Source organism: Thermobia domestica, chromosome 12 (assembly GCF_964235325.1).
Source record: "Thermobia domestica chromosome 12, izTheDome1.hap1.1, whole genome shotgun sequence".
Lineage (NCBI taxonomy): Eukaryota > Metazoa > Arthropoda > Insecta > Zygentoma > Lepismatidae > Thermobia > Thermobia domestica.
Window position 1 is genome coordinate 113,605,427 of NC_137465.1, and position 288,358 is coordinate 113,893,784.

Genomic DNA, 288,358 nt, shown 5'->3' on the forward strand with positions numbered 1-288,358 from the left:
AAAATATTTGAACAATTTTAATGCCTCTATTCTACATCCCTGACAAAACCACTGTACTTAAGTTCCAAATTTGGATTATATCAATGGTCTAAAATATGTAAAAAGTAATGTGAAAAATTTGTTCTTATTAGTACTGGAACCATAGCTTTCATATTCAATCATTTTGGGAACTATTCAACTCACTGGTACTTACTGAAAATATCAAAATGCTGATCAAAGTACTACCTTGAGGAAAGATTTACTACAATGCAGTAGAGAAAAAACTACCGAAACTAGCAGAAACATTCCTTTACAAGGACTTTAGAAGTTCTTTGTTGACAGATTTGAAAAAAGGAAACTTCAGTTGGTAGTTCAGGTAGAAAACAATCAATTTGTAGTAAATATTCGAGCTTTTAAATCAAAAATAAACATGGAAATGGATGCGGACAATTGAATATGATATAAGCAAGAAAAGTTACAGATCTTGCTCTTCTCTTTTTTCTTTTAGTTTGCATAACCTGATGAAATCGGACAAACAAATTAGAAAATTATCTTACTCAGAATCATGTTTTAAAATACTCTTTTTAAACTCTCTTGGAGAGACACTTCATTTGATACTCTTATCAAAATGTTTCCTCGTGAAATGTATTCTGCATTTCAGCAATATTTAATATTTTATTATGTATTTTAACGTCAGAGGTATTGAAATGTCAATTCTAAGATAATGACAAATCTATTCAGATCATATTCATTAAATCAGATCAATTTATTTCGATTCTAAGTGGGAACTTGCATCTTTTAAAATGTGTTCATTTCCCATTATATTAAGTTTACGAAATACATGTGTCACTCCTAAATTAACAACTAATCCTTTAACGTCATTTTTCTTTAAAGTTGTACGAATCCGTTTACATTCTACGTGGAAAATCAGTAATTTAATGTACAGTAACGAAACTTTGGCAAGCACAAACGCCCAGGAAAAGTAGATGAAATTGGAAGAGATGAGAATGTTATAAAGAATGTGTGGTGTGACAGGAAGTGTAGAATAAGAAACAGTTATATAAGAGCCAATGTTAAGATAGGACCCATGAGTAAAAAGTTAGAAGAATGTAAATTGAGATGACAAGCATATGCAGAAAGAAGCAACAATAGCTATGTGAGAAAGAGAATTGGAATTCTGGAGTGGAAGAGAGGAAGACCCAAAACTACATGGAAGGACAAGGTAATTTGAGGGGGAGAGAATAGAGAAAATAGGACGTGCAAGATAGAGAAGAGTAGAAAGAAAGAATTAAAGACGAGAACACGGACCCCATATAAACACGAGAAAAGGCAAAACAAGCGCAAAGTTCAGCAGCTGCCAGATTGAACTTTACGCAAAGTTATCACTCTTGCAATTATGATAAACATGATAATGCTTTGTTCATGAATTTCTCTCGATCCGTTCTTGTAAGAACAATACAATACAAAATGTACAAACGATAATTACTACTGTTCATTTAGCTTTGCTGGAGTTTCAGATTCTGATATATATATATATATATATATCCATTAGAGACTATAGAATACTTGCTTAACATGATAAACCAGTTTGAAGAAACGCCCGTGTTATGCAAAACCACGTTTTATAAGGTGTATTTGCAATGAGTTTGATTTACAATGACTTGGTCGCTGACTAAATTGAAATTATGGCTAAATACTCTATAACAACCCATCATATAGTCAAATATGAAAGATGATAGTCAGAAATAGTGAATTCGCTATTAACTGTAGCATATAAATGTGGCTATAGTGTTGAAAATGAAGTGAGATCTCTAATTCATTGTAGTACGTTAAATCCTGTAGAGCAAAAGAGACGGAAAATGAATGAATGAATGACTACGAAAATATTGTTGAAATGATAATGTGGGAGAAAGTTGAAGAACCCAGGGAAAATCCATGTACGTGATGTGCACTACAAACTCACTTCGATTGGGATCAAACCAGGGATCTGTCGCACCAGAGGTGACGCTCTATCACTGAGCTTCGTGATCCTATCAATACACTGTTGTATTACCTTATAATTTCCTGTAATTTCAGCGTCTGAAAAATCAAATCAATAAACTGAAGCTATATAGCGCATAGTTCTTATCGTGATTGCTCAAATTTTCAATTAATTTATGTGCCATCATATTAACAATATATAGAGTGACTTTCAAATATTTAGGATCAATATTAACAGACGAAAATCATATTTACGAAGAAATGAAATGTCGACTAAAAGCAGGGAATTCGTGTTACTATTCGGTTCAAAATCTCTTGTCGTCGCGAGTTCTGTCGAGGAATTTGAAGCTTAAAATATAAAAAACGATAATCATGCCTGTTGTTCTGTATGGTTGCGAAACATGGTCACTTACTCTGAGGGAAGAACATAGACTGAAAGTATTTGAGAACAGGATCCTGAGAAGAATATTCGGACCCAAGAGGAACGAGAATGGGGAATGGCGGAAGCTTCATAACGAGGAACTACATAGTTTATACGGTTTACCCAACATTGTTAGGGTCGTCAAGTCTAGGAGGCTTAGGTGGGCAGGTCATGTAGCTAGAATGGAAGAAAGTAGAAACGCTTTCAAAGTCTTGACTGGTAGACCCATAGGAAAACGACCATTAGGAAGACCTAGGCGCAGATGGGAGGATAATATAAAGATGGATCTCGCAGAGATAGGAATACAAAGTAGAAACTGGATGCAATTAGCTAAGGATAGAAGTCAGTGGAGAGCTTTTGTGAACGCGGCACTGAACCTCCGGGTTCCATAGGCCATAGAGTTAGTTAGTTAGTTAGAGTGACTTTTATATAAGCCCCGACAAAAGCAGCTATAATATAAAATATAACGTATAATTAGTAAAGTAATTGCACAAGTTACCTTCAATTGTGTTCCGTTTGTTAGAATCAGAGCATGTGTTCAAAGTGAGCCAAGTTTTCATCACGAATACTGTTCTGTGCATCTCTCTGTGAGTCACCGCAGCGTTTCAGAGGTGATGCTCCTGACAGCTTAGTTGTTGTTGTTCAACTGCTGTAAAGCATGGTATTTCATTTACGTACTACTTGACCTCCAATAAACTTCACAGATAAGAATCCGCCTTGCTCAGATCGGGATCTTCAGGGCTGGAACCTCTTAGAGAATATATTGTTATGGAAGAAACGCTCTCTCGTGTCTTTCGATTATGATCTCACCTGCCGAACCTCTACATACCATTCAATTACACAAGGGCTATGTATTACTGTGTCGTCTGATCCGTTATATACATCGAGTCTGGAATTATTAGAAAATTCATTTGAACGGTTCTATAAAAATCACCCTGTAAATATGTTTCTATTGAGCAAATTAAAGAGAACACTTTATTTATTTTGCGTTAGTTTCCTATTCATCTAAATTGTATCGTTTCTCTTCTATTTCTTTATAATCAGACACTGAGGATCATTTACAGTAGAGTAGGAACGTAATTTGCTTCAGAGTACGGACGGATGAAAGTAAGACAGCGAGACAGAGAACATCGGTAGGATATCAGTGTATGCGGAAGAGCGTAGACCTATCCATGTTTCCATGTTTGTCTGCCACCGTTAATGGATGTTGGTAGGACGCCGTGCTGGGACAGCAAACAACTTATCGGTGTGGTCTACGAAATTAGTGGTGCACCAGCTGAGAGCCCCCCTAGCGCTTTTAAACTAAAAGTGATCTGAGCGACAATGACGAAGCAAACCACCCACTTCCACTGTTTCCCTTTCTTCAAATCCAAAGAACAAAAATGAGAAGCAATGAAGAAAATTGCTTTGGAACGACAAGTAAATTGTTAGGCAATATTTTTCTATTACGCAACTTGAATGAAGCAAGTGCGCATACCTCAAAAACAGATGTGTTGACTTGGGAGAGACCCTAACATACATTGTACTCCTACCCCATAAATTTTTTTCATTGGAAGAAAATATTCTGACTGTTACAACCTAACAAACAACTTAATTTCTTTCAGGAAACTTAGTGGAGAAATTACTTTCTAAAGACGTAGGATTTTTACATAGCACATCTTACAATTCCTACCTAAACAGATAGGTAGGAATCATAGATAAGAAGTTTAACACAACGTATTATCTCACTTTAGATCAAATTTCAAACATTCAAAATTTGGAAATAAATACAATTTTCCGAACGAAGAAACGTAAGAATAAAACTTTTAGTTTAATGCTCTATATTGTATAAGTAGAAATACCCATTGAAGCTCTTCCTGATGGATATCATTTATTTTCTCGTAAAGTGGATAGAGTGTATTAAGTTTCCATTAAATAAATTTCCACAAAAGTGGAAATGTTTGTTTTCTATTCAGTTATTTAAAGTGCTACGTCTCTCCTCGTTTTATCCTATAAGACTAACTTCTGATAATCAACCGGTTCTGGCTTATTACTTTTTCTTCTTATTTTTGAACAATCAACTTTATAAATTCTGTGTATCTTGTATCCTTCTTCAAAATTATTTATTGATGGAGTCAATAGATTTAAATATACTTATTGGCCTCCATAGATTGTTCTCCAACGATACTTTCACTAATTTTGAAATGATTGATAATGAAAATATTCACCACAAAGCCCACTTGGCGGAAGCTCAGATCAACCAGAGAATAGCGCTATATAACTAAGCCACCACAGACTTTAATTGAGACATAAGAGTGAAAAAGATACCGATTCTTCGGATATTGAATCGTATCCAAAAAAATCTCTTTTCGTTGCTCTATGGTTATGAACACTGCCATTTTTGCTCTATGGTTGTGAACACTAAAACCAGTTGTTGATCTCTGTCACATCTGATGGGAATAACCGGATAAAAATTGAAATTTCATTTGTGATTCTGAACACAATTTAAAAGGCTACTGTTTAGTATCATTTCTCGATTTCGTTGTGTGCAGATCAAGATTGGAACCGGGAATGGTAGCAGAGTTTTGCCATTTTCGGTTCAAGTAGAAATATAGGAGCAGATATAGTACCCAGTCTGGGGACAAATAATCAATTCCGTAAAAATAGTTTCTCGCTATTTATTAAAAATTTTTTTTTGGTCTATGGTGATCAAAGTTGAAACCGGAATTGATGACTTCTGATACTTCTAGTTTCAATAGGTCACCGGAGAAAATGGATTATGTTCTTGGGATGCTGTATCGATGCCATAACATTGAATCTTGTACTTATGTATAGCATAGTTTGGAAGTTCAATAATTAGTACATTATAAATAGGTGTAAATTCGTATGAATAAATTTCCAGAACGTTCAAAAATACCGAAGACGAAAACAACATTATGCCTTAAACAAAAAAACCGTTAACAATGTAAATTGTTTTGTTGGTTGAATTAGGCTTTTATTTCCTTTTAGTAACAAAGTATGAGACATGAATCTACATTTAATCTCTTAGCACGAATCGGACGTGGGTTTCCCGCGCTGAAGGCACGTCCTCATATAATACCTGAGAGGAAACTCTACGTAAAGAAATCCACATCAATGTAATCTTTTCCATTGATATTTTAGGATATATTTAATTCCAACAACAAATGTGAAACAAATTGTGATATTACCTTTTATAAGAAATAATATTGTATCTGTAGTTATTGTAGCTAAGAGAGACGCCGCAATCTGACAAAGCAATCGTGTATTTTACCCTCCCTTCTTTTATCAGTGTAGGATACTATCAAATTCAATAAAGCAAGAACTGAAATTGCTTTCAAAGAAAGACAGGAGAGTAAAATTAAGCTTATCAACAAAAGCTTTTTACGTTTACCCCTAAAAATTCTTCCATATCAAGCAATTCTTTCTTATTTTCTTCCCTGTCTTCATAAACTACATCGTTTCCCCATTTTTCCTATTCTTTTTATTTCTACTCAAACACCATTTACTATTTACCGAGAAACATAAGGGGAAGGAAAACAACGTAAATTGAATATCCATCTCTTATCCGCATTGTTGCCATCTTAGGGGTGTCTAGTAAAGGAGATTCGCAAGTGTTGGTGTTACATACAAGAGAACAATCGGGAAAATTCTTCGGTATTGAAAGCGAAGCCATTATTAACTGTTTGCTTTTCACACTTAAGTATAAACAAAATTCTTCGTACAGGAATGTTTTAACATAGAGAGGCCACATATTTGAACATCCATAAATTATTAAACTATGTAAGATTAGGGATATCATTTTCACCCATTAATTACATGTGAAATACATATAAATTGTATAGTACATGAATTAATGTAATTACTTTCAAACTTTTGTTAATATTGTCACTTTATTCACCCCGAAGTATGCTTTGAGTAGAGGGTAATTTTCTCCAAAAATATTAAATGGGAGAGAATTCACTCCCATCCCACCGTGATTTCGCACTTTATTCAATATACTGTATATATCACGTAAAATTTGATATTTATACCTTTCGTTTAAAGTAATTAAAGGCATGTATCAGCATTTCTTTTACTAGATTTCTGCTAGTAAATTTACAGACAATCCGTAAGTGCAATTCGACAGTGATATACGGTATTGAAGTATTTCATAGAATGTTCATGTAAAGGGCAATAGTGTAAAACTAACTATAGTGCTCAAATACTCTGAAGAACTGTAGCTTTTAGTGTTGTACTTTGTCTTATAAAGTACACTGAAATCATTAAACTTTGAAAAATAAATACACGTAAATGTATATTAGAAGCGTACATATTTTCTATGAACTTGTTTTCTACACAAGAGATGCTATTGGATTATTAAGGGCAATCGGTGAAAGATTTATGGAAAAAGGGAAAGAGGTGTATATTGCATTTATCGATCTAGAAAAGGCTTTTGGCCGCGTGAATTGGGAATTGTTGTTGGGAATTCTAAAGAAGATAGGGTTGGAATGGAAAGATCGAATACTCATAAGAATCCTGTACATGAACCAACAAGTAAGCGTTAGGATAGGGGAAGAAGTGAAGGAAGAGAGTGCAATTGGAAGGGGAGTTCGACAAGGATGCTGCCTCTCGCCAAGAGTATTCAATGTCTATCTAGAAGAGATAGTGAAAAAGAGTTTACATGATGATGAAGGCATTTCGATAGGAGGTAGAATAATTAGATGCATAAGATTTGCAAACGATATGGCGATTGTTGCAGAATCTGAAAAGAAAAGAAATAAAATGTTAGAAAACCTGAGGATGAACTTTGAAGAATATGGAATGAAAATAAATGTTAGAAAGACAAAAACCATGATGATTGGAACGAAGAGATCTGTGTCAAATATAAAAGTGGGAGGGGAGCAAATAGACCAAGTGAATAATTTTCCATATCTGGGTAGTATTCTTAGTAATGGCATGAAGTGCGAACGTGAAATAAAAGCAAGGATAGGAATGGCGAAAGAAGCTTTTAGGAGGAAGAAAAGTCTGTTTTGAGGGACCTTGAATAAAGAGTTAAAATGTTTCGTGTGAAGTGTTGTACTGTATGGGGCGTACATTACGTAAAGGTGATGAAAATCAACTGGAATCCTTCGAAATGTGGGTGTGGAGAAGAATGGAAAGGATTAGTTGGGTCGAGCGGAAAACGAATGAGAGAGTGTTAGAAATGGTGGGTGAGAAAAGAACACTTTTAGATATTATTAGGAAGAGGAAGAGAAACTGGTTGGGATATTGTCTAAGAAGAGATTGTATCATGAGGGACGTCATAGAGGGTATGGTGGCGAGAAACAGAGGCAGAGGGCGAAAGAGACTACAATTAATTGATGATATAAAAACAGAAAGATCATACGTAAAGACGGAGAGGTTAGCGGAGGACCGTGGAGCATGGAAGCTCCTCAGCTGCTGCAAGTGACCTGCCAGTAAGGGCAGAATACCTATGATGATGATGTTTTCCATTATAATAAGTTATCGTCAAAATGATTGAGGAAAATGCTATTTTTAAAATTTTTTTTAGCATATTTCGCTTTCTTTTCTCCTATGAAAACTGCCTCTAAAAATCCTAACTCTGGTAATCAGAGCAGCAGATTTACAGATATGAAACAGGTGTTCAAACCATTTCATTTCTGATATACGAGATTTTATTTAATATGATTACACACACATAGAGATAAAAGATTTAAACAGAACGTAACGGAAAATATTCAGTTTAAATCAACAAAAGCAACGGAGTCTATTTATATCACTAATCATGGAAAACAAATATATTGGAAAACACAGTTGCAGGAAATATCCGTACTGAGTATCCTTTTGCAAACAAAATTCAAGCAACTATTCAACCAGTTAACAAGGGTACTATTACAGTGTGGAGAAAATAAGGTTAAATGATTTTATATCGGATTGCTTTTTCTTTTCACAGAATTATTCTGAGATGGAAACTCTATTTCTTCAGTAGACGTTAATAAACTAGTAAGAAGCATAGTTTAGAAAGATAGAAGAGAAAAAAAACAAGACCGAATAACGAAAAGACGAATAGACGCAAAGACAGCATGAGAGACACGAGGGTAGTTTTATTCCCCAGAGTATTCTGGAAGAAGATAGAGAGAAAAAAGGTAAACAACTTAAAAAGAGGCAAATCCCCTCTACCTATTTCCTTTTCAGACAACTTTGAGGACTATGGACTCCCAAAAGGTAACACTCAAAAGACTTACTTCTTTATCCCATTGCTAGTATTTTCTCATTCGTCTCCTGCTGAGAAAGATGTCAGTAGGGGAACGTAGAATATGTTCTTCTTCTCTTCCCCTTTTCAACGTTTGTAATTCTCAGAAGGGCATATTCTGTGATGAGCTGCTGGTCAGTCAATACACCCCGGGACGACAAGCTCAAGTCAGACCTCTTTATTCCTTGCATCTCCTGGGAATAATACTGTTTTCTCCTTCCTTTCTGCTAAGACCTTATATTTTGAAAAATCTTTTGACTGTCTAACATATTTGCCTCTGAGTTCCAAACATACTACTGCCCTACGTCTAAATTAAATCATTCTAATGCATACCTTGTATTTTTCTATAAAAAGTATGTAATAAAAATGTATCAATTCTCCGCCACTATTTCTGTTTCTCTTTTTAGAAGGTCACTTTCCAGAAATTAGTAATAAATTTTAGTACAAACAATAATAATTATTATTTTGCTTACTTCATAGGAGAGTTTGAGGAGAGAATAATAATTATCTTTCTACCATTTGTTTTATAGGAGAGTTTGAGGGAAGAAGGTCAAGCAGGTTACTTATCTTCAGTTCCTTAATATACAACGTCCATCTAAAGATTTAGACCCGAAATGAAGAAAGCTACTAAGCAAAATGGAGATTAATCAACCCATGCGCGTGTCTCATGGCAATCAAGAAGTCAAGAATAGAAGTCAAAAATACGAATACCAAACTACAGTGGCCCATAATTAATTATGTATATGATATTTGAGTGACCGTAGTATTTTTAATTCTGGATACAAAATTTCGATATGACAACACTGTGTAGCCTGATAGTGGAGATAACGGTTACTGGACTTTGGACTGTTAGTGTATGCCAGACAGTGCGAGAGTGGCTGAATGAAATATTCCCGAACCATTGGATCGGTCGACGTGGGTCTGTGGAGTGGTCAGCACGATACCCCTATTTGTAACCACCTGACTTTTTCTTATGGGGTGTTTTAAAGGACAAAGGGTATCAACATCACATACGTAATTTGGTCGAACCACGGGAAATTATCACAGAAGAGTTCCACAGGATACCAGTACGGGTCTGTCAAGCCGCTTGTGACAACTTTGCTTTTCGTTTCCAGGCATGTATCAATTTGAATGGTATATACATTGGTGGACCATGCCATGGATTCGTGTAAGGAAAGGCATAAGAGTAATATGTTTATGTTCAATTTTATTTTCAAGTTATGTTTTTTTTTCTTTTTTTTACCGCAGTCTTTGAAACATCATAGACATAATTATGAGCCACTCTGTACTTTAAGTTTATTTTCTGTATTTCAATTTAAAAATAAATGTGTGCAGGGGTGCCAATACCCACAAATACTTCAGAGTAACCAATCAAAATTTATTATTTTTGCGCTCCAAATTTACTAATCAGAACAAGTTTATATTCTTTCCTCCAAGTGTACTGTACCTCCCCCACAAAATTTACAGTTATCCAGTTTGGTTGTTTTATTTTCAACGAAAAATTACGATCCTCGTAACTTCTTATGGATGTACCTTCCACCCTAAAATCCACTTGCGGGCACCCTTGAATGTGTTATCAAATAATAATAAAGTTGTTTTGACAGTCTCAAATTTTATTTGAACTATTTTAGCTGATTTAATATGATTCGCATAACGTAATACATCAAAGAGCCAATACTGAGAAGTTCAGTAGAAAGACGTCTACTTAAAACCACGTGCTCTTATTTATCTAGACTCTAAAATTTTAGTTTACAAGTGTATACGAAGATCGCCAAACATGATATGCACACTCTTGTTCAAAAATCTTGGCCATCCTCATTAGTTTACAAGATCATATTCTGGCAACCGTACTTGTAACGTTTTGGCTCTTAACAAAGATCTCTATCGGCGAATAAAATAGTATTTCTTTGATTAATTCCGACTGAAGGAAAGAATGTAGCGGGTTTTCAAGGATAGGAAGATTATTTTTTTAAAACAAGATTGTACATTTTAACAGGCACCTAAATCTCAACTTTAAGAATGAAAATTTAACTATTTTTCGTACACTGGTGAAACTTAAATATATACAACTAAATAAAAAAAATTTAAATCAAGCCATTATCAACTTTTTCTAGTACATATATGTTACTAACTGCTGGCTAAAAATGACAAAATGAGAAATGACAAAAATAAGTTATCATATTTTTTTGCCATTTTGTGTAGATTTAATTTATAAAGTTGTGATTTGCTTTCTTGTAAACATATACGTGTTATGATGTCTCCATTCTGGTTTAGAAGTAACAAAACATATGAAATATGAATAAGAAATAACAATGAGAATGAAATGAAGAAAGACACTTGAGAAAGAGAAGTAAATATTTTGAAGAATGTTGATTAGAGATCAATTAAAGTATATTTGATGAGTATGAAATGAAATGAAATTTGAAGTCCGAGGATTATGGCCGTAGGCTAAGGAAAACGGTAATAATGATGGTGGATGAAATGGTAGGAATGAAGAAAGTTTGAAGAAACGGAAAAATACCAAACAGACCAAGCACACAGTGTTTATTCACCATGGATTTCTGCTTGCATGAGCTGGGATGGAAGCAGGAACACTTTTCGCGACAGATGAGAGCTTTACTACAGAATGATCGCAGCTTTTTGAGTATAAAATGTTCACTCTCATGAATCATGGAGGAACTCTATATTCGGTTATACTGATTATTCTTATTATCTCTTGAATTAAATACTTGAAATGACAACATGTTCCCATTAACCCCTTACCACATGCAGTGTTATATATGGCACATACTCTTTTTTCACTTTAGCTTTTTTTGTGATTTATCAAAGTCATCAAATGACTGTTTTGTCTGCTGTGTGACATATTGACGTGTATGAATAAGAGATTTTGGTGTCATCTGGCATGTTCTTTGTGAGCTGTAAGTGTGCCATATATGGCACTTACTTATTTCTCGTCGGAATTAAGTGAAAAATCTTAAAATTCAATTTTAATTCATTTTTTAAGTTCCCATATGAGGATTTCCAATACTGATTGTTTTTCTGTAAAAGAAAAAGTCATGCAAAAAGGGGTTAATGAAAACAACATTTTATTCAAGCTTTCTGTAGAAATTTCTCAAATTCTATTATAAACAGAGTGTTTGTTTTATTCATTTATCTTAGATTGACCAAATTCCAAAAGTTATAATGGTATTGGCATTCAACACACACTGTTTTGGTGAAAGCTATGTCTATTTGCAGAGACATCATTTGGGGAGAGCAAGAGGGAAAAATTGTCTACCCCAACCGAATTTGGGAAATATGTATGTTTAAATCAATTACTATTTCTATTAGTAATATACTAATAGAAGCGTGGAATTTTTAGATGAGTGATAATCTTGTCACCCACTAGGAAAATTTGAAATGAACCTCCTAATTTACTGTCTAGACTTTCGCATAAACTGAAAAAGTATTAGTTTTATACAGTATGATCAAAGAATGCTTATATGAAATTACTGACTTTGAGTCCTGATGCATTTTGTTGAGACACCAAGTTACCATATAATCTTTTGTTTAACGTCCCACGATTATGACCTTTAGGCTAAGAGAAGCGATTATTAAGACAACTGAATGATGATGCGAGAATTGTTGGAATGAAAGAGATTGTGGGAGGAAACGGAAGTTCTTTGAGAAGCTCCACGGACACGATATTATCAGTTAATAAGCGGAGCTTATCGCTACCGACTTCTGTTGAAGTAAATTCTTCATCAACAAGTGAGTAAGGTCAAATGTCAAGATTTGTATCTTTGTATTTGCTGAGAGATAAGATTTTGAAGGTCAAACGTTGGTATTAGAAAATTGCCATATAAAAATGTTGACTTTTACTCCCAATGTACCTTGTTCAGACATCCAGTTATCATTTACAATGTTACTTAGTCAATTTCCTATTAGTCCGGTGTTTGAAGTAATTATTAAAATGCACCTGGATCATACGTTAGGATTTATAGCTTTGAATTCGGTGAAGAATTGAACTCACAAGGTCAAACGTTAGAATCAGAGATTGTATATAAAATATACTCAGTTGTTTCCTATTGCATTTAGTTCAGAGATTAAGTTACCATCTACAATGAAATGTCAGTTTCAGATCAAGCAGTATTTTCTGTGACTATCAACAAGTCTCAAGGTCAAGCGTTAGAATTTATAACTTTGCGTTCGTTTAGGATTTTAATCTGAAGATAAGTTTTGCATCTGTTGAAGGATTAGCTTCTCAAGATAAACTTTAAGGTTTCAATAATTGGTTGGATTGGTTTATACTGAAGATAGCAAATATAAATCGCTCAAAATAAGTTTTCTTGTTATTCCAACAAAAGTTATAGTGACCACACTTAAGATCTGAACTGTTACCGTTACTTATAAAGGTAACCAAAAACGTTCTATCGCTTTTTGTGGAGGTTTGTGTTCCATTGACCCTCACACCCTCACACTGAGTTGAATTCGAGTGGAGATTAGGCGAAGGTCAGTTTCTGGTGTGGGTATAAGCAACGTACTACTTAGTTGCGGCAGTTCAGTTACATCGTGAACTTGCGTAAGGATAGAGTGAACATGGGGCCTCCACAGAGCATCATAAGGGCGTGTATGCTGTACAAATTCAAACTGGGGTCAAACGCCGCTGTAGCGGAGCGGAAGATGTGCCAGGCCTTGGGTAAGGGTGTCGTAACTACGCGGACAATGCAGCGGTAGTTTAACAAGTTTAAGGACGGTGACGAAACATTCGAAGACGCACCACATGCCGGAAGACCAACACATGTACAAAATGAAGATCTTCAGGCAGCAATTTAGGAGACCAACGGCCAGATATGTGAGGAACTTGGACTACAATTCAGTGTGAGTGGAGAAACCACTCGGCAGTACTCCCATCAACTTATGGAGTATTACAAGTTGAATCGATGGGTCCCACATGATTTGATTTCGGATCCGAAGGCAACGCGAGCAGAGGCCTGTGTTTCTTTGTTGTCTTGTCTGAGGAAGGAGCCATTTCTAGACAGGGCATTGACATGTGATGAGAAGTGGGTTCTGTACGAAGCTCGATGGTGCCGTCATCATTTGTTAGCATCCCACAAATCTGTTCCAAAATAGCCGAAACCAGCACTGTACCAGAAGATCCTTCTGTGTGTTTGGTAGACTGCTCGCAGCATCGTGCATCGGGAACTGCTACTGGCTGGTCAGAGCATCAATGCAACTGTGTACTGTCAGTAGTTGAGCCCTGTTCAAGAAAAACTCAAAACTCTGGAACCAGTACTTCTGAATTGCAAAGGGGTCCTTCTGTTACGTTACAACGCTATACCTTACGTGGCTAGAATGACCCGGGACATATTCTACACCTTCAATGGAAAACACCAATTCTTCCGCTATACTCCTCGAGCATTGCACTGTCTGATTATCACATGTTCCATTCCTCGGTTAATTACCTTAGAGAACGCCAGTTCAAATCCCTATTAGAGATGCAAAATGTACATGATACCTTCTTCGCTTCACGGCCCACCAAGTTTTACCGCGATGGGATCCATGACCTTCCAAAACGTTGGCAGAAGGTCGTCAATGCTGATGGGGACTAATTTTGATCTTCCAGGTACGTTTTAGATGACATATCGATGTTCGAAAGTGGTGGGTGAAAAAGAGATAGAACTTTCTTGGTCACCTTTATACAACAGTAGATAATTATGTACGTTTTATGATAATTTAAACACAATTCATTCGATGGTTTCGTATTATAATTAAGATAGAATTTAGTGCGTATTTCAGCTGTAAGACTTCTTATAGCTGTGCATATAATGAAGAATTAGATTCTTTAGATATCTGGCTGCTTTACCTCTCAAAAATAAAAGGAAGAAAAGTTACTGAAGACACTAAGGAAAATTATTTTCTGAGCAACATATTGAAAGATACCATGGAACGAAAGCGTGTAGGCGAGAGAATAAAAGTCGACAACTAATGAAAAGTACTACAGCGAACATCTACACCAATATGAAGAAACTAACCTTCAGCTACATGAGGACTTTGCACCAGACTCCAGTGGTTTCGTGTTTTTTATGTGTCTAACATATCTCTAATGATAAAGGATTTCAAGATATGGGCGTCTTATTAACACAATAACATTGTAACTCACCCGTATTTTCTTCTTGCCTTTATTCTTAGTTTCTAGGGAAAATATTAATAAACGCTGAAATACGTTTTAATTATATTAAATAAAAAGTCTATATATCAAATTCCAGATCTCTAACCTTAAGAGACTTCGAGATTTTAGCATCTTATTTTAACAATTGCAACTTTCACCATTTCTTGTTCCCCCCTTTTTTCCACGTGTATGAGAAATATAAAAAAAATTCTGAAAATACGTTTTTAGTCACTTCAAATGAAAAGTCTAAATACCAAAATTCATATTTTCAAGCTTAGAAGCTCCCTTTATAACAATTGTAACTCCAACTTCTCTTCTGGCCGCCTTTTTTCCCCTTTTAAAGAAAATATTAAAAAACTGTGAAACACGTGTCTAACTATTTTAACCTGTAAAGGAAGCAAACAAATGAACTACTTAAATGCCATTCAATCGCAGATGTCAATATCCTCTGGTTTTTTGAAGGGGTATATTGGCCCACTTCCAAATTTTGGGAAGGGTACCTGGAATCACCATCCTTAAATTTTAGAAATTGCCAAATTTAAAAATTTGGTGTAATAGCATAAGACCGGAATATGTACTTTGTACGTTTTGGAAGCATACCTCGTTCCTTTGTACGGGTAAAAAGTTGCTAAAAATTCAAATTTCAGAGTTTTTTGATTTAGTTATCTTCAACGAGGCTTTCTATGATTATATGAGTAAGAATAGGGGTCCACTGTCTTTAATAAGATATGGGTATATTGATACACTCCTCTTACAATTTGGAAGAAATACATAGTGACACCCCTTAAATTTGGGGATTGTCAAAAAACAAAAATTGGTAAACCTTCTCTAGGAATCAAATATATACACTATAAATTTGGGTGGTCCTGCTTATCCCCTTTTGTAGGTAACATTGTTAAGTGCGAGTATGGCAACGTGTTCGTCATATGGCCGGTTATTGATCTACTTTATCTTCTTGATAAACCTTTAATAAGTTATGTGGTTACATGGTTGAGTAGAGAGGTCCATTCTCTTTCATAAGACATTGATGCTCTCTTTCTAAAGTTAGAGAGGGGTACATAGTATCACCCCTTAAATTGTGAAACTGACCAAAAAATCTGGTAAAAGTTCTCTAGGACTTAAATATATACATTTCTATAAATTTGATTGTCCTGTCTATCCCCTTCTATGGATAAAAAGTGTCAAAAATATAAACATAAGCAACGCATTGTACCATATACTTGCCATACTAATATTAGACAAGTTTTTATCCACAGAAAGGAATAAGCAGGACCACCCAAATTTACAGAGGTATATTTATCACCTGGAGAATTTAACTAATTTTTCTTTTCTGATAATTTCCAAATTTAAGAGGTGGGCCAATGTACCCTTTTCCAAATTAAAAAAATGCATGAATATAACCATATCTTATAAAGGAATGAACTCTACTCAACCATATACACATATACCATGATAAGTCCATTAAAGGTGATAACTATGAACAAAAACCTATAAATTTGATTTTTTTTTTTTTTTGCAATTTTTACCTATAAAAGTGGACAAGGTGGACCACACAGGTTTACAGTGGTATATATTACGTCCTGGAAAATATTCACCATTTATTGTTTTTTGATAATTCCCAAACTTAAGGGGTAACCCTATGTATCTCTCCCAAAATTTAAGAGGAGAGCACCCAATATCCGTTATCTTATTAAAAAGAATGGACCCATGTAACAATAGAAGATAATAAAGCTTCGTCAAGAAGAATATACTAAGTCAGAAACCTTCGAAATTTAAATTTTGAAAAATTTTTATTCATAAAAGGGAACGAGGTGGACCCCGAAAACTTAGAGGGCTGTATACTCCGGTCCTGTGTAACTATATCAAATGTTTAAATGTAGCAAGTTTCAAAATTTAAGGCTGGTGGTCTTAAATGATCCTTCCAAAATTTAGAGGGTGGACCAAATTTACCCTCCAAAATACAGAAGGCTTTGAAATCTATGACATCATGTCTCTTAGCCAAGCAGACAAAAGTTAGGCCAACTGCCGCCCATACTACCATAGGCATTCGTAATTCGGCCAAAGACTATTTTGTCTTAACGACATATCCCAAAATTTATCTATCATTCCTACATGTTGAAATCAATGAACGAAGAAAACACAAATTCTAGTGGAATCTATTACAAAACGATTTCTGGTAAAGGTTATATGTTTGTGTTTAGTTCTAAGTTCTTTACGCTTTTTTATGTGATTTAATATAATTTATTTCTTTCATTAGAGCGAGTAAGTGTAATATTATAAGACTTCTCAATATTTGCACACCAACGGAAATTGAGTTGAAAGGTAGTTGAAGCCTCTCCTAAAAAATATTAAATGCTCGAAATGTTAAGTAGTTCTTTTTTATTTTAAAACAGACCTTACTTTGAAAAATGTCCCTTATATATCTAAATCTGAAACAGCTGATTTAGAAATCTATAGTATATCTGTCTGTCTACTTCCACGACTTTGTATTATATATTCTTCTATTATTTAATAATTGAGCTTAGTCTGTTTTATTCCATTCTCCTTGTTCTGAATTTCCAAGTCACAGAGTTAACTTATAATTATGACCAAGGAAGAAGATTAATATCTCATTCTCATAATGTGGAACAAATTATATTATGATCTAACTAAGTCAACGTTTTCCATAAAGCTATATATTTCACAAATTCAAGAATCGAAAACTTTTATCCTTGTAATCGGAGAATATTTCCCTCTCTGATTTGTTTGAAATCATACATGCATGGTCATGTTTTTTTTCTTTTCTAAGCATGAGATACGACAATTGAGTGGTGTCAATATTCCTTCTCTCTTTCTTTCTTTTTTCTTTCTTCTTAATTATCACTTTGTAAGGAGATACAATCTGAAGGACAGACTTCACATTTGTGGAAGTAGATGTCAATTACATAAAAATTATAACGTTTAGGAGAGTTGTTGGTGTAATTTTCCAATATGGTATGAATGGTCAGAAATTCTTATTCCAAGTACATATAGATTTTGGAAAAGAAAGTTGTAAAGTTGATGTTTGAAGTATATAAGTATTAGTTTATTTCTTTAAGAAACTTATTATTTTTTAACAACTTTGATCGGAATCAGTTCAATTTAATTTATGTAATTTCTTGTTCTGTAAAGATTCGAAGAAAAAAAAACTTGAATCTATATATCACATAGTTTTCAAGGAGATATCAGACCTTTCGGTATACCATTCGCACTTTATTTATACTTATAGATGTTTCAAATGCAAATAATTTGCTTTATCAGCATTGTTGAACTAATTTATGGATTATTTTGGTATAATTCAAGTTGTTACGTTGTTACGATTTTTATGCATCAATGAAACATTGTTACAATTGATATTTCAATTAAAATATTTTAATAATTTTCTTCATTGTTATTATTATTTTTTCTGTTCACATCTTCAAAAAAATATTTCAAGCCTCATTTAATTTAAAATTTTTCTCTGTATTCCCGCCCCTCTAACATTTTTCACCAGACTTTTAAACTCTGCTACGCGTGTATATCGGAAGTGTTATATAACGGATATGTCCTTCTGTTGACAGGTATCAGACCAAAATCCAGAAGAGATATCAAGAAATTCTTTTCAGGAATCGAACCAATGTCCGAAGAACAAGTTCCATCTTATCACTTAACCATCTACTCAAACTGGAAGTGGCAGAAAATAATCATATCATATTTCGACGTTGATCACCATAGAAACAAAGACGGTAGTAAATAGCGACAAACGGTTTTTTGAAGTCTATTTAGTATATGAAGAAAAGCATCGGTTTCATTTGTATATTTCCAATAAAACCAGAAATGGAAGAAACATACTATGATATTATTTCTGTTTTCAGTTTTGATATCCATAGAGTAAAACGGTAAGAGATAGTGACATCCGGTTTTCTCGAATATATTCAGCGTCTCCTCTTTCAGCTCTGTATTCAAATAGGACATTGTAGAAATTAACCGTTTCCCTTTGAACGTTAATAGCCATAGAACAAAAGCAGCAATAGATACTATCTGTTTTTTTTTTAATAGATGCTGGGGCTGAAGGAAAAATGCTACCTTCACCTTATTTTTCTACTAAAACCGGAAGAAATTTACTACTACTTCCAGTTTCAATATTGATTTTCATAGAGCGGAAACGGTAAGGGATATCGAGATGAGGTTTTCTGCAGTTGATTCAGCTTTCCAAGAATGTTCCGAATTCTCCATTAACCCTCTCTTGGAACCAGAAGTGATTAAAATATCCATCTCCAGTTCCTATACTTACCGTCATAGAACAAAAATGGTAGTAGATAGCGACAAGATGTCAAGGGAACATATCGTCACAACCCCTCAATACTATGCCAAAATCGGCAGTGGTTGTAATTTACTACTACTTCCGGTTTCAATAATGATCTCCGTAGACTTAAAACAGTCAGATATGTCTAGATGCAGTTTTTTGCAATCCCATTCAGCTTCCGAATAGTAGGCTTTATCTCTTCCCACAAAACTGCATTGAATCCGGAACTGGTTATAATTAACAATTTCCGATTTCAACATGTATAGCCGTAGAATATGAATGGTATTAGGCTACCTAGTTTTATGCCAGACAGACCTGTATCTAGAACACTTATTCAGTAAAGATGAGATTACTTTTTTTTTGGGGGGGGGAACTAACTTCAGTTAATCTTACATTTATTCATACATACATATCAACGAAGAACTGAAAGTATCAGGAGTGCTGAAGATAGTTGCAAATGGAATATTGGCCTGATTCTAGGTCATGTAAGAATGTGGTGGACAACATTGTACCTGTGTTTGTTTCTCGTGTTCACCCGCTCCTCCCATATTTCTATTCCACTAATTAAATCATAATCATTAATCTTTATTAGTTATTCATATTTTTCGGCCTACAGCGAAAAAATGTGAGACTTAAAACTACAGGATTCGTTTCATTGTCATTTTAAAAGTCTGAAACTCTATATTTGTTGTAATTTGTAATTTAGAAGTCCACTCTATTATTGACTGAACTTTTTGTATTTATCTTACAATATAAACTTCGAACTGAACGAGTTCGCTATTGTACCATGGTAGTTCACTTGATAGTTATCCCTTTTCCTTCCAACTGAGTTTTACATTTAAATTGAGAGATTCTTCGTTCCATACGCCTCTCTCTGAAAAAAAAAGTACGTTGTGAGAAAGGAATATTTCTTTGCAAAAGACAAATTACATACATCTTTTATACGCAAGCCATTTCTCCACCCTCTGTTTCCTGTACTGAGTGTAAGTCTGTAATTTTGTACAAGAACCCTTTAGGCTATATCCATTTATTACAAAGCTTATTTATCGCTACTAGGTACGTCTTAGGAATACTCACACACACACACACACACACACACACATATATATATATATATATATATATATATATATATATATATATATGAAAGAAGAGAGTGATTACATTTGTATCTCCACAGCAGTACTAAAAACATTTTCAAAAAGAAACACAAAATAAGACCTTCGCTAAGGAAAACGTGAAATTAACTTGTTTAGTAAATCCCTCACAGTGTTTTATTCAAACATAATTTAAACACGAAGGTGCACTGTAGGAATATAAAGTATTCTGCAGTTATTTTTAAATGGATACCGAAAAAGTAATGTAACAATTGTTCAGGACCAACTTTAAAAGGCCTGCAGACTTTCCTTAGTAATGCGGATTTGATTACCCTATATACACCAGTCTTTCAAAACCAAAGCTAAGATATGACTTGGATTTAGTCTTGGATCACGCTGGTAAGATCTGTCATAGTAAAGTGTTTTATTTGTATTTAAAATCTCAGATTTTAAATATACATATGCAAAATTTAACGGAAAATAATTTTAACATTTTGGCTTATTTTGTACTTCTGTATCCATCGTTGCACTGTTCCACTAACAGAAATTTAGCAAAGCTAGATTTTAATTTTAAAAGGCGGTATTTCTGAATTCGTATCTTCTCTAGAGAATATTCCATAAAGTTGGTTTCGAAAGTGGTATTGAATTGCTCTATCGAAATTTTTCCCCAGTTTTATTGTTATAATTAGACTATAGTATTTATGAAACACTGTTCAATGAAACTTCTATTCAAAACTTGTAAAATAATTTCAACACATTATCAATCTATAATAATACTATGGTACCGCGTAATAGTGTATGAAAAGGGCACACATTATTTGTGTTGTCTATTTGCTACCGGCTAATTGTATGGTGGAGAGTTACCGTGTCCCCAACTAACCAATTCATTACTACTATTTAAGATGTTGAAGTATATATATCTAGTCATGAGCTATTTTCTGCTTTCTTGCGCTCTTTTATTATTATTTTCTGCTCTTCCGCACTTGCTTGTTATTTTCTATCGTTAATCTTTTTCATTTTGTGCTTTTTAGTGTTGTTTTTAAATCTTGTTAGTTTTATTTTAAGTTTCATTAATTATTCTACTTTCTCACTACCCCAGTATTTTGATAGATTACTAATGTCGTATAAAATGGGTCAATCTATGAGCCATGCGTGAATATTTTTTCTTTCAAATTAGTCTATACGTTAGAAAATTATATGTAAATATGTAGACTAATATTAATTATGAAAATATGAATAATATACCGTTACTTACGTGTTTTATAAAGGACAGTATTCCTGTAACATACCTGAAAATAAAAATGAAACATACATTATATGACCATTTCATCTTATAATATAAAAGTTAATTCTTATATATATTCGTTAATATACAGAATTACACGCATACACATACAAACTCATACCATATGAACAGTAGTCGGTGATACCGGCTACAAGTTTTACAAAGCTGAAAAAACAAGCTCTATGCTAATAGAGTTTTATAGCGTGAGACCTCTTCCCGCACTGCAGGGTCTGTGGTGCGGTTATCAACGCGACTATCTATAAAGAATTTTGTACTATTTTGTAACATACAGCATGGTTATCTTCAAAATGAAAACTTTAACATATTCATTTTGTAATCAACGCCTCTCAGCTGGTAGGATTTATTCATGAATTCAAAGGGACGTGGTACACTGCTCTTCTTTGAAGGGTCCTTGCTTCGAAAAACAAAATGAAATATTCCAGTTTAACATACCACGTTTATGCCCTTTAGGTTAAGGGAGACAATGATGAATACAAGTAAACAATGATGGAAAAATTAGTGGAACGAGAAAGTGGGAGAAAACGGTAGTACGCCGAGAAAACCCACCGACACGATGTTACTCGTCCGGAGATAGAACCAGTGACCTCGTGCACCAAAGGTAAGCCGTTTAACTACTGACCCACCGCCCCCTCCCTGATTCTATCCAAGGTCATGTGAGATTTCGGTAGACAATATCATGTTCTTTGTTTTTTACGTGATTATCTCGTTTCCTTCTTCAGTTTTATTCAACAACTCTTTTCACAACCATTTATCTTCATTAATAATAGTATACCTTACGCTTAAAGGCCAAAACTTGGGACGTAAAAAGTAAGGATTTGATTTCATTACATTTTCGCTCACGAATTCAAGAACGATCTAACATAATATAATTAAACGCAGACAGAAGTAGTGATTCATTATCCAAATATATTTAATTATTTTACACGAAAAGTCCCTTATTTCCACATATAACGAATATCAAATTTAAAGAAACAGTAAACCAAATGCACGTTCCCTTTATATGTGCCTCATAAAATTTTCACTGCGTCGCTTTAATAACCGTTATTGAATATCAATATTCCAACTCCAATATTGAATTTCTCTTACTTTCTATCTATTCGTTTTTTGCTTTCAATAGAAAATTCGCATCAATAAAGTGCATATTGGCTGGCATAGATAAAAGATGAAGCAAGCTACCCACTAAATGCACACACAGGAACAAGCAAATATCACAGCGGATGGATACTTTACTTCCGAACATGTAACAACTCATATCGGGCAGCAAATAAAGTTACTGAAATATGGATGTATATACTTGCATGCCCCGAAAAACCATACCATCCAATATTAGTCTAATAATGTATGGTAATACATATTGATAGAGCTTTGATCCGTTTTATATAGCGTTACAACTATTCCCTTAAGTTTATAAAAAAAACTGTTACTGCTATCGCCTTAGATGTTTTAACAACCAAGTATCAATAGTTCTGATAAGTTTTTAACTTGCAGACGGAAGAAAACTGACTTACATTCTCTCGTTTAACTATTTGTATCAATAATTTATCCTAGTAATAAATGGCAAACATTTCAGTGTGCATCACACTCATAGATGTCGCCACCAGTGACAACGTTTCAACGCCTATCAATAATAGATATTGTTACCTTTGCTATTACTTGCCTCTATAACAAAGTCCTTGAATAATTGTATAAATATAGCTTGCAGTTTGACGTGATTGGTTAGAAAACTAAATAAATGTTAAATGTAAATACCATTTTAACCTATGGGGTATAGCGGGCAGAAGGTTAGGGCAATAAATAAATAATAATAACATAGAGTGTCACATACAGTGTCACCTATGAAAATTAAACCAATCCAACTTCCAAGATCTATCATTTTTTACCTTCCCATCTTCTTAACTTAAACTTTGCACTGCTTCGAGTAGTGAACATGCATGGGATAATCTCATCCATCTTACCTAGTCCCGCACTAATTACCTCACGTAATTTCCACGTTAGAATACAATTTTACTTTCTTAATAACCTACTGTATTCTATTTGACAACCTGCATCTCATGTTCCAACATCATAGGCGCACTCACAGTGATTATTTTAGGGGGTGCTCCAAGGGGAATTTCCTCCCCGGTTCAACAAGATTCCTCCGACGCAGATATCCGATCATCCTCAACAAGTGTGTTTGCAATATTGCTTTTACCCCTGAGTATTGAAATGCCCCGCAGGGTGAAATCGTCTAAAATCACTTCTGTGGACTTTCAAATTGGTTTCTGTAATATTTACCAATAGGTTACGCAGCTTGGTCAGGTCATCATTCAGACACCCTACATGATATTGGCCTCACGGCATTCATTTAGTGTTTGTGAAGAAAATTGGGAAAATACATGCGGGAGACAAATAGTGAACTCCGTCCGGGAAAATTTGTATTAACAGCAAGAAGTAGATCACTTGATCCTGCATTATCCCCCAAGGTATGAGCGTTGAAGACAGCCAGTAGACGTTTTCTACAGAGCTGTTATTAACGGAGTGAAGTTTTAGGTTTCCAAACTATGCTATACATAATTATGGAAAGTGTTGTAGTACGGTTAAGTCCGTCCGTCTCTCAATAGGTATCAGAACTTAAACGATAAGAGATAACGAGATGATTTTCCTTTCATGTATTCGGCGTCCCAAGAATATGTAACATCTTCTCCTTTAACCCGTCCACTCAAATCGGAAGTGATACCCATTAAACCAGTTCCGGTTTTCACATCACCATAAACCAATAACAGTAGTAGCAATAAGTTATTTTTTAGAATCGATTTAACGTTCCAGGAACAGATTTCATTAGTACATTAATGTTTCTGCTATATCCGAAAGTGGTAAGTATCCTATAATCTACGGTTTCAACAATATTGATTGTCATAGAACTGAAAAAGTAAGCGGTGAAGAGTAATGAATGGCCTTTTTGATATGAATTCAAGATCTCAAATATAAGTTTTATCTCCATCGTTATTGTCCTATTCAAACCAAAAGTTGTGAAAAAGCTTTATTAGCCAAAGGGAAAATAAAAGATGTTAATGGTAACGAAAGGTAGATTTTGAAAGGTTCAGGGGAAGAATATGACAATTCAAGCTTTCCTGATGTTCCGTTTAGTAGTTATTTATATTGATAGAATTGGAATCTAAATAATGACTAATATACTAAACAGAACAGTATGGAGATAATTAAGAAATAAATCTGTTCTCTCAGGGGAATAGCATGGAGATAATTAAGAAAGAAAAATATGCCCTCAAGGAAATAACATAGTAGCCCGCCAATCTTATTCTGGTTCACATGTAAAATTAATAAAATTGTTGTTATCCTGCGCTTTTTATTTCTTTGACATAGATACAGAACCGGTTCCATCTACAACTTTGTTCATCTATTGGAATCTAAAGTAGTAGAAACTTATCATCACTTCTGGATCCACTAATCATTCACATAGAAGGCGAAAATACTCGTAGTTTTTGGATATGAATGCAGGATACCAAGAAAAGATTTCATCAGAGGTCCTATTCTTCTACTGAAGCTAGAAGTAGTAAAAGGTAGGATAATTTCATTTAATGTCTGTAGATCAATAATCCTCCTGGTAACATTTAAATTCAAAATCGGAATAAAATCCTGCATATTACATTATTTTAAGTAAGAAAAAAAACACTACTCAAATTGCCAACTTCGTTTTTCTCCAACTGCATATTTCACACTTACGCTCTTGTTGCATGAAACTCCTCAATTGTTTTGGAATGAATTCATTGCTCGAAGAACAAGTCCCATATCCGATCATATTCATTTATTACAAGTGAAAGTTATAAATCTAGTACTTCCGATTAAAGTATTGAATTCCTATAATATGAAACTAATATCAGTTATTTAATTCCTATGAAATATAATAATAATAATAATAATAATGATAATGATAATAATAATAATAATAATAATACATTTTAGTATATTATTATTATTATTATTATTATTATTATTATTATTATTATTATTATTTTAATATTATTACCTTAGCAAATAAATCTTTACTGTAAATCTATATGTCCGTGTTTCATTTACCCTCTCTGATAATCCATGTAAATACCAAATTAGTTTTAAAATTTATCACTAATCTGAGAGTTTAGTAGTAAACTTGGAAACATTGAGACGACGGAGAATACTGCCATTTTCCAGGGTTTGGACACCTTATTAGGTGGTAACGGCTGCACTGGAAGAGGAGAAGACACGTCTAATTTCTGTGACATCACTAGATGTCTTAGTCGAAAAAGTAAGTTTCTTTACGCAACACAGAGCAGGATTATTTTTATTTCCCTCTCTAACAAGATACCTAGTTGGACAATGTTAACATCCTGTTTCTCAATGTAATTGGCAGACGGCATTACTAGAAAGGTTGAAGTACACGATCCCCATTTTTGGATCACAGTATTTAATGGGATAAATCAGGGATGTAATCGGAGGTAAATATTTTTAAAAATGTTCAAGTGTGCATCTATCAAGATTCTAGCAATACAATACTATATGTGCAATTGATAAATTGATCGAATCAATCTGTCTAATTCATAGTGGAACAAGTTGTACGTAAAACATACGAGCAATAATAATATACTTTAAAAATTACGGTTCTCAAAATGTCCTTTGACACAAAATATGAGAATAATGATGGAAGTTTCAAAATGCTTAATGTTGAGGATTTACTTTCTCTTGAGAATTGAGAAAGATAAAGAACTAAATCTCATAAAACTATTACTTACTCATGAAATCAAAGCTCATGCTTGGATAAATTTCAAATTGCAGTTTTTATACTAATTTGAGAACACAGAATCCCATGGGACTATTTTTTAAACATATCGTTTTATTGGAGAACAAGGAGAAATGACCTAAAGGTAGGATATTTCAACTATTGGTCGTGCCAGTAGTAAAAATGCTCGCGCTAGTTAAGCTTCTTATACTAATTTGAGAACATGGAATTCAATGGAAATATTTCTAACCATATTTATTCCAGGAATTACGAGAAAAATTATCTGAAAGTTGAGATATTTATATTTATGAAGGCAAGCACCCATAAAATTTCCTTAGGAATGGTCCTAAGTTTTGGGGTACCCAATACAACAAAACACTAAGATTATGCACTATTGAACTAGGTTATTCTGCACTCGAAAAAGGGATAAATAACTGTTTAAACACTGTAATATACATTCTAAGAAAAATAATAGAACTGAATTGCTTTTACGTATAAGATCAGAAAGAGTACCAATTAAGTACAAGATCAAGTCTTTACGCCACATCTATCATTTCTCTGCTAAACCGAGTATAGTTTAGCTAAAAAAGTTTACAAATGTATGTCAAGTTAGGAAGTTTTGTGAGGTTTGGACTCAGTAGGTCCCTACGTGATTGCGTCTCTGTATTTATGTATACGTATACTTGTTGACACAGAGACGGACGGACGTTCCAATACATATACATAGCATATTTCAGAAGACAAAAACTACATACATAGGATGACCTAGCATCTAATAACTAGGAGCAAATAACAGTTTTCTTCCGTGGATTCTGTACATTTTTGAAAAGATTTGTTTTTCTATAGTTTTTACTTATTACCACATATATTCTGTTACATAATATTTGATAATTTAATTAAGCCATTTCCTTAGGACACTGTTCCTCGTTGATCTTTCTGCATACATGCATCTTCTTTAACATTACGCATTAACTGCAATTGTATTTAACCTTTCTATTATATTCCCATTTTACCTTCTGTCTCCAAGACTATAATTTTCCTTCTCAAACTATTAACCGAAATAAATTATATAAATGCACGGGTTTATGTAGAGAAAAATTTGTTATTGAAACTCAAACAATTTCAAAGATTTGTGAGTTGAACAAAAGGTACAAATGTTACCATGTGTACCAGTACGGTCCCACAACGACGAGATCTTTCCATATTTCACTTCAATAACTCTAATCTAATTGCCGTATATTAATTAATTCATTTAAACAAAGTTAACACTATAATAACAAAAAAGAATCATACATCATCGTGCTTTTGTCGTTATTTCATAAAACAATATTTGCATACACACGCACACACATTTACATCAAACACAAACAATTCCAAATTATTTACGTACGGTACAGGTGTGGTGTTTTTCATGCAAACAAGAAAATTTGTGCTAATTTATTTTTTATTATTATTATTCGCTTCAAAAACAATAATATTGTAACTTCAGCAATTGTGTCCTTGATTTTTACAGTATTATTAATAAGCATATATACAGAAATAGCAGAGATGGCAATAATCAATTTTTGATGTCACACACAAACACAAGCTATTGAATATGCTTAATTTCTTACTTGTTATTATTTAATTATTATTAGTGTTATAATCGTCATTATGATACTCTTGTTTATGTTAGGTATCACTCAAAATAAATAGAGAGAGGGAGATAAATAGAAGAAAAAGAGAAAGCAATTTATCATTTTGTATCCATAGTAACATCTCTCTAAACCAGTAGGGACAAAGGAAAAAACAGCACAAATGGAAAGAACCAGGAAGATATTAGTAATAGTACTAATAGTAGAAGTAACAATTAAACTAATTTTTATTACTGTATAACGTAGATGATGGTCGACTGTGCATGCGTAGTTTTGATGATACTTTTGACTGCGAAATGTACATATACAGAATTTTCAGCCCAGAAGCTCAAAGAAGGGGAGATGGTTACATATAAAAGCACGCAATTTGACTCCTCCGTATCGTAATTGGAAGCGATATATTATTATGCAAACTGTAATGCACTCGCATAAAAGCTAATCCATTATTACTATTATTATTGCAGTTGTTGTTGTACAGACATGGTAGTTTTCTGTCTCTTCTCCTTGCATGGGCTACTACAAAAATAAACACACGAGGAGGGAAGAAATTTTGTGTCGTTTCTATAAAACAAGAGGATTATGCACAAGAGGGAAATTTACGTAGTTAATGCAAATAAAAGATATGGTAGCACAAATATGAAAAATCTGACTTTTTCTTCCAAAATCAAATTTGTGGTACGTTTTAGAGGTTGTTCTTCCACTTTAGTGGTATAGTCCTTTTCTACGAAAACGTTAATTTCCGCAAATATTATTAATTGTATAAGAAAAAAGTAGCAGTGCCCATGTACAAAATATGAAGATTTTTTTTTGTGACAGTATATACAATATAAAAATTGCAGTTTTGTATTTACTCTTCCCTCTAGTTAAATGAATTAATATTTCAAAATAGAAAATACTTAAGTTTTTAGATTGTCACAACTATAATTTTATAATTTCTTGTTGGACGAAATTATATACTCTAGTCGATTTTTTAATTCATAATGTTAGGTTTACTGGTAAGATCTAACGACATATAAACTTTCCTATTCATATTATTAATAATTATATATATATATATATATATATATATATATATATATATATATATATATATATATATATATATATATATATGGTCGGATCCAGGATTTTCTAAGGAGGGGTGCGCCAGTCTCATTGAAATACAAGTCTCATACCATTGAAACTACCAAAATAACCAGTCTCATTGAAACTCTTCAAAGTGACTTGTGACAATATTCTTTACACCTGACAACTCTGATACATAGAACGGAGAGGGATGTATTTTAAAGAGGGTTGCAAGTGATGTGCAGGAAAAATTGCTCTCTTCTTATATGGTAATCGTGTAATCTATTAAAATGAAACTAATACTGAAGCACAATGCCATTACGTTTTTCATTATCATACTATCAAGATGAGAGTATCCAGTATTGTTAATTATATATAGCCGAAAATTATGATTCATTCCATTATAGTTCCATTATTGTTCAAAAATATGTAATATATGTATCGATAGATGGCATCAAGATGAACAAAATAGCATGATTAAGGAAAAAGTATGATGAGCACTTATCAAAAAAGAAAACTATCAAGAAAAACAAATTTTTGTAGTGCTAGAAAGCAGTATATTAATAATTACCAATAATAATTCACGTACCTTTTCTTCTGTTGGAATATATATTGTTCATTTATGTACAGTATATATATATATATATATATATATATATATATATATATATATATATATATATATATATAGAGAGAGAGAGAGAGAGAAATGCATTTATAAGTAGCAGATTTTTTCATCCTGTGTCTTCTTCCGAACGGTGAAACAAATACTCATAACAGTTATGCACATATTACTTAGAATAAAGATCTATTTGAATAAGTGGAACTGACTTGACTGTGTTATTATGAAACAGATGATAGATTACATCTTTAAAAAATCCTTTACCTAACAACTATTAAAACCGTATTTAACTTTTATGTTTAGCGTTTTATAATGATATATTGAGGTTAGTAATCACATTTTTTGATGGAAAAGTTCAAATTTTCTACACTGACATAATCTTCAATCTTACTAAAAAAATATAACTATTTTATAAATTCATATAATAAATATAGGGTGCCCAATAAGTTCCTAACTATTTCGAGGAAGGAACACTTGACTTTAAATGAAGTGATTGTAATACTAAAGAAGGCACAGTAAGTAAGCGAAATCGCAACACTTCAATATTACTGCCCTCCATACCCAAACAGAGTTGAGATCTCTTCATGGTGCACTTGAACACACGCTACAACATTAGTATGCACCGATGACGAAATGCGTTTACGCAAGTGCACGAAATCCCTAATCTTCAGGTGTACAAGGTGAAAATTAGGGATTTGGCGCACTGTATGAACGCATTTCGGCATCGGTGAGTACAATTACTCCAGCAACGTTGCACCGTGCTTGGAAATGGAGGGCGGTCTTCTCGAAGTATTTTCATTTTATTGATTTGAAGGTGTGTTCTTTCATGTTATAAACAATGCGTAAGAATTTAAACGCTCCTTCCCAGAAATTGTTAGGATTTCAGGGGCACCCTGTATAGAGATTGACAAAATGTATCTCAATTGAAAACTTTAGGTATCGTATGGTTACGTAATATATTAACATTTTTTATGTAAGTATATTGTAAATGTCTCCATTTATGGTCATCTTTTTGAGTCTTTCTTCATATAGTTCTTTGGAAAGGGATTAGAATAATCAGGTAATAAGAAGTTAATTAAGAGGAGTTGAAAACGAAAATTAAGTATCATAATTATATATTATAATTATCGTAGTTAATGTTTAGTTCTAATTAAAATTAAACTTATTTTAACCTGACTATTGAAATTCCTTTCAAAAAACCGTACCTTTATTCAGTAATTTTTCTAGTACCTTTAAGAGATTACACTATATTTTACTTAGTACAAAAAGTTTCATCTCTGATACTAAACTAATGCATAGTCAACTTATATCACTTATGTTTTCATAATTATATTTCACATTAGAACTGCGTCATGGTGCAGTTATCAAACGTTACGATACGCATTGTCCTCTCGGGAAATGCAATTGAATGAACTAACTTTTCCATGAAAATTGCTAAAGATTTGCTATTTTACATGTGCATAATCATATTTTTCTGCTTTGAGAACTTGTACAATAAATTATTTTGTCTCAAAGGCGCCTGGCAGTCTTTCTGTGCCGCAACGATCCGCAAAGTTACGTGAGAGAACAGTAGGTCGGCAGGAGTTCTATATTTCACTAAATTGTGTGTTTCTTCTTTAATTTAGAAAGTTGAAAAGTCCTTACATTTTTACATGATTTCATGAACAATTTTAATCACAAACTGACAAAGTATTTCATTCTATTTAAGAATAACAAGAAACAAACATTTAGTAATATCTCTCTCTTTTAATATTACACACTTTTTAGCCTAAAGATTGTCTTACCTTCTATGTTTCTACAGTAAATTTTACTGAGAAAGTCTCAGTATTTAATTAGTCTTGTCAACAAGCTCAAAACACCTTAGTCAAGATCAACACGAAAATTATAATTATGCAATAGAAATTGAACATAGAAGATTCTATAAGAAAAGCTCTGTTACGTGGGGCAAAAAATGAACTCCAAGCCCCCTATTTCAGGACTTCGGAAGTTTTTTAAGTTTCAATTATATTTCTAAATGCCTTTGTTACGTTGAGATTCAAATATGATTTTTCAACTTATGATGCAATTTGAATTTGCAGTGTCAATTGTTTTCTATCAAAATAGAAAAATATCTTTCCTTAGTACTATGCTAGAAGAATAAACGTTTTTCATTTCTTAAATGTTAGATAATTTTAACATTTCAAAGAATTTTCCAAAATAAGTAAAGTATCTAGATAATACAAATGTATTGTCATAAGCAGCACGTATTTCTGTATAATTTTGGACGTTCCTTTAAGGTATGTTCGTTTTGTTATCATATATATCTTCTATCAAGGATATCCCGATTCTGGGGAGTCTTGACGAAATTACTGGAAGGGATCGTTTCCCGTCAGCCTACGCCGGATCGTTTCTAGTCATTATCATCGTTAATGTATTATTTTTTTAAAAAAATAAATATTAGAGATAAGTATTTAAAATTTCAGATTTAATGATAATTTTAAGTTTTTATATCTCATTAGCCATAATGTGCACTGTCCTCCAACTAGTGTCATAATAAAAGAATGGCTGGATATCGGTTTCACCTTAATAGATGGCATGTTACTTGTTATTTCTGGACACGTATAACCTACATTTTGGAGCCTTTAAAATTTTAGAGCCAGTCCCACTTATATTTTTCAGCAGAAAAAATTATACGTATCTGTATAATTATTTAGTGTATCTGTATAATTAGTTAGGTGAATTCTGGACGCTCGGTGTTAAATTTGAGATGCACAGGTGGTATTACCAAACAGCAGTTTTCATACTGAAGTCATAGTTTATTAAAGTCGTACGTCGTTTCTTTAGTAAATATAGTTTCAAAATAAACGGACGATTCTTTCGACTATTCATAGTGTACGAATGAAAAGATTTTCAGGAAACAAACCTTCGTTGAGTTTGTCCTTACTATACGGAACACTAAACATATTCTCCAATACGAAACAATGCATCTCAAATTAACTATGAAATCATAGGTTTAAATGACTGATATTAGTTAATAGTTTAGCATCGCTTGTCAGTATCATGGCTTTATGAGATGTGAACCTGAACTTTGAGTGGGATCCCACCACAGTAATGCGATCAAATTTTTCAAAAGTTTTTCAGTGGGAATCCCGTGAACCAAAGTCGTGCGTTCTATCTACTAGACCAAAAAGAAAGACTCAAGTGACTAAAATAACAAGAAAGTAAATCATTTCTAAAAATATTGACTATTTCCTTAAGCAGTATTTTCACGCTGTTGACTTCCCCTTTAAAACGCAATTAATTAATCAATCAATCTAAGTAGTATTTTGTTATTACTAAGAAATTAAACATAAAAGCCTAGTAAAATTCTTTATGTTCTGAAATATGTTTCAAAAAATTATAAAAGGTGCGTGGGAGACTTATTTAAGTGTAAACACAAACGCTAAATTTTTGAGAATCAGTCTTAAAGAAATAGAAAGACAAAATGTTAAGAAAAGAATCAGAATGTGAAGAGATAAGAAAGAGATGTTCGACCAAAACGAAGAACATGTTTCAGAAGAAGAGAGTGCTTCTTGTTGTCGAGTATTGGTTTCCGCACTTGAAACCTCCGCCTTTCTGCGCCAATTCCTAAACTCAATACCCATCCAGAATGTGCAAAAGGAAATAGGGAATGGAGAGAAAACAAAAAGGGAATGAAAAAACAGGGGAAAAATACAATAGTCTACATATAGGAAAAAGTTCTTGGCCTCAAATACCCGGAACATGTTCGCCGTTTTTAACGCCTGGACGGGAAAAAAGTTTCCGGATGCGTATAAAACTGGATCCATAGAGAATACTCACATATAACGAAGAGTTTAGTGGCGTAGGATGAGGGTGATGGTGAAAGAGCTGCTATTGTACTTAGCGTCATTCATAGGGTGTTGGGTTTAAGCGTGCAGAAGGTCTCGCTGAATTGGACCATAACCATCAGAGGAAAGGGCTTGAGATGTGTTGCATCCGACAATTTTACTTTCGTCGTCCATCTCTCTCTCTCCCTTTCTCTCTCGCTGTATATGCATGCGTGTGTATATATGTATGTAAAATGTTTTTGCTCTGTTGAACACATTTATGTCTAACGGAGCGTGATCTACTTTTATGAACATATAACAAAATATTTGATAGAGCATTATGGTGTTTAATACGGCGTGTTCTATTAGAGAACTACTTCTGTTCAAGTGTTTGTTTTCAAAATTGCTCTTGTGTTACCTTTTTGACTACGTTTTAAAATTGTAAATTGTACAGTGAAATATTTTATTTTTCATGTTCGTCTTTATTATTACTACTATTATTGTTGATGATGCTTCATTGTCATGAATTTCATGAATTCCATGATTGACTCTCTCTCTGGTTTCGCGGGCGCGGATTCTGATGATTTAACATCAGAAAAAGATGTACAGTCAGCAGAATTTTCTTTATAATTGTATAGAAATTGTTCTTGAGAAATACGCAATTACTAAAAGAACAAAATGTGATTGGAAATAAAATTTCAATTCTTTTAAATTCAGAAATCAAATATCTTTTTAAAAGAGAGTGACACTTAGATAATGCCGGTTTAACACTGAACTCTTCAAATTAAGAGAAAATAAGGACAAAAATACAAAGAGTGATAATAAAACCAGAAGATTTCGAAGTAATACTTGTGACAGAAAGAAAGCTCATTAAATATGAAAATTTAATAAAGTAAACATATAAGTAAAAGTTTTAAAGACGATTTTTAAGTAACCTAAAACTAGAACATTATAACATATAAAATGCATTACCGGAAGAAAAAAGCAAACAATGTGATATATCACTAAAATGTGTAGCATAAATTTGTGAGTGCTGAAGGATGGTTGCTGATTTTTCAACAAGAAAATAATAAGCTACTTTTAAAGGCACTCTAGCAATCGATCAAATACGAATGCTTGGCGATGTGCATACTGTTCCCTCTTCCATTTAACTCAACTGACATTTTTGTGTCTGTTCTTCTGTCTGTCGGCTCACCGTAGTAAAATTAATCAAACTTTAATGAAACTTGATATGTACCTTCCTCCAGGGGTAAAAGTGAAGGGCAACGCGGGAAACGCCGATCCCCACTTTCAAAAATTATCTATGGTGTTACTCCACCTCTTAGAAATTACGATGAGGAAAGATAGGCACGGGGGACGGTGTGACGTCATGCCTCCCCCTACCTTTTCAGATCCAATTTTACCCTTGCCTTCCTCTAACCTTAGGAAACAGTCAATTTATCAGATATATACTTTCTTTGAGACTCCTCAAGAGATCCTGCTGGTTCAGATTAAAATCAGTCAATAATGAAGTGTAAATTAAACTTTCAATGAAGAGTAAATTTATTCTTCTATTTTTAAGAAGAAATATAAAACATGATAACTTTCATTTAAGAAACGTATTCAATTTTTGTGCAATGTGACGCAGGGGCGGATCCAGGGTGCGATCGTGGCGCTAGCTCTCCAGAATAAGGTTTTTGTTTATTTTAAAAATAAAACCTATCCTTAAAATGTTCACATTTGTATTATAAATGTAAATTAAAACCTATTGACTTCGAACGATCGCCCCCACCCCAAACAGTCAGCCTGGATCCGCCCCTAATGTGACGTATTTCTTTATAGTGCTTTCTGACTATAACCACTGATTCAAGCTGAATACCGCACCCAACACAAAGTTACACAACAATTTCGTAAATTTTCTATGATTTTATAAAATATATGTCACGGATTGAAATTAGTCAAAGGGAAGTAAATAAATTTACCTCACCTCACAAATTTATATCAACGATCATTTTATCAGAACTTGCCTAATTTTCCACAAAACATTGCTTAATTATGCTTTCTAATTGAGCCTACTGCTTTTCCTTAACACTGTTCAAGAACACAGACAAATTCACGCCAACTATTAGATCATATTTAAGAGTAAATATATTTTATATTAAAAACTGGTTTTTATTAAACAGGACGTATGTTTTCATGACCTACTGTACCGCTATCCCAAGTTCAGTTAATATCGGAAGACTTTCATCGATCGTGTATGACTATATGACGCCCTTTGTAAATGATTTCGTGCAGGTGACCAAGTGAAGAACGAAAATCAAAAACTAAACTTATAAAATTAAAAAAAATATTAAAAAGATCATTTTTAAACAATTATTCACCTTTGTTTCTGAATTGCATCGTATAGTTTCATATAGCACACATTCAACTGCTGCACAATTTCTTGCAATAGCTTCTCGTCTTTTGCAATTTTCTTTTCAAAGTAGTTTCCATTCTGTGTTACTAACAACTTTGTTTTACTGTTTATAAACTCTCTCTTAGCAGCAACGTTAATATAAAATTCCATTAGACCGTTCAATGTATAGCAGAATTCAAAATATATAAAAAAAATCATTAGTGTAGAGGCAGCGTAACTTTTGGGGAAAACAAAAGAATAAAAAGTATATCTACTTCCTCAATATCTACTTTAAGATTATAGAGAACTTTTGATATAAGTCCTCACGCAAGTCGTTCTCTCAAGAAAAGGCATCTCTGTCTGTCTCTTTCTTAGAATTATGCAAGGATTCAGAGGAGAATGAAATTCCAATAAAAACAAAACTCACTCTAAGTTGATAAATACCCCTCTAAAGGCCACAGTATGCTGGAAAACTAAATGATACAAAACAATGAAAAGTCACAACCAGGATGATCGTATAAAATCGAACTAATAATATAAGAATCATGTTAAATGAAAATGTATTATTTCAAATGAGAGATAAGTGTTTTCTGTTAATGGAAAACATAACTTTTGTTAACAGCAAAAAGATTTGATGATAGGCAAATAGTTATATAGAAATGAGTGAATGAATGTGACATTGCATGAAAAGAAAACAAATAGAAAACGCTTTTTTCTCTCTGATTAGTATTCATCAAATGACAAACTGAAATCAGAACTCAACAGAAACCAGTCTTCCCTGTCTGAAGTGTTAAAGTCATGCAAGTGTTTTAACATGAGTTCAATTAATTTGAACATAGTGTGGTTAATTGGATTCAGTCTAAAACTTCTTAACACATAAATTTTTGTTTCTATTTAACTAAAATATTACCCAAAGAAAAGCAATTTTAGTCGATAGGTCACTTGAAAGTCAACCCAATAAATGCTTCAGGGTAAAATTCTTATGCGTAATTCTCTAGAAACTAAAAAACGCACTTTTGTGGTGCTAAACTTGTCATTTATTGCCAATGATATTTGATAATTTTTATTTTACCTGGAATAAATTATTGTTTATTTAATGTTATACGACCTCTATGTAAATCTTTCACTGGTAAATGGAATATACTTATATTTCTTTTTCCGTTATGGTGATACACTCCTTTACGCACATACAAGCGTCAATTACTCGCTTGGCTGGATTCAAATAAGAAAAATTGTAATATGCTCCGTTTGTCAGTCACTTGTTATTATTACTGAAGCACTCTCTGATTAGATTTAAGTTGTATAGGAAGTGTCATTGTTTATCGCAGCGATCCAGAAAACTATGGATTCGACACTGACATTGACCATTTTTATTTATCTCCCCATCCCCTCCCCAAATTGTTAGGCTGAATTTGGATTTAAACGTAATCGAAGTGTCACTGTTCATCTCACCGACCCCAAAAACTATGGATTCGACACTAATATCGGTAATTTTCGATCATTTCTTTAAATATATCCCTCCTTTTCCCCCCTAAATTCTACTCTTAAAGTGAAATGATTAATCCTATCTTAGTCCCTAACCTCATATATGTTGAAAATTTGATTTAAGATTGGTCAGGTGTTTCAAGAGTTATTAAGTCGCAAACATAGTAACTTTCTTTTTTATTTATATAGATTGATAAATTAATAGTAATAATCAGTTAGCTTATTAAAAACAATGTTTGAAGTACACGTGATGAAGTTGGGTCTTAAGAGCAAGTTAGCTTTATTTGTTATTTTTTTATTGTAATTATTTATTTGCTTATTTATTTTTGGAATGGACCAATCTAGCAATATCACAAACCATACACCTTTTCCATCATTTCAGCAATCGATTTCAATTAATATTATTTTACTCTCTCGTCATTCTTTCCTACCATTCACCTGCTTGTTACTGTGTTTATTTTTCTGTCTTCTATTGCTAACCTCTCTGTGGCTTTATCTAAAATAGAAATTGTAAAGCGTAAAAATCTATCTTCTCCTCTTGCCTGGAAAGTTACATGCACCAATGCTCTGCATACATTTGTTCTTTTTGTATGTGCATTAGACAGTTTGTACTATTTACAATTTTGTTTTTAGTTCTTGATTTGCTCAATGTCGACCAAAACCTAAAACTCTCCCTTTCAAATAGTTGTTTTGTGGAGAGTTTGTGGGTTTTGGTTTTTTAAAATTAAAGTATAACAAAAACGAAGAAGTGTTCAGGTTTGTCACAAACCAAATGTGGTTTTGAGCACACTCGCGTATGAAGAAAAGCTTTTCAGCGAGAGAGAAATTGCTTGTTTCGACTTTAATTTAAATTCTTCTCACACACCCCATCGCTCTTTTAAGTGCATAATGGTTTACATACAGTGGTTTAAAAGTTTCAACTTATTAGCTGCTATTTTAAGTCATTGGGCCCAATTCTGATCATTACAATTAAAATTTACTTACAATAGCTTATTCGTAATAGTATGTAAACTTGTAAAAGAAAAAGAGCAGTAATAAAAGCATTGTTTATTTGTTTAAGTTCAACAGCAAGGCTATATGAAACGTGCTTCTACAGTTTAAGCTGGAATATGAATTAGCGTAATACATTTAAATTTTAATGTTCAACTGGGACCTGGTGTACTATGGACTTACGCGCTATCTATTAGACCAGCACGGAATTCAAATGATACATTGAATAACTGTTTAAAAATATCTGAAATCGTAGATTGAAACGTTTGCATTGTAAACTAAAATCACATTTCATAATGATTTTACGCTAACAAGTAAACTTATTTTGCAAACTACTTTTTCTCAAATCTTAGAGCTGTATTTAAAGATTACACTAAACCGGAGTTTCTCAACCGGTGTCGCAATAGAAGGTGAAAAACACAAATCTAATTGGGATCTATGAGTAGCAATGGGAAAATGTATCCATGGAAGATTATTTTGGATTTCTTATTCTGATAGTCATTTTAATTTTCATACTTATTGATATATTCACACATATTTTTATTTTATTTTCATACATGTCAATATGATACCATCGTTTTAGTGAATAGTTATTACAGTGACAACATTAACTAACTACTAATAAAATCAAATTTGTTTTCAAGAAGTATTATCTTCCCTTAGAGCTTGGAAAATATCCCACACAAAAGCTCCGAAAAGCTAATTTTTACATTGTATTATCACCACCTAATTATTGTCAAATCCCTCCAAGGATTTTGAAAATATCGTCCTTTCCCCGACGAGCTTTGTCTCCAAGGATCAGTTCATTGAATTACATTTTTAAAGGGATATGTTAAACTATTCACAAAAAATATCAATACTAATAATACAAAATATATACATCATAAATAGAATTATTTATTCAAAATTAATACATAAAGTTGTAAGATTGTTATTACTCACAGTTATCTCAGGTCCATTTCTTGACGATGGTGGTACTCTAAGGTTCCGTAATAGTTGTCATAATTGCTGGTACATATTTTATTTTTTCTTCTAAATCTTTCAGCCGGCTTTGTCACCAGCAGAATATTGACCTACGGAGACCCAAGACCTCACATAGCGGTGTGAATTGAATTGTGAAAGACATGGACCAAAACAATTGATGAATACTAGTAATACTGCTGGTTCCATATTTAAGGTTGTACATAATAGTGTCACTATTATATTCAAGTAGCTGAAATTTCTCTCACATTCACTGGTGAAAATGGAAATTGCATCTATTGTCTTAAGAAGAGGTTTCAGATCGTCAGAGATTTTGTCATCTTTATCAAAATTATATAAACGCAAACAGGAATGATGGATACTTCATCCAATCGAAAAATATTACACAAGCTACAAATGTAATTGTCTCCATATTGTGAATCCACATTACCATCTTCACCTATAATCCAGTTTTCAGTGTAGAGAACGTCAATATTTTCTGTCATCTTCTTGCAGATGAAGAAGTAGTTTTCAAGTAGTTTGCTTTCATTTTATCATCACATCCTACACGTGAAGAATTAGAGGTTTCATATATTTATTTACTAAACTTCTGAAGAGCTGCACATTGCGAATCGCTTTAACAGTAGACTGGCCCTTATAAATTGGTAATGTTTTTTTATCAATTGCGAAAAGTGCGTTTGTCAACTTAGATCTTGGATCAGACCTACAACTTCAAATATTCTGATTGTAATTTTTATGACTGCCAGCTTCGATTAGCGTGTTGTCATGGTTTTGCAGTGCCATTGATAATTGATGCCCTATCGAAATGTTCATAGAATGCAGGATAATTAGTTATCGCACTACGAATACTTGATACCACCCATCGTACTGATGAGACTCTTCCAATTTTAAGCAAGTATATTTTCAGTGTAGTTACTATGTCCTTCAATTTTCTTTATTTATTTATTTATTTTGGAGATTGGTGACACAAAGAAAATAGTTTATCTAAAAAAATTGTGAAAATTATTCATATCGGAAATCTTAAGTACATCGATAACAGAAGGTTCTAATCTATGATTAGTACAATACCAAAGAAATACATAGGAGGAATGTTTTTCGAAGCATGTTTTTGAGGTGTGAAGCAACTCCAGACTTCTTACCAACCATTAAAGATGGCCTGTCAGACACAAAGCTAATTTTCATGCACAAAGCTAAGTTTCAACTCAGAAATATCTTATTCGAAAATTTAAGTAATTCCACGATACTATGATATGCTGACATCATGAGCAACATCTGAATTAAACATATAATCATATATACGTTTCTATGGCAGTTCTCAAAATATTTTGAGTGGCCACGTCTCAGTGTATTCGACTCGTCAATTAAAAGTAGATTTTGTTTGGGAAGATAATACCATAATAGTTTTCTTCATTTCAGACGCAATGTAAATACCAATATTGATGCAAGTCCCTATCAGAACGTAAATTATGTTCTAAATCAACGCTATTCAAGAATGGTAAAAATCTTCTTTCCTGTAAACTTAAAATGAACATATTAGCAGTCGTTTCAATTCGAAAATCAAGCCGCAGATTACAAACGAAAATTTGCTAAATGGAACATAGCATTTATTCGTCAACTTCAAATGAATTTGGTTGGAGTAAAATATTGTCGCTGATCCTATTAAAATCTAACATACGCTGTTGTTTAGGTCGTCCACAATACCGCTGCTCAACTTGATATTGAGCAATAAAGGACGTGCCGCAAGAACGATTTTTCGTTTGATTCAGAACTCTCAACCTACTTTATAAAGTTTAGTTAATGAAGAAAAATATAAAAGATTTCAAAAATAAAGTTAAAAAAGAGTGAGAGTTAAAGTAGAAAGTCTGAATTTGTATTAAAACTTTGTGGAGAATGTCAACTTTGGCACAAAAATCAAACCCATGATACACGGAGACTAATAATAATAAACAAGTAGTGAAAAACGAGTCACAAGGATCAGAAAGATGAAGTCAACCAGAAATGACATAATATTCTTTTCAAAGTTAAAACTCTCGCTGCAGCCACGTAGCGAGGAAGCTTTTATGACTGCTATAATAATATTTTTAAAAATATCACAATTGACTCCACACTGAAAAGGAAAATATAGTGAAATATTTAAAACATTTACGAGTCGAGACTCTCCTTTTGCCATTCCTTACGAAACAGAATAGAAAAGTTCCGAACATTCACAAATTTCGTCTCAGAAGCCTGAAGCTTATTCACAGAGATGAGTACAAGTTAAGAAATAAAGTATTGCTGTAAGTGTTTGAAGCAGAAGGACACGAAAAATTGATTAGAAGGGAAATTGACAAAAGTCGTATAGTATGTACAGTATAACATCAACTCTCATCACTGAATAAAATATTACAAATAATTAGGTTCAAACTTGAATGATGTCAGTCTCGTGACTTGCATAGAAAATGCGCACGAAAGGTATGGGTCATATAGACGGTTTACAAACGATGAAGCAAAGTACTGAGTATTTGATTTCTTCGTAATATTATTGTTAAGCTTACAGAAGACAAAATGCAGTTTAATCAAGTTTCCTTCTTAATTTGTAGGCAATAATTACCCAATATTTTTTTCTGTCTACCCATTTTGGACATAGAGTGTGGATTGAAAAACGTATAGAAAAATACACATTGGAAGTATGAAAAGAATATGAGAGGATGGTATGAAGCAAAAATGAGGAAGGTCAGTAATAACAAGTCATCTTAGATTGATTTCAGATGAAATAGAATCCAGAAATTACCGTTAAGTTTGATGACATTGGACATTTGATGTCCTGAATAATATGAGTGAGCGCACAGTGGCACAGTGATAGAATGCTCTCCTCTCGTACTGTGGGGTCTCTGGTTCGAGTCTAGTCCATGAAAGAGTTTGTGATGGACAAGATCGTGTCGTTTTTTAGCCACATTAATTCATTCCATAATAATTCGTTTTCACTAATCATCCATCCCCTTTAGCCTAAAAAGTATCAACATTGCACATAGGAAAAAAATAAATTACAAATTTACAAAGTTAGCAAGGCCCTGTACTTCTAAGGCTCACATTTTTCTATTCTATTAATGATCGCCATGAAAAATTTAAAAACAGAATTTAGTCTGTGCAACGCAATTCCGTGTCATAGAAACATCAAAAACCATACAATAATTCAGGAAGAATATCAGAAAAATGTAAAGAATTTAGATACAAAGAAAAAGAAATAATTCTTTTATTCGTAGTTCTTTTATTACCAAACAAAAATTCTCTTTTCTGAAAAGCCTTTGGATGGTGTGACCATTCACCATATCTAAATTCTTACAGCTCAAAATCTCTGAAAATCCAAAAGGATTCTCCCACAAGATAGAAATCTCAAACATCAATAAAACAACGTGGCGAGTAAGAGTGAAGACTACATATAGATATATGTATGTAAGAGAAGATCTTCTAGCATACGATATAACAAGAATGAAAAAAGTACTATAAGAAAAATAAAATAGTATTCACGTGAATGAGATGATATTTTATTTCCTGAAAAAAGGAGAAAAAAGAAGTTCGAATCCTTTTTTACAACATCAGAACCATTTGCGTCACATAGCACGAATGTTAATATATTGTTCCTTGGAAACGCAGTCCTTCTGAATGTGTCTATTTTCTCTACAAGAAAATAAATTTGTTACAACCTGCCAGGTTCTTTCTTTAATTTTTAGTCTTTATTCACCCGGCAGACATTTGAATAAAACGGGAACAAGTCAAACAAAAAATCAACAACAAGTTATCTTAAATGATATATCTATGGAAAACCGGCCTCTATTCGGACATAATATTAAACTATGAAATTTGATTCTTAGAGCCTTTGACGTGGGGTACCCGGATTCGATTCCCGGCAGAGCTCATGTGGTTCGGATTTCACGTTAATCAGTAGGTCCACGTCTCATGTAGCCTCGCTGCTGAATGGGACGTTAAACTCAAAATCAACTCAACTCAATTGTTTCTTGGAAAATATTACTTAATAGCAGCATGACAACACACTATCAGCTATCGTTTTCTCGGTAGAGCGCTCACCTCCGGTTTGATGTGTCTCTCGTTTAATCCCATTCCATGTGAGTTAGTGGTAGACAACACCGTGTTTGTACGTTTTCTCGGAGTTCTCGCGTTTTCATTTTTTATTTTCATCCCATCAATTCTATCATAATCATTCACTTCCATCATACATATTTTTGTAGATTATTTCGTTTCCTCTTGGATTCGTATTTCACATTTTTCTTACAATCATTCATGTCTATTAATGATCAGAGCCCCAAGGCCTATTATAACTGTCAAACACAGCTTTCTAGTAAGGTGGAATTATTTAAAATATAGATATACGATAATGAGTCAAGAATATCCTACAATGCATACTATTGATATTTAACACAAAATTTGAAGCCAACAGTTCCGTAAGGGATCTGCAAATAATACCTATCTCTCATCGTCTTCCACCATACTGAATTTATGAAATTGAATAAACTTAACATAATTCGTTGCATCAAAAAGCTTCTTATACATTATACCCAATGTTCCGCCATTCTATCTAATGGTTCAGAAAAAGAAAACATGCCCTAAGTTAAATTTTCTTTTAACTTTCTGAGTAGAATTCCCTAGAATCTTGCACACGAATTCCAATATTTCAGTTCTGAATATGAAAAAGTTCCCTATGTACGAAGTTTCTAGCCTTAATACTAAACAGTTTAAAAATGATTCTGTTTTTTTTTCTTTCTTTTTTTTTCTTCGTTTACCATATTGAATTTGTCTTCTATCTCTTCGAATGGAACTTCCAAAATCGTGTAAGCTAGTGGGATATTCACAAACACAAAAGTTCCTATAATTATATTAATAATAAACTTCGTACTTTATGTTCAGCGGCTCACAAATAACTGTACCTTTTCATACGATGGTCATATTGTGTTTGTGGCCTGGTTTTTGGGTGAAATTTCCGAAATACATACAAGTAAAAACTGTACGAAATATTAAAGTCCTCACTAATCCCTAACATTTCGAATGATCACACGCACCTGTTTTACCTAGGCACATCCTCTTTTTTGGATCCTTAAAATGCTTCGGGATTTTTTTTTTTTTTTAGAAATGTTTTCCATTTTGGGGGTACGTAAAACAGTGTCATCTTAAAGATTAGCAAATAGAAAAAAGGAAAAGGAGAAAAGATTGTTCAAGTGTAAGTAGAAAAATTAAAATTTCGGAATAAATTTAATTGTATCACTTCTACTACTACTACTACTACACCACTACTACTACTACTACTGCTACTACTACTACTACTACTACTACTACTACTACTACTACTAATAATAATAATAATAATAATAATAATAATAATAATAATAATAATAATGATGATGATGATGATGATGTTATACAATAAACAAATTTAGTCTAATTTTAGTGTTATTTATTAATTTGTTCTAATTGAAATATATATTTTGTTAAAACCAAAGCAAACAAATGTTACACTTTTAGATTTGAATTGAAAATTACGTTTTAACTGGAACATTGGATTAATATTTCCGTAATCGTTATTACACAAGTTTACTTTTATTTACTTGATTTAGTCCTAAGTATCCGTTGTTGTCGGGCCTTAAATCAGAATCTGGATTTTCTTTAAAAAAAAAAAGTAAGCATCCGCCATTGCCGACTTTTACTTCAGAACGTATATGAAAAAAGTCATTACTCCAGTCCGCGATATTTATGTACTGTTGGGGGCCGCGGTGGCTCAATGGTGGAGCGTTCACCTCTGGTGTATGGGGTCCCGGATTCAAACCCTGGTCCCGCCAAGTGAACTTTGGGGTGGACAAATGGGACAGTGAGTTTTTTCGGGATTCTCCCGTTTCCTCCCACTTTCTTAATTCCACCATTTTATTCATTCCTCATCATCACCGTCTCCTTTAGCCTAGCCGACATAAAAGTGGGACGTAAAGCTTAAAAATTTCATTTCATTTTTATCTACTTACTGTTGTTATATAATTCTTGCACAACCATGAGATAATGGGGTTCATGTATGCAAGGCGTTTTTAGACACCACGTTTTCGTATACATTTTCACTTGCGAGCTAAAAATCGCAAAAGGCTTTGTACAGGTATAGATCTGGTAAAGATATATCTTATATAACATTTAGTGGCTCTAGGTCGCTCCTTTTTATGCGAAAGCTAGTAGCAAACACACAGTTTTATTATTACTAAAGATACGTTTTTACAATGCTATTAAGAAATTTGTCGAGTAATAAATCGCTTTGCAAAATCTTTATATATATATATATATATATATATATATATATATATATATATATATATATATATATATATATATATATATATATATATATATATACTCTTTTCTGAAGTCTACACTACCGCAAGTTGAATAAGATTATTGATTTTATTTCATCTTATTTTATATGGTGAAATTAAGGCTAACCATAGTTATTAACTATTATAGTATCACGAACTTTAAGGAGTTCATACTCTCAGTCTGTTTGTTATATAATAACTGGTTACCAGTATCAGATACAGAAGGATTGATCAGAAGGAACGATTCAATTCATGGAAGATGAACGTAGACTCGAAAAACGGAATTTCCCTTCAAAACAGAAACTAAGATAGTGCAATATTAGTGCGTTTGAAGCGTGAGAATCATTCCAACACCCGTGCCATTTGTGAGGAAATATATTAATCTAATATTATATAGGATGAGGACATGTGAGGATATCACAAAATCAAATAAATTTAGAAGAGAAAGTGAAATCTTTTGGGGTGCAGTCACCGCCACCGCCCTCCCCGTGGATCCGTCAGGGCTGATGAAGTAGTAAAAAGGAAGGAAATAGAGGATATTTAAATTCACGTATAATTTGAAATAAACAGATGTTTTGAGAAGGCAAACCTACGATCATTGTTTATTTTCGTAATTAGTGGAAGAGTTGATTCTTACTCAAAATTTGGAATCAAATTGGATACCGCCATCTCTCATTTCTTGTTCCACGTCTACATTTGTTAGATACTTACTTTATATCAGTATCATTTCAAGTACGATCAAGCTCAAAAACAACGTAAGGTCTCATTTGAGTGAAACTTTCCAAATATTTTACCACGCTTCTAGAAAACAGCTAAGGCTCACCAGAATACCAAATTGCATAGTTTTTGGAAATCCTGATCTATGGAATGTTTTTTTCAACTTTGCTAGAAAGATATGATTAGAAATCAAACACAAATGATGGGAAGTCTATATACAACCAGTTAGACCATAGTAGATGGTCCATCAAAATTTGCTGAAGATATAGTCTACTGCTAATACACAAAGAGTGTTTAACAATAAATGGAACGAAATAAATAAACAAATAAATAAATCAATAATACATGCACTAACCAATGATACTTAAATTAGGTTTTTGCGTGCCAAACTCCTGTCTTTTGAATTTAATTGAATTATTTGTAAACTGTTTTCGCTCCATAAAGAAAGCTTCGTCTGAAAGGTATAGTTAAAACACTATTATCTCCTGGTCATTAATGCACCTTTTGGCCCTGCAGCAACATTCTTTTTTCTTTGAACACGTAAAGAAGTGAGGTTTGCCAATTCTCATGTACGTAAAGCTACATACTTCAAAATCCTTACAAAATTGAAAAACGAACAATATCAACCCGTTGTGCAGTATAGAAGAGCAAAACGTTTCGTTTATGTAGTAGTGTTTCTGTTTTTTAGACAGGCAACTAAAATTTTTAAAAGCCCGAAGGAATTTCTTATCTAATCCAACGCGCAGGAGAATCTTATCTTACATTTCGATTTCGAGATCCATCGGAAGTACTTGTAAATTTTCTTACATAAAATATAAATAAATAAAAATAAACACATTCATTTGTGAAACTTGGAATACGCTATAAGCTAATTCTTTACCTAAATGTGTTTATCACACTAATTTGCAGCCGTTACTTCCAATGGAATATTTTTTAAATCTCTTTCGTCCACATAGCCACGAGAGTAATGATTGCAAAGATGAGATATTTATATTTATTTACATTCCAACTTTGAGGTTACGCTTTAATGTATAAATGAAGTTTAACTATTTTAAAGTAACAAAATAGAGACTAGATAAAATATGAGGTAAAAGGGGGCAGAGAAGAAGTGATTTAATTAAAATAATTTGATTGAGCACTTGCTTTAATTATTTTTGGTTTTTGATTACATCATAGTCGTGACGAATGATGTATAGACTTTTGAATCATAATTATATTTTTGGTTAGCAATTGAAATAAAAAAGCTAAATAGTGTTGACGACAGGATTTCTTTTTATTTTGTTAAATCTGCCAGGGACGATAAATGGACTACTGGAACGGCATGATAATTGCTAGATGATGACTTGGGTTTCTCTCATGCACTGTTTGTTTCTGCTGAGATGAACTTTTAGTGCTTCAAGGTCTGAGATGGACTGGAGATGGCTTTTGTCTCTAATGTGACTGGTTATTTACCTGCTTGCTTGCCGCACACTTTACTTTTAGCCTACGACTATCCCGTTGAGAAATGCTGTTAATAGTTTTGTTAAGAAATGGCATTGACGTTTGAGATTATTTAATAAGAATGCTCATACATTTTAAAGGAATGTGGTGTAATGGCAAAGGAATACTACTGTAGTTATTTTCTTGCTTATTAGCTAATTTACGCAAAGGTGAAATGAATATAATGATTTTACAAATATTTGTTTGACCATGAACATTCGTAGCAAAATGTTCTTTAAAGCTAAATTAAATAAAATTTAAAATTATTTCATTTTTATAGTTGATTTAAATAGTTTAATAAACTATAATTGATATAGCTTTTAGATATTTTACAATATAGCAGGGTGCAGTACACCACTGGAAGGTACAACACACTTTTAACCCCAGGGATGGATATGTTAAAAAATAGTTCCGTTGCTTTCTGTGACAAATTAGTATAAGAGGTGCAATAAGAAATGTATCCAAGCGTAGAGAGTTTCGTCATTGACATGAACAATGGTTTGACAAGGCATGATCCTTTAATCTTGTTTTCGAACTATTGGGAAATAATGATTGGAGTCTAAACGAGATCGAACTTGGGACCACATCCAATCAGAACAAGGTATATATATATATATATATATATATATATATATATATATATATATATATATATATATATATATATATATATATATATATATATATATATATATATATATATATATATATATATATATATATATATATATATTTCTTTTTTAAGTCACACAGTATGTGTTTGGAATCATTCTCATACTATAATAGATCTAAATTCGGCTGTTCTCTTTCCCCTGTCTATTAATAAATTACGTATAATTTATTAATGAAAGAAATCAGAACCACATACATTAATTACGATTTCCTTAGGAGAATCATCAAAGCGCATTGTTGACTTTGTCTGCACCCAATGATGTTATGCATTAAACTGCTGACGTCAAAAGCATGTGACCTGTGTTTGAAACGACCTCAGGTAGGAACGGAACGGCACTACCACACAAACACACATACACGCTCACCTAGTACATAACATATCGAGGTCCAATGTATTAAATTCCTCCAGGGGTTGATGAAGTCCGCCTATGAGCAACTACCAGCCATTACGCTGCCACCGCTGTTATCCGAAAAATTCCATCTATTTGATCTTGTGTGAAGCCGCTTCGGGGACCAAACGGTAATGCTAAGCTGAGAGGCTATAATACGTTCCACTACCAATGTGAATATGGCTTCGCATCTCTTACGGTGATATTGACCTAAAGGTCTCTTCGGATCGTCCATTGTGCATGAAAAGTTCAGTTCTATTATTAGATTTTTGTCCACGAAAGACATGGGAAGAAAGAAGAAAGGAAAAGATATGTTATTAATAATGTTGAAAAGAAAATGAAAGGTAATTTTAACATCTATGATTACGCCCTTCAGGCAAAAGAAGACGAATTTTAATGAAAATAAATTATTATTAAATAACTGGACTGAGAAGCTAGGAGGAAACAGGAGAACTCCTAGAAAACTCATGAACATGATGTTAATTACATCGAATTCATATAGCTTGGGATCGAACTAGGTATCCCTCATGTCAGAAGTGATTAATTTATTACTCAAAAAATGTACCACTATTATTATTATTATTATTCATAATAATATTTATAACCGTGTTCCATGTAAATGAGTAGTTAGGCTACGTGTGGTTCTGGGTTCGATTCAAGCAACTAAACCTCCATATAAATCCAGCATCGAGAGCAGGGCCACCCATAAAATTCAGGGGCTCCACTGTTGCCAATTCCGTTTTCATACACCAAAGCCAAGTAACAATTCAAATGGCGCTAAATTTCTGTATTAGCACTGTATTAAACTTTATTCTTGTCATCAAGTGTATTTTAGAAAGTTTCGAAATACAATTTTTTTTTTAAAAAAAATCTGATTTCATTTAATGCTATCTTCAAGAAAGTTATGATTATTTTGTTAAAAAAAATTAAAATTGAATTAAGAAAACTTTTAAAAATATTTCTTCTTCATAAGTTCCCTAAACTCCCGGATTCCTTGACATTTTTCGGTGTGATTCCCTTTTTATGGGCGGTTCCATCGACCAACAATAACGAACAATAAGAAAGTAAGAAACAATAGGGTATTTGTGAAAGTAATGATTAATTATTTAGCTAATTTTAATCATATGATTCCATACTATGAAGTAATGATGACTAGATGCTATTCAGGGTGGAACATGGTGCCACATCCAATTAGAGCGAGATGCATAGTGTTTTTGAATCGTTCTCCCCTCGCTGAGTTCATATTGCATGTTTCAAGTTAGAGAGGTTGGAGAATAATTAAGATCATCAATAAACACAGCGTTTATTTCCATATATCTGAAAACTTATCTAGATTAGATTTACAGAAAATAATTTTCGTACTCCGTTCGATTTTTCTCTGAAGAAAAGAAATGGCAAAGGCACTGTGGCCCAAAACTAGGTAGCTATACACCCCTGCACTGATCAAGTATAAAATTCTAGCTTATAAGTTTATTTGCTTCGGTTGTTCCGAACTTAAGATGTAAATAAAAAGATATTAAGTACAAATAATAAAGAAACTAAGTCTACCTGATGGATAACATTAACAAATGATATAAAAAGCAATGAGTTGGTCAGTACCGGATTGTATACCTACTTTTGGGCCACCCTGTATTTGTAGTGTAATAGGAGTTCAACCGAACTCATCCGATCCAAATCAAACTTGGCAAAATGATAGACCTTGACCTGATATGATGGGCAGACCTTTGGCTCTTAACTTATACGTAAAATGAAAATCGCAACTAAAATGAAATTTACAACGTTGCGTATGTTTCTTTAATAGAAGAGAGAAGTCATCCACTGGAAGTGCCCCGAATTTTTTTTTTTATCTGGTTCCCTCGGCATATAAGGTAGTTCTAGTTATGAGAGACTCGACTATTTGAAGTTCCCAATGAATAAATGTTATTTTAAGCTTTAATCTGGGGGCACGGTGGCTCAGTGGAAGAGCGTCCACATCTGGTGTGTGGAGTCCCTGATTCGATACTTGCTCGTGTCAAATGAGCTTTGTGGTAGACAAACACCTTTTCCCTGCTTTTTTCGGGATTCTCCCGTTTCCTTCCACTTTATTCATTCCACCATTGCATTCATTTCTCATCATCACCGTCCCCTTTAACCTAGCCGGCATAAACGTGAGGCGTAAAACTGAAATATTTCATTTCGTTTTTTTCTTTTTTTAATTTTTAATCTAGTTTTGTGCGCATAATCAGCTGATATACTAAATGTTCTTGCATTTTGTATATTTGTGTATCCTTTAGCCAATAATACAAATTTAAACGTACGTTTTGTTGTTTACGTCGTGCAAAATTTTGTAAGAAAGGCCGAACCTAGATCAAAGTCAATGTCACGTCATGTCATGAAGTAAAATAAATAAGTGTACAAGTGTGTGTGTAATGTAACGTACCTATTACTTTTGCAACACCTGTTTTCCACGACTGACAATATAAAGTATCTGCAAAGATTGCCAGAAATACTTTGAATGTTTATCATGATTAACGCAAGGAAATAGCTATTACTCAAAGTACTCCTACCAACTTCCGTTCCAAAACTAAAAATAAACGATGACAAGAAATATTCTAATAGGTTCAAATGAAAAAAGTAAGTTAAACGAAACCCAGATGGGAATAGCGCATCTGACAGGGGCTGATTTCTTTCCTGCCAGAAAAGGTTGAAAAAGAAAAACATATGCATAACAGTTACTTACTAGAGTCTGCGGGGATTGTATAGTTGAATGTGGAATGCAAACACAAACATTAACTCATTTATCTGTTATGTTCGTTGTAGTTTCTAAAGCGATTTGCTGAAATAATCCGAACAACTTGGTGTTACGACAACAAGACATTCCTTGGCGTTTTATTGTGTTGGCATTAGGGATAATGACATATCGTACATGTCGGAATGTTCGACTTATAAAAGGGTTCGTTTAAGAAAGCAACAACTAAATGAAATATAACACAAACAAATTAAAACAAACTAACACATCAAAGTCCTGTAGTAAATGCTAAGAACACAAAGGATGCAATTGTCAATTAAATTTAAGGTTCATATGGATCATGGTCAGTGCAATTACAGGAACAAAATGATCCATGAAGTACATTCTTCCCTACAAACAAAAAGTTAACAAGACCGTTGTTGTAGTGGACAGAGTATGGGATCAGGATTCAAGAGTGTGTTTTATATATTCTACCTCTCATTTGTGTCAATAATGACGCTGTAGTTGTGAAGCACGAACTGAAATTTGTATACTGTCAGAGTTTTTGAGTAAATATAGGCTAAAGTGAGTACCTGGCAAATGTGCTTACACTGCACTGTTAAATTACCGCAATGCGTACCACGAAGTTGGTTTGTACTAAAACAATGGATAAGTTTTCAAATAGTATTATATCCAAGGGACGTCCTTTAAATCACTCACAGGTCCACGCATATAAATGTTTCGAATATTCAGGCTCATAGTAGGAATTTTAAGGATAATGGAAGCAGGGGGGTGGGTCCGTGGAGTCTGGATCTGCGAAATCTCGACTTTCCAGCGTATGTACTTGAATGGAAGTATCCAGAGGATTTCAATAAAATTTCAACCTGATATGCCTGTCAAAGGGCAACATTCGGTTGTGCAGAAGTAATCCTTTGATTATCTTGAAAAGGCCTGCAGGCATTTTACAGCAAGTTCCATTTCATTCATTACCTTCTTCATCAGAGAAACCATGTTCCTTGGGATGCAATCTTTGTCTAATTATTTTTTTTAGTGATATTTCTTGCCGGTTACGCACCGGGACATAAGGAGATATATGTATCTTTTCAGGATAACAACGCAACTATCACTCCTAAAAATGAAATTTCTCATGAACATATTGATACCCTGGTTGTCCAAAGGACGTCTCTGAGTAATATGTGTGCATTCGGGATGCAAAATTTAGGTGAGCAAGCAAATTCTGCTTACCACTATGACAGTGCAGTTTGCGCAAATATTCCCAACGTAGTTTGAACAGCATTGGATGTAAGTGAATTCAATCTAATAACGCTTACAGCGGGTAAAGTTATTATTGATCATAAGTATCAATTATAAATCAATTACACCAAACTAAAAGTTATGAGATACGAAAGAAAAGAAGTGAAAAGAGCAATGAAAATTAAAAAATAGGAGTTCAGCAAGTGGAATATCTGCAGAAATTAGGGTTAAAATCACAAGTAATAGTAGACGCAACAAGATGAAAAATCCAGAATAGTTCAGGCTAAATCTTCTAACCGGAACATTGACGTAAAACTGAAAGAAAAATCTGGCGAAAGAAGTGTGGCGTATGGATGTGAGTCATGAACTCTAGTAGAAGAGGTAAAACGGAAAACGGAAGTGGATTAGATATCTAACAAAAGGCTTATAAAAATGGTAGGGAAAAAGACGAGCATATTGAGGATTATTTTGAAAATAAGAACCAGGATGATTGGGCACATTATGAGACATAGATAGGGCTCCCAGAAATCATTATTTACATTTTCATTTTGTGGCTTTTGTAATGTTATATTAACTTTGTAACAACTTTTTACTTCTATAGACCTCTGTAACTTTGTTTTCCTGCTTTTAAGTTTTATGAGGAGATGAGTACACCATCTAAGTGCAATAAGATGGTATTAAAACTATACACGCATTAAGAAAAACGCTTCCTATTTTTCTTACTTAGAAAACAGAGATGAAATACGTAACATACAGAAGTTAAATATATATCGACAAGGAAGGTCTGTCCAAATGAATAACAATTCACCCTTTTACTTACAATTTTCTTTTAATTTTGTTGCAGTATTCTAACAATTAATAGGACAGAGAGATCATTAAAGTTATTATTTTAAAAATATGCATTATTATTAACGTTCATGGATACATTCATTGCGAATAATGGTGGAACTTCTATTAATATTTTATATTACTAAAATATATCCTCTGTAAGGGCACAGTTACGAATAAATGTTATTGTTCTAATGCTATAAACATATTTTATGTAAAACACTGGCACGTAGTCAACAATTGTACAAATATTTCGAAAATGCAATACGTGTTACGAACTTTGCTTTACATTTTGTCAGATAAAAGTTAACATAGAACTTCGCTCATATAAATGAGTCCTGAGGAATTGTAGCTAGGCATGGTAACTATGAGAAGCTTAAAATAGATGGCATAGTGACATAGACAGACCGTTAATCAAGGTCTAAGTGGGTATATAACACAACGATAACTGGCAATTCTGACAATCAGTTTAGGTAATTAAGCTAATATTAGCAGCTGACACGATTATCAAAGAGAATGTAATTACACATTCCTTTTCATACAGTTTTGTTTAGAAAAATATACTGCATATAAATTACGTAAAATTAATTTTATGTATAAAAACTCCAGATAGAGATTTATTAACAAAGTATTTAATCAATTTTCGCCGTAATATCAACCAAGTGAATATTTTCAAGTAGAATAGGATGAATATTAACAGATGAAAACCATGTTCACGAAGAAATTAAGTGTCGACTAAAAGCAGGGAGTTCGTGTTATTATTCAGTTCAAAATATTATGTCGTCGCGAATTCTGTGGACCAATTTGAAGCTAAAAATATATAAAACGATAATCATGCCTGTTGTTCTGTATGGTTGCAAAACACGGTCGCTTACTCTGAGGGAAGAACGTAGACTGAAAGAATTTGAGGAAAAGATCCTGAGACGAATATTCGGACTCAAGAGGAACAGAAATGGAAAACGAAGGAAACTTCATAACGAGTAACTACATAATTTATACTGTTTACCAAACGTTAGAGTCATCAAATCTAGGAGTCTCAGGTGAGCATGCAATGTAGCCAGTGTGGAAAACAAGTAGGAACAACCTCAAAGTTTTAACTGAAAGTCCAATCGGAAAGAGTATTAGGAAGACCTACGCGCAGATGGGAGGACAATATTAAGATTTATCTCGCAAGAATAGAAATACAAAATAGAAACTGGATCCAGTTGGCTAAGAATAGAGATCGATGGAGAAAAAACGAAATGTAAAGGATAGATATGTTCAGGCTAAAATATACAGTACTTAGAAGTTAATTAACTATTTGATCAACATTTTACATAATTTGCCACTCTAAGACAAGATGTCACTATTGAATTAATTTTAATAAATTTTATACAACTAGAACTTAAAATTGAATTAAGACCAGCTTTGTTTGCGTATGAAAAGCTTACTTTCTGTAACTGAGGAAGAAAGTTCAACAGTTCTATACAATGCAATGACACATAGAAAACAAGCTTCTGCCATCTGCAGGTACACAATGGAAATTACACTACCTGCATATTGTTCTGTTGTCAAATCCCTACCCATTCCACCTAACAACTCAAAATTCACTTTAAGTACCGCTTACCATTATCTCTCTTGTTGCTTTAGATCACAGAATAGATAATAAATGTAGTAGAGAACGACGGGGGACTCTGGTAGGATACTTGAGAGATTATGTGATATTCTGGCTTATGTGTAAATTCAGTTGGATTGCGATTTACGTTATAACAATCGTCATACATAATTATTCTAGACTGAAGCAGGTAATAATATATAACAGTAATGACACTTTAATAGCTGAACGTACGATAAATTGAACTTTGCTCTCTATAAAAGCAGTTCGGTTCGGTTTGGTTTTGGATCAAGTAAACTTCTTTTTCTATTTCTAAAGAAGCTAAATTTTATCAAGCAGAGTGTTAAGTATAGCATTTTACCTCAAATTAAATTAAGTATACTTTAAGATGAACGAATATTTGTAAACTGAAAAGGTTTAAGTCTTGAGATTTGTTGGGTTATAGAGTTATATAGTTTTACTTCAGCGTTGCATTCCACGGACAGATCAGTATTATGCATCCTGAGTATGATACTAACCCGCTAATCTCATCAACACTGCGGGTAGTCTATCAAACAAGGATTATATCCATATTATTGAGAGAAGAATACATGATTATCCATGTCTTGGGATTAATTAGATGGATCATTATCATGAATGAACTTGATTCCTTTCTTTTGACCTATATTTTGTCCAAAATTAAGGGTGATTCATCAAAGTAGCTCTTGAAATTCTGTGTCCACAGGACGAACACATGGACAACCAGAGTAAATTTTTAACGGAGTTTTGATGAAGAAAACTCTTTAATAAACAATGTTCCTGTCTTGAGTTTATAATCATGATTACAGTTTGAGATTTTCAATTTGGTTTCACATATCTAGAATATTATAAGCGTTTCACGAAAAAAAAAAAATGGCCAAACGATGAGCCACATACCAACCGAAACATCTCAGTGAGCAGAGTTAAACGTTACCGTCAGTGTAAAAGCTCATGTATAGTTTTGCATAAAGTGGATATAAACAAATTTATGTATAAATCTAACAAGGAAGGGGTCGGTGGATTGGCAGACCTTGATCCTAAACACTATAATCCGTTAATAATTTTTTGCAACTTTTGCCGGGGGCTGGAGTTACAGGTTCAGGGGGGGGGCTTCTCAAACCCACAGTATAACATACTATTACTCACATTACGCCATCTAACAAGAAATGAATATAGAATAAGCATTCAAAACTTACTCGTGGCTGATATGCTGCTTCCCAACATAGGAACACAATCCTTGTTAAATACAAACGAAAAAAATCTAACCTTAGGAAATATACTTCTAGAAAATATGTCACATGGAAGTCCAAGGAGGGGATTCGATGAGCCCACTACTATGAAATAATTTTTAACTTACAAGTTACTAAATAGTAATGCACATTAATGATGTGGATTTATCAAAGAAGTAATAATACACAATAAATAAAATTCTCAATATATTAGTCAAGACTTACGACGGGGTTTTTTCAAGAAATACAAACGAGTGGGTTCGAGAAGCCCCCTTCCCCTTGGACTTCCTAGGGTTAATGCACACTATGGTTATCGTATTTCTTGTAAATACAAGTAGCAGTGTTACACCACGAGAAGAAGTTTAGTTTGTATGGCCTGATATTTTCTTGATTAATATCGACACCGGAAATGGTAGTAGATTTATTCCACTTCCAGCTTTAATAAAGAGATTAGGATCCAGATGGAACATATTCTTGGGACACTTAAATTGATTACAAAAAATCGCTTCAGTTTATCTATTACAGTTTCTACCGGAACTGGTTCGTTTCAGCCACTTCTGGTTAGAATAGAGCATTAAGAGTGAAGATAGTGCCTATTTCTAGATTACTAAATCGAATTCACAAAACTTCTTCTCGCTATCTTTTTTACCATTTTTACTCTATAATGATCAAAGTTGAAACCTGAAATGGTTGATTTCTACTACTTCCGGTTTATGTATTAGCTTCAAATATGAACTCTTTTCGTTAAGTTTTGACCATTTACAACGTGAAAAAATTGGTGGTGATTCATCACTTATATCTTGAGATTATTTTGTCTCCCGGATTGACGGAGAGGATGCAGACTAAGACTCTGAAGGAGTTTTGGTAAACCATTCCTTTCAAATGGTAATTAATTAATTATGAAACTTAACTGATTAACAAAAAATTATTAAAATTGACCACATAAATGTAGTATATCATTGTGCATTCAATTCCGTTTAGCTGAATTTTAAGGACTATATTTATGCGATTTGTAACTTAGAAATTAGCGGAAAAAATAATATAGAGCGTAGTTTGTATTTGATTACGATTGCTGTTGGTTGTTATAGTAAGAAAAAACATAGCGAGGATATAAAAGAGACACGCGTATAAATTAGGGAGACGCATCTTGCTTGTATTTGCTGTCATTAAAGGGGAGACATTTTGAATTGCTTCAGTGCTGTACTACAATATATCAACCCATACTCTCCTTTCTACAAAACCATCTTCTGTGTGTTTTGGTTTTCCCTTTTCATTACTGGTCGACGCCCTTTAGAATTCTTCGTGTAAGAGACAAAGGGACATATCTTTTATAAAGTATTTATATGTATAATTTACTTGTGCGTGCATAATTACCAATTCGTTTCTACCAGAATCTGTTTCGCGCATACTGAATCTTCACAATACAACTGAATCTGACATGTAACAAGATGGCTTGTATTGTTTTTGGCAAGGAGGGCTACAGCGATGCTGCTATGAGACAATCATGAGGTAATTAAGAGCTAAAACCTTGCCAAGATCTATCCTATTGCTTTAACAATACAAGATGATGATAATGACGTTGAAGAAGGGAGAACAGTACTGGGTTTCTCTTAACAACAACATCAGCCATTTCATCATTTTTTTCTTATTTTCTCTAATTCATCTCTCCGATTGCATAAACATTAAGATAAAGACAAAGGCCAGCTAAGCAAGTTTAAGTTATAACTTTTCTTTAACTAACGACACAATGCAAGGAAAAGAAATTCTATAACCCAAAAATAAACAATTTGTACAAAGTAGAACAAAGACTTAAAAAGAAAAGAAATGAAACAACAGGAGGAAATATCTTGTTAAAGTGAAATTTGAGAATCCTTTGTGATATTTTTTTGTCTAACTGTAAGTACGTACAGTGGCTGTTTTCGTCTGTCTCTACAAACATGTAGGGTTTCCTTTTGCACAAGTAACAAAAGGAGAAAGAGATGAATGCTAGCAAATGTTTGTTAAGATGAAGATGTTTTGCTACAACGAAAGAACATTGCATAACAACCGAAGAATCTTCTAAATGTTTACTTTGCTTTTTATTCAACGGTGAACTACAATCATGATTTAAAACTAAGAAGAAGCAGTGTCACATGTACACAACGGGAAGAAGTTTGATTTGTATAGTGACATATTTTCACATATTGATATTAAAACCGGAAGTGGTACTAGATTTGAAGAATTAAGGAAATTTGATTTCTTTTTGCTGTTTTCAAATTTTAAAAAAATAAATTTGGTTTTACGTTGTGATACTACGATAGATTTAATAGCTATGTACACTCATATCCAAAATTATTGTCGCATGTCTATAAATATGTAGTTGTAGGAATATAATTTGACAACGATTTCTCTGTTATTTTTTATAATGTTAGTATGTATATAATCGTCAAAGACATGTATGTGGTAAATTTCGTGTCAGAAATGCAGTAAATAAGAACAATAAAACGAAAATAAAACTTTCTTGTCCATTTAGCAACATTTTGTTTCATTCATTCTAATTTTCGATATTTATAATTCTCTTCCTTTGAAATTTACCACAAGTATACATTTCTCTTTTATACACATAGTAACAGCATTAAAAGTATCCTGTAAAATAAATATCAAATTATATTCTTACAAGAAGACAGTTACAGATATGCGACAATCAGTTTCTACATGAGTGTACATACAATATTGCATATGGAATTGGTAGGTCTACTGCTCATGGGTTCAACAATATCGTGAAGGTGGTACCTATTTTGAGAACACTGATGAATATGGGCTAGTTTTTATACTCTAATTGAAGAATCACAGGGAAAGGAAACAGTGGCGGATCTAGTAGATAAAAACTAGGGGTAGGGGCATGCATAACCCAAAGTATGGTAGGTATAATATGAGTTTACAATTTTTCATGGTTACAACTTAACTCTTTAGGTTGGATGTTGACATTGTGGACTTCATGTATTGTTTTACACATTACATGATAGAAAAGCTGAAACTGATTCTATATCTAATGTTTGAAAAATTTTCCAATAAAGAATAAAAGGCAACACTGACTATAAAGTTTGAAAGTATGTATAAGTAATAGTTTCAATTATTTTTGTCGCTCAAAAAACAAGGGGCTAGTCCCCCAGGCACCAGATTAGATCCGCCACTGAAAGGAACTGGCCAACTACCCTCGTTCATCTAGGTTAATAGTCGTCTGGCTGTCTTATGGAAATAAACTGCTACCTGCTTTTAGCTAGAGAGCACATACGACAAACATGATATTAGCTTCATTGACTTCCTCCCTAATAATTATTTAATCAAGTAGAGCTTGTTGTAACGTTAAAATGGTAAAGGAAGTTTAGAATGCAAATAGCATGTAGATTCAGAGGTCATTATTTTTTGACCTTTCGAAAGAAGCTTCCCAACATTCTGTGCGCCACGAATAGTAGAAGGACAGCCACAGAAAGAGAAAGTACATACATCATGTATATAATTTGAGAAGGGAAAACACAGAGCGAACTTTTGATCTCTCTGTGGAGAGTTGGACCAACAAAGATACCAGCATACGATCCCAGACCCTTCAGCCACAAGAGACCGTTGCCACCACCAAAACAGAATTTCCTTTGCCCACCCAAAATTCCTTGGGAGAAAACTACGAGAACGAGAGACGGAGCAAGAGAAATGCCATTTCGTATCCTGTGATTTATTAAGCACAGATGCCCAAGCTTGTCACAGAGATTTTTAGCAACAGTGTCGGCAGAGAGATGCAACTGAAGGAGGAGGAATTGCTTGGATGAGAGATATCAGAAGGAGGACAAATTTCAAGAGGAAAGCAGAAATCCCACGATAGATGAGAAAGAAAAAGAAAGAGAGAGAAAGAGAGTGGAGAGAAAGTGCATGTGACGAACGGAAGGGAAGAAGAGATAGAGGGATTACAAATAAATTGCAAGAGGGCAGAATTTTGTCAGCGGAGAGAACAGTTGTACCATATCTCTAGATCCAGTTTCGTCAACAGTCATTTGCTTTTCTCCATGGTGGCATCAGCTCTATCTAGTTCAGAAGGTTGGATTAGAGTTTAAAAGGGGAAAAGTACTAGGGATAACTTTAATAACACACTGAAGTATGTGCATAATATATGGAATATGCGATCTAACCTTCCAGTTGGCATTTTTAAAAGAGGATCACCAATGCAGGGGAGAAAAAACGTGAATTTTGAATAGTTAACTGAAGGTCGCTTAATCTTGATAGTGAAGTAAAAAACTGACGCTGTAAATTTTGCATTACGTTCTTAATGAGTTTGAGTATTTGAGTTTTGTAAAACCGCTGCTTTTGTGATTACGTGGAGTCAACGTTGCCGACTTCCAAAATTTATGTGGGACGTGTTATATGTTTTCAAGGAAGTGTCGATATTTGATTGATTTATTTCCAGTTAAAATCATATGAACACTGTCATAAAGGGCTATGCTGTGATAAAGTACGGTATAAAGATAAGTTGCGGCTGCCCTAGCTCAGTCAGTAACACGGCTGTTTAAACGCAATAGAAACGGGTTCAAACCCGGGTCCAAACTAAAAATCTTGTGGGAGGCCCGGAGCACCAACATAGTCGGCGCGCATGCGTGGAGTTCGAAAAATGGATGTTCGGAGAGGAGATATGACTGGTTTTCTGCATTACGTTACAGGATTGTCAGAATAAAAGAGCAATAAAAATCAATATTCAGTCTCGTTTCGTTTTGTTATTGTATAAAGTGTTCGAGTGACTGTTATTATGTGAAGTGGAAAACAAAGGTGCCATAAAAATTGCCTCAGAAAGTAATTTGGGTCGATATTGGAAGAAACTATATGTAAAGTAGTGTCCGCATTTTGAGAGTAGAAATTACAGTCCGCGAATATTTTATTATATTCCCTGATTTCTTCACATTTTCCAAGCCCAAATATAATTTCTTTGTAATGTTGTCTATCATTTTGCTATCAATACTCAATGACAGACATAGAGGTACGCTATCTTTTGGCACGGCAATTGCTTTCATGGCGCGTAGCGTCGGATTCTTTATCATTCCTTCTGTATGTACGTTTTCGTTTCATTCTGTCGAGCTTGACTGTGGCAGAATGTGGACACACTGTCATATTTGAATACGGATCTAGCCCATGGCTAGCGGGCCTAGGCCTCCCAGTTTTTTGAGTGACACAAATAATTGAAACTATTATTTATATATATTTTTTGAAAATGTATAGTAAAGTAATGATATACCATGATAGTATCGGCTCTAGCCACACACACACACATTTTTTTCTTCTAGATCCGCCACTCCCACATATCACTCAGGTAAGAGAACAGTACAGAAACAGAAAGTAACATTATAAGATGTCAGACTTCTAAACTATGGGAATTCAATACTCAGACTTGAAGAGGTACATCTATAACTATTGGTTGCAATAGATTAATAAAATCAAAGATAGGGCCTGTTTCTCTTTCGCTGAATCCATATAAAAAGTACACTACTTGCTATGCGTTACTGTTTTTGTTTTAAGGTGATAAATGTTGAAGCCGGAAATCGTTAATATGAACCATTCCGGGTTGAATACATGATTAAAGGAATGAGACATAACTTACTCTTAGGAAGCTGAATCGATTACAAAAAAAAAAAAAAAAAAAAAAAAAAAAAAAAAAAAAAAAGCACTTCGATATCTCTTACCATTTTTGCTCTAGGAAATCAGTATTGAAATCGAAAATAATAGTAAATTTCAAGCTCTGACGGTGTGGGTTGAATGTTGCGGGTTGAGACGATACACACTTCTTGAGATACTGAATCGAGTGCGGAAAACCGCTTCTAGTTATCTGTTACCATTTTTTTACTATGGTGATAAGAGCTAAAACCGGAAATGGCTAATTTGAACCAATTCCCGTTTAAACATATGGTTGATGAAGAAAATGGAACATATTATTGGGACAATGAATCAATTGCAGAAAATCGCATATCTATACCTCTTGCCGTTTCTGCTATGTAAAAATTGGTATTAAAATCGGAAGTAATACTAAAGTTGAACCGCTTTCAAGTTTGGTAAAGTGCTCCGGATAGTCAGGTTACGTTGTCTTAAGAAGCTGAATCGTTTACAAAGAATTGTTCTTTGTTATATGTTACTGTTTTCATTCTATGGCGATAAGTATTGAAACCGGAAATCACTAATTTGAACCACTTCCAGTTTGAATAGAGAGTTACCAGAGGAGATGGAACCTGTTTCTGAGACGTTGAATCGATTCCAAAAAGAGGTATTTCGATATATCTTATCATTTTCGCTCTGATACCTGTCAACAGATAGATGGAAGGAGGACAAAGTCGTTCAATACGGCTTCCGACACTTATGCATAGCATAATTTGGAAGTTTAAAAACACAGGATAAAATTAATTATTCAACCCCATCATAATGACATTTTTAGAATATGGTAACAAAAGTGGCGGATCTAGAACGGGGCTTAGGGCCAAGGCCCCCTTCCAGTTTTTTAAGTGACAAAAATAATTGAAGATATTATTAATATATTTTTGAAAGTTCAATAGTATCATAGTCTGGGTTCTGACTTCCCCACTCCCCTCAGTTCTAACCTTCTAGATCCACCATTGGGAATACTATGTTAAATAGTTTTATATATTCAAAGCAAAATGATTTTCTAGTATGTACACGTCTGTTTTACAACCAATTTGATCAGCTTTAATTTATTCGTTTCATTTTATTGACAAATTTGTACACTTGCACGAAAACTTCATGCAAAGGGAGTACTTCTCTCAATACTGCTATAATGCCTAATATTATTTGTAAACAACGAACTTGTTCACACAAATTGATCAAATGCATATCATTCAATGGGGAAAAGTAACAAAGTTAATATGGTCTTTAAATGAAGACGAAACTTTGTATTGATTAGGTATGTGTAGAAACATGCACTTTGGAATTAGAAATTATATTTTTGCCCTTCATGTCATTTTAACCCCTCAATATGAGGGATAAACTTTGGCGAAGGAAAAAGGAAGGAAAGAGCCTGAGGCATTTATGTTTGGTAGAGTACAATGTTTTTAGTTTCATACTTTCTTGTATTATTTTTCATTTAATGTGGGACTGATATGGTCCAAATCAGTGTAGAATTTACATTTAAATAGCTGTAAGATGGCCTATGCACTATCAGTTTTAACTGATCAGTCCAACGGAGCTAGAAACCGACTTAACTGATCGTACGATGAACAAAACTAATAGTGTGTAGGGTACAGTCAGTTAATCGAGTTCAGTCCTTCAGTTCCTTCAGTTCAGTTGTTTCAGTTTCATCAGATGTTTTTGTATTTTTATCTTGCATTCTGTTCCCAACCAAGACGCATTATGATTTGAGCCTATGTTTGTTATTTCATAAATGCATTGTACAACATACAATAGAATATCACTCTTACATGAGACTAGGAGTACTTACTGAATCATTTGTATCTTCCGTATCATCACTTTGCAGAGTTGCAGTGGACATGCTTGGCTCATCAGTTTCTGGTCAACTAGAAACCAAAGTTTCTTGAAATACCAAAGCTTTGAAATGTACACTTCCTCACCTCCAGTCCCCGATTTCTCGGATTCGTTCATTTTCCACAGTTCCTTCCTAAATGCCGACCATAGGTTGCTTATATTTCAATATCGCGTGTAGCCTGAGGTTCCCACTCTTGTAATTTTGTAAGTAACATACAATACGCCTCTTCTCTTTTATACCTCGCATAATACACATGTTGCATGTCCCACAGTTCGGGATGAGCACGGTAGGCTTCAATAAAAGCCAACAATAACTCACTTTTATTCTGCCATGATGGCAGAACTTGAACTGAGATAACTGTATGTTTCTTTTAGTTAATAGCACAGTTATCGTAGCAAAAGACGGTTCGTTTGTTCAGTCCAAAATAACCGTTCTTCAGTTCAAGTAACCACACGAAGAACTAACTGACTGAACTGGCAAATTCCTCCAGTTCGCACAGTTTTTCCCTTCAGTTCTAACGTTACGATCAGGTTTTCCTTCAGTTAAACTGATAGTGTGTAGATCCTATGATAAAGCAAATAGGTAGTTATTTTCTCATGCTCTAATGTATTTTTCTTTCATTTTCTCTTCAAAAAGTTTGAGTACCAAGGTGTGCAATCGCCCGCTCTTGCCTACCATGTATCCGTAATAATGGTATGACAAACCGCAAAGTTTGGTATGCAGCAGTGTTGAGCAAAATCAATCGAAATCAATTGCAATTGATCAATCAATTGAAAGTAATTGCTCTGAAAATCAATTGCAATTGATTTCAATTTGTAATTGACAAATAATTTAAATTGCAATTGAATTCAATAAAAAATTGCAATTAATTTTTCGTCAATTGTTAATTGTTAATTGGTCACCAGACAATTGAAACTTTTAATTGTTAATTGTCAATCGCAGAGAGTGCAATTGAAACATTTAATTGTTAATTGCAATTGACAATTGAAAATTGTAATTGTTAGTTGTAATTGTTAATTGCAATTGAAATCAGCAACTAAAACTGAAGATAAGAAGATATGTATATATTGTGTTGTCCACTTGTTACTGTTTTACATAATTCAAAAAAGGTACTTATAAGAAATACTGGATAAGTACCATCCCTTTGCCCCCTGGAAAGAAAACCGTGAAACTAAGTATTTTTTTAAAAATATGTTTATGATTCTATCCTCCTCGAAAGAACTCTATATGCCCGTCATGCATACAATAGGCATGGGCAGGAGCGAGTTCGAGCGAGTTTTCTTTAAAACTCGACTCGAAGCAGACATCTTTGAGCTCGACTCGAGAACTCGGCTCGAAAAATTTCCTCCAACTCAATTCGGATCGAGTTTCCAGTCGAGTCGAGCCAAAACGAGGCAATTCGAGCTAAATCCTTTGTGTGGTTCCAAGTACTACTCTCTTCAAGTATCCTACATAGACAATATAATTATCCATGATACTACTACTACTACTATAACTAATTATTATTACAACACCGTGTATAAATATGGAATATAGAGGCAAGAACATCGGTCACGAGGTTCTAGGTTTGAGTTCGGAAGGATCAAGTATTCGGGCTCGAGCCAAAACTTGGTAAAGGTTATAGGACTCCAGCCAAACATGTTCAAAACTGCTCGACCCGGATTTAGGGTTGTTAACGACTTAAGCGGCTCTCTCACAGCTCATTAACTTAGCGAACCGAACAAAGAAGTGAGCCGAGCCAACAGCTCATCCAACAAAGCCTGCTCGAGCTCGTGTCTCACACGAGCTGAACCGAACCGAGCTAATTGCTTACCCCAACCAAGCCGGTTCGAGCTATCGGCTCAGTTGAGCTGACTCGAACCCAGCCTATGGACTCGTTTCAACGGAGCTGGTTCGAGCCATTGGCTCCAATCGAGCCGAGTCGATGATTCGTCCCTACCAAGCCGAATCAAGCCATCGTCTCAATTGAGCCCAGTCGATGGGTCATCTCAACCAAGCCAGCTCAAGCTGTTCGCTCAGTTGAACCGAGGCTAGCCGGTTGACAACATTATCCCGGTTGGACTTCTACTTTGGCTAAAAAAAATTAGACCGTGCAGTTCTCAGCCTTGATGGTAAGAACTACAGTATATACTTATATTGGTGCTCACGGCGTCATTAACTCGTTCCGCCACTAATGAATTTCGAGTTACTTTGTTTTGCATCTTTTGTGCGTGTTTTGTGTCGCTTTGTGAGCCTATTCCTACATTTTGTGCGTTACCGGAAGTGGGTCATAATGGGTCTACCAATATGGCGCAACAAGTTATTGCTGTTCCGCCACCAATGAATTTCGAGGCCGTTTCCTTCACATTGTTCTGCGCCGTTTTGTGTGTCTACTTCCACGTTTTGTGCGTCATGGGAAGTGGGTTAAAATGAGTCCCCAAGGTGGGACGAAAATGAATCACTGTTCCGTCACCAAAGAATTTCGAGGTCGCTTCTTTCGCATCGTTTAATGCCAGTTTCTTGCCGTTTTGAGCTCGTATTTTCACGTTTTGTGCGTCACTGGAAGAGGGTAAAAATGGACCACGAAAGTGGGACGAAAATGACCCACTGCTTCGCCATTACCGAATTTTGAGGTCCTTCTTTTCGCATCAACTAGTGAATGTTTCGTGTCGTTTCGCGCCCTTGTTTCCACGTTTTGTGCGTCAGCTGAAGAGTGTCAAAATGGGCCTCCAAAGTGTGATGAAAATGACCCACTGTTCTGCCACTATAGAATTTCTAGGTTGTTTCTTTCGCATCGTTTAGTGACTATTTTTTAAAAAGTTTTCTGTGCCTACTTCCTCGTCTTGTGAGCACCCGAAGTGAGTTAAACGTGCCTTCAAAGTGGGAGTTAAATGACTCACTGCTCCACCACTACCGAATTTCGAGGTCCTTCTTTCGCATTGACTAATGCCTGTTTTGTGCCGTTTTGTTCCCCATTTCCACGTTTTGTGCGTCACCAGAAGTGTGTCAAAATTAGCCTCCAAGGTATGACAAAAATGACCTACTGTTCCGACACTATCGAATTTCTAGATCGTTTCTTTTGCATCGCTTAGTACCTTTCTTTTTTTTAAAAAAAAAATGCTTTCTGCATCTACTTCTCGTCTTCTGCATCACCCGAGGTGAGTTAAACGGGCCTTTAAAGTGGAAGTTAAATGGCTCGCTGTTCCGCCACTATCGAATTTCGGGGTCGTTGCTTTCGCATCGTTTAGTGTCTGTTTTGTACGTTTTGGGCGTCACCGGAACTGAGTCAAAATGGACCTATGAATACAACAAAACAAGTTATTGCTGTTCCGCCACCAACGAATTTGGAGGACGATTCCTTCACATCGTTTAGTGTGTATTTTGTACCGTTTTGTTCGCTACTTCCACGTTTTGAGCATCACCAGAAATGAGTCCAAATGGTCCATCAAGTTGTGAGAAAAAACAGCCATTGTTCCGCCACTATCGAATTTGGAGGTCGTTTCATTCGCATCGTATAGTGCCTGTTTTGTACCGTTTTGTGCTCCTATTTCCACTTTAATGCGACAACAAAAATGGGTCAAAATGGCCTACAAGTATAGCGGAATAACTTAATGCTGTTTCGTCATGATCGAATGTTGATGTCGTTCCTTCACATTTTTTATGCATGATTTGTGTGGCTTTGTGCATCAGTGGAAGTGGGTCAAAATGGTCCTTGAATGTGGGATCAATATGTCTTTTTCTTCTATATTTGTAGGTCCTCTTTGACCCACTTTCGGTGGCGCACAAAACGTGAAAATATGCGCAGAAACGGTACAAAACATGCACTAAACAATGCGAAAAAAAGAACCTCGAAATTCGATACTGGTGGGAGAGTGGGCCATTTTTCTTCCCACATTGAATGCCCAATTTGACCCACTACCATTGATTCACAAAACGTGGAAATAGGCTTACAAAACGGTAGAAAACACGACAAGACGATGTGAAGGAAACGACCTTGAAATCGTTCCTGACGGAATAGCATTAACTTGTTCCGCCATATTTGTAGGATAACATTGACCCATTTCCGGTGACGCACAAAACGTGGAAATAGGCTCACAAAACGACACAAAAATGGAAATTTAGCTTAACTACATGGAAATTTTAAGTTTGTACGGTACGCTTAATTATATGGAAAATTTTGTACACATTTTCCTTTACGTTGGTCTGCTTTACGTTGATTTAGGACTTTCAAATTTTACTCTTTTTCCAACTGAAAAGTATCTATAATTCAACAAGGAAATAATTATCAATGATAATTATCATAATTATCTATATAATTAAATTCATTGTAATTTGGTCCATGACAAACACTTTACCATTTCGTACTAGCTGTTATGCCCGTTCTTCGTACGGATCAGATAAAATATCAATGTAAACAAACTGAACAACGGGAGAACAATTAAAAAACATTTCTAAAATTGGATATATTTTGTGTGAATATAAATCAAACAACGTACATGTGTTCTCATTGAGAAGGCCGATGGGGGCTGAATTTGAACGTAAGCACTATCGGGACACGTGTTACTATACATCTGAGTAACCCCGATAAATATGAATTCGACACAAATATTGGTCATTTTCTACTACTTTTACATGTTCCGGTGAACGCCCCTTCAGACCCCCTTGGTTCGAATTGTGAAAAAAATCTCCTCTGGCCCCCAGTCAATACCGCGAAAACTATGAATGTGACACTAACATCTGCCATTTTCTACTACTTTTTACATATCCAGGTAAAAGCCCCTTTGATCCTCTGGTTCCAATTTTCAAAAAACAACGCCTTTGGCCCGCAGCCGATGGGTGCTGCATTTAGAAGTCAACGCCTGTGGAAGTATCACCATTCATCTCAGCGACAGCGAAAACTATGGATTTGACACTAATATCGGTCATTTTCCATTATTTTTACATGTCTCGCAATTCTCCACCCCCGGTGACTCCCGGTCCGCATACAATGGTGGCTAAATTTGAAAATCATCGCTAACGAAAGTATCACCGTTGATCTCAGCGACCGCGAAAACTACGGATTTGACACTAATATCGGTCATTGTGGATTATTTTTACATGTCTCTTCATGCCCTTTATAATGCCTCCGTTCCTTAGCTAATGGGAGCTAAATGTGAAAGTAAACGTAGTCTTAAGTTTCACCATTGGGCTCAGTGACCCCGAAAACTATGAATTTGAAATTAATATCGGTCATTTTCGATTATTTTTACATGTCTCGGAATTCCCCCCTCTGGTGACCTAAAGCTCGCATACAACGGTGGATGAATTTGAAAGTCATCGCTAATGGTAGTGTCATCATTGATCTCAGCGACCGCGAAAACTATGAAATCGACACTAATATCGGTCATTTTCTACTACTTTTACATGTCCCGGTAAACGCCCCCTGAGACCCCCTGGTTTGAATTTTGTCAAAAATGCTTTTCCTTGGTATGGGATCTGGACCAAGGTATCCGTGACCAAAATTTGGTTACTCTCGGTCAGCTTGTCTGGTCCCTAGGCCAGTCCGGAAAACGTCACCCTGAGACCCCCTTAGTTCGAAATTAAAAAAAAAAAAAAGCTCTTCGTCTTGATCTGGGGCCTAGACCAAGCTACCCATGACCAAATTTTGAAAAGTTTCGGTCCACTCGTCTGGTCCTCAGGCCGCACAAAGATAGGCAGACAGACACAAACAAACTATTTTATTTATGTTAGAAAGGTCAGATCCGCCGTTATTGTAATAGAGCGGTGCTTGAGCGACTGATCGTAGAAACTCAAACTCCGATGAGTGATAATTTCATAAGCTTGTTTTATTACAAGTTTAAACTCTTTAGTCAGTACAGAAGAGGGCGTGAATCATGGGTCAAAGTTGATGACAATGGGTTTTGGTGGGTCTATGGGTCACAGTGGGTGAGAGTGGTTCATGGTGGGTGGTGGGTCAGAGTGGGTCACTATGGGTCACAATGGGTGGTGAGTCAGTTGGTCGTGGCTAAAGTTTCCATTTTTCCACGCCCTCTCTGAACTACAGTGTTGAAAATTAATCAGTGAAAATCAATTGCAATTGATCAATCAATTGAAAGTAATTGCTGTGGAAATCTATTGCAATTGAATCAATTACCAATTAATTTCAATTGCAATTGAATGACTGACTTCAATTGCAATTACTTTCCACTGCAATTACTTTCAATCAATTGATTAATTGCAATTGATTCTTCGTTATTAATGACCAACTGCAATTAACAATTACTTACTTCAATTGTTAATTGCAATTGACAATTAAATTTACAGATTAATTGTTAATTCAATTGAAATTTGCCCAACACTGGTATGCAGTACGTAAATTGTTTATGTATCAAAAACGCTACTTATGAAATTATGTGCATAAGCTTTGTTTGAATGGGGTACCTACATTATGAGTAGTTTAATATTTTCATGGGCAGGTTCAAATGTTCACTTCGATCGAGACATTTATATGAATTAAATGAGGAGATAGTAATTTAAATATATACTTAATTATATTTACATTTCTCAATAAAATAGTCCCCTTTGGCTGCTTCAATCTAGCATGAAACTTAACTATTCATTAAGGTATTGGTCTCCTCTGAAACAAATTTACGTGGATCTTGTTCCAGATCGTGCAATATAGATTTCTGCGTGATGAGTTTTACATTTGGCCAACTTTTTTTTAAGGTATATCCTTTGGACATACCTAAAATACATTATAAATATGATAAAAAAAGAATACCCCAAATTTTAGGTTTCTTTTTGAATTTCAACTTTTGGTATGTTTAAGTATAGATAAGTACTGCTCTTCTATCCGTTCGTTCGTCTGTTGACACTTATTAGAGCAAAAAGAACATCCCAATCCTAACAACTCTCTTGAAACATGAAGTGATATGTATAAATATCGGCATTCTATTGTTTAATAACTGATGGATAGAACATGCTTTTCATATTGAATACGATATTTTTCAATTCAATTAAGATGCTTATGTTTAGCATGACTTGTTATTATATCTAGTAGAACGGTTCAAACTCTTAAGTAGGTTCTAATACGTAATTGTGGAAATTTAAACATGTGGTAAATTTGTTGTAAAAATGATTGAATCTGAAGACACTATTGATTTGTTTCAATCATTACTAAAAGAGAACTGGTTTCAGAAAGTACTTTTTGTAACGCTTTTGATGCCAATGAACAATCTGTCACCTGAGTGTCATCTAACAGTGACAGTGTCACCAGATGGTTTATTGACCATGACCATAGATTTCAAAAAGCATGTACTTTCTGTTTGCTTCAATAGATGGCGATTCATTAAGGGAAATTCATGGTAATATTCAACTACCTCATTATCTTGACGCAATGTATATAGAGTACTAGCAGCGTTCACCCCGCTTCGCTGCGGTCACCCCGGAACGCAATAAACTTTGTTACTTAGATAATTTTTACTTTTTCGCTTTCAAGTGATATGATAAAAACCATAGAAAATTGCATTAAATGTTAACATTATATCGCCTGTCATTTATGTTAACCCGCCCCGCTTCGCTGCGGTCACCCCGGAAGTTGTCGCTTTCAAGTGATATGATAAAAACCATAGTAGATTGCAGTAAATGTTAACATTATATCGCCTGTCATTTATGTTAACCCGCCGAGTGACACGGTCATGCGGGTTGCATATAAATACGTTTATTTTTACCTATGATGAATAACTAACAAAGGATTTGTACGTTATGGACACTTGAATGGTCAATTATCTCAAGACACTGGTAATTAAAAATTAAAGTGATATGATAAAAACCATCTAGGGTCCAAATCCTAATAACCCCCCAAAAATAAAAGAAATTGGTTCAGCCGTATTAGCGTGATGAGGGAACAAAGGATTTTGTACGTTCTCTTTTATATATAAGATTACAGGTAGCACATTTTCTGATATCGAGAGAAAAAAATACCCAGAATTCTTGCGCGACGTGACGTCACATGGAAAAGAGCACGAAACAAACACATTGTAGGGAATACTGTAAGCGGTGTCGATGCGTGAAATTTATAAAGAATGGGTAATTATTGAGACAAAAATGAATAAAAATTACTTTGTTGTTGCTCAACGTGCGAATTGAGAAAGGAAGACTCCATGTATAACATAGCACCCCTTTTCTAAAATGTTGTTGGTACAACGACAGTGAGTTTCTCGGTGTAAACGCGCAGACAGAATCGATATAACAATGCTAATATTTATTCTATTTATTTCTTACCAAAAATTATGAGGCAGACTTACAACACGAACTTCATATGCTACCTGTAAGAAAAAAAAAGTTCCGCCCTCATGCAATTTCTTCTCTGCATATATCGAATTAGCATGATATTGTTAACGAACGGAAGTAAAGGCTTAAAAGAAAATAATTTATTTTCAAACATATGAAGTTGAAGAACTTGAAAGAAATTTAAATAACTAGTCATGGATGCCGATCCTGTAGGACGAGCAAAAATGTTAGAAAAGAGGATTTGTCCATTTTGTCCCCATAACTCGATGAAACCAAAAAATTAATCGAGACAAAAGTGATTGGCTGCTCTCTTTTCCGCCAGTAATGCTCGCTCGAAACTAGGTTTTCCGTATGCCAACTGTAGTGTTCATCGCGTTTATTCTTATTTAAATATTCACTTTAACGTTTAAATGGTTACATGTGCAGCTAATGGATTCCTGTTCGTTACCTTCAATGGGACTCGCGTTCTTATTTCCGTTGAGGCTCGTGCTCACTTGGGCTAGGACTCATCCTCCAATAAGGATCACACTCAGGATGGGATCCAGGATTTTCTGAGCGGGGGTGCACCAATAATTACCAAACTAACCAATCACACTGAAACTCTTCAAAGTGACGTGTGACAATATTCTTTACCCTTGACAACACTGATACATAGAGCGGGGGAGGGTGTTATTTTAAAGAAGGTTGCATGTTTTTTGTCCTACATGACAAATGTTATATTGTTTTTACTTGGTAAATTCTTTTCCTTCAACCTTCAGAAAATCGACTTAATGTATTCCTTTTGCAAAGCTCTGCTTTCTCTTAAGCCCCAAACCGAAAAATAATGGCAGAAAGTTTCGGAAAGTGTTGCTATTCTCACTGCTAGCTTCTCATTTTAGATAGTGTATATTTACAACGAAGGGGTGCACGTGCACCGGTGCACCTCCTAAATCCGGCCCTAATCACACTCACTAGACTGCTGGGAGTTCGTGCTCACTAATTTCATTGGGGGTGGAAGCGTGGTGGCTCAGTAGTAGAGCGTTCGCCTCCGGTGCTTGGGGTCCCTGGTTCGATCCCAGCTCGCGCCGTATAGACTTTGTGGTGGACAAACACCGTGCTCGTGGGTTTCTCGGGGTTCTCCCAATTATTCCCACTTTCTTCATTTCACAATTTCATTCTTTTCTCATAATCATCGTATCCTTTAGCCTAACCGGCATAACTGTGGGACGTAAAACTTAAAGATTTCATTTCATTTTCATTTTCATTTCATTGGGGTACACATTTATTCGGTTTGGGCTCACTACACTCAATAAAGCTCGGTCTTACTAATCTGAACTAGAGTAAGGGTCGTGCTCCATGACGTCAGTAGAGCTTGCAATGATTTCATTACTTTCAGTGGGGAAAGCGTTCACTATTCTCGTTAAGGCTCGCTCTTACTCAAGCTAGGGCTCATATCCTTCAATGAGGCTCGCGTTTACTCGGTCTCGGTCTCACATCTTCCAGTGAGGCTCACTCTCACTAGGCTCCTTGGAGATCGCGCACCCTAATCTATTTCGAGTGAGCACACGATTAGTTAGGTTCGGGGTAACTAACCTTAATTAGACTCTTGCTCACTCGCGCGTGCTATCCTCCGTCAACTGGGGTCGAGCTCACTCATCAATGGGGCTCAAAGTCACTGACAGAAGTGTGTATTAATGCGGGCTCGGGTTCCATATTTTCAGTGGGGCTCGCGCTATTTATTCTCGTTGAGCCTTGAGCTTTCTTGGTCTAGGACTTACATTCTTTAATGAGATTCGAACTCACTAGGCTCCTTGGAACTCGCGCTCTCTAGTATCCTTCGGTCACACACTTGCTTGGATTCGGGCACACTAATCTGGATTTGACTCGTGCTCACTTGTGTTGGCTCACTTCCGTCAGCTGGGCTCGATCTCAGTACCATCAATATAACTCGAGGTCTCTGATTTCAGCGCGGTTTTCACTAATGTGGACTCGGGTTCATTACCTTTAGTGTGCTCGTGCTCATTATTCTCGTTGAAGCTCGTGCTTATTTGGCCCCGGGCTCATATCTTTTAATGAGGCTTGCACTAACTAGCTTCTCTGGAGCTCATGCTCTCTGATCTCGTTCTGGCAAGCGCTTACTTGGGCTCAGACTTCAACATTCAGTGGGACTCGAGCTCACTGGCGTTAGTAGGGCTTGTACTCATTTTTGCTTGGGTTCACATCCTTCATTAAGGCTAGTGCTTAGTCAGGTTCTGGCTCAGATCCTTTAATGAGACTTACAATTATTAGCCTCCTGGCACTCGCGCTTACGAATTTTGTTTGGGCACATTTTTCGCGAACTAAACCCAAACTATAGTAGAAACACGTAAAAACCAGAACATTGATTTGAGTAATCTCAACCTAAAAAAATAAAGCCCAAAGAATGAAGAAACACAGTGCAAGGAAAACAATCAATGCGTCCCGGGTTCTGTGACTTCTGAGGGCTGCAATTAAAATTATCACTAACATTTCCTATCAATATTCATAAAACAACGAGTGGATGATAACATTAATATAAATTTATTATAATATAGCAATTTACCCTGCGTATTTGTAGTGTTAGAATTAGTAATATTTTTGCCTTTATGTAGTTTCAACAATCAAATGAAATTAGAATATGCTCGGAGTATACAAAACGTATATGCTAAAAGCAGAAGACGCGATTTTCTCTCTTCCGCGTGACGTCACACTTCCAACGACCAATGCCAGTTCGAATCGCATATTTAGCAGCCCCTGATCTTGACGTATAACGAAGATTGCGAATCACTCCTTTGTTTCATATTGCAAGGTCATGAATGATAGATATTACGTATATTGCCGTATTCAAACCAGAGATATACTATCATAAACAAGAACTAATAATAAAGGAAAGGGGTTGAATACCGCACAGGAGGGTAATACCGCGCATCAAAGTTTCTGTATGGTATCGCAGAGTATGATATTTGTAATGGCGAGTGACAGGTAGCGAACAAGGAGTGAAACCATACAACATGTAACAGTTGGCTGTGCTCGTAATAATAACTGCGCAGTACATGTTGAAAAGCAACGTGGGAAGGTGTTTATAATTTGAGTTGAGACATTAAAACGTTATGTTTTCGACGTGTTTTGAAGATGTATGTTGCTAAGGTAAGTAGGATGCTATGTTCTTTTACAATATAAAACAACGACACGACAATATTAGCATTCTATTTTCACTTTGTGTGTGTGAAGCTGCATATGGGGTAATGGCGCACAATGTCTTACATTACTGGGCGGTTTCCCCCTCATTGTTTTTTAGGGGACAAAATATACTCTAAATTTTCTTCCTGTCTTATTTTCGCAGATGCTGAGAAAGTACTTAAGGAAAACTAAACGCAAAACCTGGACAGAAGAACCATTGTGTAAGTAGACTTGACAATAGTTTGTGTTAATGCTTGCAGTGGATCCTATTTCAAGTTCTACTTCAAGTATTTCATTTCAACTATAATATTTTAAGTGTATTGTCTCTATTTTCAGTATTTCAAGTTTATAGTAGGTAGTAGATTATTAAATACATAAACTATGTATTTGTTACTATGTTTGGTTTCTATATTAGCTACATTGGATTATTTAATGTTAGTACAGTGGCGTATTTACAATTTTGTTTCGGAGAGGGCTTTGCCTGTAAATGTGAAAATTCTGCAAGATATTTAATTTACTTCACTATAGTAAGTAAGATTTCGGGGGGGGGGGGTTGAATTAAGCCCGGAAGCCACCCCTTAAATACTCCACTGTGTTAGAACCCTATCTGCGCGCTATTACCCTACGGGGATGATGAATACCGCGTATTTGCCTCACTCACTTTTTCTCTTGTTTTTTTCATAATGTAACGCAGTTGACATAACAGCTTATACATACGTTTAACGTTACAGGATGTGATTATATGTTCGTGATTTCTTGGTCCTTTTCATCCCTAAATGTTTGTATAATTTGCGATTAAACCTTAAGTGCGCGGTATTCACCCACTTTTCTCTGCACTTTATATCTTTAACGTCCTAAATGCATGTTACACATAAGCAATAGATAGATGGAGACACTACTAATAAGTGTATCCCACTCCACCCTGCACAGGGAAAGAAGGACGTATAGAGAATTAAGATATTTTCTTAGATTTTTTAATTTTATGGAAATTCTAAAAAAAAAATGTGAATTATGGCAGATGGTTCACACTCCAATTATATCCGTAGGTAGATGGTGAACATGAGGACTGAAGACAATCCTGTAATCACCTTCGGCCTTCCTGAAACTATCTTTTGTTTGTTTAGGTAAATATATGTTCAAAATAAATAAGCATATTGAGAGAAAAAATATCCTGTAGTCTGGAAGTACTTTACGTATACCTTGCAGCTTCCGGATAAAGTGTAAGTCATTTTTACTTAAAAACGGGACATTTAGGCGTCCCGTTCGAGAATCAGAAAAAAAGCGGGACAACGGTTGGAAAAAAGGGACTGTCCCGGCTAAAACAGGATGTCTGGTCACCTTGTACAAAGGCTACTGGCCTTTTAGACAGACTATACTCTTTACAGTACCGATAATTCCCATAGAAAATTTTGCTTATTTTGTAATTATTATTCAAAATATAAATCGTCAATGCAAATTCTCCGTTCCGTACCAACACTCGTTGCCAAGGTTCAGCCGTGAACTTCTGAATTTTCAAGTGGGAATTGAGTGTTCGTGGTCCAAGTGAGAATTGAGTGGGAATTCTGAGTGTTCAACTACTGTAGTTAAAAGAATTGTTGGGTAGGACTTGCAATCGGGAACCATTATTTGTTGTGTAGTACACGCAAAGTTAGAAACGGTGTGTTATCACTCTTAATTGTGTATTTTGTAAATTGAGAACTCTGCTGAATCCCAAAATGCAATCTGGAAGTCAGATATCCCCCCCCCCCGGTAGCAGATTCGTATGCTCCCGTTTTCCCAAGTGAAAATTCTGGTAACCTTGCATTTGTACAATACTAAGTACAATAAGGAATCAACTGATAATGAGCAAATATCAAGGGTTATCTTATGCCAATGACAATCTCACAATCATAGTGAAGAAAGGGCCGTTCACGTGCCGATAACAGCGAAAAGGGACTGGGACGCGGCAATTGTTTGTAAGGTACACCACTTACCATAATATGAGCTTTATTCCAAGCACTAGTGTTTTCTACATTTTTCTGTCCAATCAAGCATTCACATTAGGCCTACTTGTCAATCTGTCCTTATATTACAATTTTTGTATGCTACAATATTACGTATGCAGTCTTAACATACCTGTTCATACGTACGCCGTATGTAGTCACAGAACACTGACTACATATTCTGTAGCTATATGTCCTTCCAGTAAGTATTGTTGAATACATCAACATGTAGTTAATACTGGTTTTATCTCTTCAGCCAAACCGCACATACATAACAGTTTTCTCAGTGCAATCAAACAATGCGTATAGTATATTTCATTGCAAACATTGTTTTCCTATTTGGTGTGGTTAGGAACAGAAAACCCAGTTTAAAATTACGTATTTCTGGTTCGTTGCTTTTCTGAAAGAAGATTACAAATTATTATTTATATCTTGACTGCTCTGTTTTTGTGGAGATTTTATGTTCTTATTGGTCTAATAATGACTCTCTGCATTGCTGAAGGAGGAATAGATTAACTTATTAATCTTGTTTTAAGAATTCAAGTATTTTGTCGGAAGCTGATTTCATTTATTTTGCTACTTTGCTTGCTCAACTATTATTATTATTATTATTATTATTATTATTATTATTATTATTATTATTATTATTATTATTATTATTATTATTATTATTATTATTATTATTTCATGAAACTTTGAGACGGTTGTGTCTTCTACACGTAGGCTTCTTGTTCTGAACAACAAGCCTGATTTCGATTAAGATCGGAACATGGAAATTAAGTCCGGGTTTTAGTATGGTCTTGCCAGTGGCGTAACTAAAGGGCTGGTTCGAAGTTTTAACTTATTCCTTCAATAACGTATTATTTAAAAAATAACATTTACGATTTTGGGATTTGTATTTGAAAAATCTTGAAATGATATGAACTTGACAACTTTTCTCTTGTGTAAATCGTGCGTACTCTACTAGGTCTTTCTAAAATTATTATTTTCTTGCTTAGGTATCTTATAGATGAGTCTAATTTTGCTAGTTGTTAGTAGATGTTTTTTGTACTACTGTATAAGAAATGTTGAACCCTGAAAGTGGTAAAAACATCGAGTTCACATTAAAAATGTTATTGGTAGTTATTTGGATTTTTCCTATTATTTACTGGTATATCCAATACTTTGTTTACGGATGATGAACAAGGGCAACAAATTGTTGGTGTTATACTGAAGGGTTGGCGAACAAGATCAAGTTTCTGCTTCCATTTTGTTTATATCGTTTTAAAAAATGAAGATTGTTTGATCGTATTTTCTTTGAATCTGGATAAGGTTGTTTATATCGAAATGTTGATATGGTTACCACTGAGTTTTGGGGAAACTAGAAGGTCATAGCTGTTAACGGATTGGAAGAACCAATTTGTTCTTTGTAAGAATGAAACAAATAATATACCATTAGAATAATAAATGTATGACTATTGTGTGTCCAAGTTCGTTTTGTTCATGACCCTGACTGCTTTTAAAATTATTGCATACTTCTATGTGAGGTGGACCTCATTCATGTGATGGAACAAATATACTAGAAGACACTGATTCGGAAGTAGGTTTTTTTTTTTTTTTTTTTTTTTTAGTGTTAACGTGTATTTGAGGACAGTACTTAACGTCAGTAGTAGATTTAAAATGTGCATTAAAACCGTAAAACTTCAGTGTTAATTATGACATTCACAGTAAACTAATATATGATGATGTTGAAGGTCGTTGACATTTTTTGTTTGACTATAGATTAAATGAGTCTAGTGCCCTCTCTGTTGCGCTACTGGCTAGAGTGCGTGCCTTTGGTGTAAGTGGTCCCTACGGATGACATTGAACGTATTACGAATATTAGCTTCCATCTTAAAGCTCTTCTCTAACCTGATCCTCATTTTTCTATAAAAAAAATGAGGGAGTGAATAATTTAAAAGATAATGAAAAATATTTTAAATATAGAAAGGCGACATAAAATATCGAAAGCACTGTTATATGAACTAATCATTGTTTTCATGATCCTCCAAATAGTGCATAATTTTGGGTGCATAACAATTATGACGTCACAAATGAGCACCCAATTTTCTGGTCTATAAGTAAAAATTGAAAACCACTATTAATTGAAGCGCTTGGAGGACAAAGGTGGTATGTAACAAATTGAATATGATGGGAAAATTGACTTTGACAACTTTGCCCATTAACGTACCACCTTCATCGTTTCTAACTATTTGCACTAGGAAGAGGACTCACCAAATAATGTGTTAGGTAGCATCAGTAGCATATAACACATGCATGAACAGCCAGAATGCAATATTTCGAAAAATGTAACATAACACCTTTATCCTCCAAGCGCTTATATTCATTTAAGAGCGATTTGTAGATACGAGGGCCGTTCGGAAAGTAACCTTCGATTGGTTAAGAAAGAAACAAAAAAGTACATAAGAAGAATTTATTATAAACATTTGAAAATTACTCCTTTTTCTATTTTTCAACATAGTTTCCATAAACACTCAAGCACTTATCATATCTCTGCACTAGCTTAGAAATTCCATCAGTACAAAAATCTCCCGTTTATGCCTTGAGCTACACTACTTCATGTAGCCTAACCTCTCTGTCACTACGTCATATAAGACAGTCCTGAAAATTTGTAGAAATTCATCGGAAAGCTCGGAGATTGTGAAAGCTCCGAAAAATTTATCCAGTAGTGCAACAGAGAGCCACGATTTTCACGAACTTTTCAATCAATTTTCTGAACGAGTTCATTAGGACCACTGATGGCCTGCCACACCTCTATTCGGCATGAATGTTTGTACATCTACCTTTAAATGAACGAACCGATTCACGAACAAACTCCTTCACTCATCACACTTGGTTTATATACGGTACAAAGTTGCTGATGAATAGCTGCTGCCGAATATTGTTTTGCCGTAAGAAAACGTATAACAGCTCGCTCTCTGGCCTTGGCGGAGTTTTCTATTGCAGCACACATTTTGAGACGCTACAAAAGTGAAACCAGTAACCACACAACCTTTACTCTACCACAGCTAGATGCAGACTGATCTACTGCGAACGTTTGTGTAAACATGGTAGCACTGTCCCACCTACTTCATGCGCAGTGACCAGTCAGAGGTTACTTTTCAAACGCGCTTCGTACTATCTGGCTTACTTTCTATATTTTCAATATTTTTCATTGTCTTTTAAGTTATTTACTAAATTTCAACAAAATTAGCGAAGAACCTTAAGCTGTAGGTTCACATCTCATATAGCCAAAAACAGACGCTAAAATTCAACAAACAAAACAAGAAGTGAATTGATATATTCTCCTATTCTGACTCCTTTGATATTATCAGTTTCTTCCTTGTTCATTTTTGTTTAAGCTGCGTTTATTTTCTAGTCGATGCGAAACTGGTATAACAGAGGGATTTAACTGCTGCTTCATCTTCTTTCGTTTCGCCGTAATCTTCGGGAAAATTCCATAGGATAAGGAGAAAGTATCCAATTTAATCTTTAGGTTAATAGCCCGTTATTGGTTCATAATGCTAAAGATAGTGAATACAAAAAAAAAGTACTTCCATTTAGAAGTGAGACAACATAAACCATGCAAGCATAATGACTTATGAAAAGCGAGATTATCTATTTTCACTAATGAACGGGTTGAAGGCTGCATCCAAGTACACTGAGAAAAATCCATTACCGGACAGCGGTATATTGTACAAATTTACGGAATCCATATCGGAATTTACGGAAATTTACGGAAGTCTGTACGGAGCATACATTATCCACATGCTACATACGTACTACCCTTTTAACGCATAGATGTTACATCATGATGTTGCAGGCTGTCTGACATCTAACAGTTCGGTTATTACATATGTATACGTTAGTTACATACGTCAGCTATATGTTATATACGCCCATCTGTATGGGAGATCCTACCTGCCTATATACAGTTCTTTCTTTTGCACAGCAAATGCGTATATTCAAAACACTTATACGGAAAGTACGTATAAAACATAGTTTTTTTTTTATATGTTTGCTGCAGGATGTTATATAGAGTGGTATGTTAAGTCCAAAAGCTAAAAAACTTGTGCATGCATGTAACCTACGTTTTTAAGTACACCACATATTTTTTTTCTGTGTATAAAATTCTGGAGAAGGGAACATTGAAAACACATTTACACAAGAAACCTATTATCGAGTGAGAAATTTACAGTTGGGATATGTTATCTCCTCTTATTATCCTCTAAAGATGTATCCTTGGATACAGGCATAGGAGATATATTAATGTGACAGTTCCACATCCTGAGATCCTAGTACTTGCTAGCAAATTATAAGGTAGTAATGTCGAGAATGCAGAATAACCTGTATCAAATAATACTATCAGCTATAGTTTCCTTTTTTTATCAGGATGTAATGTCCTACAATTAAAATCATAACAGTAGACTGTCTACGAGCAATTTTTGGCATACTGTTGCGTTCATAGAGTATGTTTTTAGTCGTAAATGTATAGGATAAAATTACTTGGCATCAGAAAAGTTAGTCTTTAAAAGTAATTATAACTTCAGCCTTTTCGTAATTTTGTCCTTTTGCACTGAGCAATATATTTATAGTGTCTACGTATCAAACCAATAAAATACTGTTTACTTCAATTAAAAGCAAAAGAAGATAGCATTTATCGTTAATGTTTCTACAAAATTAAGTTTCTCTATAAGAGCGGAAATTAATCTGAAATGTCAACTCTGATAAATTTTCCAATGCTGCAATCAAATATAAATATCTCATTACCCCATAATATGTTATGCTGATACAAAATGACTAACCTACTTTCGCAACATGTTTATTTAATTCGAATCGCAGCATGTGTATGTAAATCCAGTTTGTGCTGGTTATTTATTCCGTTTGTTGTGAACTGTTTGTTTGTCAAATATGGAAACACGTTGGAATTGCAACACGAGTGCAGAATTCAACCGAAGTTCTAGCAAGCTTAGTTTTGTTATCTGTTACTTGATAAGAAAAGGTGTACACTTAGCTGTCATACAGTTTCTTTAACATATCTATGTTTGTTCTGTACGAAGGTTGTGTTTAGCTAAACCGAATAATGATTCTAGTAAACCTCATAATTAATATAGCACCTGCAAAAAAACATTAAAAAAACATGTACCTTTGATGGGAACTAAAGTTATTACTACTACTATTACTATAAATAATAATAATAGTAATTGGGAGACCCGGGTTCAATTCCCGACGGGAGCTCATGTTGCTCGGTTTCCGACATTAAAAGTAGGTCCACGTCTCATATAACTTTGCTGCTCAACGTGACGTAAATAATAGTACATTTAATTTCAGTGCAGTAAACAACTATTAAACTAAAACAGGGTACTTTGTAAAATATCAATATATATCCAGTTGAGAATGCCCCTAAGAGCTTTGCCAGAACGAACTTAAAAAGAATGGGGAAATGCAGTGGGAAGGATAACTGTGATTTTTTTCCTATATGTAGAAGTTAATCTTTTTATCCGCACCTTCTTCTCTTCCTCGCAAAAATTTGCAAAATATCATCTCTCTACGACTTGCGGTTCCCAAGATATGGCTCCCTAAATCTTCCGAAATTCGAGCTTTTTTGGCCAATATATGGGAAACGGTAAGTCATACAGAGATGATATTGATGTTAATCAATATCAAAGAGGATAATAAACATTTCTGTACCAATATCAACTGGTGGCCATTGCCCAAGTGGTCACTGGTTTGGCCAGTGACCACTGGGTACTATTTTGTACTAAAATGTTAGCATCCTCTTCGGCATTGATCAACGCCAATATCATCTCTCTATAGATTATGGTTCCCTAGATATGGCTCCTAAAATCTGCCGAAATTGGACATTTTTGGCCAATATCTCGGGAACGGTAAAAGTGACCCAAACAATGCCATTACTTTCTCAGATAATAGTGTTTGGTGCTCTATCGAATGCAGGGCTTAAGATTGAAAAATTCGCAAATAACAGATAGACATACAGACACAAAGACATAGGGAATTCAGTAACGAACTTTTTAAAGTCCGTTGACCAGGTACAATAGGCTACAAATTACAATAAACTCTGTTGAAGACAGTACAAAGCATCACGCTTAGACGTTTTAACTTCATCCGGTAAATGTCAACTGCTGAAGGATGTTTGTTGCCATCTAGTGGTGCGATATGGAACTTCTAGCACAATATAATTCTATACCTCTATTTCAATGGTAGAAAATGGCAGATAGATAGCCACCGTTACCCGTGAAGATGTTAAGGTGGATCACCACCAGGAAGTCAGTACATATTTTAGCTCATTTCCTTAACTACTGCGCAATGAAACGTTACATATAAATATTGTACAACACAGGACATTGATTTATTTGGTTGTGTTTTCTGATATCGAAAAAGGTAGTAAATAAAAGAAAATATTAGATTCGTTTTACGATGAGCACACAAGGTGGCACTAGTTAGATCTTACTAGAAGTAGTCATTTTTATGAAATGTTTATTTGTATATGTAAAGTATGTTAAAGTAACAATCTTATTATGAAATACATATATTGTTTGACCGTTTCTCGTGTTATGTTTCACATTTTATTTAAATATTAATTTACATTTAAGGAAATAGATTTTGAGAAGAAACTTGCGCAGAACGCCATAATGCGTTGTTGCCAAATTTGTACTTTTAATTCCTGGATTCTAGCGTCGCAGTTCGAGAAGCGAAACTTAGCTGTGAATTCTGGTAAGGGTCTAAAATTAATTTCTCCAGTAAGTATCCTAGCAGAATTCCATGATAAATTCCTTTATTATCTGGCATAAGTAAACAATAGACACTATCTGGCAACGCCACACAATACAAGCAGCATTTAACACAGCACCGAAAACACTTGGTGATCCACCTTAACGAATTGGCTCCATTAACGAACTCGGCTAAGATAATGGCTCTAGCTGTTACCAAAAACAGAATTTTTTATTAAAAAATCGCTTTTTTTTTCAAGGGTTATCGTGTCTAGTAAGGAACGTACCAACATTACAATCTTAAAAGGTTCATTAGCGTAATCCTAATAATTATGAACTAAGGGGGACGTGATTGTTGAGTACTATGGAACTTACCTCTACTGTGTGGCGTCCTTGGTTCGATCCCCGGTCAAGTAAGTTTGTGGTGGACAACATTGTCTCTGTGGGTTTTCTCGGATTACTCCAATTTCCTCTCACATTCTCATTCCACCAATTCTTCATTCATCGTTCATTCTTTAATGATTTTCTTCTTAGCCTAACGGGCATAATCGTGGGACATTAAACTGAAAGATTTCATTTCATTTTTTCAAACTAAGCAGGTTAAGAAATTTGTCTGAATTTTAAAAATATAAATTTCGCAATTTCAAAATGACGTTTCAAATCAAGCTCTCACTTTTTTAAATTTTCATTTTTATTCAATGTAGTTAAAATTTCATTTAAAAACTTGTCAATCTTCTTAAAATTTCTCTTTGTTACCATATTAGTTTATGTATACTGGAGAATATATTAACAATAATATCAAAGATTATACTAACGATGAACTGGAAATCTTCAAACTAGTGTATTTTTCAATTCCAAGTTGGAAAGTTTGAAGCCAAGAGGACACAACATAGACTATCGTTAATTGGAGTCCCATAATGCTATCAATATAATCATCATCCACACACTATTTGACGCCATTATATGAATTTGTAGGTGATGAGGACACTAACATACAATCTGAACTTCGCTCTTCCAATGGTGAAAAATATTGCAGACGCAGGTATGCTTAAGGTTTTCTGTTCGCAGAAAAATACTCTCATGAGGCAGTTCAGGTCATTACCTAGAGGGTGTTAATTTTCTTATTTCTAGTAGCAATTGGGTTCAGGGCTGTAACCAATAAAAAGAACTCTGGGGAATGGAATTTATATTTCACACACAATATACTAGATTATTAGAAATGATATAAGAACTTAGATAGATAGATAGATAGAGAGAGAGAGAGAGAGAGAGAGTCTTGAGAGCAGAAATGACATATATCCAATTGTCTAAATTTTTCGGGAGACTGTTTTGAAGTTTGAAAATATTGGCAAAAATCAGGATCACGACTGAAATAGTTGAACATTGAAGTTAAACATGTTCTTGGTTTTTTTTTTTTTTTTTTTTTTTTTTTTTTTTTTTAATGAATGCTAGCATATCAAACTACAATACCAGGTATCAAGCTATCGAAGTAGCTGACAAGTCAATATTGAGTAAAATTGGACATATAACATTAGTGCTCAAAACACTCGATATATATATATACACTCGATAACACTCGATATATATATACACAACAGTTAAAAGTTTTAAAATGGGGAGTGTGTTTTCAATCACATTACCCTGCCAGAGTAATGGCCTTGGCAACTGGCATGGAATTTACTCTAATGAGACAGATCTGCATAGCTATATCTCGAATTTCAGCCGATTCCATTACGAATATTAACTTTATGTAAATGGAAGGATTGACTGGGTTTAAGAGACTATACCATACCTATTGAATGCCTCTGGTTTTCTTTCATGCTGAAAATTCTATATTCTAACAAGATGGTTCTAACTTAAACAACTGAAACTATATTTGAAAAATCACATTTGAAGCTAAGCGGGTCTATGATATGTATTATGAATGGCAATGTACTTGTTGAAGTTTAGCAATCCTTTTTCAACACCGATGCCATATGAGACGTACACTTACAGCGTAAGATGAAATCTAAACCACCATAATGCGTCCATTGCTTTTAATACGGGATTCACACCCGAGACCACGTACACCATAGATGCGCTGTAGACCTTACACGAGCAGGAAGGACTATGAATTCTTATATGTATTCATTTCTATAACAGTTGCACCGGAAGCTATGAACACATATACCATTTTTTCTGCCAAGTAAGACTAACGTAATGGTTGTACTAAAATGTATCAGAAGTAGGTGATATACTACTACTACTAATGACTATACACATTATAAAATGTCCCACAAATAAAAGGTAAGATTTGTTGTTAATAATGTTAGCCATGAATAACGATTAGGAAACAATTTCGTTTTCCAGTTTCTAAGCAACGATCATATTATTAGACAATTAAATTGTGAAATTAAAACAAAAAAATAATAGAGGAAAGCTCATTGGCTGTATGTTAATATTTGTATGTGCCTGCAATGTTTCAAGTATTAATTCGACTATAGTGTTCTTTCTTGTGAAGTTTCCATGTGATATATCTGTCTGAACTCATGTTGATTTCTATATCGATGTCTCCCTTTAAAAACCTGTGCCACTTGAGGCTGAAAATCATATTTTGTCATTTTCTCTGTAGATTTGAATATGAATTCTATACTTAAATTAGAGATTTAGCGTCATTTTTAGCGCCGAGATTTATCACACGTGGACTTACAGTTTAAGGTGAAATCAGAAACAAAAGTAATGTGCTCAAATTTCAAGTCACCTTCACCGGGAATCGAACATGGACCCTGTGAATCAATACCACCAACTCATCAAAATATATGTATATATATAGAGTGTAGCTGTGTGTGTTGATTTTCCATAGTATGCAATTTTAGAATGAAAATTCACATCCAGAAATTTCAATTTCAATTTTTAAATGTAAGAATTTATTAATTGTGTCAACAGAAAAGCACTAGGTAACAACCTGGGAAAGCAAATACTAAGCCGATAACATAGCGCAGAATTTGCCAACTACATTTGTATATACACTTCAGCTTCAGCAACCACATTGCATATTTGCTAAATAACTTGCAAGGGAGATATTGATATAGTCATTAAGATAATCAAATATGCATTGATGGAAGAAAACATATGTTACCTGTTATGGGATTGTAAAATATTAGCATGTTTATATGAAATTAAGTTTTAACGAGATAATATTTTGTGTGTTACGTAGAAAAATCTTTTAACATTTATTTAAAATCTTAAAAAATAAATGTTTCTCACTATTATGGTTCTGAAACCAGCTGTAGTACAAACTAAAAAAAAATAAATATCCTTCGAATTAAGTTATACTCTGATGTCAAACGATGGTATATATTACCTTGAATTGATGCAAGACCTTAATCAATGTCGACTTTAATGTTCTCATTCCACACAAATATGAATATATTTTTGTAATAGAGAACAGTCGTTCAGCGATACGACGCTCATCTCTAGTGCAATGGATTCCTAGTTCGATTCCTGACCATGTGACTTTGTGGTGAACAACATCGTGTCTGTGGGTTTTCTTGGTATTCTCTCGACATTTCTTCTTACAATATTATTCCACCAATTCTTTCATCATTATTCACTTTCACTAATCATGGGTATCCTTTAACATTGGGGTTCGTGACATCTCATAATTAGGGAGGTGAAATTTTCGTTTTATCCCTGAAATCGGTGTTATTTTTGCCCAAAATCGGCGTTATTTTTCGCGATTTAATACAAGCAAATAGGGGTTATTTGCTTTATTCCGTAATAGGTTTTGAAAAGCAAGTATATTGTAAACATAGAGAAAGTGGTCTGTGAAAGCTAATTAAAATAAAATATAATTTTAAAATTAAATGAATAGTTTCAAATTCTGACAAATTTAAAAGAATAAATTATATTTTGGGGCTTACCATCTGAGAAAAACTGGCTCGATATCCCTCCCAAACTTGGACTTATTTAATGTATGATTTGAATACATATATTGACTTAAAACCACACTGCAGTGTTTCTTAACATTTTCTTCACTTCAAAAAACAATCAATACACAATATATTTTACTTATCTAAAATGCAACTCATAGCATAGTGTTTCTTAACATTTTCTTCACTTCAAAAAAATCAATTCATAATATGCTTATTTCACATGTTCACTTAATGGCGAATTTATAGTTTCTTCAATGTTCTTTTTTTATTATTTTTCAAAGGACAAAACTGTTAATATTTCCACATTTTCTTCTATAAGGTTTTGCCTCCTTAACTTAACTACGGAGTTGTATTCTGAAAAATTATTTTCATAATCAACATTGGAAGCTGGGAAAGATATTGCTTCAAGAGCAAAGGCAGCAAAATCTCAGAGGCTGACCATCTGGTCTAACTTTCACTGACCATCTGGTCTAAAAATAACAGGACTGATGGTCTTCTGTGAATCACATTTTGTTACAAAGGAAACTTGTGTTATTTTATTAGTATTACCGGCCAACACGGCGATTTCGTGAATCTATCCCTTTTTATAGTGCGTTTCGGTGTTATTTTGAAAAAAATGCCAAATTTGCGTTATTTCGCAATTTATAAACGCCAAAAACGGCCTTTTATCAGATATTTAGGTAAATCTATATACTTTGCCTTTTTCAAGTTTTCGATGTTATCGTTAAAACGAAAAATTCACGTTCCTACTCATAATTTATAAAAGATGTAAATAATGTGATGGACCCGTTTCATGTATGCACTGCATGTTTTGCGCTTATAACATAAATGACTATGATTTAATTCTTATTAGTAATGCTACTTACATCTCAATTACTACTACTACGCAAATACAAATATTTATATGCAAGGGATCCATACTTTACGTCAAAAATGTAAAGGGAATCCCGAACTCTGCAATAATAGGGAACCACTGACCCAAATGTGTCATGTCAGATAGGCCCGGACTAAAGGTCGAGGATAGAAAGTCCAAGCCAAAACGGTACTATGACAGAAGGGACCTGGTCGAAAGGACCGGAATCAAAAGGGCCCTGCGTCAAAAGAACAGAGGTTAGAATTGCCCCCGTTACAACAGCTCCGCGTCAGAAGGATCTCGGTCAAAACGGCCTCACGTCAAAAAAATTAAAAAAGTATGAGATCAAAGTATAAAAAAGCTTCTTAATATGAAAAGTACTCTGAAAATCATTGTTTAATTCGTGTTGAAACTTCACATGCGGATCTGTAAAGTCTATATGTGCATGCCAAATATCCCATTTTAATGCTTTTCTTTAGTTAGCGCTTTCCTTGCAACTCAACTATTTTCTAAAATTCAATTCCATGTCCGAGAGTACCAGACAAAACGGTCAGAACAGAAGACCCCAAGACAGGCAAGCGTGATTTAAAACCGTCAGGAAGGTCCGGATCAAAGAGTTCTGCATCGAAACGGTCCCGTGTAAGTAAAACACCAGCCAAAGGGGCCAGGCATCAGAAGAGGCCCCCGTCGGAAAGGCTCTGGAGGAAAGAACCTCTCGCCAGAACGATCTGAGTCAAAAATACCGTAAGGAAGAACCTTGGTGAGAAAGAGAGGCATCAGAGGGCTTTGATGAAAAGGCCTAATATCACAATTTTAAAACTGTTTATGAGTCAATTAAGTTGCATTGTTACGTATACACCACGTGACAGAGTTTGGTTTGTAATATTGAAAGCAACTGAATAGTATGTAACGAACGTACAACAGGTAACTCACGATACCAGTTATTAGTTGCACCTCCTTATTTTTGTTTTCATCTACTTAGTCCAAGTATAACATTTTTTTTTCTCAAACAGCTTTTTTTTCTGGATGTCATATTCATGTAAATAAAGTACTCCAAATCCAAAAATAATTGAAACAATAGTTTTTCTTTAAAGTCTCTATTATATATATGAAGGTACCATTCGTGTATACAGATGTAGCTAAAACTCACGATAACCAAAAACAATCAAACATACGTAATGTCTTATTATTTTTGACATGTACTTACGTATTTTAAATGGACAAATTAAGCTTCTTTTAACATACCTGTAAGTAAAAAAAAATTATATTAATTTACTATATTGTTACATACTAATGCGTGACAACATGACTACATATTAAGACAATAAAAGTTAAAATATGTTAAAAGATCTTTAAGTTAATTAAGTTATTTTTTATAAACATAAGCATATACTTTTAGTTGGCCCATATAAACCAATATTAGTATTAAATATTTATATAGAGCAGAGTATTATCATCAAAATGTCGTATTTATGTTTCTTAAAGCGTAAAATGTATTACTTATTATTAGATTACACGCAGGGCTGCCAACTTTTCTTAACAAAAAATTGGGACGGAACAATCAGTGTTGGAGTCCCCCCCCCCGGAGACGACTATGAGTACGACGAGTCGTTGAAACCGATGTAAAAAATCAGCTGAATAACACGAACTTGAATTAATGCGGCAAACTATTTTTTTATTGACGACATGGGTTATACTGTCGTCATAATCGGCTGGCAACTCGAAACAATTAGGGAATAACTATAAATTAAAAACAAGCTGCTAACTAATTTTTTCAGGAGTCAAATTGAAACACAAATTTGATAAATTGATTCTATACATAAAACTGTGCGTGTAAAAGAATAAGTTAATCCTTTGAAAATATGACGCAGTAAAAATATTAATTAACTTTAAAAATTGATAAATCGGGACAATATGCGTCCCGACGAGTGTCCGGTCGGGACGCGGGACAAGCAACTCAGAAATCGGTACAGTCCCGGCAAAATCAAGACGGTTCGCAACCCTGATTACAAGTGATATTTTACAAGATTCGAAGAAAGAGACTGAAAAGTAATTGGGTTATGTTTTCTACAAGTAACAATGTCTTATTGCTATTAACAATAACAAAATATTTATCCAGAGTTTTTAAAACTGATCTTAGATGTAATCTGTATTAAATTCTTCATAAAACAGAATTATTTCTCTTGAAAACTTGATTAAATAATACAAATTCCATACTGAAATATTGGACTTTACCATTAAACCACGAGTATTTCTATACTTGAATCGCTTTCTGTTGAAAGAATGTACGTGCAAGAAAAAATTTGGGGGGAAATGACAAAAAAAAATCTCACGATTCGGTTTGGTTTATGAAACAAAAAAGAAAAAAGTATGTGTAAATGCACATGGTTACTGAATGTTTATTAGCTTCATAGGATGTAACAGCAAGGTATTGTTAATCTACAAAAAAAAAAAATAAAATAAAATAAATAAATAAATAAATAAATAAATAAAAAATAAAAATAAAAATAAACCTGGAGCACATTGGTCTAACAGGAAACACGGTGACAGGAAATGTGAAACCAGGAAATGTGAAATAAATCTAAAAACCGTGACGACAAAGAAGAGAGTGTGGTCTTAAGATGGTTCGGAGTGGGGAAGCCACCTTAAGAGACAAAATTGGGAATACGAGGAAGACGCATTGAATTTAAAACAAAAAATAACTCTTAATGGTAGGATTTTTATTTTCAAGCTACAAACTACTACAAACCAGCATTATACAGTAGTTATAGGGAAAACAAGCAATGCATTATGAGTCACTGATTGGACGGCAGAATGAGATAATTAACTGATAAAAATGTTTACATTCATCCAGAACATAATTCATGCACTTTTTCCAAGTCTTTGGCAGTGTTCGTAATTTGAAGGAAATTTCCCTGATCTAGGGAAATTCCGTAGGTAAATTTTAGCAAAAAGGGAAAAGGAGATTTTTCTCGATAAAACCTTAAAATCCAGGGAAATTCTAGAGCTGACTAATTGACCAATATATAAATTAAATTAAATGAAATCTTTAAGTTTAACGTCCACGGTTATGCCGGCTAGGCTAAAGGAGATGGTGATGATGAGAAATGGATGAAATGGTGGAATAAGGAAAGTGGGATGAAATGGAAGAACCCCTAGAAAACCCACGCCCACGGTGTTTGTCCACCACGAAGTTCACTTGGCGCGGGCGGGGATCAAATTAGGGAACCCACTTACCACGGGTGAACGCTCTAGCACTGAGCCACCGCGGCCACATATTGACCAATATAAATGCATATTTCTTTTCTTTGTTCAGAAATAAACCAATACAATACCAATGGTTTGTGTGTGAGTGTTTTAATCAGAATCGTTAGATTTGAACACCAAGCCCTTCAACACGGTGAGATAAGCCTCTAGTCAGTGAACGTGTAGTTCTTCATTCAGAAAACGATTTATGAGTAGGATTTAGAACCCTACCTCAGAAAAAGAAACACATCCCTAAAAACTAAACAGAGGATCATTGTAATGTTAACAATAATGTCCACTAAATTTACTTCACACAGGATACGATCTGCCAGAGAACGTTTGTTTTCACATTACCAAACCTATGAAATTATTCCTGACGTCTTAGAAATAGTTAGCTGTTAGGTAAACTAATTGAGTGAAGAAAATATGAAACATTAAAAAAAACTTAGTATTGTGCAACCATGTTTTTGTTAGGTAAAGATATGCTTACCAAAATTGCCCCATAGAAAGAGCAAAACTAGTTTAAAATGTTTAATGTCTTTAACACGCACTTGAATATGTATATCTTAATAGTGATATTGAGGTATTGCTTATGATATACTACCCCCTAAACGACAAGAACATCCCACTACAAAGCTGAACAACGGTAGTTGCTATATTGAATAATTCAGCAATCATGAAGTTCCCCTTTCTGGCACTTCACACATGCCGCTAATAAAGACATAAACCATTGTGAGTAATTAGATTTAAATATTACATTTCAGCGTCTGGCAATGACATATGCAACCTTGTATAATCATCATATATATTCTTTTCAACGTGTCGCGCCATTTCTCTTATTTTCTGCCATGTTTGCATGAAAGTTGGCCAGCTATTAGGCAGACTAGTTGTCAGTAGCACATGCTTCAAGAATAATTGTTACATATTATCATTCCCTTCTCTTCTGTTGCGCTAATAGAAATTAATATTATTGCTCTAGGGGAGAGGAAACTTGTGTTGTTAATTGGCTTAATAAAGTCTGTACATGTCCGATTCTTTCTGATTTCTTAACAAAAACAAACAATGAGGATCGACATATGGTTCTCAGCTATTTTATGGCTTTTGGGAGGGTTGAAGGGGAAAGGTCGTACATATACTGGAGTTGCAAAGTGTGCAACATAAAAACGGCAAAGAATCGTTTCCTCAGTGTTATTCGAAAAAATTTAATTTTCCCTTGGGAGCTCTTTGTTTACGCGCTTATACAAGGAAATTTTGTTCAGTTATGAAGTATGCATAGAACATGAAAGAAACAATTATGTTCAAAAGCATAAAACACGTTTTTATTATTGTTATAATTATTATTGCCAGATTCAAGAGAAAGGAGGATGGGGAAAGGTGGAAGCTTCATAATAGGGAACTGCATAGTTCATACCGTTACCAAATATTATTAGGGTCATCATGTCCAGGAGGTTCAACTGTGCAGGTCATGTAGCCAGAATGGAAGAAAGTAGGAACGCTTTCAAAGCTTTAACGGAAAATTCAATAGGGAAACGACCATTAGGAAGACCATGGGGCAGATGGGAGGACAGTAAAGATGGATCTCGCAGAAATAGAAAATCAAAGTAGAAATTGGATTCAGTTGGCTAAGGATAGAAGTCAGTAGAGAGCTTTTGTCAACGCGATATTGAACCTGTGGGTTCCATAGGCCATACAGTTAGTTATTATTACTGTTAAAGTATTTTTACTTGAATTCCTAAATACGTAAGTTTTGTTTATTTATAGACTAAAGAACAGAAATGAAGCAACTACGGTTTGCTCATAAAAATTGATCGGAGAAGTTTTTCTATTCTTTTGAATTCAGTTTCTTTTTTAAAAGGAAATTATTGGATTCTCACTTAGGAATCCCCTGCCGTACTCTAATTATCATATTTTCATGGTTTATGAATCATTGGCTCCCAAACGAATTAGACTTTTGAATTATATCTTACAGACTTGCCTCTTGTAACCAAACTTTCAAAGAAGTTCTGAACTTTTACGCAATGATTTTTAAAAATTTTTAGGAAGTCGCTCTTGCAAAGCCCAGGTGTAGTTTCCTCCATGAAAAGAATACCCCTTTCCCCAAAACACAATATCTTTCGAAATATTGAAATATGGATAATAGGCAGTCATGTGATGTTAGTAGAATTTTGGGTAAGTTTACGCTCGACCGATTTAATTTTTTTCAGGTCACGATCCATCTTACGTTACGCTGTTCTAGACAGAAGAGAAGGACATATCCAATAGCGAGTCTGTCCTCCTGTAGCCATGCGTATATTTGGTCACTTGCGAGTGAGTTGACCTGCCTAAGATATTTGTAAGCTAAACTTGTGTGACCTTCAGACGAACTAGTAAAAGAATGGTTACATATCGCCAATGAAGAGACTGGTTTTGCAAATTAACTCTAGAGTGAGAGCATTCCCACGAATTTGGTAGTTGTATCTATCAAAGTAGTTTGAAGACTTAATACACACAGCATCAACTAGAGAAGAGCAATGGTAGTCAAATTCTGGGTACCCCAAAACTCTCATAGAAAATGGTTCTACGAGACCAGCAGCCAGTTTTCCTCTTTTATCTAATAGGATGTATTGGCTGGGTAATTGTTTGCTAGGTCAAATCTAGTGGATGCCCCCAATTGATCCGTATTGTGGGGCTGGTCCGAAAAGTACACACGTACACACAGCAACACATAAAACATTCTAAGGCAGCGTTTCCCAACCGGTGTGCCGCGGCACACTGGTGTGCCACGAATTGACCGCTGGTGTGCCGCGAGGAAATCGAAACAAAATTATTAATTCTATAGCAACCAAATTGCAAGACATAGGAAAAAATGTATATTTTTGTATTTCACATTGCTATGAATTTCTACCATGGAAAACATTACTGTAATTGTAATATATTATTCTACATCTATTACTGTGTAGCAGACAGTATTTCGGCTCGTACACATTTCCACGGTTAGCTCCTATGTTACGCTTCACTTGAGAGTCGTACTAACACCGAGAAATGGAAGCACTTATACGGTGCGCGTCAAGTGAACGTTCGTAGAACACTCATTCGCATGTAAATGACAGAACAACAATTTGTTCAACAGCTGTGTTTTGACTTCGACGCATCGCAAGCTGTGTGATTGCAATAATATGCATCGGTTTTGGTTAAAATAGCAAAGTTAAAAGTACAAGACCTTTGTTTGTTCGTTTGATATTTAGTGATCTTCGTTCTTAGTGAAAGGTTGGATACAGTTTTCGAAAAAGAACGCGTATTTTTAAAAATCTGAGTCCTATATTTCATTGCAATTGTTTTCTATTTTAAAATTAGAATAAAAAATAAGCACAATGAATTAGCATAGGGGAAAACCAGTGATAGAGCTTTCATCTCTGTGAGAAGGAGATCAGTAATCATAGAAAAAAATACCATGATATTTTATATTTGCAAATAATAATAATAATATCTATGAGTGTGCTGCGAGAATTCAAGTTACACCCGTAGTGTGCCGCAAGTTGAAAAAGGATGGGAAACGCTGTTCTAAGGAGTAGCTACGCACCATTCCTTCATATCACGTCTTCCCTCTCTTATTCCTCTTTTTCCTTCTACCACATATAGTTTTCCTTTGTTGACTTTTTCCTTACACGTTATATTATACTTTTATCTTTCATTCCTTCTTTTCCTTACAGAATAAACTTATCTTTTATCTTTTCTTTTTCATTTCTCTTTTTCCTTTCTCCATGTCTTCTTTCTTCTGTCCTTGCACCATGTCTTTCGTATCTATTATTTTCTCTTCCACCATATCTTCTACTTTGCTTCCCACCATACCCCCTATCCTTCTTATCTTATTTCTATTTTCCTTCAACTATACCATATACTAGATCCTTTAGTATACAATTTATTTTTATTGAATGTTATAAAGAAATGCTTTTTTATGTTTTTAATTACCTCCAATAGGTTTTCTCTTCCCTAATATTCATCCCTTATTTTTTCTTTCTTTTAAGACATAATAATCGAGTAATAGAATAGAGATAATTGTAATAGAAATACAAGATACACACAACCGAGTATTTCTAGAAATGTGTAACATTTATCACAATAAAAATGAGAAAGAATACCCAATTTTATATACTTAAAATGTTTCCCACATGTATTTCCTTTTATGTGCGTACTATGAATTTATCTTTTTTGATATCTCTAAGAACATACATATTACGGGTAAATAAAAAGTGTTCAAATATGACCAAAGAGAATAAGATATCTCACGTCCTGGAACACAAGAGTTTTTCGAAGTCATAGAACTGCAGAAGAAGAAAAAAAGAAGAAAAAGTAAGTTCTTTTGTGTTTCAAGTATACGCAGTATTCTAAAATGAAACAATGAACGTAATGTTCTCCCGAACGTCTTCGGAGGGTAATTCCACACTTATCCTACCAAGCACTGTCCTAAGTAACGTGGTGTGAGGAGAAATGAGTCTAAAGTAGGTTGGGGGAAGATATAGAGAAAAGGAAAAGCATTTTCATTGCTACTACTACTAATGCTGCAACAGTGTCACAAGACGGGTGTGCAGGCAGAGATGCGGCGGTGGAGCCAAAAGAAAAAGTAAGTAAAAGGAAGGGAGAGGAAGAGAGGGTTATACGGTCCTTCTAGCATTCGCCTGCAGTACGCAAAGACGACACTTTCTCCCTTATGTTAAGCGTAAAGCGCGGTAGCAGGGTGTGGGAAGATAACTGCAAGGAGGGTTCCATTCTCCCGTAACAGCCACATTTGAATAGAAACGATGCAATGTGCCAAGTGGGAAAGATGGACTTCGCGCGGGATGGTGTTCATCTTACCGACACCTCCTCGTTCAACATCCTTGACCTCTGCACAGGATTGCCAGCGCTAGAAAATAAGTACTAGGCAGCGATAATCAAGAAGCGCGGAAGATTTTGAAATCTTTCTTTCTTTCTTACACTGTTTCCCTTTCTTACGTTATCACGTTTTCTAGAAAACCCAGGACAGCAGTGGCGCACTCACTGAGGTGACCCACATATTCCGGATCCCCTCCTCCAACCCTCGTAACTCGACTTCGTACTTTCATAATTAAATTATACTTGTTTAGCAAAGAATTGACTAATGTAGGATAAAGAACTGTTCGCTTTCTTTTCTTATAAAAGCAATCTAGTTCTATAATCCTTTCTGAACTATAAGTGTTAGTACTTAACAATTATTTGCCGTCTTTTCGGGTGCAGAGTAACACTGATTCAATACTTTGTAGATGTAGCGTCTTACAGTATTGAGCCCCTCAAACTCTGGATTCCTTCCAACAAAACTTTCTGGGAACACGTCTACAATAAGTATATATATATATATATATATATATATATATATATATATATACAGGGCACTAAATTCCTGGGTGCCAGGTCGCCATTGGCGACTAGAAATTTAGAGCTGGCAACCAGTGTTCAGTAGGATTTTTTTTTCCGCCTAAACTTATAGGGCTGCGAAGTTTCTGTTTCGCACGATACTAATTGTACGTACTAATTGTATTAATTGTCACTGGGTGAGAGAAAACACGAAATGTGAAGTCCCCACAACGGAAATTTTATGCCCTTTATGTAATCTTTTTCTTTGTCAAATGAAAGGCAGTTGTGGGGGGGGGGAGGCTCTTGTAATTTGTACATGAGAGATACTGGCGACTATCATTTTTGGAAAGGCGAGTACGTCTGAGTTTGAAATTTTATGCCCTTATATATATATATATATATATATATATATATATATATATATATATATATATATATATATATATATATATATATATATATTACTGTTTTTATGTGTGACCAGTTGCGTATTTAGGATTTTGTTTCGAGGAGGCTATGCACAACACGTGAACAAGCACTTATATTTTTCCTTTTGGGTGTCGATAAAGTTTAATAAAGTTGTACATTTAACAAATTTATTTCGGGAGGGGCTTGAGCCTGATTGCAACCCCCTAAATACATCACTGTATATGATAAACGATTTTCCATGTGAAATAATTCAGATAAATCCCCCAGTACAGTAACTCATTTGAATAACACAGTTTCAGGCACACTATTGATTTATTTCCTTTGCCAACATATATTATCAAGATTTTTATTAATCCGGAAAGTACACACTGAGATCTGTAAAATTCCAAACATATTTTAAATTTATACTGAAAATTATTTTAAACAAAATGATGGAATTAGACAAGACGAAATATAAAATCAGATACGAGCCTCAGCTCCCGAAAATATTATTCATAATTTCTGTATATACTAATTCATTCTAAAATACACAGGATGTATCAAAAAAAACTTTATAACTTTGAAAACTTATATTGATTGATTCAGCACATTTTAACTCACGTAGCACACTAGTTCAGAAACAGGCCACTGCAAGCGCTAGCGGCAGCAAAGCTAGCTGCCTTTACTGGTCCCGAGTGTGCTTGCTATGTGTTTTAGTTTGAAGAATCCGAGTCTGCGACAAATGTGCAACGTAATTTTTGTACAAAGTATGGTAAAGGTCCTCCCAGTAGGCCTAGAGGAAAGTAGACAAATATGGAATACCATTTACATTTTTATTTATATCTATTTAATATACAATGAAATATATAAATTGCCAGCAGCGCCATATACTTACATAATTAACTTGTAACGTCCCAACGATATATCCTGTGACAATGTAAGGATATAAGGAAAAATTGAACAATCATATAAACATAAGAAATGTGTCCATTATAGAAAAGGGCAACAAATATGGAATACTTGCTCCTATGTAACATAAAAGTAATTACAATTAAGATATTTTCAATTATTGATTCAGAACTATAGAAAAATGTTTTATTAACAAATAGTCTACAAGTCCTGCATGGTTTGGGACTACATATGAGTAATATAAAAAAAGTGTAGCTACCTAAAATTGAGGGCCCACAAATAAAAAAGAGCTCGAAAGCAAGTTCAGAGGTTGGCCCAAGAATGACACACGTTATTTGCAAGAAGTGCACACATGCACTCCCCCGCCATATCCAACACATTCTTCGTGTTCCCATCCTTCACATATCACGCACTGGACCCACTTTTCGCCTCTACAATCCTCCGAAAGCGACCATTACAAAACATACACTCTGCATCTGCAGAGGCAGGATTCTCATTGGGATAGTTTAACTCACCATCTGATGAGGTATCGTGAACACTGTATAAACTGTCCTAAGAATCGTCACTATCAGAAGTTGAATCACTCTTCACTGAACGCCTCTGAAGCTTCAGTTGCCTTTGACGTTTGCCTTGAGAAGATGAAGTTGCCCTTTTGGTGCCGTGCTTCTTGCTGGTTGATGGGTAAACTTCGGGTCGTGACAAAGCGTTTTTGTATGGGAACGAAGTTAGTACAAGGGATGAACCAGGTTTTCTTCCGCGATTGGAACTCTTTCTCCGCAACTGTGGTACTGGCGAAATGTCAACAGGTGTTACTAAAGGGTTCGGCGTTTGGTGTGATATTTCACATGAAGGCTCCTCTGGAACGGTGAGATGAATATCTTCTCTTGTCTCCTCATTTGCTGTCGATGTACTTGGCACAGCTGTCATGGATTCATCATTACCAACGTCCGAATATCTCACACAAGTGGAACTCTTTCCTGGGGTTTCCTGCGACTCTTCAACAATGAATTCATGGTCGTCAAATATCTTGGAATTCAGTGGATATATCCCTGTCGCCCGGAAACAATTGACAGCTATTGCGCCTGTTTGCGCTTTCAAATATGCTTTTCCAAATAGCTCACTTAACTCAAAATGTGTCAACGGACGAGTATTAACTCTGAGCCACACTCGAACTTCTTCGCTATAATATACCTTTAAAGCGCCCATAAATGTTTTATCCAGAGGATGGAGTTTGTGGGTGCAATGCGGAGGCAAACAGACAATAGTAACGTGGTTTTCACGAGCCAGCTGAATGACTTCAATATTTTTAGTGTGACTGTGGTGGCCATCTAGAATCAGAAGTGCTGGATTCTCAGCTGATGGTTTGACTTTCTCCAAAAAATGGCGAAACCAGAAGGAAAATAAATTTATCTGGATCCACCCAGATGGATGACACGCAAATATGGAGCCTGGTGGTGCCCCTCTTGTAAGTTGTGGGCTCATATTTTTTCTGGGAAAAATAATCATTGGAGGAATGTATGTCCCACCTGCACTGTTGCAAACCACAATTGTGATCAGAGTTCCTCTTTCAGCAGAGGTAAGTGTACCAATTTGCCTTTTTCCCTTTTGAGCTATTATTTGCGGTATTCTTGCTGGAACAATGGATAAACCCGTCTCGTCAACATTAAAGATCATGTCTGGCGAGTAATTGGTCTTCTCCATTTCTTCACTAAGGATTGCGAAGAACTTGCTGACGTTGGATTTGTTAAATCCTTTAACTCTTGCAGCAGACGTTCCTGTAGGCCTTCGTATAGAAATCTTATCACGGTGTCGCTTCAGGAACAATTTCAGCCATCCTTTTCCTGCTGTGCCTAACGCTTCAAAGGGATGCTTTATGTTATTACGTTTGGGAAGTTGATACGCCATGTTTCGAATATATTTACGTGTTAACCCGAAAAACATTTTTTCCGTGGTAATAATGTACTCCACGAGCTCATTTTCAAGTTCTTCTAGGAGAATAGTTCTTCTTCCCAGAGGGCACTTTTTCATTTCACCTGTATCGCGTGTCTCATGGCAGTGACGAAACAGCTTTGAACGTGGTACATTAAAATATTTTGATGCTTTCAGAAACCCTATTCTTTTCGCTTGTACGGCGGTGACAGCACGTTGCATATCTTCAATGTGCCATGTCTATCTTCTCTTGCCGGTTTTCTTTCCTTTTGTAGGCGGAAGACTCATCTACAAAGAAACAAAAAAGAAATATTTTTGAGTCTACAAATATGGAATACTATTCCATATTTATCTCTACTTTGGTATTCCATATTTGTTGCTCCGCCATATTTTGTTTCACCCATTGTTAACACCTTGATTCTATGCCGCGAATAAAAAATGCTACCGCCAAATAATACCTCGGAATGGGCATATTTCAAAGCACATATTTAATATAATCTAATTACTAACATAACTACAGATTTAAAAGTCAAACAACATACCTCCAGAAATTTTTGAAACGCTGAAAACCCTTTTTTGTTTTTCTCTGCTTCTCTAAGACATGTATTCACTTTGTAAACTGACTCACAAGTCATGGCTGGCTGTCGGGTGCTAGTTGACCACACTTACGATAGATGGAGACACTTACTAGAGCCAATATTCGGGTATTCCATATTTATACCTCTATTCCATATTTATCTACTTTACTCTACTATTTATCAGGGCATAAGTTTTTTATTGAAACTGAATGTTCGGTAAGACACAAAAAATCTTCAAGTTGTCCTCATATGTCTAAAGATGTTGTAGAGCAAGTGAGATTTCAGATAGAATGCGTGTCGCATCACGAATGAAAGCCACATTAAATCTCTTTAGGTATAAGATAAAAGAAAAAAACTCGATGTATTTTGCTACAAAATTACAGCAAAACCATGTATGTAAGCTGAATAATTAAATCAATATGAGTTATCAAAACTGTAAAGTCCTTTTCGATACATTCTGTATTATGTCGTGTTGCGACCATCGTTTCTGCTTACACATTGTATGTTTTCTGCAGTACAATAGAATTTATTTGAAATCATGAACCAACGATAGATATTGTTGTCCACGAGACGGGAAATAAGATTTCCTATTCTTGTCCCGTTTTTATTTATTTATTTGTGTGTGAGTGTGTGAAAATTCTTGTCTCATCTAGATTTTCGAAATTTTTTTTCTCGTCTCTCCTCGATTGTCGGAAAGCTTTTCTCGTATGTTTTGTTTATGAGTTCATGTATAAAAGTATTGTTCTGATTCCTCCTCCTCCCCCCTCCTTCATAATTTCACCTACAAGTGATCAGAATACTTTCACGTTACGAAAGGTTCACGAACCGTATGATATAAAATTTAAGCCATATTTATGATTGGAGTATATTCTGTAATAAATCGAGTATCTTAAAACATTGATAAATAATCTTTATTGTGCTAGTACAGTCGCTCTATTAATTTATAGCTTTTATGTGAATTGTATAACACTAAAACTGTATTTGAGATTTAAAAGTTGGGTGAAAATTAATGTTGTTCACGAGATTCGAGATATCTATATGTTATCTTGTCTCAAATGAAAACGTACTTCTCATATCGACTCTCGTGTCATTTTTAACACTAATGATATGATATAGGCGTAGTCTGCAATTCTCAACGCTGGAAATTCACACCAATGTTCTAGAAAAAAAAAAAACTTCATTTATCCCTACATTAGAATATATACCAGTCAAACAGTTTTATAATTACTTTAAAAATCTTCTGTTAAATCAATTAAGAACCCCTGGGATCACTATATATCAGTGTGGCGTAGTAATACTTAATATTTGCTTACCGTCTTTCAGGGTATAAAATAATATTGATTCGATAATACATAGCCCCAGTGTTTTAGAAGTATTGGAGCTACCCTTACCAAACTTTGGACTCCTTTAACCAAAAATTTCTGGATTTGCGTCTATACCTCTGTCAAATGGTTAAGTTCTGTTCTTGCTTGCTTTATCAGGAATACTAAACTTCAAACGTTAATTGGTTACTACTACGCAAAACATTTTCCTCTCCAATTTATTCAATTGTATTTAAAAGTACAACCAAAAGTAAACAAACACACTCTATAATAAATAAGAGCATGTCATATCATAAATAACAACTATCTTATAGTTTTTGTAGAATAACAAAATACTCTTCTTCTATTACATCATAGAACAATTTAACAAGATTTCAATTTTTTAAAAATATAAGCATACTAATAGCATTTTCTTTTATTCCTGTATCTGAAATCTTTTACTGAAATATATAAAACACAGAGAGCGCTCTTGTTAGTGTTAAGAATTCGTTTCTATAGAAACAGTCTATTACAAACACAAAAAAAGGAAAGAAAATGGCTTTTAGAGTCTCAATTACTCGAACCGACATATTGTTTCTTCTCAAACTGTAAGCTTTTTCGTTATTCTTGGTTGTCGCAATAACAGACTAACGAGAGGTGAAGGAAAATATGGACTGGCAAATGTTCATAAAATTGAAGAAAAATTGATCCACTTTTTAAACTTATTGAAACAACATTTTATCAAATATGCATTATAGAAGATTATATATGAATACGTGCTTATGAATAACAAAACATTTTTTAAAATATTGCGTACAATACTTTTTAGTGTTGTTAACGTTAGCGTTTTCCCGGCTAATCTGTGGTTTTTATAATGGCGTCTAGCGATAAAAAAATGGTTGTCATAGGCGGTAAGAAATCGGGAAATATCGAAAACTATTCACAATGCATGTCGAAATCAAGTCACATGTGGATAGTACGTACTGACTTGCTTCTTTTCTTCGGTCTAAGATTATTAGGAAGAATATAATGCATAAAGTTGCAAATTGCGTATAACAGAACTTGCAACATTATTGCTACAACAAGTAGTATCTGCCCATGTTTCGAGTCCATTTTCGTTCTTTCACTACGTATGGTTCGCTTCTTATTTGTTACCCAACCAACCTGTTTATTTTATTTCAGTAGATGAAATTAGTTTTGTCATTTGGTATTATCTGAAAGATCTTTAATTCCAATGGAAAGAACAAAAGCAATAATAACCTATTTGGATTAAAATAATTAGAAAATAGTTGTTAAATACCGATAAATTTCGAGAACTATGTGCAGGATAAAGATCGATTATAGAAATGTTGGTATCACTTACTTTACCCTATTCCGAAATTACGAAGTACTCACAGAAAAATAACGATAATTTAATTCACTAAACAAACTGAAGATGTCGACTCGTGCAATATTTTAGCATCAATTATGCATCAGTTATAAGTACTTTTGATGATTTTTTAAAAATAATCTATATATATAAAAGAGAACGTACAATCCTTTGTCCGCTCATCACGCTAATACGGCTGAACCAATTTCTTTCATTTTTGGGGGGTTATTAGGATTTGGACCCTAGATGGTTTTTATCATATCACTTTAATTTTTAATTACCAGTGTCTTGAGATAATTGACCATTCAAGTGTCCATAACGTACAAATCCTTTGTTATTAGTTCATCATAGGTAAAAATAAACGTATTTATATGCAACCCGCATGACCGTGTCACTCGGCGGGTTAACATAAATGACAGGCGATATACAGCGGAAAATAGCTTGAATCTTCTGTTTAAAATTTTTAAATTGATTTGCTTATTTTTACAGACACTTTTACAATATGCCAGCACCGGGATGACCGCAGCGAAGCGGGGCGGGTTAACATAAATGACAGGCGATATAATGTTAAGATTTACTGCAATCTTCTATGGTTTTTATCATATCACTTGAAAGCGAAAAAGTAAAAATTATCTAAGTAACAAAGTTTATTGCGTTCCGGGGTGACCGCAGCGAAGCGGGGTGAACGCTGCTAGTTTGTTATATATGTGAACTATAATTAAATAACATATTACACAATTTTCTTAGTAAAAGCGGGATTCTGACAATATTTTCAAGTCGCGAGATTTTCGGGTAGAATTCAGGTGGAATTTGTTTCGCGAATCTGGCGGAATTTTGAGTGATCTCAATGTCAACGCTGATGCTTTTATATATCATCATCATCATCATCATCATAGGTATTCTGCCTTTATTGGCAGGTCACTTGCCGCAGCTGAGACGCTTCCATGCTCCACGGTCCTCCGCTAACCTTTTCGTCTTCGCGTATGATCTTTCTGTTTTAATATCATCCATTAATTGTAGTCTCCTTCACCCCCTCCCTCTCTTTCCCGCCACCATACCCTCTAGGACGTCCCTCATGATACAATCTCTTCTTAGGCAATGTCCGAACCAGTTTCTCTTCCTTTTCCTAATAATATCTAGAAGTGTTCTTTTCTCACCCACCATTTCTAACACACTCTCATTCGTTTTCCGCTCGACCCAACTAATTCTTTCCATTCTTCTCCACACCCACATTTCGAAGGTGGAGAAAAATTCGATTGGTATTTTAACACTTCAAACAAGAAAAGAGCTAAAACTTGGCAACTGAACGAAATTCTGGAATAATATAAAATAATATGTCAGCGTTTTAAAGAGCTCCCTCACTGTTCAAAGTACTCTGCAACGCGTATGACGCTGATAGGTATACTGTTTAATGATATGAAGTTCAGTAGGAAAAAATAGATTTTAGAATACCTGATATGGAGAAACTGCATCATTCTCAAGCAGTGCCATATATACACAGGAGTGCATCAAAAGAAGTTTGAAGCTCTTAACCATACATTGATTATATCTATCTACCTATCTCTCCCTCTCTCTCTGTCTCTCTCTATCTATATCTATCTATCTATCTATCTATATCTATCTATCTATCTATATATATATATATATATATATAGGTAGATAGATAGATAGATAGATAGATAGATAGATAGATAGATAGATAGATATAGATATAGATATATACGAAACTTCAGATGCCGTTTTAATCCAAATTCATCCTATAATAATAATATTTAATTTTTATTTATATAGATTACTTGTTATTTTCTGATTTTGCATTATATTTTCTTTGTTTCTCTCGGTTTCAGAGCGCTTCAATAATAGTAAAAACTGACTAACGGAAGACATTACTATTTATTTTACTTTAACTCAACGAAGCGCTAACTGACGCTAGTTTTAAATAGTAATAACAATAGTAAAATGTGAATTATTATACATTTATCTTACAAGGTACATTCGCGTATTATTCCCTCGGCTTTCGTGTAAAATTGATTCAAATGTAAAGTTCTCCGTGGCCCAATGATTATTGTACTAATTTTAGCATTCCATACTGGTAATTTACATATTTATGGGCTTTCATATATCCGAAATTCAATCATACACCACTATAACTCTCTCGGACACAAAAATTGCTTTTAGTTTCTTTAGATATAACTGGACATGAATTTGGGCATTTGCAAAATAAATTGGATGAAGTACTGCTTCTCTGACACATGTTACACATCCCAGCCACCATCTTGGATCCGCCAAATTGGATTCAGAGTTCGGTTTTTCAAATTTAGAATAGATGCAAGTGGTACATGAAATTCATGTACGATTTTCTCGGAAATTCATTGGTGTAATTAGTTTAATCGTAGCTTGTACCGTTTGCAAAGTATTGCATGTTAAATGTCTGTCATTTCACGAATAGCCTACCAATTTTATTTCATATAAGTCCCAGATGGTTCTGCCTTCTTTAGACAAGAACGCCTTATATTCACTTGATATAATTATATATTCATTTTGTAATCTATTTTCAGAAGTTTGGAAAGTCACATTAAACTGTGTTAATTCTGCAACATATTTCAAAAGCTTTTGATTCTGTCTAATGAAGGAAGATCTTATGTCACAATACAATTTGTTTTTGTAGTAAGAAAGTATGAATATAAAATGAACTCAAGTCAGACCTCTCTCCCTAAAAATGTCTCATCTCCTTTCATATTAACGTGGCTATAAGTCTGTTACCCATCTCAAGTGACCCCATTCATCTGCCAACCTTAGTATCACAAATTGGATGTGACAATTTTTCAGTAGATTCGTACAGACAAGTTACCTTTACTTCGAAAGACATTTCTTCCTGGCAATCCCAAAATCTTTTCCAGTGTGCAGTGGAACACAGTTTGAGAAAATTAATCTGCTTGATGATAGGGCCTATAGCGTATCGTAGCTCTCAAATGTTACCAGATTACCCCTTTCTGAAACTATTGTTTCTTCCCCCATTTAAGTATACGACTATCTAAAATGCTACAAAACGGGAAAGCAAATTCCTTGTTTTTCTTCAACTCCAAGCACTAACGGACTGAGAAAGATCATTTGGAGGGGACAGATAGCCTCCCCCGATGAATGTAGACTTGAAATACGGCGTTTTAAATCAGAACAGAATATGTATGAAGTAGTTATATTTTAAATACATAATATAATAAACAATATACGTACATGATTTGTTGTACATTTGTTGTTAGAGTATAACGCTGTATAATAATTTAAATAGTAATGTTGTAATAATTGTTAAATTTAGATATTTTAAATGTATTAGTTTAGAAAATGAAGATACCCTATGAGGAGGCGGTCACCTCACTGCCCTTCCCTGGATCCTCTACTGACTCCGAAAAAAAAAAACAGAAGAAATGGATTGTAACTATTAGTATTTTGCTTGCTCCTCTTTGTTTACAGTTCATTTTAACCTCATTGCATTTGTTTTACTCTTCCTCCTTTCCAGGAATTGCAAAGTGTAATAATAAGCCACTCTATTATCAAATAACAGTTGCAGTTCACTGCTTCATGTAAATATAATTCTACAGTACGCCTATAGTCATTACACCTATACGAGAATATAGATCAGGTCAGTAGCTAAGGAGAGGCAGATGGTGACTGAGCCATTTTCTTATTATCTTTAGGTAACTTGCAACTTTCAGTTGTGTGTTGGTACGAACGTAAAGTGAACTGAAGTTAGCCTCCCCCCGCAGAAAAAAGTCACTCCTTCCCACAATAGTGTTCAGAGAACGGTGCTAAGTAAAATGAAATTCCATCACTTATGTATTTCCAAATATCCTTAGTATTTGTAGTGGAATATTAAAGTTATAACTAGAAATTAAGAAAATTATAAATGTAAGTTCAGTTAGACTTATAGAATTGAGTTAAATATTTAGTGGACAAATTAGAGAAATTCATTAAACGTGAACTAACTAACTCTATTACTTATAACATGAAGAACGTGAAAGTTCGATGCCACATTCACAAAATACCTTTATTGATCTCGGTCCTTATGCAACTGGTTCCAGTGTTTGTTTACTTTGTTACCACTGTAAAATTGATATAACTTGAAACGCATAAATATAGAAACCATCATATTGGTATGTCACTTCAAAAAGAGATTTCCTTCAGAGAATTAGAAGTAGCGAAAAGTATGTCACAAGAAAATCATTTGTTCAAAATTCGCTCGCTCTTTAAACTAGCCATACCCTATATAAATTTAATTGTATCTTTTATTTTCTAGCTTAATAGGGAAGTATTAGAAGTGGTAGTACTAGTAGGGCAATTCATGTAATCAGCTGATTCATGTAATCAGCTGAATTACTCCTCTTGTGCTATATAGCCACCTACTTTAGCAGATATTTTGTACACTTGAACATTCTCAATATGAGTCCTCAAGGCAGTGTTATGAATACTTCTGATGTTAAAGACAATATTGAGGCAGTAATTATATGAAAAAAATATATAGCTGGACAAGTTGAGCTGAAGATGGTAGTCTTAGCACTTTTCCAACATTAGAATCATCTCTGGGAATCCACTGATAAAGACCTGCCACAAGAAATTCAACATCACATTATGAAGCACCTTACTGATTTAGAGATTATTTCCCTTCGTCAGATTCTGAAAACTCCTTTTCAGAAACCCTTTTGCGTATGGTGTGGAACGTTGGCTGAGGAGAAGCAAGATGCACTTGTAAATGGCTCACTTTCAATATATTTGAACTTGATTAGTTTTACAAGGAGATGTTTTCTGAATGTAATAAAAAAAAAAAAAGAAAAGAAAAGACATTGAAATACCTAGTTGCATTTTGTATCACATATTTATGTGAACAAACATTTTCAATACTTTCTTTCCAGTTATGTAAGTTAATAATTTTTTGGTAAGCTCTACAGTTTTCAGAAGTATAGCAAACATATATCCCTGTATATGCTAGTTCTCTCGTAAATTTAACGTGAATACGCGCTCAACTATTATTAGACGGGTATACGCAGTATACTTCTGTATACGCTCCTCTACATCCTTGCTTTTTTTAAACATATAAATCGTCTCGATGTTGAACCTGATTACAGGCTAAAAGTAACAAACTTGCTAATCAAATTTAGAAAACATCGTCCGAACAAAAAGAATGGTAATTTATCTTATTGCCAATACTCTATATTGAACGCTTATAACATTGTATATACCTCTCAATTCCTATTAATACGCAAATATCTTAATCTATATAAAACTACATCAGCTGACATAAATTAAAGGGGTACTTCCGATTGACGTGGAAAGTTGAAATTTGGCATGAATGTAGCTTTCCGAGACTAACCAACAGGAAAATTACCAAAACATAATATTTCTAATATTTAAAGGGTCTAAAGAAGGGATGAAGAACTTCACCACGTTATTTAAATGTTTTTTTTTTGTTTCTTTTTTTTTACCTATAATCTCATGTTATAGGTACTTGGAATTGGAATAAAAACTTGAAATTCTGTATGCTTATACGTTTTCGTTAGCGTTAACTAAGTAAATCTCTAAAAATAAAAATTTCCAACTGTAGAGTGGTTTTATGGAGAACTGAAAAATCTTTTCCATGTTATTTATATGGGACATCTTCTACACCCTAAAATGTTCAGGCACTTCCGACAGGATTAGAATGATGAAATTTCGCATGATTGTGGCCTTCCGGGACTAGCCTACAGGAAAATTGAATAATTTTAGTTTCTAAGGGGTCTAAAGGGGAGATGAAGAAATTCCCATGTTATTTAAATGGGCGTTTTCTTAGGAGAAAAAATCTTATCTTTTAGTTGAAATAGTAAAAATAACTTGACATTTGGTAGAATTGCGGATTTAAGAGGTGCGTGGCAGTAGGCCTTGCAAACTTAAGGAACAGAGGGCAAATTTCCCAGCTGTGCCAAATTCACGAAATGTAATTAAAGAGCAAATGCACAAAATTCACTCTTGATGCTGATACCTAAGAGATACGAAGCAGTAGGTCGAGCAAACGCGGGGTCTGGAGGCGGAGCCCCCTGCTAGCCTAAGGATAGTCAACATTTAAAACTACAATATCCAAACTCGAATTAAAAGAAAGAATGGTTTTATAACACAGATATAATTTGGAATCGTTTATTTGAAAAGTAGTATAACGAAACTTGAATAATGTAATGATACGGTTGATAATGTTACCTATGGAATAACTAGTAAAGCCAGTCCTAGAAACGAACGATTAAAAATTCGTATGTACATTAAATGAAGGATTTTGGAAAAAAAATAAATGCACGTACATTATTTTATTGTGTGTAAATTTCATTCCCTTTGTAACGAGTTGCAATAAATTTAGCATTAAAGAAATATGCAGATGGTGATTTTAGAGTTTGGTGTCATCTTGTATTAAACACAGGTGTTATACATTAAAACAAATTAGATGTCCTGTTGTGAGGAAATAAAAGGAAAGAAAATATAAATACTGAATATGTTCAAGAACGACATTTCCGTCAGAAACTCTTCCGCTAATGTAGAACATTAACATAAATTCTGAAAGCAAGTGATTGTCGTCTTTTACCAAACACGCGAATTATTAAAACGACCGTTTTAGTTATAGGTAAACATCAATGATTAATTATGGAAAATCACGTAACAGCGCGTGTTTTTCAACAATTACAGCACCGTTGCGTCTCACTAGAATGTCGTTTACATGGCGCTACCTGAGAAATTGCAACGCTCATTGGGGATGAAATGAGGAGATTGATAGCACCATTCTCTGGTGAACTGAAGAAAACGCCACAGAAAAGTACAGAGCAAATTTACTACCATCTGTCGGGAGAATGCTTTAAGAGATGACAAAAAAGAACAAGATAATGGATTGGAAAGATTTAAGCTACGTAGATAGCTAAATAAAGCAATATTATAGTTTTATTTAGTGAAACCAAAATAGTAATGTAATAATTTGTTAAATCATAGATGGTAATCATCAAATAAGATAATTTTGTTGCTACTTAAATTTTCATAGCTCGATGTAATCAAACGAGTAGAATATAGACAAATTAATTATAATAGGTCTACATATTACAGTCAGGCTACAATTATTCATCGTCAAGAATTATCTAACGTGTTCAGTAATAACAATAATATATATAAATGTGTATTTATACATGTCATTATTTAACATGTACGTTATTAACTGTAAATCACTATTGTCCTTAATATGAACAAAAAAGCATTGAAGAAGATACTGAAATACCCATTATTTGTGGAAAAAATGTTAATATTTCTAATACCACTCTTTAATTTGTTGAAAATAAAGATTTTTGCATTTTGGGGATAATACGTACAAAAGTAATAAGATTTTTTTAAAAATATTAAACAACCTAGCGCAGCTTGCAAACTACTTGCCAATTATTTTCACATTCTGTTCTGTTTACAATCTTCTAACATTATACCAGAAGTGAAAGATTAGCTCTGCATATCTCTAATGAATGTGTCGAAGCAACACCAAGATTGGAAAGTAAGTTCTGCATCTCGCTAGTGAATGTTCCAAAAATATACCAAAACTGAAAAACAGACAAGTAATGCATCTCTCTAGTGAATGTTCCAAAACTATACCAAAAGTGAATGATAAGTAATGCATCGGTCCAGTGAATGTTTCAAAGCAACACCAAGATTGGAAGATAAGTTTTGTAGCTCTATAGTGATTGTTCCAAAACTATGCCAAAAGAAAAAGATGAACAATGCATTTTTCTAGTGCATGTTTTAAAACAACACCAAGATTGGAAGATAAGTTTTATAGTTCTCTAGTGAATGTTCTAAAAATATACCAAAGGTGAAAGATAAGTAATGCATATCTCTAGTGATTGTTCCAAAACAGCACCAAGATTGAAAGATAAGTTCTACAGTTCTCTAGTGAATGTTCCAAATATATACCAAAAGTGAAAGATAAATAATGCATCTCTCTAGTGAATGTTCCAAAACAGCACCAAGATCGAAAGATAGGTTCTGTAGCTCTCTAGAGCACGTTTCCAAACTATAACAAGATTAGAAGATAAATTCCCCTTCATCCAGTGAATATTCACAAACCAAACCATTCCTAGTGATGGACAAAAACATGTCTGTGAGTACTCTCATTTCCTTCCATATTCTCATTCTACCAGTTCGTCCATAATCATTTACTTTCGTTAATAATCCGCATCCTTTAACCTAAAAAGTGTAAATGTCTTATGTTTAATAATAATAATAATAATAATAATAATAATAATAATAATAATTATTATTATTATTATTATTATTATTATTATTATTATTATTATTATTATTATTATTATTATTATTATTATTATTATTATTATTTCGCCAGCAGAAGTTACCTTACGGTTTATCAATCTGCACATTTACTTCTGTTAATAATAGATATTGGACCACACGTGAGACTCATAGGGCTACTATTTAAACCCCAGTACTATACATTGCGTTTATTTGAAAGACCGCACAAGTAGGAAGTAGAATGAAGAACGTTTTGTCACTTTTACTACTACTTTCGGACCATTGCACATATCGTTGGTCCAATGCCAAAACCTCGAATGTGCAAATTTTGCTATTTTCATCTAAGTGCAGTTTCATGTTATTTGGAGCACACAGATTCCAGTACCAAAGTCCCATTTGTGAAATATGAGTATATTAGAAGTTATCGTCAATTCCTAAAACATGTACCTAAGTCCATATACTGATTTTTCGGAGTAAGTTGAATATTAAAATGCTTATAACTCAAAGTTAGCACATTCGCGGTTTTGGCATTGGACCGACGATATGTAAGAGCTAAAGGAAAAGTACTTTTTCCATTCCTGGAGACTCATTACGTAACAGTTTGCGACAATGCAACGTAAACGTATTGTTTTAGTTTGCAGTAGTGGACATAATAGTTTGTATATATATATCACTGCGATGCGCAAAACTTTGTGAAGAGTGATGGGTAAAGAAGAAATGGAATATTTTTCAAAGTATTAATGGTATTAAGAGGCGGCCGGAGGACCTTGGCCTCTCCACATTTTTGGGGGGTCACAAAAATAATTTAAGCTATTATTTATACATTTTTGAAAGTTTATAGTCAACTCATGATATACCTATCGTAGTTTGGGTTCTAACTGCCTCACCCACCCCCCGAATTTGTACCTTCTAGATCCGCCACTGTGGATATTCTTTTTTTTTTTTTTTACTTTGGCACAAACGTTTCACTTAACAGTTTTTATAACCAGAAATTGTGAAAGAAAATAATCTTAAGTTTATTCAGTATATACATATCATAAAATTCGCAACCATTACATGCAATGGGTCAATTATTTGGTCTTTAAATGCTGCAAGGAAGAGAATACATTTTTCTACATACCATATTACGAAGAATTATCCAAAAGAAAAAAGAGCCGCATGTAAGTCGTCTATATTCTTTTACTGTTGTATGACCTACTTTTTTCACATAACATTCTGAGCAAAGAGACCTAACAAAAAAAAAGGCGATGTCATAATTACATGACCTGATATATGACTGTTCATTTATTTTACGCTACAAACCAACAACGATGCAGGAAAAATGACAACAATTCATGCATTGCATGAGGAATTACAATGAACTCTTTAATTCTCGTACTTTAATTTACAAAAGCACATAAATCACTTGATTTTATCATCGTTATTATGAGAGAAAAATCCGCTTACTCTCTGGCTATTAATCTCGCATATGAAGTACTGCAACAATACAATATAGTATGAACACTATACAAAAAAAAAATGCTGCTGGAACACATTTTGATACTGGACGTTAGTGAAAGATATTGTCTATGTTCGTTGCTAACAAATTACAAACCGAGCTAAAACCTAAACTCAGAAGCTCCTAGTTTTCATAGTTGTGGAACACAGCTTTTCTTTCCGAGCCGATTCTGTTCCAGACCGAGTTCGGCCAACAAATTTAGTGAGTTTTATTTCCTAGAAGATGGGCTACTCGCCTAGCACATTTCGTTCAGATTCGGCCAGTAGTTACGGAGAGATAAAGCATTACATACAAGCTAAGCCTATTCCTGGTCTAGGCCAGGCACCAAATATAGTAATCTTTATTCCTTGGGCCATGCACTACTTGATCACAAAATTTGGTTCAGATCTCATGAGTAGTTTACCAAGAAATAAAATACTATGTTATATATATTTTTATATTTATTTCTTTATTTATTTAAATCCGCTGACTCCAACAGGAGAATCCCAATTACAGGAGTCTTACATAAAATATTACATCTATGTTATTAATTTAAAACAAACACTAGAATCAGAAAAAATACAAAAAAAATAGAAAGAAACAAGCCTATATAATATAAAATATAATAGTAAATATATAGATAATATAGTATATAGGCTGTAATATAGTAAATAGTACAGTACATAATATAGTAAATACAATAGTAAACATTATTATTTTTATATACATTATAAAAGCAGATCCAAAATTTACATGGATAAACCATGCGTCGTTATATTTCCTAGAAACGCGGAATAATTGTGTAAATGTTTTTAAGAACGATGATATTGATTAAGTTTGAATTTCGTAGTCTATTTACTAAGCGTATTTCACCAACTAGGCAAATATTCGTCATCTATTCACTTACCTCGAGAAAGCTGGCTCAATTTGGAACAGTAGCAAAAGTGATCGGCCACGTAGCGTCCGCCTGGCCGAGAACATCGCTGCTGTGGCTGCAAATGTCCAAGAGGACACTCAAGCATCAACCAGACGACAGATCACGCGATTGGAGATCAGTAGACGGTCGTAACAGTGAATTTTGGTGCAAGACTTACAGATGTTCCCATACAAAGGGCAAACAACAGGCCAGTTATAGCCTAAAAACCGCCGCGCAAGTGTGACATTTACCCTCGAAAATGAGAATTTTCCATTAAAAATTATCGTGAGAAACGAAGTGCATTTCAACCTTTGCGGATTGTGAATAAGGAAAATTTTCGTTTCTGATAATTCGCGTGTAATTCACAAAATCCATTATATATTCTCAAAGTCACTATTTGGTGTGTGTTTGTGAAGAAAATTTCATTGGTCCCTATTCTTTGAGAACGGCATTGGCAACACTCATTGTCACTAGTGTGCGTTACAGAATCATGATCAATGACTTCTTACTACCACAAATTGACCAATTGATATTAGGAAACATGTGGCTTCAGCAGGACGTTCCGATTGCGCACACAACATAAACAACAACGTATGTTCTAAAGCAAGCGTTTCCCGGTCGCGTAATCTCTCATTTTTGGCGATTTAAATTGACTCGCCAGATCGCCCAATTTGCCAGCTCCAGACTTCTTTCTTTGTGGGTTTCGAAGTTAAAGGTTTACAGAAACAAGTCTCAGACCTTGATAGCTCTACAGGAGAATATCCAACAAGAGACGTAGAATTTATCGCCAGACGTTTCAAGGAAAGTAATGTAAAATATGAAAAGAACCCGATTGTGGTGGGCTCGTGGTCATCTTCTCTGATAGTGGCCACTTGGTCAATATTATCTTCCCGACTTAATAATACAAAATATAAACGTCTTAATAAATGTAGTCAAACAAAACAGATTTTTGTTAATTTTCAAACAAAGTTACAAACTTCGGAAATAAGTTTAGAACTCTTGCGCCATCCTGTATATACAAACTAATAAAACATCTCTCATGATTTATAAAATTTTCTTCGAATCTTATTTCTTAGTATAAATATTTACTGGTTAATTTTTTAAATGTTAAAAATATAAATAGAATTCCCACATTCAACTTGATTTTGTAATGAACTGTTCACGGAAAGGTGTATTTATCATTCAATTAATATATTTCCAAGGAAACACCCTTCATAAGAGTTTCTATACAGAAAGTTTAAGCAACACATGTCAGAGAAAACAAGAAGTTGATCGTTGTGCTGTTTGGAATCTCATTTCTCTAATGAAATTATCGTCTGTAATTGAGAACAATACGTGTTCATAGAATTAATATCATTTTTATCAAAGACAAAAGGAAAATCGAGATAAAAGGACATAGATATTTGTTGTAGGAATTTCCGATTAGTAACTAAATTCATTATATATATCAAGAGAAATATTTGGTTGCCACTAGAGCAACTCAAAAGCATAACAGTTTAGAACGGTACATTGTATATTTGTATTATAAATCTTTATTACTTTGTAATTTTGGACCATAAGATATTCTAAATATGCACTAGGCTGGCTGAGAAGAAGAGAAAGAAAAAGAAATAGTAGTGTATAAATATAATGTTAATATAAAAAAAGAGATATTCAAATGTTTTAAATAATAAGATTGTCGATAAGAGGTTGTCAGAACAAGATATAAATAAAAGGAATTATGGCACACGAGTTTGTGTTTTAGTGGCTCAATTAATTTAATAAAAGCGAACCGTTCTAAGTTGCTATCCTCAGCAAGGTTTTCCGACATAATTAATGTAAGGGTTTATTTAAAAATAACTTTATAATTATAATAAACTCTGCTGAAGACAGTAAAGATTATCAAAGGAAACTTACTTTTATGAATGAATGGACTTGTTTATAACAAGGATTAAAAATATTTAACGTTTTTTTCCTAGATATTTATACGATACGTAACTCCTCAATGTATTACGATTTGCATATTAGCGTTACGAGAAATGTGCGGTACGTTTATGAACGAATGGGGTAGGGTAGCCCCCGAAATATACTGTTCATTTATGAATGAATTGAGTATGAATAGCCCCAGAAATGTACTGTATATTTATGAATAAATAGGGTTTGGACAGCCCCTGAAATGTACGGGTATGGATAATCCTCAAAATGTACGGTACATCTATGAATGAGCTATCAGTCAATGCGTTACGGAATAAAACACGATCTTATAAACGTAATTTGATTTAAAAAAAACGAATTGAATGGGCAACACAATCTGTTGTGTTAGGAATTACAGACTTACTGTAATTGTTACTAAGAACTTAAGCTACTCAGAGGGAAGAGTGCGAATTCATCACAACCATTGAAAGAATTTTAAGGATAACGTTTCTTTGAAAATAACCTATTTTCATGCAAACTTGGGTATTCTGTTATTTTCTCCACATCAAGTAAATCGCTAGCTTCCAGAATGCACAGCAACAGTTTTTACTACTAATACTAAATGAACGGACTAGATAAATGTATGACCTCTTCTCGTGTAAGTTTAAATGTACGGTCCCTTCTCGTCAGAGCTCTTTAAGAGTTCCATACCAAAATGATAGTTCAAGTAAAAAGAAAAGCAGTGAAAATAAACTGAATTAAAACTGCTTTCTCTCAATAATAAATAATCATTCTAATGAAATATTGTACATGCATTTCTCTTACTGAATAATGATACAACTATTTCTTGTGAGTAGGCCTACTTGTACTTAGTTTGTTGTGTTTTATATATTTATGAAATAGTGGGAAAATTATCATAGCTCTTTGTTTTCAGTATTCTGGACTACACTTCTCCCATGTGAAGCATTTTGTAGTCGATTCCAATCATATGCGATTATTCTGCTGTGTTTCCTACAGCGTGATCCGGAAGTGGGCGTACTCCTGATTGATGTTTTCTGACAGTTTTAGATTTTGCCCACATTTGTTTAGTAACACTGTTTAGCATTGTCTGGTAACATAGCTTCCCAAACAGCATAAGATTTGCTAGGCATGTGCCATTTAGGTGTCCCAGATACATTTTAGGCACCCGACATTTGGCACATATAATATTTATGTGCTAAGTATGTACTTCAGCTACCTACAGTTTTAGGTACTTGTTACACCTAATTGATATTTACAACTATGTACCACAAACATAGCATTTATATGCCTGGCTCAGTTTCGCACTCTAACAGTAATTTGTTTTTATGTCGTCACTTGGGACATATATCTGTCATGTTCTAGGTACGTCCTTAAAATCATACTGTTTCAGATACCGAAACAGAACAAGATGTGCTATGCATGTGCCATTTGGGTGTTCCAAATTCACCTCCCACATTTGACGCATTTGTTGTTTCTTTTTCTCAGCGATTGTGTACTAGAAGCAACAAACGCATCAACTTTATTAGATGGCAACTGTCGCCGATCATTTGAAAGTGAATAGGGAAGAACGATGAAATAAAGTAAATACACACTCATTTTGTTATAAAATTACATGATCAGCAGTTTTTATCTGATTCCAAACGGTTATTGTCGAATATACGCGGTTAAAGGAGCACTCTGATTAGCCAAATTCAATGACCCTCTACAAGCGACATTCTCTTCGTTGCCTTCGTGGCCAAGTCGGAAGAGCACGCGGCTAGTGATCCAAAGGTAGGTGATTCGCGTCCACCATAGAGTATATATTTTTAATTGTTTAAATTGGTTTTTTAGACTAACCATAACGTAAACACATTACACATATAGGCAATTTAACATATTTTTAGAGAGTAATTTTGTGGTTCATTGACGCTTACGGTATTGGAACATACCTAGAACATACTAGGCAAGTTCTCCAGGTACATGTGAGGCATGTGCCTAGGCGAGGACATAGACTGTGACTATCTCTTGTAATCCGTGTGATTTCTCTCTCAGAGGTAGATAAGACATATACTGGACACATTCTAAGTACCTGAGGGAACATGATGGAAACATGCCTGCTATGTAATTCTGCTGTTAGGGGAAAGATGTTACACAGGTGAAACCATGGAAAGTGTTAAAGCGAAATTTACAGACCGCTTTGGTATTAATCCACCAAGAAAAGCAACAATGTTGGGATGAGAAAAACGTGCATTTGCCACGTGGAGTGTGAAAGACCTTTCCTGAGGCGCTGAATTCAGCTGTGTTACGACATGGATAGTGTTCATACCGATGTTTTTGACTCTTAAAACTCTTAAGACTTCATGGTAACTGTGTACAGACATTCTACCATCACTAACACTATACTGTTGAAACTAAAGGGGGTACGCCCATTTCCGGACCACCTTGTGGAATTCCAAGTCTTATTTTAGCACAGACGCAAAACGTGGATTTTGCAGTTTAATGATACAATCAAGCTACATGTTTGTTACTGGGAATCGATCCCAGGTCTCCTGAGCTGTCAGTGACAATATTATTTACCACGAGGAAAGTAGCGCTTGTCTTTGTGATAAACAACATTATGTAAGTGAATTGTATCGATGTTCTATCCCTTCCTTATAATTTTCACCGCGAACTTCTTCAATTATTATTTATTTGCATTTTTCACATGATTACCTTAAGTAAAATAATGCCAATGTCCGAGCCACATTTGGTATTAGGAATTAGATTTCCTGCCTTGGGGCTCTATGGCATGTTACGTCATATGAGTGATAACGTCCCTCGACGATCACACTAACTGAGAAATTGGAGAGGAAGAAAGGAATGGAGAAAGAAGTAAGCAGCTTGGGACTATTGTATTAGGTACCATCCCGATATTTGCCTAGTGTGAATGAGGAAAACCTAGGAAAAACGTCACTCAGGATGTTTGGTCTGAAAAAGCTGTTCTTGACCGAATGTATTCACCGGGAATCGAACCCGGGACCGCTCGCACTAAAAGTGAAAGTGTAAGCGACTATTCTATGCGGGACCGACTACATGTGAATACAGCTTCTTGTGAAATCAACCTAACAGCACAATTACATAGCAGGCACGTTTCCATCATGTTCCCTCAGATACTTAGGAATGTGTCCAGTATGTAACTTAAGTGCCTTAAAGAGAGAAATCACATGGATGGCAAGTGATAGTCACAGTCTCTGTCCGCCCCTAGGCACACGCCTCACATGTATCTTCGGAGCGTGCCTAGTATGTTTTAGGTATGTTCCCCATCCCGTAAGCATCAATGAACCACAAAATTACTCCACCAAAATATGTTAAATCGCCTATAAGTGTAATGTGTTTACATTAAGGCGAGGCTAAAAAAAAAACCCTTTAAACAAGTTTTTTTTAAAAAAAAAACAATGTATCCCAGGGTGGGCGCGAACCACCAACCTTTGGATTACTAGCCGCGTGCTCTTCCGACTTGACCACGAAGACGATGAAAAGAATGTCACTTGTAGAGGGTCTTTTGAATTTGACTAATCAAAGTGCTTCTTTAACCGCGTAAATTTGACAATAACGGTTTGAGATCAGATAAAATGCACTCGCCATGTAATTTTATAACAAAATGATGAGTGTCTATTTACTTTATTTCATCGTTCTTCCATATTCACTTTCAAATGATCGGCGACAGTTGTCATCTAATAAAGTTGATGCGTTTGTTGCTTCTAGTACACAATTGCTTAGAAAAAGAAGTAACAACTGCATCAAATGTGGGAGGTGAATTGGAACACCTAAATGGCGTATGCCTAGCACATCTTGTGCTGCTAAGGTATCTGAAACAGTATGTACCTAAAGGATGTACCTAGAACATGACAGATACATGCTCCAAGTGACGACATAAAAACAAATTACTGTTAGAGTGCGAAACTGAGCCAGGTATATAAATGCTATGTTTGTGGTACATAGTTGTAAATATCAATTAGGTGTAACAAGTACCTAAAACTGTACGTAGCTGAAGTACATACTTAGCACATGAATATCATATGTGCCAAGTGTCGTGTACCTAAAAATTATCTGGGACACCTAAATGGCACATGCCTAGCACATATTATGCTGTTAAGGCATGTAAGTTAAACAGTGAAGTTTCAGCTTACATCTTGAATGAGTAATTTTTAAACAATGAAATTCTGTAACGAATGCTTGTGAAGTAAACTTTTCCCGCCTTTTCCTTTAAATAACTGAATTGCATTGTTGCAAAGACTACTTAGTCACGTAAATTGTCGCTACGCTTACTAGCCATAATATATTTAAGTCATGGCTCTGGGCATATTCCTTTTGCTCATCTTTCTAATTGTGAACATTTCATGTTTAACGTTTGCACCACTAAATAGCTGTAATACATTTCCTCGCCATTATCTACATATTTCACGATAAACAATTGGTCTAAGCACAAACTAGTACCGAGAAACTTTACTACATGATGACTTCCCTAGATACTGTTTTATGTATTTTACTTGCTGTAAGCACTTGCAGTTGGCTTGCCTTAACTCATAACCTGAATAAAAGGTGAAGAAGACCATTGTTTGAGTATTTATTCTCTGCTGTTATGTCAGCCCAGCTCGCATAACCGATATGTAACGTGGGCTGCATACAGGCTAGGCGATCTTAGAAACTGCGAGAAACATGCATGTATTTTCGCATACATCCCCGCCTCTCCCGAACCGAAATCTAAAAGATAGTTTCATACGCCTTCAGATCTGGTAAAGGTTTAACAGTTGACAAAATGGTGGCTCTATATATTCGTTTCTATTTAAAATTTTGGCCAAAAATACACATTAATTTACAGATCGACCACTTTGATGTCAAATAACCTAATTCCAAACTTGAAATTTTCAAGGGGTAAAATTTGAAGTTAGATATCTTATGAACAATTCATATTTCCGTTATTTTGGCAACCAAAATTATAACTATGTGGTTTGTGTTTACACAGTTTCCTGTCTACAAAATAAATAAATAAATAAATAAATAAATAAATAAAAGGGGTAATTTGTAGAAATGAACGAAATCCTTAGTCATTTTTTTTTTAGTTTAGTTTCAGTCACTTGCATCCAATATACAGTAAATAAAGATAACAATCATGATACTTTCTAAGACAATGATATATTATTTGATAAATTTCTGATCGTTCTACGAAACTATATTTCGAAACAATAAAACTGTTTTAAGCAACTATCGTCAAGACTAAAGCTTAACAATACTAAAAAAATCAGAATAGCGTCTAATCCAAATTAAAACCTCTTTTTACCTTCACATATATACAATATATTAATGGAGAGAAAAGCAGATGAAGAAGTAGCGTTTACTCAGCGTCATGAGGCCAACTACTGAATTATGTGAATGAAAGTAGGAAATCTATTTGCTGAACTATATGAATGAAAGTAGTAAAAATAACTGTTGAACTTTTGGATAAAAGTAGTAAATCTAGCTACTGAACTATGTGAATAAAAGTAGCAAATCTAAATGCTGAACTATTTGAATGAATGTAGTGAACCTAACTGCAGAACAATCTGAATGAAAATATTAAACCTAACTGCTGAACTATGTGAATGAAAGTAATAAATCTAACTGCTGAACTATTTGAATGAAAGTAGTGAACCTAACTGCAGAACAATCTGAATCAAAATATTAAATCTAACTGCTGAACTATGTGAATGAAAGTAGTAAATCTAACTGCTGAACTATTTGAATGAAAGTAGTGAACCTAACTGCTGAACAATCTGAATGAAAATATTAAACCTAACTGCTGCACTATGTGAATAAAAGTAGTAAATCTAACTGCTGAACTATGTGAATGAAAGTAGTAAATCTAACTCCAGTAACAACGACAATGGGTTCTATCATGTGCTAACCACACAACTTCGGATGATTGGTAGGCTTAAGCCCATCAAGGCTTTGCTGAGGATTGTTTTCACCTTCTTCAGGCTGACAGTCATAACCACAAAACGTAAATCTTAATCTGTTAATTCATTTCATTTCCTTGACTGTACAACGCTTACTAGATAAACGTCACTTCCATATTTCCACTACTTACAAATAGCTAAAGTTTTTGGTAGTGGCAGCAATGCTTTAACAAACAGAAACTTACTCATTTGATGTTAAACCAGGACACTTGTCAACTTCTGAACGTTTTCGTACGTTCCTAGGGCATCCACCACTGGAGTTCTTCCGGAAGCACTTAACCATGATTCTTCCACCAAATGGAGGATACGCACAATAAAAACAATAAAAAGAAAAGGAGAAACGAATACAAGAAGCATATATACAAGTACAAAGAAGCCAAACCAAAGTTTGACAAAAAAAAGAGAGATAAAGATAGAATCAGAAGTACCAAAAATAAAAACTTAAGAGAATTCTTCCGTTTTCTTTTGCTATCTGCTTGGTGAATCTGTTCCGACCCGCTTCGCTAGAAAACAACTGCCTTTTCCTAACTCACTTGTGTGTCTTTGTTGAAGGGCAAAATGAAAGCAAAACAAACACGAATAAAGAAAGAGAAAACGACAGCAAAAGGAAAAAATGTTTATATATCTAAAGAAATAGAAAAAGAAAACACATCCTTGGCGGTATTTTTAGTAGGAGTCTCTCTCTCTCTCTCTCTTTGGTAGCCAGAAAACTCTGAAATGCAACAACTCTTGCCGTTTTTCTCTCTCTTTCTGTAAGCCAATTTTGGTGGCTGACAAAAAATATTTATAAAAAGGAAAACAAAAGTATTTTCCTTACAACAAATACAAAAGTATATAGGGTAACAAGAAACATTTTTTTCTGATTTAAGAATCTACAATTTACTTTTTCGTATGCATTATTTCTACAAGACATTTCTTTACTTATTGTTTCTAACAAAATCTCACCGGAAACTTCAACATTACGGAAACTGAAAAGTAAATAATTTGTTTGTATAGCTACTGTATTTTCTTCATTATTACGTACTAGTAGAAGTTGTTCTTCGCATGGAAAGAATAATGGTTATGCAAAATCTTTGAAAGTAAAGAAATTTGTAAAATTTAGCCTTTGTCATTGTTCCTATCGATTCTGGTGCCAGCTGAAATGCGTGTTCTTCACACGAGAAGAATAGAGTTAATACAAAAGTTTAAAATATCTAAACGTTATGCAACCTAGATCACAGAAAGAACAGTTCGATTACTTACGTCACTATGATTCACTATATATACGTAATTTTGCATAATCTCTGAGTTCCTAATCCTTCCCGCCCCCTCTCGAGTCGATAATTGAAAGAGATGACTATCTACGTGATAAGATAGCTGTTCACAAAGTTCGGAGCCTCCTGGAGACTTCTTTAAATGCGAACATCTGATTACAGAGACACATATTCTCGTACATATTAGTATATAAAGTACTGATTTATATACAATGTCTCCAAATGTAATAAGAAAGAAACCACTACAAGAGAACTATCGGAGTTCTGAGACTGATTTTTATAAAGGGTTAAAATAGAACATAAGATCAAAGTTTTCAAACATATTTTTATTTAACGTTTTACTTTGAATTTGGAAATTTCTTTAACTTTTCTCCTCTTTTTTATTTTTTTAAATTATCATTTGAAGCCAACATTTATTTTCTATAAGTATTATAAATATTGAAATAGGGAGTCTTTTCTGTGGCTAATGAGTGGTTCCAGCTTCGATCCTCCATCAAAATACCTGTTCCTTTTTTGGGTTTCGTTGCTTTGAGTTATAAGTTACTATATGAGACGTGGACGTTTTTTTAAAAGATGAAGTACGAACCACTGCACTACGGTGTCAACATTTTGTGCACCAAAAACGCAAGCATTAGCCACTAAATCAGTGAAGAGAACGATATTTGTGACGGATATAAACCTGAGTAGTGATCGATGTTCCACTTTATACATTAAATTCTGCCTCATATTCCTCCGGTGCTGGCCCCACTTTCGCTGTCACCTTGATTTCAGTGTCCCAACCAAATGTGTCACCTTTTGCAACATTTAGTCTTTTGCAACAAACTGGCCACATCTAGCGGAAACCAAGCACACTACAGAAAATGACCAGGCCTACAGTTTATGCCATCAGAGTATAAAAGCTCTATACCTGCGTGCCAATTTACAGAGAATCACTGGCACAAATCCCGGTATGCAATGCACTTTCTACAGGAAGACGAATAACACATAAAAAGGTGTTACAGTATTATTCTTGTGGGGACAACCATAGGGAAAAGACTGTTGTTTGAACTGACTATCACGTACTAGTAGGCAAAAGGAAACACCATCTCGTCAAACTAGAGATCAACAGTTAGGGTCTAGTGCTCATATGGATGAAAAAGTGGTTCAATCAGACAGACGGCGAACAAACATAAACCGTATTAGCATTTGAAAACCTACATTACATAATTTAACGAGGTTAGCGGTAAAACCAATGGTGGTGCAGATGGACTTGTAGCGGTGTTTATAAAAGGATACATTTTGGGGAAGGGCTATACTGGAGGAATAGACACTTGCGCATCTGTCCCAATAATAAATAATGCTAAGTTTCGAGAATGGAACTCGAGATTTAAGGTTCCCATTAAAGTGAAGAAGAACAGTTTACGGGAACAGGTGTTAATAGACAAACTATATCATTGTGTCAGTATGTTTTCCTACCTATTCGTTTAAGAACTAAGGTGTATAGAGTCGAGTTCTTTTTGATGGAACATTTAGAGCCCACGTTTATAATTGGAATTCAACAGTTAAAGTATATGAGAGCACACATTGACTTAGTGGAAAATAAGTTTGTTTTCATTAGTGAAAAGTGGTGATACCTCTTAGTTATTTCCCAAATGGAGACTTTAATAAGCTGGATGATTCTCCCCGTAAGTTTTATTTCGTAGTACCCGTTATTACTCTCAGATGTTAGGAGATGGTATGAGTGGTGAACCTGTTAAGATGGAAAAAATTAAATTAAATCTTTAAGTTTTACGTCCCACGATTATGCCGGTTAGGCTAAAGGAGACGGTGATGATGAGAGATGAGTAAAATGGTAGAATGAAGAAAGTAGGAGGGAACGGGATAACCCCGAGAAAACCCACGAGCATTGTGTTTCTCCACCACAACCTGTTAAGATGGAAGGAGAAGGTGAGCAGATGAGTAGCGTTGCCAACCACAGTATTTTATCCAGAAATTATTTTCTGTCAGAATATGAATAGTAATATGTCAGCATGTCGGATACCGGTTGACCCACTGCTCGCTAAACGTAATCCCCCTTTACAAATGTATGTTAGGGATCTTCCTAATAGGTTTCCTAATGTATTTAGGGATAAGATAGGAGAGATTAAGGGTTACCAGTATGAAATAAAAGTTAATAATGAAGAGCCTATTAGAATGAAAGCGTATCCTATGGCACGACCCGATCAAAAAGAATTAGATTTAATATTAGATGATTTTTTAAAACAAGGTATAATACAAAAAGTAATAGTAATTGGTGTTTTCCTTGTTTCTTGGTGAAAGGAAAACAAATGAGAAGCAACTCGTAATTAACTACCAATCTTTGAACGAGATTCTATACTTAAATCCTCAGTTTATACTATGTATTGAAGATGTGTTATCTAGTGCATTTAGTAGTAAAATCTTCTCTGCCATTGATATAAAGAAAGCATATCTGTATTTACGCTTAACAGAAGAGTCTTATAAGTATACTGCATTTTTGACTCATCGAGGATTATTCGAATTTAAATATTTACCTTTCGGACTTTCTTCCGGAAGTTTTATGTTATCGAAAGTATTAACGAATATTTTGTATTCATTAAAAGATGAGGGTCTAGAATGGTTTTATGATGATGTTTTGTTATATAGTTCAGATGTAGATAGTCATAAAAAGTTGTTATATAAAGTTTTAAAGAAATTTGAAGAACATGGAGTAACAATTTCGGTAAGTAAATCTAAACTATTTCAAACAAAGTTTCTATATTTAGGATATATATTAGAAGATGGTAATGTGTATTTAGATCCTTCTAGAGTAGATGTTATAAGGAAGTTACCAGCAGCCGCAATAGGCGCGGTTTAATAAGTTTACTGTGTTTTCTACAATATCATGCAAACTTCGTACCTCATTTTCAAGAAACTGTGGAAACATTGAGTAAGATGAATCCCCTAAGCTACCATTTAAATGAGGAAAAGAATAACAAAGATCATTAGATCACATCAAAGAGTTATTTGAAACTCATGTAATGTTAAAATTATTTGATATGAACGCGAAGTTTATAATCAGTTCTGATGCAAAGCTGAAAAGTCTTGGGGGAATGATTCAGCAATATGATAAATATAATGCGTGAGACCAGTGGTATTCTTTTCTAGACGTTTACGTCCTTATGACTTAAATAAACCCATTTATCTTCTTGAATTGATGTCCGCGGTTGAAACCATTGAACGTTTTAGAACATATGTACATGGAAAATTTGAATTAAGGCTAGACAATCTAGGATTAATATATGCCATAAGGAACACTAAACGAATTAAGAATTATGGGAGTTTATTATATCGATTGTTTTCGTTCGATTTTGACGTTAAACATGTTCCAGGTAACTTGAATATATCTTCAAATTATATTTCAAGGATCCATGATTGAGAAATGTCTGAACGTGTGGAAATAGAACAAACCCGCGATAATGAGGTAAAGAATTTATTATTAGTAAATAAGTAGAATGTGCCTTATGCTTGTTTCTCCATAAAAGAACATCACAGGAACGATGTAGAATTGAACAGTATAATCGATAGGCTAGAGAAGAAAGAAAATGTTGAGGATTATAGGTTAATAAAAGGTATATTGCGTAAGAAAACGAAAACTATTAAAAATTCTTGGAAAGCATGTATTCCTAAGGAACTAACGGTACCGATTATGGAATTCTATCATAATTCGATTTTACCTGGAAGTGATATGGGGGCGCAGAAGACGATTGCGCGTATCTCTAGTAGATATGCATGGCCTTCTTTGGTGGATAATGTTAGAGAATATGTACATAGTTGTAAATTGTGTCAATTAAACAAAAGTGATAATCAGAAAAAGATGGGTGAATTAGTGTCTACTTTTGATAAAATCATAAACGGAAGATGGTATACAGATGTACATAGAACATTAGTTCCTTCTCGTTCAGACAGGTATTGTCATATTGTAATAGACTAATGTTCTAAACGTGTTTGGTTGAAAGCAATAAGACAATTGTCTAGTCAAGCTATAAGAACTAAATTGTATAAGATTATGGGTAGATTCGGGTTCCCATACGGGATCAGTCATGACAACGGGTCTGTTTGTGTATAGGGTACTGGGTGATAGTCTTAGGATATATTTCACTGATAAACGGACGATGTGAGATAAGGGTCGACATTAGATTGAGTTTGCTATTAATTCAGGTGAACATTCTGAGTTAAATGTACTCCTATGGAGATGATCTTTAATTATAACGAATGTGACCCTTTGAATGTTCACTGAAAAATAGACGAATTAGATATACGCAAGAGAGACCCGAATATCTAGGCAAATGCTCTAAAGAACATGGAATTAGCATGGTCTAGGAGAAAGCGTATGTACGATAAGACCAGAGTACAAACATCATATTCTATAGGCGAACAAGTCTTATTGAAATCTCAATCTAAGTCTTAGTTGGTAGATAAAATAACTCGTAAATTGTGTCCACGTTGGACGGGGCAATTTACGGTCGAGGGTTTCTTGGGTACCAATACGGTCCGTTTAAAACCTGTTACTGATCCATCTGATATTCGTAAAGCCCACGTTTCTCAAACTAAATTGTACAGGGTACCACGTAATTTGGGTGTAACTTATAGTGAATTATACAGATTGTAATAAAAAGGCACACATTGTAAATATAACTTACTAAATATTGTATGTTATTAGTTCTGCAACCGAATTATGTTGGCGTTAGATAGTCTTTTTTATTAGTCTCTTTCTAGACAGACGGTTTAGAAGTTTTAAAGTTTTAGCTATTTTAAAGGAATTGTTATTATACTTATATTGTCATTGTTATTGGTATTGTTATTGTTATTGTGTAATTGTGTTATGTTTGTGCTAATTGAGATATTTTTAAATTCCAGGCCTGGAAAATTGTTAGTCAAATGTTGTATGGAAATCGTTAGTCATTTTTGTACGGAAACACTTATTTAATTGTTATATGGAATTGGTTAACCAATTGACATGCGGAGACGTCTATTGTAATTGAGGATAGCATATGTTTTTGTTATATGGAGATTGACCTGATTTATGTAATTCATTCAAGATCATATGGTAACGATAGAGGTAACCATGGCAATGCGGATGCTTTTCCATTATTTTTCAACTTGTGGACTTATGAAGTAAGTGACATATTTATTATGTTTATAAATATAGAATAATGAATCTTGAATAATGTAAATTTATGAATTTGCAAGTGGTTATGACGTAATGACTTGTTTAGTACTAATACTGGTAAATGATTGTTTTTCCTGTAGTTGGTGTATGGTAGTAAGAATGAGTGGTTGAATGATTGGATAATTTGGGGGAATATTTTTAGTTTCTTTATTTTCTTTTAGAATGGATGGTTGGATGTTTGATGTACTAGTATTTAGTCAAAGAGGTTCCTGGGAATATATAGAATTAATGACAACGTACAAACTAATATCTCTCCTCGGAAAATCATAAGATTTTAAGCGGGTGTTAGTTGTTGTAATTAGTTAAATTAATTTAGGATTCAAAAAAAAAAAGATTGTCAGCTGTTAATTCAAGCGACTGCTAGAATTATTTTGTACATATAGGCGATAGCGTAATAATCGTCTTGAAATCCGAACTAGGAAAACGTCAACTGGAAGCTATTGGAAAGGTTGTTCTAATACATCATTTTATAAGTTACTTTCTGTATGTACGTCGCTATAATTCCGATACATATCAAGTCTGGAATATTAAAAATTAAAGGAAGTTGGAAAAGTTAAGTGCAATTTTTCAAAGACTGTTGTTTAAAGAATTGAAGTGGTTTAATTACTCCAAGATATACAGTTAAAGTTTTTCTGATAATTCAAATTGCTAGTGGTATATATATATATGGTTTGAAGTGAGTTTGTTAATGTGTTATCAATACATTTTTGTGATATATATTATCGTATCCTGTTATATATGATGTCTATTGTACAGATTCTTCAAAGTGCTGAGTTGGAATTAATTATTTAGATCATTTTTGGACCATTTGCTTATATGATTAATGAGTGTAGACTAAAGCCGTTAAGGCAGTTTGTAAGGTCCAATGCAAATATTCAGATGGTTAATTGTTTCTTGTTCATAATTTTGATGCATTTAAGATTTTTCATAAATCGTTATTTAATTATAACTATTGAGTTTTACTTTTGTAACCTAAGATATACCTAGATTTTATTGATAGATGAATGCGAAGATAAGAGCCAGTATATTTGCTTATTGTATAAAGATTTGGTTCGATCCTATTACTAAGGTAATATCGGATTTTAATGCGATACCATCCCAATATACCTGACCTTATTATACTTAATAAAATGGAGGGAGATTTTATACCCCCTCTCCCAGTGACGATACTGAAGTCTAAGTAGTTAAGTATTAGGTACGTTACAACACAGACTTTTGTAAGTTGGAAGAGCAAGTATCATTTTCGCCCAAATATATTATTGCTACAATCAAGGTATTTTTGTGATAAACAATTAAAGTTTCAGAGACTTGTTGGCAATTATTAGCTTCGCTTTATCTCTGGAGAACCAAAAATAATGAGAAATTATTTTTAATGTCCACAATTGTGTACACTGGTTTCATATTAGATAATTGTTTCTATATATTCTTTCGTATACCTTTTTAGGTTTGTTTTGCTACGAAATTGTACGTGTTAGAAACGAAACACGATATAAATGCATTGAAAGAAGTAAAATATCTATTTTTAACGATAGTATTATTTCGTTTTCATTATTAGAAAGTATAGGAGAATTTGTAACTATAATAATTTCTACTATTTGTGCTAATCATTGATGTAACAACTATTGCAAGCACATAGTCAATGGTTTCGTTGTTTTCATTCTTAGGAGGGCTAACCACAGAAGATATTCTAGATTTGCTTTCGGATTCAGATAAGTATCCAGATTTTATGGATAATGACTCCAGTAACTCTAGCAGTGAAGATAGTGATGGCGGTGTTGCAACAGACGAAAATGGCAAGCAATAAATTGTTGTACTCGTTATCTGTTCTAAAGAACTGAATTACATACACGAGTTTATTTGGCCAATCAGAGGCGGGTCCATATAGTTGTAGTGCAACACGTTCAAATTGAATTTTAACTACCTCAGAATTTGGTCCAATTTTTGTTTAACCAAGAGAAAACAAATTGTACAATGCACATAAACGACGGAGGGCCATTTCAAAATGTGGCCGCTTCAATTGACTATAGTGTGACATCTTCTAAATAAACAAACTTGTGATTGGCCAAATAACTTTGTGTAGATAATTCAATTCTTTAGAATAGATAACGAGTACAATATTTCGTCTCTTGCAACACCGCCATCGCTATCTTCACTGCTAGAGTTATTGGAGTCATCATCTATAAAATCTGGATTATCTGCATTGTCGATATCTCGCCATCGCTAGCTTCACTGCTAGAGTTATTGGAGTCATCTTCTATAAAATCTGGATTATCTGAATCGTCGATATCTGAACCCTAAAGCAAACATCTCTGTGATTAGCTCTCCTAAGAATGAAAAGAACGAAAATATTGACTATGTATTTGTTTTTGAAAAGTAGAGATGAAAATTGTTTTTATTAGTTCCACAAAATTAAGAAAATGGATATTCAGAAACACAACAAACAATTCGATGTCATGTTATGTTCTCAAGGAAGGAGAAAATTTTTTAAAAAATATTACTAAATAAAAAAGTATAGTATCCCGATCATGCTATTTTGAGTATATAAATGTAGCTGTTGTTTCATTGTGTCACAACAATGTAATAATATGTGAGAAGAAAGGTGTAGTATAGTAAGAAACGGAATAAAATATAGTCTATCATAATTGTTCACAAATATTTAGATATGCAATTGCCTGTTACTGAGCCAATGTGCACAAACGTGGACATAGTATTTCTTGTAAAACAATAAACAAATTCGAATTCTGAAAAGTAAATTGAAAAATATGATTTTAAATGATGCAGCATACAAACAATTGAAAGATTGTTTTAAATGGTTGGTAGTCTGGGACCGAATGGGTTAAAGGCCTTCAGTAAGATAAAAGTTCCTATGGAATATAACTTGTTACGTAATTACAAATAGATTTATTTCAAAATATTACACTTTAATATGCATTGTAAGAGAAAATTAAATCTACATGAAGGAAGGCAGCAGCGTATATCGCATGTAATGGCTAACGAGGAAACGGTCTTAAGTGTAAACAACCGATTTGGCTGGGGTCCGGATATGTGTTACGGAAGACCAAAGTAAGAGACACGTATTTTGCCGTTTGGGCCCATACGCAGAAATTTCCGAAATACGGGGCCCCAAAGTGCCCCTACATTACATAACTAGAAAGCGAATGACGTTACTTGTACACAACCGATTTGGCTGGGATCCGGATATGTGTTACGGGAGACCAAAGTAGGAGACACGTATTTTGCCGTTTGGGCCCAAACGCAGAAATTTCCGAAATACGGGGCCCCAAAGTGGCCCTATATTTTATAACTAGAAAGCGAATGATGTTACTTGTACACAACCGATTTGGCTGGGGTCCGGATATGTGTTACAGGGGACCAAAGTAGGAGACATGTATTTTGGTGTTTGGGCCCATACGCAGAAATTTCAGAAATACGGCTCCCCAAAGTGGCCCTATATGTTATAACTAGGAAGCGAATGATGTTACTTGTACACAACCGATTTGGGTGGAATCCGGATATGTGTTACGAGAGACCAAAGTAGGAGACATGTATTTTGGCGTTTGGGCCTATACGCAGAAATTTCAGAAATACGGCTCCCCAAAGTGGCCCTATATTTTATAACTAGAAAGCGAATGATGTTACTTGTACACAACCGATTTGGCTGGGGTCCGGATATGTGTTACAGGGGACCAAAGTAGGAGACATGTATTTTGGTGTTTGGGCCCATACGCAGAAATTTCAGAAATACGGCTCCCCAAAGTGGCCCTACATGCCATAACTAGGAAGCGAATGACGTTACTTGTACACAACTGATTTGGCTAGGGTCCGGATATGTGTTACAGGAGACCCAAGTAAGAGACACGTATTTTGGCGTTTGGGCCCATACGCAGAAATTTCCGAAATATGGGGCCCCAAAGTGGCCCTCATGCCATAACTAGAAAGCGAATGACCTTACTTGTACACAACCGTTTTGGCTGGGATCCGGATATGTGTTACGGAAGACCAAAGTAAGAGACACGTATTTTGGCGTTTGGGTCCATACGCAGAAATTTTCGAAATACGGGGCCCCAAAGTGGCCCTATATGTTATAACTAGGAAGCGAATGATGTTACTTGTACACAACCGATTTGGGTGGAATCCGGATATGTGTTACGAGAGACCAAAGTAGGAGACATGTATTTTGGCGTTTGGGCCTATACGCAGAAATTTCAGAAATACGGCTCCCCAAAGTGGCCCTATATGCTACCGGTTGTGTACAAGTAACGTCATTCGCTTCCTAGTTATGGCATATAGGGCCACTTTGCGGTACCGTATTTCGGAAATTTCTGCGTATGGGCCCAAACGCCAAAATACGTGTCTCCTACTTTGGTCTCCCGTAACACATATCCGGACCCCAGCCAAATCGGTTGTGTACAAGTAACATCATTCGCTTCCTAGTTATAGCATGTAGGGTCATTTTGGGGCCCCGTATTTCGGAAATTTCTGCGTATGGGCCCAAACGCCAAAATATGTGTCTCCTACTTTGGTCTCCTGTGACACATATCCGGACCGCAGCCAAATCGGTTGTGTACAAGTAACGTCATTCGCTTCCTAGTGTTGGCATGTAGGGCCACTTTGGGGCCCCATATTTCGGAAATTTCTGCGTATGGGCCCAAACGCCAAAATACGTGTCTCCTACTTTGGTCTTCCGTAACACATATCCGGACCCCAGCCAATTCGGTTGTGTACAAGTAACATCATTCGCTTCATAGTTATAGCATGTTGGGCCACTTCGGGACCCCGTATTTCGGAAATTTCTGCGTATGGGCCCAAACGCCAAAATACGTGTCTCCTACTTTGGTCTTCCGTAACACATATCCGGACCCCAGCCAATTCGGTTGTGTACAAGTAACATCATTCGTTTCCTAGTTACAGCTTGTAGGGTCATTTTGGGGCCCCGTATTTCGGAAATTTCTGCGTATGGGCCCAAACGCCAAAATATGTGTCTCCTACTTTGATCTCCTGTAACACATATCTGGACCCCAGCCAAATCGGTTGTTTACACTTAAGACCGTTTCCTCGTTAGTACTAACATGTAAGAGTTAAGTTCTTTCTTAATTTTTTCATGTAGACCGAAAGGGAATTTACACCTAAATGATAACATGTATTACAACTTTTAATTAAAACTTGCTCCCTCCTCTCCTACAAGCCTTTGGTACGTCAGCAAAGTTTTAGAACGCTAGCGACAGGTCTTGGTGTCAGGTAGGAGGCATTACAGTTAGAGATAACTATTAGCCTCACAACTATTAGAAGCGTGACTAACAGATAGCGGTTTCTTGTTTTTATAATATGGATAATGATTGCACTTCTTTTAAGAATGAAAATGACGCTAAGTATGATAAAGACTGCACGTTACACGCGCAGTGTTGAATTCATACATTTTCACCCGGGAGGGAGTGTCAACTCCTCGGGGGGGGAGGGTTGTTTTTCTGTATTTTTGCAAGTAAGCAGCGTATTTTACAATTTCATTCACATGCACATCTTACCTAATATTGAGACTAATTGCTGATAAATATTCAATGTGAAATTATATTTTTTAAAAAAGAAACAATCGTTTAATTTTATCTATAACATTAAATAAACACTGGCAAAATATTTTAGACAAACTTTAACTGCTATTTAAAGTAGCTATTTTTGTTATTATTTCCTATATTTAGTAGTTACTGTTTGTTAGTCATGTAGAAGTTTTTAAAAAGATTAAAATTAACTCACATATTTTTCGTCCTAAAACAAACATACATAGGAATATCTTAACAAAAAGTTATCATTCTTTCTCACACTTCTGATTCTAAATTAAGCAGATTAGCCTTAGTTTCTGCACTGCAATAGATTAGCCTACGAAATCTTCAGTAGGATTAGTGCCGTGTCGTGGAAAATCAGCGCTTGGCGCGAGAGTATACGACGGCACCCCTGTATATATGAGTGTGGTCGACAGACCAGCCGCGAAAGGTGAGAAAATTGTAAAAAATAAATTTGTTTTTCCTTGATTTTGACCACTTTTTATTAATTTTTTCCTTTCATTTCATATATGTGCACATGTGTTTCATTCCTCTTTTTTCTTGTCTTCTTTTCCTTTCGTTCCCGAATTTTGCGCCCCTTACTTCGGCGCCCGTGGCCGTCGCCCCGCTTGCCCCTCCCCCATGGCACGGCACTGAGCAGGATCTTCATCACCTTCAATAGCAATCTTTCACTTATATACTACTATTATATTGATAAATTCTATATAAATCTCTAACCCAGAAGGGATAACTGTTCCTCCCTGATCCCTCTAAATGACGCCCTCTGAATCTCACCCTTTAACTGACTTATTTTTAATTAAAGAAAGGTGTGTTTACTTTAACAATCGTAAAACACATTTACGTATTTTGCTTCCCATGCGAGAAATGGGATTTAGGCGCTCTATTTCAAATAATGCAAGAACTGTAAATTTTCAAGAACTGAACTCTGCTGACATCAGAGATCATATGGAATGATCGAAAGATCTTCCCACTCTTTCCTTTCCTATCTCAATCTGTGCTTATGCTACTTACTAATATATAATATAGGGCGAGAGTATAGTACCTACTAAAATACAAACCTTTCTTCAACAGTTAACAATTTCATGTTCTGCGAAACTCGGTCATAGCGTTAAGAAATACAAGTTTTATTGACTATATGGTATTCTATCTTAGATGTTACATGTTTAATATTTATATAGAATGGGTCTGCGTCATTTATATGTATATTGAGAGATTGGATTTCGTCTGCACGTGCACGGAAAGAAAAGTAAATAATTGGGTGGGGCAATTTCTACACTTTGTGATTGAAATTTTTTGAGTTTCTCCGGGAAGAATGGATTTTCTTCGGGGGGAGATTCCCTCCCGGTCTACCCCCTGAATTCATCCCTGTACACGCGTAGAGGAAGGAAAGTGTAACTAACGAAACAAATAAAGAACAAACATACTGATACGTGTTTAAGGAATGGCAAATTTCGTTGTAGGACGTCAGAAAAGTGTTCAGGTACTGTTTGCTGGAGAAAGATAGGGTTCCATAACTTTTCGATTTCCTGTTAGTTGGATTGGAAGTACGAGAATCCCCCAATGCGCACCTATTTCAGCCATTTCTTTCCACAGTTATATAGATTGACAAGAGAGAACATAAGACATCTGATTGGTTCCCTAGATGCTGGTTGTTTCAACTCTAGCCGTGATTTCTGCCATCTGGTGAGCAGTAATAGAACAGGGAAGGCTACAGCGGAGGAAAAAAAAATAGACTTGCTCATATTGGCGTCGCCAATACGTTTTTTTCTTTTCTTTTTTTGTACAACGCTTTGCCTAGAATTCACGTGTTTTTTCCCTCTTTTCTCCGTTCTTTACGAATGGTCGGATTGAGGGATAAAGCCCAAGTGAGTCCGCTTCACAAATTGCTTCCAGCTTCCTCTCCTCTAGCTACTATTTCGACCGCCCTTTTTCGTTCAGGACCCGGGGGTCTAATAACATTAAGTGGCCCCCTATCGGGGATACCAAACCCGAAAAAGAATTAGGAAAGGGAGTGATGTGAAGGAAAAGGGAAAATACTATCAAGAATCTAGTGATAAAGACAGAAAGTGATGGTTGGGATGGGGGTAAAAAAATCTGATAAATGCAAAACCGTTGTTTCTCTCAGGTTTCCTGCCAATATTAAGGATCGATTTGAAAATATAATGAACACATGACAGCCATGTGTGAACTTCCATTGGTGAAGTACTTACGTAGATTTCTGTTTCTCCCCTTATATTTTTCGCATCAATTTAGCCTAAAGGGAAAAAGTCAATACTCTTTTTTTTTCTATGATGGTGCTATATATTTCTTTTTCACTTCCTGTGTTTTGTCCCTTGTGCATTTCATGGTTGAACTCTAGCATATTTCCTGTTCTTCTATGGAAAGTTAATATGACCCCAGGGAATTTTCCCCTAGAGAAATTATTCTGTCAAATTACTCTAAAACATGATTCCCGATTCCATTATTTCTTTTCTTGTCCCTAACAATAGAAATTAACTTGTGTTTCAATGCTGAGCATTTAGGGCAAAAAGGCATTGTCCTACTAATTTACTTGAATGGCATTAAAGAAGATTCATTTAGGTTGTATACCACTACCTGATAAGTGTAGCTGATATTTATGGACGACAAGAAAGCGGAAATAATGTACTTTTCTACGGTTTCTTCAAATCGTAGGCAAATTCCGTTCTAGGACGTCAGAAAAGTGTTCAGATACTGTTTGCTGGAGAAATATAGTGTTGCATAACCTTTCGATTTCCTGTTAGTTGGATTGGAAGTGCGAGAATCCCGTAATGCGCACCTATTTCAGCCATTCCTTTCCACAGTTTTATAGATTTATGATGCTAGATTTAATTATTAAAGAACTAGGTTTAACGCAACAGAGAAGAAAACCTTCGTTCAATGATTTTAACAAATTTTGGCGGACAATCTCCATAAGAAATTAGAACCTGATTACAATATCGGAAGCTGACTTGAAAATCAGATTAATTTCATCGATCAAATTTTAGTGAAATTTGTTGATCTCACTAAGTTCAAACACTAATTTTGATGGCCAGTAACTCGGGAAGCAAAGGTCCGCACACCATAATATATAACGTGCTTACTAAGTTTTCCAAGGGCTATCAACATCCAAGTTCGGTCGAGATTGGGTGATTTTCATCGAACGCGCTATAACTCTGACTAGCGTGAAGGATGATAAATAAATAAAATTCAGATTTATTTGTTTCAATGTCATTATGTTGCCCACGAATCGAGATGTGTCAAAATTTACGTGACGACAGTGATATGAGTCAATATATCTTCTAATAGACATATATGTACTTTCCAAGACGAGACATCACTTTATGATACCATTTCGAGAAGAGACAGTATTGACTCTTCTCTTGTTAGCAATCATTAAATGTCATATTTACATACGAACTAGATTTTTTTTTATCAAACAGCCTTCAACTTTCTAAACCTCAAGGCAATAAGTAAAGAATGAAGAGAATAACAAATCCGACTCTTCCCGGAATTCTCAAAATTACTGTACATAGGATAAATACTATTTTAATTAGTAATGTTAATATATAACTAACAAGTATTCTTGTTTGTTTGCAAGACAAATCTTCCCAATTTGTTTTGTTAGTATAGAACAATAGTAATATTATTTTCTTCACTTCTCTAATGTTTACTGCGTGTGTTTTCTGTACGCGAGATCCTGGGTTTGACTCCGGATGAAATATTGGTTAGGTTAGAATTTAACGTTCTTTTAAACTCCGAAGTTACATGAGACTTGAACTTTTAGGTTGATATGGGACCAGAACCACATGAACTTCTATTGGATCCAGAAGCTTCTATTCAAACCCAGGTGCTCCGCACCAAAGGGACTGCGCCAACTTTATAACCACAGGGAAGTTCCCTGTTGAGAAATCATGGGCCAATCAGAGAGGGCTTACAGATGTCGAGGTCGACATCATAAGAATGGAATAACCATGTTCAGTGGAGAAACTCTTTTGTGTTACTTTGAAAACCATAGGGAACTTCACATTCTGAACTAATCTGAATAAATTCAACACTGCGCAATCTAGGGTCGGTAAAATGTTTATGTCAGTTGAGGAAATTACGCAAGAAATACATTTTCAGAAGCCGGTCAGGTAGACCGAATGACAGGGCTCATTGGGTCGTGATCTGACATGCGGCCGGTTGTTGTACATGCCTGCTTCAATCTGTGGATCTTATCATTTACAGACTTGCTACTAACAAAGAACAACAAGGCAAATCAGTATTGATTGTATTATGTGAGAAGAGGTAAAGGTGATGAGAAGGATAAACCAGCTGAAGTTGATGGGAAACATAGGAGCAATTGTTTCTTATTTGCAAATGTAAATAGTAGCAAAACAAAAAATGAACTGAAGGACACGTAAATGTATTAAGTTCGAAGCTAGTTTCCTCTAGCAGCACGCTCTGGCATACAATCTTTGTTCACCGCTTATTGCTAGTAATATTTTAAAGTCGTGGTGACGTCTTGTTGCCTCAGAGATCATGTGTGATATGGTCGGCTTACTTAATGAACATGCTAAAGCAGAAAAAAAAATGCTCTTACATGAGAGAACATTTTGAAGAAACAGGAGAATGATAAAACGTCACGGCAATAATAACACATTTTAAATATCGATTTGAACTGAATAATTTATATTGACGTCAGCAATCGTTTCAGATTTTGCTTGGGGGAGCGCGAGATTCCCCAACGATATAAGTAGAATTCGTGCTCCTCATCAGTATATTACTATATTGCTGATTAGGAAATATACAAGGTGTTCCAAGAAACACCGACAACGTTTGGGACGTGATTACTGACACCAAGATAAGACAAAAAGTATAGATCTACCTGCACTGAAAAAAAAATCCGTTCTCCGAACAGCGGTATATTGTTCAAATATACGGGAATCCTCTTGCTTACTACACTAATCAGTACGGAGCATACATTATCCGGTGCTACATAGGCATTGCCCTTAGATGTTACATCATGCCGTTGCAGGATGTCTGATACCTAACAGTCTTCCTTATATTACATACATATATTTATGTTACCTTCGTCAGCTATAGGTGAATTACGTCCATTTGTGTGTGAGATACCGACCATTTATATTGTTTCATACAGAAAGTACGTGCAGATGGAACACTTATACAGAAAGTAATTATAAAGCATGCGTTTTCAGTTATACGTTTGCCTTACGTCAAATACAGACTACAGTATTTACAAATGTAACATACGATTTTACGTAGGCCACATATATTGTTTTCAGTGTGGGTGCAGAAATACATCATTTCGGAGTTATAGGCTGCCGAAAACATGAAAAAATAAACTATAAAGGTCCATAGCTTCAATACTATGGGATCTACCGTAGTACCTACCTACCTACCGCACCTATAAGACATGTGCTGTATCCAAAAACACATGTTTCAGAATCATACGACAATTTTTATTGAGGGAATTTGGCTACTGGTATATAATTTGAAGTATTCACCAACTACCTCTATAAAAATTGTTGCGGAAGTATCGCAGGATTCTTAAACATGGATATTTGGATAGGGCACATACTAGATCCTAAGTGAATTCTTGACCTGACTATGGTAGGTCACATGGTATTGGAACCATGCACCTCTAAATTTTCTCCAAAGTTCGTTTTTTCAAGTTTTCGTCAGTCTATAACTCCGAAATGACGGATTTCTGTACACAGGTTAGCTTGTACTTCTTTTCTTATCTTCATGTCAGGAATTACCTCCCAAACGTAGTTGGTGTTATTTTGTAACTTCTTGTATATTTGCACGAAAAATTTCCCTCTCGTATCTGAAACTCACTTGGAGGGTGCAATTGCATTACCATATCGAAATGATCCCCTTTTGTACGTTTTATGTCATCACTCAGCAGCAAGACTGTGTAGAACGAGAAGTGCAATTTAAACTTGGGATCTCAACTACTGTATTGCGTTTGATACTCTTCCACTGGATACCGAATCCAGGATCTTGTGGACAAAATATATACGCCATAGCCACCAGATCAGCGAAGATGAAGAAATGTCCATTTTGTTGTAGACTACAATTGATCATATATAGCCTAGTTTTGTAAAAAAAAAAAAAAAAATCGATGTTAATTGATATAATAATAATAATAATAATAATAATAATAATAATAATAATAATAATAATAATAATAAGTCATTATTAAATTATATATAATCAGGGGGTAAACACGAGGGCCTGCCCACTAATGGAATTCGTCTGTAAAGTCTTTATTTAAACATGTTTACTAGAGGAAATACAGAATATTTACAATAGATCAAGTAAGAGTGCCCATTAGTCGTACGAGAAGAATGCTCTATGTATATAAAACTGAAAATTAGAATATGGAACCTCTGTTTTCCCCTTAGGAATCAGAATCTTCATAAATGCTGCAACACATGGTCACTCATTTTTTATTATTAGTTTATACGAGACATGTCAGGAAATCAAATAATACAAACATATATGCAAGTTAGAGGGAATAATGTATAGCGAAGTTGAGAACATTGGAAGTGACCTTGATGTATACGTCGAAGGTTGGGAGTGATTCGTTAGCGTTTTGCTATCTTGTATGCGGAATAGGGTCAGTATTACCGAATCCCATCAGATGTAAAGTGCACAGTGCGATCAGTTCTTACAGGCACAAGGACGGCGTCCGACGTAAGTCCACCACACAGCACCCGCCTTTGTACAGTCACGAACATTAATAAATGGAGGTTGAAGCCATAAGAAATAATGGTTTCAGCCTCCATTTATTAATGTTCATGACTGTACCAGCAACTATAATATCTTTCTGTACCTAAAGAAACGTCTTGGTGGAAAAATACTTTAAACGACGATGATAAGGTCAGGGAAGACGTCACAACGTAGTTCCAGATGACGGAGCTGAATTTTTACAATTCTGGGACATAAAAACTTGCTCCGCACTAGGATAAATGTGTGGACGACGGTGGCACTTATGTAGAGAAATAATCTCTGTGTCAGTAAATCCAGTGTAGCTTTCTTTGCGTTCAACAATTTTCTTGTATTTTTCGTTCGTATATTTGACAAGCACCCTTTAACTTAGGCGAAACCTCACATTATGAACTTTATGAATAAAGAATCGAAACTTTTAATGGATCTACTAGAGATTCTCTCCTTTAGGAGCTGAATTTTTTAGAAACCTGAAACACGTCTTCGGTTAATTTTAATTAGGGACGTATATACTGGACTTCTCACTGTCGAGTCTACTGTATACGTTGCAAGAGAACCGATATTTTTTGGTTCAGATATGAGCACTGATCTACCATCAAACTAATATACACGTAGTTAGGGCAATTATATCGAAAGAGGTTCCTCTTTCTGGGAAGTAGAGAATTTAAACAGTATTCTTGTTAAATTACCCTACTTGTGACCACCACTGTACGTACGTACGGTGAAACTATTTTTGTTTGTTCTAAAATGTACGTCTACTGGTCATTTAATGAGTTATATAATGAGAAAGTGACTTTACGAAACTTTACGAAATTGAACATTTACTTCGTCTCTTGAAAATAAAAGTATAATTCAATTCATCTATGTTAATAACTTGCCAGCATTGTTTCAACGAAGCTGTTGTTCATAATGAACTACTAGTGATAAATATTTGGTCTTCTTCTAATTGCAAGTAGCAAAACAGTTCTCTTTAATGAATTGTAAACATATTTTGAGTATCATAAAATGTTCAACGTGATCACAATTGTAAATATGCCAACATACCAGTTTTTTCGTTTTTTGTATAAAAGATTATAAAAAGAAACAAAAAGCTTCAATTATACAATAAATCAATTGTTTCAGTTAGTGTTGATTGCCCAAGGCATGAGCAAAAATAATACAAAGCATTCCAGTACTGAATTCCGTCTATGTTTACTCAACATTCAACATATTTAAACAATCAATATATTGAATATCACATTTTGATGAGGGGTCGACGTTGTCTGTGTAACTGCAAATTACTTAATAAAATAGAATTCGATAGAATTATGGAAAACGAGGACACGGTTCCTCCATGATCAAATGATTATCTCTGGCGCTAAGGAATACTGGTTCGACCCCAGATTGTTTATGTTTTGGTTGATGGACAAACATCTTGTGAGTTGTTTCCTATTGGATTCTTCTGTTTTTTTCTCATCCTAGTAATTATATCAGTTCCTTGGTTACTATTCTTTTCTTATCTAACTTTAATCTGGTTTAGATCACAAGTGGCGTATCCAGGGAAAGTCAGGAAATACAATCTTCCTTTCTCCAGACTTGATATGTCATTGTTCGTATTTTAATAGCATTTGGTAAGTATAAAGTAGATTTTCTTGTTACTCCCCAAGTACATGCCATGGTTGTGCTATTGCTCAATGTCACAATATTACTATTACAACAACAACAACAAAAATACTACTACTACTACTACTACTACTACTACTACTAATAATAATAATAATAATAATAATAATAATAATAATAATAATAATAATACACTTGAGAGAAGCTGCAATCTAAAATCTATTCCTACCACATGATCTTGATTAAGGCAGTCATTATTATTAGACAGGTAATAAGATAGTAGTTTTATATTAGGTGTATATGAATTACTGTTAAGCCAAGCAGAAATAATAAAGAAATGATTTGACATCGCAAATTGAGAGTTCTTGTCTATGTATTGGAAGCATGATGTATAATGAGGATAATAATAGTTCATCAAATAGTTATGAGTATTTTTGTTTAGTATGCCTCAAGGCACGTGAAAATTATTTAAGGGAAAGGGTACGGTGCATGGAGTGTGATGGGTGAGCACATTTCAAGAAATTTGACAAAGATGTATTTTATGTCTGACATGCGTTTTATGTCATTTGCCAATCAAAAATATTTATTTTGTTTTTATATTCATTTACTATATTGGTAACGTACAAATATGCTAAATTTAGACTTAGATCTAGGCCTACTTCAAGTTTAAAATATGTTGTAATAAATTGGTAGCCCTATACGTAAAATGATATCACCACATATTACATTCAGAGCGGATTAACCTAATAGTATTGCAGTTTTGTTCTTAGGAAGTATAGACATGTTTTTCCCTTGTGTTAGAAAGAGAATTTGTGGTGTAGGCTTTACGTACAATGTCAGCATATCTTGAACAGTGTCTAATATAGTATTTATTTTGCTGTTATATAATTTGTTACATAAATTACGATTTACGATCTTATGTTCACTTATGTTTGTATGTGTTTTAATATCGCCCATCTGCATACGGGGCAAGTTGCAAACAAAAGTGTATTTTAAATTTCTCAGGAAAGTACATGAGTGTCGAAGTTTTTAAATTTCATTTGCAATTGGAATTTATCTCGCTTTACAACTACAAAGTTTCGTGGACGTATGTTGTAAACCAAGAATAACGCAATGTTTTTGAAGTTGAAAATTTTGAAAGTGTTGCAACTAGTTCCCGCACTCTCTATCAAAACATCTGCGCAAGCAAGTCTCAGAGCACAATGCTATTAAAGTCACAAGTCCGGAAAACTTATGAGCAGATAGATTTTTTTTTTATTTTTATTAGTGACATTCCATCTCCGGCCACTAAATAAATATTTTGTATGTAAATAAAATGAAATGAAATCTTTCAGTTTAACATGCCATTACTATGCCCTCTAGGCTAAGGAAGACGATGATTTAAACAAGTAAATGATGATGGAAGAATTGGCAGAATAAGAAAGTGAGAGAAAACACGGACACGATGTTGTACACCACAAACTTATTTCGTTGGGGATCGAACCAGAGGCCTCATACACCAGAGATAGGTAAACTCTCTACCGCTGGGCCACCGTGCCTCCATATATTTGTATGTAAGAAAGCACTCAACAACACCTAATGGCGGTAACAGTGATTGATGAGTTTGATGTTGTTCTCAGCATGTACTTCGTATTCAATAGTTTTCGCCTAACAAGACTGCACTGAAGTGAAAGTAATGTAGATAGTACACATACTCGCTGCTCCTTGGTTTAATTATTGTAGGGCAAAATGCAACAAATAAGCTAAAGAAAAATGTCTTAGAAGTACAAAAACATATTGACTTCGAGACCAGCCTAAAAAGAAAGGTGCTTGTATTGAAAAAATGTGCTAATTGGTGTAGCCCAGACACAGTTAGAAGTTTATTTAATATTTACTTGGCAAGACAATTGATTTGAGCATTTTAATAGAAAAAAAGTACAGTACCAGAAATTCCTTTCTTCTTACTTTCATTGGTTTGTATTTATGTTCTCTTTTAGAAACGTGTCTATATAGGAGAGAACTACCGTTTAAATCGGACTGTTGCAATGCGTTTGGTTTATTTTCACTGGGAACTGAATCCTGGACCTCATCCATCAAAGAAACGCACTGTAGCCACTAGACTATGGGTGAAAGCGGTTACCATTACAGGACATGAAATTGGATAGAAAGGAAAATTGATAATAGCGTAGGAAGAAGTTAGGAACCAAGAAGTTAACAATATTGCCCTTCACCAAAATGCTTTAGTCATATTACAATATAGTACTTTCTTTAATATTATCTATATTAGATGTTGGTTCGTTTCTTCCCTCTTCCACAACTGTCTATAAAGCGAGCATTTCTGGTCTTGGTTTTAGTCAGTAAGCAAGTAAGCAACCCAATCCCATCTCGACTTCCTCCTCTCTCGTTTTGAACCCAACAAAAACATAAGCACATATACACGCAGAGAGAGAGACACACACTACGATAGAATACATTTCTAAACCAGCCGGCGTTTTTAGCGATGCCTGGCTGCATGCAACACAAAACTGCATGGGAAGGTTTCGGATCGTTTTCCCGCCGGACTAGAACACGCCGTGAAGTATAATGCCTCATTAGAGAAGATCTAATTAAGTTTTGCTCCGGAGGCAAAAGCGAGGAAAACCCGGCTTGTAGGTTGAAGCCATAGAAGTGCCTGGGGAACTTAGATATTCCCTCGTTTAAGACATAGTATTATTAAAGACAAGACAACGGAATATCACTTCCCCATGTTAAGAGAAATACACTTTCATTGTCTTTATCTTCATCAAAATATTACTTTAGAGCTTAAACAGCAGTGTTACATAGCACTTTAAAAGAACAATGGCGAAATATACGACATCCTGTACGTGCCGCCAGATGTCTCTAAGGCATTTTCTTTCCTTCTGAGTAACATATGTCTGCTTTTGCACTCGATTTAATAAATCATTATTTTTGTGTTTAATAAACAAGTAACAGCTGCATTTAGAGAGCTTAATGGAAAAGTTACGCAGTGTTGGCAGCTAAGATATAATTTAGAATAAAACTAAAAATGCATTACTTTATATGGGATCTATAAATTTTAAAAAGATCGCTTATATTACCTCAAGCCTTCAACGTAGGAGACACAGGCTCGGTTTTCGATGGGAACTCATGTGGCCCGGATACCGCGTTAAGGTTGGGGTCCTCGCCCTATGTAGCCTCGGTGTTGAAAATGGGAGGTAAATTCCAAATCAACCTACCTCCCAGTTGATTGGTTATCATATTTCATATTCCTTATGCCCGGTTTCGGCGTTATAGCAATTACTTTATGTTCTGTTTGTTGCTGATTTTCTACAGTTAATTACAGACAAAATGCGGATTTGTTTAAGTAGATTAATGACATTTTTTCACCAACGACAGAAATCTCAATCAATCAATCAATCTCCTGGAACAATAAGAGGATTAACTCAAATTATAGTTTGAAGAGCTCCTTTTAAAAATTCCAAAGCGAATATAAATTCCTGATTTCTATTAGTTCACTGTTCTCCAGGCATCTTCTTTGATCAGCATTTAACGTCAAAATAACACTTAAATAATGTCGAAGCAAAAACCCATAATCACTTTAATCTTCTTAAATGTTTTAGAGGAGCAACCCGAGTATTAAGAACACATTATTTTAATACCCACACATGCTTCCAAGACCAATAGAGCTTTTCTAGTTGTTCTCCTACCTTATCTCTATTACAATAAACTTACAAAACCTGAATGGAATAAATTCTGTACCTTTTTCAATATTTTACTATCTCGTTCCGTAGGTAACTTATGTTCTGTCATGTCCATGTTCATGTCCTATTCTTAAATAACATTTTGAGCTACTTTACATAAAATTCGTTAATTAACACTTCTTATCATCAACCTCTTTTTCTCGAAATCATGGACTATTTCGTTCTGTTCGTGTCTGGAGTGTTTACTATTAGGCCCTGCCCACAATACTACTATATCTTCTTAGATTTTCAGTTGTTATTAAATATCTCCTTACATTCCTCACCATAATATTTGGGAAGAATATCTTTGTATTTTCACTTAGCTCTTATAATTCCTACATTGATTTTCTTCTTAAATATTTCCCTCCCTTTATCATCATCAGCTTAAGCCAGCTTTTAAATCATTAATATATTCTTTGCTTCATTTTCCTGATATAATCCCTTCTTTGAAGAGGATGTAGCCCTCTAACAGGTAACTAGCATTTGAGCTAGCTCATTTACCTTTCCCTTATTTAAGTTTTTTTCAAATTTACAGTTCAAACTGCTAAGTGGAAATTCTTGAAAATAAATAGAATAAACTCTCAGTAAGTAAATAGGAATAATTAATTAGGACAGTCATCCTAATCCGTTTCACTTATTTATTTATTATTGTTTTACTTATTTATATATTACAGTTTATTATCAAATAGTCACGTTATTTCTTTTCTCTTACATATTTATGTTAATGTAGAGATTTTAGTAAATCGCTGGCTAGTACCATATGTTATCTAGGGGCTACGGGAGCATAAATTATCGTGTCATTTTATTTAAAAGTAGATTAATGCTGAAAAGTAAATAACCAAGAATGATCTAAGACCATCACAGACTGTATTTTAAAATGTAATGCACTACAATATGATAATTAAAGAAGAAACAAAGAAGAGGAAATTCTAAGAAGAAACAGAGAAATATGTCTGACAGTGACATCAGGAAAAAGAATTAGGATGTGAAATGAGAGAAGATGAGATCGATTTGGAGGAAGCTCATTAAAAAGTGATCTCATTTAAATAATAGAACAGCTGATAATAAAATATTTGTATGTCAAAACCTTCCTAATATGATATCTGATTAAACTTTCACAAGAATACAATGGCAGAACAATTGGCACAGTTTCGCTGGAAATGTATTGAGTAATCTTATAGTATTGTGTACAAAATTTTGTCTACTATTAGGCTGAAAGTTTGGTTAATATTTAATCTTAAAATATGAATTAAAACAAGTAAGCACAAGCTGTTGTAACTTAAATCAATACTACCTTATTCTCCTGATTCAACTCAAAAAATATTATGAAGATAACATAATAATCTTAAACTAAAGCTTACTTTCTCTTATTCACCCATCGTTTAACTTGATGGCTCATCAGTTTGCTATAACTATTATTCAAACCAGTGACTTTAATGACTGACTGACTTTAATATACAGTTTGAAAGACATACTATTAATATTTATGGAGATTCATACGAAAAACGTAAAACAAAAGAAAGTAACTTAATTATATCTCTCTCTTCCAGTGATAGGTGGAGATAGTTAGTTTGTTCCCTCAATTAGAAAGCTACAAAGAGAAGTGTGTGTGTCTCTGTTGCGGATACAAATGAACCTGCATATTGCCGATACTTATTGAATGATTACACAAATATACAATGTTAGCACTGAAGCATTAGAATTATATTCCTTGCGTCAATAGATGAGAATTTGGAAATAAAATGAAACGAAAATTTACATTTTAACGTCCCACAAATATGCACTGTAGACTAAAGAAAACGGAAAATTAATGAAGTGTATGATTTTGAAATGTTTGGTGAAATGACAATGTGGGAGGAAACAGGAAAAAACTGTGAAAACCACAGACATTATGTTGTTCGCTGCAAATTCGAATAGCTTGAGATCGAAACATAAACTCAATGGATCATAGTCAGAGCTTTACCAGTGAGTCACCGTATACTTCACATGGGAATTTTGAAATCAATAATAGGAAAGCAATTCGTAGTTATTTTATACACAGTTTCGGTTCTTAAGAGGAACCCTCACGGCGAAATTAAAATATTGCTAATCTTACAGTAATTATGTGATATCTTCAAATAGATAAAAGATAATCGAAAAGTGAAACAAGAGCTCGCTAGATAATATTATTTTACATGAAATATCGTTATCACGACTCATTTATCTACTTTAGATTTCCAACCATTTAGAATATCGACATTTAATTTCACGTTTATAAATTGCTGCAAACGGAAAACTAGTAGATGACTCGTGATACCGGTGTCTTATTAAAAAAATAATATTGTCTAGTTTCATCGTGTTCCACATTTCGATTGTTTTTCTTATCTATTTCAAGAATTCACTTAATTACTGTAAACTTAGCGGAATTCTAATTTAGCAATGATTAGGCCTCTTAATGAAAGTCATATCAGTAAAACTTAGTTTTATTACTTTAGATTGTGGGAAGAAAGTTACCTCATGTTCTAATTCTTCTTTACGACAGTAAATAATATAAATTTTCTTCCCTTAGTTTGAAGCAATAAAAGTTTAATTTTTTCCAATGGCACTTCCCTCAAGAACACCCCAATATTTATACGGTGCTTTAAGATTCCAAAAATATAATTTTGTTTATGTTATGAATTACCATCACCATTATCACCATAATCATTATATGTATTTAGCACTGCAGATTACCCAGATTCAAAAATTTGCATGCAGTATTCTTTTTATCTAGAAGTTTTTATATTTATTGTCTTTAATATTTGCCATCAATTACAATCTTATTCTTCCTCTCTCTTTTAATATAACACATATAATATATCAAGGATGATAGTTTCTTCTCAAATCATATTCAAAGAGTTACTTAGTAATTTAGATTAGCTCTCACAGTATTTCAGTAATATGTGTAATATGTAGTATTTCAGTAATTAAAAGCATTTCAGTAATATGTGTAATTCTATTATTATTATTATTATTATTATTATTATTATTATTATTATTATTATTATTGTTATTATTATTAATTCCTGGTGTATGCATACGGAAGATTATACTTTCACTTCAGGTGTGTGTGTCTATGTGTATGTGCTACCTTATTTCTCCGTAACTACTATCAGGATCTAAACTAAATTTCATGGACAAATAGCCCATCGTCTATTAAATTGCTATGTTTGGTGTCAAAGGTCAGCTAGAAAGTGGTTCTGCTCAATACAGAGACTGTGTTCTACACCTTTTCAATACCAGGAGCTTTTGAGTTAAATTCACCGACTCTGATCCCCTTCTTATGAATGTAACTAATATGTCAAATATTAAAGATTGCGTCGGCCAGCAACCAGTTGAGCACAAGGGAATTTTGGGTTGCATAAGAAACAGGCGTATTGCAATTCCAAATCACTACTCACGTTACTACACATAGAGCTGAATATTTAAACTTTCAGTACATATGCGTGTGACCAGGTGCGATCGGGGCAATAATCCCTCCCCCCTCAGAATAGGAAACTTTCTTATTTTATATATAAATTAAATCCATTCCAGAGTTGGGAGCTCTGAAAAGTAGCTCTAAGTAGCAGTATTACAATCCACCGCCCCTCCAGAAGTCCGTTCTGGATCCGCCCCTCCGTGTGACATACATAAAAAAGAACGAAATGCTGCACAATTGGATCACAAATAGAATCCGGGTATCTGGCTTACAGTGCCAATACGTTAAGCTCTACATTACTCAGATTTCTTAACAGCCATCATTCATGGTTAGCCACTGAGACCACATGAACAGTACCACTAACCTGTTTGTCTAGCTGTATACCCAAGAGTGAAGAATGGTATAAGTTTGGTCTTAAAATATAGGATGTAAACTGGAATTGTAGAACATATGGTAACCTGTAGAGTTATTAACTTTATCGAATTTGTTGAACTACACACGCTGTACAGCTTAGAGATATAATTTTTCATTCAGACAAGTTAGATTACTGAAATAAATTAGTATTTAGAAATGATAGATGAAATATTTGATTGTCTGAGTTTAACAAAATAATTGAATACAAATATTGAGACTAGCGAGATTTGCACTTATTTATCAAATAGTTAGAAAACAGACAAGTGAACAGATAAAACACTAAGAAAACTCGCCGTTAAGAATAATTAATGTGGTGAAAATGGGAAAGGATATGGTAGCTTAATGATAGAGCAATCACCCCTGAAATGAGACAACCTTGGTTCGATTCCGTGTCTATGGTGGACAACGTCGTGATTGTGGATTTTCTCTCGCCTCTTCCCACATGTGCTCATTCCACATTTTTTCATGACCATTAAGTTTTGTTAATCATCCATGTTCTTTAGCGTAAAGGACTTAACCCATGCGATGGTAAATTAAAGATCTTAAATTGTTTCATTTTGTTATGCGGTGAAAGCCTTTCGATTCGATTACTTCAGGAGTTCTCCTTGTACATTTAATTGCTTTCTGTCAGTGCTTTGGATATTTGAGGTAGAAACTTTCCAAACAAAATCTGTACTTACACACACTCCAAATCATCTATACTCCCACTAAAAATCTATCTCTGCAAAGGAAGAAAAGAAGCAATGCTATTCGTTGTTGCAAACTTTCCCGGAGGCGATTGGATCATTGAACGAGCGAGCACTTATTGAGTAGTACAACACAGAATGTAATGCCTAACAAACCAGTGAGGTGTAGAAAGTGCATCTTACGAAGGAGTTAATCAACTAAGATATTTTGAACAACTACATTTTATTTGAAAAAATTATCAAATGAGATTGTTGATCTTATGTACAGTCTCCTACACAGAGTTAAATAAAGTTGTCTTTTAAGAATTATACCCAACCTCGCCAAAATTATTACATGAAGCATATTCGTATGAAAGTAGTTCAAAGAAACGTGTATGTGTTACATCCAACAATTTTAATGTATAGTGAAGGTCACCGCTCGTGCGGAATAGACCAAAAAGACCCAATAACACACTTTCTTGACTTCGGCATTCATTGAGATTATACCACTCTACTTCACTATGTTGTTCCCTGTACCAAATATATATATATATATATATATATATATATATATATATATATATATATATATATATATATATATATATATATATATATATATTTCGAAGACCTGGGGAGTAACAAGGGTTTTACTTAGGTCACCACTCTTGCGGTTAGTTTGACACAGCTTTCCATAGTTCCTTATCCTGAGATAGGCGTTTCATTTTCATATACTTTATCTCCCTCACAACTTGTATTATTTGTTCCGTATATTTCAATGGTGGCCTTATTCTAGATAATTTTCTTGTGTCATTCCCTATATAACTAATAGCGTAATTCCTTCATGTCTCATGATGTATTAAATCATCCCATGTCTTCTTTCCGAAATATTCCCCAGCATACTTCTTTTTTTCCTAACGTTTCCAATACCATTTCATTTGACACCTTCTGCACCATCTACGTTTCAACATCTTTCCATAACACCGTGTTTCGAAGGCTTTCATTCTCCATTTTCCTCTTCTTCTAGAACCAGTTCTACAACACTATCTTCCATACATTTTTTCCATCAGTCTTTCCTAAAGTGTTATGTCAGTGTTTCTAGGTAGAAATCTTTGCTTTTCCTTCAGTGTCTCCTTTGCCTGAGCTATTCTGGATTTAACATCTTGTTTGAATCTATTATGGCATGTCATTTTACTCCTTAAGTGACGTAATTCCTCTATCTTCCTCATCAGGTGATGTCCTACGTGGATCCGCATTTTCTTGTTTATTTTCTTGTGTATCTTATAAATTTCAATATGCTTTCGTAGAACAAAATAGGGATAGAGTAAGTAAATATTTCCACTCCTACTGGAAACCAAATTTGGGCAGCCCAATTGGTTTGGAGACTACTTACGTTTATGTTAGCACAGCCCTATCATACAATCCTACTGACATTTAATTTTTACGGAACATTTTAACCAGTACTTAATAAGTTGTTAAAGCCGTGATTCTGATTAAATATAATGGCTCGTGTAATTGTTTCAATTTTATATTGTAGGAAGAAAGAGCGCGAAAAATGTAAAGACAGTACACGAGTAAATACGGTATTCAAATATTTTCTTGTTTTGAAACTTTTATTCTGTATGATATGGCCGCAAAGCCATTCAATACAATGTTGATATTCATTACAAAAAAGATTTTATAAGATTATTAGTCTTTATCACAAAATATAAAATACTGTTTATGTATTTCACTCTTGTGTCCAGTACATGCTTATCATCGTTTAAAAAAATACTATTTCAAACTAGAATATATACGTAGTCTTTAGAATGTCGCTGAATGTATGAAATGAGAGTGCACAGGCTGGTATATATATTCGTATTTTAATATATGCATACATAATGTTTCTTCGTGTCAAATCTAATATATCACAATGCAAACAAGTAAAATTTAGAAAAAAGGTATTACATTTTGTCGAGTTAGATAAAAACAATAACTTGACCTCATAAAGACCGCGATATTCGCTCAATAATGTGGTCCTAATATAAGAAGTGATTGGTGCTGAACACGTTTTATATGAGCGCAGAGATTGCTCCAAGAGAAGTGAAAAACGCGCGTTAACTAAACCAGATTTATGGATACGGGGCTATAATCTCCTGCGACGTATATAAAGTGAAATATATTCGTTGTTTTATAGAGGCCATTGGATATTCGATTTGCAGTCAAAACGAGCGATCATCCATTCCTGTCCCTTTGTTTACATCTACCTCTGAACAAACCAGAAAACATAAGGGACGACATTACTTTTATTTAATAATATAATGAAACGATCAATATTTACAGCAAGCGCAATAACCAGCTGCGCTAGGAAATGATAATAATAACAATAGGAAATCAAATAAACATTACTCTCTACCAACTCCTACACGAATCCTTACCGTAATGAAATGTCAATGCTAAAGAAATGACAGATACAAATAGTTGTTTCTGCAACTTTAAAAATATCAAATATAATTTGACAGTAGAAAGAAACATATTTTCCTTTTGTGAAATGTCGTCGCTAACCTTTTCTAAACAAATCAAACTATTTTTCATCTCAAGGTCTAGTTAAGTATCATACCCATTTGCCCGCCCCGCTGGTTTAGTAGTTAGCAAGCTTGACTTTGATTCACATGGTCGCAGGATCGGTTCCCACCCAAATCTCATATGAATCGGAATCCACGTTTAAGTTGTATATTGGCGACTCCATATAGCCTCGAAAATCAAAGAAACGCTTAACTCTAATTCAAAACGGTGGCTCGAAGTCTACTTTAAACTCTAGGTCTACATCATATACAGCCTTGAAGCTGTAAAGGACGCTAAACTCCATTTAATGACACATATGAATACTTTCGCATATTTTATGCGTGAACCGTACTGGTTCAATTGAAACATGTTCGGTCCTTGAACTTCAAGTTCACGAACTTAAATGGATCCAAATATATTTTTGAAGAGAGCATAGTCTGATATATGTTTAAAGATAGAATGGTGACTCTGGTATACTCCTTCTTTGTTATTTTATCTAGAAAAGTTAACAATCCTCCAAACAAGGTTACTATACTATGGCATTATCATATTCATCATTTAATGATGATGTTAGTAGGTGATATTTTACGTTTCAAATATTAATAGTTTTGGTTACTTTCTAGTTATACAAACTGAAATTGTTTTTCGTGTTTTAGTATTAATCTTTTCTGACAACTATAAATAGTGTATTCTCACCAATCAAAATATAGGAACACAAAATACAAATTTATAAGTTTCCATTAATGATCCCATTAGCTGATTTAACTTTAAAGACCATTTTTGGGATCCCAGTCTACTTGAGACAGGATCTTATTATTTATAGTTGGATCTAAGCCACTATTCGGGTGCATATTGTGTATCGGAAGCAAGTACCCATACCGGAAATTGAACTCGAGACTATGCGCATAAAACGCACATACGTTAGTTATTCGGCCACGAGGAGGGGTTAGTGTGTTTATTATGTATCATTTTAACTATACACGAGGTCCATTCCAACATAAATAAAAATGCATATGTGTATATTTTTCTTTAGTAGACTCATATTGGGCTATATCTCAATGTTCTCAATTAGCTAAGGGGAGATTTACGAAAAAATCATATCAGCAAAATAATTTTTGTCGACAGGAACATTTACTTTTCATTATTTGTTTGTAGAGTTTAAGTAACATATTTTCATCATTCTCTGTAAGGTAAATTCATCAATCTATTTAAAAAAGCATTCTATCCATCATATGTAACGGCCGCATTTCAATTACTTCTAGCATTTCAGTATTCGACAAATCTGCTTATCTCTATACAATTTGTTCCAAGACACTGATCATTGAAGTGTGACTGAAATGAGACATCACTTTTTCGTTGAACTCTTAGTGTTCAGAGCACAGAATTACTAATCTAATAATTATCATAGTAAAACTAGTAGCATTGGTTGTGTCCGTGGATGTAGAATGGTGTACTTTGTGAATTCAAAGTTATAATTGGAATGTTTGTAACTGTTCCACCTCCGTTTATATGGAAGTGTGTTTTACATTCTTGGATACCTTAAATCCATTGCTTGCAATACTATATATTTGATATGTACGATTTCCATTACTAGGCGTCTCAAAAGCTATACCAGTACAGTCAGCCAAAAAGTACCATACTGGCGGCACTCAAAAAAAGGCTCAGTATTTACTCTACACGCAATGCCAATTATCATAGAAATGAACTTCCACCGCCAATATTGACGTGATCCTGCCTACAGGCCTGGTACTCGGATGTGGGTAAAGAAGTTTAGGATGATTGATAATGTGCATAAATTATGCCGAAATGGGCAAGTGAGACTATCGCAAGAAATGTTTGATAACCTGAGAATCTTATTTCTACAATGACCTCAAAAATCAACTTGTCGCAATGTAGGAATTGTAAGTACAGGTTGGTCCGGAAGTAGGTGTACCCCCTTTTAGTTTCAACAGTATAGTGTTAGTTATGGTAGAATGTCTGTACACAGTTACCTTGAAGTCTTAAGAGTCTTAAAAATCATAAACATCGGTATGATCACCATCCATGTCGTAACACAGCTGAATTCCGCACAAAGTTCTCGCAGATGTTTTGCGGAGATACTCCGGATTCACGGTGGTGAACGCATGTTCCACAGCTGCTCGTAATTCCTGCGTTGTGTGATATCGAGTCTTTCATACTTGTTGTTTTATAAAACTGCAGAGAGCATTGTCTGGTGTCGTCAAATTGGAACCTCTTGGAGGCCAGGCAAAGGGGACTGGTGAAGATGCACAACCTCTTTAAATCCACGCATTGTTGATTACTCCAACTTCACTGTAAAAAAAACTGTTACCAAGCAGAAAACACAAGAAAACAAATGAAAATGGATAGCAATGTTGCCAGACAATGCCAAGCAATGTTACAAAAAAATGTGGATAAAACCTAAAACCGCCAGAAAACACTAATTAAGGGTACGCCCACTTCCGGACCACGCTACATGTTCCACAAAATCCTGCATAAGCTACTACGTCATCATACTACTAATTATAAGCCAGCTTTGGGACTGAAGTATTCACTACTTTTTGTGTTCTCAATTCGTTCTCTTTACATTAAACAAAATCACTAAAAAATTACAATTATATTTTCTGAATAAGACACTTTCTGTTTGTCAGGCCTAGGGATGGCCAAAACCGGTTCCCGGTTCCGGTTCGGGTCTGAACGGTTCTGGTTCTAGAAGATCCGGTTCCGGAACTTGTTTTTCGGATCCAGGTCTAGAACCGGTTCTTCGGATCCAGGTCTAGAACCGGTTCTTCGGATCCACGTCCAGAACCGGTTCTTCGGATCCACGTCCAGAACCGGTTCTTTGGATCCAGGTCTAGAACCGGTTCTTCGGATCCAGGTCTGGAACCGGATCCAGGTCTGGAACTGGATCCAGAACCGTTTCTGAAAACCAGATCTCCAAGAACCGGTTCCTCGTGGAACCAGTTCCGCTGGAACCGAAACTTTATGACCATCCCTACGCCAAAACCCGAGCTGCTGGCAGGCTGTGAACCGTATGCTAGCTGAAATGGTGAAAGCGACAGGCAGGCGCCCAGGCGGCTGCAGCTTGTCTCATTTAGCTAAATAAACTGGGTAACTGGCAAACTCATTGGCTAAACAGGCAAACTAACCAACTCATTTGGCTAAACACCCCTGGTAGACCAATTTTTTTTTCTGGGGGCACAAGCGGGTCTGGGTGAACTTTGTGCCTCCTTTACGGGTCTTTGGGGGCTTTCGGATCCAGGTCTCGAACCGGTTCCTAAGATCCGGTTTTGGAACCGGGTTTTAGATCCAGATCTGGAACCGGTTCATAAGATCCGGTATTGGAACCGGGTTTTCAGATCCAGATCTTGAATCGGTTCTGAAAATCGGATCTCCAAGAACCGGTTCCTCGTGGAGCCGGTTCCGCTGGAACCGAAACTTTATGACCATCCCTAGTCAGGACAGTTGACCGCCATAAGTGAGCGGACATGCGACTGTGAACATTTTCATGCTAGTCACGAACAGATGCACGGTTCAACTAAGGTAAATGCCAGATAGTCACATATTATAAATATACCACATTGACTTGACCCTAGTCTTCCGTTCCAAGCGCTGCTATCGGCTGAAGGAGTTCCACTCCCTTTCGCTACGGCTTTCTCGCTTAGCAACAGCTGAGCCCTTATTGGCTCAACGTGTGGGTGTGTCGAGGGTGTGAGTTTAGTTCGCATTTTTGCCACGGCTCAAGACATTTCGGCATCACTATAATTGTTTTCTTTATATTGAACAACATGGTGTTTGGTTTAGTTTTCTTCAATAGAACAGCACACATTACATAGAACATACTCTGATTCCATGTCATAAGGGCCCGGATGAAACGGCGAGGACAGAAAGGCCGGAGTCAAAACGGCCCCGCGACAAAAAGGCCTGAGTCAAAAGAGTCTCACATCAGAAGAGCCCTTCGAGAAAAGGGCTCGAGTGAAAAGGGCCCGAGTAGAAATGGTCCCATGGCCAGAAGTCCTGAAATCAATGATGCACGGATCGATGATGATGAAAATAGGAATGGAAATCAAAGATGCACGAGGGGATAGTGTCTTTTTAGTAAGTAGAAGTGTTTGCCCAACAGAAAGAAGAATATCAGTGGCTATTCAATCGAAAGGAAACTTGAATGGTGATGATGAATAATATGCTCTTGAAAACGTTTCTTTAATTTTGCTGTAAGAACATATATGTAAATCTCCATACAGGGTCAGTCAAAAGTATTGGGACAGAACAATAATACGACACGCGTGAACGGAGGAAAATTAAATGTTGCAATTGGTATTATTGCAAAACTTGCATTGATTTGGAGTGTGATCACCGTGGAAGCCATCCTGAATTCCGCTGTATTGCAGATCGCACATTTTTTTAAATGGAAAAGGCTATGATTTTACACTTCAAGTTAGACTTTATATTCCCACAAATGAGAATGTGAAGTCATTTTTTACACACAGCCATCTGTTTATGAGACAGGGTGTTTGACATATGTATCTAATAGAATGGAGTATCATGATAGGGCAGTAACAAAGAGACAAGTAGACAAAGGACAAGTAAATGTTACAGGTTGGTATTGGTGTTAAAATTGCGTTAAATGATCATAGCAGACAACTTGATTTCCACACATTATATACCATACAATATTTTCAGCTAGAAATGGGTATTTGTGTCACATACATTTAGGCTACAATCTTCCTACAAACGATAATCTGAACCTACTTTTGACCGACCGCTATTCATTTACGAGATAGTGTGTGCTATGTTTGACATACGTTTCTAGTAGAAGAAAGTGTTTGGACAGGTAACTAATAAAGAGAGCTTTATTGTATTTTTAACGTTTCTGTTCGTTTGCTTCCATTTGTAAAATATTGTGAAGTTACCACATATGTTAATAGTAAGTATAACATATTTTTAATAGTACGTATAATTGTGATTAATTGTTACTTTACAACTATAAAGCAATAGAATCCTTTTCATGTGCAGTTTCGAATATTCGGTAGAACACAACGACTTTGTCCAAATAGTAGTGAGTGGTAACAATGTTTTCTCTGGTCAGAGTATTATACCATGTATAATTAATACGGGAAGAATATATAATGGTAAAAGTGCTGGAAAGAAACCATGTATTATCCAAATTAATAAATATAAGATATTTAAATTTTCTAGAGCTTTCGAAGATATACCCAAAAACTGGTGAAAGTGTGTTGTTTATCGACAAATTTAAGTTAAACCTGCATGAAAATGATGATAGAATAATAGTATTCGACAAGTAAATACAAAGATAAATGTCAAGAACTTCCAGCCTACTGTAAAATACGGAGGAGGAAGTGCAATAGTTTGGGTTATATATGTTCAGCAGACGTTGGAGTGTTAGTGTGTATTGATGAGATTCTGATAATGAAAGATTTCTTAACGTTCTGAGAAGAACTTCTAATTTTATCAAGATATTGATCCCAAAGGAAGTATATGATGTAAAGAAATGATTGTTTCAAAACAGCCAATAAGTGCGCGAAACTCCATCCCACAGTACCGGCTTTAACCCGATTGAGAATCTTTGGAACGAATTGCAACGTAAGGTCAATATGTACGAGTTACGGTGAAAGAAGGTTTGAGAAAAGCATTGCGTACAGCGTGGAACAATATTTCCCCACACTATACCAGGAAAATTGTAACAACGATGCCGAAATACTTAAAGAAAGTTATAAATCGATTTGTGTTTGCTATTAAAACTAACTGTATTAACCTGGAGGGATAAAATAAATTTAGAGGACATTTTATACTTGTATAATAATATCTGAATATTTATGTGATCAACAATGTCCACATCCCCATTCAATGTAGTTTTTGCAACAATACACACTTGCAACATTTGCTTTTCCTCCGCCACATTATTACTGGATTATCCTGATACTTTTGTCTACTGCACACAAATGTCAAACATAGCACTTACCTCGTAAAAAATGAGGATTGGTAAAAAAATAAATCATATTCTCGTTTGTGAGAAAATTTAAGCCTAAATTGATGTCCCAAACATACTCTTTTCCATTTAAAAATATTGTGTGATATCCAGTATGGGGAACCCAAGAAGGCTGCCATTATGTCCACGCCATCACTCAATGCAGATTTCGCAACACACACCTGCAACCTTTTACGTTTTTGCGTCTACGTGTTTCGTTGCCTGTCCAGATATTTTGGTCTACTAGATGAAAATGTCAAACATAGCACTCTATCTCTCAAACGAATGAAGATAGATTTTTTAAAAATTAGCTCTTTTTCTCATCTGTGGGAAGATTTTAGCCTAAAATGATGTGTCAAACCTACCCATTCAAAAAATATTGTGTAATATGAAATATCGCGAAATCGAAAATATTTGCCATGACGTTTATACCCCATTCAATGCAGTTTTGGCATCAATATTTACTTTTCCTCGGTCCACGCTTATCGTTATTGCTGGTCTGTCGTAATATTTTTACTAACTCTATATTTTTCCCATATGTACTTTCAACACAAATAAAACAAGTACTGTCCACAGAATATTTTCATCTAATAAGTATTTTTATACTTTTGAGATTTTCAGGCTATATCTCAGATTTCTTGATGTGGGGCCTTTCTGTCGCGAAGCCGTTTTGATCGGAGCCCTTATGACCCGGTCCCTTTTTTCGTGGGGCCTTTTTAGCCGGGACCCTTTTGACACGGGATCCATTTTGACCCGGTCTCTTTTGACGCTTGGCCCTTTTGACTCGTGCTCTTATGACTAGGGCTATTTTGACGCGGGGCCGTTTTGAATTAGGCCTTTCTGTCCTCGTCCTTTGGTCCGGGCTCTTCTGACGTGACACCCATATTCTGTGAGTGCTAGAACAGTATCTCAGTCACATGTGAACAAGGTGCAGCTATCCATTATATTTCTAGCAACCTGGAACTATCATGGACATCTCATAACTTATGTATTATTTTGGATTTACATTTTTTTCTCGGTGATGGATATTCGAAAAATGTATAAATGTATTCATTACTTCTAGGTAACTGTACAATCTTTATGTCTTACTGGCCACTCGCCAATCTTAAAACAGAAATATTCTTGGTATGTGTAGAAATGCTCATACTTCAGCTTAAAATACAGTTATAAATTGGCCAAAAAGATGAATATTTGTTTTAATTAAGATTACCTATAGATAAGAATAAAAAAAAATAAAAAATACAGATGTCAAGGATTTTTTTAAACAAGGCTGTACTCAGGGTTATTTTCATTTCTGTCTCCAAAGCAAAAAACTGAAAATAATCTCTTACATTTGGTATCTTACATTTATTCGTTCAGAGTTGTTTCAAAGTATTTTATTTTGATCTATCTATTCTTGTGATTTACAATTAAAAAGCTTTTAGAAACCTCAACCTTGACTCATGACAAAAAGATAATAATAAAATATCTTTTTCCACTACTTGCAACGTCAAAAGAAGATGGCTGCAGTTGAAAGCATTGACCTTTCCCTTATTAGCCATATAACAGTAAATTCAAGCTAAAAAGGCAGATTCTGACCTTTTTACTACTAAAACCACCAATGAGAAATTGCTTAAGGGCCCCACAAAAGAAAATGAACACAGGATTAAAAAAATGTAACTAGATATATATTCAGCAAAACTTTCTTGCAGCGACAATGAAGAGAAAGGAGAGAAAATTCCCATTAGTATTATGACTTAAAAAAGCAAAGTTAATTAAAAATTTTTAAAATAGGTGGCAGTCTTCTATGTTATATTTTAGAAGGTTTACTTATTTTATGTAGGTAATTAGATGGTTACCTTTTTCTTGCTTTCAACCAGTTTTAGTTTCAATAAAATACGTATTGCTTTCTTTCATTTCCCAAGCGTTGTTTAAACTAACTCCCTATTCGTAATTTCATTCCTGAATTATAAAAGTAGTCATCTATTTTCGCATTTGTCTGGGCTGACTTTATTCTTTACTTGAAAGAAAAGGTGAGTTTTGTTTGTCGTCTATGATAAACTATAGTAGACGTCAAACCTATACGGATATTGTATTGAAACCGGGAGTAGAGATGAAACTTACTCTTGGAACTTGAATTCACAACAATGAATATTATTTCTTTCTATCTCTTACAGTTTGAACTTTGCTTTGTAGCATCTTAAACACAAGGTATTATAAAGAACAGATCTACTATCAATATACGAGGACTATCTTTTTTTTAACCTCCATTAACCCTTAAAGAGGGACGAGCGCCGTATCATGCCAAAAAGGTAAATCGTCCATTACTGTTGCGTGATATCACACGTCACCACGTGAGTCCTTCATACTCGCGTTCTTTGTTTGCTCCCTCTTGCTCCACTGAATTTGTACAAAGTATCGAAAATGCCGCCAAAACCTATAGTAGAGATCCTGGACAACAAAATACTTTTACTTCATGTCTATGTGCGCAATAGAAGTGATGCTATACACTTTTGCTTCATATACTTCAGACTATTAAAAATCGTTTAAATATCCCGCCGAACCGTGTAGCATACTGGGCGTTCGGGCGTCGTAAGTTAAGGGTTTAGCCAGCAAAGGTGTACCATGTGAAATAACGAAAGAGAATAAGACAAAGATGTTAAACGGATGTCTTTCATCTCTCCAGCCGTTAGAAATACTCTTCCGCTCAGTCATTGTGGAGAAGGGAACTTGAAAACATAACGAGTGCAATCAAAGCGCCCACCAAGTATGAACTACATAGTTTCCAGGCGGTAGAGCATAATATAGCCAAAATTGATCTTCGAATGCTTAAGGATTACAGCAGAAACTTTAGAAGTAATGCCTTTATGCACAACTGTTACAGAGAGTTTAAAGAAGAAAATTATAGTATGAGTGATGACTGTGTGCACGACAGCTCCAGAGAGTTTAAAGAAGGGAAATTTAGAAGGTATGGATGTGTGCACGACAGCTGCAGAGCGTTTAAAGAAGGGAACTTTATGAGTGATCGCTGTGTCCACGACTGCTTCAGAAAGTTTAAAGAAGGACTTACCGATGTGCATAATGAATGTACTAAAAGATCTACACGTGAATCATGTGGTTTTGAAAGGTGCAGATTACGATTCATGAACTGCCCGGAAAGTTCCCTAAAATTACAAGATCAGCTCCCGAAGAAAATTATATTATACTCGCGTCCATGAGAGCTTTGATTGTATTCCATATATTTTAAAGCACACTATTCCACAACAATTATTGCACTACAGATTCTTTCTATCGGTATGGGGTGTGGACAAGGGCGCCGATTCGTCTGTAAATTTGGGGGGGGGGGGACATTCAGATGCAGAAAGCATATATTAGGATTATAAGACAAATTATATTCAAATTATGCCAAATATTGTAAATTTAAAAATACAATGAGGGGCCCACATGAGCTTTGGGAAGACCCGTGCCCTCTCGGCCCCCAGGATCGGCGCCCTTAGGTGTGAACGACGTCCAATTATGGTTGCTCCTTTTTGGTAAACCTAAAACGGGACACTGCTACCGAACATGTGTATATGACCAGTTCTTCATACAGAAATTTATACATAGAATTTATTGTGAATAATAGAAAGAATCTGCATGCATGAATAAAAATTGCAATGAAAATTTAACCCTTTTTTTTTCGAGTGAATTATATTTCTCTTACTATAATATGATATAGTAAATTATAGTAAATTGAAGGTTTTAGACTATTATAAAATAAATGTTGCTTCTATTGTTGCTCAACAATGCTGAAAGGAAAGGGGACTCAGGAGTCCCGCCAGGCGAATAGGCTTGGACATTATAACGCACACAGGAGAAATAATGTATTAGCAAAGAAAATGGAACTTAAAAAGTCCTGATAGTTGGGAAAGGGTTTTAAACCAAAAACATAAGAAAAATGAGACTCGTACAATCAGCTTGTTAACGTTGTTTCGAAGAAAATTATGAATCATTGAATCGGTACAAACAAAGAATAAGATTGGCAGTAACTTCATTGCTGCCAACATGAAAAATCTTAGAGAAGTAACCATATCGATATCTCGATAGTCGTAAGTGCACGTCATGGGTCGAAATTTAAAAAGGTCACAAAAAAGCTTATCTTGTGTAATTTGTTTGGATAACTTAGCATTCTGCTATGTAATGAATGCCTCTTATACTCAATTCAGGTCGCTGAAACCTTTCTTAAAACTTGGAATGTTCTGCCTAATTCGGGGCAGGTAGCCAATTAAATCAAGCGTTTAGTCTTGTCTCCGTTTCGTTATTTCACATAGTTCTTATATGATAGGTTAGCGGAGGTTAAGTAAAATAGTTCTATCAGCTGGGGGACCATGACCGGAGCTTGAATACAATACAGTTAGCGGATGCGCAGACCGCCATTCAAGATTAACACTCACAGTATAGGCCCTTTCTTAATACTATATCCCGACAAGAAAACTAGATTACAGGACTGGTTCTGCTCTGATACTAGACAACAGAGAGGTGAGTGGATAAATGAATACACTTGTTTCTTAAGATGCCACTTACTTATGGAAAGTCTAAAAAGGACCTTTAAATTTTCTTAAACTATTAGAAGATCAGGTAATAAACCAGTGCAAATTAATAGTTTGAATGACTATATGGCATTAGATACACGACAGTACACAGTATGGTTAATAATATATATCTAGCTTAAAATTATAACTTAATCTGTAACTTTGATTTTAGATTAAGTATAAAATTGTACAATGATGAGGTGCATAATAATCATCATTAGATCACATCAAAATGAACAGAACGGTATAATTGAGGTGCATAGTTTTTGAGGAAAATTAGGAAAATGATTTGTTATGATACTGAAAAGTATGTTGTTTATTTCCCCTAATAACAATTGTTTTGGTTTTAATTTTGGAACACTGTTTATTTACATGTTAACTCCATGCTACAAAATACGCTGTTAAATAGTAGATTTATCAATTTGTATTCATCTTCACCTAACAGTAACACACACATATTCTCAACAGTGACGTACATACTTCTAAGTGTTACACATAATTATACACTGTACTATTGCACAAATTGCAAATTTTTCAATTATCTTTTAAATTGTTATATACTACTTGGAAAACAAAATAACACAGTAGTATTATTTGCAGAAGAATAGTAAGTCTAAATATTTGAAAGCAAGCAATGTTAAGTCATACATTGCCAACCCTATCACAATAATTATAATCATTAAATCAAATAAATTTCTAACTGAAGGCATTTTGTTTCAAAATCTTATTGTTCAAATGTCTTCTCTTGCTATGAAACCCATTATGAGAGTCACTCCAACATCCAACACTAAGGAATGTTCCAGATTGCAACGAGTTATAACAGAACCATTTATATTAGTGTCCATTTGTTAATTAGTTGTATACACGGACGAAAGCGCTTGAGACAATTCTCAAAGATATTTGCAATATCCTGTTGAGAAATCAAGCCTGGATCCTCTGCACGCTTCAGTACCAACACACGAGGCAACGTTCACGCAAGAATGACTTCAGAAAAATGTGCCAGACATAATTTCTTCAGCAAATTGGTCCCCTGCCAACCACGGTCTAAACCCGTTCCAGTATAAGCTATGATGTGTGTTTGTCTGCAAGAAAAAAAAAAAGGAAAGAAAAAGAACATCGAGAAGGACTGGTTTAAGTGTTGATTGATGAGAATAGTGGCAATTTATTGTGTATGAATGATGGACACCGCCGTATTGAAGACAGGTTGAAGAAATATATTTTATTTAGGCTTTATTGGTTTGACAAACAAGCAATCCTACTTTTCTATATATTTTCAGTATTTAAGTTTAATGCTATATGCTCAATAATGAGGGTTGAGAGAAAAGTATAATTGTATTTTAAAACATTGAAGATTCATGTTAGATTTACTGTATATATCCCAATATAAGCACTTCTTTTTTAATCTTTGTGGGAAAATTTTGACTGGGCGCTTATAACTGTATAATACGTTTCCGGACAACTGGTAGAAATAACGATAGAATAACAATTACATTACAACATATTGACAATGTAAGGTTCTGTGATATATTGTTTTTCAGTTCAAAACAGTACATGTAGTTTCAAACATAGCATTTTTCAGAATGGGTAAAGATACAACCGGCAACTATACCTGTATTGTAGTTCTAACAAGTTACTGTATCATTCGCAGCCATAGATATAATTAGAAGATGGCCAGATGCCCTTACAGGAATAATGACCATTCTAGAATACAGGTGGAACATAGGCTGCAACTTTAGTCCTTGAAAGATAAGGGACCATTATCCCCTCAATCAAAATATACTTGTAACACCAATCAAAGTATACTTGTAGCAGCAAGTATTATATACACAATCTTACAGGGGCGCTTGTTTATTATAATAATAAATGCAGGGGGTAAAAGTGAGGGGGAACGCAGGAGGATGCCGTCCTCACACCTTCAAAAGATATATAGAGTCCCCCCAATTCATAAAAAATTACAATGGGCAAAGACAGGCTGGGGTACGGCGTGATGTCGTGCTGCTACCTGCCGTCCTCCAACCTCTTCAGATCCATTTTTACCCCTGAATAGATTAATTCACATACCTGACACAAATGTTTAACTTTGTATTTACATTTGAAGTGTGCTTACATTCGAGTAAATATTGTCTTGAGTATTCGAAGTAACGAAACATGTGAACAGAATAAAAACATTTTAAAACATTTTGCATTTGCAACATGTTTATGCGCCTTTATTAAAAGAAGTCTGGCCAAATTACAATTAGCTCAAAGTGATAAGCGAGCCATGTTAAAGATCAGAAAGATTTTGATTCCTTTCTAACTCAGACATCAATATTTTTCTTTTCTACCCAAACTTTGTTTGTAATCATTCAGCAATGTATAAAATATTGCTCCTACAATATCTGCAAGTAAACAAGGATATTATTCTATGCATGTGTTGAATAAACAAAATATAGTCAGAGCTCCTCCGTGGCTAAGCGCTTAGAGTACGTACTTTTGGCGTGGGAGGCACGTGTTCGATTCCCGTCGGGGCTCATGTGGTTCGGATTCCACGTTAATCAGTAGCCCAACGTCTCATATAGCCTCGTTGCTGAACAGAACGTTAAAGTCAACAAAATCCAACCTAATGAATAAAATATCGTCATATGATGTCTCGAATTCAACTCCTGGTTACTTTGTAATGATAAATAATTATAACTAATAAAATACAATATTCTAACAGACTGAAACGATATCTGACTATACTTATAAATATGGTGTCCATATCTCAAACGCAAAGTTTCTCCTTTATAACATAACAATTATAAAGCAAATTTTCTCATTGAATTTTAATCACTGGGTTTCTATGACGACTTAGTACATACGATACACTGTACAAGTTACAACATTAAAGCACGTCTATTTTTTTGAAAGGGAAATTCTTATCCTTTCAGCATTATGATTATGATCAAATTTATATAAAGGTAACCAAGAAAGTCTCTCGCTTTTTCACCTACCAGCTTCAAACATCGATATGCTACTCAAGACGTACCTGGAAGATCAAAAACAGTCCCCATCAGCATTAACTACCTTCTGCCAACGTTCTGGAAGGCAAGGGATTCCATTGCGGTAGAAATTTGTGGCAAGTAAAGCGAAGAAGGTATCAAGTACATATGTACCTCTATTAGGGATTTGAACTGGCGTTCTCTATGGTGATTGTCCAAGTAATAGAACATGCGATAATTGGCCGATGCAATCTCCGGATAGTATGCGCGGATGCAATAGTGTTCCCCATCCAAGACATAGAATGGTGTCCCGAGTCATCATAACCACGCGGGACTTCGCGTTGTTCTGTAGGACCCCTTTCAGAAGTGCTGGCTTCAGAGTTTTCAGCTACTGATAGTACATAGTTGCATTGATGCTCTTCCCAGCTGGTAGCAGATCCTGATTCATGATACCGCGAGTAGTCCACCTGGAGGACCTTCTTCTGGTGCAGTGCTGGTTTCGGCTGTTTTGGAACCGGTTCATGGGATGCTAACCAATGATGACGACGCCATGGAGCTTCTTACAGGACTCACTTCTCATCACATACCAACGCCCTGTCCAGAAATGGCTCCTTCCTCAGACGAGACAGCAAAGAAACACAGGTGACTGCTCCCGTTGCTTTCTGGCCCGGAGTCAGATCATGTGGGACCCATCGACCCAACTTGTAGTACTTCCTAAGTTGATGGAAGTGCTGCGGAATGCTTTCTTCACTCACACTGAATTGTAGTTCCAGTTACCCATATGTCTGACCACTGTTTGCCTCAAGTACGGCCTGAAGATCTTCATTTTGTACATGTGTTGGTGTTCCGGCACGTGGTGCGTCTTCGAGTATTTCGTCACTGTCCTTAAACTTGTCGGCACTATCCGCGTAGTCACGACATCCTTATCAAAGGCTTGGCTTATCTTCCGCCCCGCTGCAGCTCTTTGACCCCAGTTTGAACTCGTACAGCATACATACACTTAGGCCTACTGCTCACTGGCGACAAAACAGTTGAGCAACTATCTTGTCGCTGTCGCTTACAGTCAGCAACTTCACGGCGACAAAACATTTTTGTTGCCACACCCTCGCTCACTGCTGACGGCAACACAAAAGTTGCCAGGCATTTGATATTACAATTTGGCGGAATTGGACACAGTACGATGGACTTCGAAGAATATCCTATTTTTTGAGCTAATGTTGAATTTAACAAGGAAGGTACGAAGAAAACGAAATACTGGGGACATCCTATATACAGTGAGAGATTGCTTAAGGGAAAATTTTACATGCTATATAGTGATTTACGCAATTATCCCACAAAGTTCTTTAGCTACTGTAGAATGAATGTGATTACCTTTGCTGAACTGTTGTCTCTAGTAGCACCAGCAATAACAAAGATAAACACAAACTTCAGACTACGTGTACCACCTGAAGAAAGGCTAATACTGACATTAAGGTAAGCATGCACTATATGTGTATTAGATTGATTTACCTGTAAAATAATCGTTAATAATAATCGGATCACTTAACGACACGGTCCATTTAGTTGTACTGTGATATCAGATGAAAAATCTAATAGGGTTCTGTGGTAAAGTGTTCACCTCTGGTGCATAGGGTCCCTGGTTCGATCGCAGCTCGTGCCAAGTGGGGCTTGTGGTGGACAAACATCGTGTGCATGGGTTTTCCCATTTCCTGTCACTTTATTCACCCTACCATTTCATTCATTCTCATCATCACCGTCTCCTTTAGCCTATCCAGCATAACCGTGGAATATAAAACTCCAAATTTCATTTCATTTTCATTTCAAAATATAATAGACTCCTGTGTAAATACCTGTGTTATTTTTTCTTGACTGGAAAGCTCATTCTGTTTCATCAATAGCGAAACACGCTTCCTCCCACAATTTCTTTAAATTTATATCTGAATATTCTTGAAAAATGTCTTTATGCTGGGTGTTTCTCTATTTCTTCAATTATTAGTTAAAGGCACACAGGTATTAGCTTCCATTGCAAACACTTCTTTTCATACGCTACACACGGAATGAACCGTTATGTGGAAAAACTTGTAGAAAACATTTATTTTTTGTCTCTCTACTTGGAAGTACCTGGGCAACTTTTCTGTCACCGTCGCCGCAGTGAGAGGACTCCCATAAGACTCAATGCATTTTTAGATGTTGCCCAACTGTTCTGTCGCCGAGCTGTTGCCCTGCTTGGCGACACCTCGGCAACTTTTCTCTCGCCGTCGCCTCAGTGAGCGGACTCACATAAAACTCAATGCATTTAGCCAGAGCAAATAGATAGTTGCCCGACAAAATGTTGCCAGTGATCGGTAGGCCTTGAAATGAAATGAAATGAAATCTTTGAGTTTTACGTCCCACGGTTATGCCGGTTAGGCTAAAGGAGACGGTGATGATGAGTAATGGATGAGATGGTGGAATGAAGAAAGTGGAAGGAAACGGTAGAAACCCGAGAAAACCCATGCACACGGTGTTTGTCCACCACAAAGTTCACTTGGCGGGTCGGTAGGCCTTATGACGCTCTGTGGAGGTACCATGTTCACTCTGTCCTTACGCAAGTTCATGGTGTAACTGAACTGCCACAACCAGGTAGTATGTTGGATATACCCACATCAACAATTGACCTTCGCCTTTTTCCCATTCGCATTCAATTCACGGTGTGAGGGCAATTGAGCACAGATCTCAAGAAAACGATAGAACTTTCTTGGTTACCTTTCTATTTGATCTGCAGATGTGGCATTGAATTCTCAAATCTTTAATAATAATAATAATAATAATAATAATAATAATAATAATAATAATAATAATAATAATAATAATAATAATAATAATAATAATAATATTGGCCTTTACTTTATAAGTACGTGTCTTATACTAAAATAACATTTTGTCTCATTTTGATAATCTTGCGAAAAATTTTAATTTGCATAATTATTTAATTTGGTAACTCTTTACTTTGAGCAAGGCAATGATATCATGTCACTGATAGCATTGTTCCTGATTCGTAGTATTGCCGAGAGAGAGTTAGCGAGTGAAGGCGGGTCAGAGCCCCGCAGGGCACGTTGTTTTGTGTCTATCGTCCTTGGGAACAGTAAATGTAACTGCGGGAACCGGTTCAGATGAATCGGTTATTGTCACTGTCTTGCCTAAAGTAAAGACTTGCCTTTAATTTTCAGTAACATAGAAAAAAATATAAGAAACGAAAATACAAGAAGTTCGCTTATAATTACAAATGGTGCTTTACCATAATTTCACAGTTTTTTTAGTAACTTGTGCAACTTTGCTCGCGCTTCACTCCCTCCAGTTTGGAAACGATTACACTTCGAGATTCATCCCTTAAGAAAATAAACGAACGATTGTATCTCTTCGTAGTTACTTACATGATTGCACACCTAACTTGCCGATGTTTCGACAGGATTGCCTATGTAGTGTTAAGACATGCAGCTAGACATAGGGCAAAAATAATGTTTTAAAACCATTTTACGTTAAATCACCTAACATACGCTCCCCCACCTCATTGGTTCTATTAATGTCATAATGTCAGAGGAATGTTATTATTATTACATGTTTCGTTTGAAACGCTGCGCGGGCAAACATGAAACTTGGATGCTATTACTTTTTGATATACGATAGATAGTATGAACATTTATTGCGAGAATCAGATTTGCGATTTGTCTCGAGGTATCGTATAGAGTGGATATGAAATGTGTGAAATGTGAAACATGTCACACTTTCCTACTTCATACAGCGTCTAATTTCACACATTGACGATAACACACATTCTTTATGCATGACTTGATTATATTGTGAACCAGTAAATATATAAGGCTATTCCTGAGTATAGAGAAAGGCTCACTGAAATAGCGCATCTACGGGAAAAATAGGTTTGTGAAAATATTTGAAACGTATATTTGAGCCTAATTTTTCCGTTATGATGCGTATTTGAATCAAAATAAAATGATAAAAATTCAGCTAGACTAAAGTGGTAAAAGTGTTTAAAAATTCAATTCAAGCCCATTTTTTTAAAAAAAATTTAAGCAACCATTTCCCCTTTGGAAAAAAAATTAAATTAAAATAATGTGATAGAAACCTAGTCTCAAGGAAAGTACCTAGAAACGAATGCTATGTTCAAAATTCATTTCAAACGGTTCAATAGTTTTCCTATAACAGTGAGGCAGCTAATGTTATATTTCTATGTAATAAGAAAAATTTAGAAATTGTCCCATCCACCCCTCAGAAGTGGAATTTTCTAATACGCCGAAACACGTACAAACTACATTCTTCCCCTAGAATCTCCTTCCTTCTTCTTTAGAATAGACATTAAAATTCTAAATTGCCTGCGGTCTTCTATAGACTGCAATCTCTCTTCCACAGTTAACTAGAAATATGCGATGCCAGAGGTGTGGATGTCGATAAACGACGAAGAAACATTTATATATATATATATATATATATATATATATATATATATATATATATATATATATATATATATATATATATATATATATATATATATATATATATATATGGATAGTGTAAGATTCAGATTATGTTTTAAATTTAAGGAATTTCTAATAACTGGGTGCAACTGGGCCTACAAACACATGAAAGAACACATGAACATTCATGTTTTTTTTTGTTTGTTTGTTTGTTTCAAGGAAAGAGGGATACAAGAGACTGACACAAGCGAATTCGAGAATATATAAATATACACACACTCACACTGATGAATCTATGCAGATAATACGAGGCGCATCCAGAAAGCAAGTTTCCCACGCGTCCCATAACTAGGAAACGGTATGTTGCGCGAAGCGACTACGTGTACGTGAGAGAGTAAGGTCCTAACATGGCGCATGCACTAGCAGAACTTCCCTAGTGCACTCAGTAGCATCGTGGAAATGGTTGAAGATGGACGTCCCTATTCCAGCTCCCGCCGCGTGTAAAGTGCGAGCAGTGATAAAGTTTGTAAATGCAGAGAGCATAGCACCAATCGAAATCCATCGTTAGCTGTGCCAGGTCCATGGGCCTAACGGCATGAGCAAGCAGTTTCTGCAGATTTTCCGCTCCTTATTGCACACCACTGTCACGGAGTGCCTGTTGATCAAAAAGTTTTGTGTTCAAGCAACTGACCCTAGAGCACAAAGCAAGGCGTATAGGGTCAGCATTGACATTTTTGCAACGATACAGCTGACGATGGATTTCAATTGGTGCTATGCACTGTGCATTCAAAAACTTTATCACTGCTCGCACTTCACACGCGGCGGGAGCTGGAATAGGAACGCCAATCTTCAATCACTGCCACGACGCTACTGAGAGAATTAGGGAAGTTCTGCTGGCGCATGCGCCATGTTAGGACCTTACTCTGTCACGTACACGTAGTCGCTTCGGGCAACATACGGTTTCCTAGCTATGGGACGCATGGGAAACTTACTTTCTGGATGCGCCTCGTATTTGACGTAAAGCAGCAACGTCGTTTCAGATTTTCCCAGGAGGAGCAAGTTTGTACACCAACATAAAAGTTTCACATTTTTATTAGTATTATTATAATTATTAAATATTCTGCCTGTTGACAAATCCTGGGACTAATGAGTTTTTATTTTCTTTCTTCGATGGACATGAAAGTGTTTCTTTCATGTTCTTCGATCTTCAATCTCCCCTTTTAACTCCCAACATTTTCTTCTGTTTTAAAATCATCGATCATTTGTATTCGTCCTACTCTTTATTTTCCTTCTATCTTTTCCTCTATGGCGGTAAGAAGAAGGCAATTTCTTCACAAAATGTGTTAATCCTGTAAAAGTATTCTCTCCTATTCGCTTTAAAACATTTTCGTTTGTTACTATCTCCGTCCATTTCCATCTTCGTTCAACATAACATTTCCACCAACACCAGATTAGTATGGAATTGATTCTCACCGTAACTTGGATTTTTTCTGGGGGCAAGCATTAATATTTGACTCCTCTAGAAAAAGTTGTTTTGGGACCTTCCGCCAAATTCGAAAATAAGATCCTTCTTTCCATTTTTCTCTTATTCTTTGAGGACCCCCGGAGCCTGTGTGCCCTCCCGCACGCAAAAGACTGCGGGGTCGTTAGTTACCTCCCTGGGCCCGTTCCATACATGACAAATTAATAAAGAGGGCAATATTAAAAGATCTCAAATCCATATGAATAAATATTATTTTTAGGTCCCCTGATAGTAGACATTTTTTACTGAACTTGGCCACGATTCATTTTTGTTTTATTTACCTTTTGTATGCTGTTTTGTTTATGTAATGTAGTGAACCTGTTTGATGCTTCATTTATAATTTCATGTTCGTATCCTATATGGAGTAAGAACATTTTGTCTTAAAGTGGGCCCCCTTGGAACGTCGGAGAGCTTCCCTGAGGGGACAGTTGACCCTCCTGCCCCCCACAAGTTACGACCCTGCAATTGATTAAAAATGAAGTTTTTTCTCAAACTTACTGGAGCAATTGTTCCCTTGCCCTTCCAAAATGATGCCTTAGATGTAAGACAACAATTATTTATGCACGTTGCAACTTATTAAGTACACCGTCTCCTTTAGACTAACCGGCATAATCGTGGGACGTAAAACTCAAAGATTTCATTTCCTTTATTAAGCACAGTAAATATACTACGATATATTAAATATTAGATTGTGTACTTAAACAAATCTAATATGTTTTGACATGTATTTCGAGAACTAAACCATCACGAAAATCCAGAGGTGAGCAATTGTCCTCTCCTCTCTTGTGCCACCCTACGCGCGACCATGGTCAGGCCCTTTCTGTGGTATTCAATTAACTCAGAGAAAGGAAACCATTTCCATTCGACAAAATCGGACAAGAAGAAAAATATTCATCAAACTTCACTTAGAGACAGATGTCTGCTATTTTGTTCATGTATTCAGAAAGCCCATTTACCCATTAAGTCGATAAATTAATTACAGGCAATGCACTGATTCAACCAATCACATATTGACATCAATAGCGTTGAACACCCATCGTATTGCATACCTACATCTAGTGTTCGTGAAAACAACAACAATGTTCGTTTAACTGACATTAGCAGTTCAACGAACGAGTTGAAATAGTGCAACCACACACTGTGGCAATTTTCCCTACAACAAAAGTTTGGAGAAACGGCTGGTTTTCAATGTTAACCAATTACTGTGCGAATATTCCCCACCCATTGTCTACTCAGATAATTTGCGTAATGGTATGCTAAATATCTCGTCCTACTACTACAGTTATCTCTACATTGTTATTCCGAATGTTGTGGCTAGATGTCTCTACTGTCAATCTTGATCGCTTGTAAATGTCATTCCTCTAGGCCACACAAACAGAAATGTAAACGTTTTAAACAATATTTTTTTTAATTAAAAAGTTTATTTTATCATTGAAGTTAAATTTACCAGGTCTGATATACGTATATTTCGTAATTGAGATGTTTTAACAAAATACTAATTCATGTTCCGGTCGATTTAAGATAAACGAATACAGCAGGAAATCCAAAAAGTCAAACGTATACAAAATATATTTAAAAATAAATTAAATTAAAAATAAGCTGAGGTAATATTTCATCCCTCTTCCTCCAGGAATCCGTTCTGGATCCAACTCTGGAAATTAATGTATTGCATTTGTCACCTTTTGTTAGCATGCGCTCAACACAATAGTTTTTGTTTACTTTTGCATCTTTTTATTATTTATTTATTTATTTGTTTATTTTGCTATGTATATATATATATTTAGTACTACTCACTAAATTCCCCTGATGCCTAAATATAACTACCAGTAGACAAGGAGACAAGGTAACATTCTAAAATTCACACAATTTTGACAGAAAATGAATTTTCTTTCTAAAATTGTATTTCATTAAATTAACTTGTACTATTGTTATCTTCTGGAAAATTGATTAATGTTAATATCAATAGATTATAAATAAATAAACACCAAATACAATTACTACAAACGAAATTAGATAAATACAAAGAATCGTTCTTTCTTTAGTATGCGAGAAATATATCGTACATCCGGTGGAAGAGTGTTACAACTCAACAAATGGAAATTTTCAGTTATCACCTCTCAAAAGAGAATAGGGCGAGAGAGAAGCGAGATCTGCCTGGTGGGATTTTCGCAGAAACGCAACTAAACAAATTAACCCGTAGATGGTAGAAATGCCAGTATTCCATAAATCGTATCTGTCTAGGACAATCATAATTTTTGTTGATCCAGCTAGAGTTTTTTTTTTTTAACAATATAATATTGTACTCCAAGTCATAATTCTTGCTGGCACTATATTAACAATACTGTATAGTCAGTGGCGTATTTAGGGGGGGCTTCCGGGCTTAAGCCCCCCCCCCCCCGAAATCTTACTTACTATAGTAAAGTATATGAAATATCTTGCAGAATTTTACCATTTTCAGGCAAAGCCCTCCCCGAAAGTTAGCAAAGCCCCCCCCCGAAAGAAAATCGTAAATACGCCACTGTGTATAGTTAAATCCAACCATAATTATAGTTGAATATAACAATACCGTTTTAGAGTGTGGAATCTAAATAAATAAACACCAAAGACAATTACTACAAACGAAATTAGATAAATACAAAGAATCCAGGGAGCGATTTTGATAGAAAAACTTTAAAAGTCATGTTCCCACAAATGTTTCTTTTTGCAACATCGTCAAGTCAACCCTTGCAAACTATAACACAATGGTCATGGTGGGATATCATTTTATGATTATGTTCGTACAGGACTACCCTGCACATTTTTCCCCTGTTACATGTTGTACACATGCTGCTTTACAATGTGGAGTTTTAGTCAAGGTTGAGGCGCTCATCATACCCGGAAAGTAGATTTTTACCCCATGACTGAGGGAAATGCCGCTTGTTAATATTTTTTTTTTTTATCTCGTTGTCGTTGTGAAATCGCCGGCTAGCAAGGAAAAATTTCAAACGGTTGAACACAGAAAACCTACTTGGTATGTACGAGCTATAGACAACTCTTTTGCACTATTTTAGCCTATTTGTTTTCTGATTTACCTTTTTGACAAACAGTATTACTTAGAATCAATTTGATAACGGTTTAAAGTTCTTACGTAAATTCATATTTACCATATTCTTACGTGAATGAAAAATTATTGTATATTAAAGTAGTAGGTTATATAAATTCTATTTTGACACCTGAAGGGAAAACTACATGAAGGAAGGTAAAAAGAATATTATTTGAGGAAATCAATTGTATTTTAAAATTTAAAGACACCTTACTTTAACTTCATTAACTTAATTTTAACACATAATGGTTTCAAGAGTTCTCTTGGTCATTCCTCGGTATTTCCTCGGTCATTCCTTGGTCATACCTTACGCTGTTAAACTTCTGACGTAATGAATGGACTTTCCACTCCTAAAATTCCCCATAACTCGAGTAAAGTGGGAAACTATAAGGCAGAAGTCTTATTTTTCATTTTGCGAGTGGAACAAGATTATCTACCGACATAAGAGGTTCATGTTTTCTAGTAATATATTAGCATACCATTTATTAAAAAAGCAAGTTTTTCTTAAACACAGGGGGGCAATGCCTCCTGTTCTCCCCCAAATGACTCCCCTCATATGAAGTAAAGTCAGGATAGTCTGCGTGGTAGCGGAGTTCGCACGACGGCCAACTGGGGGAAGGAAAAGGGATGGCCAGTCTTAACGAGCTAAGAATTGGTAACTTTGCAAAAAAGAGTCGTCAACCAAATTAATTTGTCGATAGAAGATGTTCGTTGAGAAATATGTTCGTTTTGACTGATTGGTGCAAGGTAAGTACGTACATTTTCCCAAACATTCAGTATAAATTCATATTAAGATTGTATGCGTGGTACGTATTTGAGTTAAATCATTGTCAAAATTAGCGTTGTGCGTAATTAAGCACTACTCTATAAAAGATCATCTAAAAAGCTGTAGGGTTTGTTATCCCTTACCCAAATCACGGAATCATGAAGTAGGAGAGATCACGCAAACATCGATTGAACTCAATAATAGGAAAGATCGTGCATGCAGGATAAGTAATATATTGTTCGTAAACGTCATACTGGACAGAGTAACGAGAGAATATTAATAGCTACAGTTGTTTCCTGTAGGTATGTCAGACCAATAGCAAGGGGTGGTCATGTGGTTAAACCCTCTTGCGACCAACGTCAGCCCCCTGGAATTTTCAGGAGACTGCCGTGGCTCAGTGGTAGAGCGTTGACCTCTGGTGCATAGAGTCCCTGGTTTAATCCTAGCTCGCGCCAAGTGAACTTAGTGATGTAGAAAAACCGTGGGCGTGGGTTTTCTCGGGGTTCTCCCTTATCCTTCCACTCCTTTCATTTCTCATCATCACTATCTCCTTTAGCTCAGCCGGCATAACTGTGGGACGTAAAACTTAAAGATTTCATTTCATTTTCATTTTCCGTCTGGAACTTTCAATAGTTTGTTGGAATGTAACCTCTATGCATGAGGAGTAAACTGAAGTCTGTCCTTGCAAAAATGTTCTCAGCTTCCTCTGACTTAGAGCTCTATCTAAAAGTCTGAGGTAAATTATTGCTTCAACATGGTTTCATTCGTTAACAAACAACATAACAAGTTTGTTTGTTATGGTGGTAGCAGGATTTCGTACAATAATATACAAATGTTCGCTGTTTCTCTTGTCATGTTTTTAAAATGTTTTTCTCAGCATATCATGTTTCTGTAGTATCACTATCTTGCGCGATCTCACTTATTCATGTGCTCGATCTTCCCTGTAGAAAAGTTCGGGCTAAATACGTAATTATTTTGAAAATTGCATACCATTAAAAGCACAATCAGTTTTAGCAATGATTGCAGGTGTGGTAAACTATATACTGCATCATCATTAACAATATTCCTTCAGTATTCGCAATTTTAGGTAAGTTTGTTGAATTGTGCGCAAACTATTTTTACTATACCTTATCATTAGATTCCTCACTTAGAGTTATAGTGCAAAAAACACAATAATGTTGGTTATATTTCTGCTGATCATGTAACCAATATCCTATATCTGACTAAAAACTTTGCGCTGGGCATCAACATGTTATCTTTTCATTCATTTTGCAATTCTCCAGTTTCTTTCTATTATTTCAATTACATTGATTCTTCACTCAGCACTCACAATGCACTTATCATCCGTACTCTTTTAGCTTAGAGTACATATCCGAGGATAGTTGAACTAAAAAATTGATTAACATTTATTTATGGCAAAAAAAAGAGTTATATAATTTTTTTAGTACTGACTTCAGAAACTCAAATAAGAAACACGATTAATTTTAATAATTTTGCAACAGAGTAAAGATACATGGTTCATGGAAAATAAGTAAATATGACAATATTTAAAAAAAATCTAGATATAATAGAGTATTACTTCTTACAGATAGGCCTTAATTCCGTGCAGATATAATTTTCATTTATATCTGACGAAAAAGTGTGAAGCAAAACGTCATAATACTCAATTCAGTAATTCAAAGAAGCAACGAGATTGATTTGAGGTAAATTTTGTAACATACGCAGTTACATGGTACTTGAAAGTACATAAGACAACATTGAACATTGCACTTTTAAAACATAATTGTAGATGGTCTAAAAGTAAAAAAATGATTTCAGTTTTATGTTTTCTCACTCAAAAGATTACGACGTGAGGAATTGTAATACTTATATCAGAAACTCAAAGAAACATTAGGTTAATTAGGTAATTTTGCAACAGAGTGTAGTATTGGAAATAAACAAATTGTTCTTACAAATGAAGAAACAATCACAGAGGTATAAAGGAATAAAATAACAAAATAATAAGATGGTATGAAACATCACATCTGTAGAATATTATTACTAACATGTAACACTTCTCAAGTATAACACTTCGTTTTAGATAAAATTTGGCAGGTAATACTACTTATGAAAATAACGAATACAGTGAAACGTCGATAATCCGAACGTCAAAAATCTGAACGCGGTCCCTAGAAGCTTTCTACTTTTTTTTTTTGCCTTACCGCTAGCGATAAACAAACAATAAGGTTGTCCGTCGGCGTTGTGTTCAGGCCTATACAAGTTATGTTTTAAGTGTGTTACAAGAACAGTGTATTTTAGTGTAAGAGCAGGTTCTTCAGAAACATTAAATGTAAGTAGCCTTACGTATGGTACCGTAATTACTGTATGTACTCTATAATCATTGTATCGATAAAACAGAATACAGTACAGCATATTTAAGCCTAAATGGCATTTTCTTGGTCATTTTCGAAAATCCGAATTACCTGTGGTCCAAATTATTTCGGATTTTCGACTTCCTACTGTACGTGTTTTTTATTAGCTGCAGAAAAACGGTTTTAGGGGCAAAAGCCCCCATCCAAAATTTTGAAAGTTAACGCTCGAAAAACAAGAATAAGTGGACTAAAGTGAAAATGTGCACACTTATTGCAGACGTAAAATGAGGGAATACGTGTTTCGTGTTTTCCTGGAAAAAACGTTTGGATGGGTCACGGACCCCTCCAAACCTTTGATCACGAAATATCTGAAGTACTAATAACAGCATGTCAGATGTGTCTAAAAGACATGAAGAATTACAACAAAACTTTGTGTAAGACCGATACGCAAAAACAAATAAATACGTGTTTTGTGTTTTCTGAGGGAAAGCAGTTTTAAGGAGCAAAAGCCCCCACCCTAAATTTCGAACACAGATATTGTAGACTTAAATGAAAGAATATGTGTATCGTATTTTCCTAAAAATATAAAAATTAAATTGTGTGTAGATAATGTAGAAAGAAAAGACAATCCGTGTTTCCCAAGTGTCCCCAATCGATTTGCTTCAAGTTTGACACATCAACAGTAAACAGGAAATAAATCGACACGTTTTTGTTCATGCGGTAAAACATTGTAAGGGTTAAAGGTGCCTCCCGAAATACTATAAAATACGCTATAAGTAGGAAACAGCTAGTGTGAAAATAGTGAACTTTTACCAATAGATAGATAACCTGAAAGTATTAATCGATACAGTGAATTTCGAGTGTGACGTGCTTCTACCCTTAAAAGTTCAAGTTCAAAGACTGAACATTGTGCTCTCTAGCTACTTGCGAAACACGTATTGCCTTGTTTTCAGTATACAATATCTAAGCACAATTTCATTCGCTTCGTTCTGTTTCTTCCCGAGCTCCTGCGGTAATATTTACTTCGGAGGGGCCTTGGCATCCACACAGTTTTCCCGCACAAACTAAGAAACACGTATTTGTTTATTATTTTATTTTATTTTACTTTTTTTGTGTGTGTATTGTCTCTACACAAAGTTTCATTGCAATTCATCGTGTCATTTAGGCATTTCTGAAACACTGTTATTAGCACTTTTGATATTTCGTAATCAAAAGTTTAGAGGGTTTCGTGCCCCACCCAAGCGTTTTGTCCAGAAAAATATGAAACACGCATTACTTCATTTTAAGTCAACAATGTCTGTGCAAAGTTTCGTCCACTTCGGTCCACTTCTTCTTGCCTTTCGGGTGTCAACTTTCAAAATTATGAGGGGGGGGGCTTTTGTCTCTTAAAACCGTTTTTCCACAGAAAATAAAAAAACACGCAATCGTTTGTTTTTTGCGTAATGTATCTAAATAAAGTTTCGTAGCAATTCTTCTGGTCCTTTAGGCACATCTGACATACTGTTATTAGCACGTTTGATATTTCGTGACCAAAGGTTTGGAGGCGTCCGTGCCCCACCCAAATGATATTCCAGGATAATATGTAAAGCATGTTCGATCATTTTATATCTACAATACATGTGCACAATTTAATTCACTTCGGTCCTATTCTTCCTTCTTTAAACCGTCTCTTAAAACCGTTTTTCCGCAGACAATAAAAAACACGTATTCGTATGTTTCATGTCTAGCATTTACTTGCCAAATGTAATCAAAATCGGAGTGTTACACGTGGGAAGTGTTGCATGTAAGTGTAATTCCTTTAGGATTCTCTACATATTACAACATTTCATAACTGTTTATTTAGATCAAACCATTGGCATCATCACAAATATTTCTACAGCCTTCCTCTGATAACGTACAAGAAGCGCAAAGAACTCGGAAAATATAATTTTAAACATATTTAAAATTAAAGAGGCAACAATTTTATGTTATCATATTATATCTAAATAATCATAGTGTACATTTTATCATCATCTTGCTTATCTCACAACGAAAGGCTTGATGGGAAATATATTTTATTGTTACTTTCACTTTAGCATGTGGCGTGTTATTGAGACGGTTATTGCTAGCCACGAATGACATATTTTTAAAGCCATAAAATTTACTATTATTATCGATTTTCTAGAAAACTACGTATTTGTACAATGTAGTGAAACATAACGTTTTATCTAGCATCTTTGTACATGTTTGCTTTTCATTACACTATAATGCGGTGCATGAATTATTTAGAAACATCTTCTACCCAAGAGATCAGTATGTCTATCAAAGAATGTTAAAACCATTTAAGTACATCAATATCCATATTAATAATACCAACTATACATATTATAACATGACTTTCTATCTTAACAGCTGCACAATACAAGATGTTTCAAAATGAATATCGGGGTTTTAGGGCTTAGTAGTATTTATTACAATTAACTTATATTTGTAAATAATGCATCAAATGAAAGAGCAACTCATACAGATTTGTACGCACACATGCACATGTACTGTTACCTCTGTCTACCGTTAGAGAGCGCTAGTAGCAAAGATAGCGACAAGTGAGCAGAAAGCTTTTTCTGTTTTACATTTCGCAAAGACTGAATTTATAGTTATAGTGCCACCGTTTATGTGGAGCAGAGACGTACGCAGAGGGTTGGTACCGGGGATTCGGACCCCCCGAAATTTCGACTTTTGTGTAAATTTAGCCTAATTTTAGGGACAATTTTAGGAATTTTAATATAAAATATTCTCATATTGAGTTTGGACCCCCGCCGAAATAAATTCCTGCGTACGCTACGGGTGTGGAGAATTTTAAGGAAACGATTATAACTACATCCTTATCGTTTACAGTTGCTACAAGCTCTAAAGGCTACAGACTACGGTTTACGTGTTAACTTTGCAAATGAAGTGTTGCTGCATGATGGTGAAGATTTTTCTGGATCATGTCGTCTTTAGTGATGACTCGACATTTCACCTAAGTAGCGATATGAATACTCCTAATGTTCGCACCTGAAAGTCAGCAAATTCACACGAGATGGTGCAGTTGCAACGAGACTCCTCTAAATTGAATGTGTTTTGTGTCATATTCCGGCGGAAAGTTTATTGGCCTTTCTCGCCTATTGACTCAATGTGTGCCGTGTCACGAATGGTGCTCATATTGAACACTTGTAGCAAAAACTGTTTGAGTTGCTCTTTTATTTGATGAATTATTTATAATTGTACGTTAAATGTAATAATACTATACACCCTTAAACAACGATATTCATTTTGAAACACACTGTATATCAATTATTTTTACATTGCCAATAATCAACTGTTATCCGAAAATATGTAATATCCACTCTACATCAACAATTTCATCACCCACGATATAGATGCACAGCTCTTCCAAGATAAATGTAGAAGTATAAACAAAACAAAGATTTTGAATGTGATTGTACGTAAATAATTTCTTATAAATGGACCACAAGTCAAAGCTGATTTTATTTCTATTTTTATCTGCCATGAAGTATGTGGTAAAAAAAATTAAAGTAATGATTTTGGCAAACAAAATACGAAACGAATTTGATTTTACTAGTTCTGCAACCAGTGTACGTTGGTGATGATTTTAAGTTGTGGCTTGGTAGAAATTCCCCCGGAGCTACAAATTTCCCTCGGGAACTTAACTCATATCGTCCTATCGTCCTCAATGTAGCTTCTTAGTATAATATTACTTTCCACCGGTATTCTATTGAAATTCCCTCGGAGAAAATCTGATATTATTAGTGGTATACGTACATCGTAAATTGAAAACTAATAAGACAGTTAAACATTATAAAATTTTTGAACACCATCTTACATAACTTCTTATACATGTAAATGGTCCATAGATCAGAGTTATCAATCCTCCTATGCCTCATGATATGCCATATAGGAGAACTCCTGTACCTACAAACAGCAATACTATATTCAAATTACCCAATAATTCTGATCTTCATACTACTTTTAGCTTGTATATCCCTGTTAGAACGTATTATTGTTGATACTTTTAACACAAATTTCAGTTGATAAATGGTTAATTTCGAGTAAGTTCTGTGGATCCCTTTCTAAAATTCAAATGATGTTATTTATATGATACATTTTGTGAGGGCGTCTGGATGAATTTTTCAATATTAATATGTGTATCAATTTTATTACTTTTGGAGAGGGCATTCTATCATTCTCCCCATTTTACATCTCTTTCATGTCACATCTCTTCCCTCTATTTTTTTTCGGAACATGCCTTTATGACGTTAACTTGTTCTCAAAGCAATGTCCAGCTGACATTCTATCCAGCGTGTGCGTGTTAAGCACAAATAAGTCACAGAAAGAAAGCAAAGAAAAAAGTGAGCAATTGTTTCAGATATTGCATTCTTTTCGTTGTGGACATTTCAATCACTTTCCTTCCCCTTCCACTACGCCGTACTACTGATCTGCCGCTTTCAATACGCTGCTCTCTCCCGAAACACCAAACGCTATAACAACCTCTTTCCATACTCTCTCTCTCGATAACCCGAAATCCCTTCTGTGAATCAATTTTGCCGAATGTGTTTCAGCACGATCAGTGTTTCCAGTTTCACTCAAATAGAACTCTCACAATTCAATAGCAAGAATATGACAAGAAGAAGGACAAGTCGTTTTACTATGAATATAAAAAGGATATACATTTCTTTTAGCATTTACGGGTATGTTCAAAGGTGAGAAATTTATCACTAGATACATAATATTGAACTAAACAAAATTAGATGGGGAGCTCCTTCGTGGCTAAGCTGTTAGCATACGCGCCTTTGGCGTGGAAGGCCCGGGTTCGATTCCCGGCGGGAGCTCGTGTGGTTCGGATTCCACGTTAATCAGTAGGTCCCGTCTCATATAGCCTCGCTGCTAAAGGGGACGTTAAACTCAAAATCAACTCAACTTAAATTAGTTAGGTGAGTAAATTTTGTGTTTGTATCTTTCAGAAAATCGAGGAAAATGATCTGTATTCTATATATATTATACATTAATTGAAATTTCAGTTCCTCAGAGGAAAATAGGTATTAAGGTAAATATTTTAACCCCTTCACCCCTTAGGTTACGCATTTCACATAAAGTTTAATGATAATAACTTATAATATATTCTATTTTTGCTTTAAAATTTAAACGACTTTTTCCTTTTAGAATACGAACTTCAATCAAAGTGACACTAAGACAGGTAATAATAATATGTTCCAAAATTCATTTCAAATTGTTCAATGCTTTTCCGGTAATGAGATCACGAACACCAGACATCATCAATTTTAATTAGGAATTAAAACAATATATGTAAAATTGCCAGCATAGTGGCATAATAAAATCCCAATTCGAGGTAAGTGATAACTATATTTTATAAAAAAAAAATAATAAAAACATTTTAAATGGTTCAATTGTTTACTCGCTTTGCAATAACAAACAAATCAACTTTCACTTATACAGTAAACTCATGATTATTACACACACACACACACACACAGAGAGAGAGAGAGAGAGAGAGAGAGAGAAACGAAAAGGTACGGCAAAATTTCAGGAGTGGATTTCTTACAGATAGACAAGCAAACAGGTTTATATGACAACATGTCAGGAAATGCATCGTTACGGATTTACGGACATTGAACCGTCTGATGCTGTGAAGAAACCACATTTTGGTCGCCCCTTAATGTGACTCAATTTAAACCTTAAAGCTCACCACCTAATTAAGCTAAGTAGGTAATTTTGGTATCATCGTGTTTCTGATGGATAAAACTTTCGGCTGATATGTATTTCAGGTATGTGGAGGTACCACGGTGGAAGGGGAATGGTAACTACGAGTCTTTTTGTTTTTTGCATAAGGATTTCGGGGATGGCATTCCTTCCCCTTTAGATGTACACTCATAAAATTTGGCATGTGAAGCAATAAAGTAGTCCACTATATGTTACCCCCAATTGTGTGGCTTGATGATGCCTACTTGCATTCGTGGCTCTGATGATGCACAACATTTTGTGTTCGTGGTTGTAGCAATTTGAACAAAGTCGTAGACTTTCAAGTTGGGGCCCTGGTGACACCCCTTAATTTCACAGAGTCATGATTCATGCATCGTTGGTACACATACAAGGATATTAGCATATATGGACTACCGTACTTCATTGCTTCACACACCAATTTTCATGAGTGTATCCCAAAGGGAGAAGGAATGTCATCCCTAAAATCCTGATGCGAAAAACAAAATAAAAAAATCACGTAGTTACTCTCCCCCCGTCCGCCGTGGTACCTCCCACATACATGAAATACATATCGACCGAAATCTTCATCCTTCAGGAATACATTGATACCCAAATAATCTTCCTAGCTTAATTAGGGGGGTTAAGTCGAGTCATGTTAAGGGATGACCAGAATGTGACTATTTCACAGCGTCAGACTGCTCAATGGCCGTAAATCTGTAACGATGCATTTCCCGACATATGGTCATATGAACATGTTTGCTTGTCTATGGGATATATATGGGTGTGGGTGTGAGTGTTTCTTTTTTCTTTGCAGTAGTATAATCATGTTAGAATGGTATGGAGAAAACAGCAATTTTGAATTTGTAATCACAAAAGCTATGGGAAGGAGGAATAATGTATGTACCAAAGAAAATAGCTTAGTCAAGGGTTTTTGACAAATGAAAGAATTCCGAGCAAGAATTTCTCATTAGCTCTTTTCGAGTCACCTATTATGTCAAAGAAGATTTTCGTCTGAAGATATTTTACAAACATGTACATCAGTCTCTACATACTTTTTGGCTCTGCCAGGAAAAAAACAATGCCGTTGGAGTATAGACAACTTCTTGTAGGTCGAATATCACTTCTCACGCACATTGACTTGTCATTATCAATTTGATCATTTAACTTAAAATGGCGTATTTCTCACCACTGTATGTTCCTTTCTCAGATTGGCTTGGGGAGCCCCTGAGATCGTCTTGAGGGCCACAGATTGGGAAAGGCTGGTTTACAGTATTATGTACTGTAAATGACAAAACAATTTTTTACATAGGAATTGTTTTTTTAAAGTATACTAAAACTTGTAAAAAGAATGTTGTTACAAATATACTGTGCCACACAAAACTTATGTTTTGAAAAAGGCAGTGATTATTTTCTGGGACATCCTTTGACCTGTCTTTGATGCTGCGAAGTTACGCTAATTCTGTAGGTTAAGAAGATCAATTGGAGTGGCTTCTTCTTATACTGCTCAAAGTAAGCGAAAACAGCTTCAATCGCCTTCAAATCATCATCAGAATGCAATATTTTTCTCTGTGATCTCATCAGTGTCAACAGTTTTAATATTTTCAGAGTGAAAACCAAATCGGCAATTGTGTCCTTAGCAAATAGTTTTCTGAACGATTTTCGAAGATTTGTAACTTTACTTCATCCTAAGCCGCAGAAATTCATCAAACAACATCTATCATTGTGATTTTCTTCATAGCCTCAACCATTGTAATCCCCTTTTCAATCTTCTAAACAAATCCTGAACAAATTTCCACTACTTGTTTCTCTTCATATTTAAAAACATCTTGACCTAGGAGCTGTAGAAGCAATGAAACCCACTACAAGGTCGGAATTTCTCTCTTTCTCCAAAGTCTGTTTCTTATTTCATGTCGAAGTGAATTTGTTCTCGAAAACCGGCCACATCCTATCTATCTATCTATCTATCTACATATATATACTGATAAATAACATAAAGATGAAACAGCATTACTGAGAGAGATGAAGTCATATTTGAGAACTATATTGACTGAAATAAAATACGAAGAGAACAGTAAAAACGTCATTTTACACCGTGATATTTTTATTTTCTCTGTCTACATTTTTTTTTAATTCTCTAAGACTACTTCAGTTTTGGTGATTCATTTGATATAGTAAAATATGATAAAGCAATAAATGGTATTGATTTGGATTGAGTTACAGACAGAAAAGAGCTTCTGTAAGTCCATTTACTGATCAACTTTCTGGCTTTTATTGAACAAAGTTCTACTAACATTTTTTTATAAGGATATTTATGTTACGTTTCCATTAGTGATGTTACGGAAACTTTTGAAACCATTGTATGCTGATACAAAGGTTGCCAGTCTGCGTTAGAATCGATGTGTATGTCAAACCATGCTTTAAACAATCTCAAAATTATTCTCCAAGGAAGATACAGTATTTGTCATTGATGTGTGTGGGTAGAATTATTGGTTCAGAAATTTTCTGCACGAGACACGAAAATGTATCTTACTCTACGAGAGTTTATGAAGACGAAGTTCAGGATGGTCCAAATGCGTGGAAAGACCAAAAATAACATTATAACGGTATAGAAAATGTAAAATGATTGCCTGTGGAAGTGCTATGGGAGAAAAGACAGGCAGAAAAGTTCCTCGATGGCCATCTCGAAACTGGCTATATTAGATTTGGGTCAAGATTCTTAAGGTGAACTTAAGTACAGTATCACTAATAAGCAATACATGCAAGCACCTTTTCCGTATCTTTCAACGTAGTTTGTATGAAGTGACAATATCAATCAAGTGCATAAGGTCAGTATTCATACTTCGTCCGAAAACAAGTTAAATTACTAATCAAACTGTAATCTATGCACTAAATATGTATACTAGCTAAAATACCCGTCCTTTCCATGGGGAAAATCGGTTTATTGAAATTGTTTTAGCTCTTTGCGCCCTTTGGATATGTATTGCAATGAAAGTGTAGCGATAAACATTCGGAATCTTGCCACTTTATATCCTTACTATGGCTAAAAGCGCGGTGGAACGCGGGGGGACGCCGTCCCCACCTTCAAAAAATATGTACAGCGTCCCCCAGTTCCTAAGAAATTACAATGGGTAAAGACAGGCAGGGGGACGGCTTAACGTTATGCCGCTACCTACCGTCCTCCTACCTTTTCAGATCTACTTTTACCCCTGATCTCTACCCTCACCTCTTTAGATCCCCGTATCAATGGGGCTGAACTTAAACTTAAGTGACATCAGGAGTGCCACTTTTCATCTTAGCAACTCCAAAACTATTGATTTGACACTAATATGATTTGTTTTAGATTATTTTTACATATCACTTCTTTCCAGCTCCCTCCCTTCAACCCATGCTGATGGATGATGAATTTAGACTTGCATGGTATCGGAAGTGTTGCTCTTCATTTTAGCGACCCCGAAAACTATGGATGACAAACTGATATCGGCATTTTTTTTTTATTATTTTTACATATCAGCCCTTCCAATCTCACCCCATTCCTTCTCACGCCCTACGCAAGTAATGTGATAGGAACCTAAGCTTAGGCAGGGTCCATTCCACCAAAAATTATCTGTCCAGAGGTGTAAAAGGAGTTAGTCATCAATTTCTGTGTTGTCTTACTGACGAATGTGTGTGTGTGTTTCGGTCAGTAAACTTAAGTAGACTCTAAACTTAACAAAACAAAATTATTGAAAATTGCATGATTTATCGTGATTCAGTTTGCTTTTTTAAGAAAAGCTTGAACACTGCTCTCTTGAATCTGATTGGATATTGTAGCTCCATTCAATACATTGCAAAGATACGGATATGTGCTCATATCTATTAACGATAGACGAGTCTCTACACTCACTGTAATGAGAGTCATAAGAATCGAGTATCATTTTCTCCAAGTGCGTGTTCTCAGAAATATAAATCAGTATATTTATTTTTGAGTTTTACGTCCCACGTTTATGCCGGTTAGGCTAAAGGAGAATAATTATTTTTGTTCTACATTATTCATAACGAGACTATTTAGTAAGGGATCGTAGTGGTTACATTTAAATAATTATAATAAAGTTTGAATAAAGATAGGGCATGTATAATTATATCAGTGTCTTTCTGAGAGCACACGCTATATATAAAGGCATTACATCCTATAATTGATATTTAAATGTTTTCATCCTAATCAAAAGATTCTTTTCAAGTTGATTCCTGGAGCTTTCATGTGGGCTATCTTTCTTATATAATACCTACACACTTTGATTTTACATTTTTTTTTTACACCGTTTTAACTTGCTTTGGCAACTCAACACTTTTGAACCATTGCGTATTAAGAAATAGTAAGAAAACTGTAACTACTACATATATAATGGGAAATACTTACTGCTACAAAAATTACGATCACTTCAACAGAAAAGCAATACATGGTCAATGAGAAGATAGTAAATGCACTTTTTTCTTAAAGTTAAGGAACGTCTCAGTATAATTATCTAGTGATTCTCATAAAAACTTCTGATTTCCAATATATCTTTGTAGAGACAACGCAATTGTCTACCGGGGAACACTTATAGTTTGTACACGATCAAAACCAAAATTTTCATAGTTTGCACACGATCAAAACCAAAATTTTCCCTTTAAAGTTCATGATCCATGGGTCACATTATTCAAGATAAGAGCATGTCAACCTTTGATGTGTCTCGTGGCGATATAGCAAATGGTTGATCCTTTACAAAGGTGGAAGCATTTGACCCGGTCGCAATCCGCACTTAGCCGAACACCCTTTTGATAATTTTACTGCTGATAAGAAAGGTTTGTTTAGTTGGGAATTCTACTATAATTAACAACACTGAGGGATCTTCTATCAAGGTAAGCTCCAAACTATGATCAAGGCTTCATCTATTGCAGTTGGCATGTGAAGAGACCATTATACAAAATCAAATTTAGGCTGTTCCATGCCACTCTACCTCACCTCCAAGAGAGAGAATTACAGAATCCGCCACCTGCTACACCTACACCTACGACAGATTAAATAACTTACATATATTCGAGTTGAATTTATCTATTACAATATAAATTCTGAAACACATTATCCTAGGATAACTCCTAATAAAATTCTAAAAAAAAATATTGTAAGTGGTCAACGAAAAGAAAGTGGGTCACATCAAGAACAAAAGTGAAAGGTTTCAGTCTTGGTGTATCTTAGCTCCCACAACCAGCAGAAAGAAGATATAAGAAGTATTCTACAGTGCGCGATTCGCTCCGGCACAGTGAAACGATAATAAGAGTGATTTTATGTCTTCACTGTCTCAAAGAATAAAATGTGCTTTCACTGTCTCAAAGAAACCCACACGCGATACAAACACAGAGAAGCACACTACGCCAGATGTGAATACAATAGAGAACACTAATCTAGATAACACCTGTACCCCGCAAGAAACACGTAAACGTGCAGTGAGGAAAAAAATTCTGCGTGGCGTATTTAACAAGGTAGGTTTAATGGACTTAATGTACAGCAGACGTATAACTGAAAACGCATGTTTTAAAATACCGTACTTTCTGTATAAGTGTTCTATCTATACGTACTTTCCATTTGAAACAATATAGTCGGTCAGGATCTCACATACAAATGGGTGCATATAACATATAGGTGAGGAATGTAACATAAGTGTATGTATGTGATATACGGAAAACTGTTAGATGTCAGACATCCTGCAACGGCATGATGTAACATCTAAGGGCACTGCCTACGTAGCATATGGAAAACGTATTCTCTGTACTGATTTCTGTAGTAAGCAAGAGGATTTCGTATTTGTACAATATACCGATGTCCGGAGAACGGATTTTTTCCAGTTTGCCCCCGTATGACGTTACGTCTTCACCAACCCTGATAAGTAACTCAATAAACCTAACGATACTTCTTTTCTATCTTATGATATTAAGAATATCCGAATACAAAAAATTCCTACATTCCGCTTCACCTACAAGCCCCATATAACGAGAGACTAAACTTTAAATATCTAACTATGTCGGATCACGTCGGAATATTATTAATTTATATCCTGTACATGTAAAAATGTATTGTTGATTAGCAATGTCTTCAAATAGTGACACATACTCCTAATAGTGACACAGATATTCTTAACACTGATACGCATACTTCAGTGAAACAGAAACTCTTAACACTAACAGAAATACTCTTAAGAGTGATACACCTACTTCAAACAGAGGCAAATACGATTAAGAGTAATACGCATGTTCCAAACACTGACAAGGGCACTCATAACAGTAATAACCATACTTCAAACAGTGCCACAGATACTCGTAACAGTGATAAAAATACTGTAAATAGTGACATACCCACACCTAACAGTGACACCCTATGCTTGACAGTGATATATGTGCTAATATTGCAACTCTTTAAGTGTGACTCGAATATCTTATATGTGACATTCCCCATCTGTTTACTCTGTTCGTAATATGAACTTAATTTTTCCCAAGATAAACTGAATTGAATTAGTGTCGACTAAAATTTTTTGTATTTTAGGACTAATGTTTTACATATCACTAAAAATCATCGGCGCAAATCTGTCTTCAACATTCGGGGGGAAAAGGGGCGAGTAAGATCGTTCCCATAACTTTCCATTTATTAAGTGATGTTCAAAACATTTGTAAAGTTGAAAACAGTGCTGTGGAGAATCAGGGAAGCAGAGTTGTCTTCAACATTGAGAGGTGGGCAAATTTGAAGCTTATTCTGGGGGGAAGGGGAAGATGAGACTCATATTGTGGTAGTGAATCTGATTTCTGAGGTGAACCTGTTGTATATTATACAGCAATGGACATCAATTTTATTTCACTTTGTGGCAGTTGGACACAATTCATCACATTTCTCCCCCCCCCAAAAAAAACACATTTCAAATCAAATTATTGGAGGGACAGTCCCCCAGTTCCAAGATTGAGGGGGACATGTCCTCCTTGTTCCCCTGGGATTTGCACCAGTGTTAAGAATAGTAGAAAGAATGATAAAGAACTAAACCGGAAAGAGAAAGAGGTACCAGTATCTTTTCCCTCTAGCACGAGGTCTCCAATAGGTTAAGTTGATCGAAAGACCAGGCGTCAAGTAATATTAGATACTACCAGGGAATGTGTTGCATCAAGAGTCACTTGTTTTCAAGTGGGCCATAGTATCGATTTAAGTGACGCTTGTGGACCATTTAGAACTGTAAAATACAGACATCTATTTTTTATATTTAATCGAGCTTCCATGTTATGTGCTTAATTGTGCAAAAGAAAGCAAGTAATTTGTTGATGACCCCTTTTTAAGCTGACCAAATGACTAGCTCTCAAGTAATATTACATATCACCAGGAATGTGTACATCAATAGTCTTATATTGCTAATTTTCTTTACTGGTGTTTACTGCTTTTTATTCATGTATGGAATACTTCCTCAATTTTTCTCACGATGCTGGGTGAACTCCTCATTGCCATCTATATTTTTTCACAATGGTCATCCATCTAAGTACTGACCAAACTTGAGATTGCTTGACGTCGCTATCTCATAGAAGCATTGCATCTGGAGTATCGAATTCTGGGATTTTTTTTCTAAAATGTAAGAAAAAGGCATTATTTTTGCATTAATAAACATTATTAGAAGTAGTACATCTAAAGTATTTCTAACACAATTTCATATTTGGTTGACTTCTGTAAAAATTGTACTTTGAATTTTTCTATATTATTTCACTTAATACAGTATTTGACGTAGAATATTGCTTTAGAATGATTGTTATTATTATCATTACTACTAATGCATTTGTATAGCCAAAACATCAGCTAGCATGCCTTTGATGTGTATAGGTCTGAGTTTCAATCTCGGTAAGAGCACAGAACTTTCGATGCTGACCAAACACCATTAGCTATTTGTGGGAGCTATAGCGTACTTGACTAAACTGAACGTGACTCCGCACTTGGAAGTAAAAATTAAGGTAATGGAAGTTCATATGAAGACCATACATTGCGGAAGTAAATTGGAATTTTACCTGTCCTGAAATATCATAGTTATCTTTGTTTAAACCTTTTAATATTATTACTAGCATGAATTACCCGCTTCGCTGGTTTAAATTTTAAAAAAAAATAGTAATATGTTGCGTTAGTCAGGAACTTTTTACTATTACTAAAGCGCTCTTTCATATCGGTCATTTCGATCATTGGTATATATCCCTCGCCTCCCCCAATTTGAGGGACTGAATTGGATTTAAATGGCATCAGAAATGTTACTGTTCATCTCAACTACCCCGAAAACTATGGATTCGTCAGTAATATCGGTAAGTTTCGATCATTCTTAAATGTCTCTCCCCTCCTCCACCTTTAAGTTACACCGTCAAAGTGGTATGAAGAAAACCATCCCAGATTTAAACTTCATCTAGGTTGTAAATTTGATCGAGATCGGTCCGGTAGCTTAAGCATTATTTAGTTTTATTTTATTTTTAAATATCTCCCCCTCCTATCCCCTCCCCTAAATTCTACCGTCAAAGTAAAATGATAAAAAAACATCTCAGGCCCGAATCTTGTCTATGTTAAAAATTTGTACGAGATAATTATTCATATAGCTACTAATGTACATTTTTATTCCTGGAACATAATTAGAATTAAAAATATCTTAAACTTTATCTGAACTCCACCTAGGGTCAAGCTAAAGAAGAATCAATAGTTGTCAGACAAACGACATAGTGAATGACCTGACCAATTTCCAGAAGAATACTTCACCTCCCAGCAGAGTCAGCACATCAAATCTCTTGTCAAAAGGAAAATCCATTTGCATTAAAGATAATCAATAATATGGGTTTTAAAAAAAATGAGTATATGGAAACTCTATTGTATGTCGGGATTCTTTTTTATGTATCAAGAGCCAAAAAAGATGAATGGCAACACTGACCGGAAAGTGTCGAGTGTGTTTCAACGTGAAATGCCAAAAGGATTGCTCGTTCTTGCACCCTTTCCATATAACACTTGGATGTTTTCAGCCTCTCTTCTTTCTGTTTCTAGACCTCACTTAAGAGGAACCCTTCGTCTTTCCTGCTTCTATCGGCTTCCCTGAACCGCGCCCTCAGATAAAAATAAAAAAAAGGAACGTGCGTCAATCGTGAGGAAATGCGAAGTGTGCAGTGCGTCTAGCCTATCTATAGGATATTTCATCTTGAAAGATAACATCATGCGTTTCATTTCTTTTTTTCTTTATCTTTTCTCGATCACCCACACAACCTCCTTCTTCAAACGCTAAGCAATTTGTTCTCTACCTCACTCTTTCCATCCTATACCAACTTCTGTGTAACGACTTAAAAATTTACTATCGTTGGATTTAGTCTGTCGTAACAAATCGACTCTTTGTTGTGATTGATTAGATTCTTTTGTGCAAAAAAAGAAAAAAAGAAAGAGAAAAGAGAAGAAAAAAGTTCATTCCATTTTGTTGTGATCACTGAGATGTCTTGTTGATGAATCACAAAGCGTTTATCACTTTGGATATCACCCCTTTCCCCCTTCTTTCCTTGATCACATATGAAAATTGGATTTCAAGAAGAGCATTAAAATTTCAATGTGTTCATTTCAGGTCTTGTCTCACACCTATGATATTTACACTCTAATCGATATTATAAACTATGTCGAAAGATTACAAGTAAAGTGTCCATCATGGTTGGGGGGGGAGGGAATGAAATGAAATTAAATATTTCAGTTTAACGTCTCACGATTACGCCCTTTAGCTAAGGGAGACGATGATTAAAACATGAGAATGATGGATGAATTGGTGGAATGAGAAAGTGGGAGGAAACTGGAGTACCCCAAGAAAACCCACAGACAGGATGTTGTCCACCACAAACTTACTTGGACGCAGATCGAACCATTGTCCCCACGCACCATAGGTAACACTCTACCATTGAGCCACCTTCCCACCCATCACGATTGGGAGTATATGCGTCATTGGTAGTAGTAATGTGTCACTGTTAGGAGCACTGTACCACCCGTTAATGAAAGGGAAACATAGATACAATTTGTTACTTTATAGTGTATTTTACAAGCAATTACAATCGATAAGCAAATAAAAATCTGATTTAACAAAGTAAAAATTATTGTCAAGTATTGCTCGAAAAAAAAATGTAGTGCCATAGAATTCGAAAACTACACATAGAAATTTAGCCTCAAACTTGTAATTTGTTCAGCACGAACTAACTCATTGATTGATGTATGTCTCCCCTTGGACAATATTATAGTTAAACAAAAATGATTAAGAGTTAACCTTAATTTTAAGGCAATATCTTATTAACTATAATGTAGTATCGTCTTGCTAGGATCACAATAATGAGCGTGAGGAAGATATGCTTCAGTAACAATTTAAATTTAATATCACAGGTGATGTGGTTATCGTACATCATCCATTTTTTCAGTTTTACAAAATAAGTTTTTCTCCGATTTTCTTAAAAATTGCGCATGGTAATTTAAACTAAAATATATATAATTTGTTTTCTTACTTCAACAGGTAATCTATTGATTGGCATATGTCTCATCTTTGGACTTCTATTTTTGTTATACTCTTATAATACGGTACAATTTAAGGATTAAAAAATATCGTCTGGTATAAGGAAACAGGTACGATATGCTTTTAGATATACTACGTAGCTTTCCAATAACTCAGCAACGTAGTCTTCTGTAGCTTCAGGGTTAAAATAGGTGAATTTTGAATATACTGTATATACAGGGTGTAACAAAAAAGTAGGGCAAGATTTCAGAATTGGATTCCTTATGGGTAGACAAACAAAAAAGTTCGTATGACCATATGTCGGGAAATGCATCGTTACAGAGTTACGGCCATTGAGCCGCATAACGGTGTGAAATAATCACATTCTGGTCACTGCTTAATGTAGCCCAATTTAAACCTCAATACCTCAGCCTCAAATTAATCTAGGAAGATAATTTTGGTAGCAATGTGTTCCTGAAGGATGAAGCTTTCCGCCGGTTTGCATTTTATGAGTGTATCCCCAAGGGGGAAGGAATTCCATCCCCAAAATCCTGATTCAAAAACAAAAAAAAAAAAAAACAAAATTACCCTCCCCCGTCCTCCGGGGTAACCCCCACATACATAAAATACATATCGGCGGAAAGCGTTATCCTTTAGGAATACCAAAATTATCGCAGATACCGAAATTATTTTCCTAGCTTAATTAGGGGCTGAGTAATTGAGGTTTAAATTGAGTCACACTAAGAAGCGACCAGAATGTGACTGTATATACATAACTGTAGATTCTGTCATTTTGAAACCACTTTAAAGGTGTAAAGTAAAAACCATAAAGCCAAATCTCAGGATAAATTGATGTTTTAAACAGAGGGACATGGTGGCTTAATGGTAGAGTGCTTACGTCTGGTGTGTGGGTTTCCTGGTTCAATCCCCGGCCTAAGCTTGTTGTGTACAACATCGTGCCCATGTGTGTTCTCGCGGTACTTCCGTTTCTTCCAACTTTTTCATTGCACTAATTCTTAAATCATCATTCACTTGCCTTAATCATTGTATCCCTTAGCCAAAATGGCATAATCGTGAGGCGTTAAACTGAAATATTTCATTTAATTTTCATTTTATATTCTACACAAACATTTCTAAAACTAGTCCGTAATCCTTGCAATATGCATCTATCAACTATTAGATTGAACATTAGTCCAACAAAGACAAAGAAAAAAATTAAGATTTTACTGAATTGCGGAACAGTATTATACAATTGAATTGTAAGCAAATTTGGTATTGCAGAAGTCCTATTTCCGATTTGTACTTATACACGAGCAGATGAAAATGCTACTTTTATCATAGTTAGCGATTACAAAGATAACCAATTACGCAAGTAATAGTTCAAGAGACAAGAGTACAGCAATGCTTTATTGTAATTTTTAATTCGACAGATTATTGGAGAATTGTAACACTGGGAATTTATCAATTTACGGCATGATCTTTAGTAATTGCAGAACACTTAAGTAAAGGATATTATCTAAAATGAAACATGTGAACTATTAATAATCAATATATAAAACGGTTAGAGGGCACAGTGGCTCAGTGGCAGAGCGCTTACCTCTGGTGCGTGAGTCCTCTGCTTTGAGACCTAGCTAAATGAGTTTGTGGTGAACAATATAGTGCCCGTATGTTTCCAAGGGGTACTACCATTTCTCCCACTTTATCATTCCATCAATTCTTTCATCAATAATCACTTGCCTTATTCTTCGTCTCTCTTAGTCTAGAGAACATAATCGTGGTACTTTAAACTGAAATACTTCATCTCATTATATAACGGTAAGCAGCCAATAAAACATATGTCTGACTTTCACATCAATAAAAAATCCCCAATTACATGTTGCTAATAACAGAATCAGGAACGTTATATAGTGCGAACAATAGGCATAAAAATATACAGAGAAGAAAGTCAGGGCGAAAAGAAATCTAATACCAAACTGTTGCATGACAAGAAGAGACGAACAACCTCAACATTCTGGAATCCCTCTTCAATTTCCTATTTGCACGAATCACAGCGGCATCTTCCTTTGACCTCTACATCAAAGCACAAGCAAAGAAAAGAATGGAAGTCCTCTAATCATGCAACTATGGCATCAATTTCTTTTTTTTTTTCTCTCTCTCTCTCTCTCTCTTGTTCACGGAATTTATTTTTCTTTTCGAAAAGAAACGTGTTTGTTACCCTTACTTGGCCTGTTTCCTTTTGAAGTTGATTCATGATAAATCATCATCACGCTTCTTAAAGAAAAGAGGGAAGAACTTTACCAGTACTTATGATAAATTTCAGGGATCCTCCCCAATCACATGTTGCTACTGAACAACAACCGTGAAGACATTAAACTGGAAGGTGAGCCATTATACATAGTCAAAGTTACGGGTTTACAGACTGCGGGGAAATCATGCCTGACAATTCGTTGAGTAATTCATCACAGTGGATGGGTTACAAAACCATATTGTTTCGGTGTTTCAGCCGTGTAAAAGGAATCAACAAAACTTCTCAAGCAAACATAGATAACAAATGGAGGTGTTGAACTATGTATGAAGGGCATGCAAGCGTTCATATAGAAATTATTCAGCTACGTATCTCAAAATAAACTTTGAAGAAACTGAGAAATGAGAAGAAAGTACATACAGTACTCTGCCGAAGCACGATTAATTGTGCAGTTCTTATACTGGCTGAAACTATCTACTAACAATAATTATAAAGGTAACCAAGAAAGTTCTGTCGCTTTATGTGGAGTTCTCAGTTCAATTGGTCCTCACACCGTGAGTTGAATGCGAATGGAGATAAGGTGAAGGCCAGTTGTTGGCGTAAGTATACCCTATATACTACCTAGTTGTGGCAGTTCAGTTACACCGTGAACTTGCGTAAGGATAGAGTGAACAGGGGACCTCCACAGAGTGTCGTATGAGCCTGTATGCTGTACGACTTCAAACTGGAGTCAAAATGCCCCTGCAGCGGGACAGAAGATATGGCAGTCCTTTGGAGAGGGTGTCGTAACTACGCATGAAGTGCAGCTGTGGTTTAACAATTTTAAGGACAATGACGAAACACTCGAAGATGCACCAGTGTAGGATGAGCAACACATGTACAAAATGAAGATCTTCAGGCAGCAATTGATGCGAACAGTGGCCAGATATGTGAGAAACTGGGATTACAATCCAATATGAGTGGAGAAAACATTCAGCAGCACCTCTATCAACTTGGGAAGCACTTATAAGTTGGGTCGATGGGTCCGACATGATTTGATTCCGGGCTAGAAGGTAACGCGAGCAAACACCTGTGTGTCTTTGGTGTCTCGTCTGAGGGAAGAGCCACTTCTGGACAGGGTGTTTACATGTGATGAGAAGTGAATCCTATACGAATCTCCACGGCCGTCACTATTGATTAGCATCCCATGAACCGGTTCCAAAGCAGCCGAAACAAGTACTGCAACAAAAGAAGGTCCTTCTGTGTGTTTGGTGGACTACTCGAAGCATCGTGAATCGGGAACTGCTATAAGCTGGTCAGAGCATCAATGCAACTGTGTACTGTCAGTAGTTGAGCCGTGTTCAAGAAAAATTCAAAATTTTGGAGCCAACACTTCTGAATCGCAAAGGGTACAGGACAACGCAAAGCCCCACGTGGCTAGGATGACCCTGGACACCATTCTAGTCTTGGATGGGAAACACTATTGCGTCTGCCATACTCGCCGGACAGTGCACGTCAGATTATCACCTGTTCCATTCCTTGGACAACCACCTTAGAGGACGCCAGTTCAAACCCCTAGTAGAGGTGCAAAATGCACTTGATACCTTCCTCGCTTCACGGCCCATCAAGTTCTACCGCGATGGAATTCATGGCCTGCCATCGCGTTGTCAGAAAGTCGTCGATGCTGATGGGGATTATTTTTTGATCTTTCAGTTATGTCTTAGATGACATATTGATGTTTAAAGTCGGTGGGTTAAAAAGCGACAGAACGTTGTTGGTTACCTTTATATTTATACAAATCTTTCTGAAAAACTAACACTAAATAAATAATCTAAGATAAACTAAATGTTTCTAAGGTATAGTAAGCCAATAATAACGTCCGTACCTCCAAAAGATAAGATCTAGTCCTATACAGATAAATCCATTTCACAAACGGGTCTTACTCAGGCTCACATGGACTCAGGCTTACTATCTTCAAAGAGACTAGCGTTTATTAATCTCAGTGAGGATCACGCTATCAAACACTCACTCGAGTTTGAGCTCGAGCTCAATGTACTAAATGTGGCTTGCGATAGCTCAATCTCGTTTCCATTAACGTTACTAGGCCCACTCTCACTAAGAACTCCGTCTCGTTATTTTTAAGAGTATCACATTCCCTCTCGTGCTCGCTCGAACTTAGGCTCTGGATTGTTATGGCCTTCGTATTTACAGGTTCTTGAGATAAATTGCTGAGGCTGAGCCCAATTCAGGCCGAGAACCGGGCTCACAATTTTCAAAATCTCTGGCTCTAGATACATTATTTGACTACGTAAGTTATGCATACATCTACGGGATATAATTATGTTTTTGCCTTTAATTTTATTGTATCATTCCGAAGAGTGACAGTGGCGTATTTAGGGGGTTGGCTTCCGGGCTTAAGCCCCCCCCCGAAATCTTACTTAGTATAGTAAAGTAAATGAAATATCTTGCAGAATTTTCACATTTCCAGGCAAAGCCCACCCCGAAAGTTAGCAAAGCCCATCCCGAAACAAAATCGTAAATACGCCACTGTCATTAACATATATAGTTTTAATTACATATGTTTAAAATTCTAAAAGGCACAGTGATAAAATATTGAAGTTTAATTTCATTCATTTTATTTTCAAAGATAAATTAAGGAATTAACCTTAAGAAAATAACTATCGAAATACCGGATAATTCAAAGTGAATGGTTCGAAAAGAAAATTCACCTCTGACTGCGATAAAGAATTTAATGTGGAAACACAGGGGTAAGAAGTATTTATGGCAACCCACACTCAATCACACATATTCATAGATCTTTTATGTGGACCACTTTTGTGACACCGCAAATATCTAAATGATAATTCTATTCACTTTCTGTGCTTTTCTTGTTGCACATGCAGCCTGTTCCCTCAAATTTTGTCAGCCATCTTAAGGCTAATTCATACATAGTGTGTCGTTTCATGCCGTGTCCCGACAATGCTGCCTTCAATGGAAACCATCCGGTTGCAGCTAGACGGCCGCAATGTTTAGGAGAGCTGCGAATAATGGGAGAATATCCACGACGATCATGATGTTCATCATAGATATTATCCCATTATTGGCACGTCAGTTGCTCTGAACTGGGAAACTTCTATGCGCCACTGTCCTAGACTAGTTTCTTCATATTGATGTAGAAAATTTCTGTTTAAATACCGTTCATTAACTGTATCCTCCTCCGATGCCTTCCTCCTTTTCCTTTCCCGTACTTTCTAGCATTTCCGTCATGATACGCCTCCTTCTTAGCCAATGTTCTTACTTTCTCTTTCTCTTCAATTATATTTTAAAATCTTCTTTTTTGTCCTTTTGTTACAAATATATGCACATTTGCTTTCCGCGCGAGCCAGCAAATTCTCCTCATTCTTCTTCACACTCATGTTTCAAAAGCCTTTAGTTTTTTCATCATTTTTCGACCGTATTCACGTTTCAGTCTAGTAGGATAGGTACATTTCATAACTTTTAAATTTATTGAAAAAATAATATTTATGTGGAAAGTCGCATTTGATTGCTACGGCACACATTGGAGTATAATGGTCAAACTACATTTCGGAATCTAAACTCTATGAAATATCATAATTCTTTTTCACTTATTACTATTCTATTATCAGGAAGGATGAATTATAAAATACTAACTTTAAAAACTAATATCGCTCACAAGCGTTGGAAGGGAAAAAAATCACACCGCCCACGTTTTCAATGCTGTGTTGATAATTACCAAGCAGACTACACAAATAAGCCTGCCTTTTCTGTAATAACGAACAGATTAGAGAAAGAAAGAAACAGTAATTCCTTCCAACACCCATGTTATATATAGAGATCGATCTATATCAGGATTTCCTAATATGCGGTTAATCTCACTAAATGCTAGCTGGGTGGTACTCTGGATCAAAGCAAAACATGAATTATGGTTCGTGAATGTTTAAAATGTTAATTGTGTAGCTATGTATATACACAAGGTCAGTTAAGTGAAATTTGTTATTGACACAGGAGAAACCTTATGGCGATCACGACAGATAGGCAATTAAACTTTACGTTCTTGAAATATTTGCATTGAACCAACCATCAATTTTGTAGAATGTTTTCGTTTCCGGCATATAAAGTCATTTTTGAATAATAAGTATACCAGGCAAATTAGTTTCACCAATGCAATTAATTCGGAAAAAGTTGCCTTTTTCATATCTTGGGATCATTTTTTTTAAAAAAGTATTGAAAAGCATAATTGATGTCGATTGGGGAATGGCTGCCACTTAAAAAACGAGTGTCCGGTTCGAGGTTTTCAACAATTGAAGCACCCGCCGAACAACGACATAGGTCTATGTTACATTCTAATGATTTCGACAAAAATAGTATACCTGTAGTATATTTGAGGATTACAATAGGAAAAAATAAAACCAGGTGCAAATACAGTGCACGACAACTGCTTAACGTTATGCTGGTGATATCGCAGAATATGTGAAACAATGTATTACTGTACAAAATTTCAGCGTTTTGAATCTAATATTTTAAAAGTTATAAGACCATACCAAGAATAAATGGTGCACTCTGTATGTTCTTAATATTTTAAATTAGCAAAAATGTGACGTTTTAGTGAATTCAGTAGTGTTGAAACAATTTATTTATTTCAGTTTTATATTTCATGTTTATATCATGTATATTGACATTATATACATCATATAGATGATAAACATTAAAGAGCAATTTTTTGCTTAGCAATTGTGCAGATTAAAATAGCAAGGATATGATAGCTTATTCATTAAAACAAACAGAGGAAAATTCACCGCTTATTGTGTCTGGATTGAATGTTCGTAGGTTGGCATGAAAACCTGACACAACACTCAACAAAACTAAATGGAGTAACAAATTCAGATATTCAGTATTCATATGGACCGGTTAGTCAGTATTTAACTTCAAAATCGAAATTTTTCAAGAGGAGCTTTTAAGTTCAATATTTCATGAAAAATTCGTATTTCTTTTAGGGTTGCGACAGAACAACATAATTATGAAGTTTATTTTCTAATGCTGATACGGAATAACATTCTCTTGATGCGATTTACATAAGATGATGAAGTTACAGTTTTCTCCTTAAAAAGTTTCATTTTTGAACTTGGCATCCAAGAGATACATTTGCAATTACGAACTCTCATAGAAAAAAGGGGAAAAAAGAAAAAGAAAGATAAAACAAAAACTGCACTTCACTGAGCAGAGTTAATGGCATACATGAAAAAGCCTATTTATGAAAAAAGCCTCAAGATAAGCAATCTCAACGATAATTTATACAAGATAGATACATATCGGTATCATTAGTGTTTTCATATAACAGAAATCGATATTGTTATTATTAGTATTTCACTTAAAAGAATGACTCTCGAATGTAAATGTTGCATGTAACCAATGCGCTATGCCATGTAGCACGTATTTCATTACGCATACAGAAAAAAAGATCCGTCGGGAATTCCCCATGTTAGCCTCTCCGAACGATTACACCGGACAGTTACAGCAATGGATCTCATCAGGGACTGTTTACTATATATATATATATATATATATATATATATATATATATATATATATATATATATATATATATATATATATATATATATATGTGTGTGTGTGTGTGTGTGTGTGTTGTTTCATCAGGGAGGTAGGAGGAAAGGGGTTCTAAAATGGAAATAAAAAATCAATAGATTTTTTAACCTTCTCCTTCCTGTCCATAAAACTGTACGTATCATTACGCATTATATATATATATATATATATGCTCATGTATTTCCCACACACAAATGGTTATTCTTTATGGTGGGAGAAAGAGTGCATGGTTAAGGTAAATGACCATTACATTTGAATTTAATTGAAAGCATTAGCGTTTAAATATTAAAACGCGAGTTGTTAAATATCTGCTTTGATTTTCTTTAAATGAAGGCGATACTAAATATTCTGGCAAATTTAGTTCAAAAGTTCATCTTTCAGCAGCTAATTTCCCTAATAGCGTAATGGATCAAAAGTTATAAAACAACACAATTACAGTAATACAGTTTTGATTCTTATGTCTTGATAGAATGAAATATGTTGACTGTGTATTCCAAAAATGCATTGTTTGTATTATTCTAGCAGCAGTACAAGTACATATGGATGAGATCTAAACGAGACGAAATGAGATTACACTTAAGTTAGTTTCAAATGATGTATTCTAGTTTCCGGCTAGTTCAGTTTGAGATCATTCAATTTTTGTCCATTTACCTATCATCTATGATTAATAGGTAGATAAAAATTGTCAGATACGAAAAAATAGACTAGTTTATGATCAGACAGTTATTGATTTTTTGAACGAGACGTTTGGGAAGCAGGAATCACTGAACTGGTTATTAGGAGCAATTAATTGTTAATCTATATATATAAAAGAGAACGTACAAAATCCTTTGTCCGCTCATCACGCTAATACGGCTGAACCAATTTCTTTCATTTTTGGGGGGTTATTAGGATTTGGACCCTAGATGGTTTTCATCATATCACTTTAATTTTTAATTACCAGTGTCTTGAGATAATTGACCATTCAAGTGTCCATAACGTACAAATCCTTTGTTATTAGTTCATCATAGGTAAAAATAAACGTATTTATATGCAACCCGCATGACCGTGTCACTCGGCGGGTTAACATAAATGACAGGCGATATACAGCGGAAAATAGCTTGAATCTTCTGTTTAAAATTTTTTAATTGATTTGCTTATTTTTACAGACACTTTTACAATATGCCAGCACCGGGATGACCGCAGCGAAGCGGGGCGGGTTAACATAAATGACAGGCGATATAATGTTAAGATTTACTGCAATCTTCTATGGTTTTTATCATATCACTTGAAAGCGAAAAAGTAAAAATTATCTAAGTAACAAAGTTTATTGCGTTCCGGGGTGACCGCAGCGAAGCGGGGTGAACGCTGCTAGTTATTAATAGAAATAAATTAACAAAGGCAGAAGGCATGGATTCTCAAAAAATTGCTTAGCCATTTTAAGCAGTGAATTAACAGTTCCTAGAAAATAATAGAATATTGATCTAAATTGTAACAGGTCAAACATATCTAAACGGAAAATGAAAAATATGAAATTTTCTTCACATTTTAGTAAGAATTTTTCATTTTATATTCTCTTAGAATTCTGTTCTATACTTTGACCTACACTTCCTTTAGTTTGTAATAATATTTTATTATACAATATTTTTTATTTTCAATATTATTACTCCATTAATTAATTATTCCGTAATTTTCACTTAAAATAGAAAAGTGTAAGAATTTGCAGAAGTAAAAATGATTCAGATTTAGAGTAGGACACTTCAGAGCTAAGTGAAAATGGTGACATAAATTTGTGAAAGTCTTAACTTGCTTAATTATAGTGTTACCAGCAATTCAGCTTTAAAAGGTGTATTATTATTATTATTATTATTATTATTATTATTATTATTATTATTATTATTATTATTATTATTATTATTATTATTATTATTATTATTATTATTATTATACGTGATTATAAAACAAATATTTTATCACTCTCACTAATTCTGACTATAATACGAGAGAAATTAAATTTTTGATCTGGTACTATTTAGGTGACTTTCTATTATTTTCGAGGAATTTTTAATGCCTTGATTAGAACAACTAAGCAATTGTGTGGTCAGGCTTTCAACCTTGGCTAAACTTTCTTAATTTTTTGTCTAAAATATCAGCCCAACTGTAAGATGAATTTACCGCATTTATCATCTGCATCGAAAACAATACTTGTTTATCATTGAAAATAATAATAATAATAATAATAATAATAATAATAATAATAATAATAATAATAATAGCAAAAGCTGAATTGGTGGTAATATTATGATGGCCACAGAGCTCATTTAATATGCCGGATTTTGAAAATCCTGCCAAAAAGCCTGAAAGCAGAAATTGCAATGATATTTGAACAAAGACATAGTAACTTGCGACAATAATGTTCATGGAGCTTTGCTGTGCGACTTTAAACACTGGTTCCATTGTTAATATTAAATATTTCTAACCACGTAAATTTACAACTTACGTAAAACTCGTTTTATTATTATTATTTCAGACAGGGTCTATTATTAATTTATGTGCAAACGAAGAAAAAAGAACCAGACCCTGTCTTGGTTATATAATTCACTTACTTATCAGGGTGCAAGATGTTTGAATTTGGTTGACGCTGAGAACCCATGTAATTTCGAACCTCATGTTATGCTGTTGATCACGTATTATAAAGTATCATTGCTGAGGAATTACGCTAAATACCAATTTGAGACAATTCCGTGATCTGTTCAAAGTTTCTGAATATTACTTTTTTATTATTGAAAAAGTAAATTTACAGGTTGTCGATTGAAACTGGTGCAAAGCTTTCCTCTCCCTCTCTGTTTCTCTATCATCAAAGAATGAGTTTTAATTGAAAATGTAATGCCATATTATGTAACCAAGAGTAAAAAATAACCAGACATTATTACTTTTTCCTTAAGGACTCGTATAACTGTCCATTAAACGGAAGCATACTTTTCTAAAGTTTGAATTAACTGAATAATGAAAAGTATACCATACGAATTAAAATAACAGAGATGCCTTTAAATTTTCGCAATTTATTTATTATTTTCCATTCAACAGTGCTAAGTTTTATATACTAGATGGGTCATTTATTTATTAGTGACAGTTTCTGATAACATTCGGAATAATAGAACGAAGTGAAAGAATCGTACTTATAAAGCAAAAACTTCTCAGTCTGTGAGTAATTCTAATATGCAAAGTGCAAAACATTTAAGAGTTACCGTTGCATGAACATTATGTGAAAATATTTAGATATTCTTAATGAAAGACGCCTCACTTTGCCACGCAAATTCCTAATAGTTCACAACCAGGATAATAGTTGTCGTTAACTGCCCTGCCTGCTATCGGGCGCCAAGAGATGTTGTTTATATGCAAGAAATTTGGCGACAAACTCAAGACTTGGAGAGGGATGGGGAAGACAGCAGATATACATAAACATTGATATGACATCATATGACAAATTTTACCAAGTGGAATGTAGTTAACATATTCTTCGTATCACTGTAATTCTGGTTTTCTACAGAGAACAGTTTTCTTGTTTTAACTTCCAGTAGCTAACCAACTGGTTCACGATAAATATCGAAAAATCACAATCCTGTCGTCAATCGAACTCAAAATGTACCCCCTAAAATCTGCACTGGAGATTTATTAAATTAACTGGGATTAAGCGCTGAAGTTTCCTTTTAATGACAATCAATTCATTATGTAGTTTTGGGAAGTTCGGGTTCGTTTTTCTTTTAATCTGTATTTGGAAAAGTGAATGAAAAAAAATAGTTAGGTTACTTTACTATCTTTTAAAGACATGCGAGCTGTTATTACAGATCTTTAGGTTTCTAATTACTGATTTATGGCTGTAATAATTCGAATTCAATACCTCATTTACAATCAGAGAATGAGAGCAATGAAGTAGAATGAGAATCCGAAGAATGTTGAATTAGTAAGCTAATATGAGTGCGGAAATGGATCTAGAAAGACGATTTGGAAATAATAATAATAATAATAATAATAATAATAATAATAATAATAATAATAATTATTATTATTATTATTATTATTATTATTATTATTATTATTATTATTATTATTATTATTATTATTATTATTATAGTGTGGTGAAAAAAACAACCACCTAACCTAGCCTTTCCAACCGGTCGTAAGTAGGGGTAGTACTGTTGACGATTAACGATCAACGATTAACTGTATTATTTTTATTATTATTTTAGTAATTAGCAACTATACCATATTATAAAGCAATTTCATCTAGTTTCTATCATATTACTAATAATTATTCATAATATAAAAAAATAGAAATCGACAACTGGTTCAGTGATTTATCCTGTCGAGATGAATCATTCAAAGAACCAGTCACCATTTGATCGCAAACTCGATTTTTTTCGAGGCTCGTTAGTCTTATTATCATGTCAATCGACGTTTAGTCACTACACGGACTAAAATTGATTTTCTATTGCATATTAGACTGATTTCAAACCGCACGGAATTATTTTCGAATTGAAGATACTCACTTTGATTTTTTTTTTAAATTTTCATTGTCTTCTAAGCAATTATAAAATTGAAAACGAGTAAGTAGTAAGGTACAATAATATTAGAATTTGTTGCTTGCATTTTATATATGGTTTTCCACTTCATGTATTGACTCTAGGGATAACATAAATTGTGAGCCTTTGTGAGCATGTGGTTAATGCCTATGCTTATGTGAATGTGATTTCTGATTCGATCTCAGGTGAACGTATGAAGACCCGAATAAAAGATTGTCTAATATAACATGTGTGCTCAAAGGGGGCACTTAACTCCAATTAATCAATAAATATTAGAGTTTGTTTACGTACTGATGAAACGAAACAAACCAATGGCATTCAGTTCCACATACAGAACGAAGAAACACGGTCAAATGTCGGTAAGAGTGAACTGATTCGAATCCCACTGATGCAAATTGAACACTGGAATTTAGGGTATAATATTCATTAACTCCTTTCCTGAAGAGTTATGTTTACCATGAAGAAAAAAGTAAATTCTTATATTTTCCAAATATTCCAATGACTACTACAAACATGATGTGTTTCTATTTCGAACATGAAACAGTTTATTGACCTTTTCCTGTTCCATTTCGATTTTCTAAAACTACTAGGCGATGACTCTAAACCTCCTACATTTTAAAGGCTAATAAAACAAAAGGGTAGAAACTTTTTTATTCAAAAATATGAGTATTGAAAACAGTTTGTAATTACTTCGTTCTGATTTGAATTTTTGCTCCTTCGTGGCTAAGCGGTTAGCATGCGCGCCCTTGGCGCGGGAGACCCGGGTTCGATTCCCGGCGGGAGCTCATGCGGTTCGGATTCCACGTTAATCAGTAGGTCCACGTCTCACATAGCCTCGCTGCTGAAAGGAACGCTAAACTGAAATTCAACTCAACTCAACTGATTTGAATTACTCTGTTCCATTATGTGTTGACACAGCAACTGACAATACAAATATTGTCAATAATAAATAGAGATTCCCAATAAAACATCCTACTTTTGATCGACTGTAGTACTGTCAGTGGAGGGACGAGAGGAATGGGGGTCATTGCTTCCTCTCGTCACTCTCTTCACGTTTTTAGTTGTCATTATAATTTGGTCAGAAGTTCATGTCGTGTACACAGTCGAATTTTTTTTTTCTTTTTCAGCAGTAGCAGTTCTGTGATTATAGTGCAAAGAGGTTGTCGTTGGAAGTTTGCTATTCCACGAAGTCAAAATATTCCTGATTGGAAGATTATATTGTAGTGGGTCAAGAATTTTCAAACAGTGAACTCAGCGTTGAAAAAAGTATCTGGCCGACCTAAAAGCGCTCGTACGCCTGAGAATTTTGACGCCATAAGATAATCTGCTTTTTTTTTTTTTTTTTTTTTTTTTGTGCCCAAAATGTTCTGCAATTAAGCATGCTGTAACTGCTTAGCTTCCTAGGGTGAATGTAAAAATAATTTTACAGGAATACCTGGACCTGCACTTTCATCCAAACTGTTTTCAAAACCGTATTATATATTTTTGAAGAAACAACTTTTTATCTGCATTACTTTTTTTAGCCTTTAAAATGTGGAAGGTTATGTTAAGTCACCCTGTATATATCGTATACGATAGACGTTCTCATTTGATCTTGACGAAACTTTGTATCCCGATATAGGTTGACGAGATTAGGTTGTGCCGTGGCAATTCAAACAAAAGAGCTGTTTTAGTTTCATATTTTATTACGGAAGACAGTCGCAGCGCCCCGGAAATCTAACTGTATCTTCAGGTTATCCAACCTTGCATACAACTTGAAAAGTTATTACCAAAAACAGATTCACAATGTATATGAATTTCAGGATGCGCGGGAATTAACTCCCTATTGACAATTGTTTATAACTTTATTTAATTGTTTAACCAATTTTCATGAAACAAATAACATTTTGTTTTTTACTATTTCAGAATTGTTATATATTGCTAAAATTCTACATAAATACCACAATTATTCAATAGTTTTCGTAAACAATTGGAGATTTTTGAAACAGACTTCTACAGACGGTACGTTAGAAAGAACTTGGCGAAATCGCTCCACCAGTTACCAAGCATTTTGTTTTGTGCCACAAACTTTCTCTTTTTTATTTTATTTATTTATTTATTTATTTATTGTATATTGAATACAACAAGTGTATACCCATTGACGTGTTCAGCAAAATATCTACAGAAGATTACATTACATAATATTTGGTCTCATGCTAAACTATGTATTCAAAGTATTTTTATATGTACAACAAATATATCTATTGTAGGACATTTTATTTGAACACTATTATATATTGATCACTTTCTCCTAATAGGCGATATAGTTAATGCATTAGTACGCTGTGGTGGTTCATGAAATGTTTGTAGCCGTGAGCGTATTTTCCTGTTCGGAACATTAAGGGACATTTCGGACAATAACATTGGCGAATCTATCTCAGTATATATAAGGTTATGTAAGAAAAAAATAGCTCTTCTCGTTTCCAGAGAGTGCACTGAATAGCTTGGTAAGAGTTCAAGACATTTTTCATATCGAGGATAGATCCCAGTGTCTTTATATATAAAATAGCATACAAATTTAAATTGGGAAAATGAAATGAAATCTTTGAGTTGAGTTGATTTTGAGTTTATCGTCCCGTTCAGCAGCGAGGCTATATGAGACATGCGCCTACTGATTAACGTGGAATTCGAACCACATGAGCTCCCGCCGGGAATCGAACCCGGGTACTCCCGCGCCAAAGGCGCGTACGCTAATAGCTTAGCCACGAAGGAGCTCTGAAATCTTTGATTTGTACGTCCCACGGTTATGCCGGCAAGGCTAAAGGAGACGGTGATGATGAGAAATGAATGAAATGGTGGAATGAAGAAAGTGGGAGGAAACAGAAGAACCCCGAGGAAACCCACGCACACAGTGTTTGTCGACCACAAAGTTCATTTGGCGGGAGCAGGATTTCAGCCCGGGACCACATGTACCAGAGGTGAACACTCTACCACTGAGCCATCGTGGCCTCACAAATTTAGATTGAATTGCTTCTAATATGTGTATATATACTTGCGCACCAGGATTCCATATTATGGACGCGTATTCCAGTTTGGTGCGTACATATGTAGCATATAAAATTTTAAGAATTCTGGTTCTTGAATTCACTTCCAAGTCAAATTACAAATCCAACATTTCTGTAAGCCTCATTTACAATTAGATTTAGGTAAATATCAAACAGGAGATTTGATCTTATTGATACTCCAAGATCAGCCCCTCTCCCCCAGAGGAAGAAGTCGAAGGGCGTTAGGTCAGGACTCCTTGCTGCCTTCAAAGAGGCCAGCACGTTCTAACCAGCATCCAGGAAAATGGATGTCACACAAAGCATGGATAGAAAGTGTGAAATAATGCGAGGCGCCATCTTGCACAACGATTAGTCATTGTAATTGTTCCACGTAGATACAATTCCATGAACATAATCTTCAAGCATAGCAAAGTATTCATTGTGTGTTCTGCATTCATTGTCTACCGAAAGATGTATGGACCTACAATCTTCGTGAATGTCACACCGTACCACACTGTGACCTTTAGGCGATATTACAATAATCACCCTATTATCCTCTTCTACCCAATAATAACAATTTCGATGGTTAGCAAATCCTTCAACATCATTAGATCACACGATATTACCAAATGATCGGACCAGTCTTCATAACAAGCAAGCATCATCTCATCATATTCCAACCGATGGTTCCAGTATTCCATCGATAATTCCTAACAGTAATGTGGTTTCCACGGACGAAAATTGAACTCTTCCTTCAGAACAGTTCGGATAGTGTGTCGGGTTAAACCACTTTCGAGAGATGCCTTTCTTTGTAATTCTGAGGACTTCGAGTGAACATTTTCTGTAAACACTTGCACATTTTTCTCTGTCCTCGTTGTTGAAGGGTGACCATGTCTCCTAATGTCTGCTATAGAACCTGTATCCTTAACTTCAAACGGCAATTCCTTTTGCTCTTTAGATCTACTAAGGCACGAGCTCGTTTAACACTTCGCTACCATTTCTGTACTTGTACTACCAGCTGACTACTTCATATCGGAATGCCAGCTGAGCCCGTTATCGCAAAGTTAGACTTTACGCCACGGTTCGCCACTAATATCTGCCATGACATAAATGATATATCATGGAACAAAATCCAGTTGATTTCATGAAAGTTGTTAAGTATTTTTAAAAAGTCATGAGGAATTTTAGTAGGGAGTTAATGTCCGCCCACCATGTATTTTGAGTATTATTCCAAAAAAAATAATGCAAATATTTCAGAAAAATGCATCCATTTCATTTTTGTTGTTACATAACCTTTTAGAGGAGGTCGCCAAATGTGAAGGCGTACCCTGTATTTGTCTTGTTGCCCGGAAGGAGGTCCATCTCTGTGTCTGACACAAATATTTCACTATCTTACATAATTAAGTAACAAAATGAGTTTCCACTAGTGAGAATTTTGAAAGTTCGGAGAAGGGTTCGTTTCGAGTAACGATCGATTCGTTGTGTTTCGGTCTCTTACCGATTTCTAAAAATCTCTCTCGGTCTTGGTCAGGTATCATTTCTAGTAGAATGGTACTCTACAGATAAATTCCTTATTATCATAAGAATGGTGATAACTAGTTAAGTATACACTGTATGTCTTTTAACTTCGTGAATCTTTAAAGTTTCTCAAGAAATAAAGAGCTGAAATCCAATAAGAAATTTCTATTGGTACCGTGACTTGGGGATACTTTGATCAAATTTTACCTGTAAAAGTCAATATCTCCGTATCTTTCGATATTAGAAAGGAAATAAGAAATCATAACAGTTCGGTCTGGCTCTATCTACACATTCAGTAATTGTAAAGTCAAATTGTTTTGTACTGGCCAAAAAAGAAAGGAAATGTGTGTGATCAAAATTATACTTGATGTGGGGATACTTTGATCATTTTTTATTTTGTCATGCAACATCACAAAAAATCCATGGCAAAAGCTAGAAGAAGGGAAGGAAATGTCCGTTAGTATGGATTAAAAGTGAAGTAGAAGCACGTTAAAAATTTCGGATCAGGTTCATATGTAGGAGATGGAGGAACTAAATAACCAAAGTAAAAGACAATGCAAATATGTAAGAACTGTTTATAGTGAGAATGTAGCTGCAATATGGCACATTGGATGATTCAAGAGCTAGAAATATGTAACAATACTAAACAGTGAAACATGTGAGAAGAACGTGGTGAGATGTTTACATAAGTTGTAGTTCCATCTACAGATTTGGCTCCTAACTCAAAGTACATAACACAAAACATGGCAAACAAAAGAAGAAAACGAAAGAAAAGTGAACAAAAACCACTTTAAACTTCCATCACTTGGACATCCGTAGGAAAGATATAATATAAGTTCCCATCGCACTCTACATCAGGAGAAGGGTTCGAAAGGATCTCGACTATATCACCTGGTTGGATGACGCGGACATCATCAACAACTAGCTTGAACTTCTTTTCATTTGCGCCAATCCTTTTGAGGTCTATGGCGATTATTTGGGGTTCAGTGTCTGTTATTTGACACAAATATTTTAAGATCTTCCCCATTATGGGAGGCAAACTTTGCTGCAATATACTGACCAACTTCGCAAACGTGTGATGTTGGCTGCTGGGAGACAGTGTTGTGTGTGCGGCATCTCCGGACAAGGGATGTTCTTCTATCCCAGGCGAATCAGTGGGGTCATCGCTCTCAGTGTCTCAACTATAGATATACTACATCCAGTTTTTTCTTCTTTCTGGGTAGTTTGATCGACGTACCGGTACCGAATCGCTGCTCTTTGAGCAGAGTGGTAAAACCATTTTCGACACCATGGCTGGAATCTTCTGCAGCATGTTCTCAGGGCAATCTGTTATACACTTGTTCACGATCAATGGAGTATATATCACACGTTCGGAATCCATTGATCAAATTTTTCTTGATTGCTGATGTCACGTTGCAGTTGTGATCGTGAGCATGTATGGCACCTTCTACTACTGCTTGATCAATGTTGCCCCTATGGTGTAATCAAATTTACCTTTTCAATTTAAATCTTTTTCACAACATACGTGAGACCATACATTTTGCATTCATGTTTTCTTCTATACTCCCAGAGCTACCAAACACAAGTTATAGTCAGCTTAATTGGTATATATTTTACACATACCTTTGTAGGTGGGAAGTTTTGCGGACGTTAGTTACGTTTACAAATGTAGACGTATTTTCACTGCAGATAAAGCACTTCCTCGTAGGGACACGTGCGAAGAGGTCGACAGCTGTTTCGTCAGTACGTGACGTGATTATCAGAGCTTCCACATTCGCAGAAATAATTACAATATATTTTGTATTGGTGCCGCTAGGTGACTCTCTATTCACTTTGGGAGTTTTTCAAAGTATCCCCAGGATTTAAAGTATCCTCATGTCACGGTAACCGAATTACGTAAACGAAACTACGATAATCTGTATTTCTACTGCGCTAAGACAGTGTTGTTGGATATAAAAATACAATCGACACGAAATATTTCCTGTAATTTAACTGCAATTTCTTCGTTCTTATAAAGATAGAGATAGTCCATTGAACCTTTGAAATTTTCAACACTTTCATCAGCTCATTCAATATGAAAATGAGTTTTTCAATACTTATAATTTACTCTGGACGATAAATTCACAAATAACGAATATTTTATCAGTTTAAACTATATAAAGTTCTAAGGGGCTTATAGCTGCACCGTACTGTGAAAAAAATGGTAAATTATACCATGATTTAATAAAGAAAAACTTTTATTATGAAACAGGGGTCCATAAGAAAAAATAAGATTCACCAACAACAATGTTGAGATCATTGATCTTGATTTTTCTTTGAATAAAGTATTTATAGTAACTATTAATTGAGATATTAAAAATAATGATGTCTATCATTATTGCTATATGATGTGTAGTATAGCATTCATTTTCTCTTACACGCCACGTTCTTAAAAATATATCGATCTAAATATATACATATGTGCTTGCAATATTTACCAGTATATGAGAACCATTCTGGATATTATGATTACAGTCAAAAATAAAACTCGTTAATCCAATAAGCCCACAAGTGGTCTGTTAATTAGTCAAGTGTTTTTAATGTGTGTCGTTCTATGATTAATTTCTTGTAATTATACACGATTTCGATCCTACAATAACCTCGTAAACAGTAGCTCTCCATTTACTTAATTTTTGAAACTCTCTCTATATTAAAATGATATTAAAATTGTACGACACCTTTCCACGACAAAATGGCTGAACCATTTGAACATTGTTATGAGATGAATCGATTTTTTTTATCATTTTGCTCTGATAATAATCAATTATCCATTAGTCAAAATGAGTAGTGTATAATAGGATAAATTTCACATTTCTACTATTCAACACGTTTATGAATTGCTTTTAACTTCCATGGAACTTGCACCAATATTGTAAGAAGCAACCACTAGGCTATCAACGCTGACAAAAAATATTCTTTGTTGAGATATTGCCATATTATTTATCATTTTTTCATATTGCCTTCTGTGGTATTCTTTCTTCATGATATTAAACTTTTCTTCGTTGATTTTGATTTTAGAGTTTTTAAAATTAAACTAAGTACACAGCGCATCATTCACATATGAGCATGAATCTTCTTGTTATTCCTCGCAACATCTATACATTTCCCTTTACAGACACAAGTAAAAGACGTCTTGATAAAAAAAATCGGCAAGGGGTACCATAAACGAGAGAGTATTTTCTATTATTATTTTTCAATATCTCGCACCGTTTGTAAGACTGAGCCTACTTCCGGTTGGAGTTTCTAATTCATGTATCATCAGTGTTTTCTTTCTTCTTGCATGCAGTATGTAATAAGCAAATACATTGCATACACAATTAAATATGTCAGTGATATATGGTGTTCGTTGGGCAAAAAACTCCAAACAATAAAGATTCATCTTAGACTGGAGAAATGGTTATCTTTCGTTTTTCATTATCATTCGGCCATGAAACAAACGCTGAAGAGACACACAACTCATGTATACTACCATGTGGTGTTGGAATGTATAACTCTTAGGAAATGACGCTTTATTTTTTTTTTTTTTTTTAATTTCAAAACTTCCAGTGTGTACCTAAAAGAATGTAATAAATTAATAATAGCCATCTTTTTTTTTAATATTCAATCCGAACTGGATAATCTATACAAAATTTGTAATCGGCCAGTGAAAACGGCATGTTTCTAGCACTCGTGGTTACAGAGATCTCATTGTCTAAAAGATTGAAGACAAACATATAAATTTTCTTTGGAGACAAACATATAAACCTAGCATTTTAATATATAGACTTTCATTTATTCATTCTTGAATACTTTATTTTCTTTAGGTGATCCCAAAGAAGCCAGTTGAACAAGGCTAGTAGATAACAGTGGCGGCTGGTACTATATGTTGCATGGTTGTGCAACTGGATATTTTTTTTAAATACTAAAAATATTTTTAAGTGTTAAAGTAGTGTACCAGTAAAAAATAAACCTTTGCTCTTGAGCGCAAAACAGTATTGATGCATTTCTGAAAAAAGTCAATTAAAAAACAGAAAGAAAAAGAGAGATTTACCTTTCCAGTGGCAGCGAACGTTGCCACTGGAAGCAGTAACATTGAGCATATGGCAGCGAGCTCCTATCTCTTAACATGGGGAAGTGGATTTATTCTTGCAACGCTCCTATCTTCCCGTATTGGTCCCTTCCGGTTGTATTTTCTCCGCAACTGGTCAGCTTCTGTAATAGTTACGAATTCCTCCGCTTAGCAGCGCTTGACTCAATTGATAGGGTGAGCGAGATACAGACGCTTGGAAGAAAGAAGTTATTCACAAAACAAACTCGCAAAGAACAAATATAAGTCTGGTGGTAGCAGGGACGGATCCAGGCTGAAAGTTTGGGGGGCGGTCGTTCGAAGTCAATAGATTTTATTCAACATTTATAATACAAAGGTGAAAATTCTTGGGATAAGATTTATTTTTAAAAAAAATCCTATTCTGGGGGGGGGGGGGTCAATCGAGTCTCCAAGAAGAAAATGTCTTACTACTGGTCTAATTCCTAGCTCTGTGTCTTTCGTGCACATGATTCCGTGTTCGATTTCCGGCGGAGAGCATAAATTAATATCAAATCATTTACTTCCAATATTCATCTGTCTTCTTTAGCCTAATTTGCTGGAATGTTAAACTTTTTTTTTTTCATTTTCAAAGGAAAATATCTTCGATTTCATGCTTCTTTACAGAGAAAAAATACGTGGTTCCTGAAAATGGACTTTTTTTCCGTATATTTATACAAAGAAATGCTAACAAAATGCATATTGTCGGAGGAGAGAGGTGTTTCTGGACCCTAAAGAAAATAAAGCGGAAAATATTTGCGGTAGCGATGCTTTCTATTCAGAGAAACTTGGCGAGCAGCATTTCCGATTTCAATAAAGTCATAGAAAAATTTGAAGCCCGAAAGATCGAAGAAAGACCTTCCATTCTAAAATAATGCATAGTTTATATAATTATATAATTTTGTTTAACTGCGTGCATGCAATTTTCTTGCTTTTTTTTTTTTTTTCGGATTAACGCCATCATTCATGGCTTACAGCACATACTATATATTCGATTTTTCTCGTGTTCAATAACATGAGTGTAGAGGTTTTGTATATAAATAGTGTATAAACGTACATTGATAGTGGTTGTTTGAAAAAAAGGAAATCGCTTATATATTACATTAATATTAGAGAAATAATTTAATCAATAATATACAAATAGAGCTTAAAAGACTTTCCTCTTCATATTTCCTGAATATTTCTTGGATAAGACTCAAGAATGCTGGGGGAGGGGAACACTTGCGCGTACCTACATACCTTTGATATTGCAACATTGCAACCGGTGCTTGTACAGACTACGAGCCGCTACTGGTAGATAAGACATTTCCAACTCGCAAATGTGTGATGTAGTAGCATGCAGGGCCGTAACTTGTGGGAAGGTAGGGGGTAACCGACAGGGAAACTCCCCGCCGTTCGAGCGGGTACCACTTTAAGACAAAATTTTCTTACTCTATATACGATACGAACATGAAATTATAAATGAAGCATCAAACAGGTTCACTACATTACATAAACAAAACAACACACAGAAGGTAAATAAAACTAAAATGAGTAGTGGGCCCATTTCAGTAAAAAATGTCTACCATTACTGGCCCTAAAATAATATTTATTCGTATGACTTTGAGATTTGTTAATATTGTCCCCTTAATTGTCATGTATGGAACTGGCCCAGGGGCGTAACTAACTTCCCTGCAAGGGCTCAAGGCTCCGAAGGGCCACAAAGAGTAAGAGGGGCCTAAAACAACTTTTTCTAGGAGCCCAAATATTAATGCTTGCCCCTCAGAAAAAAAATCTGTTACGGCACTGGTAGCATGATATACAGTCTAAAAAGAATAGAGAGAAAGAAAGTACAATGAAGGGAAGAAGGGTGGGGATGAAATAGGAAAGCAAATGTTCACAGTGTATGATGATGCCAACTCGTGGAGAAAATTCTTTATTGTGGGATTCTTTGACAATAATTCCTCGAAACGGGATAAAGGAAAGTTTAGTAAAAATCGACAGAATTTATGGGGTTTTTCATGTATCTATTCCACTTCTGCCAACAAAATTGTTCATGTTTAAGGAGTAGACAAATAAGTCTTCAAGAAACGTGAAATTAGTGCTAATTGTCAAATTTTGTTACTATCACATACATGTTAGTGTTTATGTTTTAGTGATCTGTGGACCTTAAAAATCCAACCCTGAGGAACATTAATTGTACTCTAGTATTTAAAATAAAGAAGGATGAAAAAAGGACAGAATTATCACATGAAGATAAAAGACAAACGTCTAACTTCCCAAACGTTTCTTGAATTGAGTAGATTCTGTGTTTAATGTCCCGTTCAGCAGCAAGGCTATGTGAGACGTGGACCTACTGGTTAACATGGAATCCGGACCGCATGAGCTCCCGCCGGAAATCGAAACCGGGTCTTCCACTCGAAAGACGCCTGCGCTAACCACTTAGCTACGAAGGAGCCCAACTAAAACGTTTCATACGAAATGATTGAAGAATGAAGTTTATCAAGTTTTATTACGTTCAGTAAAAGATTATGGCACAAAAGTATGAAGAAAACACTAATCTCATAGCAAAATGTACTTATTTTCATCAGTATTTTTAATTGTCTTCTTTCAATTAAGGAAAATACTTGTTGATAAACTGTTTGATTAACGTAAACGATCGGAATTTTTTAATATTTCATATATTGAAGAAAATGACTATTATCCACTAATTTCAATGTTCATGTTTTGTAAGTTTAGAAAATTTTGTTACTAAAACGGTGTGCGAAATTCAAGAGCAAAATGGGAATTTCTACCTCTCGAAGTGGAATTTTATAACGTTTCAGGTTGGCATCACTGACAGTGTAAGCGGGGTCCAGGAATGTCATCTCTACAATGCTTTGGATTCTCGAATAGTATTCATTCAAAACCATCGAATAGGCTATCTACTTTCTTATTTATCTATCTCTACTGTCTTTTGTTAGCATCAGGTTTTGCCAGCTCTCTTTCCCTTTCACTGTGAAGGCAGGTAGCTGTGACGTCACAGAAGATTCAGTTGGAAAATTTCTGCAGAAGAAAAACTTCAATTAGCCTTAAGTACTGTCTAATCCATGACGTCTTAGCATTTCATCACAGGCATTATTTAAAAAAAATAAATGTATATTTTATGTTGTAAAATGAAGCACAATAATATTACAATTTGATATTGTATTTTCACTTTCCTTATTCATCATCATTATCATCTTCATAGATATTCTACCATTATTGGCAGGTCACTTGCCGTAACTGATAAGTTTCCATGCTCCACTGTCTACTAACCTCTTCGTCTTCACGTACAATTTATCTGTTTTGATATCGTCAATTAATTCTAGTCTCCTTTGCTTCCTCCCTCTCCTTCCTGCCACCATACACTCTAGCACGTCCTCATGATATAGTTCCTTCTCCAACTAGTTTCTCTTCCTCTTCTTAATAATATCCAAAATTGTTCTTTTCTCCCCTACCATTTTTAACATCCTCTAGTAGTAGTCCCCCCCGTATATTGCGCCGAGTCAGCAAAAATTTTTGTGACGTCATAGGTCAAAGGTCAATGACCTTGGCCCGGGGTCAATGACCGAGGGGTACCTAGGACCACCCCCTCTAAATTTTGGCAGGGGTACCATGGCCCACCCCCTAAATTTTGGCAGGGGTACATAGGACCACCCCCCTTAAATTTTGGAAATTGCCAAATCTAAAAATTGGGTGTGGTAGCCTAGGACCAGGGTATGTACCTCTATTAGTATTGGGTGTCTATGTCGTTCCCTTTCATGGGTAAAAAATTGCCAAAAATTGAAATTTCGGGGGTTTTTGACCTAATTTATCCCCTTGGATGAGGTGTTATTACCTTATATAGTTATATGGGCGTATACAGGGGTTCATTACCTTTCATAAGACATGGGTATATTAATGCACCCATTGAGAAATTTGGGAGGGGTACCTTGGCCCACCCCTTAAATTTTGGAAATTGCCCAATTTAAACATTTGGTATTATAGTACAGGACCCTAATATGTATTATGATAAATTTGGATGGTCCACCTCGTTTCCTTTTAGGGGTACCAAATTGCCAAAATATAAACGTAAGCAATACGTTATACCACGTGTTTGGTTTTTGGCTCAATTTATCCCCTTTGATGAGGTGTTATTACCTTATATGGTTATATGGTCATGTATAGGGGTCCATTACCTTTCATAAGACATGGGTATATTAATGCACCCCTTGAAAAATTTGGGAAGGGTACCATGGCCCACCCCTTAAATTTTGGAAATTGACCAATTTCAACATTGGGTATTATAGTATTGGACCCTAACATGTATTATGATAAATTTGGGTGGTCCACCTCATTCCCTTTTAGGGGTACAAAATTGCCAAAATATAAACGTAAGCAATACGTTGTACCACGTGTTTGGTTTTCGACCTAATTTATCTCCTTGGATGTGGTCCTATTACCTTATATGATTATATGGTCATGTATAGGGGTCCATTCCTTTCATAAGACATAGGTACATTTGTGCACCCCTTTAAATTTTTGGATGGTCCACCCCCTAAATTTTGGCAGGGGTACATAGGACCACCCCCCTTAAATTTTGGAAATTGCCAAATCTAAAAATTTGGTATGGTAGCCTAGGACCATAGTATGTACCTCTATCAGTATTGGGTGTCTATGTCGTTTCCTTTCATGGGTAAAAAATTGCCAAAAATTCAAATTTCGGGTTTTTTTGACCTAATTTATCCCCTTGGATGAGGTGTTATTACCTTATATAGTTATATGGGCGTATACAGGGGTCCATTACCTTTCATAAGATATGGGTATATTTGTGCACTCCTTTAAAAATTTGGGAGGGGTACCTTGGCCCAACCCTTTAATTTTGGAAATTGCTTAATTTCATCATGTGGTATCATAGCACAGGATCCTAATATGTATCATGATAAATTTGGATGGTCCACCTCGTTCCCTTTTAGGGGTACAAAATTGTCAAAATATAAACGTAAGCAATACGTTATACCACGTGTTTGATTTTTGACCTAATTTATCTCCTTGATGAGGTCCTATTACATCATATAGTTATATGGTCATGTATAGGGGTCCATTCCCTATCATAAGACATAGGTACATTTGTGCACCCCCGGGAGGGGTACAATGGCCCACCTCTTTAATTTGGAAATTGCCCAATTTAAACATTTGGTATTACAGTATAGGACCCTAATATGGATCACTATAAATTTGGGTGGTCCACCTCGTTCCCTTTTAGGGGTACAAAATTGACAAAATATAAACGTAAACATTACGTTGTACCACGTGTTTGGTTTTTGACCTAATTTATTCCCTTGAATGAGGTCCTATTACCTTATATGGTTATATGATCATGTATAGGTGTTCATTCCCTATCATAAGACATAGGTACATTGATGCACCCCGGGAGGGGATTCGGTATCATAGTACAGGCCTCAACATGTATCATGATAAATTTGGGTGGTCCATCTTGTTCCCTTTCATGGGTAAAAATTGCTAAAATATAAACATAAGCAATATGTTGTACCATGTGTTTGGTTTTTGGCCCAATTTCTCCCCCTTTGATGAGGTTCTATTACCTTATATGGTTATATGGTCATGTATATAGGTTCATTTCCTATCATAAGATATGGGTACGTTGATGCATCCTTTAAAAATTTGGGAGGGGTATCTTGGCACATCCACTCGGTTTTAGAAATTGTTTAATATAACCATTTGGTATCATAGTACAGGTCTTCAATATGTACCACTATAAATTTGGATGGTCCACATCGTTCCCTTTTCATAGGTAAAGAACTACCAAAAATCAAATTTCGGAGGTTATTGACCCCTATTTAGCACATTATATGGGTATGTACAGAGGTTTATTACCTTTATATGTTTATGTTCCCTTTTAAATTTGGGAATTATCAAATAACAAAATTCGGTAAACGTTTTCTAGGACCCGTTGGTATTCCTCTTATGGCCAAATATTCAAAATTTAAAGGTTATTGACCGGCTTTATTATTGAATAAGTACAGGATTTATTACTTTTTTCATAAGACACAGGTGTATTTGTGTACCAATCTTAAATTTTGGAAGGGGGTACATTTCTTATTGTCATATCAATAATTGGTAATTGTTCTTAAAATTGGATAGTATCTCATTCATTGGGTAAATCATTGTCAAATATGAGTATGACCACGTGATCGGTTATTGACCTATGATGGGATTAGGAGTCCAGGACATTGGTACATTGAAACTTTGTAGGATAATTTGAGAATTGTCAAATGAAATTACGTCATTGGTTTTGATTATTCACGCCAAATATAAACGTAAGCAAGACGTTGTACCATCATTGGTGGTGATTCATTTGACCTTGAGCTTTAGAAATCTGATAGCTAACCTTATTGAATCTTATGACTCATAGACGAAAGGCAATACATGCTACAACACTGGCAAAGTTATTGTTAATGCAATTTGATTGGTTGATCACTATCTTTCCTGCAATCTGATTGGTTGATCACTATCTTTCGTGCAATCTGATTGGTTGATGATTTTCAAATCTTTGCTGTATTCAGTTTTAAGTTTTGTATAACATTTAAAAATCTTGGTTTCGTTCAACATTTTGCACTCACTGATAAATATGATCAAAACCGTTTATTTGTTAATCGAATAGTTAAAAACCGGATAAAGTTTGACGGTTAACCGTGAAACGTAAATTTTTTTTTAGTTTGAAATTTTTTGCTTGAAATTTTTTGTTTGAAAATTTTTTCGTTTCCAAATTTTTTTTGTTTCAAAATTTTGTTTGAGATTTTTTCGTTTGAAATTTTTTTCGTTTGAAATTTTTTGTTTGAAAATTTTTGTTCGAAAATTTTGTTTAAAATTTTTTGTTTAAAATTTTTCGTTTCCAAATTTTTTGTTTGAAATTTTTTGTTTCAAAATTTTGTTTGAAATTTTTTTCGCTTCAAAATTTTGTTTGAAAATTTTTGTTCTCGAAATTTTTGTTTCAAAGTTTGAGTTGACATTTTTAAAAGTTTGTGCACTTATTAGTAAAGAACCGGAACTGTTTAGAACAGAAACCTTTGACAACATTGTGGTGCAATAGTACACGTCAGAACCTGGGGTTGTACTTGAAATGAAAAAACACAATTCATTGAAATGGATCATTTTATTACACTTCACATACATCCATACCAGATAGTGGTTCTGGATATTGTCGATACAATGTATTTTGAACTTCTTGCACTAGTTTGTCTTTAGCATATAATTTTAATTCCAGTTGAAGTCTTTTAAGGTCTAGTGCAATATCAATTGGTGGAAACTCAATGTCCATTTGATCACAAATAAACTGTTTATCAATACAGGTATGCACTAGCCGGAACTGTTTAGAACAAAAACATCTGGCAACGTTGTGGTGCACGTCAGAACATGATAATGCAACGTCATCAGTTTTGCATCATATATAAGTATCGTTCGAGTTAGTATTCATGATAACGTCATCATGGCTGCTTGTCTGCAGTTTCTAAACACACGTGATGTGATGAAATCATTTACCAAGATTACTGATTTACAACAGAATGTACCTTATAGAATCTTAGCTAGCCAAATGATCCCTACAAAGTTTGGATTAAGAATCGTAGTGAAGCTTGAAAATGATAAGAATATAATTTTACCAGCAAGATATTTACCCATGGAACCATTAAAACAAGAAGAACTGCTGCGTTTCTTAAATACTGGATCTGTATCTTTATGTTACAAAGGATTCTTGGGTCGAAGTCATCAACTTGAATTTAGTACGCAGTCAGATTCGTCAGCCATTGTGATGAAATCATGAATCAGCACATTTCTTTCCAATGACGTCAGCTGTAGTTGTATGAATTTGGTTGGTCGGCATGACGTCAGCAACTGTGATGAAATCATGAATTCAAACGTAAGCACATGACGTCAGCAATAACTATAAACCAGCAAATACAGTGTCATCCCACGAAATCATTTGAGCAAGTGCTTTTCAGGAGGAAAGATGTGTACTTCTAACGATAAAGAGTTCATCTTCGCAAGCTATTATCCAATAAACAAAACATGTGATGATTGGTATCAGTGCTAGAACATTTGAACCTGTGATTCGATTGGGCAAAGCAGAACAATTTGGTGTACAACTGACCTGTGAAGAATGGCACGAATCGACCAAATGAACGATTATTTTCATGATGAGCTAAATGTGACCATAGTCAAATCATTAGGCTCAAATCATGAAGTGGTGCTGCGTACAGTCCTCGAAGAGAAGATGGTGCTGTTACGTAAGAAGAGTACATTTCATGTCCCTCGCAACATGGTGTATCTAACACAAACTGAATGGAACAAATTCATCAGCGTATTTCAGTGTGTGAAACATGCAGTGGAAGTGTGTAACAAAACTAGTATATTCCTGAAAAAGTACTTTTTTGAAAAATGTGTTATGCATATTGTACAACATGTATCTAGATATTGTGATGGTTGTCAACATCGTTCGTGGGTGCATACCTGTATTGATAAACAGTTTATTTGTGATCAAATGGACATTGAGTTTCCACCAATTGATATTGCACTAGACCTTAAAAGACTTCAACTGGAATTAAAATTATATGCTAAAGACAAACTAGTGCAAGAAGTTCAAAATACATTGTATCGACAATATCCAGAACCACTATCTGGTATGGATGTATGTGGAGTGTAATAAAATGATCCATTTCAATGAATTGTGTTTTTTCATTTCAAGTACAACCCCAGGTTCTGACGTGTACTATTGCACCACAATGTTGTCAAAGGTTTCTGTTCTAAACAGTTCCGGTTCTTTACTAATAAGTGCACAAACTTTTAAAAATGTCAACTCAAACTTTGAAACAAAAATTTCGAGAACAAAAATTTTCAAACAAAATTTTGAAACGAAAAAAATTTCAAACAAAATTTTGAAACAAAAAATTTCAAACAAAAAATTTGGAAACGAAAAATTTTAAACAAAAAATTTTAAACAAAATTTTCGAACAAAAATTTTCAAACAAAAAATTTCAAACGAAAAAAATTTCAAACGAAAAAATCTCAAACAAAATTTTGAAACAAAAAAAATTTGGAAACGAAAAAATTTTCAAACAAAAAATTTCAAGCAAAAAATTTCAAACTAAAAAAAATTTTACGTTTCACGGTTAACCGTCAAACTTTATCCGGTTTTTAACTATTCGATTAACAAATAAACGGTTTTGATCATATTTATCAGTGAGTGCAAAATGTTGAACGAAACCAAGATTTTTAAATGTTAAACAAAACTTAAAACTGAATACAGCAAAGATTTGAAAATCATCAACCAATCAGATTGCACGAAAGATAGTGATCAACCAATCAGATTGCAGGAAAGATAGTGATCAACCAATCAAATTGCATTAACAATAACTTTGCCAGTGTTGTAGCATGTATTGCCTTTCGTCTATGAGTCATAAGATTCAATAAGGTTAGCTATCAGATTTCTAAAGCTCAAGGTCAAATGAATCACCACCAATGATGGTACAACGTCTTGCTTACGTTTATATTTGGCGTGAATAATCAAAACCAATGACGTAATTTCATTTGACAATTCTCAAATTATCCTACAAAGTTTCAATGTACCAATGTCCTGGACTCCTAATCCCATCATAGGTCAATAACCGATCACGTGGTCATACTCATATTTGACAATGATTTACCCAATGAATGAGATACTATCCAATTTTAAGAACAATTACCAATTATTGATATGACAATAAGAAATGTACCCCCTTCCAAAATTTAAGATTGGTACACAAATACACCTGTGTCTTATGAAAAAAGTAATAAATCCTGTACTTATTCAATAATAAAGCCGGTCAATAACCTTTAAATTTTGAATATTTGGCCATAAGAGGAATACCAACGGGTCCTAGAAAACGTTTACCGAATTTTGTTATTTGATAATTCCCAAATTTAAAAGGGAACATAAACATATAAAGGTAATAAACCTCTGTACATACCCATATAATGTGCTAAATAGGGGTCAATAACCTCCGAAATTTGATTTTTGGTAGTTCTTTACCTATGAAAAGGGAACGATGTGGACCATCCAAATTTATAGTGGTACATATTGAAGACCTGTACTATGATACCAAATGGTTATATTAAACAATTTCTAAAACCGAGTGGATGTGCCAAGATACCCCTCCCAAATTTTTAAAGGATGCATCAACGTACCCATATCTTATGATAGGAAATGAACCTATATACATGACCATATAACCATATAAGGTAATAGAACCTCATCAAAGGGGGAGAAATTGGGCCAAAAACCAAACACATGGTACAACATATTGCTTATGTTTATATTTTAGCAATTTTTACCCATGAAAGGGAACAAGATGGACCACCCAAATTTATCATGATACATGTTGAGGCCTGTACTATGATACCGAATCCCCTCCCGGGGTGCATCAATGTACCTATGTCTTGTGATAGGGAATGAACACCTATACATGATCATATAACCATATAAGGTAATAGGACCTCATTCAAGGGAATAAATTAGGTCAAAAACCAAACACGTGGTACAACGTAATGTTTACGTTTATATTTTGTCAATTTTGTACCCCTAAAAGGGAACGAGGTGGACCACCCAAATTTATAGTGATCCATATTAGGGTCCTATACTGTAATACCAAATGTTTAAATTGGGCAATTTCCAAATTAAAGAGGTGGGCCATTGTACCCCTCCCGGGGGTGCACAAATGTACCTATGTCTTATGATAGGGAATGGACCCCTATACATGACCATATAACTATATGATGTAATAGGACCTCATCAAGGAGATAAATTAGGTCAAAAATCAAACACGTGGTATAACGTATTGCTTACGTTTATATTTTGACAATTTTGTACCCCTAAAAGGGAACGAGGTGGACCATCCAAATTTATCATGATACATATTAGGATCCTGTGCTATGATACCACATGATGAAATTAAGCAATTTCCAAAATTAAAGGGTTGGGCCAAGGTACCCCTCCCAAATTTTTAAAGGAGTGCACAAATATACCCATATCTTATGAAAGGTAATGGACCCCTGTATACGCCCATATAACTATATAAGGTAATAACACCTCATCCAAGGGGATAAATTAGGTCAAAAAAACCCGAAATTTGAATTTTTGGCAATTTTTTACCCATGAAAGGAAACGACATAGACACCCAATACTGATAGAGGTACATACTATGGTCCTAGGCTACCATACCAAATTTTTAGATTTGGCAATTTCCAAAATTTAAGGGGGGTGGTCCTATGTACCCCTGCCAAAATTTAGGGGGTGGACCATCCAAAAATTTAAAGGGGTGCACAAATGTACCTATGTCTTATGAAAGGAATGGACCCCTATACATGACCATATAATCATATAAGGTAATAGGACCACATCCAAGGAGATAAATTAGGTCGAAAACCAAACACGTGGTACAACGTATTGCTTACGTTTATATTTTGGCAATTTTGTACCCCTAAAAGGGAATGAGGTGGACCACCCAAATTTATCATAATACATGTTAGGGTCCAATACTATAATACCCAATGTTGAAATTGGTCAATTTCCAAAATTTAAGGGGTGGGCCATGGTACCCTTCCCAAATTTTTCAAGGGGTGCATTAATATACCCATGTCTTATGAAAGGTAATGGACCCCTATACATGACCATATAACCATATAAGGTAATAACACCTCATCAAAGGGGATAAATTGAGCCAAAAACCAAACACGTGGTATAACGTATTGCTTACGTTTATATTTTGGCAATTTGGTACCCCTAAAAGGAAACGAGGTGGACCATCCAAATTTATCATAATACATATTAGGGTCCTGTACTATAATACCAAATGTTTAAATTGGGCAATTTCCAAAATTTAAGGGGTGGGCCAAGGTACCCCTCCCAAATTTCTCAATGGGTGCATTAATATACCCATGTCTTATGAAAGGTAATGAACCCCTGTATACGCCCATATAACTATATAAGGTAATAACACCTCATCCAAGGGGATAAATTAGGTCAAAAACCCCCGAAATTTCAATTTTTGGCAATTTTTTACCCATGAAAGGGAACGACATAGACACCCAATACTAATAGAGGTACATACCCTGGTCCTAGGCTACCACACCCAATTTTTAGATTTGGCAATTTCCAAAATTTAAGGGGGGTGGTCCTATGTACCCCTGCCAAAATTTAGGGGGTGGGCCATGGTACCCCTGCCAAAATTTAGAGGGGGTGGTCCTAGGTACCCCTCGGTCATTGACCCCGGGCCAAGGTCATTGACCTTTGACCTATGACGTCACAAAAATTTTTGCTGACTCGGCGCAATATACGGGGGGGACTACTACTCCTCTCATTCGTTTTTCACTCAACTCAGCCAATTCACGTCATTCTTTTCCATACCCACATTTTGAAAGCTTCAAGTCGTTTTTCATCATTTTTGCGTAATGTCCATGTTTTTGATTCATTCATTAGAGTACTTCACACGAAGCATTTTATGAATCTTTTTCTCAACTTTTTATTCAAGGTCCCACAAAATAGTATTTTCTATCTCCTAAGGTCTTCTTTCGCCATTCCTATTTCATATCATTACTAATAATACTACCCAGGTTTCGAAAACTAGTCACTTGTTCTATTTTCTCCCCTCCTACTTTTATATTTGACACCGACCACTTCATTCTAATCGCCATGCCTTTGTCTTCCTAACATCTATTTTCATCCCATATTCTTTCATTATTAATGAGGAAAATTTCAAGAGCTATTGCCTTAATAATACGTAAATATTAAGCTACAAAAGAAAACCTAAAGCGTGTATATTTGTGAAAGAACAATTTGATCGAATCTTCCTTTTCTCGTTACTTTCTTAATAATATCCATTACATAAAATACAGGAAGAATTATTTCCTCTGTGTCAGCAACGTAAAAGAAAAGAAAAAAGGAGGAAAATATCTCTTTTAGTCATGCATTTTGCATACACTCAAGTAATTAAGTCCCGAAAAGGTCATTGTTGAAAAATTAAGTACACTAAAGATGAAAAATTGTATTTCTTGTTTTTATATTTTTTAAATCTTTCGTTTTCTTACTCATTTATCTATCTCTCTTTTCAAATACACATACTCACGCAAATATTAGCTAATTAAATCACAAAATATACCAAATACACAAAATGAGACAATTTATTCATACATTTATAACTACATTATGGATCTGCTGTAACATAGTGATATAATTATAGGTCTTCTAAAGATTTGGTAATACCATATATTGCTAAGTAAATCAAATACTGATTTACGACAGAGTACCACACGAAAGAACCAAATAAATGCTTTCCTAATTAAAAAAAAAGTGCTAATTATTTGAAACGGTAAGTAACGGTACAATCCAATAATTTCTTGAGAAATGCGTATCACATGTTCAACATGTTTGCAATTTTTCCCTTACTTCTTGCTAACTGTCATACACTGTTATTAAGTGAAAAGTGTAATCCATAACTGGTTTGATAGTGGCTAATTTAATTTATAAATGTGGAGATGTAATGAACGATTAATTAAAACAATGAAGTCAATGGCCATTACAAAATAATTATTTACATATTCTCAATTTATAATACCCTTCTGAGTAAGTGTAAGAGAGACACTTAACGATAGACCTCTATAGTGATAGTTACCATTCGTGGACTGTGCCAAAATGAAAATTGGGTGCTGCGACTGGAATATAATCCCATAATAACAATGAATGGCTGACTGTTCGTAGGTGTGTCAATATGACTGTCTAACCATATTTCTTCACTGGCGGAAGTAAGAGAACAGAAGAGCTTCCAGAGTTCCACATGAATCAATGATACGAACCATTGGACCCAAGAGTGTCTGTTGTACCTCCCCACGGATATTGTTAAGGCAGGGTATTGTAGCCACACCTACCGGAGAGGAGCGATTGGTGCCTCCTAGATGTGCATATCTGTCTGATGCAGATGGACTACATCATCCATTTGTACCAGTAATGTACGGTGTACCTCTTCCGTAAATTGAGGTAGCAACGATTGGGACTCTTCCATCCCTCCGGAGGAGGGAAGTCTCAGGGATATCTCCAAAATGTGCAAATAACACATGTGCTTGGGTCCGGGAAGTGACTGTTTGGGCGTCTGTGCGATACCTCTTGCCTTGAAGTCTCTGGTTTTGATTGGATTCTTCCAAGCTGTGGTCATACCGTCGATTCGGTAACTTTGGACTATGTTCTCCAAGGTGAACGTGAGCTTGCTTCATAAAGCTCGGATGCGATCACTGTACATGATGGTAGGCTCCCCACTCTCTTGTGGGCCAATTGACAAAGGAAGACTGAGAACTAAGCAATACTGGGAAATTACACCGAAAGGAAGTTCTTCGAAGTGTCTGCAAAGTCTACCCCATGCATAAGACGGACCATCCAAGTGTAAAGCTGATCTTATAAGAAGGTTACTCTCTTTTGGTGACCAGAAATTGAGTATGGGTAGACACTCTTATTTGTCTAATCATACTACTGGGTAAGTTGAAGCCCGAAGAAGCCTATAGAGTGATGTGGATACAATCCCATCGCTATCGTGGAGCATCTGGAGAATACTTCCCAAATAGGCGATAGCGTGTGATACCTCAGCATGAAAAGTTGACCGGTCTGAGGTAGGCAGGGCCGGAAAGTAGCAAGCCCTTTCGAGAACTTTTGGAGTTCTCAGACTAGGGCTGGTCTCTGCTGAGCGGTGTTAATAACCGTGAGGTTCGGTAATTTGGAGATCCTGTACTCCAAGGGAGAGGCAAGATGGGCAATAATAATACCCGAACCTCATAATGCTCGAATGCCAACACTGCTTATGCTGGTAGACTACTTGCTCACTAACGGAATTTCCTCGGCCAGTAAATAAAACTTGGAGATATTACACGTGTAAGTCAGCAGGAACTACACAGAAAATTTCTGCCGCAGAGCTTGCTTGGCTTAACTCATTACCTTACCTGAAGGTTTGAAAATTGTAGATCAGCAATTGTATAACAGTGTGTATTGGAAAGCAGCTATAGATCTTTGTAATCGCGGGTCGTCCCTGAACGGGAAAACTACTGAAGTGAACACTCAGATAACGATATCGAACCATACTGTCTAAACGACCTAAGCATGACTACGAGTGTTCTTTGTTACTTTCTGAAAAAGACAGAATGGCAACGTGAGCACAAGAGAACCCACTTTTGTATGAGGGTGAGGTACACAAATCCAAAAAAATTATATTTTCCTAGATTCCAAAATAATTATTAAAGAATAATGAAAGTTCATTTATGGAACCTCTAAATTAATGTAAATGTTTTCTCAATAAGGAAGAAATAACACTTCTGTAACATACAAAATCCTGGTATCAAAAAGTACCACTTTTATTTTTTTTTATTTTTTTATTTATTTATTTATTTATTTTTTATCAAAGAGCTATTTGAACGTACTTGCCAAAACATACTGTGTCTTTAGGGAATACTCGATGCTATATTACCTCTGGCTGGAAAACACACATTTTCTTAAATCTCATTGTTTGTCGAAATAGTGAGAATTTTCGGTTACATCATGTCGTCAAGACTCTTCAAGAAAGTATTTTCGTTTGCCTTGAAATAACATTATAGTCATTAAAATGGCGTGAATCATACAAAATATAGGACATTCAAACGCCTTTACTGAAATAGATCAAATTCAGTAAGAATCCGCTCTTATCAATAAGATTACAATATAAAGTTCTAAATAGCAATGAGCACTTCACTAATTTAGGAGAATAATAGACAAATATGGCATAATATTTTTTAAAGATATAATCAAATTCATATTTCAAAAGAAAAAATACTCACGAACAAGTTAAACTAATTTATCCTCTTAAAACGATCGCTAAATGATAACTTCAGTTTTTGTATCTCTCTACGATTGCAAAGAATTGCCATAAAATATCGTGAAATTAATTAATAATCTTACGAAATATCTTAGATTTTACTTCAATACAATGTTCGTAAATAGTAATGTAAACGTATACTAATACAGGAATAAGTAAACTTAAAACATCTTATCAAGAAGTAAATCGAATAAGATGCCACATATTCAGCTTGATGTTGTACGACAAATGAGTTACTTACAATGTCATTATTTTGTCTTGGTAGACGGAAATTTAACTTTTACTTCAAGCAGTCCCCTAACTGCCGCACAATTCTGCCCAGAGAAGTCTACAGGAAAGATGGTTGGCTAGAACTTCTTATTCAATAGCCACGTACTTCAGATAGCTCAAAGACATTCCTTTGATGTCCAGAGACCATCAGTTTCGGGCAATGACATTAGCTTTATTTTTTGAGTAGGAAGCGAAGGTACAGAGAAGCTATTGTTTGTCTATACTGAAAAGGATAGTTTTATATTACTTGACCTACAGGGTTCAACTAACATACATATGTTTCCTGCAGTAGTCAGACCTTTAGTATGATGCTAATCATACGTCGAAACGACTCTGCATAAAGCGAAATATGTCTGAGGACTAATCGGAGGCCATGGTTAAATTCTGAAGGGAATTCAGCCTGACCACACTGGCGTCGTCGCTGGTCATGATATCTGGATTTCCACGTAGTGACTCGTTTTTTGTTTGTTTGTTTGTTTGTTTTGTTTTGTTTTGTTTTGTTTTTAAGTGGACAGCTGATGAAAATCTAGATACACATGTATGTCTCTGAAGTGGAACTCTCTCCAGGATTCGTATAGAACATTTCTGGGCTCTTTACGGAATAATCACATGACAGCTATAACATATTCATTTATTGTCCTGTCATAGGCAAATTCTATTGAAATCTAAGGGAAATCTCGTAGATATTTCCGTTACTCTTGAAGTTCTTAATACTAATCAGAACATCGCCGGAGAGGTACGGGACCTGTAGGACATCCCGTGGACATGTGATATTTGGGGATTTGTGAAGAATACGATTTTTGCCTGTAGGTCATAATATATGAATGCATACATTTGCGATATCATGCACAAAAGCTCTTTTAATTACTTGAAACGTAATAAAGTGACATGATTGTGCTGTCAAGCAAGGTAATGAGTTCACGGATAAACATTTCAATCACATATTTTGAATTTGTTTCTTAGCAAGTGTACGTACGCTTACTAATTGAAAGAATGGATGTTTACACACAGTTTAGAATATATCTAATAAATACGTATTTCTATAGTTTCAACTATCTTTCCTAGGTAAAAGCTATATGAAAAATGTTGAAATAGTTATTTAGTGGTTGATTCGTCACATTTGATGTGTGAAGAACTCTTGGTTCAACTACAGTCGAATTGAGCTATATTGATTTTGTTTCTACTCTCCTTCCATTTCTTTTCATTCTTACTACATCATTATTTTGGCATTGAGTTGTATTTTGTGTTCTTTGTCTCTAGCTTTCGCATTATACGAGTAATATTAAACTCAATATTTCGTTTGATTGATTGATTGCTATTGCGTGTAGCGTTCCATTCAGCACCGATACTATATGATACGTGAACCAACAGCTTAAAGTGGGATCGGAACAACATGAGCTCTGAAAATCGAACCCGGCCTTTCGTGCTAAGGACACGTACGCTAAACATTATTATAGCTACGAGGGAGTATGAGAGGTATGTTAGACAAAATTGTTTTTTAAAAAGAAACACAAAATACAGCAGTATATAGCGAAGCAACAAGAATTACGTTAACCAACCGTTAGCAAGAACCACCCTTCTACATCCAAATTCGGAGGCAAAGAATGTGCAACTTACGGATGTGGTACATACTTACGTCTCTCTTCCGTCATACTTTTTTTAACCTATAGTGGCAACACTGTAAAGCTAATTAGTTGGCTTGTTAAAAGAATTAAACAGAACATACTTTATAATTAGTTTAATCTCATTAGAATATATAAATAAAAAAATATTCCAGACTTCAATGAAATATTTATATAAGCCTGCAAAGGATTTCTGCAAGTAGTGTATAATATCATATCCTTTTAATGTACACAAGATATGGGGTTTACAGATTGTATCTTTATTTATTGTTTTTTCTTTTTCATTTTCGATGATATTTTAACTTCTTGTTTCAAAGGGGGGAAAAACCTTCATTTATGTAACTCTGGAAACGTACAATACAGGAAAATTTTTATTTGCTTATTCCACGCTTTCGACTATTAAGCACGTGCTAAAACTTGCTTTTCTCAAGACGAAAGTAACATAAAAAGAAAGAAAATTCTACCAGCATTACGTCTCTAACAAAATCTTCAAAGACAGGAGTAAGAAAGGGTATGAGTTGCTGTCAGTAGTTGTGAAAACAGACAGAAAAGCTGTAACCCTTGTTTATTTGCGTTTGTCAATGGAAGATTACCCGGCAAACGTCTTTCCCTCCACGTTTCTCCTTTCAATAAATGTTTTGAAAGGAAACTTCTATAAGAAAGACTAAATAAGAACATGTTTGGAGTTCATATATAAGCAGCCATGTTTTAATAAAGAAGCTTCTGTTATTATGCTAAAAGTTAACAACAATCTTTTCCTATTTCTCTTCCTACTAGCATTATTACATTGTGAATCAAAAAGGTAAAGAAATTAAGCAGCATTAGCGTTATCAACGTTTCCCGCATTAAACTACAATACGTTAAAGCTTCTTTAAATGAAGATTTATCGACGATCTATTAACAAATGTTTTTTTTTTCCTATAGAATTTTTAACTAAAAGAGGTTTTTAAATATATATTCAGGGTGGGTAGTTTCTCTTGATCGCCATTGTAACTTTTACACTAGTCGGCAAAATAACCTGAAATTTTGTACGACTTACTATTCAAATATCGACAGGGGACATCATTTACTCTATGATACAACGAGACTAACAGTGTTCCCCATCCAACAGAAGGTCTTAGTTTGAAATGGCAGTTCGTCAGGTTAATACATATTTAAGGCCACGAGGGGGAAAAGGAGGGAAATCAAGAAATGATCGAAAATAAATTAACAGCAGAATTATGTAGCCTGAAAGGCGTAGTTTGCATGGACTAAAATCCTACCATAAGAAGAAAGTTAGTCACTAAGAAATTTAACCCTTTTAGAATTTACACTTTTTGAGGTAAATTTTAGAGTTTCACTCAAACAGCTACTGCTTCCTTACTATTTATTGTAAGATCATGGTTCATATCTCGTTCTTTGCAGGATAGAGCATAAATTCTATCGGTAGAACTCACTTGCCCGTATTATACACCAAAAATGGGAAAATCGGGTAAAACCGGGAGATTTTTCGAAAAAAATTGCAATTTTTGTGCCCCTCTAGCCCAGGCATGGGTTCACGTAGGGATCTGATTTTTTCAAAAGAATACGTTACTATGTACATAATACATGTGTAAAATTATAATATTGTATCCTGAAAAACTGAGATCGGGAGAATCTTTTGAAAGTTTCAAGGTGACCCACTTTTTCATAAATATATTTATCAAAAATGTTCTGCGTCAAAAATGTTCTGCATCATTACTATTTGACCTAGAGTCATGGTTCAAATTCCATTTTCTTCAGTATAACGAGCCCTTTCCAACTGTACTACTCACATGTCCGGTACTTTCTATACACCGAAACCGGAAAATTCGGGAAAAGCCCGGATATTTTTTTTGAAAATCCCGTCAAAACATTTTGTCCCTTTGGCCCGGGTCTTGGTTTACGTAGGGATCTGAAATTGTTTTTAAAAAAGTACGTTGTTATATACATAATAAATGTGCAAATTTTCAATCTTGTATCTTGACAGCGAAGTGAGGAAAAAATTGTTGAAAGCATGAATTCAGGCCCTAAATACGTATCTTTAGACACACACACACACACAAACACACACACACATATATATATACTGCAAGAATTTACTGCTTCATTACTACTAAGCCTAGAGTCATGGTGTAAACGTCATTTCCTTTAGTATACTAAGCCCTTTCCAACAGCAGCACTCATATGTCCGGGTTATCCGGATTATACATCTGAACCGGAAAAATAGTATTTTTTCTGAAAAAAATCCTCTCGGAACACTTTCGACCCTCGGGCCCAGTCCTGGTTTCGTGTAGGAATCTTTAAAAAATCTGAGAAATACCCAAGGGTAGGCACAATCCGTATGCAAGGTTTCAATCTGATAACTTGAAAACTAAAGGCGTGAAAAATTTTTGAAATTTGCCTTAAGAAAAATAAAAAGTCACTCCCCTCCGCCTCCACTTGGCGCCGCCAATTTGACCATCCGGTTCCAAAACGCATCTCGAGTATTCTTTAGTCCATCCTTGACTTGACCAATAAAAGAGACGCGGCTTAAATACCTATTATAGAACCTATATAAACGGTGAAAGACGATACTACGCAATGGTAACAAAAGATACCAAAAATACTAAAAGGGTTAATGCTAGAATTTGCCTGTAGGGGAAGCAGGAGGTAAATAAGTGGAAAAGAGGGCAATTTTGTAAGGTTATATGAACTGGGAAAAGTTCTACTTACCTTCTTTTTCCCCTGTACTCTTCATTTGATATCTACATGTAAAACAAATAGATACACTTCCGCAATTTTTTATGCAATGTTGCAAACTAAGAACGCTACAATACATCGAAAAACAGCCAAATTTTGAAGGGTACTATATATATATTCCAATTTTTTTCCCGATTTTACTTTCTGAAAGTAAAAGTTCCGGAATTGGTCATCCCTACTTCAGAGGAAAGGCATAATCTGTTAACAACACTAAAACTGTACATTTCTGTACAATCAAAATACAAATACAAATAATAATAATAATAATAATAATAATAATAATAATAATAATAATAATAATAATAATAATAATAATAATAATAATAATAATAATAATAATAATAGAAAAAATACCAAAAGCATCCATTTTATTTTTTTACGTATGCCATGTTCGTGTTAAGATGAATGTACGAAAAAGTTTCAAAAGTTTCATAGTTGTAACTTTCGAGCAATGGCACAATTTGTAAAATACCCTAAAATTTGCTTGTATATCCATTAATGTTTGACAGTGTACCCTTTCGCAAGGTTTTTTTAGAATATACTGAAAGAACAAAAATTAAGCTTTCATTTCACGCATGGATGAGCTCAATAACTTGAAAAATAAGGAAGTTATGGTATCCATGATGCTGAGTACCGGAAAGTAAAATTGGAGCGAAATTCACATTGTTCGAAAATTTCTCCCCGGCCCATTTCTCATCCAAAATATCGGAAAAAAATAATTTAGCATAATTTCATTAGTATTTATGTATGAAAAATTTTTGAAGGTAATCTGAAACATTGACGGAGGTCATGTTTTAAAATTAGGTGGTTTGACATGGAATGACCCAAGGCTAACACATAATGCTTTATGACTTCCACGCCACCCATTAAGACGAAACTGGTGCTGAAGTACAAACTAATTAAACTTTTCATTATAACTAATAAAATTACAATATTTAGTATGATTATTGAACAAAAAGAGACTAGAAATTGGTCCTTAAATGCATTGGAATATTTATAGAAAATCGAAATATCGTAGAACAGATCAGTGTTGAACATCTAAATTTTCTCAGAAATACATATTGTTTTTGAAGTATTTGAATATTATTGTGGCTTCAGAATACTTATAGAACAGCTGAGTATTTCTTGAACATTTATTTCTTGCTGTATTTCTTTAGAATGACTGAATATTGTATACTATAAGAATCTTTCTTGAACATCGGAATCACGAAATATCCTAAAAATACAATATTGAATAGAGTCTATTGTAATATTTCCACAGAGTAAATAAGGTCTCTAAGTATATTAATATTCGTGTAGCATTAATTTGTTTCCAGAATTTTAGAATATTTCTTGTACTTTCGCAAATTGTTAGAATGTTAAAATATTTAGAGTAGAAGTCGTCAAAAAAATCTATCGAGGTCTCTAGTTACAATCGCTTGATTTTGCTAATTTTGTTCATCTTATAGTAGGAACAACCAGCTCTTGTCTAGGTGGATCTTTGGTAATATGCAAGCTTGTTAAATCGAGCCCTGATTAAAGTATTTGAACATAACTTTTTGCCGTAGTCACACCAATTTTCAAAAATTAACTGTTGAACAGAAAGTTCAGATTAAATACAGTTCTCGTAAATATATCAGTATTACCTAGTGGTCTGTGAACATTATTGAAATTGTTAATGTAGCCCGAAATGTTTGATTGGTTAAATAACCTCCCCACAATAAAGGATAAAACACTACAGTACTCCTCAAACAGTTGCTACTTTTAAAAGCGTAAAATTTTAAACTAGTACATGAATAATTGTAGTACAACGAAATAATATAAGAATATTTAAGATACTTCATAAGTATTTAAATATTTTTAAAATATGAGAATGTTCCTGAAGTTTTTCAAAGTAGTTGAAATACGCAAACACTTCATAAAAGTATGTCTAAATGAAACTTGCACTTACTAGCAATAAGCACAAAATCTTATAATAAAAATCCTGTAATAAAAAGAAATTATCTATGAAATCTGCGAAACATTATACTAATATAAACTCGTATAAACTAAATACTCAATTTAAGCAACAAAAATTAGATGAGAATGAATCTAAGCTAGGAGGACCTTGGTGACCGCTTCTAAAAACAACTTTAATTCTCTTTGCTCGTTCTAGAAAAGTAATTTCCAACTCCTCAACTGCGTCCGGCATACTTTCGTAAAGTAATTAAAATTCCATACTCAAAAAAAAGTAAAACTCTCCTCTTCTTCCAAATCTATTTTCAACTATATGACCCAGTAAACAGATCTTTTCTTATTTATGTTGTAATGAATTCTTCGTTCACAGCTGAAAGAGTGGGAGATACAAAGTGGACAAAAAGATATCTTTTTCAACTTGTGTAATAAAGATTAAATTTAAGGAGAAACTAACTTGAGAGACATTTTCTGTTTAACATCTTAATTTTCTGTAATAGTCTTTCTTATTAAATTTGGTTGCACATTACTTTGTTAAAACTCTCTTCACATTGCGTTCACTCTTCACACTCTTCACTCTCATCAATTTGGCGACACATCCTATGGGGCTATGCGTCATACTAGTGTGTCACTTACTAGTCATACTAGTGGAAAAATGAAATCTTTAAGTTTTATGTCCAACGGTTATATCAGCTAGGCTAAAGGAGACGGTGATGATGAGAAATGAATGAAATGGTGGAATAAAGAAAGTGGAGGAAATGGGAGAACCTCGAGAAAAAACCCACACACAGTGTTTGTCCAGCGCAAAGTTCACTTGGCGCGAGCTGGAATCGAACCAAAAACCCCATGCACCACAAGTGAATGCTCTACCACTGAGCAACAACATACTGGCTGGGAACCAGCAATATATCGTATAGTGAAACTGCATAACTGAAGTGACACTATTAAATAACGTATATCAGAGCTTCATATAGTCTTTAATGAAAATTGTGTCGTATAACAGAAATGAATACCAATCTTCTTCTTACATATAGAAGTAAAATTATTACATAATGCATAACAGTGTTTTACTGTATATCATCCTTAGTGCATATTATGTTGTGAAATAGAGAACACCAAACCCATTTTTACAAAGAGAACTAAAACTGTTATACTTTACATGTCTCTGTTTCATATCATCTTTAATGCACATTATATTATGGAGCAGAAAGGAATACGAACCTGAACACCGTTCACACATAGAGAAAGTGAAACTATGTGAGTTATGTAACGCATATCGGAGTTTCATATCTATTTTTATTTGTATATTGTGTTGTTAAGCTTTAAATACCCAAAATGTAATATTATTATTACAAGATATTTGATGTTTAATACATTGCAAAGGCAATTTAAAAAATTGAGATCAATCGACTGTTAACGAGATAAGTTTAGAGGCAAAGCCAAGCTTTCTCATTTGAAATTCAAGATGCGCATTTAACGTAACAGTCTCTGGTCGAAGCTTGCCGAAACAGTGTCCTGGCGAACTCCACTGACAAACAGATTGTGGTTTTGGATATGAGAAGTGCTGATTCCGAATCTGAAGCTTCTCAGAAGCAGATTATGGATTTGGAAATATGGAAAATGCTGATTCCGAATGTAAGGCTCCTGAGAAGCAGGTTATAATTTTGGAGAGGGAAGTGCTGATTCCGAACGTAAAGTTCCTGAGAATGAAGTTATAATTTTGAAAAGGGAAGTGCTGATTCCGAACGTAAAGTTCCTGAGAACCAGGTTATAGCTATAGAAATATGGGATGTTGATTCCGAATGTAAAATTCTTGGTAGGTAGGTTGTGGCTTTGAAAATATGGAAAATCGTTCTGAATGTGGGATTTCTGAGAAACGCGTTATAATTTTTGAAAGCGAATTACTGATTTCGAACGCAACACTCTCGAGAAGCAGGTTATAGCTTTGGAAGTATGGAAAATGTTGATTCTGAACGTAAAGTTCTTGGGAATCAGGTTATGGGTTTGCAAATATGGGAAATACTAGTTTTGAATCTGAAGTTTTGGGAAAGCAGGTTATGATTTTCGAAATATGAGAAGTGCTGATTTAAATTCGAAGTTCCAAAGAAACAGGTTATGAGAATATAGGAAGTGTTGAATCTAAATCTGAAGTTTGGTTTTTGATAGATTTACTTCCTCTCAAGATAGAATCGAAATCTTCATAATTCATTCCGGACCATTCCACAGAGAAACCATGATATTCAGAACATCCAACTACATCTAGTGTCCTAATCTTCGAATCTAAAGATTGTTATTCATAGTTATTTTAAGTTGTTCAGATTCGGCCGATTCTATGTAAAAATAGAGTTTTACTTACAGATCCACTAATATTTTAAATATTAAGTTCTTAACAAATAAAATGGAAATGTAATTCTATAGCTATTACAAGAGGTGCATTATTATGGATGAAATGAACCAAACATATTAACACTATGAAAACAGGAAACAATAAAAATACACCAAGCATTAAGTAATTCATTGTTTATAAACTAAATTGAACAACATTACATTGTTCAAGTGAACATGAGTCAACAATGTGAACTGTAGTCTTGTTATTAAAACCACCCATAACGGAAATTAATGATTTAGATTTAAATAATCATACTTTAACATATACAGGTATATATCCATCTAAATAGTCTACCCAGATTTATATTAATCGAGAGAGATCAAATAAAACATATACTCACGTTCTGGAAATATTAATTGTGAAATGTGTCCTTACCTGTAAAGAAAATAATATTTTAGAAATTCATTGTCTTTTAGTAATTTTCAGGCCATCAATATTCTAACATATTTTGAAATGTGGTAAAAATAAACACTAAACCATTTCAATGAAAATATATTTATTTTTCAACAAATTCAATAATCATAGTGACTTGAAAATATTCCGAAAACTTAACTGTCATTTCGTTAGTTCATTTTGCAATCAAATATTTTGAGTTATAGACAATAGGTGCATACTCTATTTATCTTTATTCAAATATAACCACTACAGTTCTTTATAATATGTATTTAACAAGGCAATAATAATAAGAAGACGAATAAAACTTTTCTTAGTAAGGGAATAATATTATGTAATGAGTTAACATTTCGGAGTTTAGTTTACCTCAATTATAATTCAAATAATTCAAATACTTTTACCATTTCTGAAAATAATCCTCTTTTCATTTTATTAGAATAGTGTACGGAATGTTGTGACAAATCATGTTATATTATTATCTTATTAACAAAATTAGAAATTCTCTGTTTACAGAATATGAAGCGAAATATGCAGAGGTTAATGGTGGGAATCACTTATACTGGGAATACAGTAGAAGTAATAAATGCCGTTGTGAAAAAGACACTGTAGTGTCAGTGGACAGAATATATTTGAAGTCGAAAATTCCAACAGTGAACAAACCAGTTCTTGGCTGGATACCACAAGACAAGAAACACAAGCTAGAAAGTGTTTTCATTCAAGATAGTATGAAAACCATGAAGATATGCACTGTAACGTCAAATCGAGTGGCTCTAAATGGAATGTTGTGGGAAGAGCTAGAGAGATATTCATCTAGCAGTATATTGGTAACGATTATGATGATGATGATGACTAATTTCATGGTGATTTATGATGATGGGTTTGTTTGAATAACAATTAGTGTTGCCCACAAGACGAGATGACAAATTTCTAGTCTCGTCTTGATTCTTGTCTCGAAAATGAGACGAAAGTCGAAACAAGAAGTAAATTTTTAAATTCGAGATGAGACGAAAACGTTTAGAGAGAGTCCTCGTGAGTAACATTAATAACACTTAGTAGAAGTACAGCACTTATTAGAAGTTGTTGTGAATATGTTCCTATAAAAATATCTTTGCTTTGAATTGTAAGTATACCTGAGAGACTAATCTGCAAATTATAGAAGTGGCGGGTTTAATCTATATATCTATCATCACTCTTGATCCTAGGCCCGAGAACAACTTGATAGAACATTATTTCAAACGGATAAACTTGGTACATTGTAACAATTCCATCTAACAATACGAATAAATATTGTAATTATCTTAAAATGGAAATTTTAAATATTAATTTGCCATGTATTTCGTAGGTTTACTACCTGATAAGCATGCACTAAACTGTCAGGAAGTGGAATTTGCTATATAGTCCCAATAGTAAATGTATTATTATACACACCTCTTCAAGTTCTTGATGTGTAACACCTTTCTATTTTTATCAGTGTAGCCGAAGATTATTTTACTTCTACTCAAAATATCAGACTTCATTTTAGAAAATGATCTCCTAAACGAATGATGGAAAACTCATAAGGCACTGCGGGTCAGGATAAAATAAGAATCATACTTGGATCATATTTCCTATTTGCTTCCCCGCCCCCACTTTCCTGAAGCGACGCTTTGATTTCTTAAATCTTTGTTCTGTTCTGGGTATTCTGCCTCTTATTCCATGTGTCTAAGCCAATTTCGGCCTCACATAGTAACATTTGAAAGTAGCTCTATGAGATCTGATTAAAAATAAAAATTGGCTCAGTACGAACAACCTTGCCTTGCAGAATGGGCCTGTTAAGCAAAAGGTTCAAAGAAAATATTTCCACAGTTAGAAATCAGTTCTCGATCCAGATATATTATGATAGACAGTAACACTTCTCCTGTTACACATGATTTTCATTTGCTTTTTATTACTTTTGAAAAACAGAACAAATCATAAATACTCAAGAGCCAAATGGAACATATTTGTTTGTCGGATCTTGGCACCTGTCATTTGGCCATCACAGTTCTAATACGCTTTTTTTTTCAATTTATCTCTAATAATGTTCTTCTCACTGTATTTCCTCCAATGTTATTCACTACTTCCCTGTTTCATTCGGTTAAATCTTTTTGTATTACTAATATTTTCAAAGCCTAAGGTTGTTCTTCTTCGCTTTTTCGATGTTAATTTGTTTGTCATATAATACAACACTTGGAACATTTGACCATTTCCATTTCAAAGTTGTACTTAAAAAGAAAGAACTACGAAATCAAATATAAAAAGAGCTTTTATACAGTCACTAAAATGTGCTATTTCGTACATGTAAGTTATTGTTTTCCAAAATTTCAAAACGACTTTTTTAAAACTACGATAAATTCAGTTTTAGAAATTTATCTCAAAATGGCCTGTTTAAAGGACCTCAACGAAACATTCATGACGTTGTCTGTACCCTCTAAGCTAAACAACTTTAGGGAAAAATAAAAATAATAAAACTCTTTTTGTGAAGCGAACTTTTTTCAGTAACTCCGCAGGATATTTTAAAACTTTTTTGTAAACTCAGCCATGTTTGAAACATGCCGTGACATTCCAACAACTTTTTCTATAATGAAATTGACCTCCACTACTCTTGTAGTCAAGTTAGGTTGTTTCGTGAGGTAGGCAGTCCCAAAGGACCACCTTAAGGCAGACTAGTAAAAAAGTCCCTTCAGTCCATCCCTTTCGATGCGGCTTTTGTGCTTCCTCCCACAAAAGAAAACACAACCTACAACGGGTTAGAAAGATAGAGAGCGCGAGGAAGTGATGAACAAGGAAAGAAAAGATCGTTTAAGGAAAGTGGGCGAATAGGTAAGGGCACAAGGAGGGACACTTCTGGGACAAGAAAGATCGATAGAACTTTATAAGGATCATAACATGATATTTCGTAAAAGGAACAAAAGTAGAAGACCAAAGCAAGCACAGGAAAATCGAAGATTATCTACATCTCTAAAACCATTCTTTTAGTTCTTTTTAAAAAGAAGTAGACAACTATATATATCCCTAACGTTTCTTTTTTCCTGTTCTGAAGAAGAATGAGCATTGAAAACAGGAATATAATGCACGATGATAGCTTCTAAAGGATACGATTTCAACTGCTCACGATCATTATTTTATTGTCGAGCTGTTATGCAAACCAGCAATAAAGTGTTGTTTCTCAGTGTAGCATACTATTCCAGGATATTACAGCAATATAACTACCAATAATCTCAGCCAGTAGTTTTATTATATTTTAGTACAGGAACGTTCAAAGCTTTTACGTGAGTTGGTTTTCTTGTTATCTGGAAGCGGAAGCAGAGAGCAAGTTTAATAATAATAATTTGCATGTGGGACATAATTCGTGAATAATACTTTAGGTACCATAGTATTATATTTATCATTAAGAGAACACTTGGTAAAAATCGAGAATTTTATGCAAAATGTGTAATGAAATTAAGTAAAGGGCGGTAAACACATACAGTAGAAAGCACACTAGTCTTGAGACATTTATTGTCAGATACAGCACATGTGACACTGCTTTTAAACATATTCGCCACAGAATTCAGACACTTGTCATACCACGGGATCAACTTTTGTATTCCGGTGTTGCAACAGGTAGCCGCCTGGAAGTGGAACCAGAGTATGACAGTAATCTACAATTGTTCATCACTACGAAAACGTTTACTGAACAAGAATATCTTAAGTCGTGGGTGTGAGAAAATATGATTAAACTAGTTTAGAGCAAGATTCAGGCTTTATGGAGAGTGACAACTGATCTTTCGCAGTCGTTCTACTGGAGTGTGTTTGACCACCAAGTGTTAGCTTTGATTTTTTCATGTATTCTTACACCTGAAGAAACTACTATCCGATAAACATTTTGATAGTGATTAAGAACTGCAGATGTCTGTCATACAGATTCTTCTACTCTGAGGTGGCTGACCGTTACTAAATCGTAATATAAAATTTGATCCCATGGTATGTCAAGTATCTGAATTCCGCTGATTAATATGTTGAAATGTAGTATGACCGGTGCTATATTTATAGAAATAAATGTTTCAAGGACACTGTGTCTTCTTCGTGTTTACCTCTCTAGCTTAGTTTCTGAACAAATCGTGCAGACTATAAATAACTTCCGTTTCTAGCCACATTTGATGTTAAGTATCAACCGTGTGTGTTTCATATAAGTATGTTTCAATTATGATAAATAAATAGTACAAAATAACAAATTTCATGTCTCTAATGTTAGAACATTCAACAACACAACCGTCTTTTCAGGGGCACAGAAGCGGGAGTTAAATCGTGATGTTTGTATATCCGTACGTCCGCTACTCCACACAATAATTCCTGAACGGAAGTGAATTGTTGAAGTTTTTCTTGTAATACGTAGCTAGAGTAATTACCTTGGCTGAGTTCGCTAATAGAATCATTCCAATAACATCTTAACGAGTAATGGAGAATTACTCTTTCGTAAGTCTACGCAATAACTCTTAAACGAAAGCAAATTTTTAGAATAGATTTTTAGAGTTGTTATCTAGACCATGTTCGTTAATGGAAACAATCCATTAATTTCTTGACAGGTAACGGGGATTTTAAGATAGTTATGCATATCTCAATTTCTACTATTGAAACAATGGTAGTAGAGGAGACATATCTCACCGTTAGATGGCAGCAAACATCCTCCAGTGGTTGAAATGTACCGGATGAAATTCAAACTTACACTGCCTGATCCTATTTACTGTCTACCAAAGTTTCTTATAATTTAGACGTATTATTACAATAATTGTGATCCCGCCTCTTTTTCTATCACACCCCATGTTCTTCCCTTCAGATCAAACATAAAATAATGCACTGAAACACGTGTCTCATTATTTTAAATTAGAAGTTCAAATACAAAATTTCGTGTGTCTAATTTTAAGAAATTCTGAGTTACGGACGTATTATAATAATTGTTAACCCATCCCCTTTTATTCCCACTCTCTTTTCTTTTCTAGACCAATTATCCAATTATTTTAAATGCATATCAAAACATCCAATTTCACGTCCTCAATCTTAAGAGATCCAAGATATCTGCGTCATATTATAATAATATTGTAATCCCCAACCTTTTATCCTTCTCGATTTCTTTTCTTTCTCCTAAGTTAAATATCAGAAAAGGATTGAACATGTGTGTAATTGTTTTAAATGAAAAATCTACATATCAAATTTCATGTCTCTAACCTTTAAAGATTTCGAGACATGTTCATTTTAATATAATAACTACCACAACTCTTTCCAATCTTTCTCGTCGAATTTCCAAAAATCCTTCCTCAGTGGTATCTTAGATCACAAATTCTATGAACTGCGCAAATTTCAAGTTTCTAATTTGAGAGGTTTAGCCTGGGTGTTGTTAAGTTACTCATCTATTAAATGCTTCTTCTCTTTATATATAGGGATGATTTCTCCTTTGTTAGAAGTAATTTATGCTCAAAATGTGACCCCGCTAGTTGATGTGAGGGGAAATTAATTAATAATCACCAGATGAAGTAGGAATGAACAACCGAAAAACTTACAATATAACAAGCGAAATTATATTCTTTAATGAGCATTTTAGTTTAGATTTTCGGTGGCAATATATATATATATATATATATATATATATATATATATATATATATATATATATTCGACTTTTTCCATTGATTATTAAGATACAAAATGTTTAATGCTATTTAAACATTTACAGTATTTAAATCAATGTATCTTGTATTTAAATAATTATGGTGTTATATACGCCGACAGTGTGTGGTAACAAATCCATTTGAAACAGATTACTTGTCTAATATGAAATTAAACAGCATGTAATTTCATTTAATATTTATGAATTTAAAAGGAAATAATGGGTACGTTAAAACTGATTTTTTTTTGTTTTATATGTTTAATTTGTCACTTAGCTTATCCTCTGATGTTGAAATGTGGTGCTTCCACTACCACAAATAGGTATAAATTAATATATTTTATTAAACATGGTGAATATATATTAATATAATCATTAAGTAAGTATAGGAAATGAAACGAAATTTTAAAACCAGCATGGGTATGTCCTTTAGGCTAAAGAGGATGAAGTCAATTAAATAGGATGATTATGCTATACACAATTGCATTTTAAATGGATAGCGAAATCCACTAAAGAAAGTCATGTGTGTATATACAGTACAACAAAGAAGATAACCTTGTATTGACCGCGTATCACACCATTGAACGTATAAGATCTAGACACATATGATCTAGCAACTACTATGATCAGATCATTAGCGGGGCATGTGTCAGCTGCCAGTCATAATAATATTGTGAAATTTCAAAACCACTGTCTATAACACAAGCTTAAGAGCCTGTCTTACTAAAAATAATACAAAATTTGTCATTTGTCTTTTCCTCGTTAATCATAAGTGAAAGGAGATAATGAAATGCAACTTACCACAATCATAGATAATGTTATTCTACAACAGGAAATATGAATCTGAAGAATTTTTAGTGTTGCCATTCATAGAAATTGCAGTGCCATCAGAATAACAACGTCCCTAAAATCTAAGTTAAAGCAGCGACTAGAGGAACGATCTCAACTGCATTTGGTTACGTGCCATATTGTTTTGGTTTCCTGTGAACTACTTTTTAAATAATAGTTGTATTTACTTTGTAATAAACAAAATCGTTTTAACATACAGTTATTAAAACCAAATAATAACGTTATTACTGTAATTTCTATGTATGGAAACACTGTAATTCTATGTATGGTTACACTGTAATTTCTATGTATGACAACACTGAAAATTCTTCAGATTCATATTTTGTGTTGTAGGACAACATTATCTGTGATTGTGGTAAGTTGCATTTCATTATCTCCTTTCACTTATGAATAAACGAGGAAAAGAAAAATTGCAAATTTTGTATTATTTTTAGTAAGGCAGGTCCCACGAATAGATAGCTTCGCCTTCAATGACATATAGATGAACAAGAGAAAAGACAAGTGTTCGGTCGTGCTCTAATGGCTACGGCTAATAGCTAGCGTGTGTTTCTTTGCAGCGCTAGGTTCCAGATTCGACTTCCGGTGGAAGAACATAAACGTACTACAGTGAATCACATCGCACTTTCAGCTGCTATCTTATATTGAATTTCTGCTGACAAAGCGCATAAATATAAATCAATCAATCAACAATTATTTGTCAACTTTATAGAAAGCTTGAATTCTATTATGTCTAGATCCGAAGTTCCGAGACAATCTACTTGTATTGAGCAGCTTGGGAGAACATACTAGTAAGCGACATTTTGGATGAAATTGGTTTATTAGGCAGAGTGGGTTGGAATTGAATCATAGAACAGTATGTAGGTAGTTTAATTTCGGAAATGTAACTGTAGATGACAGAACAAGCTTGTTTTTTTATGTGTCATTGCATTGAATTTCATGGGAATGTTGAACCTTCTCTGCTTTACTCGAAAGTTAGAGAATGTGACATACCATAATGTTTCCCCGAGCCGCTCATGGGCTATACCGTTTTTCAGTTAGCACTGGCATGTTAGTGTTTACATTGAAAAACTAGTACTTAATTTTCACTTCTTTTTACAATATATTGTGTCTCAGAAAAAGAATTTATTACAAATAACATCAATTCGTTATTTTTAGTTTGGTAAAGCATAATGTTACATACTAACAGAAAAATAAGTATCTACAGACTTAAATATAATTAGAAGATACTATCTATAAGGTTCGCAGTTTCTCCCTCTCATCCTTTTGCTATCTATCTATCTATATATATATATATCTCACAAAATGTATTTCACACTTAATAGATTGGTAGATCAGTAGCCAACAAAAACATAGTAATAGAAAAATGAACATCATTTCTCATCTATCATGATGAGTTGTTACCAGAGCATCCAACCACAATTGGAACTAATAGGAATTACTAAATAAAAACAAACCAACGTGTGTAGTGCACAGACACCTTTTGTAGATCAGAGAGCAAAAACATATGGCCCAAGCATAGAAAGAGAGAGCGAGAGATACAGAGAGAGAACGAGGGAGAGGTATTGTTCTCTATTTATTTCTATACATACACTTTCGGTATTGTTGAATTAATCCAACATAACGACTACTACAACTACAAGAGCATTTGCACCCACGTGTTCTTTTTTACACCCACAACACAATAGCCTCCGAAGGAACCAATACTCACCGACATTCATTATCTAACATCTGTTCTATATCACGAAGTTCTCATACACTAATTTTTCCTACTCAGTTTTTATCCTGTCTCCTATTTTTTTCTTTTCTTTTCTTTCTTTCTTCTGATATTTCCTCGAGATGGCAGACATGAAAAATGAACTTCTTCGCTACACTCCAGCCGACGTTCACCTCATCCTTTTCACCTTTTCTTTTCGTTTTTAGTTTTTTTTCCTTCACCAGTTTTGCTCATCTCCGGAGTTCCAAATCTTTTACTAAGTGTAGCCAACTCCAAACCCATTGTGCAAATTTAATCAGAGAAGATTGCGTAATATTTCGTTTCTGTATTTGCTTTTTAAAAAATGCCGCTTCCTAAAAAAATTTTCATATTTTCTTTTCGTTCTTTCGTTGACATTTTTAAAGAATATGTAACTTTTAGAATTACGTCACAATTGTTCTTCCTTCTACTCACAAATATAAATCTCAGTTTCTCGACTGTACGAAGTGTGTGAAAGATAAATATAATACATTTTTAATATGGGTGTATCAAAAGTCCACAGCCAACTGTGTTACGAGGAAAGATAAGAAAAAATCGAAAAAGAGGATATTTATTGGAAATAGATTGTTTTGAATCTAAGTTGATGGAAATTTTCCAATCGCACTACCCGTTTCGACTCCGAAAACATTTCCACTTCAGCAAGATTTTCGAATTTAAATCAAGGACACTCAAAATGATACGAGTAACGTGCGTATTCTTATGTGAAGGAGTGGCCCCGCATAGCGTTAGTCGCTAACTCTCTCGCGTTTGGTGCGAGCGGTCCCGGGTTCAATTCCCGGTGGAGACACTTTGTCGAAAAAGTAAAAATGCTTTTCCAGGCCAGCCATCCTGTGTGAATTTTTTCTCATTCACACCAGGCAAATGCTAGGATGGTACCTACCATACAGGTCCTAGGCCATTCCCTTCCTTTTCCAATCATTTCCTCCTTGCTTTTCCTCGGATAGTGTGGCCACCGAGGAACATCATACCTCATACGTGACGGGCTAACATAACCATAGATGGCGACAGCTCAGAAATTTAAATTGTAATTCTAATCCTTATGTGAAGGAACCTAGAATACCTAGAATCCCTTTCCCAACAATGCTGTATTGTTGATATCAAAATGCCTCAAGATAACAGCCTGTTGAACTGGCAACATTGCTTTTTCATTGAACATAGAGCGCCTTACCTGTGGTTTCCAAACAGCTGTTGAGATTGGAAAAAGTCCACTAATTTAGATCAAAAACCATCTATTTCCGACAATTTCCCTCTCATACCATTTTTTCGTATCTCTACCCATAACGGAGTTGGCCTATGGCCACGTACTTTTGACACACCTGGTATGTTAATGGATACGAATAATAGTTTGCTTAAAAGGGACCAAATAATATAAACGATTCGTCATCCTTCTTTTAAAATGAATATTACAATTCTATTCCATTCATATAAATATAATAGATTGCATTTACCAAGCTTATTCAGCAAACTGTTCAATATATTTATTTCAACTTGGTTGCTTCCTATCAATGCAGAAATCTACCTGCATTAAATCTGTATTTACTCCACACATGTTCATATGATAAAAAAATAGGATTAACTAATCTAAGTAAAAAATGTCTGTAATGTGTCAATAACGAAGTACACCAAGGACAGAAGTGCAAAAGGTGTTCGTTTGAACCACTAGGATATTTGAACCGCTGCCGTTTTTTCGATCAGTTTTACTTGTGGTTTGGAAATATTTTAATGTATTGTACTTGGTAAGTTAAATTGAAGAAACAATGTATATTAGAAAATTAACCAGTTGAGAATGCTCCAAGAGCATTGACAGAACTAACTTAAAAAGAATAGAGAAATGGAGCGAGAAGGATAACTGTGATTGTTCCTAGATTTAAATCCTTTTATCCACACCTTGTTCTGTTTCTCGCAAAATATCATCTCTCTATTACTTACAGTTCGCAAGATATGGCACCTTAAATCTCCTGCAATTCGAACTTTTTGGCCAATATCTGGGGAATGGTGGCCAGTTGATCAGCGGTCACCGGTACCAAGATGTAACCATTCTCTTAAGTATTAGTCAATACCTATATGATCATCTGTGACTTACGGTTCCCGAGATATGCCTCCTTAAATCTCCCGAAATGGGAACTATTTTTTGGCCAATACCACGAGAATGGTAAGTCATAGAGAGATTATATTGGTTTTAATTAACACCTGAGAGGATGGTAAACATTTTGGAACCGATATTAATTGGTATCCACTGGCCAAACTAGTGACCAGTTGGACAGTGGTCACCCGTTACTATTTGCTACCAAAATATTTACCATCCTTTTAAGTATTGATTAACACCAATATGATCTCTCTATGACTTACGGTTCCCGAGACAGGGGTCCTTAAATCTATAGAAATTGGTCATTTTTTGCCCAATATGTCGGGATCGGTAAGAGGGACGCGAAAAATTAATCACTTTCTCAGATAGTTTTTGATGCTTTATCGAATGTAGGGCTCAAAATTGAAAAAATTGCAAATAACAGAGAGACGGACAGACAGACAGACACACAAACATAGAGAATTGAGTAATGAACTTTTTAAATTTGTTGAAAATTGGCAAATAATACTAATAATAAAGTAAATAGAAAATGTCGTAATTCAATACTCAAACGTTTTGATATCTTCTAATATAAAAGTAGGGCAAATCTTATACAATGAGAGAGAGAGAGAGAGAGAGTTATTTATGTATCTTAATGCTGTACTAACAATTAAAGCTAGTATTACATACTAAATCAGTTAAGTCCATGAAGAAAAATACATTTCACCGATTCTAGCTATTCTGACACTTGAATATGACTTGCTTTTTGAAGTGAAATTCCACACATTTTGAAACTGCTTTCTGAGTAGATTATAAATAGTGCATACTAGTAATACGAACACACGTAACATACATGGAGAGAAATTATGTCTCCTGAGTGGCTGGAGGAACGCAATTATACATAGACAACGGGCGATTTCTGCCTAAATTACTCCGAATTGTATGTTCTACGTATTCAACACCCCTTATGAAAAGGATCCATCAACATGAAGCTGCCGTACATGTGAGCTTTTACCAGTAATTTATTGGAGCAGACGGTCTACGTATGAACAGGACATACCTAATAAGAATGCATTGTACTACAAAATTTGAATCATACAGATTGACAGGAAAAGAGAAGGTATGAATAGACAGAAAAACGTAGTAAGACCCACAATTAACGTAAAACCCCTATTTGCAATGCCTATGACATCAGTAACCTACAGACAGTTGCCTCTGCCCTCACTCATTCCCGATGTTACCGTCTCAGAACATTCCTCTCCCAGCTGAGATTGCGCGATTGACTTTGGCGCAGAGATTTCCATTACCTGTCTGCCTGTTATCTATGGCCTCTTTGGCATTGACAACTCTGTAACGAAGCTACTGTAATTTTACACGTGTATTATAGTCTTTACAATACATAATATCCTGCACACACTACTAGAAATTTATGTTCGGACGGGCCCAAGCTTGGGAAGAAGGGGAGCAAAGCCATTATGTCTATGAATTATTTAACTTGTGTTATTCTATATCCGAAAAGATGATAAGTAATTGTAAAATACTTCCACCTATACTTTCAGAAAAAATGATAAAACTAGATTATTTTTTACAAAAGAAAAAGTACAAATGAAGTGTGAGATCAAATTTTCATGCTGCATCAATTATTTCCCTGTTAAACAATCATAGGTTTATTGAGAAATGGTACAAATGTATGTTGAGTTAGGAAGTTTCGATGTGGTCCGGACCCGGTAGAGCAACCGTGAGTGCGCCCTGCTTTTGACAAATAAACTATTAGTGCTTTTTTTTTTTTTTTGACAAAACCAATATTCCCAAATGTATGTCTTCCCTAAGTACACAGAATTACGGTTTTCGGTTCTGTTCAAGATTTGATATGGTCAAATATATTTCGGTTTTCTTCAGGACAGGGGGAAATTCTCTGTCGACATAAGAATTTGTTGGTTTAATTCGTATATTAGTATATAATTGTTTAAAAGTATGTATTTTTGAAGCTCAAGCTCTCTTGTCTTCCTCAAAGCTGACACCTCTGGTTTTCTTCACGAAGCATCGAATTAAAACGTATATATGTGTTCCGGAACCAGAACTCAAAATATTTTCGGTTCCGTTACCATTAACAAAGCTGGCGATATGTGATATGATATTATGATACAGTATTCATACATGTAAATGCATCGTAAAGAGTTTTATGAAACGATTAAGCTAAGCTCTACACCGAAAAAAAAAGTTCCATTAAATTTAAATATCCCAAAAAATGAAAAATCCTAGAGGATACCGAAAATTAGCTCGGGAATTGGAAGCTGAAACAGAAAGTGTAACGTTGTTACAGCAAGATGTTAGTTGCAGCAAATTCATCTAGTGAGTATTATATTATATTTAGAATACTGAGATAGATATAATAATTAAAACATGGTGCCATTACTATCAAATACACTTTCTACGGCAAACTTAATTGACTCCTATAACGTGTGATGTTGGGCGCATCTCAAATAATTCAAAACATTTTTAGTCCCTACAAATTGTCTATAAATCACATGTATCCTTAAGTGATATGATATTAAGTACTTGAACTCTCAAATTCCTTTTGACGACATTTTCTGTGCATCACTCAGTGATTAGTCACATAACATTTAAAAATTGTGTTAATAATATTGTTTTCTTTTACTTTGCATGAAGCCTTGCAAGAGTCGAAAGGAAGAAAGATATCATGGGTTGCTTCTATGACATCCATGCAGTTTTTATATTGTTAACGTCTAAGCAAACAAACAAATGATCAAGTTATTACACAACATTAAATTTTCTACTAATAACAAAACATCTATAAATTTTCAGCTTTGAAGCGTTTATTGTTTACACATTACACTACGATGAAAAATGCTTTAATGTAGATGTGCGTTTTGTGTTTGTTTTACTAATACCACAATTTCTTCTTTCTCTCTAAAATGTTCTGAAATAAAATACGAGAAACGATGCAAAAGCTGAGCGAATTGCATTGCAGGTTTGTTGCCCGCGTGGAACTTGGCTTTTCGCAGCTCATAAGCACAGAAATCTGTTGAAACAATGTGACGACAGCGTGTTTTATTAAGGAGAAACTTTTCCAAAAACTCTGTGTGCATTTACATACGAATGCAACGCTTACGAAATCCATTTTAATCTGCCAACTTCTCTGGAATGTTTCTAGTTTTTTTGTTTCCTTCTCTCTCATTCTGAGCTAACGACAAATGACTACAACAGCCTCTGACTAATCAAAATATGCAACAAACATTCAAAACAAAATTTTTAACTAAGTTTATTGCAGATTGAATTCACAACAAACAAGGAATTTTGTTTCATTTGCAAACGAAATCCAATGCAAACATATGTAGATGTTGCTGTTACTATTACTATTTTGCTCCTATTATTTACGTTTATTTATTAGTTGTTTAAACTACATAGTAATTTACTTAAGTTATACGTCCTGAAACTATTTTCGAAATTAATTTAAGTAATGAAATAAAATGTATGTTTTCCAGGCAGAATTTAACCCAATTTGCTTGACAAAAATCAATTTTATATGTTAACAATTTGGTTAGTTTTGCTTGGCCATTTTCCATTATGTAAACTGAACAAAACTAGATAACTGTTAGCTATAGTTTGGACCTTTGCTAAGCAACAGATCCACGTTTGTATAGCTCCGTTACTGAAAAGAAATGTTAAACTGTAATAAATAACTTTTTTTACCCTATGAACTCAAATAGAGGTTTCTACGCTCCATTTAAGAAGCAGTAAGGAGTATGTTTAGAAAAAATTCAGATGTTGCAGAATTGTTTAGCACTAGCTTGAAAATATGGCCGAATTGTATGTGTCTAACAACCTGTTTAGTTTATATTTTTTACAAAAAACGTAAGAATGTGTTAGCAGTCTTATCTTACGATGTACGTCCCTCTCATTCATTCTAAGCATTGAATATATTGTAGTGGTTCAGCGTCTACACGAAACTACACCAAAAAAATCTTATATAATATTTACGTTGAAAAGCGACACTAAATGTTCACAATCTTATAGAACGACTTGATACCTACGTGTGTCGTCAACAGAAATCATAAAAATGGTAAGAAATAGTGAGGAATCTTTTTATATACGGATTGATATTCAAAACTTCGGCAATCTCCGGACCTGAGTAGTGACGAATGTTTTAAAAATGTCGGATTTTGAATGGTTATATGTGCTAGAAAATGTCTACCTACGTAATCTCATAAAAGAAGAAAATTAAGTACGGAATGAAATGTTAGTGTTCACCTATTAATTAAAACAGTTTTACAGAATTTCAGTTCAACTAATAGAGAGCTATTCAGCACCAAATAAGTGAGACGAATGAACAGAAATGTCTTTTAAAGGGGTATGAGTTGAAGAAAGACCTAACAACTAATTTTTAAATACAGCAACATCAAAACATAAAAGGTTTCCTTGAGAAAACAGTGGCACGCCAACGCGCTCTGAATTCCACACCAGAAATCTGAAGGAACCGAATTATCGATAGCTAAAATTTTGAATGTCAGCCACTATAACCAGAAATGACTTTTCTTATCTAAATTTAACGTTCCAGGATTATATTTATCTACAACCTTATATCACTATAAAAACGGAAGGTGTAAAGTTAACCGCGCCGGTTTCAATATTGAACACTTATAGAGTCAAAACGACAAGAGACAGGGGAAAAAAAAGTTTTGTATTAGGCCTATTATTTACGTAGATTCAGCTTCAAAAATTACTTTCTTCCTTGATTTTATCTCTCCATTGAAACCAGGAAGCAATAAATCTGATCATTTCCGGTAACAATATTGAATGGGTATAAATTTGACAGTTTAACAATAAAACAGAAACATCATACGTGCTCAAATAGTGAGACATAAAAAATTGTGTTTTTGTGTAACAATAGTGAGTCAAGAAAATTGAATGAAAAATTCACTGCATGATATTATATTAATCTAAAAATAGTTGAATAGCCATAATTATCAACAATCCAGCCTATTTGAATTTATTTATGTATATACTACGACAAACTAACCACATACTGTCACTACCATATAATGATAGAAATACGTGTATGCTAATTACTACACGCATATTATATATATAGGGGGAAACAAGGAAGAGAGATTTGACTATCTTCCTCTACTGAATAAATTGAATGGAGTCAGCAGATTAGATTTTGTTGACAACCGCATTTAGTTTCACGCTGTTCATTTGTGAATGATGTAAAAGAGAGGATATGATATAGATTGTCTAATGTATATGTAACAACAGGTTGTGAAGGATTGATCGAACCAAAAGCGTTTTATACACACAATAAATAGCCGTAAAATTTTCAGAATCGCAATCGGTTAGTGTTTCCAGGTATAGAATTCGATACTTTACATATTTACGATTAAAAAAAGGGAAAAATGTAAATTACAGCCACCCGTACGTTATCATCGTCACCGAAAATAATCGCCATTCATTTGCAAATGCTTTTACCTTTTAATTAATTTATTCATTCATGAATTAATTTGAGTCAATTATAAATAGCAGAGTATCAAGTTTGAAATTATCATATATTGATTCCGTTACTGTACTGCTTAATAGTTAAGCTTTCATATACTTTACATAAGTAGATCCGAATTAATTAATAGGAACTGACCTAGGAAATGAGGAGGTAAATTAAGTGTGGATGGAAGATGTATCCTAAGTAGCAAACCGTTCAAATTTGTTTCAATATTGTGAATTTAATGTTATAAGAAAAGCTAGTAAGCACTTGATGTGAGACAATCGTTCCTCAATAATTTTTAAGGTATTAAATTTACTGAAAGCTTCTTCACCTATAAGGGACTGAAGTTTTCCTATTTAGCAAATCTTTCTATCATTTTTGGATCTTAAAGAAATGAAATAAACCATAAATACTAAAAATTTGGAAGGAAGTCTAGCATAATAAAGAAATGTATGTCGAAAAACTCTAGCGTGGCCATATGGTCACGCTAAATAAAAATTCTACTTACTATGGAAATATAAAATATCAGTCATAACAGAGGAATAACTTTCTTTCTAATATTTATAAATATTGAGAGAGTAAAATATACCTACAAACTAGAAATGTAAGAACAATACGACTAACTTTTTAAGCACTGACATTTCTGTGTGAGGAAAAATTATTCAAACTTTCAATTTCTATCACTAGATGATTCTGCAGTAGAAGACGCACTAAACGTGTCACGGTGCTAAATAACAAGTCCTTGAAAGATAGGTAAAGATAGAAGAAACACTCAAATTCATAATACCTAGAATTGAAATATGGAGCGCTACATAATGTGACTATTTGGTCACGCAAATACATAAAGGGTTAATATAATTATGCTGTCTGTTTGTGTGTCCATCTGGAAGATAGCAAAATATCAAGAGCTACGTGATGAATCACTATTCATTTTGAACTGGTTGCAGAATATCGGAAGTTAGAAATCAATTATGTTAATGGATCTTATACATTCAGTTGACCACAAGATGTGGACAATCGAAAAGGAGTTACCATGCATTCTTATGGTAGTACTGATGGGCATCATTATTAATTGATAGATTACCTGCAGTGATACTGAGATTAGCGGGTTAGTATAACGTTCAGGATACAACATACTAAAATTCCCGTGGAATTCAACGCTATAATGGAACTAAATAACCTTTTACTGGAGAAATCTGAAGATTAAAATATCCTTTGTTTCCAAATATCCATTTATCTTAGATTACACTGCATTTAATTTGATGTAAAATTATATATTTAAGCTTAAGATTAGTAAAATTTAGAATTCATAATTGTTTTTAAATAATTTGATTTCCCAGAAGCATAGCCAAACTGCTTCATGTGGCTACAATCTGAACTGATTCACGTAGTACAATCTGACACTACTATATTTGTTTCGTAAATAGGTACACACTGCATTTGCAACATAGCTAATTAACCGCATAATCATTTTTTCCCTAACGGATCATAAAAATGGATTCACTTTCCAGTATCATTATTTATACTTAGTTGAAAATATTGGATTCGTAAACGATAACGACAGAAATAAGCACAAGCTCCGAACATATATGACAATAGTTCTTACACGATAAAGTCTCCTTTTAACAAGAAGATTCTGAAACACTTACATGGAAATTCTCTGAACGACGCACCTTTGAAATGTTTGTATGCATTGCGACAATAAAGTAAAAGAGTGGTCATCTTTCGAATGATAACCATAGCTGTTGTTGTAATTTAAACTCTTTGGATAGTATTGCAATAATAGCAGAGAGTCTTAAACTAGGATAGTAGTATTGTTCTTTACGCAAGAGGTCATAGCCACTCGGATTTTGTGAATTAAATAATGAATTGTACATATTACATTGAAGATAATCAGTTTTTTCTTATATACTGGGAAAGATCCATTATTCATAATATAACAAATACATTATACGTTATAATTGTACAAATATAAGGAATACATAAGTTTAATACGGAAATCTGTATAGAATATACGTTACCCATATGCTACTTACGTACTTTTTTTCCCCGCTCACAAGATACATTCATGAAGTGTCCCCACGGGATTCATGTAAAATAGATTAAATGTAAAGTTTTCCGTGGCTCAATGTGTATTGTATTAATTTTATGCCCCATACCAGTAATTTGCATATTTATGGACCTTCATATATCCGGAATTCAATCATACACTACTATAACACTTTTCGTTTCTTTAGATGTAACTGGACATAAATGTGGGCATATGCAAAACAAACTGGATCAAGTACTGCTTCTCTGACACATGTTACCCGCCCCTGAAGCCATCTTGAATCCGCCATATTGGATTCAACTTTCGGTTTTTCAAATTGGAATAGGTGCAAGTGATACATCAAATTCATGTACACTTTTCTCGGAAATTCACTAGTGTAGAGAAATTTAGCTTAGCTAGTACCGTTTGGAACGTATTGCATGTTAAATTTCTCCAGGCACTTCACGAATATACATTGCAGAGTAATATTAGTTACGTTTGCGTTTTTGATGTTGACAAATCAAAACAGTTCGTAACTAGAAACATATTGCAGGTATAAAGAAACTCTTTACAAAATTGCTGTCATAATCTTAGTACACTATAAAAAGTAAGTATAGTATTACGGTCTAAATCAGATACGAATAGATTTGGGTGAAGACCTACCATTTTCCTCTGTGTATCTGTATGTACAAAACGTTTAGAGAATATTTCGTGAACTATAAATCACATGAAAGATTACATATACACACAGTGCCCTGCATAATTTTCTATTTGGTTCAATATTCGTAAATTGCTTGACATTTAACATGTAATACCTTATAAACGGTACAAACTACGGTAAAACTAACTACACCAATGAATTTCCGAGAAAATTGTACATGAATTTGATGTATCACTTGCACCTATTCCTATTTGAAAAACCGAAAGTTGAATCCAATATGGCGAATCGAAGATAGTGGCCAGGGTAGGTAACATGTGCCAGAGAAGCAGTACTCATTCATGTCCAGTTGCATCTAAAGAAACTAAAAGCAATTGTTTGTCAGAGCGTTATAGTAGTGTACGATTGAATTCCGGACATATAAAGATCCATAAATATGCAAATTACCGGTATGGGACGCTAAAACTTGTGCGATACACATTGAGACGCGGAAAACTTGCATTTGAACCAATTTTACACGAATCCCGAGGGGACGCTTCGCGAATGCACCGTGTCAGATGTTACATCATGCCGCTGCAGGATATTTGACACCTAACAGTTATTCGTATATTACATACGTATATGAATGTTACATACGTCAGCTACATGTTATATACGTCCATCTGTATGTGAGGTAATTACTGCCAATAATTCTTTGTTTCATACGGAAAGTACGTATAAATGGAACACTTATAGGGAAATAAGATAAAAAATACGTTTTCAGTTATACGTTTCCTGATGGATGTTACTTATAGCTTAAAAAAATGATTTACGCATGCAACCTATATTTTTACGTACGCCACATGTGTTTTTTCTTATCTATGTTGCTTTATTTTCAGGGAAAAGCAAAAAAATACATGGAATTAAGAAGTTTGCAACACTAATATGTTCTACGAATCTTTCTTATTTTGGACCAAAGAAGTAGGAAAAGATAACCTCTTTGGTTGTGTGCTGTATGGTGATACAAGAAGCAGTGTGGAGGAATACCTTTCATTTTTACCTGAGAGTCACTTTTGTTGAAGATTTATTGTGCTCCAGGCGTCGAAATAGCATCCTTTCATTCTCTTTCTCTCTTTATCCAACAGAATGAAAGAAAGAGAAAGTAAAAGAAGTAAAAAAAAAAAACGAAAACGAGAATCTCTCCAACACCCCCACCCCCACGTATCTCCGCACTATTCCCCCACCTTCTTTTATATTCGTTTGTCTGTTCTCTGCAGGAGACCAGAGGGAGAAAAAACCGAAAGAAAGAAAAATGTAAGAGTTTTCATGCTAAAAAAGAAGATACATAACAGTAAGAAGAATGCACTGCATCAAAAATACGAAATAAAAAGTATATAAAAAGTAAAAAAGATTAAAATTAAGACTATGAAATTGGATGCAAGGAGAGAGCAAAGAAAAAAGAAAAAGAAAAAAGAAAGAAGGAAAAATGAAAACGCAATGGTGCCAGATGATGATGGAATGCTCCGTAAGAAATTGTACGAGCGGACAACAAGAAGAGATTTTTCAAAAAGTGTAGCATTTTTTTATCTTCTCTGTTGCCCCTGGTTTTCTATTTTATTCTCTTCTCATATTTATTCTGCGTATAAAAGCATTTCTTCAAGAAATTATCTGCATAATTGAGATTAATAGCTCCGATGAAATGAATAATTATCCGGGATAGTACTTCCAAAGGTTTTTCCTCCTTCAAATGGTGCTTTAAATCTCCCTCCCTTTTTTAAAAGACAACCATAATCTCTCATAGACTAGTATAAACAGTGTAAATTATTACTTGCAAACTACGTTTTCGAACAGGCTAAGTAAAGTGTATATATACGTGTTACTTTGTAAACAATGTGTAAGTATTGTATATGTGAGCTATGTGTAAATTTGGTACAATAATACTTTATTCTCATCAGTATATATAACCAAGAACAGCAGAGATATACAACAACTACTTGAATAGTATTACTTCAATTGCTGCTAGCTCATAATTGTACGAGGCAACTAAAGACCAAGGAAAAGTAAGGATAGTTCGCATACAATTCAACAAGCATGAAATAGCCAATGCTGGAGCAATATTGTCAAAAATAACTTAATGTCTAGTTAGATAACGTGTTCACAATACCAGACCCGTAACTATTGTTGAAAATAATTGTGCTCTTAGTAGTAGTCATTTCTTAAAACTCCTATTTTGCGCGATCGTGCACTTGGGTAGGCAAGATTGCGCACGATGGTGACACCATAGTAACAACCTAGTATGACGAAGAAAATATAAAGTATATTTTAGAAACATTATTTGTATGCTATTGTGTACTATATTATATAGCCTATAAATTAAAAGACAAATTCTGACCAAGGCATATATTAACTAACAAATAATAGCGTTACAGTTTCTGTATATATCTGTACAGGTACAAGCTGTAATTTTAGAAATTGTATTTCATAATATGTCTGATGAAGGCAAAGTTAATTTGCCGAAACTGTAACGCTATTATTTGTTAGTTAATATATGTTTTGGTCAGAATTTGTCTTTTAATTCATACAAGAAGTTGCAAAGCTAGAATGAGTGGTATACATTACTTAATGAATGTATTTGAAAACATAATTATAATTTGTGCTACCAAAATAACAAACAACCTTGAAGCAGACAGTTACTCGTATTTAACAGATATAACTGCATTGAAACAAACATTTACCTCAGACCCATAGCCAGAGCACTAACACAAGGGGAGATGAGATCTTTTTTCTTCCGAGGGGGGGGGGGTTGCTTGAGTTCATAGAGGCTATATTTCAATAAACAACTGAAAGCTTTAGGAAGCTGAAGTAGTTACAAGGGGTCTAGCTACTAGGCTGATGCACCTACGGAAAACTACTGTAGTTAGTGCATTTTTTTTTATTTCGCTACTCCCTATTGCATGACCTTCACGAACAATACATTAGTTATCCCGCATGCGCGATCTCTTCTATTATTATGTTCAATAAATGTCTGCGCGATCTCTCCTAGTACATGATTGCGCAAACTATCCTATTTGGTAGGGGACAACGGACAATAGTTCGGTAGAACTTTCCAGAATGATGGTAAACTAACACAACGCTAGTTTAGACTGTCTTAAAAATTTTAAAGGTAGCTAAGCTCATCAAATCATCAGTTTGAGTTCTACTCGCGAATTGATATCATCTTCGATATACTTTCGCTACATGAGTAATGTTGTCGTTTGGTTGTTTGCATGCTGTCGTATATTCTTTCTGAAACCAGATGTAAGATTACTATTTTCCCCAGAATTTCATATCTCTACTTGCTACTTCTAGTTCGAATGTCTATTACATTACTGGATTTTTTTGGTATGGAAATATAATAAGAATAACGTAGTCTGGTAGTTATAGAGTCGAACTCACGTCCGGATTGCTTTCCAATTTCCAATGCGTCTACCCAGCATTGTGGAGAAAATGGGAAGTCATGTGAATAAAACACGTGACGGGCACTAGGTCTAGAAAGACACTGATTCGCCTGTTAGTTGGTTTGTGGAAATATATTTTATTTCAGAAATGAAAATAAAAATAAGACTCTCATTAGACAAGTTTTCTCACTATTCTAGGGGTATTCTCCGTGGTGTATTTGTCTTTCTTTTTCTTTTTTTTTCTTAAGTGGTTTCTCCATTAGGCTTAATCCACTTCCACTTACCAATCAGAATTTCCCTACTGAACTTCTTTTAACGCTATCATTTCATAACTTTTTCAAGTTCTTATAAACTCAGCTTTTGGAAGAAGAACTTTCCAGTTGCTTCTTTACTATAGTTTATCTATTCTTATGTATGCTACGTTCTAAGTCGAATAGAATATGTTAAAATTTCCGTGTCATACTTGTTAGCAAGTTCAGCTTTTATTATATCTGTGCAAGTGCATTTTGTATTTTTGTAGTGAAGAAACATCATGTGCGTAGGTTTGCTCCATGTTCGTCCGTTTCCTCCCAACTTTCTTCATTCCGCCATTTCATTCATTCTCATCATCACTGTCTCCTTTAGTCTAGTTGACATAATCGCGGGACATAAAAGTGAATTATTTTATTCATATTCCCTAATTTTCTAATGGTTCCTCTCCTTTTGCAGATGAGTTTCCATGATATTCACGAACATATTTGTTGCCTATTGTGATTTCTGTATGTTTCTTTTGACGGAAATGTCAGATATTTTTGAGAAGAATTTCATCCAATTGCACTGCAGACCCCTAACAGGTTCTTTAACAGAGAACTTATATTTGATTTTAAATTTAAAACTACCCGCCCAGCTACAAATTCAAGTTTTTTTTTTTTTATCGCAACCATCAGAGAGCATGTTACCTACCCTCTGATGGTTGCGATGAACCATCAGAACCAGGGGTAAAAGTGTGGGAGAATGCGGGGGAACGCCGCCCCCACCGCCAAAAAATATGTACCGTAAAACGGGGCTACTTTGACAGGTTTTGGACTAGTTTAGATGTGTACACCGGACATTTTCTGCAACCAATGAATGATACTATTCTCATCATAACAATAGGTATTTAGGCTACCACACCCACTACTAAATCTAAGTCTCTACAAGTAAGTTTTGGCGAGAAGAAATTAAGAAATACCAGTCAAAGTAGCCCCGGGGGTGGGGCTACTTTGACATCTTATGTATTTGCTGCATAAGGTCAAAGTTACTCAACGTATGGAGTTATTTTGACATGGAATTTATGTAAAGTGTATAAAACACTGTTTTGGTCATGTGTAAGGTACGATATGCTGTATACTTGATAAGCACGAAATCTTTATTTTGTTGTGGTACATCATTATACACCACTATACAAGTTTTTCTAAAGCTTTACTTTTAACATCTTTTACTTTGAACATACACGGTGTTTTACCTTACATTGTTACTTTAGTTTTTACTCTACTTTATTTTTTACTTTACTTTTAACATAATTGCATATGTACCGGTATGTTATCTTTACATGTAACAATGGAAAGAAAAACCTTAGTCGTCAACATTACAGTCGTAACAAGCATATTGAGGATTTTTTGATTCACCATTACAAAACCCACACATCCATTTTTTGCACAGGACACATTGAATCCATTCTCTTCCACTCTTCCACGACACGTTGATATATATCGTCAGAGTGCGAATTAGATTATTCATTTTTGGGGGGAATAAATAGTGGCGGATCTAGAAGTCCTTATATTATATATTGGGGACAGGAAGGATATTGAGAGGGGGTAGAAATACAATGGGAGAAATCCCTCATCCCCTCCGGCAATTCGCACCGTGGACACCATATCAGCCTTTATCTATGAAAGTATATGGAACAATTCTCACAGGAAGCACGAATTGCTCATCTGTCAAAGTAGCCCCGCTCTATGTCAAAGTAGCCCCGTTTTACGGTACGGCGTCCCCGCAGCTCCTAAAATATTACTATGGGCAAAAATAGGCAGGGGGACAGCATGAAATCACACCGCTGTCTTCCGTCCCCCTACCTTTTCAGGTCCACTTTTATCCCTGATCAGAACCAATGGTTACGCTCCAAGTCGATAGGAGCAGCGTTGCCAGACGAATTTAAGCTAGAATTCAGGGTTTGATGAGTTATAACCATGCTCCAGTAAGATATAACATATTGTATATGCTCAATAAATGTAGATATCCTCTCATATTTTTAAAAAAAAATGAGTGTAACGATGTTTGTCCGCGATATCCTCCTTGATCGCCGCACAAATTTTGATGAGTTTTGGGACATGACCAGACCATGACCTAATCTAGATGTTTGAATGTTTGTGAGTTAATGGGTAGTCAATATCTACGTTATTTGTTCCCGTTACGACCGAAACACCTGCTCTCATGAAACTACTAAAATGAACAGAAAAGAACAGAAAATAAACTGAAGTAAAACAGAAACAATAAAACTCTGCACAATAAAAATAAAAGGAAGTAGAAAAGATAAAAATAAATATATGGAAATAAAATACATAATAATAATAATAATAATAATAATAATAATAATAATAATAATAATAATAATAATAATATAATAATAATAATAATAATAATAATAATAATAATAATAATGAGAAGAAAAACAATAAAATCTGAGAAAAGTATAAAATATTACTAACGGTAAAAGGTAACAACGGACTAAAATGCTCAGAGAACGTGAGCCAGGCCAAGAGCGTTAACGAAGTCTAGAACACGAATAACAATACTTGACCGGCCCAGAATACGAAGCAGTTCGTGGCGATCTCTGAGACGAAATTTGACTAATCTAAATATTTATCATGTTACTTCTATTAAAATAAGTATCCTAAAGTGTAAGCGGGGAGAAATTTCAAAATTAATACGAAAGATTTAGTATCTCACGATCCTGTAAACTTTGGAAGATGAAACTTGGTACAGAACCCTAACAACAAAACAAACAGAAAGTACTTTTAACCCAAGCTCGCAAGGAACAAAGCTATCAAACTTATGACAAGTCTGTCAATTGGGGTCTGAAATTCTATACTTCACCTATTCTAAGTATCGAAGTTTCCAGTTTCCAATTATATCTGAGACATGTTCCTCAGGCAAGAGTAATTCTAGTATAAATGAATTTGAAGGCTCAGATCTAATAATCACTTGAAAATCGGGTCATTGCCAAGTCTAGATCAGTATTTCATTAAAATGGAGATTTTACTTCAGTTTCAATCATCGAATTAACTCTAGGTTTTCATTATATTATAGCTAATCCAAATGATATTCCATCGTTTATCTTATATTGCTTTACATACATAATATGAACTCCCACCAGCTGTGCAAAATATGTTTCGACTTGTTAGTATCAACACACCTAATGGTAGTCATCACCTAGGTCCATTATTGAGATTAACTTAGAACGAATGTTAACGACATCTTAAATCTTAAATATGTTTATATTTTAACATTCGTCAAAATATAATTAGATTTTAAGATATAATAATAAGTCAAATAAGAGAAATGTAATATGTGTATTTATTTGACAGCAAAATATTGGTAATTTTGTTGACAGCGCACATAAGCTCAATTCTACCATCTATTAACCTTCAGCGAATTAGATTTACTAATACTGTACAGTGCATTTTGATAAGCAAGCCTTTCGTAACTCATTTCATGCAAAATTATGCTCTCTTCTCCTATATAATGTTTTTAATGCATATCAATCGTATTGATAATGAATCTAGATGTCACTATACGACTAGGATTTTTTTTGTTTAGTACTCTGCCTTAAACAGTAGCGTAACTAAGGATGCATGCACCTCCCCTTTCGGAAATGTTAAATGCCACTATCCCCCTTTTGTTTCTTGTATTATATGCTTCTTTTCTTTGTGCTGTTATTCGACTAGTCATCCTTCTAGGTCATATAAAATTGAATGAAATGAACGAACATTTGCTGGTATTGCCGAATAGCTTTCGTGTAGCCAATTTTATTTGTCAAAACCAAGGCTCGCTAGACGGGCGAGCTTCCTAAATTCGTTAGTTCTAAAAGAGCATTATTCAACAAGCAAAAAACAGTGTAATACATAAGGAATTTGTAACCGGCATATAGCATTTACAAATACGTTTCGCTTAGGCTGATTCAACCGTGTACTTCTCATAAAATTACTGTCAAAGGAAACAGGCTATGAAACTATCTTATATATATATATATATATATATATATATATATATATATATATATATATATATATATATATATATATATAGATAGATAGATAGATAGATAGATAGATAGATAGATAGACAGACAGACAGATAAATGAATGCAGCGATGTTTGTCCTCGAACTCTTCCTAGACCGCTGCACCGATTGGATTATTTTTGGCAGTTTTGGTACATCAGTGTATCCTGATATAACTTAGACTTCTAGCATATTTTCGGCAACTGGTTGAAGGGTGAAGGATATGACACGTAAAAATATGGTTGACTGTCAGCTGCTAACTATTCATTCCTAGACCGCTGGACCGACTTTAACCATTTTTTGTATATGACTTAGATTCTAGCCTAACGAAGGTTTTTAACATTTTCGGCAAGGGGAGTGGAAAGCGTTAAAAACGGTCGGTATTGGTGTTCATTCCACGAGACGAATTCCTATCTCGTCTAAGTCCAATGTATTCCACATGCGTATTCTAAGGGGAGGAATGAGCTCAAATATTTTATTTTTCCGTGCAAAGAGCGGGAGGGCATTTTAGCTAGTTTGTACATATATAGGTGTAGAGTTTAGTACTCTAATGGAAGACTAAATGTAAAATAAATATACATGAAAATGTAAGATATCCTTTAAAAATAAACTCTAATGAGTATTTTGTCAGAAAAATTATCATAAGACACGGTCTTATTTTGGGACGAACACAATAATAGTATTTGTAGAGGCTCTCAATTTTATTACTCACAATTCAAAATAAAATTACTGATGGGTATTTAGGTGAGAAGTATGTTAAGGAAAAAAAAGTATTTATTGTCTAGGGATGGGTTCATATCGGAGACGTGCATTTTGCAAAATAGTATTAAAAACGAAACTCCCAAACGCCTCATTCTGCATGCAAATGAATCGCTTTCATATACAGTATACATTTCTACATCTATGCATACACGTACACATACATACATAAACTCTGAACCCGTGAGATAGGACTGGAGAGAATATGTATGATTCCAACCTGGAGTGCAAATCTGTCTGATTAGGTGATCTAAGTTTCAACGTGCGCATGCGTGGTGTTAAAGTATCAAGAGATAGGAGAGGTCGGTAAGCTCTTTTAAGCAATGCAGAAAGGTTTCTCTCACTCCTGCTTTTTCCCTACTTCTCTTTTTTTCCTTATAGATGATCAATAAATAGGTCAAAGAAGTTCGGTTGGCACTTCGCCAAAAATGTGGAAGAAGAAAAGGGGAAAGAACGTAGGATAGGATTCCATGTCAAACACCACAGAAGCTCAAGACGGGGTGAGAGGACTCAAAGACATACATACAGGGAATAAAAAAAGAAATCCCATTGTTACGAATATATATGTACGTATATGTTTCGCAAGTAGGGACTACGTAAGTACCTACGTGAAAGGAGTCTTAAACCCTGAAAATTACTTATGAGGAGTTTAACCAAAAAATGTCTTGGCACAGGTTCTGGTAGTTTGTTCGGAATCATCGCTCCTTACATACGTACTAGGGTGACGGCATGATATCGCAAGAACAACCTCTCTTACGATGATGGATGTCTGGTCCGTAAGGGAATTCTCAATAGCATACTTCCAAACTTCTTATGACTATATATAAAACTATGCATTCTATCAAATTTCACAGATTGAAACTGTTATTTTTTTTATTCTTGTTTTTACCTTTACTGCGCTCACATATACTAGTAGTCTGATAATCGTATACAATACACAAGGATGTTGTCACGGTTGGCCACATAAAAGCTCAGCCATTTCAAACAATTTTCTGACCCACTCAAATAGTGCGTGGTCTGTTATGTGTTACTAAACTTGTTTAATTCTTTCAGGAATGAAAAACGCATGAGAGTGTTTTTTTTTTTATATATATATATAAATAAAGTAAACCACGTCAACTTGTTAAAATAATTACCCGATGATATTTCTCACCCAATCAGTTGTACACAGTTGTCAATTTATTATTATAGCATTATATAATAATGTTTTGACCTTATTTTTTTCTTCGATTTTTCTTTTGTTAAATTACGTTTATGAAAACAAACACATGGAGTTCTATAAGCAGTTTTTGTTCCATTATGAATAGTTTAGGCTATTGGCACTTTTCTTACAACCTGATTCGAACTTTGTACTGTCAAGACCTACGTTTCAATAAGGTACGGTAGCGTAGTAAAAACTCAACAACAACAACAACAACAACAATAATAATAATAATAATAATAATAATAATAATAATAATAATAATAATAATAATAATAATAATAATAATAATAATAATAATAAAATGTATGCATGTATGTGTATATTTACTGTTATATATGTATGATGAATTATTAATGCTATCATATTCTTTAAAAAAAAATACGACCTTTGGCATGTAAACAGCCTGGTCCTTCAAAAAAATCGCTGGTTTCCCTACTACAACTTACTAGTTATATATTGCTGTGTGTATATATAAAGGGCATATTGATCCAACCCCTTCAACTTCTTGACGTTAATAATATATCTATAGGATATATATAAATATTTGTGTCATTTTGATGTCAAAAGAGTTTCCAATAAGCTGAAGAAGCTTATGCTTGTCGAAAACATCATCATTATGATTACATCACATAGGCATTTTCAAAAGCACGAGCCTCAAATGGCGTGCTATTTTGACTAGAATACTATGTATTCTTATGTTAAAGGTAAATTTTCGCAAGCAATGTTGAACCGTACAGAATATTGTTATGTAAATAAAATATATGGGTAATGCGAGACAAGTTTTCTCGTTGCTGGTAAAATATGCTAATAGAAGAAAGGTGTATATTCCTTTCAAAGTTACAATCTTTAATAAGCAATACGAATACCCCGCTACAACTACTATTGGGTTTTATATCCTGCATTGGTGTAGGCATTTGACATCTGACGTGGATAAGGAGATCTTAGTGCTATGTCCTGCATCTATGCCTTAAGCGCTTAATTATTATTTACTGAATTTATTAGATAGTTTCAATGCCGTACTCACTTCTCATGAGATTAGAGAAGTTTAGTAGTACTGGGTTTGCTCTGCGGAAAGATGGTTGACCATTCGCCCTCACTAGATGGTGTTGGAGCGTCAATTAGGAAGCATCTTGAAAGAAGGAAGTATCGAACTCCAGCTTAGAAAGCAATCATTAATGGTGAGAGGAAACGATGTACTGAACACACATCACCACAACGGCATTAGTGCGACAAGTCGGCCACTAAGTGCTGTAGTGCTAAGAGTTTAGTTTAAGATGCTCAGATAAAATCCAACCTAAATTCACGATACAAATAACCTTGACTCTAAGCCCACATTTAATCAAAATTAATATAAGTTAATATGACTTCTTTCGAAATTTAATTGCCACTTTTATGCAGATTTAATAGTGTCTTTATTTCACATATTCTACGTTCATCAACCGAGCACTTCGGCTACAGACACACATAATTATTTCGATAACAACAGCTCGTTATAACATTCTCGAAAATATATTTGTTCCAACCGTTTAAAACTGACCATTGAATTAGTGGTTGGAATAATGCATACATACGTTGATTGAAGCGTTCTTTTTATTTATTTATTTTTAGAAAATTCAATTATAAAACATTTGAGGTAATTTTTCTCGTGACCCCATGGGCGGATATGTTTAAAGGTAGTTTCATTGGATTTTGCATTCTCAAATTAGTATACAAAGTCCACTTAGAATAATGTATCCAAGCTGGCGTACTTTTTACAAGTGTTATGATCGGTATAATAAATCTTTCTTACCATACCAAAACAGATATGAATGATTTTATTAAAATATTCATGTACGCACAAGATTTTGTCTATTTACGCAATAATTTGGAATAATTTTAATAAAAACAAAAGTAAGAATTGCAATATTCTCCATTATACCAGTTTTGCCTACTATATACTATACTAAAAATATAAACTAATCGTTGAGCAAAGCAAACCAATTTATTATTACTATAAAACTAACATCTTGTGATGTTTGGCCAACTTACCGCTTGGCTTCATCTAATGAAATCAATAGATAGTGCCTGATGAAGCCAAGAGGTTAGTTGGCGAAACTGTCACTAGATGTAAGTTTTGTAATGACAAATGTATTTGCTTTTTTCAATGATTAGTTTATTTTTGGATCAAAAGATCCAATATATTTCAGGTAAAAGGTTTTCCTGTAGGCCTTAAGTCTGGAGAACTACATATAGTGTAGCCAAACCCAAACTATCACTAACTCAGTCTAATGTGCTAATTCTTGATAAAAAAAAAAAAAAAAATACTAAAACTCGATTTAGGGGCCGTTCAAAAATTTTGTAACCCCCTGATCCAAAAATGCATCAAAATATCCAACATATTTCAATCAAAAATTTTCTTGTACGCCTTATATTTGGAGAACTACATATAATATAGCCAAACCCAAACTATCACTTAACTCAGCATGACGTGCTTATTCCGTAGAAAATACAAAAATCTGATTTTGGAGCCGTTCAAAAAATTTTTGCCACAAATTGGCCCCTGATTCAGAAACTAATTATTGGCCAAGATTGAAGTCTTTTGATGCATTTTTTGGATTATTCCTAAAATTCTTGTCCAAGATCGCAATCTTTTGATCCATTCTTTGAATCATTCCTATACTTCTTGTTTTACATTATAAAAAAATAGGAAATTTTGGTTATTTATTGAAGTTGCTTTGAATTAATAACTTGTACTGATAAGTCTTCATTCTCAAAACTTCGGTTTGCCAGGATAGGTAACATGGTCCTGTAATCCAGTTCCTTGTGGACGAGATAGTATGGTAAGAAACGGCGGACTAATCTTGCATGATCGTCTGATCATTCTTATTCAAGGCCTGGTCATGGTTTTGGAGCCTAAATTAATAGAAGACCCCGTCCTTCATAATCTTGGCGTTATATAAGCACGCCAAACTCAAATTCAAAACTTCGGTTCAAATAACTGAGTCACTTGTTCTCAATTATATCCACAAAAAACTATATCCTCGGATGACAAAGAAAAGACATAGCCTTAAACGAATTTTTATCTTATTTGACAAAGGAGCCAGTTTAATTATTATCCCAAATCAATGTTATTTCCTCTGTGTTGAACGCATGTACCGATGTCATGAAGAACGAAGAATCTATTATTCTGACGCGTGACTTCTCACACTTCCAGTCACTGCTTGGCTATCGTTCTCCCTTCCACATCTTAGCTCCCGACCAATCACCGAACCTCTCGTTCATTCTCCTGCTCTTCTATTCCGAACCGCTTTCTTTTCATCTGCACCCTCTACATCTAATATTTCCGGATCACCGGTCGATCACAGAAACCTTGAACCATCAGCCTCTTACAATGACTCTGAGCTGGGCTACATACAAAAGACGAGAAAGGGGTAGAGAGAGAGAGAGAGAGAAAGAGTGATGCAGAGATTGCGCCCAGATCACGTACAAGGGAGGTTTTAGTAACCATCTCTTTGATAACATGGGATAATCTCGGTTCACTTATTCCATTCAGAAAAGCGGCTTCGCTATCTGTTGATGTTCTTGTATTGAGATTGACCAAATCTCCAGTGCACCAGCTGAAAATCTATTTTGAGTAAGTCTGAAATCAAAATCCAATTTTCTACAAAAATATATCTTTACCACTTCCTCCCCTTATCATCTACCAGTTCCAATTATTAGATCTTTACTCATACTGGATACATACAAAAAATTAAGCTAGGGCTGAATTAACATTAACTGTTAAAGAAAAAGAAAAAAAAAAAGTAAAATAAAATCTTTAAGTTTTATGTCCAATCATTCCGGTAGCCAGCCCAAAAATGTAGGGGGGCCGATCCTACCATATTATAATTTATCACCACATTATAGTTCATTTGCAAGCCTACCGTGAAAATTGGGGGGGCAGCCAGCAAAAATTTAGGGGGCCAGGCCCCCTAGACCCTATGGATACGGGCCTGTGTTCAATTGTTATGCCGGCTAGGTCAAGAGAGACAGTAATGATGAGAAATGAATGCAATGGCGGAATGCAGAAAGCGGGAGGAAACGAGAGAACCTACACACATGGTGTTTATCCATCACAAAAATGACTTGGCCCAAGCGCGGATCGAACCAAGAACGCCATGCATCAAAGGTGAACACTGTACCACTGAAAAGAAAAAGTAAAAGTAAAAGAAACTAAGAGAAAGTTTTATCAAAACTGCGTCAAATAAAATGTCTTAACTAGGAGAAAATAGATTCGTCTAAGAAAACATTATTTGTTTATTTGTATGTACCCTCCCGGTAGGGGCACTCGGTCGAAGAAGTGTAACAGCTTTTTTAGGGCAGCTATCTTAAGTGAGGTTTCTCCGGGTTTCTCTCATTCACACCAGGGAAATGCCGAGATGGTACATCACATAATGGTCCTTCTCCCATCCTTTCTTCCTTTCCTTTCATTGGATTGTGTGATCGCCGAGAGAAGTCATCTCTCCTATGTGACAAGCTAAATAGCCATAGATGCCGACAGCCCAGAAATCTAATTCCTAATTCTAATCCTTTGTATGTATCATCATGGTACAAAAAAAAGAAGCTTCCTTTATAATGAAAATATAATATTAATTTCTAAATACAAGATTCAATATAAATTGGTCAGCTTTACATGGGCCATGTTCAGTTAGTTCGGTGAGTGTCCCTTTTCAGCACAGAGGTTATAAAAGACGTGGATCTACAGTTTAAAGTTCAATTCTAACAAATACATTCAAATTTCTAGGCTCTTTCAGTGGAAATCCAACCCGGATCCCTGTGCACCGAAATCGAGCGCTACCAACTAAAAGTTTTGTGATGTTTGGACAATATATTGATGTTCCCATTCCCGTCATGTTTGTCTTTCGTTATCAAGAAAAAAAGGAGTTTCGTGTCACCATTCAAATAGCATTTCTCATAAAGCAGGATTTGTGGCGTGGTCTTGTAATCCAATTCTCTTGGAAGCAGTGGGATGGAAAACGGCCTAAACTGTGAGGGATGATCCGCGCATGATGATCAGTGGTGCCGCCTATTGCACAGAATTAAAGATTAGTTACGGTTCAGACATTACAGTAACAGTAGGTCTTTCATAACCTAGTTGTTGCATAAGTACATGAAACAAAATCTCAACTGAACTCTGTACAGCACATGACTCATAATTTAATATTTTAAAGTGAAATGTCGCTCCGCCTAGGAAGGTAGTATATAATAAGCATATGCGTTTGCGTGTATGTATGTGGAGGCAAGAATGCAATATTTCATTTAACGTCCCACGATTATGCCCTTTAGGGTAAAGGAGAGAAATGATTAGTGAAAATTAATAATTATGAAATAATTGGTGGAATGAGAATGTGGAAGTGCTAAGAAGTTCTCCGAGAACAGCCATGGACCACTATGTTGTCTATCGCAAACTTTATAGAGTGTGATCGAACTAAGTAACTCTCGTACGAGTGGTAAGCGTGATACCCTGCTTGAGCATGACACTACTGAAACACAGTGTTTTACGCGTGTGTAAGGATTCGGAGCTGTTGCCGAAAATTAGTAGCAATGATAAAGGCTCATAACTCTGAAACAAAATGTCACAAGAAGGTATGGTAAAAAGACTTTCCGGTTATTTATATTCGTAGATTCTATTAACTATTAATCTATAATTTAACTAATATAGATTCGATCGATAAGGTTTCTCCTAATTTAGGTTTATTTTACGATATCCATTCATTTCGAACCAGCATTTTTTCCACTTCTAACGAATAAATTAAGCATTTTTCTAGTTATTGTTCTCATTATTATTTCGACCTTAGAAACTCTTATAAGACACAACTATATTGTTATCGAAGGTTTTGTCCATACGATATTTTGACCTGCGAGTTTTGATTCAACGAGATTTTTACCTCGTGAGATTTTGTTTTGGCCTCGCAAGACTTTGGGTCGCGAAATTTTAGCTTGCGGGGTTTTGGGTGGAAAGGTTTCGGCCGCGAGATTTTGTCTGTATACCGTTCGGAAGATGAAAAGTCTGAGTCATCTGGTAAGCAACAAAATTTTAAGAACTACTCAATTACCAGCAATTTTAGGCAGGGTGTTGAGGGTCAAAAACAGTGTTTCTTCCAGAGGTCTATAATATAGTAACAAATAGAATAGAATCAGCAGTGCCCCCCGGAATACCAACTGTTCCCCCCCCCCCGGAACATTTTTTCTGAAAGAACTACTGGTCAAAAGTAAGAAATCAGGTTCGGTGATGAAGGTGATTCATCCACCGGCAGAGGTAGAAATAAACCATTACCGCTTTTAACGTGGATCGCTATACAGTACAACCCCTCAAATCCGAACCCCGGAAATCCGAAAACCCGGCAAATCCGAACACGTTCTCAGGAGAAAAGAAATAACTACAGCTGGAAAATGAAAAAAAATAAATTTAATCACACAAATTTAGTTTTTTTTAAGATTTTAACATTTTTAGACGTAATGCTTATTCTAAATCATTATCTAATTATATTCTTACAAGAAGACAGTTATAGATTTGCGATAATCATTTGGGACATGAGTGTACACCCGCCAGTCAAGGTCACTGCCCTTTCGACCACTGAGCAACCCTGTTTAACCTCAGTCGTTGTTTTACCGCCAATTCAGTGACGAAATAAGTATTATTATTTCCCGGGTAATCCGAACCCCCCGAAATCCGAACAGGCTTCAGCCTCAATTGGTTCGAATTTGAGGGGTTGTACTGTATAGTTAAAAGGTAATAGATAAGGAGAAACACTTTTCCGCAATCAATTAAGAGTCCCAAGAATATATTCCACTTTCACTTCATTTTATTTACTATAACCGGAAATGGTAGAAATCTACTATCACTTCCGGTTTTAATAGAGAAAATATCACGACATACAAACCGAACACGTTTACGTAGTTTACAAGTGATATTGCTACTTGTTTTTCATGTTTTTTTGTGTGTGGAATCATTAACAAGTTGTTTCCAAACACCCTGTATAAATGTCGAGCACCAGCAGACCCAACAGTGCTTAACACAACAGTATATAAGCATACTGTCGCTAAAGTCACTCTTTTGATTCTTTTTTTTTTTTTTTCAGATCGTAGCATACCACCTTTAATTAGCGACTCGTAATTTAAAATGTGACAATATCGACCGCAACCGTAAAGCCATCAATAATGATTTTAGAGTGTGTGAATTCAATACCTCTCCCATTTCCGGTCGCTGCATGTACTTTAATAATGAGACTGGCCTATTTCAGGAAGGTAAGTAATTAATTGTTTCATCCAAGGCTTTTCACATCGAAACGAACTTTTTAAGTATTGAAATCAGGTTTAACAGATATACCTATTATAATCTGTACGTTGCAGTAACAATTTAATTGTTTATTTAAAGGAAATATCCTGAGATTACACATCATTCACGCACACTTCTATTAAATTTGGGTTTGCTAAGGTCTCAATGAGTAACAAACAAGGTAATCATTGTGCTTGATACTGCATCAAGCTATTATATGCATACAGCGCGTGAGTCCATAAAATACACCATGCCATAGAAAACATTTTTCTATACTATAATTTACTTCCATAATACAGGGTGAGCACAAAAGCAGTCCATAACTTGAAAAGGGTACAAATTTAATACCAAAAGTTCTAGTCTGCTTAAATTTTCGTAGTAGTTAGGGCGTACATAAACTCAAAATATTTTTTTTAGCTTTGTTGATTGAAATTACATATACACGATGTGCGTACCATCTGTTACACGAGAACCACGAGACGATAATCCATCTCCTACCAAATCTTGTTAAGCGTAATCGATGTAATGGAGATTATAGCAGCACTAATGCGTTCATGAACTTCTGGTAGACTTGGTCTATGTTCCCACACTACCCAGAAACCTGAATGGTCTTCAGAAATGCGTCAGTGCAGCTATAAATTTCATTACATCAGTTACACCTCACAAGGTTTGCTAGAGCTTGATTATCGTCTCGATGGCTCCCGTGCAAATGCGTGCACATCGTGTATCTGCAATTCCAATCAAAACCACCAAAATCTTTTTTTTTTTTTTTTTTTTTTTTTTTTTTAGTTTATGTAACTACTACGAAATTTTGAGCAGAATAGTATATACTTTTGGTATTAAACTTATATCCTTTTAAAATCAACGACTGTTTTTGTGCTCACCCTGTATCTAAAAACTTATCCGTGAATCCGAAAAGCGCGTTCACATGGCTGCGGTTTCTCTGGGAACACAGAAATTACAACATCGAATAATATCATAAGGCAACAGAGGAGGTCGTATTTTAATTAATGAGTTCTTAACTTCTCTGATTTTGACTCCCCTCAATTAGCTATACATTGAACGTGAGCTGTAACAGTTTGCAAATATAATAACTTTTTGTTTGCAAGCCCTTCATGCTTGTTCTAGCGGCCACCGAGTAATTGGTGCACGGGGTCCCAATTCCAGGTAGGAAAGCCTTGAAATTTTAACACGTTACAGCAGTTTGGAATCCATCTTAAACTCTAGATTTCATATAGCCTCTGTGCTGAAAAGCGACGCTAAACTCCAACCAACCAATTAACCATTGCATTAAAAATGCCACTATGTAGCAATGTCGTAGATTAATTGGGAACTATTAACATTGCTCTATGACTCAATTAAGCAGTTACATCGATTGTTATGCTAGCACATGGTGCTAGTGTCAACATCTATCGACTTTAACTGCCATCTGGAAAGAATCGATGTGACTCTTTGATGGAGACGAGGAATCAAAAAGTATACAATTAAAAGGTATGCAATTATATTATACATAGTCTTGTTGAGTAGTTCTCTTTAGTCTGTAACCGCCATTCATTCGAAAGAGAACTTGATATTTCTCTGTTGAAACGTTCTACTTTCTTCTCATATTACAGCGATTATTTCTTGAGTTAACTTTATGAATTTATAAAGTTTTCATACTTTAACTTCGTGAAATGTAGTATAAAGTTAATTTGAAAGTAATTCTCTCAAAATTTTGATATTGGGTAAGACAGAGAGACTCAAGCATTTATTTTGATATTTTGAGATAGATATAATTACACGATAATTAAAAAAAAGACTTCAACTCTATCAAATAAAATAACGCAGAAAGTCAAAAACTTATTTTCTTTGTTGTATGAAAATTTAAGAATAAAATCTACCTTCTTACTAACCGTCTTTTCGAAAATGCGGATTCAGTCGCTGTACAATAGTTATAAACTTTCTTATGTTGTATAGAAAAGTATTACTTGAGTTCACGACTTTCTCTTGACTTCTTTCTAGTTGAGATGAGTTTGAGTTTAACGTACCGTTCAGCAACGAGGCTACATGAAATATCTATCTACTGATTAACATGGAATCCGTACCACATAATCTCCCACCAAGAATCGAACCCGAGAAAGGGGCATCCGCTAATCACTTAGCCAGGAAGGTGCTCCCTTGATTTATTTTGTCTCGGTAATATATTTCTTCTTTTGATTATGAAATTCACTTGATTGTTAGCCTCACTTAAAAACAGTTTGTTTTTGAATCACTTGCCGCTACACTAATAGTACTAAATGTACGTGCACTACAACTGTATTGTGTTGAAATTATGTTGGGTGATAGTAAGAGTAGTAAACAGTGTGATACGTATTCGCGTAAGTAATAGAACGGACGATGGTGGTCCAATATGGTTGATTTTCAAGTAGGGCAAATTGTGGTTCTGGGATTAGTTGGAGCATGTGTAACTAAGATTGCCTGTATGCAAGGGCACCGATCCTGGGAGGCCGAGGGGGACCGGGCCCTCTTATTGCATTTAAGAATATACAATATTTGGCATGATTTGAATGCAATTTGTCTTAAAATACTCATATATGCCTTCTGCATCTGATTGGGCCAATCCAAATTTACAGAAAAATTGCCCCCTTGCCTGGATTTTAGGTGTATAGCTTAACATGACTTGATCGACGAGAAATATGGGTGAAATCGTCAAAATAGTGCACCAAATTCAAAAACACTCCTTGATACTAAAAACTGTTATTAAAATCAGTATTTGAGATGATAATTCACGAAAAGCTATATTAAATTTTCTTCTACTTTCATTGTCGTATGCCTAGATAAATGTATATATTTTATCGACTGATCAAGCTGGAGGTTCCTTGGTGAGATTGAAGTTTAGATTCTTTTTCAAGGCTGAGGCTAGATGAGATTTGAACTACAGGTTAACATTGGATCCTAACTACATAAACCTCCACTGGAACTGGAGGCTTCTATATAATAATGAATATAAATATAGTAAGTTTTGCATAAAGTCGTCACCTAAACTTAATCTGTTAGTGACCTTTTATTTTCACTTGAAATGCTTGAACAAAATTGTATTTGTTTCATAATCCACTGGAAAAAGAGGAAGCTGAGAAAACACTAGCAATGGAAGAAAAGCAAATAGCACTAGCCAGTTTAACTTATCATTTGTGCAGCTTTTGTTTCTATAGGAAAGACTGATAATGGGTTAGATGAATCCACCAGATGGGTGAAAAATTGCTGGGTACTTTTAATACTTTATAAAAATATAATGTCACTGATTTCATGTTTGTAACTGTGCCATAATATGAAGTATTTATAAGATTTCACATTGCCTGCTTAACTTAGTTCAATCGTTGACTACTAGAAGTAGCACGTGCAATGCAAACAAACATGGTGGACCATTTATCTGTTTATGAGCGAGGTCAGATCGCTGCGCTGGACTTCACGAATGGCTAGCAAGAAGTCCATACTTTTTTTATTTATTATTTTTTAGCTATACTAAGAAGGAAGAATAGAAGTTCAAACTTTGCACAGTTTGGGAATTGGAAGCACAGGTTGAAGAAGTTATTGTGAACTTCCAAATTAATTTCCTTTAGAAAAGTATCAGTTGTTTCCCTGATCGTTTGTGGAAGCTGGTTAGCTAACAACACAGACACCTATGTTCAGATTTAATAAATTATTTTCTTTTCGTATATAATGAAGAATATGTATATGTTTTCTCTAATAAATAAGTATCAATATTACAGAATTTATAACAGCTTTATTTAAATAACTAGTTAGTTTCCACCTATCCTATAGAGCAACAATCGAAGATGGTAAACATAATTTGTGGCAAAACATCATCAGAGAAAATTTGTAATATAGTGTACTGAATCCAAACTTCGAAAGGAGGATCCACCGCTCGTTCAATAGAATTATCAGAAAGAATCGTAGAGCCAATGACTAGTGAACTCAATCAGCATTTGGAAAGTCCTATTTCTACGATCAAAACCGTACACAATTTCGCTCTTACTCAAAGACGCTATCTCTTGATGGCATTTACAAAACAATTGCCTGTGGCCTTCAAACTCAAATAATAATGTTCTTTCCTCTAACTTTTCTTGAGACTGTTGCTAGAACTTTTGCTATGACTTATGAAATGTTCCTCGTATATACCAAAGTATGTATATAGACTATGTGTATAGATGCCTGTCACCACGACATGACGGGTCTTCAGGTTGCGGATCGAGGAGACGGCCTCTAGATATAGAGGTTAGCTGCGAATATACTGAATAAGCAGACGTGGACAGACGACTAGGAGTGGTCCTCTAGCTTGGGGGTTTGGGTAAGGCTAACAACCTCATACTGTAAAAAAGGGCACTTGTTCAGAAACATTCACAAAAGCCTTGGACAAGGACTGATAACTTGGCACGACCTCAGCAAAATAAAATGGGCATGAGATTTGGAACATGGAATATTAGAAGTCTTTATAGGGCAGGCGCGTTAAAATCCGTAACGAGTGAGTTAGAAAAATACAGGATGGACCTAGTAGGAGTTCAGGAAGTTGGGTGGGAAGGAAATGGATCTCTGAATTCCGGAGGTTTTACGCTCTTTTACGGGAAAGAAAATAAAAATCACCAATTAGGAACAGGGTTTTTCGTTCACAAACGAATATTAATCGTTAATACCAGCAATTAATCGGGTTGAATTTGTTACTGACAGACTTTCTTTTATTACTCTTAAAGGTGGATGGTGTGATATTATTGTTTAAAATGTACATGCCCCAACAGAAGATAAGGATGACGATATAAAAGACAGTTTTTACGAAGAAGTGGAACGGATATTTGACCAATTCCCGCGATACCATATGAAAATTCTATTAGAGGATTTCAATGCGAAGGTAGGACGAGAGAATATTTTCAAACCAATTATAGGAAACGAAAGTCTGCATAAGGAAAGTAATAACAACAGTGTTAGACTCGTGTACTTTGCAACATCCAAAAACCTAATCGTGAAGAATACAAAATTCCCACATCGCGACGTACATAAATACACTTGGACCTCACCAGACGGAAAAGCACATAATCAAAATGATCACGTTTCAGCAGAAAGAAGAAGGCAATCTATCATAATTGATGTCCGGTCGTTTAGAGAGGATAATTGTGACACTAAACACTACCTGGTAGCAGCGATAATAAGAGAGAAATTATCGTTGAATAAAGGTAATATTCATTGTCCGAAAAACGGAGAAATTTAATTTAAAGAAATTAGAAGAGAGCCAGGTAAGAGAGGAATACCAGATTGAAGTTTCGAATAGATTCTCGGTTTTAGAAGATTCGAAGTGCACTAGTGTAGAGGATACTTGGATTGAAATTAGAGATAGCATTAAAATTTCAGCAAAATAAAAATTGGGACACGCAGAAATAGATAGGAACAAACCATGGTTCGACCAGGAATGCATTAAACTAGCAGAGAAGAGAAAACAGACAAAATCACGTTGGCTACAAAATCCTAATGAAATTACTACACAAAATTTCACAGATATCAGGCGGAAAACTTCCAAAACTTTTAGAACAAAGAAACGCGATTTTTTGAAAGCTAAAATTAGGGAACTTGAAGATAATAGTAAAAATAAAAACATTCGGGACATGTATAAGCGAACCAACGAATTTAAGGAAGGCTATCAATCTCGTGCTTATATATTAAAGAAAGCTGACGGAACAGTTCTCACTGATACGGACAGCATCTTAAATAAATCTCTTTCTTTCACTGTTTGCTGAACACGCAGCCAAACACTAATGTGCATGGAGGAAAGGAGATACAAACCGCAGAACTGTATATTCCAGAACCCAACCAAATAGAAGTAGGAACCGCTATAAAGAAATTAAAGAAATACAAATCTCCGAGGGTAGGCGAAATTTCGGCTGAGTTAATTTTAGCTGGAGGCGAAAAATTGTGGAACAAGATACACAAACTCATTCTCATTATCTGGAACAAGGAAGAATTGCCACAAAAGTGGAAAGAATCAATCATTTTTCCAATTCACAAGAAAGGCTACAAAACTAACTGTAATAATTATCGAGGCATTTCTCTTCTGTTAACGTCCTATAAAATCCTTTGAAATATATTCTATTGCCAAGATTGACCCCATACGTAGATGAAATTATTGGAGATTATCAGTACGAATTTAGACGAAATCGATCAACTATCGACCAAATATTTACCATTCGACAAATACTCGAAAAAAAGTGGGAATACAATACCCCAGTACATCAACTATTTATTGATTTTAGAAAGGCCTACTAATCTTTTAGGAGAGAAACATTATACAACGTTCTTACAGAACTTGGAATACCGAGAAAGCTAATTAGATTTATTAAGATATGTTTAAATGAATCTCAAAGTAAAGTCCGGGTAGGAAAAGTTTTGTCCACGAGCTTTCACGTTGAAAATGGCCTGAAACAAGGAGATGCTTGTCGCCATTATTATTCAACTTTGTCCTGGAATACGCTATAAGGAAAATCAAAGATAGCAACCAGAACCTAGAGTTGAACGGTATTCACCAGGTTATGGCATATGCTGATGATGTAAATTTAATAGGGGATGATAGCAGAACAATAGAAAGAAATGCAGAGATCTTATTAAAGCTTCCAGGGACATGGGTTTAGAAGTAAATACAGAGAAAACTAAATACATTTAAGTTCGTCGGGACCGTAATACGGTAAATTATGGATGCATTAAAATATTGTGCCATCAGTCGTAGCTCAAAATACTTATTAAATGAACGCTACAAAATGGAGATAAAACTGATGTACAGCACGGTACTTAACTGTAAAATATGGTTCAATTTAAATGAAATTCAAATGTTTTAATTTGGAAAAATGAAAGGTAAAAGAACGAGAAAGGTTTTAACTAAGATAAAGGAGTGAACACTAGCCTGATAATACCAACGAGGTTGGCGTCGTCTGGCACCTGGAACGATGAATGTCTTTCTCTGGAGGAGCCTGGATAAACTGGAGTCAGTCAACATCTGGATCTCTATCCTGTTGATCTGCATAGGGCGTCGAGTTCTCTCTTGACAATGCGTCTTTTCGATTATATTCTCCTACACCTTCATTCCACTAGTTTCAACTTAAGCTCGATGTATCTGCGGTGATAAACCAACAGAATGGTGCTCTTGAGTTATGGAGCTGGTTGTTCTCCAATGGTGCAATCCGCTTCTCTCGTCGATCCTGCACCTATCCTATCCGCCTGTCTTCCGTTGTTTTGTCTGGCTGTAAGGTTTGCGATTGGCGTTTTGGTATTTTCGATTTCGATATGTATTTTTCCATGTTGATAAATGTATTTTAATAAAATAATTGAATTTAGCGAATTAAGTTAAGAGTTTACACAATTATCACATAGTCACTTCACATCTAATACACAGCTACTTCACAATATTAAATAATACTTTTGATAAAGTGGATACATTTAAATATCTAGGATCAATATTAACAGACGAAAATCATATTCAGGAAGAAGTTAAATGTCGACTAAGAGCAAGGAATTCGTGTTACTAGTCGGTTTAAAATCTCTTGTCGTCGCGAATTCTGTCGAGGAATTTGAAGCTTAAAATATATAAAACGATAATCATGCTTGTTGTTCTGTATGGTTGCGAAACATGGTCGCTTACTCTGAGGGAAGAACATAGACTGAAAGTATTTGAGAACAAGATCCTGAGACGAATATTCGGACCCAAGAGGAACGGGAATGGAGAATGGCGGAAACTTCATAACGAGGAACTACATAATTTATACGGTTTACCCAACATTGTTAGGGTCATCAAGTCTAGGAGGCTTAGCTGGGCAGGTCATGTAGCTGGAATCAAAGAAAGTAGAAACGCTTTCAAAGTCTTGACTGGAAGACCAATCGGAAAACCACCATTAGGAAGACCTAGGCGCAAATGGGAGGACAATAGTAAGATGGATCTCGGAGGCATAGGAATACAAAGTAGAAACTAGATCCAATTGGCTAAGGATAGAAGTCAGTGGAGAGCTTTCGTGAACGCGGCATTGAATCTCCGGGTTCCATAGCCATAGAGTTAGTTGGTTAGTGTATATAGAGTTTATAGGGTCTAATACAGTTGTCTTTTCCACTTCACTTGATAAGGAAAGAGGTAATAATCCCAGAACAAGTAGTTTTCAAGCTGAATCCTATTTTAGGAAATAATTCCTGTCTTGTATAACCCCGGTAATGAAACGGGACGTTGAACGCCAGACAATCGATTATATTTTGCATGCTTAAATTGATGCTTTAAGTATATATGTATATAATACTTTTTTAAAACGAAATCTCATATACTCGATAGTACCGTTTGCATTTAGTGTTCTTTACTTCTTATCTTCCTTTGTTACGAAGGAAGAATATATAAAGATAGTCTAGCGATTGGAAAAGTTGAATTGACTGAATAGTAATGTGGAATACTTCTTTAGACCTTGTGTTGTATCCTTTTTTCTTTTACTTTTATTTATTTATTCTTTTTTGTTTCCTCATTTCTCTTCTTGAATCTCATATAAAAGAAAAAGAAAATTCCATTAATTTAAAACACAATTGGAAAAGTTTTCGTAAAAGTATTTTTGGAAAAAAAAGAAAAGAAAAATAAATAAAAGATACTAAACCAACTGCAGCAGGCGATTTTACAGTTGAAAAGGAATTTGGCAAGATTGTATTTATGTATGTCAGAAAGGGCAAGGGGGAAAAGAATACATATACTCACTACATTCCACCCTTTTGCTAAATATATATATATATTTCTTTGGTTGGTGCATGTGAGTGTATTTGTTGGATGTGAGTCTATGTGTGAGTGAATGACTGGATAAAAGAAGTAAAAAAAAAAGGAAAGGTTGATTGGAAAAGCCAGCGAGTAGGAAATGAAACTAGGAATAGAAGAAAGAATTAAATAATGCAACAACTTCTTTCAAATGTTGGAAGATAGAAAAAGAAAAGAGAAAGTATTGCTAAAAGTAGCTATAACGTTCTTGAACAAGTGGAAGAAAGAACATTCTTTATTGGTTTCTCCAGTAAAAAGGAACTCTGAACCAAAAGTTTTTCCAAATGTATGACGTATATTGAAAATAAATCTGTTACCGTTGTCATAGTAGTGTCTATTTACTAGTGCTACTGTAACTAGTGAATTTTATTGTTAAGTCTATCATCCCACGATTATGGATCGTGACTGAGTAAGACGTTGATAATAATGAATTAAATGATACAGTAAGGAATATGTGGAGAAAGGGAGAGCCCGGAGAAAGCTCATGTACAGGATGTTTGTCCACCATAAAGCCCACTTATAGGAACCTGGGATCGACCCAGAGACCCTATGCAGTAGAGGTGAACGCTCTATTACTGAGTCACCGTGGCAACAGCAAGTGAGTTTCGTTTCACGTTATGAAGCTACAGTAGAATTCCAAACTAAAGGGTCCAATATTCTAGCAAGAAGAAATAAATATATCAGCTTCTATTCTGTAGCTGAATCTATATAAAAAATTTCGCCATGTTACTGGTCTATATTCTTGTGGACAGGAGTGCAAACATGGGTGGATCCACCGAGTCCGGATCCTCCGCCCCCCTCCCCCAGACTTTTTACTTTAACATACATTTGTACATTTTCTTAATAAAACTACACTTGTTTCCCAGAGAAATGATTGATGTATCATGAAAATTTGATATTACATTTCATCTGTAGTATTTCTTTTATGAAAGCAATCTAGTTTTATCTTTTTTTCTGAAAATATAGATAGAAGTATTTTACAGTTACTTCTCAAATTTTCGGGTCCAAAATATTACTCTGCAATACTACATAGACGTAGAGGCTTGTAGTATTCGTCTCCCTCCCGAAGCATAGACCCCTGCCAACAAAAATTTTTGACTGCACGCCTGTATTGACTGTGAATTTCAAATGTCTGAACTGATTTCAATAAATGCAGAATCGTTGGAATCATGATGACAGTCCAGGCAACATAGGATAGGCGACACCACAAAAAATTCAATATGACGGACATCAACTGCTATTTTGTCCAAGCTGCTTTTTCCCTACAATATGAGTATCAAATGGAAGTTCTTCTGATATAACACCTTTTTAGTACTAGTAACAAGCTCTTATAACTATTATGTTCAATTGACCAATAAAGAAAATCGTCAAGGTTACCTCATATGAAAATTAACTCACATTCAGCTCAATACATACCACCTGAATAACTACAGAAAATAATAAACTCAAGGGAATGAAATATTTATGAAAAACGTTCTATGCCTAAGTCGTATAGACGAAGAGGATAGTAGTAATAAAAATAAGTGATTTAAAAAAAAAGGTCCTTGACCACTGAGATACTACTGACTTTTTAACTAGGGGAATTCAACATTGACAACAGAATTAATCCGTTCCGGTCTCAACGGTAGAGGTATAAAAATGCTAAAAAATTCTGATAGTAATCTATACTGTTTTCTTTTACTTTTTTCACTCTAATACCTACCAACAGAAAGAAATACACGACACAGGCACACTAGTGAAACAAGATTAAATTTAAACGCATTTGGTGACTAGGATTCCATTTCAAACTCTAGATCCACATCTCACATGGTCTCGGCACTGAAGAGAGACGCGTAACTTCAACAAATAAATGGACAGGTAGAATAGGACTGTTATAGAAGACACTTCATACATATGCACAGCATAATTAAGAAATGAAAGGAAGAAGAAGAAGACGACGAAAAGCAAAATAAAGGTAAAGAAAGAACTATCTCTTTCAAGCTCAAGTTGCGTCAGATAATTGCAACGAATCCTACGTAAGCACCAAAGCTAAGTGTTCTACTACTGAGAGATCCCTTATGGTTGTATGGTTAGCGTACACGTTTTCGGCGTGAGCGGTTCGAAGTCGTTTCTATCGGGAACTTGTGTGGTTCGACATTATGTTAAGCTCTAAGCCTACGTGGGTTTCATATAGCCTCG